At 47.3% G+C, this 278,005-nt stretch overlaps 2 protein-coding genes across 3 annotated transcripts; one reads left to right on the top strand and one right to left on the bottom strand.

Moving 5' to 3' along the window:
• The first annotated feature begins 60,263 nt into the window (after window positions 1–60,263).
• Window positions 60,264–72,920, top strand: EIF2S2 (eukaryotic translation initiation factor 2 subunit beta). Its single transcript, XM_037402517.1, has 9 exons — window positions 60,264–60,412; window positions 65,088–65,268; window positions 66,197–66,300; window positions 67,345–67,480; window positions 67,787–67,887; window positions 68,323–68,471; window positions 69,367–69,423; window positions 70,464–70,549; window positions 71,287–72,920. Exons 1-9 carry the CDS (start codon window positions 60,398–60,400, stop codon window positions 71,460–71,462), a joined length of 1,005 nt encoding a protein of 334 aa, XP_037258414.1. The 5' UTR covers window positions 60,264–60,397; the 3' UTR covers window positions 71,463–72,920.
• Window positions 72,921–80,638: 7,718 nt separating this feature from the next.
• RALY (RALY heterogeneous nuclear ribonucleoprotein) lies at window positions 80,639–205,831 on the bottom strand. 2 transcript variants are annotated; one of them, XM_037403004.1, is made up of 10 exons: window positions 205,722–205,831; window positions 161,269–161,359; window positions 99,653–99,917; window positions 96,295–96,367; window positions 89,695–89,742; window positions 89,275–89,435; window positions 88,560–88,673; window positions 87,875–88,020; window positions 82,744–82,792; window positions 80,639–82,488 (listed from the first exon to the last, which is right to left on the bottom strand). In XM_037403004.1, exons 3-9 carry the CDS (start codon window positions 99,906–99,908, stop codon window positions 82,748–82,750), a joined length of 843 nt encoding a protein of 280 aa, XP_037258901.1. In that variant the 5' UTR covers window positions 99,909–99,917; window positions 161,269–161,359; window positions 205,722–205,831; the 3' UTR covers window positions 80,639–82,488; window positions 82,744–82,747. The 2 variants fall into 2 exon arrangements, with proteins under 2 accessions (XP_037258901.1, XP_037258902.1); XM_037403005.1 differs by lacking the exon at window positions 205,722–205,831 and adding an exon at window positions 204,745–204,838.
• Window positions 205,832–278,005: the final 72,174 nt, after the last annotated feature.

Below are 278,005 nucleotides of genomic sequence, written 5' to 3'. Positions count from 1 at the left end.
TCTTTTTTAACCTTGTGAAAATTGAAAAATTTCCCGTTTCTATTGAAAATCATCAGTAATTAAGAAGGCACATGATTACAGTGTTAAAAAGAAATATCTCTCTCTTATTAAAGCATGTTTCATCTCAAGGGTACTCATGTTTCTGAGGGCGAATATGAAAGTCCAAAAGATATTGATTTCACCTATAAAGCAGTTGCGTACTAATGTATGCAACCAAAGTATATAAATAAAGTGCTTCTTTTAAACAGGAGAATTTGATGAATTCTGTTTATTTTCTATCTGACTTTTGTGTTAGTTCACAAATATGACTCTCATGGGACTCGGTGCAGCTTTGTTAATGCCTGCTTAAATAAAGAGACCATAAGTATGGAAGACTACATGTAGGTCAGCTCATGCCCTTCACGAGTAAGGGATTTACTCAACACTTGAGTTCCTTTGTTCTCCTCTGTTATCTTCACATTTCACATGCAGCTGACTGTTGGGTGTCCTGCACAAGCCTGATGGGAACAGGATGTTTTACCTCCTGCCTCAGTTGCATGGTTTGATGCTACACGTTCTGCTTACCCTCCCCAAAGCCGTGCTTTAAACTCGTTGGTGAGAAGTTTGTCGTTCTGGAAACATGAGGTCAGCCTCAGAATTTCTAGAAAAAGTTCCCCTGCTTTGAACAGAATGTCTGCAGCTGGTGTGTAGGTACTATCTCCCCTTTTTACCTGCAGCTTTTAAAGCAACAGGTAAAAATGCTTCATACTCAGTCAGAAACTGCAGTCCTTATGGATAGAATTCATGTAACTAAATGTAGATGTCAACAACTAAGCTAATCAAACAACAATTCTTTTACTGTCAAAAGACAGAAAATGATGCATTTATAGTATCTTTTCCTAAAAGGAACATCTGATATAGTTTGGATGAGTCATACCCCGGAAATATCTGGTTTTCTTCTCTGGATAAAAAGACGCATTTGCAGATGTCTAGACTGATTCAAGCAATGCAATTAATGTGGAAAGCTTGTGTCAATAGAAAACATTTTGGAAAGCCTAAGTGAATGTATGCTCGTTAATGAAGCAGCAAAGAATAAGTCTAACAGGAATTTTCTGTTAGGCAGATGTTGAGCAGCAAGAGGTAGTGTTACAATACCTAGTTCTTTAAGGCAATGCCTGGCAAATGATTCATTGTATTTGTAGGTATCAGTGGTTATAGTCTTTCTATGAAATTTATGAGACTTATAATAACTTGGAATTTGGCTGTCTGACAATGTAGATAGTGAGTGAAGTGCAGAAAAACTTCAAAGATTGAGTTTACAGATACAGAACTAATAGATTTATTGGAACATGTTTAGTAAGCACTTGGGAAATGGAATTACCGTGTTAATTTCTGGATTCTGTGGTCTTCCTAGAATCCAGAACAATGTTTATCCCATTTTTTTCTGTTCTTAAAATGAAAACATTATTAATGTCTTTGGATGAAGTTTTGAAAGGCTTGATTTATCAAGGTTTATTAAAGATCTGAGTGCTTGGAAAGGGCAACAGAAGGAAAATACTATCACCATTTTAGGCTGACTATCCATAGCAGCATCTGGCCTTGATATCCTCCTAGATCTAGGATGGATAGATTCTGGTGTTTGAAACCCTGCTGTGGGAAGGTCACATTCCCCTCCAGATGTTACATAAAGCTCTTCGTTCAGTTGACTTACAGACTGGAGGTGGCATCTCCTTATAACATGTCAGTTTGAAATGGTAGTCTTTGAGTCTGAGGGCAGGGTTTCATGGCAAAAATCTGGTAAATCCTTCAGAAATAATACTTAGGCTAAGAATGCTTTTTGTTTTCTTAGTTTGGTTCTTCGCGAAGAAGTCAATGCTTTATTGTTGTTCTCTTAATAAATGACACGTTTTTTTCTTGTTTCTCCTTCCTTAAAGGGCTCAATTTTGTTAAATGTTGCAGTGTTTTGTCTAGGTTGCCTCTCTTGCCCCGTGGGGGTGTAGGTTTTCTTCAGGATGGGCAAATTAACTAAGGCAAATACTAACTTCACCATAGAAGGCACATGGAGCCCAGTATCATTTCTGTGCTCAGAACAAAGATAATTTAATTTTTATCTTTTTATTTTTTAGGAAGAGCAGATCTAGAGGCTGATCAGAAAAACATGCAGATCGTGGGGATTGCTTTCCTTTTTAGAGCAATTCCACTGGCTGAACTGCATATAGAGCTTCTAGGTAGGTAAATTGTCACAGAGTGGAAACTCAGGACAATCAGAAATGCAATCTGAGCAAGCAAATAACTTTATTCCTTGTCTGACAGATAGACAGTTTGGCCCAGATTGCATGGCTGTAAGTGTGGAAGGCAAATTAGTCAGATTAGGTTCATTACATGTAGAGCAGATGGAGAATGGATACATCTAAATTTAGAGGTGTAGTGCAAGATCTGAGCAGGGGAAGGTGGACAGAAGCAGAATTTACTTTTTAGTAGCAGTGAGATTCCCTAAAGCCACCTTTTCTCCAGTCTCAACAAGCCCAGGTCCCTCAGCATCCCCTCACTCAAGACAAATTTGAGTGTTGGTCTGTGGGTTTTGCCCTTACCTGTTACGAAGGTGAGGGTGATGAAGGAGCTTTAGTGACATACAGACCTTGCTATAACTTGATAAGGTAACCTTTATGCAGGGAGAGAAAGAAGCTTGAACGTTCCTATTCTGGCTTAAAGTTATTGATATGGCAAGAACACAGATATTTTTCGGACACAAAAACTTTATTTTAAATGGAAAAAAAAACCCAAACAAGGAAGACAGAGGGCAGAAACGCCACTAGTGAGGTTGTCAGCATAGACCTGGGCAAGATGCCTGTGCAGTGCAGGTTGCACAATACTGCAACTCAAAGAAGCAGAACTTAAACCCAAGCAAAATTGGAGCAGCATCCCAACTAGCTAGCTTCATGTTTTTATATTAGTGTGTTTATTCTACGGAGGTCCTCTCAGTCCTCCCTCTAGGTGGAGCTTGTTGTAAAATGCTCTAGGAAGCTAAAAAAAACAAGTGTTTTCAGGTCATAGTTTGTTCTGGTCATAGTTGTTATGATTATGAAATTTAATTCGCACTCCTATTGTCTCAGCCTTCATGCCTTTGAAGTTGCAGATGTTTATAACTTTGCTATCAAGGAGACCAAACTGCACCAAAGATCCTGAGAGGAAATAAGAGAAATAAACCCTCTCTCACCCAGCACCGAACAAAATGAAGCCCGCGGACTCCATGGGGCCAGCAGCGTGTGCGCAGTGAGCAGTGCCCTGCAGCATGCATGGCTGGGAGCTGCCCTGTCCTGGCTGCCTCCGGGTGGCTCTCACATGTCCTCTGCCATCTCCGTTGTGCTTGAAGAAAATTATGCTGTTAGTACGTGTCCAAGCAGGACTACGTTTCCAAGAACTGTCCTGGCTTTGTACCTGCTTGCCTTGTGTGTTCGCTCTCATTTCAAGGCAACCTGAGCATATTCAGGCAGTGTAAGAAAGAAGCTGGGAATTAGGATGAATAATTGAAACCCGTCATGATGGGTGTCAGGTGGGGAGAGCAGAGAGGGGTCCCCTGCTCTGATCTCCTGAATGGACTTTGCTTAGACCTCTAGAGAATGAGCTGTCCTTGGGAACAGGAGGAAGATCGTCCTCTTACAAAGCCTGGAAAGAGCAGGGTAGGTGTTCACGGTGGGTAAACCCCAGGGGTATAAGCGTCCAGAGGAAAACAGGGTTCAAAGACCACCTGAGCTCTGGCATGGGATTCAAGTTTGTCTCTGTTAGTGTGGATTTAGGGGCAGAAGTAATGACTTGGTTTTAAACCTAAACTTTCAGAATTATCATTTTGCAAAAATGAAAGATAAGTTGCAATATTTTCCCCAAATACAGAACAACCATGTGAATATCTAAGAACAGTAGACATCATCACCTACAAATGCAGGAGAAGTCAGCCTATCACAGCCGTTCTTTAAAGTACTTGTTAGGTAGATATGTTTGAGAAGAGATAACAAAATACTATGCAAAAAGCAAAAAAATATAAATGTTTCCAACCATTTATACTTCTGGAGAAAAAAACCATATAGTTTTCTGTAGAAAATTCTTGCTGAATTCAAGGTGTTTGATTACTATTAACTTCAGAAATAATGGAAAGAGCAGGGCAGGGAAATAAATAGACTTTATACCTAAAGTAAAGGAAGACTTGTTTTTAATGAAGTTTTGAAAGAAATTATTTTTCATGGAGATGGGACTATATGGTCCACCTTATGAAGTGGTTTGTGGGATTGAGGTAGTAGCATATAAAGAATAAAATTGCTCCTGTATTACTTATCTGAGCTTGGGTTCATACAATAGTCCCTACTGCTTTGTGTGTTTATTCAATGAAAGAAAAGTTCAATGTTTTTTAAGCATGCATTTTAAACTTGATCATTGATTACAATTTTATAGAGCGAAAATTTAACCTCTCAGTCAGTTTTGTAGTAAAACTCCACACTGAACTGAGTGAATGCCACACCAAGCTGAGTGATAAATAGAGCATTATTTGTGAAGCATGAATTGAGGGAGAAAGAAATTATGGTTCTTTGCCTCTCCTCAAAGACAGAAATACACGAAACTGAGAGAGACATAAAGCAGTTCTTTGAACTTCAAAAATACTGCTTAAATAGATTTCTGCTGAAGACAAAAAGTTTACAGGCTACAGCAGGAAGAGAAACATCTGCTTGTGGATGGCAGCTGGGAACTGAACATGTACCACAGTAGGACAACATCTGGAAGTGACACAGTGCGGGGTCTCCCTGTGGAAAAAAGGAGATTTTATAGTATCTATGTAAGGAATATATCATTTGAAAACAGATTCAGCAGTGTGACTACTGGGAAACCAGTGTTGCTTTTGCTGTCCCTTCTTCGTGGCACGTGTATGTAAATAAGCAAACCTTGAAATCTTTCGATGTTTTACAGTAGCTTCTCCACTGTGAATTCTCAGTTGTTGAGGATGATTAAAGTTCATATAATTTATGGAGCCTTCTGCCTTTAAAAACAATAAACCGAAAGACTTTCTGATGTGTTTGTTTCTTTAGAAAGATCTCTGCCTTGGCTTTTGAGAAGCATACTTGGACGAGTCTCTTGGAAAACTGGTGGAAATGGAATACTGGCAGCTGAAACGTGTGGGACTTGCCCAGCACCGTCACTGGTGGTTCTGTGAGCTGTGCCACAGCTCTGCTTGAGCTCTGCAAACAGCTGCTGGTAACCTGCTGCTGGAAGCTCCGTTCCCCTTCCTAAAGCCATGCTGTGCAGGTGCTGAGCTTTGGTTCAGGTTTGTGTCCCTTTGACAGTTTAAGGTCTCTCAGCATCACCCCTGAGACAAATTCTTAGTCTGAATTTTCATTTCACTTTTACTCCATTGGTGTCCAAGGAGTATATACCACGTACCTTCATTGCCTAGCGCAGCGAGAGGTGTGGGAGCAGCAAGGAGCATGGGCATGGGAGCTGAGAGCTGCCCTGTCTGGCCTTCTCGCCCCAGCCCCTGTTGGTTACTCTCCAAGTAATTCAAACACTGATCTCAAAAAGAGAATTTAGCATTTGCTGACCCTTAATCCCAGCTTCACAATTACTCCACTGCCACCAGCCCAGCTGTTGTTCGTCAAGATGAAGTGGTTTAAACCACAGTGCGGTTTGTTTGTTTTCTGTGGTTGCTTTTCCCCCCCCTCTTAAGTTGAAGTATGAAATAAATTTTCCTGGAATAGGAATAGTCATTTTCAAAACTGTGCTTGCCAGGAGGAAAATTGCTCTCCATTCCACATGGATACCCCTCTGGTGCTGACTGGTGTGTGCTGAAATGCTCACAATCAAGAGAACTGAGCATTAGGTCAAATTCAAACTTCATAATGATGGCACAAGAGATGTGTCAGAAGGGAGCCCCCTAGGGCGTCCTGCTCCAGACACTTCAGCATCGCTTTCTGCAGTCACACTCCTCTTGAAACATCCTAGTTTATGTTTATTTGTGGTCACTTGAGACGTACTTGTTGAGGGGTCCTTGCTTGGTGGTGGTGGCAGGTAGTCTACTTATCTTGAGAGCAGTCCAAGACAAACTGTTGTGCAATACAGCGTGGTGGGTGTTGCTCTTCCTTATTTTGCCAAGGCATGAGTGTGCTTGGTGCCTTTAGAAACAGAAAAACAACTGCATGTCTGCAAAAGACTTTTAACCAGAATGTTCGAAGTTTTGCTCCTGAGCAGCTCATGTGTCTTGTGTTTGGAGGTTACTAAATGAACAGCTGGTTTTATTTTTCAAAATGGGGAGGAGGGGGCACTTACACACTTTCAGGCCCCTTTCACCAATTTGGCATGTTTTCAGGTAATATATACCAGAATATCAAGTGATCCCTGTTGGCTGGATACAGCCAGTTCAGCTATCTGACATCAATAAAAGCACCATAGTTGGATACTCTGAGTTAGACACACAAGAGGGGTTATATTCCAGCTGCCTGAACTGAACACTCTGTTCTCCTGGAGCTGTCAGAGCCCTGGATAGGTCTAGCGTGGCCTGAAGTACCTCTGGTAGGCTAGTTCTGCATGAACTGCACAGGACTTATCGTCAGACATACTTATAGTCAAAGAAAAGGTATCTGGAATCACCGTGTCTTTTGTGTCTTGTCTTGAAGCCATATTTGGTTCACCATGTGGCCATAGAAAATCTGGCATACAGTGCTGGGCAGAAAGGGCGAGCTTGGCAGGAGCACGGCTGTGGAATATGTGGGCAGTCATTCATCTTAATTTGTGCAGCTTTATATGGATACTAATTCCTTGGTCTGTACTCAGATGAGAATAATACTGCATTGTTCTATCTTATTGTAATTTCCCCCTTAGTAATATCAAATTCATTTCTAATCAAGACTGCTGGGTACAAGCCAAAGCAAGGTATGCCATGGCATGCATCGCTAAAAAAACCCTTCGGAGGCTGGGTGCCTCTCTCAGGTGAGCTAATGTACTTAGTGTGCATGCATGCTATAAATGCTGTGTCCTGATGTTTGATTTCTACGTAACTATAGAAACAATTACAGCAGTTTAATGCCCTGACCTCTTCCCTTTCATTGACTCATGGCGATTCAGCATTGGAATGAATCTTGATTTTTTAGGAGCTCAGTCAACTGTTTATGTTTTCTTGTAACTCCAATTAAATGTCAGCTGCATTCGACAGCGTTTGAAGCTAACAAGCTGAAGAGCTCCTTTCGGAGGCAATCCTTCACAAGACACACAGAAGAACCAATGTTTTGTGGACTCTGCACTGAAACTCTTTGCAGGAATTGGGGAACTTCTGTTAACTTCATAGTCATGGTGTGATTTTAAAGAACCTGAATTTTCAGAGTTGAAGGGCTTGAGATGTTAATGGTTGTCTTAACGTGCTGAGATTAGGTCTGAAGTCTAAATGTTACTTGAACAACATTTTCCAGAAGTATGTAACTTCAGCAATTGGCTTCACCCTTGGTCTGAGATGACTTAAGAGTCGTACAGCTACTCTTTCTTTGTTTTGCAGCTCTGCCCTTACTGAAGTGTTTTATTCTTTTTCTCTTCTCCATGTGCATTTTGCTTTGAGAATCAGTAATTTTTGTCGAGATCCCTTTGCACCCCTCTCACCTTCTCTCCCACGTCCAGCCAGCTCTGTGCTGGCCGCTGCCAGGACAGCGGTCAGAGGGGGCAGCGGTGGCGGCGAGTGGGCAGTGGGCAGCCAAGCTGCTGGTGTGCAGCACAAATCCCAGCCTCTCCAAGGGACTTTGAAATTCATAAAGCAACATGAGTAACTTATTTTAAATATTTCCTCTTCCAGGTGGCCGTTGGACTCATTACTATGGCATCTATGAGTAGAAAATTGGGAATTTAAGAAGCAGAATTTTCAAAAGCTAGAAGCTTACGTCCTGGTGAGTTCAATGCATTCCTGGCTGGTTTTCATGTTCAAAGGGGCATTTTTTACTTGTATACTGGAGGGGCTCACCCCCCCACCCCCCCCAAGTCTCTAACCAGTAAGCACGAAACAGATAACAGAAGTATAAGGGCTATCATTAATGCGATACTTTCATTATTTTGACTGTCACTATTTTCCCTATATATTTTTTATAGGTGGTTACAAATTTTTTACCTGCTATGCTATCGATTAAATAATGTCTCACTATACTATCAATTAAATAAGGTATATGTTCACAAAATATGTAAACAGAAACATGGCCTGGAGACTATTGGTTTCTTATTTGGCTTTTTTTTTTTTTTTTGACACAAAACTTTCTATGATTCTAGTAAGTCAAAAGAGTTTTTTGAAACCGGCTAGCGTATTCATGCATGATCATAAATAGTAATAAAACTGTTTGAGAAGTCTCTAGATTTTAAGTGCTGTTGAGCACCTCCATGTTCATGGGCACAAGGCAGAATGACTGACAGTCATTGCCTCTGAAAATCATGTCTTCGAGCAAGTATAAATCTACACATAGAGACGCTTAACCTTTTCCTACATAAGTTTTGATCCTGTGCAGAGATTTCACCTATGCAGTCCCTGGATGCAGTACTTCCTATAAAGGCAAGGTAGAATTTCGTATCTTTTCTTAGCCCAAGTTATCTTTTTTTCAGCAGCTTCTTTAAGGTAGGTAATGGCATCTCTTTATTCAGAAGTGGCAACATAAAAATATGTTGTTTGCTGTAAAGATGGGTTCCCTAACTTGTTCTTGTGGTTTATAGTGAAGTTGGGTCTTAATTTTTGAAGCCTAGTTGATATTTTGAAGCCTAGGGATATTACTGAGCATTGGCTTCTGTATGGGGAGGCACATTTTGGCATGTTTCTGCAGGGTTAAGCTCATATGCCATCTGCGGGGGACGTAGTTATGAGGGCTGGGTTCATGGCCTCTGCCATGTGTTAACATCTTCAGTAGTTTCACAGAAACCTCTTTCACACTGAACAAATAATTAGGTAAAAGACCCAGTGGTGAGAATTCGACTATCTAACCAAAAGAGTAAAGGGACATCTTTAGGTCTGAAAACAGGATGTATAGAATTATTTTGTGTGCTTTTAACTGTAAAAGCTTGTGTGATGCGAGCTGTGGATAAGATTTAGTTGTGCGAGAACTCTGTTTTCAAATACACCCGTATTCATGAGGGCAGGGGGAGGAAGTTCTCCCTGCCGGAGCAGAGATTGCATCCAGCTGTATGGAAATCAGTCCCTGACTTCCACATTCTGGCTGTACTTCTGACCTCATAATTCCTTTTCTGTCTTCTCACTGTCTTATCTGCACTAATATAAAGAGAAATGGAAATCTCCCCAGACACCTGACTTATGGCATTGAAATGCCCACAGTTTCGAGATTAAAACCAGACAGTGTGGAGCAAAGGAGAGGGAAAAGCTGTGGTTACTGCTGCGGAGACGAAGAGTTATCGGAGTAAGAACATACAATTGTAGCAATGGTCTTAATATATTATCCACCTGCAAAGGCTGATCCACTGAGGGAGAAACCAGCTCAAAAATCACAATGAAATCTTAGGCTTTTCTGGACATGGCTTCAGCAGTAAGTGGCAGGCAAGTGAGCAGCTTAACAGAAGTCGTTAACAGAGCTGAACCCTCTGCTCTGCCTGAGAGCGGTATAAAGTGCGGGCAGGGCAGGCGTGGGTTGCCCTGCAAGTGAGCTTCTGGGGGGGGAAAGATGGGACCTGGGTCTCCCCCAGGCCAGAGGTAGTGCTGAAGGTGGTGTGCTGTAAGGTGGTCATCTCTGACTGCCTGAAGTGCTGGGGTGGTGGAGTGCCACACTGAAGGTGCCACTAGAAATCCCAGGACCCCCCACAACTCACAGTGCCGGTAGTACTTCAGCAAGCAGATTTTCAGTCTGTAATGCCTGTAAGTGCAATATTTGGTTTGTCATGATGTGATGTGCCAGCCTTCTCAGGGTGTCTGTGTCAACATTAATCAGTTGCGATTGTGGCAGTCATTGGGTCTGCGAAGCAAAAGTTTGTGAGAAGCAAAAGCCCATAAAAGAAAGCAATGCCAAGTGAAAGTTTTATGTAACTGTGGTGTAGCTCTTATTTATTTTACTTCTCTTCTGGCTTGGAAGGTGTATGATTTAAAGTTTTTATATTTTATTTATTTAACTGAAAAAATGTGTGTGTGTGTGTGTGTGTGAGAATTGTGCAAAGTTTAGCTATCTCTTGTGAAAATAGAAAGTGTGGAATATGTTCTGTCACTGGTAATAAAATGTTCCCTTTGACTTGGCCCTAATGTTTGTAAATGTTTCATTTCAAGTACTCTAGGAAAAGCAAAAGGAGTAAAAAAAAAAAGCTTCTTCACTAACTTGCTGGGCAGGAACAGGAGGAAGGGACGGTGACTTTGCTCACTCTTACACAAACAGGTAGCCTCAGCAGAATTTTGTCATTGCAAGGCAAATTTTTTTAAAAAGTATTATCCAGAGCAGGTTGTTTCATAATCATGGGTTTGCTAGATTCAAAGAGAAACAGACATTCTCTTTAATGCACATATTGCACAAGGATTCAGAGTGTTTCCCAAAAAGAAAACCTGCAGGAAAGCCAATATCAAGGCTGTTACTGTGGCTGTTACCACTACCTTGCCAAAAAACCCACTTTGCTAGCTTATTCCAGGAACTTAAATAGCTCTTTTTGGCTACTGCCTTATTGACATGATAGTATTACCTGAGGACCATTATTTCAAAGTATCCCAAAATGAAAAATGTCTTTTGATTCCTTATAAAACTTCAGCTGTTTCTTCTGTCAGCTGATGCAGTGTTCATGACTCCCTGGACTCGCAGAAAAAAATTGCTGTAATTGTCATCCATTTCTGTTCCCAATCTTAAGGCACTTTTCTTTTGTGTGTTTATCAGCACATCTTTTTGTTTTCTGATACAATTTTATATTCTGCTGTTCTTTTCAAATTCTGATTTCAAAACAGCAAGGATGGAATTATTATGTCACGCAGTAATACCTTGAACAGATTTACTTTATGCTTTTTGTAATGAAGAAGTTTGAAGCGTAGGGTTTCCAAGAACTTGGCTTTTCAGATGTACCGAAAATGAGGAAAAAGTTTGTGTTAATTATGCATAGATCAGAAAATGCTACCTTGATAAAATAAAAATATTTTGCAGAAATATATTAATTGCAATGAACTCTTTCCAAAACACTAACAGGTTTTGATGACTTCTTGCCTTGGTTTTGTGCCTTTTTTGGAACAGTGACGCTAAATGGGTGGCTCTTTTGTTGTTGTTGTTGATTTTGTGGGTTTTTTCCCCTCTCTCTCTCCAAAATGAGGGTCTCAGGGAAAACGTCTTTTTGCTAGAATATATCCTTCTTTTTGTGTAGAAAATAGCTTCTCAGTGCGAACTGGTGCAATACTCTTACCATGTAACAGGTGTCAACAGCAGCTCAGAATTATTTCAGATTAATCACTACAACTAACATCTTTAAGCTAAAAAAGGCTGGTAAGGGAGAAGATGGTTTGGGCTTTGAACTTCAGGTTCAAATGACTAGTTCTTTTGATGCAGTGTTTCATGTCTCATGCCATGAGCTTGGTTTCTGAAAAGCCCTTATTGTTTAATTGTGGTGTTTTGACCTAAAGATCAGGCAATGCAGTGTGACCTCTGTGAAACAGCGATCTGTGGCAGCTACCCATGCTTAGAGAACAAGCGGGAAAGATACAATCTCAAATACGTTCTAGTTTGGCTAACGGTCGGAAAAGGAAGTTGTCTATAAATACTGAGAAAAGAGGGGGGAAAAAATCCATCTTGAACAAAAGTAAAGAAAATAATCTCAGAGCTGGTGCATTCAGAGCTGAGACTGGTCTTCCTCCTTCTGCCAGCTCCTTGCATGCCTCTTTTAAGATTTTCCTCCAAGAAACAGATCTGCAATGGGAACTCCTGCTAGTGGTGTTTCTTTGTCAGTCTCTGCAGCTCTGATGCACCTTCAGACCGTAAGGGACATGGAGCACTGTTGTTCTCTTGATTCTTCAGGGTGCATTTAGTTTCTTTACTTTTCTTCCAACGCCACTTAATTTTTGTGATTAAGGACTAATCTACCCGTGTGATGTCTGTGTATAATTCCCCAGAGCAGGACTCAATAGTCTCAGACAAGGTCAGACACTTTACCCCCACGGTAAGCAGAGAGAAGCAGTCATGGCCTAACCAGCTCTTCTCAGTCATTTTCTTGCTTTTCCCTGGCTGCCTATGTTTTGTCAGGGTATCTCTCTACCTAATCCTTAGGAACGGTGTATATAAGTTAATAGCTCATCCATACATCACCCCACTTGCAATCTCCACAAACAGACTCTTTAAAGCATGTAATCATACACATAAACAAAAACACGATGACACCTTGCTCAAAAAAAGGTGGAGGTTTAACTTCAGCCCTTGGTACTGGAAGAGCTGAGTCCCAGAAACCTGGCCCTTCCCCTGGAGCCCCCTCCTTGGTGCCACCCAAGACCTTGAGCTCTGCAAGGAGGATAAGAGCCCCAGAAGTGCTTACCCCGAGGGGCAGCTCTGGGCCCAGTGGGGGGGGTGGGAAGCCACCCAAGGAACGCGTGTGAGCTACCCAGAAGGGTGGGTTGCTGCCCTGGTGCTGCCTCTCCCTCTTCTCACGGTGCCGCGAGTGGGCTGCCTGCACGATGGTCCCACGCTTGTTCCAGTGGCTTGGATGATGCAAATAGCAGAGGACGTGCCCCCCGCTTTGGGGTGTCACAGGTGAGCCAGGAGCCCGGCTCTACAAACAGATGCCACATCTGCCGGGAAGTTTGCACCTGAAAACCATCTTAAAGGAGTGGTGCTTTCTCCTGGAAACACTTAGGTAGTTACATGTGTAAGTGCTACCAGATGGACATGCAATTATTTGACAGTTGTGTAACACTTTATTTCTGATCACAGAATCACATGTGTCATCTTAAAGTCATGCTGGGGTCCAATTGTTTTATTTTGCACTGATGGTAGTGGGTGAAAAAGTAAGAAGTCACTTAAGTGAAGAGGTGGATATCTGTTTGGGTTTTTTAAATTCTTTTTGGACCAAAAGGAGTTGATTTTGCTTCTTAAGGATTTTTTTCTCTTTTTTTAGGAAAAGTTCAATAAGAAACAGTGTTAGCTGGGATGCAGCATGCATATTCTCTCCTCAGGGTTACTGATGAGCAATCCAGGTAGACTACAGCTGATCATAGTTCTCCATAACAAATAATAGCAACGTGCAAGTAATTATTTACTGAGAGAAGCACGAAGAAACATAGTGTCTATTAAAACTGCATGTAAGAGCCTGGATCTAATGAAGACAAGGCAATTACACCGGAAAGTGCTTCTGCATGCTTTGTATAGGTTATGAAGTAAAGCATGCGCCTATGTTAGTGTCTTAGCTCAGACCAAGAGTACACTTTTGAAGATCTCCTGACAGATCCAATTTCTCACTTCTGGGTTTTTGTTGCAGCCCACTGGGTTTCTTACAAGTAAAGCCGCACCCCAAGGTGCTCTCTGGGAGCCCACCTAATGCACTCACTACCTGCTTGGCATGGCACCAGGTTAGAGCAGGACTAAACTAAAACCTCTGCAAAGTGCATGTTGTCGATGTTAGCTTCTCAAGTCTGGACTGTGCTGCTCCATAGATCTGATGCTACTGAGCTGCATAACAATCCGTAGCTGTTGCAGCTTTACTAAGAGTTTCCACCTACGCTACTAGCATCTAGTCTTGCTGTATTTGAGTTCATCTTGAAGCAATATCGCAAACTGTTAAATCATCATCACTCTGAAACTGAATAGGCTATTGGTAGAGTTGTGTATGTGATTGTTATTCATGTGAATGTCTAATGTGAATTTCTTAAATCCAGGCAAGTTTCGCTGTTGCTTGTTCCCTGGAAACAATTGTAATGAAATAAAAAGGCCCTTTATATAAATTTTCCTTATTTCTGTCAACAGCGTTGTTAAAAGCTCTGCTAACTATTCCAATCTGTCCCTAAGTTCTCAGAAGGACCATATGTATTCTGCTTAGTTCTATGTTTTATTTATGCAATCTTTCCACATTGTTTTAATTTGTTTCAGAATCACAGAAGCATTTAGGTTGGAAAAGACATTTAAGATCATCAAGTTCAACTATGAACCCAGCACTGCCAAGCCCACCACTAAACCATGTCCCCAAGCACCACATCTATGCATCTTTTAAACACCCCCAGGGACAGGACTCAACTGTCTCCCCAGGCAGCCTGTGCCAGTGCTTGGCCACCCTTTTAGAGAAGAACTTTTTCCTTGTGCCCGATCTGAACCTCCCTGGTGCAGCTTGAGGCTGTTTCCTCTTGTCCTGTCGCCTGTTACCTGGGAGCAGAGACCGACCCCCCTGCCCACAGCCCCTGCCAGGCACCTGTGGGGAGCAACAAGGTCCCCCCTGAGCCCCCTCCTCTCCAGGCTGAGCCCCCCCAGCCACCCCCCATCAGCCTTGTGCCCCAGCCCCCTGCCCAGCTCTGAACATGCTCCAGCCCCTCAGCATCCCCCCTGCAGCGAGGGGCCCAATCCCGCACACAGGGTTCCAGATGCGGCTGCACCAGTGCCCAGTGCAGGTCACTGCCCTGGCCTTGCTGGCCACACTGTTTTGGACACAAGCCAGGATGCTGTTGGCCTCCCTGGCCACCTGGTCACACTGCTGGCTCACGTTCAGCCGGCTGCCAGCCATCACCCCAAGGTCCTTTTCTGCTGGGCAGCTTTCCAGCCACTCTTAGAAGAGAAAAGAGAATAGAAGTGAGAAGAATATTTTCAGTTGGAAGGCTCCTACAATGATTAACTAGTCCAGCTGCCTGACCACTTCAGGGATGATTAAAAGTTCAAGCATAGTAGTAAGGGCATTGTCCAAATGCCAGCCCGTACAGGCAGAGGATTGATAAATATATTGAACAGCACTGGCCCTAGGACTGAGCCCTAAGGAGCACTGCTAGTGACCAGTTGCCATCTAGATGTAACCCCATTCTCTACAAGTCTTTGGGCCCTGCCCTTCAGCCAGTTCTTCACCCAGTGGACTTGCTCATCTCACAGTTGGACACCTTGTCCAGAAGAATGCTGTGAAGGACTATATCAGAAGCCTTACTAAAATCCAGAAAAACAACATCCACTGCCTTGCCTTAAGCCACTAGGTGGGTAACCGTATTACAGAAGGATATCAGATCAGTTAAACAGGACTCTCTCTCTGTGAACCCTTGCTGACTGTTGTTGACAATTGCATTATTCTTTAAATGCCTTTCAACAGTACCCAATATAATCTTCTCCATATTTTTTCCAGAAACTGAGGTTAGACTAACAGGTCTGTAGTTTCCTGGGTCTTCCATGATGGCCCTTCTTGTAAATTGGGATAACACTGGCTAGCTTCCAGTCAGCGGGGACATCCCTACACTCACAAAAAGGAAGCCTGGGCTGCCATTCAGCGAGGCCTGGACAGGCTGGAGATCTGGCTGGAGAGGAATCTCATGAAGTTCAACCAAGGCAAGTGCAGGGTCCTGTCCCTGGGGAGGGAAAGCCCCACGCACCGGCACAGGATGGACTGACCTGCTGGGCGGCAGCTCTACAGAGAAGGTACTGGGAGTGCTGGTGGGCAGCAAGTTGCCCATGGGCCAGCAGTGTGCCCTCGTGGCCAAGGGGCCAGTGGCACCCTGGGGTGCATGAGGAGGAGTGTGGCCAGCAGGTCGGGGGAGGTGATCCTCCCCTTCTCTGCCCTGGGGAGGCACATCTGGAGTGCTGTGTCTGGTGCTGGGCTCCCCAGTTCCAGAGGGAGCTACTGGAGAGGAGCCTGTGGAGGCTACAAAGATGATGAGGGGATGGAGCATCTCCCCTGTGAGGAAAGGCTGAGACAGCTGGAGCTGTTCAGCCTGGGGAGGACTGAAAGGAGACCTTATCAATGCCTACAGATCCCTTCAGGGCGAGTGCCAAGAGGACGGGGCCAGGCTCTTCTCAGCGGTGCCCAGCGACAGGACACGGGGCAACGGGCACAAGCTGCAGGACAGGAGGTTCCATCCGAATACGAGGAAAAACGTCTTGATGTGCGGGTGCCAGAGCGCTGGGACAGGCTGCCCGGAGGGGCTGCGGAGTCTCCTTCCCTGGGACATTCCAAACGCGCCTGGACGCGCCTGTGCAGCCAGCCCGAGGTGACCCTGCTTCAGCAGGGCTTGGGCTGGGTGCTCTCCAGGGGTCCCTTCCCACCCCGACCCCTCTGGGGTTCTGTGAGATGGATAGTCATTGTTCCCTCAGTCGTGGTACTCCAACTCAGCAGATGAGGAAGCCCAAGGTCTATCAGTATTATTAAAAACTGAAGCAAAAAAAGCATTGAATAATATAAATCCACTCTTACCGTCAGTTAAGCTGTAGGGGATGAAGGGAGTAACAAAACTCCTTTCTTCTAGTGTGGGAAACTATTCTCTTGACATATCAGACTGATTGCTTTGGCGACTGTACATCCTGTGATAGAGGAGGAGTTTAAAATGGCAAGTAATTGGGGAGAAAATGGTAAGAGTGGATTTATTTGAGGAAATTATGCTATTGGCATGGCTTTTCACTCACTGTCTGAGCCAGGCTCAGGGAAGGGGTGGGGAAAAGTACTGTTTGCAAGCAGTTGCAATTGTTGCCCATGAGAATCAAAATGTCCTTGATTTGCCTGCTGAATTTTTCCATGAGTAAAATGGGATCAAGCAATGTTCTTTCTCCAGACTGCTTTCTATTTTACTGTACATCCCCGCAGAGGAACACCACAACTACAGATGGAGTGCTGCTCCAGTGCTCCTGAAGGACGTTATCTCAAAAGCCTGGACTCAAATTTTAAGAAGGTAAAATGTTTTTGCATGGAAACTGGTATATAGCACTTTCCCCATCTTGAGAGCAAGTTGAGCTGCCATGTTGCCATAGGCAGAACTTTCTCTTCCTACTCACAGTCCTGCTGGCTGTACCTGCAACCTTCTTGACCACAGGAAGGTGTGGGGAGCTCATGGTAAGCTGGTTAGCTGCTGTGACTGCTGTCTCCTCTTCTCTCACTGCAGTCCTTTCTGGAGTTTCTTTCTCAGAACAGGACTCTGCATTTTGTAAAGATAACCCACCTCCTTTGCTCTTACCTGCACTCCTTCACGTTTTGCTGTACTGCTAATCATGCTATGCCTTTGTGCTCAGCTTTCTAAGACCATCTTGGGTGGAACTTGTATCAATTTTTTCTCCTCTGTCCCTCTCCACCTATCATGCTTTAGTTTCCCAGTTTACTCATTTTAAAACAAACCAAAACCAAACAACTCTCCCGCAACAAATATGGCCAGTCTTACAATTCACCATTTCTATCTGCATTTGATTCTAGTTTCATTACTGGCCATTTTAAACTAATTTAGTGTCCCACCATTGGTTTTGTATGGTTCTAGTTTCTTAATCACTATCTTGGTACCTTGCTGCATTCCTTTTGGAACTCTGGCTGTATTAGATGGGCACTACTGCTTTGAGAATAATCTTACATATATAATCTTTTGTCACTAGGTTGCAAAATGCTTCACAAAGAGAAGTCAGCATCATTACAAATAGGGAAAAGGAGAGAGAGTGGTGAAGTGACCTTTATATGGAAATGCAGTGATGGAAACAGGCAAGATTTGCTGATTCCTAACCACTTTCCATGCAGCTACAGATATGAACTCTGAGTCCCATGAACAGAAACTCCACAAACCCACATGTAACTAATTAGTATGAATCTCAAAGTTGCCTGCATGCTCTGGTTTTCCTCTACAAAACAAAGCAGTTTGTGTGTTAGGGTTAAGTCTGTTAACGACTCAGTCCCCTCCTGAATGCTTTGACGGAAGAGTATGATGGCTTAGGTCTGGTTACATGCAATAGAAAGGACTGAGGAGACAGCAAACAAGTAATCCTTACTCATTTGGTCTCCTCCAGTGGAGGTATGAGGTTTGGTTTTCAAGATGCATGGTTGCTGTGCTGGATGACAGTGTAACAGTGCTACCATTTGAACACACACAGTGGGAAAAAAATCCATCAACATATCTAAAGAGTGGCTACAATTTGCAGCTGTGCAGTTTTTCTGCTGGCAAATTGCAAATTAAATGAAATGAAAACTGCATGGCACAATTCCCTACATGCAAGTACAAACTGGAGCTAATCCATCAGTTTCTAGGAGATCTTTGGCTCTGACAGAAGATAGCAGAGACCGGGGTATGCACCTATTGCTGGCCTTCAGCTGGAAGTATGCAGGATCAAAGAAATCATCTGGAATAAGGACGGGAATGTGGAATACTGCTGTAATTCTGGATATTTGTTCTTATTTCAACTATTTCAATTTTTTTTTTCATCTTTGTGCTTTGGTTTTTCTTTTAATAGCTCTGGGAAAGGTTCTGGTTTCTTTCTTTCCCTTGGGCAAGGAGAAAGGCAGAGGAATGTAATGACCTTTAATGCCTCCCTAGGATCTCTGCAGTGCCTCTGGGGCTGGCAGGCAGAAATGCGATGGTAAAAACTTCATTTGTTCAGACCCGTATAGGCATTTTCAGCAGCAGCCTCCCTGGCCGATTGCGCAGGCGGCTGACCAGAACTCTGTGCCAGTGCCAGACTGGGACAGGCCACTGCAACTACAAATCGGGGTCCTAGTGGGGACACAGCTTCTAGTGAAAAAAAAAAAATATAAAAAATTCCAGTCTCATTGGGTTTGGATGAAAATTATCTTTATTATAATTATTTTATTTATAAAATAATGTATTAACATATAGTAATATATTATATATTTAACAACAACAATAATAATAATAATATAAAAACATTCATACCGTATGCAAATGGTGGTCATCAGAATACTTTAAGAACTTGAGAATTTACATGATGTGTAGAGGTAGAAGCTACTCACCTCAACTGAAACATAACTGTCTTTGTGATGAAACCACAAATCTCTTGCTCGATGAGCTGCCTAGTAGCCTGAAGGTGCTTGCAGGGGTAGTGGGCACCGCAGTTCCCTCCTCTTACGGGTTTAACAACGGGGATGGAGCAGCCCCTTGCAGCTGTATCTTCTGAGTCTCCACCATGTAGGTAAGTGGAACCAATTGGATCTTCCAAGTTGTAGCGTTTGATTAGTGGTAATCTAGACATTTCTTTACTAATGTGTAGAAGCATATGCTACTTTTAGATGTATTTTCTTTGTACCTTCAGAAAGAGAAAGAAATTCATTTAGGAAATGAGATCATGACCAACTGGCTACAAAAGAAAGAGGAGGCTTCCAGGATAAAGTTTCTAAGTAAGTAGAAGGGTATGGGTTGAATAGAATTAGTGTTATGTTTTGTAGAAAAAAAGCACACATTCAGGAAGAATTTATTTCCCAAATATGCAAAACAGGCTGTAGATCTACCTCGCTTAAATAACAGATCTTGGTTTAAAAAAATCTGCTGAATGAAAATAGATCATCTTTACGGTGGGGAGGTGCAGAACAGAGCCCTGGTCTGAGCCGCGCCTTTCCCTGCCCTGTTTGCCTCTTTCTGATCACCTGCTGTTTATTCAAGAGACCTTATACCCAGTGTTACTGACTTCTACCTCTTTCGGTCTGATTTAATTTTGAAATATTGGTTGTGAAACTGATTCATTTATGCATTGATTCTACTTTTTGAGTACTTTGGAACTTTGTTAATGCAAATTTAAAAGTAAATGCTGCAACAAAAGCCATTCAGAGGGAGGTGAGGCAGGTGTTTGTGACTTGGACAGTTTTGTTGAGTCCTGGGCTATTTACTGTTCCTTTAGAGACAACCAACACTTCTGAAAGACTAAACGTGCAAGGTTAGGGACATTGTAGTTACTGAGAGAACCTGAAGTTATACCCCCCGAAAAGCCTCAAAATCAAGCAGCAGAGTAGACTAACTTTAGAGATTGCACTATGAGTCATTGTTTTACTTTAAGTTGTATCTGATGTGCTTTGGACTCTGTGATACCTGATCACGGCTCTTCTGGCATTTCTTTTTCTGCTTGCACTTCATCATGTAACTTCACGTTCCTTTTAGACAAGCTTTCCTTCATCTTACTTGCCAAGTTCAAATTGACACACTTCCCATGTTTAAGTCCTGATGTTTACTAAATACATTCATATAAAGACTGGAGTTATCTGAACCTGTAATCTCAGCCAAGGTGAATTCCCAGACTCCCCGCACAAGGGCAGTGGGAGCTGGGCTGCATGCAGGGAGACGCTTGCCCACCCGGGAGCACACTGTGCCCACAGCAATTGTCTCCCATAAAGATGTGCCACCATCAAGCAGAGAGTCTCCCGCTGGGGCACTGGCTGATGGGCAAAGCCCAGGCTGCTGCAGGCAGGGATCGCAGCGGGCAGGGCAGGCAGGCAGTGGGCAGGGTAGGGCAGGCAGGGCAGGGTGGGCAGGGCAGGCAGGGCAGGCAGGGCAGGGCAGGTAGTAGCTGTCCACTTCAGCACCACTGCTGCATGTCTCTCACCAGGGCACTTGCCCTAAGACAGCACCAAGCTAGTACAACCCCCAAAATTTTAAATAATAACATATTAATAAGTTGATGATTTAAAAAATAATTTCCTAAGAAAACCCTGTGTGTTTAATCCTAACAGTTTTGGAGATGCAAGAATGGGATTTAGTGCAGACCACAGATCCTGGCGTGCACCGACTCATTTGTTTGAGACTTGAATAGCTTATTTGAAGTGAATGAAATGGCTGCAGTGATAACGTATAGATAGGTCACAGTAATGGCAGTAAACAACACAGTGCCTTAGCCTTTAATCTATTTAATCTTTTTTAGGGGAAGAGGTAGGAAGGAGGGAGAAATGGACAAAGGAAATGTCCTTCCTGGCCCAGCAGGCAGTTTATCACATCCTAGAGTCTAAATCGCTAAGGAATAAGTTTTGGATGGTTGGGAGCATGCATCCCTCTGCAAAGCACTGCAACTTCTGCAGCTTTGAGTCTGCTACAGCAGAAGACATCTCATGTCATCTTAGAGAAAAACAGATGTACAAGTATCTGATGTAGTCACTTTCTTTATTAGATACAACTGGCAACAACTATTTCAAAATATTTGTCTTGTAATGTTCTGCTTATTCAATTAAAATATTTTGAAAGAAAGTGCTAATAATGACAGGATTTGAGCTTTGAGATAAATGTTTTTTCTCTTTAGTTATGTTGCATTTTAAGAATTAACAAAACTATTTTCCATCAAGAAGGGAGAGAAAATGAACAACTTTGTTATTCAAAGAAGTATGAGCTGGAAGGTGTTTCAAGTTAACTGGAACAAAGATGAACAATGTCCTGACTGCAGGTTGATGCCACCACCCGAGGAGGCACTCTTCTGTCGCAGAGGGGAATGAAGGGGCTGGCAGGTGAGAACTGGCCTGTGAAGGCTTGTAACTCTGTGAAAGAACTAATATCAGGGAAAAAGCAAAAGCTCTGTTGCAAATGACACTGTCTTGAAACAAACCAACAGTACTGGTAGCACTACTGAAGTAGACCCTAAATGCTAACTGACTTTGCTTCACCGGGTAAAGCAAACACCTCAAGAAATCTGTCCAGTGCTTCACAGCAGCACATCTAGGTGGTGGGAAGCACCTGAACTAGCGCTGTGCTGGGGTGGTGGCCACCCTCAGAGCTGCCCTGCACTGGACTGCTGAGGTACCCAAATGATCTTAAAAAAGGGGAAGGATTTGTGAATAAATCCGATGAAGGGATTCAGCATTCCTGCTTGGCTACACCGTGAGCTGACAGTGAAGACCATTTTCCAAAACGTAAGCCTCCTTCTGTGTCTCTGCCAATAACTAGTGAGCCTGTGCATGCTTTTAATTGTTAGTTTAGAATGGTTTGAAACCTATGCATGAGCTGACAGTGGTCTGCAGACTATTAGCGTGCTTAGAGCAGAGAGTGCAAACCTGATGAATCCAAATACCCTGGGATTGTAGCCCCACTGCTAGAAGATATTTAGTACGGTACTGTGATGGGGTTTTTTTGCTCCATAATCATACCTCATTCGTCTTGCTCTGCAGGGATCCCAAGGTAAGGTGCACGTACAGCTTGCTGCAACAGATTGGCTCTTCAGAATGGACAGCCTGACCAGCTGCTATGCGCAGCACAGGGCAAAATCCAGAGCTCCATCTTCTCTACTTTTGCTGCCTATTTGAGTCAACAAGCAGCTGATTATGATATCTAAAAATGGTGCGTCTGCACTATGTACTGGTGTGTCCCCCACTGCGCATGACGGGTAGGTGACATCTGTTCTTATGGTAAGTGGGAAGACAGAAATCTGGACTCCCATCCTTAGGAAATCAGTCACTGTGGCTTTTTTTAATTTGATGGTTTGTTTTAAAAAATGCTCAGAAGTGGTTTGTCACGAGCTATGGAACAGTTTGATGTCCTACTGACCCCTGTTTTGGATTTTTTTTTCCCCAGTAACAAAAAATTAGGGTCGATTTCTGTTGTGTTGCCCAAAATGTCCTCTCATTGTATTTGTCTTATCTATACTCTTAACATTCAGACTACACCCAATATGGACAGCCCTTCTCACTGCCTGTAGAAGGAAAACCAGCTTCTTAGCAGCTTACAGCCTGTTCAGACCAATCTCTTCTTTGCAGTGCCCAACTTTCTTTCAGTAGAAAAAATCAAGTTTACAGGCATCCTAGCCAAGCTTCCTGTGTTGAGAGCGTGTGTTTGTACCTCCACGTGCCCTTCTGCTGGTGCGATACCTAAACATTTCCAGGAGAAAGAAACTCCAGCTGTAAACTGAACTGCACTACTTGTATGCTATTGCTTGGCACGTTTCTTTAAAAGGGGTTGCTAAAGCCAGCAGCATTGGTGCAGACCGAGCTATTGGTGTCAGCCACCAGCTACAATCTGTTAGTGGTTTTGAACCACAGAATTTCTTAGAACAGAAAAGGAACTCATGAACAATTCTGGTTAGCATGAACTAGGTCATCAGACCTTTTCCCTGGCTTGGATGCAGATAATAGAAGTGATTATGATTGGTCCTTGGTTTCATAACAGTGTCAGTCTGGACCAACTTATTAAGGTAAGAGATGTCAATCTGCATCAGGGCTAAGCTAAGGGCCAGGACTCATTAATGTGAGTTTGCTAGTCCATGCAGGTAACTGTCAGCATTTACTGCCAGCAAGTTGAGGGAGGTGACGTTCCCCTTCTACTCCACTCTGATGAGACCCCCAGCTGCAGCGCTGCATCCAGCCTGGGGGCCCCAGCATAAGGACAAGGACTTGGAGTCACAGAGGAGGCCACAGAGATGATCAGAGAGGTGCTCCAGCCCTCTTCCCAAAAGGAGATGCAGGCAGACCCTGTAACTGCAGTTACCATGGGGAGCAAGTCTCTGTATAACCAGGTTTGCAACAAACACATTGCAAGAATGCATATTTAAAGTTATGGGAAAATTGCACCGCAGTAAATATTCAAGATAAATTTGTAATTCCTATTTAACATCAAAACAGAAAACTAAAATTTTTCAATGTGTGTGTGCCACAAACCCTTCCCTAGAATTATGTGAAACACAGACTTTACATTTCTCTGGCAAAAAAGGGTAAAAAAAATCAATATGTGATAAAGCAAATTACAACAGAAATTTTAGGTAAAGTAACACATATAGGCATTCCTTTCTGCTGCCTAAACCCTTCAGCACTTTTGTGTAAGGTATGCACCGTGTGAGAGTCAGTGCATTCCATTAAGGAAGTGTTGAAAGGCAGGATTTTTTGTAACAGCATGGTATTTTGACGTTGCCATCTTCTTTCTTTTTGCCGAGCCTGCCAGTGAGTTTTGCCTCCACAGAATATAATTTTCAATGAATTTGAATTGTCTGTGAAAATTCTTGCCACAACATTTCCCTCTAGCTCCTTTCCAGAAGCTTTAGACTGTAAAGTTCTAATGTCATATTAAAACAGAAGCACAGTTATAAATGTCTACTGGGTTTGCAGATTGTTAAGATCTCACACTTATTTCCCTTAATACATTGCTTTTTCTTTTTTCATCTTGCACTTTCACCGCAGGCATACTTTCCAAACTTGCTTTGCAGATACAACTTGCTTCAGTTTTCAATTAACATTGTGGTGCATTGTTGGATAAAATAGTGTCCCACATCAATTTGAATAGGATTTGCTCATTGGGCTGTGCTGGCAAAACTCTAAGTTCACTTCTTAAGCGCCGATCTGAAAGAACAGCAAAACCCCAACCCCGAGGCCAAACACCTGCCAGGGCTGATGCGATAGGGATGGGGCCAGGGAGAGTCAGGACGGGCTTCTGCCTACAAAAAGACTTGGAAAGGTGTTGGCTTTGGTTGTAAGGCAGACAAGCCTAGACCCTGAAAAAATGTTTTTATTTTTTTAAACAATGAAATAATTAAAATAATTTGAAACATCATAATGTAAATTATATTATAGTAATTATTACTTTTAAAAACACTTGTTTAAATGTTGTACAATATATTACTGAAGCCAATTATCCCATCTGGAGTGTGTAAAGTCAAGCACATGTGTCTGTTTTTGCAAGACATGGGCTGTAATTTACAACTTGGATTTCTAGAGCTGTGCTCCCACACAGAAAACACCGTCAAGAGGTCCCTCATGCCACAAACCCACGGGGAGGATTGTCTGCATTGCAGTGAGAGGTCCAGTGAGTTACAGGTTTCAGCCTCTGAAAATGAGACTTTAGAAAATGGGATTTAGAAGTTTTGAAATCTGATAACAAGCTGTTACGTTACATCGGCAATAGAAATACAAAACCATGACTGTAACAGTTGACTATGGTAAACACATAAGGATTGAATTCTCAGGTTATTAAAAAACAATGCTTATTTAAGATCCTTTCTGAATTAGGTACATTATATTTTGCATTTTTGACAGGGATGTGAGAATTCCATTTCTGTCAGGACTTAATTACATGTCAAAGATTGAGGAGGGCTGCAACACTGGTAAAATCTGGCCCTGGAAGTTTGTGAAGCTAGAGTTTTTTAAAAGTGTTTTCTCTTTTTGATTTAGGAGCTGAAACAGCTTTCTCTGTCAGCAAGGGTTTTGTTTCTTCAGCTTCATGGAAAATCTAGAAAAGCCAGAGTTGCTAATCAGGCAAGTATGATTTTACTTGCAGGTTCTTTTTTTGCAAGATGTATTATTCAAAACACACAGATATTTCTATTTCTTTAACAGACCAATTTGATGTTTCAAACTTCGATGAGATTTTCAAAAAAGCATGACACCCAAGCAAAAAGCACAAGGTACTTTCAACAGTCATATAAGACTTCAATTGCTTTTATACACACAGAAAGTGGAAGGAGCAAAAGGCAACTTCAGGTGTCACCCCTAAAATCTGTAGGGCTTTCTGTCCTGCCTTACCTCAGGGAAAAGTCTTTGCAAATTCTTACCCGCCTGATACGGAGAGTTATAAGCCAAGGGAAGGAATACAGATAAATAATATCAGCACAATTATAGGCAATTTATTTTTCCTTGGTGTAAACAAAATAATGTGGAATAGGCTGGAATGCAAGCCAGGATTTGCTTCTGCTTGTGGATGTCACCAGCAGTTATATTAGGGTTGGTGTTACCATGGCCATCAGGCCTTAAGGACCGGAGAGGGCTTGGAGTGCCTCATACGTGGGCCTATAGGGAGACAAAAATTAAAAAAAACAGATGATGCTCTGAAAAAAGGAATTATACCTGATTTGTTTTCTTACGTAATTTTTGCAAAGTCTCTAGTAAATTAAAGGATGCCTTGCCACTTGCAGACCATTCTTGCCTTTTGGAACATGTTTTGTCACACCTTATAATACTTTTGATAAAAAGGGATAAAATCAGTCTTCCCAGGAGGAAGGATATAGGAAGCGTTTGCATGAAGAAGACAGCAGGACAGGGCATGCCTGCCATCATCTTGGCAGTGCTAAGGAAACCAGCAGGGAGCGAGAGGTCTTGCTCATAGAAGGCGAGCAAAGGCTGTCGCTCTCAGGATTTTTCTCTCTCTCAAGGAAGATCCATCCCCATTTCTGGTCTGTTCTCAAGCTAGCACAGATCATTGCTGCTGCCTGCTGCCCTGAGGCTGCACACCTCCTGGGGCAGAGGCCTCTTGCCTTTGGAAAGCAATCTGAACAATAATGGAAATAAAGAGTTCTGCTCTCTGCTCAATCAATATTAAAATAATTTTATAAAATGGAAGAGGTTCAAACATTTTCAGTATGAAAGCACAGTGACAGAATACAAATACCACAGAGAAATACATGATAGGCTCCAGACTTCTTGTGAGTGTAATATCCTCCATGAGGCTGTAGCTGCTAGCAGCCGCTGAAATGTTACAGGCTCAGAAATCTGTAAAATATATTAGCTGGCAATATGTCCTTGATATCCTCAGAAGTACTTGCCAGAAGCTTATTTCAGATCTAAGTCTGTTTCAAGCATTTTAAAAGCTAATTCACCTTTTGAGCATAGGCTACATGTAAATTTCCACTACGAACCTGCAATGCCGAAGAGCCAATTTCGTATCGATTCAGATACATGTGGCAGTTCAAGCCTTCCAATTTAATTCTCATTTTATTGGTGTTTTATTCCTCATTCATTCCTGAGTTACCTTACCACAGAAATTTTATTTGTGTTTGTTCAAGTAGGTGTTTTCCCGTGCCAGAAGTCTAAGATGGATAGGTATGCCACTTTGTTTTCTTTAGGAAAATATCTGGAGCTTCCGCACTTGTACTCGGCACGTTTAGCAGTCAGTGTTTGGATCAACGCTTGGATTGCATCCCTGACTCTTGTCTTGGACAACCAAGCAAGCTATTGATGTCCTTTGATTTTCACTACTAAGCAATTTTGTCCAGTGGGTGACATAACTTCTGTGGTATTTCTGGAAAGAAGCTTTCTTCAGAAATCACTCTTTTTAAAGGAATTACTTTGTCCTTTCCTAAATATTTCTTGTGTTATACTTCCATTAATCAGCTAACAATCTTCAAATTCAGAATACAAAGCAATCTCTATTTTCTCTCATCTGTTGTGAGGCCATATTATGGCATAAATAGCATCCAATTACATTAGTGCTGGGAAACACATTATAGCTTAATTACAAAAATAACATGGGAATCATGTCATTGATAAGGCATATGGAAATGGAATTGTTAAATGTCATCTTGGGAGGTTTTCTAGGAACAGTGGAAATAGCTGGCTTTATTAACTGGCATACAGAAAAAGAAGAACTAGCCCGCTTAAAACCATAAGGATGCAGTTATCCATCCTCCCCTCCCTCCGTCACTGCTTCCTAGCAAAATGGATCCCATTTTATACAAAAGCACACAAAACACTGCCGACTGGGATTTATTTAGGAATTGCTGATTCATATTCACTTACTGAGGTGTGGGATCTAATACTTGAAAAAAGCCACCCATCCTCCAGTTTTGTTATGTGCAGTAAGGATTTTACTTTTCTCACGTAACTTGCTTTGCTAAGGGCGATGCACAACGCCTGTTTATGCAATGCAGTCTCAGATAATTTGTACATTTGTGAGGAGCTCATTTTGGCTTAAGACAAACAACCTCTTCCATGGATGTCAACAGCAAGAAGCAACAAGTGATGGGGAGCTCAGGGTAAGGAACTGTCATGGGAAGGCTGTAACTGGAGGACTTGTAGGTTATACTGGTGTCACCACCAGCATCCTCACCTAAGAAGTTACCTGCTCCTATGCTAGGCAAGCTATTAAAATGGAGAGCATATATTTCAGCTCTGAAATGTTAGAGTGAGCTAAACACAAGCCAAACAGAGCACTTGGAACCAAAGCAAGGAATGTGCATAGGACAGCAACTGTTTTCAGCAGGAGACCAGCAGGCACTGGCACCCTGTAAAGTAGGATTGCTGGAGCTCTGTGAGGTCGTGCTCAAACTTTGAATTTCACCCTAAGTAGCATTTAAATATTTCTTCCTGTGCCTCCCACCCCCTCCTCATTGCACGCCAATAGGTCTCAAAATTCTCTCCTGGAGTGCTATTGTCAGCACCTTTTTTTTTTTTCCTGTTTCTCTCCCTCTCTTGCTTTTCTTTATTTTTAAATAAAAATTCATCAATGTTTTCTGTGGACCCTGTGCCCTCTTCTTCCTTGCTTCCCCAAGAAAGCAAACAACCCCCCAAAATGCTAGTCTCAGCTATGCCTGCAGAGTCTACCTGGGAACTGGATTACAGCCAGTCTCATCACTGGTCCCCCCGCTGGAGGAGGGGGATCCTGGGCTGTCCTCTTACAGCAGCTGTATGTTCCCGTTGTGTACGCTATGAGCAAAGGGAGTAGGGGAGTCTGCAGGTCTAGCGCTAATCATGTGAATTTGACCGTGGCCCAGCAATCCTCTCTCACTACTCTTTCGGCAGCTCTGGAGCCAGGTGGTCCCACAGCCCCAGCTAACCCGAGTTAGCCTGGAGGACCCCTGAGCACGTGCCTGGGCTGAGAGAATCTGCAGCAGTGAGCTGCCAGCAGTGGGCACAGCTCAGTGACATTAGTGCCCCCGAGCGCACTAATAGGGCTTAATGGCCCTGACCAGGCTCACCTGGGACTCCCACCCCCAGGTCCCATTTCAGCTTCAGCCTGGTGGTTCGGTCCTTCCTTGAGCTGTTCCGGAGCAGTACCCGTCTCCTGCATTGACCCTGGACGTGTGCTACAGGCAGCTGGTCTCCTTGACACCTCCCCTTGAAGGTGGGTTCCCATCTCCTGGATGAGCTTTAGGTGCATGTTACAGTCCTTCCTTCTGCTCCCTGCTGGGCTCCCTGGGTGGAGCCTGGGCCTGGGTCATTGCTCTCCTTCTCCTGGGCTGTTGATGGATCCTGTCAGCAGCCCCTGGTTCTGGCTGCGCCGCTGAGACCCCGTGGGACCGTGCTTTGCTGCTCAAGGCATGGTGTGCACTGGGGTCACCGCTGGCTTCTAGCTTGTCCACCTCCTGCAGAAACCCCAGTTTTGCTGTTTCCTGATGCATCCTGTGGCAAAGTCCTGATTTTGGAGTTCCATTTAATCATGGCTGGCTTTGCATTCCCATGGTGTTACAAGCTGCCTTCTGGCTTGTGTTTGAATGGAGCATGAGCCCGGAACAGCTGTTTTGGGATGGGAAACAGAAAACCAAGGATAAAATAGATGTTTTCTAAACATTCACTCTAGCCTTGGCAGTGAGTTGTGACATGGAACTAAATTGCAGGATGGCAGCCATAGCAGAAGACTTCTCAGATGTTTTGTATTTCAGTTGTTTTGAAGTTCATTCTCTCTAAAGCATGCTTGGTTTATCTCCAGTTCATGCTGCTACTGTAAATGGAGCAAGGGTTCAAACAACATGCCTCCTCAGCTACAACGGCAGAGCTCAGAAGCAGCAGCTGGTCAGACTGTTGCTGCAGCAGCAGCTGTAGCGAGGTCAGGTGCTGTGGGCTCTGAGCTCCCTGACCCTCTGCTGGATAGTACCCGTGGACCTGAGCTTGCAGGATGTAGCGCTCGATTGCTAACAAGTTGGCTGAGTTAGTCCAAACCATCTCCCCCAGTGGTTTCAAGCGATGCGATTACCTGGTGTAGCTGAGGAGTACTGGCAGGGTCACGCAGCCTGCCCCAGCTGCCATGGGGAGGAAGGAGGGGATGCCTGAGGTAAAGAGGCATCGCACCTCAAGCTCTACGTGTCTGTATGCAGTGTGTAGCTGCAGCACTTGACTAAAGTTGATGAAGTAAAACATATTAAAAATGTTTTTCCAGATGATGAAAGATCAGTTGATTATGTAAACTGGAAGAGGTGAAGGAAGGAAAGCAATGGTATTAAAGAAATACAGAAGGTAACTTGGATGTGCCCTGAGAACTGAACTGATACTTGCAGTTTTCAGTGTTGTTGATAAGCAAAGGCAGGTATGATAAAGGGACTGAAGTATGGAAAAGGCTTAAACCCCCCCCAACAATAATAATAATAATAATAATAAAAAAAAATAAACCCAACAAAACCAAATGAAGGAAGAAAGCAAAACTGAATGGCAAGAGGAGCAATGCTCAGACACAAACTATAGAGTAGAATTGCAACCCAGGCAGATAGCATCCTAAATAAGGAGGCATTAAGTTGTCTGGGCAGATAATGGTCAATTGGTCTAGCTTAAAATTTATGAAGGGAAATGGTTGTGATAATTAGAGACCAGTAGGGTAAAATGCAGTCTAAATCTGAAAAAGACAGTCTTTTCATAAAATAACTCTTTTGACTGTGAAATGATTAAGCTCAGCTCTACCCAGTTACATTTCTAGTCTTAAAACATTCTTCTGTTATGATATTTAGTTGTTTGCTATGTAATTAAGAATGCACATGTTTTTCTACTCAGCTTTTTAAAATGAGTATTTTATAGCACATTCTGTATGTTTTCAGCTAGAATATAATATAAATATCAGTGTGTTCTACAACTCGAACCAAGTTTGTAGGAAATCAATGTAATACTTATTCAAATTAAGATAGTATTCAATGCATTGCCTGTCTGCTAGCGATAGAAGCAGCAGATGCCCCAGTTTAATTCTTAGTGACTAGGAAAGAAATATTCATAGTGCAGAATAGCATGCTGTGGGAAAGTTAAAACAGAGACAGTCATTGCTTCCTGATGCTATGAATGTGACTTAGCAGCCTCAGTGTCTCTCTGACATTCACCCCTGCTGCAGTGCCCCTCGAAGGACATGTGATGTTTGGAATTCACTAATATCTTCTACCCTGCGTGCCAGTAACTCAAACCCAGATGAAACCTTGTGTTCTTACAACAATGTAAGGGAGGGCAATATAAAGTCTCTTTGTTAGGCTTATTATTTTCCTCAGTTTGGTATATTTTAAAAGCAGTGGATATTTTTCTGGGAGAAAACTAATGAGAATCTGTTTCCTCTTAACTCATTGCAAGTGTTATTTAAAATAACCTTGACTGTACACAAACCATTCCTTTGTGTGCAATGCAAATCCCGGAATCGCAGTTCTCATCTCTGGCTTTTCAGTGCCATAGTTAAAAAGAAGCAGCCAATTTAGAGGACTCATCTGAAAGACTCTAAGTCTCCTTTACTGGGAAGACTTGTGAAAATAAGACACTTTTCCAGAATGTTATTTTAACCTTCTGCATTTTGGAGAGCGTGAGCATGTCAAAACAGCAGCACTGCCTTTCTTTTCAAAGCTCATTTGGGCATACTAGTTCACCTGGTGCTATTTTGTTTTGCTTATACTGTGGGGTATGTAAGAGGAATTCAGAAATTTGGTTGAGGAAGAGGACTTGAATGACATGAAGTTGCTTTTGGATGCTTGTAACTGATGTAGGAATGAGGACTGAGGACTTAAGATATATCTGGGCAATCTGCGACAGTTTGTCTGGTGCCTGATACCCATCTGAGCTCGCCGTGGGTGCGCATCCCTGCTCTGCATGATGCACACCGCTCTGTGCTGCGTTCCACCAAGGATGGGGCTGCAGTGCCCTCCGCTCTGTGGAAGGCTGGTGTTGGAGCAGGGTCCAGCAAAGTCAAAATTCTCCCTTGGTGGCTGCTGCAAAAAAACTTGTCAAGGGACTTGCTGAGACTAGACCATAAAGAAAACAACATCTGCAGCTATACAAAAAGAGGGAGGGAAAGACAAATTTATTAACATAGGAATGTGATTCTGTCCAGAACACAAGTGTCAAGCTAATTTTAAGAAATTACAGACTTTCCAAGATTACATGCCCAAATCTTAGTCTAAAATTATTGAGAAGAGACTATGACTACTGGAAAACTTGTGTTTTGACTTCTAGCTGCTCTAGAATGAGCTAAACCTCTCAATACTGAGGAAGAATGGTGAAAGAAATATAAAAGCATTTAATAAAAGTTCAGTTTAATTCCTATTTAGTGTCCATTCCTGCTGATTTGCTTTTGTGAATCAGAGCATTGATGAAGGAAACAGTACGCACCAGAAAGTGTTACCTACTGGTATTTTATAGAATTGGTAACAGCAAAAATTACAAGTACAATCTATATTCTCGATGGGAATCTGTTTTTACCTTTTCAAGTAAGATAAGGATAAACTATTATCCTTTCCTCTGGAGTAAAAGTTCTTAATATGTGGTTTGAAGGCCCAAACTTTTGATCAGTCCTATGTAATGGCAGGAGTAAAATTCAACCTTTTCCAGAGGGAAGGGATAAAGCTGCTTATCATGCCGAATGCTGCCAAATAAATTTATTCCATAAATATTCAGTATTCCATGGAGAAGTTTTGAGACTTTTCAGCTCTGTGTTGTTAATATTTTGCTACAAGCCCAGATGGTTTTCTGCTGTCCATTTCAAAGGAAAATGTGAGTATTGATGGTGGTAGGTAACTGTTCTGAGACATTTGTACCAGATAATGTAGTTAAAGGAGCATAAAGAAAGATGAAATAGAGTTATTTTGGGCCAGGGATAAAAACCCAAAACTTTTTAAAGTAACTTTTGATACATTTAGTTGGAAGGAGCCTATTTTTTTTGGTAACGAGATTTGTCTGAAGTCCAAAGCTTTCAGGTCTGATTAGATGCAGCTTAGACACGTCTAAATAGAAAGTAGATGTCTTGAAATGTCCATTTTCCTGAACAATGTTTAAAAAACAAAATCTGTTTTTTACTTCAGCATGAGAAGAAACATTCTAAAGTTGTTTAAAAAATTATTATTTTTTATTTTATTTCCCGGCTGTTGCTCTTGGAGCATTCTAACCAATGCTCTAGGCAGCATGATGAGGGGCAATGCAATCAGTGTGCCTACAAGGAGGGAGGGGAGCAGCCCTAATTTAGTACTAACATAATTTTTCTTGGTTCTAATTTTAAATATAACTGGAGCAAAATGCCAGTTCTTATGACAAAGTATTAACTGCATGTGCAGTAGTGGATGCATTGGCAAGGTGCACAAGTTTCCAGAGTGCTTCATGACTGAAGCTGTGTCTGTATTAGGCAAACAGAAAATGGGATAAATTGTACAGAAAGCATCCTTTGGAAAAGATGGCAAGTCTCACTTTGGTAGGGCTAGGATTCTGTTCTGAGCCTGCCTTTGTATTTAATTGCCTTTTGCTGTAGCATGAAGGATGGCAACCCTAAAAAAAATATATTGCATAATTCAGGACTTGTGCTTTCACTCTGTTCTTCCAAGCAACAGAAGAGCAGCTCTCTGGGCTGCAGAGAAGCAGCGCATTCTCCAAGGGTTCAAGACTCCACAAGCAGTGCAAGGATATGGGAACCAGCTGGCCCCAAGCACAGCCCTTCGCTGTGGCACTGCCTGCTCTAGCCATGATACTTGGTTACTCTCAGCTGCACAGCTGCCTGGGCTCCAGCTGGATAGCATTATAGCTTTTTATATATGTCTCTTTCCATATGTCATAATGCCATAAGTCTTTTGGTATTGTCTCACAGCTTGATGAGCTACAGCCCCTGGTGCTCCTGTGGGACAGCTCTGAGCAATGTGCAAGCAGGAATGTATCCCTAATTTCTGCTCAGAGAAGGCAAGATTATGCCTTTTTTCCTCTGGCAGGAAAAGGCTTTAGATGTACCTCCTTTTTTACTAAAGCCAAATACAAAATAGCTTCAGGGCTCAATTCCATGTACTGTGTTCAAAAGATTTCTTCTTCACTGGCTAGATACAGTCCTTGATCACACAGCTTGACTTGACTAATTCAAAGAACAGGAACGGGGGGGGTCAGCTTTTGGACCAAGACCATTAGCCATGTGAACCGAAGTTAACAGTTGAGAGAAACCATCTTGGCATCCTGACAAGGATGATTCTTTGGCTTGAGCGCTGGAATAGCGATCCTGCACTTAGGTCACAACTTTGCATCAAGGCTACAAAAAAGATGAGCCAGTCTCCCAGCACACAGGGGGAGTGAGACAGTAGAGGGGAAATGAAGTTGAGAGAAACCAATGTGTTTCACCCATCGTTGTATAGCTTTCTCCAGGGACTGTTAAATATTCGGGGAATGTGTTCCTACTGGGGATTGGCAGGAGTGCAAGAGGCAACTTGAATTGACGTGGTAAAGTAACGCTTAGATCTGACAGTAGAGTCCAGCATGGCAGCCTGGGGCTTCTTGGCAGGGTGTTGTATTTTCTGCTCAAACTGGGTGTTCTTCAGTAGTGAACGATCTGAAGTGTCCCTTGGGTTATGCTGACATTTCCCCGGGCACTGGGCTTTACTCTGCCCACAAGCTCCGTGCAGCTCACCAGGCCCTCCTGCAAAGGCAAACGCTGAAGGAAACAGAAGTGTGTCACAAATCAGGCTTGCCTGGTAATCTGTGCCCCTTCAGCTAATAAGTCTGACTTATAAAAAAACCAAACACAAACCTGCACATCTGAAAAGAAAGCATGGAGGCCATACCTAGAGCAGGCAACGGGGAAGCAGCAGCCATACCTAGGGTCTAGCACCTGAGCAGGAGCGGGTGAGCAGTGCCCCAAGGTCTCCAGTTCAGGTAGCGCAGGTAACTTCATTTGATGTTTGTGAATGCTCTTTAGAATTGCATCAGAGACAAAAGTTGTATTAGGTTTGATAAAGAGAATGCTTTTCCTTGCACGGCTTCGATTTCTAGAGGCAGCAGAAGCCTGGGTTGCCCAGACCAGCAGAGCAGCAGCTACACACGGAGGTGGTGCTGCTGGAGGCTGGCCAGGGTGCCTAGAGCCACCCCTGCCCGCAGCAGTGCCGTGTCTGGGGGCCTCAGCACCTGCGTCCTCCACCAGCCCCTGCACTGGTGACTGTTTGCTCTTCCCACACACCTGCATTGAGCAACAAGTTTGACTCCTCAGGGGTCTGCAATTGCTCTGCATTACTACAGTTCCTGCAGTTTACCAAGTCTAGATGTAGCTGTTCACCATGGCTTACTTGCTGGTCTCCAAAGTACTGAGGTATTTTCATCTTCTATCTGTAGGTGGGTTGTCTGCAGTCCTTAAAGTGGAAAACATCTCATCCTTGCTTTTAAGCACAGGGCTTTCCCCAGTGCTACTATTCAGGAGAATTTAAATGCTCTTGAGCCCACATTTCCTTCCAGGATCAAGGGTATATAGATTGGGCAAATATCCTTGCAGTCAACAAGGCTGATATTTGGTTTTTACAATTAAAGCAATGAGAACCAGAAAACTAGGAGGTATGATTGGAAGGGAGGTAACAGGAGATGTGTTCAGTCCAGGCCTCTCTGTGAAGCAACCAGCGCCTGCATTTGTCATTAACAAGGCTCCTAATTGAGCTCTGAAACTCTCCCTGGAGAAGCTGCTCTCAGCTGACTGCACAGGGAGCCTGGTCTTGGAATAATGGAAGCATCTAAGGTGGAATGCTGGTGTTGGGTCTACGCTAGTGACTGTTAGATAGGCTGAAGTACAGTGACTTGTTACCTTCTTTGACTCCTTTTGATGGCTTTAAAAAAATCCCCAACAAACTCACAGGGTGCAGCTGTTCTCTTAGGACAGCACAGCACAGCCCTGGTACATGTATGTGCAGACAACCAGTCCTACTGATCACCTTACAGATCCATACAGGTCAGTTAGTGCTGACACAGTCTGCCCTGCTTTGCTGTTCTTCTGAGAATGAAGCTGTTTCAAATAAAAGGTACAAATGGCACTTCTGTAAGGCTGACTTTGAACTAGGGAGAAGCAAGAGCTCTAGCTGTAGGTGCAGATGCAGCTCTGTCCAGCTGTGCAGCAGATGTGGACAAGAGGATACCAGAGGTTGAACTGCCATCTTGAGGTTATTGGCACCAACTGTATTCACCACTTGTGGATTTAGGTGTCCCTGCTTGGGACTTGTTTCCACCACAGAAGAAAAAGGTGGCTTTCCAAGTCTGAGTGGATATAGCCCTCCCTGGGCTGGAACTGGTATGAAATCAAGCTCTGGTTTTGTTCGAATTCATGCCGTACTTGCTTGTTCTTGGTTGATCCAGACATTCGGCCCCAGTGTATTGTGGAAGAGCTTGGCTGTCCCTTCTCAGCTTCTGTGGGAACGTACCTGTAACCCCCATCTTGGCTAAAGCAGTTGCCAGCAGCGTGGCCTGCTGGCTGTTATGCAGACCACGTTATGGAGCAAGGGGACAGATCCAGGTCATCAGGCGGAGTGGAAGCAGTGCCGACAGCAGGGAGCTTTGTCAGTGAGACAAGGCTGAATGCCTGCATGGCAGAGGACACCATTCGGAATGGAATAGTTGGGTGCTGGTGCTGGAGCAGTCCTGCAGCACCAGGTGCAGGGACTGCATTAGCATGTGACTGTGGCACAACCAGCACGTAGTCTGTCCTGGTTTCAGAATTCCTGTCAGAAAAGGCAACCTGCCCTCAGATCTGCATTAGATCTCCAACATCAGGGCTGTGGAGGTCAAGGTCAGCCAGTGGCTGAGCCTGGAACTGGCAGACCCCTTGCTGGGGCCAGGGTGGTGGTGCAGTTAGATGGTGATGCTCAAGCACACTGTGGTATTTAGGTGCGGAAGGTTGCTGCTATTCTGGGGACCTGTCAATGGACCCCTGAAATGTGTGGGGGTTGTCAGTGGCTCATCTGGGCTGAGGACTGCCATCCCCTGCTGATGCACATGAGTGTGTACAACAGAGTTCGATATTAAAACGTGCCTGCATTTCTAAATGTTGTTGACTAGTCAAGAGTCCTTTCCAGCTGCTCATGTTTCGTGAGTTTTAATCGCTGTTTTGATACTGTTCCCCACTTCTCTGGTCCAGGAAGCCTTCCCTAGAGCTGGAAACGGGGCAGGGAAAGGTTTGTGTTGCGCTGGATGAGCACAGAGTGCCAGTGGAACAGGCATTTGGCTGTCATAAGGCCCTGTGTGCATGCCTTACTATATATATACACTATATATATATACGCTATGTGTAGGGCTACAGCTTGATACATCCTCACTACATAAAGAGGAGGGGGGAATTCATGATCCTTGGAATGGATAGTGGAAGAACAGGGAGAGGGGGAAAAACACATAATAAACCTCCAAGAACTCAAGGAACTGAGAGCCTCAGAAGGCAAAGGGAAGAACATGCAACATGGATTTACCATTTCTTAATGAAGCAATATTAAAGACAGCAATTAAAATTAGTTCAATGCTCAGGAAAGTATAGTAAGGGGTCAGCTTGTCAGATTTGTGGTCTCTTAGCTCAGATGGAGGGGATATTAGGACAACTTACAAAACATAATATGAAAGAATAGCATGAATGTGCACAGAGAAAATTGGAAAGGCTAAAGTGGGATATAGCTAATAAGGGACAAAAAGAAAGGATCTCAAAGAACGTTATTATAAAGACCAAGTCCAAGGACAACGCTGATCTCCTACTTAAAACTGTTAAATTGAAGAATTTAGTGACTATTGCTTCAGTTCTCATGACAATACCTAGCTGTAATTAGGCCGCTTACAATATAATGATGGCTGATATCTTGGGCTAGGATATGAACAGGCCAGAGAAAAGTTAACCCAACTCAAGACTTCCACATCAGGTGGGCTTTTGATGTATTTCATCTCAATGTAAATTTGAGGAGATGGAGAAGGCTGAGTGTGACCAGCCAGTAACCGGCCCTAACCATCAAGGAGTGGAGGGAGAGATCAGCAGGGGAGTCACGTTTCTACCAGTGTTCCCCAAGATGTCACCAAACAAGCTGCTGGCAGATAAAAAGCCCTTGTGGCTATGGATAAGCAGCACTGTCGCATGTCCTGGCTTTGTAAGACTTCAGATACGTGACACTTTTGTAAGCATGGAGAAACTTGTTCTGAATGAAACTTCTAAGACAGCTTAAAACTGCTGGAAAAACATGGAAGGTCTGTCAACAGCTCCCTGTCAAAGAGGAAAGATGCATGGAGTGTACTTAATGTGGAGCAGGAATAATCTATTTCTCAAATATGGATCAGAGAACCAATGGACATGTAATAGTTCTGCAGGAAAAATCTGGCAGCAGAGTCGGCAGATGCTGTGGGTTCAGATCCAGCTTGCGAACCATTGCAGTGACTGTTCACAAGCTGTCTCTGAGCCCACTGCATCATGCTAGAGTGGAAAGGCAGGCGTTGCACCAGAAAGTGTGAGCAGCTGGATGGTGTAAACCAAATGTGGAATAGACCTTCCCCTCCATACAGTGCTCAGGCCTTTGCTGCAGTGACATGCCCAGTGCTGGGCAGTGAAAGATGAAAAGCAGGGTGCATGAAAGAGTGCAGGAAAGTTTAGTAAGTGTTCTTTACAAACAAGGAACTGGGACCTAAAGAGCTGCATTCCTGTCTTTGGGGAGCCGAAAGCATTTGAATGAATGAATCCTGGAACACTGGTTATTATTGAGCTACTGCAAAAGCAGAAAGGGGATGAACAAGCAGAAATGTGAAACCTATAGTATTTTCCTATATGTTGAAATGTCAGATTGTCAGACTTTGAGAAAACAGACAAGCTGCTGCTGAGCTGATCCCAAAACAATGAAAAGCTTTGCCTCAGCAGTTAACTCCTTTAAGCAAAAACACATGCTTTTTTTCTATAACAAAAACTCCGTTAGGTGAGGAAGGCAGCCTAACTGTGAGTGACCCAGAGCGCCCTGCCAAGGTGATGTTACCGCTTCTGACCTAGCAGCCGTAAAAACCAAATTAAATGCAGTTCCTCCAGTAGCAAATGTTCAGTGTACTATGTGAGTTTCAAAAGGAAGGGAAGAAATAGAAGAAGAAAGAACAACAACAACAAAATCATCTAGAGTAGCACGAGTCCTGTGAGAGCACAAATATATTTGAAGTTGAAAACTTCTGCCTCTGGTCTTTTAAAAAAAGAGCTAGACAGGCTCAAATTATAACCAGGTGGCATTTAAAACAACTTTACTAGATGGCCTGACCCCAGGAATGTGTCCATGTGTCTAGCCTTAGGGTATGTAGATGTGGGAACAGCATGGGATGTGTTAGAAGCTTCAAGGCAGACAGGAATAGGCTGTGAAATAAATTCAGCTAAAAAAAATGTAACTGTAGTGAAAAGGAATGGCCTTTGCTACTAGAACTCCCTGACACCTTTCCTTGGGGAAGGACAGGCAAGGAAGGTGACTGGGTAAGAAGGAGGGACAGAATAACGTAACTCTTTAGGGAGCTTTAGATAAATACTGCAGCAATGGATCTGCAACAGGAGCAAATGAGCTCATGTATGGAAATGGCCTCAGGGGTTTGGGGAGGATATTAGACAAGTTTTCAGGATGTGTCCTACTCGATCCTTTGAAAGAAATCAGGATGAAAAAACAGGGAAGGTGAGCCCAGGGCCTCCATCATACCAGTTCTGGAGTAGGGATGCCCATCACCTGCTTTACCAGTGCCTGTGGACTAGCGAGAGTGCAGTGAATTCAGAAGGTGACGGGACAATAAAGAGCCCAGGATGCTGCTGGTGTGCCCATCAGCATCATTCTGGGCACCTGACTACCAACCTCCATTAAGTGGGGCTTACAAGAAGAACTATTAAGCTTGAATCTGTTACCGAGTGCACAGCAAAATCCAAAGAAATCGAACCTATGGAAGTACATACTGGCTTTGGGCAAGGAACCAGAACATTTTGTGCACAGCCTAATGCTAACAGCCTGCCAGAAGAGTAAGAGCAAGACCTTCTGCCTCTAGCCTTTTTGTAGGAAGATGAATTAATAGTGGATTTAGCAACTCAACATCCTGATCCTCTGTCACAGAGAAAGTCAGAATGTCCTGGGCCCCAGTGGAAAGCTGGGAGTCCACCCACAGAGGCATATTAGAGCAAGGAGTGCAATGCCACATGCCTGCAGGGATCCCGTCTGGCATGTCCTGAATGCAGATGGCAAGGCTCACCAGCTAACATTTTTTTGTTTGTTTATCAATAACTCTAATTTAATTTCTAATGTAGAAATTTATATCAACAACAGTTTTATTAGTTATTTTTAGGATTATATGCTATTATGCACCAAACAACACGTGTTGTAGAAAAAAAAAAAAAAAAAAAAAAAAAGCTAGTAGCCCTAAACGTCATAGCAGCTGGGTCAAAGTTGTTCAGTGTAATAAAGTTAACAAATGCATGACTTGCTCTGCTACTAAGCAGTGCTCATACAAGCTTTTTCGCAATCACAGGTTCACCAAGGAGTTCAAAGTACCCAGCTATGTTATCCTTGCATCATCTGAAGGAAAAATTATCATAAGCTGATAAAGCCCTTGTTTCATATGTAGATGTAATATTTCATGGTCACTCAAACAGAAGTTAAAAATGTGAATTAAACAAATGTTAGCTAGAGTTATGGAAACAGGATTCAAAGTAAGTAGGGAAAAGACCTGCCTGGTACAGAACAAAGTAAAATGCCTGGGAACAGATTTGGATGGGAAGGGTGTCTTTGTAGGGGCTCTTCTAGAAACATGCTTGCAACTTCAGCCCAGCAATGGTGCGTGAGCCCTACTGGAACCAGGATGGTCTGTCCTGCACAAACCCTTGAACCCCCAAACTTGGAATTCTTTGCAGAAACATCCCCACTGGTATTTCAGCAATGACTGGTGCTGACTCCCACCCGAGAGGCAGTGCTGGCCATGCCAGCGTGGACAGTGCCTATGCTAACGTGGTAAATGGGGGTAAAGGTCTTGTGTCGGCAAGAAGGCTGTGGGTGAGGTTGGTTACTGGGGTGCTATTGTCCAGCTCTCCAGCTGTACTCATGGGGAAGAGCAGCATTCAGGGGAAGGGCATAAGCAGAAAGAAATTATTGTGGATGTGCTTTGCTTAGATAACCCAAACCCCTCATGGAAGGATGAAATCCAAGACTGTTGCCCTGGCCCTTGCAACATGAATAAGAAGGATGGGGGTGTATGTATGTGTAGTTTGTGCCATACCTTAAGTTTATGATGTTTGTTTCTCCTTTAAAAAAAAAACAACAACAACTCCAAACCGCCACAAAACTATAGTCCCAAGCTGGCAAATAGTAAAATCTGACCTGTTCCCAGGCATAGTCCAAGCTATTGTCATTAACTCCTGCCCCAGAAGGCTCCCCTGGGGAACTGATCCTTGTTTTGTTTCTGTTGGCTGCAAAACTAAGTAGAATTACATCGATGAAAAGACATTGAGAATATGAAATTAAAGCCTTCAGGTTTAGAACTGCACAATAAGGTCCTTGAAAGAGCAAATAGTCCTGCCAGTCTCAGGAGTCACCTGAGAAAGAACTAAAGTTGTCATTTTAAACAGGGTAGCTAGACTGCCTTAGACCCTGCATAGATCTGAAATTAAATGGGTTAAAATCAGTTTAGCTTGATGAATTCTCACAGGCTGAACTATAAAGCTATGTACATAACTTTCCTCCCTCTTCTCAAATACATATAATTAAAGGCACATTTGCTAGATTTAAATTTTTTGTTGTAGTTCCTCTCCTGCACCTCAGGCAAGAAATCCTTCTTAGATAAAATCTCAGCAAAGGCGGGCAAAAATGTTACCCAGCTAGTATTTTGTTTTCAGTCTAATCAAAACTATTAAAGGTAGACCACACAAGCCATACCAGTCAGGACTGCAACCGACAGAGCCGCAATGCCTGAACAGCCTCAGCCCTGGCTGAGCCCTCGAGCAGCTGCGGGGGGTCCCCTCCTGCCGCCCACCAGCAGCACCCCGGTGCCATGCTGCGTGTCAAGGTGTGCTCTTGCCCTAGATCTACGTTGAAGCATGGTGAGGAAGGTGGTTATTTGTACTGCAGCCCTTTGCGGAGAGTGGGCAATTGTTTATGAGATTCGAATCTCCCCTGGCTCTGTCCTGGATGAAGCACGTGGGAAGCAGGACCAGCACCGCTGAACCATGGTGCCAAGATGCGTCTATTAAACTTTAATGAGCTAAGAGTGCACGGGTCCAATTTTAGATGTTGCTTTTCAGTTTTGTAATACGACCACAATTAGGTGGGAATTAATGTAAATTGGAAACAAATGTCATATTCATTCACCTCTCTCACATATGAAGGGGCTGAAGCAGAAAAGGGACCAGATGGCAGGCTTTGAAAATTAGGTGTAGAGGTGGGTAAATCAGCAGGGGCTCAAGGGAGAAGAGAAATCTTTGCAGCTGGATTCCCTTTCCCCCTGTCTTTGTTTCTGAGGTTCCAGAAATTTTCTCTCTTCCCCTTCCTGGCTAACAATTCATTAGAATACCTAATCTGCTATGCTTTACATCCATTACAGAAAAATGTGTCGGGTCTTTCCTTGTTCTTTCTTTTTCTTTCTTTCTCTTTTTCACTCTCCATTTCTTTCTTCATTTCCGCTTCCATTCCTTCTCGCTAGTTTTCTTCTCTTTTTTTCTGTACAGATCTGGGTTTCAAAAACCTGTACTGCTGTAACATGGCAATATAGCTGTGCACAGATCATCTATCCATACAGCTTGTAGGCTCCTTGTCTTCCCCAGAGGGTCTCATGGTGGGGAGACAACAGTCTGAGTAACTGGAGTCGTTTGCACTAGATCACTTACCAAGATTAGTTATTTTTCGGATATGATTGTTGTGATTACTGAAACTTTTGCTGTAGACCCATTCCATGCTGCAGCCAGCAAATGAGAATGAACTGTATTGCAGATTTATTGCTGGTCAGTTAATATTGATGTTTTCATCGCCTCCTGTGTTTTCCCCCCATACATGGCAAGAATAAAAATGCAAGCATTTTTGGCTCAAACTTATTCAAGCTCTGTAAATTGCATTTAAAAAATCAAGAAGGAGGAGTATTGCATCATAAAATATTTTATAAACACAGATAAGGTTGCTACATTCTTTGTAAAAAACGTGTAAGGTATGTAATATGCTTAATTTCCTTGCTTAAGCTAGAAAACCCACTCCCCCCCCCCCCCCCCCATCTGTTGAAATGCAAGATTTAAAGGTCACTGTGTGGAGAAACATGACATGTTTAAGAATGAGTGGGCAGTTAACAGCAAAGGACTCCCATGTAATGTTTGGGGTAACCTTCGGTGGTGCACGGGTCTTTTTTTATGTAGGTGTGTGGTATTTTTCTTACATGCTTCTGTTCTCAATTCTCTCATCTCTGCATCAGGAACAGAAAATTCACTCTTTTCTCTGCAATACCTAGAACAAATTTACAGGAGTCAGTTTTATATATCACCCATTTTGCTTTGAATAACTTGACTGGACCTGAGTGCACCCAATGAAGCACGCAACTACAGCATCTCTTGAAAATTCCAGACTGTACCTTAAAACTTCTGCAACTGCAAAATCAGTCATGCAGGAGATACTACAGACAGTGAGGCAATGCTGTTCCCTTATCCAAAGAAATGGAAAAATACGTCTGGGTCAGCAGGCACATCATTTGTGCATACCTCAGCTAGGCTGCCCTGCCTGGCTGCGCCTGCCCCAGCTGAGGTGCTCGCTGGGGCAGAGAAGCTTCGTGCTGATGCCCTGGGAGGGCTCAGCTGGGGGGGCCAGAGCAGCTCAGCCTCGTCTGGAGTCCTGTCCTCTTTCTGGTGAATACAAATATTCTTGTTAGTCTTGTGAGTCTCTAGCCCTTCTCTGGATCCTGTTAAGCTCTTGGCTACAATTTTATTTCATGAATATGAATTTCAGATTTATTTCATCAAGGTAATGAAATGTTCTTTACTCGTTTCAAACCTGTTGCCTTTCACTTTCTTGCATCCTCCCTCACTCTTCCATCAAACAGACACTCTGCCTTTCTCAACAATAGGCACAATCATCTGTAAGCCTGTCATATTTACACCTGTTCTCTTACTTAATTTCTTACTGGAATTCACTAATTGATTAGCATAGCTGTACCTTTACAATTTATGTAACAAATGTGAAAGGCATTTCAGTGCTAAGAACTTCAGGAAATTGCTGTTTTCGTCTTTTTCATGATATGTTAGGCTCAACATTTACATTTTCTTTGAAAACAAAGAAAGTATTTCCAGTCAGAATTATTTTTTTTTGCAGATGGCTCTATTTCCATGACATCTTAATAAATCAGGCTTTGTTTAGGATTCCATTGAAGGAAACAGCATGGTTGAAATTGCAGAGAATAGAATGCAATTAAAGGAGGAATGAAAATTGAAGCTGTTTAGCTTTGGCTCAACTTGAAAATTAAGTCTCGGATTTGGGACCATTCTGTCAATAAATCAGAATTCTTTCATTGTTATAGAAACCTCATGCAGACTTTTTCATATCCTTATAAAGTCTGTCCATTAGAAGAAAAGATTTCACTGTCTGAAGAACCATTTTGAAATCTTTCATTACAAGGAAATGAAATGTTTCTTCAAATCCAAAAGAACGATGTGAGCATACTTTTGATCACAAAAGAGAAACTGTCCAGAAACTCAACAGTTTCCTATGATTTTTACAGAGAAGAAACCCAACGTCTAGAGTTTCTAACACCATATGAAACGGTGGGATGTGCAGATGCTTTTTGTTAGAATGGTATCATTGGTCACAAATACTACATTTGCACACAAAAATATTGGGAGGAAATGTATATTGCCCAGTTGATTCATATTTGTTTCTTTCCTCCTTGATAGAAAATCAGAAACTTTTTGAGTTTCCTGAATGTAAAAGCCTCAAGGTTGTGAACTTGTTTTCAGCCTGGAGTGTCAGACAGCGTTTTCTCAGCCCTTTGCTTTGGAGAGCTGTTGAGAAGCATTTGAAAAACAGCACAAGGCAACTAACAGGACAAAACTTCACAAGAAATAACAAGGTAATCCCAAGAAAAGCATTTTGCACGAGTGCTTATTTTCAAAATGTTCCCATTTTCCCTAGTACCCAACCAACTGCAAGATTTCTACTCTGTTGGGGGATAAAGAAGAGATCTCTTAGAGCTAGGGCAAAATACGTGATTCTCACAGACAGATAACGGTTGCTGAATATTCTTCTAATGAACTGTAGTGGTCCTGTTTATGAAGATACAGACTTTATTGGGCTATAATAGAATGATATAAATGAGCAATTTCTAAAAGTTGAGTTCAGTTTTGCTACCTTAAATGCTCGCGACAGCAGAGATCCTATGATAAGTAAGATGTTTGTTCTTGCAGGGGTCACATTCTTCCTGGGAGAGGTTCCACATCAACCTGAGAAATATTTGCCAAAGAGCTAAAGCTCACGAGGAAAAAGGGACTGTTTTGGCTCCCTCCTTTTGAGCTTTAGATCATCCCAGCCCCCCGAAAGCAGAGCAGTTCCATCTGTTTTCCTTTGGGAAGCACAAATGCTGCAGCCGCGCTCAGCCGTTGCAGCAGGCTGCTGGGGTGGGATGCTTTCTGGGTCTGCTGCTCTGCAGCCAGGCGAGGGACCAGCTCGGCAGCCTCTGTGGAGGAGATGGCTTAAGATGATTAACTCAGCTGTGAACTATTGTGACTAATGTGCAAGGCTCTGACTGCTCGTAGCTCACTTATAAAGCGGGTAAACCACAACATCCCTTTAAAACTCAAAAAGCTGCTCTGTGTGTGTGTGTCCCTCCATGTGTCCCTTTTCTGTCCCACAGTCCAGGGGCCTGCTGGGGAGGGAGAGACTGAGAAATCAGGCCCTCTTGAGTTTTAGTTTTGATTTGCTTTGAGGTTAAGGTTAAAGCTGACACCCTGTGACAGTCCCTTTGTTTAGTGGGTGTTGAAAGGTATTGTTCTGCACTCGGGTGAGTTTTTGGGAAAAATATTACTAGTGTTTGTTTTGCTGTCTTAACTGCCCCTTGGTAAAAGTTGAAGCAGATAAACTTGGTGTCAAGGATTGTATTGGGTTGGTGTGGGAAGGTTTTGGTAGTGGGGAGGGCTACTGGGGGTGGCTGCTGTGAGAAGCTGGTCCAAGATGGACCCGCCACTGCCCAAGGCTGAGCCCATCAGTGATGGTGGCAGCACCCCGGGATAGCACATTTAAGAAGGGGAAAAAACTGCTACGTGACAGCAGCCAGAGGAGATGAATGGGAATATGTGAGAGCAAGAGCCCTGCAGACCCCCAGGTCAGTGCAGAAGGAGGCAGGAGGTTCTCCAGGCGCCGGACAGAGATTCCCTGGCAGCCCGTGGTGAAGACCACGGTGAGGCAGGCTGTGCCCCTCGGCCCGTGGAGGCCCACGGTGGAGCAGATCTCCACCTGCAGCCCAGGGAGGACCCCACGCCAGAGCAGAGGGATGCACCTGAAGGATGCTGTGACCCCGTGGAAAGCTCCTGCTGGAGCAGTCCGTTCCTGAAGGACTGCACCCCATGGAAAGGATCCATGTTGGAGCAGTTAGTGAAGAACTGCAGCCCATGGGAAGGACTAACATCAGAGAAATTCATGGAGGACTGTCTCCTGTGGGAGGCATCACATGCCAGATCAGGGGAAGAGTGTGATGAGGAAGGAGTGGCAGAAACAATGTGTGATGAACTCTCTGCAACCCCCAGTCCCCATCCCCCTGTGCTACTCGGGGCGGGGGGAGGGACACACGTAGAGAAATTAGGAGTGAAGTTGAACCTGGGAAGAAGGTAGGCATGGGGAGAAGGTATTTTAAGATTTGGTTTTATTTTTCAATACCCTACACTCATTTGATTGGTAATAAATTAATTTCCATGAGTCAAATCTGTTTTGCCTGTGATGGTAATTGCTGAGTGACCTCCCTGTCCTTGTCTCAAGCCATGAGCCTTGTGTCATATGCTTTCTCCCCCTGTCCAGTTGAGGAGGGGAGTAGTAAAGTGTCTTGGTGGGCACCGGTGTCCAGCCAGAGTCAATGCACCACAAAGATAGAAATATAAAATGAGAAGAGAGATTAAATGGCTACATGTGGCAATATGTATGGTTTCCAACAAAGAGATTTGGCAATATATACTGAAGGTTGACTGTTGTTCCTGCACAACTTCCACAGAAGATACATCTCTGCAGTGGTCTGTATTTCTGTAACTGCCTGGGAACAAAGTGTCATTTCTGTGCTTAACATCTTGATCTTTTCACAAGGATCTGGTGAAGTACAATATAAAAACACAGCAGAGCTTCTGAAAATGTTTAGTTGCTCCCGCAGCATCAGAGGAATACAACATGAGTTTCATCTCAAAACAAACTTGAAGAAAGTGAGTTTAAAGCAGCAGCTTCTTGCTGGTGTTCTCTTTTTTTTTCTCAATTTGTGAAAGTGCAGTTTGGTTTTGAGTGGAATTCTTAGCGAAAAGCTGTTGGATAGTCTGTAATTCTGCCAGCTTGAAGGGGATCAGTTCCTGAGTAAACAGAAATATAGATGAAACCGTCAAAGAGAATGGTGTTTCCCAAACTATATTTCTTCCAAAATAACTTCCTGAAATGACAAGGTGCCTATTTAGATTTAAAATATTATGATTTGTGGTATTTAGAAGGGACCTGGATCTAATGCTGCAGGGAATGAAAGCACTTGCCATATCTAATAACTCAGTAACACACTAATAAGTGAGAGAAAGTCTTAAAAACAACAAAAAACCCCCAACATAGAAATTTAAATAGTTTGGAAAGACTCTCTTAACAACAGTAAGCATCCGTTTTTTATTTTTCCCCTCTCAGGACTTATTTTCCCTGAAGCATTAGTTTAAGCAATTAAGTCTGGCAAGCAGGCTACCTCAAACTGTGCATCACCAGGTCGCAGTGACTCATGTGCACGCTCTTTACACCTGACAGGTGATGATTTTCTTCATCCCTCATTGAAGAGTGTTCAGCTGAAGCGCATCACTTTTGCACCTGCTGTTGGCTAAACTTTTAAATACCGTTACTGCTGTTTAGTGGATGTCGTCTAGTGAACAGTAGCTTAGCAGATGTGGGAGCTTGCTACCATACCCTAAATTACTTGTGTGCCTTATTTCCCAGTTTAAGTGTATGTCTTTGTTATTCACAAAAGCACCCTCTGAAATGTCTATATATTGCAATACATAAATGATAAAGCAGGCAAAAAGATAAAATTTTGAGACAGAAGTAGGCAATGCTCCATTAGTGGCCAAGGACTGCATGGATGGTTATTGATCTTTGTGGATCCCTAGTGTAATAGTTGTTATGGATCTTCAAAAGAACGTGTTATTGCAGGTACCTTGTTTGAATTGACCTGTTTATAAGAAAACATACAACAGGGAATATTGTGCTGATGTGATCTTATTAATGACAGAAATACTGCTCTGGAAATAGGCCAAGCCTCTGCCCCTCAGAGTGTTAGCAGTTCCAGAATATGGAAAGTGTACCGGCTGAGATCAAAGTGTCTCCAATTTTCCTTGAACAGTTATGGCTTTCTTTTTTCTGTAAGGACTCAGAGCTGCACATAAATCTCATTAAAATTGCACAATATAAGTATTAAAGATATAGCAAGAAGTTATCTTGTGAGGCCAAAGATGATAACAAAAGGAGTGAAAAATATTCCTTTGAAAAAGCTTTGGGTATCAATTTCATTACCGGGTGATGAGTACCACTTGCTGGGAATTCTCAGATCTCCTGTAAAACTGCATTGAGCTGCAGTTTTTCATACTGAGGTTTAAAAATTAATATTGCTGGCAAGTGTGTGGGAAGGAGCGAAATTTTTAAGAAAACCTGCTATCCGTTTAAATTGTAGAAAGTCTTTGTTTCCTGCCTGCAAGTTAAAGTTCTCCAGGGAAGCATGTGATCACAATGTTATTTCTGCTTTCATTTCAGGTTCAAGTTTCTTGCAACAAGATGGCTTCAATTATACCCGTACAAGAGGATTCTTATTTTCTGATGTCAGAAGGCTTTGTTCTAGGTGCTCCAGGAAGAATCTCTCTGTTGTTGCCTGTTCAGAAAGTATGTAACTCTCGATCTGCAGTTTCTTAACTTCACCATATAAAACACAGCCAGCATCTGAACTCTTTTCCTTTTCACGCTACTTCAGGCAGAGCAGACAGATTGCAGGACAGTACCTGGACTGAACAGAGACTGAATGAGCTGCGCTCAGAGCCTTGGGGACCGTGAAGGCTGCGTTAGCGGAACGACTGTCCTGGTTTCTGAGAAGCTGTGCTGATGTGAGCTCTGGCCAAAGCCCTGCGGTACACCCGTCGCCACAGGTTCAAAGCAACTGCCACGCTCCAGGATTTATGCCTGCGGATCAGACCTGAATGCAACACGTGTCTGAAAGCACAGAATGCATCCCCAAAGAGAAGATTGTTGGAATGACTCTACAGCTTTGTTCCTGCATCTCTCAGGGCAGGAATCACTTCCTACATGTTTGCAGCAGCCATGCTGTGAAAAAGCCATGAACATGAGGGAATCAAGCTAATGAATGACCCTATGGGTCGCTGCACATGGATACAGCCTTGGGGCACTTCCAAGCAGCTTGGTGGGCATCTGGTGTCCAAGCCACCACATGCTTGTTCATCTCTGCAGGTGGGGCAAAGTTCCAGATTGTGTTCAAAAGAGAGAGATGTGCAAGGGAAAGGCAAGAGTCAGAGACAAAAGAAATATACTTCTCAGAAGTTACCAGTGATCTGATGAGCTAAACATGACTTTTGTATGTGGGCTGTATTTATCTTTGTCATTGGTTACTAATCCTTACCGTTTGCTGTGGTTTGGTTTATTCACTGCTGCAGCAATAATAGAAGTCGTAAATTGGGTCATGAAGCAGAGTACTATTTCTTCTAGAAAGAGGGAGTAATAACAATAGACAGTAAACTGAATTTTCTCCGCTCCTGGCAACAAACTTAAGCAACTTTGGGATGCCAGACTGCTTACAGCAAGAGACTCAAGTCAATTTATGGTAAAATTTTTCAACAAATGAAGGATTCCCAGCTTCTCCTGTACAGAATGGACACCAGGAGCTTCTGTCCCTCTCAGATACCTCTTTCAAAATGGCTCCCTGCTGTGCACTTGCTCTGCTGTGTTGTCTGTTATCTTCTGCCCAGTGTTCTGTTAACCTCATCCACTTGGACTGCGGTAGCCACTGCTCCCAAGAGAAAATCATCCACGTTGTCTCTGGAAGCACGGCAGGATTCACTGCGTGTTGGAGGCTCAAAGGGACTGTGGGCAAGCAGCAGGGAAACACTGAACATCAGGTTCCCTGGGCTCTCCAGCCTGTGGTTTGGGAGCAATGTGTAATCAAGAGCAGAACATAGCCACAAAAACAGTGTCAGTGGGGGCAAAGCTGTGGAACATATGTGCTGAAAGGTAATGGAATCAAAGGGAAATGGCCCAAGATGCTTTAGAGCATGGGGTTCCCAACTCTTGGTAAGCTTTTCAGGGGAAATAGGTATGTGGAAAGGGATTTTATTCCTTCTCCAGTGCTGCTGGCAAAGATGTGCTGCTGACAAAGAGGTGCTGCTTGCAGTTCAGGGAGAAAATGGCTAAAATGGTAATATGGACACACCTGCTGGAATTCCTGAAAGCCAGGCTGTCCACTAAGGGGTTTCTCTGTGGAGAAAAGGTTTCATCACAGACAGCTGCTCCACTAAGCCAAAAACTGTCCCTTCACCAGGGGATGATTCAAACCAGCCACCTGGACTAATTAATTTCAGAGTGGTTCAAATAAACACCCGCTTTCTGCAGGGCTTTGCTCCAGCCTTGGTTGTGACTGCTGCACCATAACCTGGGAACCCAGCAAACATGAAACATGCTCCCAAGGGTGTTTAAAGAGTCAGGCGGCTGCAAAGCACCCTGCCTTCTAGCAGTACAAACCTCATAGCCTCTTAGAGCAGATTTTATTAGCTAAAAAGCTTCATCATTTTGAAGATACAGATGGGGATGGATAAGTTTTCCTGATACTCAAATTTTTACACTAACACGCAACCGAAAGTCAACATCTATTGTGTGGAGTAGAAAATACAGCACTATGAGGCTGCTAGTGCAGCTGGGTGTGAGTCAGAGCTTTGTAAATCTCCGGGACCGTCTCAGCTGCTTTGTCTACATCTTCAGATGACTATGGATCAGGATCAGGGTGTTCAGAGGAAAAAATATGTTTTTCTTTCCTGAAACTTGGGCTCCTGATTAGTTTTCTTTTTCACTTGGCTCAATATAAACAAAAGTATTCAATACTAAGGCAGAAGCTTACTTGTTAAGAATTTAGTGGCTTTTTTTACCATGAAAGAAACACTTGTGGGAAACCTCAACCTATTTGTGGGGAGTCCACGGTTTTCCAGATGGGTTCACTGTGAAGATTGTGGTGCTGCTGGCAGATGCAGAAAAATTTCCACCTAATGTGTTTCTTTTCTGGACCGGCATCCCTATGTTCAAACCCAGAGAGAGCTGGGAACTAACTTGTATTTAGTTTTGTGCTTGTAGTTCAAACACAAAAATCATTAGATGGCTGGTCAGAAAGCCCGGGCTATCTAAAGGCTTAGCCTTTCCCTTTGCAGAGTACCCCATAGCCACTAATGAGACTATTTCCTCCTCTGGTCAAGTCCCCACAAGGATGTTGCTCATTTCTTTCTTTCTTTTGTTTTAGAGTGGTGTCATTTGTGCCTTTCTTAATTTTTTTCTTTGTGACTGGTAATCTGTTTTCTGTTTGGCTTATTGATGTAATACAGAGTATTTTGTCAGCAACTGTATTAGGCACATGTCCATCATCTGCAGAGACTGAAGAGAGAAGCAGTGACCAGAGCCACACTTACTTGTCGTGTCCCTTGCTGAAAGGGGAGGTCAGCTTCTGCAGTTAAATAGGGTGAGTTCTGGACTTACATACATACTACAGGTGAGGGAAAGGGAGCACTGATACTTCCTTTACATGGATTTGGGTTCCCTTTGAACACTGAGCGGGGCAATAGTTTCCCTTCTGTAAAACCACCAGGCACTGAGCTGGCTGCACAGAACCTGCTGCTGAGAGAGCATGTCAAGATGAGGGAGGAGACATGAGGTTGCCTTTGGTGTTCCCTCTTCCACCAAGCTGCAGCCGGTCACACCTACAGTCAGTGCTACCTGGATGCCATGATTACAGCTGTAGGAGCAGCCCACCACATGGTGGGTTGGAGGTCCCTTGCCCCCCCGGGTCAAGCCGAACGTACGTGTGCTTACACAGCCGGAACACTCCATGAGAGAAAGCTCAGCCAAGCTCACCTACTTCCCAGGTGTGTTAGGTGCTGAAATTTCGTTCTGCCAAATGTAGGCTTTGCAAAGTAAACACAGCCATGATTGACCTTACGGAGAGTGTTCTGGGAAATCATTCTTTGCTGTCATGCAAAAGTATAGGCTTGTGTATAAATCCCAAGATTTTTAGCTCCTGCAGACTTTTGTCTCTCTGGTGATAATAGGCAATGAAATTGCTGTCAGTTCCCAAAGATTAGTATGTTGTTAAAGCACTAGGTTTAGCAATTTGGCTGTGCCTGGATCAAATCAAGTGTTATTTCTCTTATGTCAGATTATAACCATAGCTATGCCCTGTGTACTCAGGCTGTAAACAGTCTTCTTCGTGCATTTCTTTTCATGCTGCTTCTAAGAAACAGAAGCCACATTCTGGGACCAACATATCTTTTTAATTTTTTGAGCATCTTGAAGACAGGTTGGCCTGAAATTAGGGCTCATAAGGCAATTTTGTGCAGCTAACAATCTAAACATACTATTGTTTGTAAAGAAAGCCATGCCTGATCTTCATCTGAGACACATTTATCCTGTTTCACTGTATCTGGCTGTTCTACAAAGCTATTTTTCATATTTTCAGCACCTTCCACCCCTCAGATCCATCTGAATTCTTGGATAACTAAAAACATGATTACTTCCATTTTTTTTTAAACAACTGCCCATTTGTCAGAGTTTATTCTCAAGGAAGGCTGACCATTTTGGTGTATCTGCTGCAGGGGCTGTACACAACTGTCAGGTCCTGCAGTGATAAGTGCAACCTACACATGTGCTTAGGAACAGGCTCTCTTCCAACACCTTCATAACTCCTACAGACAGAAAAGGTGATAAAGAAAAAGCACAGAAGCAAAGGTCTGAGTTACCAATGATATCTGAATATCTGAAATTAATGGGAATTGGGCACTTCATACCTTTTTATAGCTTGGGGCAAAATGAAATGTCAGCAGTCCTGAGATCCTTCAAACCTTGCTTAAGCCCTGCCCAAGTTTCCACTAGTGAACTTCCCCATACCACCTGTATTTCTGCAGCAGGTGCAAGCACAGCCACAGGGGGTCTGTGCACTTGCTGAGCCAGAGGGAATGAGAGAAATGGCCTCCGGTAAAAGCATTTTCCTTGGGGATCTGAGAACAACCACCTCTGCTTGGATGGTTTCAGTGTTTTATGCAACACAGAGCAGCTTTGAAGGAAGCCACTGAAGACCCTGCTGTCCACTTGCCCCGTTACTAGGGTGTGCACTGAAGAAATGGGTGTTGAGATCAGCCCAGTGCTCTGGAGGAAGAAAGGAATCAGAGACCATTTGCTTTCCCCCAGCCTGAGTGCCCTGGTTCTACGTCTGTGGGCAGCAGAGCTGCTGCCTTCTGGTCATATCATGTTGGCTGGGTTGCAAGGATCCTGCTCTTCTTGTGCACTGTGATGGGAGACTGGGAACCTAACTGGGGGCTGAGGATCCCACCAGGTCCAGCCCAAGGCCATTTCCATTGTACTGTACAGAAAGGCAAGGCCAAGTTGGGATACAAAACCCAGAAAGCAATGTGCTGCTTCCTCTTCTGCAAGGTTTCTGAAGGCTTTTCCTTCTGGCTCCATGTTTCTGCAGGCCAAAAAGCAAGGCGAGGAAGGATTTAGACCCAGGAACTGTCACAACAGTTGTGCAGCCCCATCCTCACACGCTGATAGAATCTTTCCTTGACTTTCCATAGGCATCAGAGCCTCACAGTGGCAGCATTACTTGCTCCCAGGACCAGTTAAGTTATTGCGTGAAGCAACGGGTCTGTACCACTGTCTGTCTGCAGCAGCATGATGCTATGTGCAGTCACACAGGCAGTCTTGAATGGCTTTTTTTGATCACCCATGACAGTGACTGCCAAAGCACTGGAGTCTATCAAAACGTGTGACTAATGAACCCATTCCCACGTTACCCACATCAGCTCCTTTCTAATTTACTGAATGGCTCTGATCCTCACTGTGGATTTGCTGTCATCATTAAGGCATTTGATTTTAAAGGAATGCCTGTCCAGGTATACTGATCTTTATTGATTGAACAGTCTTTCTCACCTTGTGAAGGAAGGGTATTTGCAGCGTGCTTCTGTTATATCAGCATTTGAAAATAAGTTCAAGGAATGAAGTACTATTTTGCACTTTTTGATTCTTAAATAATTCACAGACTGATGAAAAATAACTTCAGGCCAGCAACGGGACTTCAGCCTGTTGGTGGCAACTTCTCTGTAACAAACACCATGATATGTTTAGAATAGCACTTCTGTTTGTTTTTTTCCCAGGGTGGTTGTTTTGGGTTTTTTTTGTTACTGTGTAGCAAATCAGAAAACTATGAAAACCAAAACCACTGGGCCTGCATTTTTCAACCATGCTGGTACAGAAACCCTATTTCAGAATGTGACGATGAGCTGCACAGTGTAACTTAACCCAGCTGACCGCTCCAGTGTTTGAAAACCTCTACTAGCTTGTACAATGTGCTAATTAAAAAACAGGCTGAACAGCACTTTTACTAATCCCTCTGATTTTTCTACTACAGCCTACTGCACGCTTCTGTTTGTAGAGCTTATGCTGATATTAGTTACCTTCTGTAACTGGTGCATTTGTCCCTGCAGAGCTGCTATTGCAGGTGCAGTTACGCTGGCAAGCCTGCACATCCAACGGAGGACCTTTGGGCTGTGTGAGATGGTGGATTGCTTGAAATGGGTTTTTAAAGCCCACTCAACATTTGTCTTTTCCTTTATGAGAGATTTATTTTGACTGGGCTCAAGTCAATCATTTATGTATGTAGGTTGTAGAGAGATGAGCTTCAGTGAAAGATACGCACACACAAGATCTACGCCTATGTGACCGTTTAGAAGTGGATCTAGTTGCTTTCTGTTTTTTCCTGGGACTTTCTTTGAATTCCAGAACTGAGATGCAATTCGGTTCTGTCAACACTTATAAAACTGTGTTGATTATTCTTGTCAATTATCACTGATAGGTATGTGTCAAATACCAGTTAAGAGGCTATGATGATAAAATAATCTAAAACATACGCTCATATCAATTTTCTTCCTGTATTTGCCTGATCAAAACTTGTGACAGAAGGTGGCATTTCCATCAAAGCTGGAAAAGGTTGTTTATGGACTTGTATCGTTTCTAGACATATCTTTGACATTTTTATCCACATACAACTTTTTGAAAATAGACATGAAACAGTGTTTTCTGGCAATTAAGTTAGGACTTATTCCTTGTTTAAATGGATGCAATTAAAATCTTGCATACACATGGTGGTGTTGTTGACCAAACCTACTGACGGTTTTTCCTGAGTGAGATGCTACTCAAGAATAGCAATGGTGCTTTAAATGCCTTTAATCTCAATTAACCCTCAAGTGCAGGAAAGTCTTAAGTGAAAAATGTGACACCTCTGCAAATGTGACGGTCTTGTGGGTGGTTTCTGCACCTCTGTAAAAGAAAAAAAGGCTGATGGACACAGGTACTATTGATGCAATTTTGCTTATGTACAAACAAAGGCACAAGGTCTGCTGTTCCTATGTATTCAGGAGGAATTGAACTTGAGCAGTGGTCTTGGCTTTGAGGACCAAGCCTTGCTTTACCTGCTCTTTCTCAACCATTAAGAACTTGTCCAGGCTGTGCATTCAGTTTTCTGACTTTTTTAATGACAAAAGGTGTTTCTGCTCTTTCTCCTCCTGTTTTCCATCTGTATTGAAAACAGTACCTAGCAAAACCTCTGCCTGCATATTACTTCATTCCCAAATGGATTTGTCTGTAATTTTTGTCATGCAAAGCAATAGAAGGGACAGCAACAGCATGTGCTTTAGATTTCCAGGAGCTCCTAGACAGGCTCTAGGCTACGGCTACCAAAGCTACCAAATCAGGTAAACAAAAATCTGACAACAAAAGCTACGTTATGGGGCTATGGCTCCCAACCTGGGAATTTCTCACATGCTGAACAAAATGTTTATTTTAAAGGAGACACCGTGCAGTTATCCAAGCAGAAAGTTTAGAAAACTGAGCTGTGACACAGGAGTTAGGCTCTCCACGGTTTTCGGTGGGTTTTGAGTATCTGAATTGTTTCGCACGCGTTGAAGATGCCTGCAAATGCCATGCTCAAAACAGCGGAGAGTCGGGGACAGGAGAGCAAGACGCTGCTTGGCCCCTTCCCGTAGCGGCGTTTGAACCTCCCCCTCGCAGGCAAGCAGCAAGCACACACCTGGCTGTTTCTGGCAGGTGAGCCCCGAGAGCTGGCTGACCTCCAGCGCCCGGAGAAGGGCTGCGAGCTCCCTGCGCGCTCCCCGCGGCGAGGGGCAGCCGTGCCCCGCCCGGCCCCCGCCCGCCGCTCGCCACCCCACGGCGGCGGCCCCCGCCCGAGCAGCCCGGCCGCGGCCTCCACCCCGGGGCCGCTCCCGCCGCCCGGCCGCCTTCTGCCTTTCGGAGTGTTTCAGTAAACCCTGCCGGCACTGCCGCCGCCAGCCCTTCCACCCGCGCGGTGCCTGCTGCCCCGCTGCTCCGCGGGGCTCTGCGCAGGGCGCGGGCAGCGCCGCCGGGGCACCCTCAGGCCCAGGGCCCGCCCGCCGCGCGCCCGGACGCCTTTGCCACGGCGCCCCCTGGCGGCCGCCGCGGGGCTCCCCTCCTCCCGCGCGGCCCCGGGCTGAAGGGGAGGGAACGGGGAGCAGCGGCACGGCCGGGGCGTCTGGTGCGCTGGGCCCGCAGTGTGCCCCGGTCGTGCTGTGCCGTGCTGTGCCCCGGCCGTGCTGTGCTCAGGCCTCGCTCGGCACAGGTTGCGAAGGTGATGAGGGGACCAGAGCGTCTCCCCTGTGAGGAAAGGCTGAGACAGCTGGGCCTGTCCAGCCTGGAGAAGACGTCACTGAAAGGAGACCTTATCAATGCCTACAGATCCCTTCAGGGCGAGTGCCAAGGGGACGGGGCCAGGCTCTTCTCAGCGGTGCCCAGCGACAGGACACGGGGCAACGGGCACAAGCTGCAGGACAGGAGGTTCCATCCGAATACGAGGAAAAACGTCTTGATGTGCGGGTGCCAGAGCGCTGGGACAGGCTGCCCGGAGGGGCTGCGGAGTCTCCTTCCCTGGGACATTCCAAACGCGCCTGGACGCGCCTGTGCAGCCAGCCCGAGGTGACCCTGCTTCAGCAGGGCTTGGGCTGGGTGCTCTCCAGGGGTCCCTTCCCACCCCGACCCCTCTGGGGTTTTGTCAGTGAGTTAAAGCCCAGCTGCTAACACCACTTATTCCACAGCAACCTTTAGACTAGATATGTAAAAATGAAATTAGTCACTGAGAGCAAAATTCAGTGCTATATAAAGACAGTAAAAACTGACTTACATAAAACTTCAAGCAAAATCCACTTTAAAACTCAGTGCTTGTGTAAGCTTTTAATTGTGCCTAGACTTACACCAACACCATGGAAGAGTGACCCTCACTCTGTATAGAAAGAGGTGTTTGGCCATCACCCAGCAGTGGCCAGGAAATCATACAAACACAGCTAAGACAGAAACAGTCATGCACAATTCTATAATCTCAGTTTATGTGCGTAATACCTGCTTAAAAGAGGTATCTGATGTCTTCAGTTTTTGGCACTGTGTGAAAATATGGCACCAGCATCACAGGCAGCTCTAGAATTCAGTAGGCAAATTCACAAACTCCCCCTCTTTTTCTGGAGGGCTGGGTAATGCCCAGACGGAAGACATACTCACAGCTCCACAAGCGTATTTCACATGATAGTAATTTTTCATTGTGTGATCCCTCCAATTCAGGATTGCATCTGAAGTTTATTCATCCCAGACTGTGATTGCTCATCGCTTTCAGACTGTAACTTGCATAATTGCATAATATGTCCAGTGCACCCAATTTCTGAGCTTTGAGTATCTGAATTTTAGTTAAAATTCTACTTGCTGCATCAGATGCCTCTTTCTAAATATGTCATGACTGTTGTTCATCAACAAAATAAGGAAAAAGAAACAACAACAAATCCTTTTTATCTGTGTGTGTCTGCAAACTCTTTAACCCAGACTGCTTTCCTTACCAAAACTCATGTAGGATTTTTCCCCCCCCAAGTATCAGATCAAAGATACTAGTTCCAGCTGTTCTTCACCAACAGCTGTAATTGGTAACAACTAATTAACAACTAATGTAGAAGCACTCTGGTGCTGCTAGTTTCTGGAACTTATTTAATTCACAAGGAAAGCAAAGAAGAAAACAGAACAGCAAAATCCTGCATCCTGCATAGTCTGGCAGCAGAGGAGGGGAAAAAATCAATATAAGGTGGTCTCCCAGGCATGCCTTTGATGTTGCAGTGCCTGCAGCCAAGAGCTTCAAAGAGTGTTTTGGTTTCTATCTGAAGATCTGGTCATAACTCCAGCATAGCACTTCCAGCAGCTCCCGCTAGCTTTTCCTCTGACGTTTTCCAAATATTGTGTATTATATATGTGCACAACATTATGTTATGTATTATTCATTAGGCAGACAACTGGAGGGAGCAAATCTCAGGATTTTTGATCACCAAGCATCTTGGGGTGTTTGTCACTAATAATACTTGGTCCCCAAGTATTACTGACAAAGATTAACAGATATGTTACAGGTGAGACACTGGGGGGAATTATGCTGCTCTGTATGGTACTGCCAAGGCATCTGATGAAAGTACTATGCCCTTTATTGGGCACTGCACTTAAGAAATATGTACGTAAGTAAGTGAGGTGCAGAAGAGAGTAGTGGAAATAAGAACAAAAAGTTACGATGTTGTGAAAAAGGTTGGAGGGGCTGGATTTGCATCTTTTGAAAAAGAAGGTTATGGGGGCAAGACAAGGAAGGGCACAGTGATATTCCAAAGGCCCATGGGTTTTGTGGTGAACTTGTGTCCTCAAGGGGACACTACAACTGGCATTGGATTAAGTCACAGCAAGGAAGATGACAAAATTTTTTGTCAGGCACTTGAACCAGCTGCAGAGAGAATCTCTGTCCATGGTGATATTTAAGAACAGCTTAGACATGTAATTTGTGATATGGTGATATAAAAATACAGTTATCGCATCCCAGGACAGGAGGTTGGTCTAGGTGAGCTCTGGGAAGTGAGGTGGGGTGTTGCTCTGTGGGTAGGCCAGTGCAGGCATAGTCATTTGCAATCCGTGTGCCCTAGTTTCATGCCAGTGAAAAGTGATTCAGTGTGAACAGTCTCATATGAAAGTGATGTTGAAGCAAACGCTTGCAGCAAAAGAAAGAAGAGGAATTTTGGGGAGACCATCTCCAGTGTTACAGCAACACCGAATCTGTCTACTCAGTTTATCAATGGCATTAAATAACAGCTGCCTGCTATAGCAGAAAATCCATGGTATCCCTGTGGCTTAATGGCAAGTGACAAAGACACAAATGCTGCAAATAACCAGGGAAATGTGGCGGTATTGAAGCAAGAAAGAAAAATCTTTTGAAGTTGGGTTTCAGAGATTTAAGAGAAAACACCATGGTCCTACTGAGAAAAGCTAAAACTGATCCTGTCCTGGTGCCTACTATGCATCCAAACTGATGGCTTTGCAGACAGAGCGTGCTGGATGTCCTCGTCCGTGACTGAGGCAAGCAAGAAGGGTAGATGAAAGAAAGACCAAGGGTAATGAGATGGACAGTCTTTTCTTGTAGGTGATTAAAAAAACTTAAATGATGAAGTGTCCATAGTCTCCCATTAGTGTAAAAAGAATAGTACAGGTTTACACCATATAATGGGAAGTTATGGGACTCCAAGAAAGCAAATGGTCTGGAAATGAAATGTAAAACACCCTGTAACAATGTTTGGGCTGATGCCTCTGTTTGCTTTAACACTAAGTCTTGCATTTAATTTCAGAGTTGGTTGGGAAGCAGAATTTTAACACATACTTCATGGTAAGTAATTCTGTTGTGTATCGGTGCCATATTATTTTATTAGCTAGCATTAGGGAAATGGAATGAGGAAGAAGGACTAAGGGATTGGAGCATCTGACATATGAGGAGAAGCCAAGAGATTCCAAATTGTTGAGCTTGTAAAAGAGAAGGTTTGGGGGGACCTTGTCAGTGTCTGTAGAGGGGGTAAATGGGGCAGAGCCAGACCCTTCTGGGTGACAAGTGGCAGCAGGCGCAGTCTGGAATACAGGATATTCTACTTAAAAAATAGAAAAATCGTTTTTGCCGTGCGGGTGGTGAAGCAGGCTGCCCAGAGCGGTGCCGGTGTTCCCATCCTCGGGGATACCCCGAGCCCAGCAGGCTGCGCTGGGCCCGGCCCGGGCCTGCCCTGCCCATGGCGGACACAGCGCTGTGGCGCCCCGCGAGCGGCCAGCCCCCGCCGAGCACACCGCCCCGGGGCGCCCGGGTCCCGCCGCCGGCCCTCGCACCGGCAGTGGCGCCCCGCAGCCCCGCAGGGCACCGACCCGGGCAGGGCCCGCGGCACGGCCAGCCCCGCGCTCCGCTCCGCGCAGGCGCGGCCGGGGAACGACAACTCCCGGCAGGCGGCGGGGCGGCGCAGGCGCGGGCGGCGCGGCGGGGGAGGGGAGCGCTGATGCAAGAGGCGAGCGCGGCGGTCGTGGGCATCGGCTGGCCGCGTCCCTGAGCGCCCGCCGCTCCGCCCGTCTCCCGCACCGCGCCGCGTCCGGCCGCAGCCATGTCGGGCGATGAGGTGAGACCCGGCGGCCGCCACCCTCCGGGGGGCCGCGCCCGAGGCCTGTGCTGCGGCCGGGGCTGCCGCCATGTGAGCGGCTGGGCCTGAGGCCTGCGGCGGGCGGCGAGCGCGGCCTCCGCCCCGGGCCGCAGCCGGCGCCTCGCTGCTGGGGCGGGCGGCGCGGCGTGGCTCCCGCCGCCCCGGTCCCGCTCGCCGCCGTCCCGGAGCTGCCGGTGCGGCGGGCGGAGGCCGGTCTAAGGGCCGGGAGCTTCCCCGGTCTCCGCGCGCCACCGGGGCCCACCGGGCCGGTGTGCGGCCTGGCTCCCGGTACCGTGGGCAGGCAGCGGCCGCCGGGCCGGTGTGCGGCCTGGCTCCCGGTACCGTGGGCAGGCAGCGGCCGCCGGGCCGGTGTGCGGCCTGGCTCCCGGTACCGTGGGCAGGCAGCGGCCCCCGTGCTGCCACCGCCCGCTCCGCCGAGGGAGGGCCGGCCGAGGGGCAGGTCTCCCCGCCGCCGCCCCTCCATCGCCATTCGAGCCTCTCCGGCGGTGCGAAGGGTTCAGCCGCTGCCCGAGCCCGAGCGGCAGGCTTCCCGCAGCCGGCGGCGGCTGCTTAGGCACACTTTCCGGAAAGTACATACGTCTGTCTCTGAGACATTTTTGAAGTGTTATAGGTGTGTGGCGTCTTTACTAACCTCATTGCAGCTGTTCTCGCGGGGAGAAGGAAAGCTTTACACGTAGGAGGCTATATGCACCCTGATGCATGACTGCATCGCCTGTGGGAAACTGCCCTGGCTGAGTCTGTGAGGTGGCTGCTTTTGGTCTTGTATCTTCTTTCTGCTGATGTTTAAAATACCAGTGTGGCTTGTTTCCTTCTGAGCAAAGTGATCAATCTGGCCTTGGAGACAGGCAAGTCATAATTTGGCCTATGTAATAAAGGAGAGCCAGTATAATTACTAACTATTTTAATGGAGGCTGAGACTGACTTATTTAGCTGCTTTAACGTCTTAGAATGAATGTACTGCATTTTTATGCCTAATCGTGTCCTTGGAACTGCAGTTCTAATGTCTAGGTTTTACTCTGGTTCCAGAAATTTGGACATGGGAATCCTTGCATTAGATGCTTTCTGTCCCAGGTGATTGTAAGACCATAGAGCGTTCATCTGGATTTTCCTGGTTCAGGTTTAGCTGAAGTGTCAGTAAAATTGTTTTTTTTTTTTGCCTAATGTGTTTTTGGTTTTTTTTCTGACATTGAGGCAGATACCAGGAATATCTAGTTCAGTAAAGTTACACCTCTGGATTGCTTTATGTAGCAGACTGACTGAGAATTAAAATGGTAGCAGATATCACAACTAAACTGTTAACTAAACTGTTGCTGTTAGATCTTCTGGCTAGTGTGTCTGTGAGAGTGGGTGAGCGTGCATGCCTGCCAGAATTTCTGTATATCTGGTTGTTAGGAGCCAAGTAGTTCGTTATTGACGTTAAGTTGGTGAAACTTTTTAAAGCCAGTGATCCTCTAAGGTTGAGGGGAGTGAAGACGCATGAAGACAAATGTGCACTTTAAACTGGTGTAGATGTTGGAAAACTTTGTTTTCTGGTATTGGACTGTAGCTTCAATTTTTTTAGGGCTGTATACAAAACAAAATGCCCCGGTAGAAACATCTATTGTCCAAGTGCTGCCCAGAAGTGTGGCACGGCAGAGGCAACACAGGCCCTATTTGCAAGAAGCAGCAGTCTGTTAACATCTATTCGGTTTATTTAAAATCCTACTATAGATATCAAATCCTACTAGATACCCAAGAGTTATTCCGGCCCTGTAGTTTTATGAAGCTCCAGGAAATAATAATAGAGGATGCTATATTTTGAGCTGCCTGAGGGTTTAGGTGCAGATTGGTCTTAATAATTTTGCACTCTATCAGAGGCTTCAGCTCAGTGTAGTATAAGGATATCTGAACTAACTTTTATCAGTGCAGAGTTGCTATCTGCTTTGTAGACATGCCTGCATTTATTACAGCTAATGAAATGGGATTTATTTGCAACTTCTATTTGAATCCCCATCATTTGTCACTGTCACAGCACTTTAATGCTGGCTTCTGTCTGGAGAATTGCGTTTGGACTACGAAGCATTGATGCTTTCTGGTTTTTTTCCCCTCTGTTCTTTCACTTGCTAATTTTCTGTAAGTTGGGATTTTGACTGGCTAGGCATTTGAAATAAGGAGTAGGTGTATGGAACTGGATGTGAGAAGGAACTGTGTGGCCTACAGAAGAGGAAACCCCATAAGGGAATTTGGCTCTGAGAGCAGAAACAGAATGGAAATCTATAACTGTTTCTACACGGGGAAGGCATGGGATTTGGTATATTTGGGCTGGGGCCTCTAATCTCTTCCGTGGAGGGTCTGCAACTTTGTACAGTTTTTCAGTGCTTAAATGGTATGATAATGCTTTGACTAATCAAATGTGCTGAATACAGAAAAGGAACAAAAACTTCTGAAACATCTAGCTCAGAAAGTCAAAACACAGAATAGCCTAGTTATGAGGCTGGTCAGTTTACATCATGACTTGTTGAAGCATGTGTGACCTTGACTCCTTAGTTTTCATTGAAGCCCTTAATGAAAAAAAATATTTCAGGCATAGATCTTCTGAGGTTGTGGAACTCTTCCATTAGTTTCCTGAGAGCACTTAGCATGTTATGACTAGGTCTTAGGTTTGCAAAAGCTTGGTTTGACTGGACTGGATGGAGCCGACCTTCAGAGCAGTGCTGTGTTCCAGGCCAGCTACATAGTTTTAATGCTGAAAAAACAATCTCCTGGATCCAGAAGTTGTCCTTGTGTGTTAACTGCAGTTTAATGTGGTGCTACTGAAGACACGTTCTGTCTCTGGTAGACACAAGATGTGCTTTATGGTGGTCCAGGATGAAAGATGTATTTTTCTTCACAAAGAGAAGAGTGCTTTGGAGTGGGTGGGCTGGTTCCTTCTTAGAAATTACTATGCCCCATCTAAGCATAACCTTATGTTTGCTTAATCGTGTGAGAAGATACAAGACTCTTTGGAGTCTTGTGAAGCTTGTTCATTGAAGTGAGTCATGATTTTGAAAACGGTGTTCATGTGCTTGTTCCCAAAGCTGTGAACTCCTGCTAGTGCAGGCAGCTTTCCTGCTGTTTCACCAGACTGTAGAAGTTACAAGAGGAAGCCAGCAGATAGCGTAACAGGTGCATATTCTTTGATTACTGTGCATTACAAGAGCATGAGTCATACATGTGTCTAAGCATTAGAGCAAAGCCCTCTAGGAGAACTTTTTTAAAAATATAGTGCATTGTGTACAACTAAAGACACGCTTCAGCAGTTTGGAAGCTGCAAGCTTAAGTGTCCCATATATGTGGACACTTTGGGATACTCTGCTGCGAACACCCATATGTGGAGTTCACTGCCTTCAATAGAGCCTTTATGAAGCATAAGTTTCAGAAAAATGGAAGAATATCACATGAATATTGTGTGTAGGAGAATGAGAAGTGTGAGGAAAAGGTTGTGTTGTGGAGAGAGGGAAACCGCCAAACTTGCAGGGTGTAACAAATCGAGAAGTTGGAGAAGTGCTGCTTTGATGAAGTGTTATTTTCATAAGTAAGGGAGTTTCAGATGGTGAATTTTAACTATCTGTGAGAACACTCTTCAATCACTGCATAAGAAAAACTGGAGAGTCTCATTGGCGTTTAAAATTTTGATGTATTAGAGATATACTACTGTGTGAAAATACGGCCAGATGGATGTAACAAAACTGACCAGAAGCTATGATGTCAAACTTGCATCTTAAGTGAAAAAAGTACAAAGCATTCCTGTGTTGGAAAACTGAAGAGCTTGTGTGTTAAATATCTCAGATCTGCAGATGATGAATAGGTTAAAAATTAGTCTTGGGGTAGTGCCTTCTTCAGTCAGATCAGGTGAATTAAGCTTCTTTGTTGGTTAAAAAAGTCATTAACAGCTTTTTACCACTTGGTCTCTGAGGTTCAGTTTCCCACCTGCTGGGGAAAAGGATGAGACCTGTGCTACTTCATAGTGTTGAGAGCTGATACAGATCTTGCTGTATCACCAGCCCCCTTCTAGGTTTTTCCCTAGTCCAGAGCATTCTTGTCAAGAGTGCTGGTAAATCTTGCCTTTTAATAAATTTGGAAATTAATGTGTCTTGGACATGGAAGTACAAAGTGTAGCTGATATGTGGTATAAGCTGTATGGTATAGGTGTGCTTAATTTTTTTTTTCTGTTGCTGAGTGGTTCAGTGATAGTTTCACATGGTCCTACTTCAGAACTTGAGTCCATAATGTCAGTAAAATGGAGAAGCAGCTGGTAGCTAGTCTGTCTAAGATTCACAGCTTTAATGTATTTTCAGCTAATAAATAGTTGGCAGGAAGCTTGGACTATTATAGGCCAAGTAGCAGAAGCTAAGTGTCAAGCAATATTCTCTTGTAATTGGTCACATGGGTTTTTCCTTGGGACAAGATCCCTGTTTAAAGAAGCCTGTGTTATCACTGTTTTGAGTCAGCTAATTTGTATTACATTGTTACAGATCTAGAAAAATCCCTAATTGAGATTGAAACAGAGGAACAGTTTGGGTAACTGAGGGAATGTTGAGAGAAGCTTGAAGGTGTTACAAATATTAAATGTTAGGTGATTATTATGCTGCTAAGGAACTCTTGGCTTTTACAGATGATTTTCGATCCCACTATGAGCAAGAAGAAGAAGAAGAAAAAGAAGCCCTTTATGTTGGATGAGGAAGGGGGAGATACACAAGCGGAAGAGACTCAACAATCTGAAACAAAAGAAGTTGAACCAGAGCCAACAGAAGACAAAGATGTTGAAGCAGATGAAGAAGACAGCAGGAAGAAAGGTAAAGTGAATCAGCAGATAGGCTCCTAAAAGTAGTCCTTCTGTATCTTGAAACTACAAGCCCCGTTTCAAGAATTTGGCATCGCAGTGTATAATGCTGTGGCCCTAGTCTGTTTAGAGGCTTGTGACTAATACTCTACTTACTTGAAGGGCGTATTTGCCTCCTGCTTGAAATCACATTCACAAACATCCAGCAAGCTACCGGTGGCTTATGTAATTCCACTTTCCTGACTCGGAGTCTTTTGTGTGAGGCAGTGAAAAGAGAATCCCTAAAATAGTTAGCAAGAACTTTTAAATCTTCACATGCAGTTATTGCAGTAATTCCACAACTATAGCTGTTTTTCATTCGAACAATTAAACAATAGTGTGAATAACAGAAATATGTTTAAAAGGTTTTCTAGTTTTTGGACAGCTGTGAATGTGAGAACTGGAGTGTTCTTCAGAATCTTTCAGGAAATAAGCTTGTGATTGTGTATATAACCTTGCTTTTTAAATTGAGGCCAGTGTCATTTCAAGATGACCTGATTTGGGAATGCTGTTAACTTAAATCAGTTTTTTTGACTGCTATAAATTGGTTGCTGCAGTAGACCAGAGAAACTACACCTTTGTCCTACAGTTTTAGTTTTTTTCAAGCATCTCTACTGTAATGACAAAAGTAGCTAGTTTCTCTTGCACAGCAGAAAGATAGATTAAGCACTTAAAAAAATGATAAAATGCATTTAGAAGATGCAGAAACTGTAAAATGGTACTGCAGTATTTGGGGGTAGGAGGGGAATGACCTCTTTAAAACCTGAAGGATATCTGTAGGGGCTACAGATCGTTGATTATGTCTTACTGTAATGTTTTGAAGATTTGGATGTAAATTAGAAACCTTAATGTCTAAACTGTTTCTACAGTTATGCTTCTTTTGGCAATCCTTTGTTTTTTAGATGCAACAGATGACCTGGATGACTTAAACTTCTTCAATCAAAAAAAAAAGAAGAAAAAACCAAAAAAGATATTCGATATAGATGAAGCAGAAGAAGGTGTAAAGGTTTGTTTACGTAACTAGGCTATCTTGCTATGGCTGAAAATTTTTTTGCTTTCATTTTCTTGGGATTGGCAGCACAGGAGTTGTTTTGAGTCTGTCATTGTGTCTTTGTGCAGATAATAATGAAAGTTATGTTTCACTGTGTTTTTCATACATAGTAGGTTCTGCTGAACATTTGCTCCTGCAGGGCTTTTTGCCCAGAAGTGAAAAAATCGTAACAGATTTGCACAATGAGCAAGTAATTCTGCAGTCTGTAGTAAGGGTTGACTAGCATCAAGACTAATTGTCTTTTGCGGTGAAACAACTAAATGGATGTCAGAAGTCATGCACAGAGTAGTCCTCAAAAGGCCAGCCCTTCAAATAAAGAAATCTTGTTTTACTCTGGTATTTTCTTTAGAAATGATTGGCTACTGTTCTGTGTTCCAGAAGGTGTGTGAGGTATTTCTACTGTTCTCAAGTTTTATACCAAGTTGTGGTTTTGTATCACGTCAGCGTAGCTGGCAAGCTCAGAGACCTAGAGAACTGAGAAATAAATTATGTGTAAACCATCATCTTTAGATTTTGCCTTTTGGGGAAGAAAATGTCCTTCTGATCTGCTGCAGATAGGTGGAATACTTGATCTGTGTTCTCTGCATGTGCAGGATTGTGATAGTTTGGACTAGCTGCAGGTAGCATGGCTTTTCCCTTACCTTATGGCCTGGCATGGGGAGTGTTTTGTTCCCTTATGCTGTAAAGTGGGTGAGGCCTTTAGGTCAATATAGTGTGACCTTGTTCTTGACAAGCCAGAAGTTAGACCAGAAGATAAAAATCTAGCTCTGCTTCATGGTAGTAGTGCAGTGCTCTCTTCAGTGTGCTTTAGTTCCGTTCTTATCTGTTACGTTTCAAGACTGTGGTATATATCATCTAGTATTACTAGTACGAGCAATATATATACTATATATACTAGTATTCATCTAGTATAGTGTGCTACAAGTATTATTTCTCATGCTGTGCAATGGAGATTTGTGTTCAATACTGTAAACTATAGTCTTTTTTATTTCTTTTCAGGACTTGAAAATTGAAGGAGATGTGCCAGAGGCAGTAGAACCTGAAGATGACCTTGATATCATGCTGGGCAATAAAAAGAAGAAAAAGAAGAATGTGAAGTTTCCAGATGAAGATGAGATAATGGAGAAGGATGAAGGTAAAACTATAACCTAGCTCAGTGAGGTGTTGAAAGTGAAATGTTGTAGGTGAATAAGTTCTGTTCAGGTGCCTTTTTTGTTTCAAAATTGATGTTGTTACCTTTACTACTAATTATTTATCAGAAAAATGTTCTAAAAAAGCACTGTATAAATTTTCCGTAAGTGCTGATACCCTTGTAGGCAGGCAAGCAGAGACTTGTGTCCACATTGGAACCTTCTTCGATGTACTTTTAGAAATGGTGTAAGCATGAGGTTAAATAACGTTTCTTTTCTTCTTAATGAATCCAAAACAACTTTCTTTGCAGCTTTTGAGGATGAAGACAGCAAAAAAGACGATGGAATTTCTTTTAGCCTTCAGTCAGGACCTGCGTGGGCAGGCTCAGAAAGGGACTACACATATGATGAGGTACTGTTTAAAATACTTTAAAAATATTTTCCGTATTGACATGCATCAGTAGAGCAGGGCCTTATGCTCCTGTGTCCTGTTTCCAACTTAAAATTAAGACTTGTAGTCAGAAGCTCATGAACAGAAAAATAACAAAGCGCATCTTCTATCACAGTTAATTTTCATATAGGGCAATATTAGTGATAGTTAAAAGACCTCTGCAAATAGGCTGAGGTGCTTGTAGATGATGAAGTAAACCCTTGGGGAAACAGCTTTTATATTTTGCATTTATCAGAATGATTTTTTTTAAGGGTGTGTTCAAAAACATACGGGGAAATGCTAAAGGGCAAAGACAATCTACAATTCACTGTGAACGGTATTTGAAGGTGTTTTAGAATTGATGTACTTTATTTGAGAAATGCAAGATACGTTGATGTGAATTCTTGTTTTTTGTAGCTGCTCAATAGAGTATTTAACATCATGCGGGAAAAAAACCCAGATATGGTAGCTGGAGAAAAACGAAAATTTGTCATGAAGCCTCCACAGGTTGTAAGAGTAGGGACCAAGAAAACATCTTTTGTCAACTTTACAGATATCTGCAAATTGTAAGTTTCCTCTTTAGATTTCCCAGGAATAGCAGATGAATGTGCTTACCTGTGCTGTTAGCTGTTGTGTTGAATGCATGTTTCTGGCAAAGGGCTATAGCAAACCAGAAGTAAACTGAAAGCTGTTTCAGTCATACCGCTCACTTCCTCTACATTTCTCTGAGAAGGTATTTATGAAGATGACTTATTGAGATAATTCCTTATTTTATACTTAAATTATGAAAATGATAGGCTTGCTATGTCGCCTTCATGGACTGAAACTAAACTATTGTTTTTGTGAGTTCACTGGCTTCTGTCAAGTCTGTAGCTTGGTCACCAGTGTGATTTATTTGCAGGTCTTGGGTAGGGAAAGTTCTTTCTAATTTGAACTGACTAGAAATACTATTCTCTTGGAAAACGATGTGGAGTTCAGTAATTTTTTTCCCACGGTTTTCTGCAGTGCTTTCTATGTCTTAATTATTTCTTGTCAGGGCAGTTCTTTGTGGGTGATTCTGGGAATGTATATCTGATTTGTTTCAAAAGTGTGCCAGAAAACAGTTATGATGAAATCATGCTGAGGATCTGGGTAGTATACTAAAGTGAATTTTTAATGGTCACTAGTAACACTTTTCAGGAAATGGCAGAGGGATGGGAGAGTATGAATGGAAAATCTCAATAAACAACTTATTTTTAATAGTTACTGTAATTGTGAGTTTGGGGGGGGGGGCAGATGTGGTGCAGGGTTTTTTTGTGGACTGCTCAGCTTTCTGGTGTCCTCGGTCATTGTCTGTGCTCTTTGGTGCAGATACTATGGCACTGCCCCCTTTTAAATGTGGTAATTTAAGATCATTTTAGCTTGCCAGTCCTGTATAAATATACTGGGGGAAGGTTAAACATATCCTTACTTTATTTTTAGATTACATCGTCAGCCAAAACATCTTCTGGCATTTTTGTTGGCAGAATTGGGTACAAGGTAAGGCTATTGGGCTGTGTATATGCTTATGCATGTAGGACGCAACGCCAACGTAGTTGACGTTATCTGACAAAAAATAGAACTCTTGGGTTTAGATCTGTGTGTATGTGCGCGAACATCGGCCTTTTCTTCCCTGGACTTGGATGCTGTGCTGGGTGGTTGGAGAGATACCATCTTAGGGAAGAGGTACAGAGGCAAACTATAACTCCCAGAGAACAGTCTGGATAAGGATTTCAGTTCCCTATTTGGGACCTTTCTCAAAGATGCTCTGATAGCAGAACCATTTGTCGTAGTTGGTGAGGGTGGCTCTGTGGCTCATATCAGCCTAAGGCAGATGATAAATAGCTAGGGAAGAGAGAATGCCTCTGTGCCTAATGGCAGGTCTTGTGGGCCTGTAGCTAGTTATTCTGTCTAATGCTGCAGTTAAACCCACCTGTCAGCATAAAAAAGTGTTGATTTCATATGCCTTTTATTGAAGATCTCGTGCTGTGGTAGTGTACTACTTGTTGTCTGTTCATTTCTCTGTTCTAGACTGCAGTGTTGTTATATGTAGGCAGAGAATCAAGGAGCCTAATCGCAATGTTTGTGCAACAGATGCCCGTTTGATTGGGCTTTGGAGTCACTTCAGCTCCAGACAACTTAAGAACTTGGAAATCATAATGTGAAAAAACATTCAACATGCTACATTAGAATGGTTAGAAGAGGATCGTATCACTCATTGCATCTTACTAGGGAGTTGTTTGGTCACTTCTATGAGATAAGCAGGTGTCAATTCTCAATTCTGTAAAGTTCTTCTGACTGGGAAGCTTGACTGTGAGGCTGATCTCTGCTGGAGTTTGCTTTTACTGCAGTGAGGGCTATACTTGGGCAAATCTTCCTATAGGTTTTTTTAAGTGCCTTCAGAATTTTGTATTTTTATCCACAAAGTAATGCTGGCTTACTCCTGAAGCATGCATCGTTATCTTGCTTCATGTTCCTGAGTAGTTTTAATGCTTGACATCTTCTGCAAACCAAATAATTATTTTTTTCTTTTAAATTAGTGGCTCAATAGATGGTAACAACCAACTTGTAATCAAAGGAAGATTCCAGCAAAAACAGATAGAAAATGTCTTGAGAAGATATATCAGTAAGTATAACTGCCTTTGCGCTCCAGATTTCTCTCAGGCCCCTTTTGATGACCAGTGACCCGTGTATGGCCCATATGTATGTGCATGCTGTGGAGAGTCTGCTAAGACGCTACAACTTTGCTGCAGCTTTATAATGAAATAATGCAAGTAACAGGTGGTTCTGCCACGTTTATAATAAGCACAGAGGTCATACTCTGTCCTGCACTAAAACATACCAAGGAAAACAGTAAGAGCGTTTGAGAATTGCTTGTTTTCATCTGACTTTCATTTCTTGGCTTTGAGGGCTATAGAAAATAACAGTAATTGTTAATTTTAGTCTTTTGTACACATTAACACATATGGTGTGTGTGTCACTGCTGGTCAAAGCACTCTGAGATTATATGTAACAAAAAAGTCCTGCTTTAGTGCTGTGCTGTACAATGACATAGGGGAATGCTGTTTCAGCAGAGGAAGTTGCGGAACACCAGCGGGAAGTCTTAACTGGTTGTTGCTGTTTTTAAAATGGCAGTGTTGGTGCATAATGTACCATGTGAAACCTAGTCTTTATGAACCTGGGAACTAGGAGGAATTGTTAGGTTGCCTCAGCCTCTGTGTTTTTCTTAGTAAGCCACTTCTAAGTCAGTAGATGCATTTGAGCACCCTTTCAAGACAACTGTTAAATTAAGGCTGAAGAAGTGGTGACTTGTCTGCTGATCATGCGTTATCTTTTAACTGCAACTTAATTCCTTTTCTGCAGAGGAGTATGTCACCTGTCATACATGTCGGTCACCAGACACAATCCTACAGAAGGACACCAGATTATATTTCTTGCAGTGTGAGACCTGCCACTCTCGCTGCTCCGTCGCCAGCATCAAAACTGGTTTCCAGGCTGTCACAGGCAAGAGAGCACAGCTCCGTGCCAAAGCTAACTAGTTTGCTAATCAACACTGGATTTTGCAAAGTGTTCTGGGGAGATATGACTGGACAGGTTTACAGTTGGAGTGGATTTACCATTGTATTAAAACAAGATTGTAAAACTACAAGAAATTTGGCTTTTGATTGATTGGTCTGTGAAATCCTTGCAAGATGCAGATCCTCAAGCTGTTCACATAATTTGCTCATTGAATATATTTTACCAACTGTAAGGAACGTGATGGGAAAGGAGGTGCTTTTTAATCCATTCAGACTTCTGTAAAACACAAGATAAATTAAAGATACTGTAACAGTGAGTGTCTTCGATTTTGGATTTTTCCTTCAGTTTTCCTTTAGACAGCTCATGGGAATGGTTGATGTGGTGTTGTGCTGATTATGACACTGAACTATGTCCAAGACCCAGAATAAAGTTCAAGATAATGGTTGTTTTGCTTTTACATTACAAGCTTACTTTTGGTTAGGCTGTCATTAAACAGAGAAAGCAGTCACAGAAAGACGGGGGGGATGATATATCAACATGAGACCTGCTCATGCTTTTATAGCCACATTTGTATGGGAATGCACTTTGCACAGAAAGTGACATCAGGACATTTTGATACTGCTTAATTTGGCAGAATGTAGCTCTGAGATAGATCAGACAGCATATTGATGCTGAATCTTAACATAGAATTGATAAACTGTATTGTAAGTTTTCATAGTGTCATAGTACTAAATTTTGCAATTTCTAATAGAGAAATGTTTATATTTCTTAAGTCCTGCACTCTTCATCACTTTAAAAATAATCTAACTAAATGCAGAAAAAAATGGATATAGTAACATCATTATATGATGGCTGCAATACATGTCTTTACATAAATCTTGAATTTACAGAAGATACTGCCAAGTAGTTTTGAGTTCCAAATTAACACATTATGCTTCTTGATCATAGCATGCACTTCTGTCCACTAGCAGTCAGTATCAGTAATCTCTGGGGGACATGCATAGTGCTGTCCTAACTAGTGTTTCTAGTGCTGTAGAAATTTTGTTACAGCTGCCAAGTACAAAGATGCAAACGGGGAGTGAAGTCCCTGTTGAGTACTGTAAGGGGGGACAATTTTCATTTGATGCCAAAATGGCATAGGGTCAGGATAAGATGCAGTAGCTCAGGACCCCGGGCACCCATCCCTGCAGGTAAGCAGAGTAGCCACCTCCTCAGGGAAAACGGTGGTCATTCTGAATGCAATTCATCAAATATAAGAAACTGAAGGGTTTCTACCAAGTTTTAATCTTTGTATGTATGTTAATACAGAACACAGTCTTGCTGGGAAGTCACTTGCTATTTGAAAACCTGACAGCACTGTAAGGCAAAAATCAAGGTTTTATGGTTGGTTTCTTAAAAGCATTTTGAATTTCAAGTGAGCTATAACAATGTTGGATGTGTCTTTAAGTGAATAAAGCCAGGATCAGTGCCTCTTGTAACGTTGTTGTATTCTTGGTTTTTTCTCTAGCAAATAGGCGTTCTGTTGGAGGTAAAACTTTCTGGAGAAGTGCTTGTTGTCTTTTTGTTTCAGACACTGAAGTAGCTAAACAATGATACTTTCTATTTTTAAATGCTTGCTTTGTCCTGGGTCACATACCTTTAACGTACTTAAAATACAGTATGGCCTTGAATTGGTGCTGTTGTTATAGTGTATTAAATACAAAGTTTTACTTCAGCATATTTGGGTCAAAAAGGCCAAATTAATAAAGGAATAAATGATTGTTTGAATCAATCACCTGTGAGCTCTCCTGGCTCACAGGTGAGCTTTATATTTCATAGATGTATTCTGGGTCTGTACGTGAAATCCTGAAGGCATTGGTTTTGATGGCTAGTATTTGAGTGAAACATCTTGAGCTGTACTCTTGGCTGTGGAACAACCTCATTGATGCATGAAGTCTTCTGTGTCTACAAGCAGATACTGCTTGATTCTTATTTAAAAAAAAACCAACGCCTTCCAGTGTACATTCAAAAAGGAGTATGGTTACTACAAGTGTATGAACACAAATGCCTCTTGCTTCTGGTAAGATTGATGTAAGTTTGAAGTGCAGTTGTGTTCAGAGGCAAAAAAAGTTTTGTACTTAAGCTGAATCTAAGTAAGCAGCTTAAGGATGGAGTTTGTAACAGACTGCGGTGGTAGCTTGGCCTTGGGTCTGCGTGCAGGCATGTGTTTGGAGGCAGACAGAACTCTTTCTCCATGCTTTTTTCTCTGAGCTGAATGTTGGCTGCATAGTGCCGGTGGAGATGTGGGAGCCAGATTTGTTTAGGTACTGGAAGACTGCAGAGCGGCTCGGGATCCCTGTTTGAGTGGGCTGGGGAGGAGCCTGGGAGGTGACAAAAAGCACAGTGATGCAGCTGCGTTGCTTCTCTCCGAGGCTCCTGCCATGCCTGGAGTTCTCATACACCTTATCTCAGTAATCTAAGCTGTTGCAGATCTGTTCCTTTCTGGCAGTAAAGATGCAATACATCTTTCAGCCCAGAGTGTGCAAATGAAAATCTCCCAAGACTTGTCACTGGAGGTCCTGGGGGAGCTTTACAGAAGAAGCCGTGTTGCGGTCAGTCCACTTGGAATTTACCGATACCCTTGTAAGAAGAATACTCTCTTTATAACCCACTTTTGCCAGGAAAGTGCTTTCATTTCTGTTGCCTAGTGAGGGGTGGAACTCTAAGGGTTAGGTGACCTTGCATGGGTCACCAAAGTAACCAGCAACATGAAAACAGATCTAGTTCCCTGGTCAGTGCAGATGCAGCGGGATCAGCTGCCTTCGGGGTGGGGTGGTTGTGTTGTGCTGAAATAACCGGTTACTATTACGAAAATAAGTGAGACCAAACTTCACAGAAGCTTCTAGCCAAGGCAAGGATTGAATCAAAGCAGTGATATTTTTATAACCAGAAACGGTATAAAGGAGGAGAAGTGTGTATTACAAGTTCCCACTGAGAGTGGGGGATGTCTGGTTAGTGCTGTGCACGGTCGTAGTGCATTGTGTCCTCCAGACGGGTACACCACATCCTGAGGTCCCTGGCTTGTGTCAGCTGTGGGCCTGCAAACTTGGTCACCTAAGATTGTAAGCGAGGAGAAGAAAAAGCACATTTTCAAAGCTGCTGCTGAAAACAGGACAAGGTTTGTAACAATTTGCATGGGATGTTCTGCTGCAGTCAGGTGGAAGTGCATATGATGGTATTTAGTGGAGGAGGTACAGAAATAGAAACAGCAGGAAAGCTCTGAAAGTCAAGCGAATGTGAAGTTGAGTGTGGTGCTGACAGCTAAGATTCATTAGAACTTCTCTGTTAATATTTTAAATAATGTTTCTCCAGCTATCTCTTCTGCCCCTCTGTTCAGTTTTTTCCTAGAGTTTTATTCCAGATTACCAGACTAACAGAAGAGTATCCAAGCAAGTGAGATGCCAAGCTTTGGAAAGAGTTGAAGGCAGATACTTAGCAGAAAACCAGAGCTGCACAAGAATTGCCAGTTCTGCTTCAGCCTGTATGGGCAACAAACTGCAAAGCCACACCGGCTTCCAGAATAATTGCTTGGGTTTCTGTTTTCAAGTTGGTTTTGCCATAGTAAAGGTTAGTCCTACATTGCCAGAGTAGCAGAATGTCATTTTCTGTAGCTTTCCATTTGACAAGTGGTTGCCCTCACAATACGTGGGTTTGAACCCTGGCTGCTCCAGTGCAAGCTCTTCCCTGAGCATCCTGTTCCTGGCCCCTGCCGGAGACAGGACATCAGGCTGGATGTGCTGGGCTGTGACCCCGGGTGGTAAGTCTGGGTTGACTTATCCTGCTTCTGAACTGTCTTGTTAACTGGTGTTTTTTTTCAGCCACTAACCTCACTCTTCCCCAGAAACATGAAGGACTCAAATGATGGGAAAACAGGCAGTTTGGTGTCCCTGGAGGGAAACAGCCAGAAACGCTGAGGTTAGTGGTGGTGGTCGGCGTACCAGGACAAGCCTGTCCTGATGAAAGCCTCTCCTGGTCTTTTTCAGCAGTGCAAAGGGGACCTGCAGCTCAGCTCTGCAGGTGTTGGATTCCCTCAGTGTTCGTGGGGATCGGCCAGGGGTAGGTTGGACCTACGTGGCTCTGCCTCGCGTTCTGCTTTCTGCGTGTATAGGGCATTTTGGCAGTTAGCCCAAGTCATGGATATGACTTCTTGCTATTACGGTTCTGAAGAATCTGACTTTTGGTGTTGGTTTGGCAGTGTCGGCACCGTTCATCTCAGCTGTGGTGGGGCCAGTGGTGCTGGTGTCCCCGCAAGGGCAGCACTGCCCCGATCCCCACACTCCTGTGCCAGCCAGCGCTGAGCCCCGCAGCCTGCGGGATGCTCCCGGTGCTGCAGGGAAGGAAGAGAAATGTGTGGTGGCCTTGTTGGGAGAACTGTGTCACCCGTGCAGGTATGTGACGGGTAAGCAGTGAGGCTGGAGCAAGGGCGTGTTGCTCAATCAACCACTTGTTTTTGGGACAGGAGGGGAAACATCAGATGAAAGACCAGCCACTGTGTGCCCCAGGGATGGAGCTGCTGCCTGGCAGGAGATGCTGCCCAGCCTGGGCTTCCCACTGGCATGGCGGGCACGGCCCCGGGAGCTGCGTCCCCTCGCCAGGGTGCTGAGCTTTGCCCCCTGCCAGGGGCGCCCAGGCCACGGCGCTGGGTACCAGCTGCTGGGTACCAGCCGCTGGGCTGCCCCGGCGTCAGGTGAGCAGATCGCTGTGGTGGGGTTTAAGGCCAGGCTCGTTAGCAATAGATGGAGGGCAAATGACTACAAGTAAAAGTGATATGAATTACATTTTTACTTCACCATAACCCCTGGATACCTTTCAAGTTGCTGTGCTGCTTTTTTCCTAGGATGCCCTGCGTGTCCAAGCTGTGAGAACGGGAAGACTTCCTGATGACACCTGTCTGCCAGGTGGCACTTCGGGCTGTAGGTATCCTGGAGGGCCGAGTGCCTGTGCTGTTACTTCTCTTAATTTCTTCCTGCTTTTTTTTTTTCTTTCCTTTTAGTTTAAATCCACCTTCCCACATTGCTCTTAATGCATCTTTGTTTCTCCTTTTATCTCTAGTGTTTCTTGAACTTTAAGCTTTTGAATGCAAATGCACGTCCCAGGAGGCTGTATCAGCCAGAAGTGCTCTGGGTGCGTGAGAATGATTTCTGATTCCTCTTCATACCCAATATCCAGGTGTATGTAAATTACTTTAGAAGAGCTTTTAGGTACAAAGAATAGTTCATTATGGTATGTTTAAGATTACTCTTCTTTTGCCCCTGTTCCTCCTGCTGGCTGCCTGCTGCCTGCCGAGCCTCCCTTCCTTTCACATGAAGCTCTTTGACTAAAATTCACTTTTATTTTTGAATTTACTGAAATATTATATTAGATGCTGATATACAAACAAGTTACTAATTGCTTGTGTTTACAGCATGCGCACGCACTCTCTCCCTCAGTGACACAGGATGAATAGCCAGCTCTGGTGGCACTTGCCCATCGCCGCTTTGGCCTCTGGCGTTGTGGTGCTGCCGCGCTCCGGCTGCTCCTGCAGCTCTGCGGACCCGTGGCTGGGGCTGGACCTGCCTGTGAGGGTGAGTCTGCTGTGCTGCCGGGCTCCCGCAGCGTGATGGGGCAGGATGCTGCATCCCTAGGCCCCGCAGCCAGGCTGGTCTTCGAGCAGTTTAAATGGATATATGTAAAGTGTCACCACCCTGTTGCACCCACAGCAGTTTTATTGAAGGAGATGTGCAGATTAAATCTGCCAAAGCCTCCCAGGTCTCAGGTGTGGTCCGAATGCAGGTGGGTTTCACCTGGGCGTCAAGGGGCTGCTTACGCTGTGCTGGCTGTGGTCTGAAAGCATCCCCGGCCGGCTGCTCGCGCCCACCCACAGCCAAGCGGGGCCGTCGCTGGCTGCCCGGCGCGGTGAATGCAGCTGCGGGGGCTGAGGAGGAGCTGCAGGAGCTGCCCACCGGCGGGGCAGGAGGGGTGAAGAAGTGGTCGGTGAGCAGATGGGGCAGGCTGCAGCGTCAGTCCACGCTTCACCCCCGGTGATATCTGCTTGCAAATGGAGTAAAGGCAGCAGCAAGGAGGCTCACGTGCTGGGGGCCCTCATTCCCGCCCCTGCCTGTATCTCTCACCCTTATCCTTCCCTTTTCCCCCTCTTGCATCTTGTCTATCTCAGTCATGCTTTTTGTGGGTCGTCTTTGCAACTAGTTTGGGCTACTCCCTGGGGCTGTGAGTCCAGGGAAGGGGTGACAGCTGGGGCCTGTAGGAAATTGGGTTTGAGGAGCCCTCTCAAACCTGTCAGAGCAAATAATCCACCAGCTAGGAAGTCTGGGCAATGAGAGGGTGCTGAACTTGAGGATTTTCTTGCTAAATTGATACAGTGTGTCTGTTCTGAGGCTGTGTGGCCACACGCCGTTGCGATGGGTCCGTGAGCAGTGCTGGTGCATGGGGCTCAGCGCAGGCAGGAACGGCTGCTCCAGCCACTGCCGGGCGCGCACAGCGGGTCTGGAGGTGGCCGGCTCCTTTGGCATCGCGCTGTCCCTGGCCAAGGCTTGAGAGGCTTTTCCTGGCAGAGGATGGAAAGACTCCACCAGGAGCCCTTGGGGTTCTCGACCACATCTCCAAATGTTTCCACAACTTTCTTGAGAAGAGTCAAAATATGGAATTAAATCTTCTGCGGATATTGGGAAGACAGTGCAGGAGGGATATGACAACTCTCACAGAGGCAGTCACTAGCTTTTACAAATTTGCCAAAGAACGGGCCCTATTACAGCTGCAATAACTGAAGTATTTCCAAAGTGCTGCGTGGATTTTAACTGTGATGCTCATTAAAGTTAATAGGATTTATTAAAGCCTGGGGGGGCTTTTGTTGCATCTCCTGACTCAAACTGAATGCAAGATTACAGGCGTTTTGGGCCAACAGATTGTCTTTCCATGCCCAGAAGCACAATAAAAGGAGGATTTGGGACTGGGGTAACTCTGCTCTATTGCTCTAATGACTACCGAGGCACATGAAAAAGCAGAGCACCAAAAGTTCCTATACATCTGCTATTCCCACCCAGAGCAGCACACCAGTGTGTTGGCAACCTCATACATTTCATGTTTCCTTTGCAGAGGAGCAGGCAAGGCAGCGGGGATTGAGACCTTTGGTTTTGTTTCCAACAAAGACCATGCTGCTGTTGCCTCCAAGCGCAGATGGGATGGCAACAAGCAGAGCAGCAAATGTGACAAGCCAGGTGAGGTCCAGGACACTTGGTAATGAGATCTTGTCTTTGTGGGTGGTGGGGAAAGCCTTTAACAAAAGCATTTTTTTTTTCAATTCACAAGATGGAAACTGTTTATGTTCAGATGAGTTGCTCCGTTTATGTTGGTCCTTTTTCTTCAGAATGTGCAGATGTTGCCCTGGGGGAAATGCTGGGGAGAATGGACTGACCCAGCCCTTGTCTTCCCACATCCCAGCAGGGCAGGGACAATTACAGGAAATGACTCTGGAGGGACTCTGGACCATGGAAAAGGAGGTTGGGTGCACATAGGGTGGGACCCCTTTATATTCATTCAAGAGGTAATGAGGTCTGACAGATTTGTGTCATGGATGTTTAAAATGCCTTGGAGAGGACCACACATCTTTCTGTTAAGCTGGACAAGCTCAGTAATAGGGCTTCTGCTCTTCACTGTGGTCTGCTTCCCTGTGACAGCAGAGTGTGGTTTGGGCTGGGATTGAGGATGAGGATGGATGGGCTGTGGTTAAAGCACTGCGTTGTGCTCTGAGCATGCAGCACCCCACACAGTAGCTCACGTGTGTGTTAGTGTCTGGAAAGGTGGGATGGGGAAGCTGGGGAACAGGAGCTCAGGTGCACGCTTAAATAGCGCTGGTGGCTTTGCCTGCACTCTGCACGTTCACTATGAAATGGTGAGCGGTTTATGCTCTGTGCCCCTGCAGTGGGCATCTGCCCTTCCCCCTGCCCTCCCTCTCTGTCCCTGGGAAAGCAGTGCTCGGAGGGAGGGGGTGACACCTCCTCTCCTGGTGGACCCAGCAAAGTCAGCAGGAAACTTGGCAGCTGCATTGTGGCCTTAAGGGGTGAGAGGGCCGGTGTGCAGCCCCTTGCCCACCCCACTGCTGTGCCCTCGCCTCTTCATGCGCAGGTTTTCTGGATGGTCCCGTACAGAACTTGGTAAGCTCAAACCCCCAGAACTCACTTTGTTGAAGCCCCATCTACAGCCAAGAGCAAAGTTAATGACTGTACGGGGGCCTGTGTAAGAGCTCACAAAGTCCCTCACTCTCTCCCCCAAATAACCAAATCAAACCAGTTGTTTGCTAGGAGACCCGCAAATAACCGAATCAAACCATTGTTTGCTAGAGACCTTGACTGTGCTCTGGTGGCCTGAGGCTGATGAGCTGCATGGTCCAGCCCAGCCAGGCTGACGTGTGGCCGGTGAGGCAGGGGCTCGGGGTGGGACGGAGCCAGGGTGCGCTCTGCCCTCTCCGAGGCACCGAGCCAATGGCTGGTCTTGCAGCCCAGGCACCTGGCTCAACAGACCTAAGGGTGGGCTGATTTTGATAGCTAATCTTTTTGACTTGCTTTTTTTCTTCCCTCCCTCCCCTCCATCTTTCCTTCTCTTTCCCAGCTGCAGACGCCCAGCCATCAGCCTGACGGTGCTGCTCTCCTCACCTTGGAGTGAGCTGGTGACTGATGGCAGGATGGATGGACACAGCTCAGGTGCCACACGTGCCAGGGTTTGGATGATTACTCCAGTGAACACGTGCACAGCTGGCAACTTGGTATGAGCTTTGCTGGGGAAGGGGCTGGGGAGATGGCCAGAAGACATTGTGCCTAAGGAGCATCTGTGAGCACCAGTGGCTTCTGCAAACTGGCACAGCAGCCTCATTTTTCCAGTCCGTTATACAGAGCTGGACCAGTGCAAAGTCCAGAGATTAAAAGGCCTGGATTTGTCCCCTGCTCTCCTGCATCAGATGAGTTTCGAGGCCTCCAGAGGAGAAGTCTTAGAACCCCAGAGATTTTGCTCAGCCTGCTGGGATATACCTTGTGTAAGGGAAAGCAAATCCCCTGGGCAGAGCTGAAGCTTAGAAAGGAAAAGAAGACTTACTTGTCTGAAATGGAGGAAAAAACGTGTGTGTGTACGTATGACAGAGAGAGAAGAGAGCAAAAGCAAATTAATTAATTTCTTTCTTTTATTATACAGGATTGTATGTACAAGGTTACCTTTCTCCCAAACATCAGCAACACAGTCATAGCAAAAACTGCAGCTCATCTCTCAAAGCCTAGAAAACAGCTCTACAACGGCTCAGTACAACACAAAGGGTAAATTGTACAGGAACCGGAAAAAGGTAGGGGAAAGCACGGTTATCCCTTTAATCCCTCATGAATTATTTGAAAATAAGAGATGCAAACAAAACATTGTGCTTCAAGAGCCATGCTTGCTCCAGGATGGCCCTTGGGGAGGGAAGTGTTGCCCCCAGGACCTGTTTTCCCCTTCACCCTTCAAGGACAGATGCCGTAGATGAGGTCTGGCTTTTGAGTGCTCGAGCGCTCCGCTCGACCTGGGAGGCCGCGCATTTTGTGGGAGGGTTTGACCAAGGAGAAGGTGTGGACACCGTTCTGGAGTCAAAACACTGATGTGTGTGTGTGTGTGTGTGTTTTGGAAGGGAAGAGGGAAGACGGGCAGGATGCATCTGATCTGAATAAAGTGCTGCATGAGTTTCAGTCCCATTTACCCCTGAACTCAGAAAAACTGGCTAAGCCCACAAAGGAGGAACAAACAGGAAGAGAAAGGCTGAGAGATCTCTTGGGTGTTGTGGCGTGAGGGAGTTCCCACAACGAGCCGCATGCTGGCTGCTGCAGCCCTCTGCTCGCAGGACGTGGCACGGGCCAAAAGCAGCCTGAGTCTGGGTGGGTGAGGAGGTGCCTGCACGCCCACATGCATCGTGCTCGGGGTGTTCGCCATTACCAGTCTCGCTGTGCTCAGGCCAGTCATCGCGCTGCGCAGGCCTGTTGGACTGGTGATGGAGCAGAGCCTCAGCAGTCGGGAGCAGGAGCTGTGGCGCCACTCTCCTGGCATGCCAGGTCAGTGTGAAGAGCCAGCGAGGCTGGGGCAGGAGATGTGAGCACCCCTGGGGATGGGCTGATGCCTCTGGCACTGGGCTGGAGAAGTGGGTGGATCACATCCCTTCCAGGGAGTAGCTGGTCCAAGAAAAGGGTCTCATCCATACGTGCTTGCACCCCCTCCCTCTGCAGAGACTTGCTCAGCCTTTATGTAGTGATTTACCAGTGGAGAACAAGGAGACCAAGCCACTGAAGATGAAGTATGCTTTGTTTGTCCTGCTTGAGATCATTTGCTTTCCTGTGGGCAGCTTTCTTTCCCTTTCCCTCTCTTTAAGCAGCTGCACAGAGCACAGCACATGCACCAGCACCAACTCCTTTCCACCCGGAAGTGATGGTGTACCCACGGCAGCTCACGGGGCAAGAGAGACATGACAGGAGGTGACCATTCTGGGAGGACAACTCACCCCACACCCTCTTCCTCAACATGACCTTTAGCGTGAGAACACAAACTGTCCAAATTGAGACAGTACTTTTCCCCCAGTTAGCAAATGCTCTGGCTCTCACCCAGCATGGGGAAAACAAAAATAAAAGTCTTTATTGGGTTAGGCTTAGTTCTCCCTCCTCCCCTACAAAAAGCTCTATAACATCTCTGACTCATTTGGTGACACAACTGCTCTCCCGTTATCCAGTCAGTGATAGTTATGGACTGAGCAGGGTCTGGTTCCTGCCTCTGCCGGCTGCAGAGCTCTGAAGCCATTGCACAGGGCAGTGGGGGTTCACTGGGATGATGAGTTTTCTTTGTCTTTGCTTTACAGATGGATGGAAGATGTCAGGCCGTGTTTCTCCTTTTGAATGCCAGGTAGAGATGACAGCAGCACTTCGATTCAGCTTGCCTTGCTCAGCGTGCCAGGACAGGGTTTAGCCTCGTGCTTTCCTCACGCTGTTGCTCACTGCTGTTCTGAATGGGCTGCAAGGAGAGCGGAGAGAGGGGTGCACAGGGAAAAGGTAAATACTTTTCCTTGGACCTCAAAGATTTGTGATTTTGGGAAGGGAGTGAGGGGCTGATCAGTGACCCAGCTGATCAGCCAGGTTCAGTGCTAGGAAAACACAGAGGATCAGCAGAAAAGACACCTTCTGAAGCAGCAGCTCCCCTGCCCCAGCATGCACGGAACCAAAGCTTTTGCTCAGAACCAGTCTCTAAAAAGCAGTGTGTGAGCTGTACCTGGTTACTGTAGTCTGGCATCCTCCACATCTGTGTAATGGCTGTTCTCCTGGAGGGAAAAGGGAACCAGAAACAGTAAATCACCACGTGTCCCTCCTGCCCTGCCTGGAACACTGTGACACCTCACATGTGGTGGCCAGCTGGTACCATGGCTGATGTGGACACCGGGAGCCGTTGCTGTGGTTTCTGGCAGACACAGTCCCAGGCAAACCCCAAAATTTCCTCTGGCTCCTTATTACGGAAGGGCTTTTCCAAACAGACCTGGGATGTGTGATTCCCTCTTGGATTTTGAAGTCTGGCTCCTGCTGAACCTCAAAGGGACTGGGATGAAATGAAATCCCACCTTCCCTTGTGTAAAGTCAGGTGTCTGATCTGGGCTACACCAGAGTCAGCACCTCCAGCAGGCATGTCCCCTGGAAGGTCTTGAGCCTGTGGCACGAGTTGCCATGTTACACTGGATGTGTAATTTCTGCATGGGCAGGTTAAGTCCATGCTCAGCACTTTCATCAAGTTTACCGTGTGTGCTTGCACAGCTCATGCCTTGTAGCACTGACAGAAGTTAATCTGGGACTTGGTCCACACCAGGGAACAGGCATTCCTGCATGACTGGAACTGCCCAAGGATGCTAAGGTGCAGTCAGTCTGCAGTGGCAAATCGTGCATGATGTAATGACTCTGCTGTTGAACATGGAAACTGGTCCCAGTTTGCAGCAGAACTCATCATCCAGAATGGTAAAAGCCATAATATTCATCACTCCAAAGGCCACAATGATAGCGCTGGTGTGCTGAACCACTCCCCAAGCAACAGTGGTTTTGAAAGCACAGCATGGGAAAGTCTCCCTCCTAGAGCCATCCTGCAATGCAGTATCATTAAAAGAATTAGGTGCTCAGGGTAGTATTTTATTCCTGCACAGGCCAAATCTTGCAATGACTAGTTTAGAGATGGAAATGGATCCAGGAGATGTCTGCAGGGATGCTAGGTAATCTGAAAGGAAGGGCAAGGTCCCAACCTTGTTAGCAGCCGGCTGGTTTACAGGGAACTGGGGGAGGTAAATAGATTTTTACAATCGGAGATCAACAGAGTCTTTGCAGAGACCCCACAGGGGAAAAGGCTCAGGAGTGCAATGCATGATGAAGGGACACCTGGAGACTATGCTTGAAGGATGTCTGTGCTTGGAGACTCCCAAGAGCGCCAAGTCTGGAGGCTTGTGACTTCTGGCAACAGAACAAAGGCTCTGTCTCTGCAATTGCTGGGCAGGTAGCACCCTGGAAACAGGCTCTTCAGGAAAGCCAGGTGAGGTGGCATGTGCTCTGGGCAAAGGAATAGCCCAGATGCACAGGGATTTGCCTTGGAACAGGTGATGAGTCAGCTGAGAGCTTGTGGGTGAGAATCAGGGGACAGACCAAGGTGGGTGACATGGCAGGCATCTGCTACAGACTGCCTGATATGAAGTCTCTCCTAGATGGCTGGCGGAAGCCTCCTGCTCGCAGGCCCGTGTACTGCTGAGGGACTTGGACCACCCTGGCGTCTGGCGGGTGGGCAGCAGAGCTGGGTGCCAGCAACCCAGGAGATTTCTGGGGTGCATCACAAATAACTTCTTGACACAACTGACCGACCAGCTGACTAGGGGAGACTTTCTTCTGGACTGTTACTGACGACCAAGGAGGAACTGGTTAAAGATGTGAAGATGGGATGGAGAGAGGTCTTGGCTGCAGTGACCATGAGACTGACGCTGATTATCCTGGGAGAAGGGACCAAGATAAAAGAGCAGAATAAAATCCCTGAACTTAAAGCAGATTTTGGGTTATGCAGGGATCTGCTTGGCAAAATCCCATGGGAGACTACTCCGGAGCGTCTGGGTCATCTTCAAGGACACCTGCCTTGACGCACAAGAATGGCCCGTTCTGGTGACAGGGCAGGTATGGCAGGAGGCCAGCGTGGATGAACAACAAGCTCCCAGCTGAGCTTCTTCCTACACCAAAAGGCAGAAACTAGAAGATGGAAAGCACAGCTGAGCCACCCACGAACAACAGAGAGCCACCCCTCCAGTGCACAGTGATGGAGTTAGAATAGCATCTGTCAGCACAGCAGCAGCAAAAGGAGGGTGAAGGCAAGTGTAAGCTCACTGCCCCCTGGGGCAGGGGACCAAGGGACCTGGTGACAAAGCACATTGAGTACCTTGGCCTTCTCCATGCTGCTTTTTTAGCTACTTTATCCTTCTTCTGCAGAGCTCCTTTCCTGCCCACCCTCTATGAAAAGGGCACAAACTCACGCTGGGAGGGGGGGGCTCCCTTCATCCTTCTCCCTGTGGGCTGCAGCATCTGTTTTGAACTTGATTCCCCCAGGTGATGTTGGAAACTTCACCAAGGCCAAGCAGAGATTTGTGCACAAAACCAGGGCGGTCAACTTTGCACTGGGAGTGGGGCTGAAAGGAAGTATTTGCCCAGCTCCCACTGACACTCAGAGGAAACTGTGTGCCTGGCTGCCGTGGGGTCTAAAATGCTGCCCCTCGCCCAGCTGGGGCTAACACCACTGTGAAGCACCACTGTGCCAAGCTGTAGTATTTTCACGTGAGCTCTGGCTCAGTGAAGCCCCCTACAAAGAGGGATGCTCAGGCCTGCTGGTCCCCAGGAGACATCCTCCCCTTGTCTATAGGCGGACACAGACCCGAGTCTGGCTGGACTTTTCCCACTTGTCACCATGGGGAAGGGGTTCACGGCAGGGACCTGGGTACTGCCCAGTGTGGGCAGGTCTGGTTCCTGCCTTGCACAAACTGTGTCTTACTTGTGCCAGATGCACTTCTCCTGTTTGAACTAAGTGGACGCTGGTCCAGGCAGAAGCTCAGCCAGAAAGTCTAAACAAAGTTAATCCTGTGGTGTGAGGCGATCAGTGAGAAGCCAGCACCAAACCCCCTCAAAACCAGTTTGGGTTGGAGATTGGGCTGATAAGCAACCGAAACCGCATGAACACATCAGAAAAGCTGGCGGTGCAGCAGGGACCTCCCCGTGAGGAGGGACCTCTCGAGGCCAAGAGATCCCTTACTTGACACACCAGCATTGATGGGTTGGTAAGTGATATTTTTTGCATGCATGTGACGTTTAAGATATGTAAAGTAAGCTTACATGGTAATCTTTGTACCCCATACTAGCTTTATGTGTAGTAAATAGTAGAGTACTGACTGCCAGCCCAACTGTACTTATTAAATATTTTACATACCTAATTTATTGATTAGAACTCAATAAACTAACTACTAGATCAGCCCTGTCCGAGTGACCTCTGACCCTTCTCCTGTGATGCCACTGCCCCCCAGAGCCAAGGGTAGGTGCTGGTTTTCGGGACTGATGCGGGCACCATGCCCACGGACAGCAGGCTACACTGACCTGTGTAAGCCAGAGATGTGGGATAAAGGAGTCACTCCCCAGGAACTGGAAAGACCTCAAAACTGTGTAGTTCTGTAAGGTCAGGAGCAAAATATAAAGGATGACTTTTGTGAGTTGCCTTGCAGCGTTTAAGAGAACAACCCTGCAGACAAACTGCATGTGTTAACCTGCCCCATCCTAAGCACGCGTGATCCTGTCTGATGTTGGCAGTTAAATGTTTCTGATCTCAATGCCACTTTAGGACCAGTTACAGAAAACAGAGATGGAAGGGAGCTGAAATAGTAATGTTGTTCATCTACTCTTAATGAAGCCCAGCTTTTCTTAAATTATTGCCAGCAGATGTCTGTCCGCTCTGTTTTCTTATCCCACTGTTGGCAGAAAATTCCACGTTTTTTTGTTGACAGGCTGTGTGCTGCTTTATCATCATTAGCATCAGCAAGTTTCCCCCTAATGTCTACCATCTGTTTCCCTTGATGTAATTCAAACCTGGCCTTCCTTATCCTAATTGACACAGAGATGGAGGCCAGATTTTGCCTTTCTTCTTCATAGCGCCTGTTACGATGTGTCCCCTCAGTCGGCTCTTCTTAGATTTAGCAGGAGTCACAGACTTCAGCTAGGAGGCCCCAGAAAGCTGAACAGCTGAAAGACCCTGTTCAGATCCCTCATCCATCACGACTGAGGCAGGGCAGAGTAGAAGAGTACAAGCAAGCTGGGAAGTGTTTCCAGTTAGAGGAGGTTTTTGGCCATAGGAGAGTGCAATGAGGTATGGTCACCCCAGGGTGAGGGGGTGAGGAAGAAGAAAGGGACGCTGAGCTTCATCCTCACTCTTCTCCCAACAGTGCCGGGGTGGGGAAGCAGCAGAGCTGTTGCAGGGGATGCTCGGCACAGGCTCCGAGGCTGCCCTGACGTGCCCCAGGTCTCTGCGGGAGAGCTGTGCCAGCCAGCCCAGCTTCCCAGGGCTCCTGTCCTGCGGAAGAGGCGGCAAGCAGGGCTGTCCTTCCACCCCAGCACCCTGCTGCCCTCTGCCTGGGTCTGGAGCTGATCCTGTTCTCAGAGGAGTCTTAATTTGGGATAAATGACAGTGCTGTCAGCGGTAACACGGTGCCCTGTATCACCCTGGCCATCCCAGTAGCCAAGAACAGGGCTCCCATCCAGATGCTTTTTAGGCACAAGATTTGGTCACTGGGGGTGTCCTTATTCCAGGCAGGGAATAAGGCACTAACTCCGGCGGGGCCGATGTGTGCATGCTGTCAGCGTGCTGCCCTTGCTGGGGACGTACAGCTTCATGCACAGTGGTTGTGGCTTGCTCAGAACTTACAACTAGGTTTATGCTGTTTGCTGTCAGTCCAGACAAAAGGGCATTGCAAATGCATGTTGTTCAGGAAGTGCCGTTCATACAACATGGCCTGTCTTTGCCGTATGTTTCAATCCATCTTAGAGTTATTTGGCAGCAGAACAACTTGTCTTAACCATTAATTAATAGTTGTGAAATCAAGGATAAATGTGTGGTCTGAATTTCCAGAGCCAGACGTGTTTCTTCAGCATCTCCACATGCATTTGCTAGGTCAATGCTTTTGCAAGCAGCAGAACAGGTTGGAAGAACAAGCTGTGAACAATCAATGGGATTTAACGGCAACAATTTCTTTTGAGGAAGAAAACTGTTTTGGGGGGGATTTAGTAAGTTCCAGTGAAACAACAGTCTATTACTGAACTCCTCTGGCTGGAGGGATGTAAAGTACAAATTCTCTTACCAGTTCATCTTCACACTCATCCCGTGCGAGACCCTCTTCCTCACCCTCGTCCCCGTTCAGCGGCTCCTCCGTGTTGGCCTCTGCCTCTGATGCTGTGTCTTCCTGCGAGATTTCGCTTTTGCTGCTGTCTGCCTTCTTCCGTACCTCTGTGAGAGCAAGAGCCAAGCCATCGGGATCAGGGGCTGGGGGAGGCAATGTCTGGAGACTGAAGACACTAATCCAGTGGCCCCCAAATTCACTTGGGAGGTAAATAATACATCTAGGTGTTTTTTTTTTTCCTGCAATGGTAAGGTTTGCTGATTTTGAAGCAGCTGCCTAAAGCAACCCTGGAGAGGGCAGAGCAGGTCATTGTTCTGCATCCCTCCGGAGTGAGTGTGGGAGGCAGACAGGATAGAATAAATAGAATAATGGGGAAAAAAAAAGCAAACTACCCACCCCCCCCCCCAACTATATGACAAAAGAAAAAAAATCCCATCCCTTAAAACCCCAGTTCTGTAATTTGGGGGAATTTTGGCATGTAATTTTGGCCTGTGATTCTACCCTGGAACCTGGGGGTGACACCACCGTCAGAGCCTGGGGATGCTCTAAGCCGCCGAGGTTTTGGGGGTGGCTCGGCAGGGCGTGGGTCCCCGCACTCCGTGCTGCTCTGGCACCGGCCCCGAGGCACCACGCGCTCCCGGCTGACCTGTGGACAACTTCTGTTCCTCGGAGATCTGCTCCAGTCGGCCCAGGAGAGCATCAATGTTGGATTTGATCTGTGTCAGCTCAGTTTTGATTGTCTGCAGCTCACTGCACTTCACTTGGAGGAAGGAAGGAAAAAAGGCATTTACTGAGCGCCCTGCAGAGCACCCGAGGCGCCTGCCTCACCCCTCAGCCTGGCCCACGTCACCTCGCTGAGCAGGTTCAAAAAAGAACTAGAAACACCGCGCCAGGAGCAACCCCCTGGCAGCCTGGGGTGGCTGTGCGGTGATGCCACCGGCGTGCCTCTGCCTGTGCTGGCCGCAGCCGCCCGAGGGGTGTGCAGGCCCCTGCGCAGCTAACAGGGGCGAGGGGGCACGCGAGGGGGGGTGGCTTTGCAGGGAGCAGCAGCACCCCCTCCTCCATCGCCAGCCCTCACTGCCCTGCTGCCTGGTACAGCACTGGCAAGCAAACCTGGTGGGGGCTGCACCCGAGAGCCCGTGGGTCCGTTGTCCAGGCACTTTGCAGGGGATGACCCCAGGCTCTGGCACCCTCAGCTTGCACTTGCACCTGCCCCTGCTGCATATGCAGCTGCAAGGCCCTCGCTTGTGCTGTTGTTTCCAGATGTTTTGGGTTTTTTAAGGTTGTCCGGCCCACCTTGCCCTGGGGGTGGCAGTCCCAGGTGCACACCGGTCTCCGTGCCAGCCCATGCACATACTCACACTTCAACTTGGCCGAGCTGTTGGCAATGGCAGCCGACCTGGCGAAGAGCTTGACGGGCAGCGTCGCCTTCACGCGCCGGACGAGGGGGATGGTGACCCGCGGCCGCTTCACAGGAACCACCCTGGGCACCGGAGAGACTCGGCCCCGGTACTCAAAGAGCCTGGAGGGTGGGGGGAAGGATGGGGGGCACTGGAGCAGCCCTGCAGCACCCCCATTTCTGCCATGGCTACCAGCGGCTGCCACAACCGGAGCCCAAGCAGCGCTGGTGGTGAGCCGGGCACAGCCTGGCCATTGGACCCCACCGCGCTGGGCTGGGCTGGGCCACCCTGCACCCCACCTTGCTCCCCACAGCAGATGCTGGGCTGCAGGGAAGATCCTGCCTCATAGAAACCCCTTTGGCTGATGCCTCCCCTGCTCACCTGTCATAGAAGTCGTCTCTGTAATAGTCATAGTCGAAGTCATAGCCGCTGCAGAGACAGAGGCAGGATAGCACGAGTTAATTAGTGCTGGTGCTTTATTATTTTGACTCCCTCACTGCCCGCTGAGCCCCCCCGGTCCTTTATTTATCCCCCCTCCATAGGGCAGCCCCTGTCCTCCCACCTGGGAGGACGTGCGCACGCACCCGCCCGGCTGCGGGGGTCTGCAGGGGTGGGCTGAGCCGGGGGGAAGCTCCGTGGCTGGACGCGCTGGACAGGGTGATGCTTATTCCAGGATGGAGCAAGAAGGTGTGCGGGTGGGCTCAAACCTGCAAACTGGGGTGGGAGAAATGCCCGGGGGGCTGTGTGCTGTGTGCTGAAGGGCAGGGTGGGGCATGGGGAGCAGCCCCTCCATCCCTGGCTGGCCGTGCACGGGCTGTGCCTAGAAAGGGCTGGTGAATTGTCACAGCATTGCTGGTGTCCCTCCGTCCTGCCTCCTGCGCAGCGTGCCCCTGGCACGAGGGCTTGGCCCTGCTGCCATCCGCGTATGGGTTTTTGTCATAGCCTATGTAATTGTTGGGGTAGAAGTCAGAAATAAGAGGATATTTATTAATTCAGCATCTTTGCTGTCAAAGTTGTTTAAACTCTCTTCTCCCAGTGAGACACTGCCCACGCCTGTATTCTGGAGCTTGAGCTGCATTTTAACCCGAAGTTGGAACAATGCATTTCTCACTCCCTGCAGACCCGTAACTCACTTTCTCTCTTGCTGCAGCTGGTTTTGCATAAGGCAATGCATGCCAGGTGGCTGCAGCGGGCAGTCACAGGCCTTCAGAGGCAAGGCCAGCACTGGCGCTGCCCGATGTCCCAACACACTCCCAGCAGCAGGGAAGAGCAGCGCTGCCAGACGTGCCAGCTGCTCCCAGCAAAACACAGTGTCTGATTCCCTCGTGTGCTGCTGGCTGAGTTAATGCTGGTGAAATAAAAAGTTATGCTGATGTTGCCTCCTCTCTGCTCTGAACAAAGAGAATGGTTATTGCAGCCCCTGAAAGCAAGAGTCCGTCCTGCATCGTCAAACTGTTTGAAGCAGCTTATAAAAACCCCAGAAAATCTAATGGGAAGAAAGATTGATGGGGAGAGGGAAGGATTCTGAGCCAGGAGAAAGTGGGGCGTGGGGAGAGGGAAGGATGAGCGCTCAAGTAAGTAGCTGAGAATAAATCTGGTGTCTTGCACCTTAGGCAAGAAGCGACAACAAGAACATGTGGCTGGCCAGGACAGCCGGTGGGAAGTGTGGTTGGGACCAGAAATTCCAGGCTTGACCCAGGACACCTGTCCTGCCGCTGCCGGCACTGGGCTTTCCACCCAATGTTCAGTTTCAGTACCTAGCTGGTTTCTTACACCGGTCTTCTCCACGCTCCTTGGATGCTCCTTGGGCTCCCCAGAAGTCTGTGGCAACATGCAGAGACAGCCTGCGCCTTGGGGGGACCTGAAGTACACCGTGTGGTTGGAGACACCAGGGCTCCTTTGGGGCCAAAGGCTGCAAGGGGCTAAGGACAACCAGACAGCATTTGCAGCTACTGCCTCTTTTGGGGTTTGCTGCCACGTCACGTGGTGGCTTCAGGCGAGGAGGTATTTCCTAAAGCTGGGCTCAGGGCACGCCGGCTGGCCGGGACACCGAACGCAGGGTCTCGCTGCCGAGCCAGCAGTGCCAGCGGGGAGGGGTGGGCAGAGATGTGACTGTGGAGGTGTTATCACTGTAAGCCTTCCGAATTCAACTGCATGATGAAAAACAACCGTTTTGCTGAGTCTCAGCACAGATTAATTTCAACATCTTTTCAGCCTTTGCATCCTCCCCTTCTGACCTGACTTGTAGACAATGTTTCTGCTGGGCTCACAGAGGAGAAATGAATATCCCGGCAGCCTTCTGTCCCAGGCACAGAGCGATCTTGATTTATTCCCTTGTGTGCTTTTCTAAATTGAAAGGGAAACGTAATACCTACCACATCAGCTCTTGCTGGAACATAACCAGCCTGTTTGTATGGCTGAGGAGATGGGCAGTATGGAATGAGGAAATGTATTTTCATGGAGATTTTTGTGACTGGTAACTTGATTTTCATTCTAAGCTGGGATGAAACCTGGAAATACAGAAAATCTCAAAGAAATATGCTTCCCTCAGCCTGCCATCTATTTTGATCACCAAGGATGTTTGACTCCAGTTTTGTTTGAATCCAATAAACAGAGAATGCAAACAAAACAGGAAGTAATTTGAAAGGAAAATTGAACTAGGATGCTTCAACACTGTCAGACTCCCCCATTCTTCTTTATTTGGTGGTGTTTTTTTTTTTTTTTTTCCCTTAGATGCAACTTAAATGAAATTGCTGCAGTTTGTAATATTATCAATCCTGACAGGCTCTGGTGAACTGCTTCTGGCTAGCTCCAGCAGTGCCCTGGAGCTAATGTTCTCTGTAGCCACAGGCAAGAGAAGATAGTGGCATCGCCCTGTGGCTCAAGGACTCCCAAGTGGGATGAAGCAGTGTCTTTATTCATGGCAAAAACTCCCCTCGGCGTGCTGTGCTCTTGCTGGGAAGTCACTGTGGCGTGGACACGGTAAGGCAGCTTTAGACCATTTGCTCACAAACAACACAAAGCTTGGGGGCATTGGCAAAGTTTGAAATACCTGCACTCCTTTCTTCTCACCCTATTCATGCCCCAGGTCTCAGCCAGCTTTTCTTCCAAGCCTTCGCTCCCTGGTGGGAGCCCCACTGCCAGAGCTGCAGACACGGTGGGCTCAGCACACAGCCGGCTCCCTGCAGAGATGGGGAACAGCCCCATCGCATGGCATTGCTCTGCTGTCAGCACTGTCCCGGGCGAAGCCTCGCATCCAGGAACAAGGAATGAAGCCCCAACCGGGGTGGGTACCCTCCACCTCCGTCACTGACCCTCACTCCTGGGCTCGGCTCCAGCACCCAAAGGATGAAGCCCAGCCTCAAGTACCTGTAGATCCAACCTGGTGTGGACTGGAGAAGGACGGGGAAGCCTAAAAGCTCACTAACCCTCTTTCAAGACTAGTCAAAACAGCAGTTTGGTACAGAAAGTAGCTAACAAACACTGTAAATGTTACTGTGCTATTTGCAGGAGGGAATGTGCGAGCAAAGCTGGGCAGCCTTGTGTTTTCTGGTGGCAACTGCTGCTGGCTCTGTTTTGCAGCTTGTTGACAGAGGCAGTGGAGCTGGCTTACGCGTGTCTGATCCACAGGGCAGGCAGTCCAAGAGCATCTACTAATATTTGTAGGTGAAAACCAAGGGGGTGGAAGGGGTACCCCTGCCCTGGCCCTGAATGCTTCCACCCGTTTCAAAAGGAATTACGGGCAAAATTATCCTGGGGACCTGGTCTTGGCTTCCCCAGAACAGTGGGATTCATCTCACTTGGCATCAGACACTGGGAATGTAGAGAGCTAAATCCAAGCCAGGGGGTAAAGATGCAGTGCCAGGTCATGGCACAGCACATCTGAAATACTGTCAGGTGAGGAACTGGGGGTTTTATCCAGTAAGCACAAAGGGAGTCCAGACAACCAGAGCACATGCCTTGACAGCATGGAGGGCTGAACTCACATGAGATGAATCCACCTTTAGACTTGGGACAGCAAACACTCAGCCTCTGGCAGTGCCATTTTCAATACCTGCTAACCATCAGACAGCCCTCAAGGAAGGCAGCGGGCTGAAATAAGGGGTTTTTGGAAGTCTGTGACTGTATGACCCTGCAATAACATGGCTTAATAGATGATGCCAGGGAGGCAGTGGCTGGATGCTTTTGCCAGCATCCTTGGAAGTCAGGCACTGAGCAAAAGGCAGGTCTTCCACCACGAATGCAGAAAAAAAGCCAGTAGAAGTGAGTGCCTTGGCGTGGGTGTTATATCTGGACATTGCGTGCCTTAAAATTTCACTGCACGTACGATAAACCTTCCTGAGACTGATGGATCGTTCTTCAGTGACCTGGCAGGCCTTCCTTTGTGTACAGGAATAATTTTTGCCATTTTTCAATCAGTTGGTGACATTGCGCCCTTTAAAAATAAAGCAGAGACAATCAGAGTGAGAGGCAGCAGATGGCTGTACGGCTCTGTCAAGCAGTGTGATGCTCCCACTCCCTGATGCATTTCTTCTGCTTTGTTTTTCTTTAGTAATTAAATAACATTTATTAATGACTCACAAAGGTTCAAAATTCAAATAGTCATAATTGAAGGGCAATTGTATCTGCTGCCTTTACATTATGCTTGTGATGCTATTGCTGAGCATGGACCTGAATAGCAAATACACATTTGGGCGGCTGTGCTTTTAATTACTGGCTGACAGTCCTGAACCGATAATCACAAGTGATACCTTGTGCTCAACTCACATCCTTCTACTAATGGTTGCACAACCTTAATTATTGCAGCAGCAGAAGTAATACCCACTGGAAAGCTACTTGGAAAATCCAGCATTGATCCAATAGTGAGCTTCTACAATATTGTGTGTCTGGTGTGAGATTCCTTCCTCCTGCGAATAGCCAAGGTAGGGAGAAGCTGGGAGAGAAATGTGGGAGAGGAGCCTGGTATTTCCAAGATGCTGGGGCTGTAGCTGCAGGCTGGGACAGCATGCACATCCTTACTGGCGATGTTGGGTCTGCTGGGTTTGGGTATCATTGCTTGCCTCCTCCCCTGCCCCGTGGCTATTCCTCAGCCCTGTCTGTGTGGATTTGGCACCAAGGCTTGCCAGGGTGGCACCTGTCCCAGCATTGCTGCTGAGATGTGGGAGGAGTGGATCTGTTTGGAGATGCACTGACACCAGCTTTCTGCAGGGACTGAATGGGAGATATATATATATACATATAATATATATATATATGCACACAACTATACAGTATGTATATTGTATAACAAGGGATGCGAATGCCAGCTGAGCTGGAAGGGCATCATCCACTTGCAGCTGTAGCTGTGAAGGTAAGTCAGCAGTGCTTTCCGTCTGTCAGTTTTGGAGACAGTTCCTTGGGCCACCGAGCTACCAGACACTCAGTTGCTCGTGCAGGTCTTGCTCAGCTTGTCTTCACTGTTCCTTTTGGCTACAGAGCAACGTTAGCACCAGCTTTACAGGGAAAGGCAGAGATTCGTGCCTCCAAAGGTCAAGTGCAGCGGTGGCAGACCCCGCTGCCCCAAGGCAGAGCCACCTTCCCTTCCCAGCCCACCACCTCTCAGCACAGCAGCACCACCAGCCTGAACCTGGTCCAAAATGCCCCGGGAAATCCTGTCCAGACACTTGCTGTGCAGGCAAAAAAAGGTGTTGCCAGAGGGCAAAAGATGTTGAGAGACAGTATGTGAATACCTGGGAGACGTGGTCAAAATACAAGTTCATTTTCCAGCCATCCTCACTAACTCATCTGCAGCACCTCCAGCCACGCCCACGTTCAGCAGTAGCACCCAGGGGCCCTTCCATGTGCAAAGGGATGCTGTGGCAAATGCCAGAGGCAGAAGGATGGGAGGTCCTGAAGATCCCGAGAGAGCAGGGGAAAGCAGTGATGACAGCAAGGTTTTATATTAACTGCAGGTCCCTCTTGTGGAAAGACCTGAGAAAATTTATGATGGCGTGAACCTGTGTGTATGTTGTACCTACTGGAGGTAGATGGGAGGCTACATCCTGAAGGATTTCTATTAACCACCCAGCTCGCCCCTGGGCTGGTGGATCAAGTGACTGTGATCACTGTTGCTTCCTCTATGTCCAGAATGAGATCTCCCTTCCCCCTGACTCCCTCCAATCCAGACTTGGAGTTAGGCACAGTAAAACCCAACCTCTGCAAAATGATCTTACGGTTTAACACAGCCTTTCTATAAATTATAGTGCTGTGATTTTTGAAGGCTAACATTTAAAAAAATTTATGATGCTCACTGCAAACCCAGATTCCCTGCTTTCCATGAGATACCGTAAGTTCTGCTAGTCCAGATGGCAAAGTTTAACTCTGACAGCCAATCTGGGATGAAGTATTGCTGGAGCTTGGAGCAGTGTAGTTCTCTGGCCCATATTTTAGCATATCCGTATTTGTGGGAGGAAGCAAACATCTCTCGTTTGCTCTCTCTTCATCTGCATGGCAGCCTGGAAGTCTGAAATATCGGTCATTTCAACAGAAATGGATTAGCGGTCAAGGCACGGATGAAGAGTAAATGAAATGCTCTTTATTGCAAGATGTATGGAATGAATTGATTTGCATTACGGCTACCAGCACCACGTAAGCAGTATACATGCAGCTGCATAGAAAGATCGGTGACATCTCTATTTCCATACATCAGCACAGGTAATGCAGTCTACCTCCCCTCAGCTGGCATCCCCTGGGAATCCAGAGGGCCAAGTCCCAGTGAAGGGGCAAGACGGGAGGAAAAATCTGCCTGGTGAAAGCCACAAGGGAAGACCTCAGCCGAGAGACTCATGGAAGGTCCCACCACATGCCTTGTGGGTGCTGGCGGGAGGGCTGCTGAAGTGCTGGTGGGTTTGCCTTTGCCCGAAGACCACTGAGCTCTGCCCCAGGTGAGGCAAACAGCAGCTGGGAGACCTGGCCACACGGGGCGGCGCGGCAGAGACCTACCTGTACAACGCGGAGGCTGCTCTCTTCAGCCCTTTAGGTCTGTTGGGTTTCGGTTCCCCGGCCATGTTGATGTCTGCAACGAACGGACACGCAGCTGTGACAGGGCACGTCCAGCCGGACCCACGCGCGGAGCCAGGGAGGCACAGCCCTGCCAGCGGCAGGAATGGGCTCCTCCACCCTCCCACCACATTTCCACCTGCTTCCAGCGCGTCTGGGGCCCTGCTGGACCTCCACAAGAAGGCACATACATCCTCACACTCGGCAAGCCTCTCCTCCTTTACAAAGCTACTGACCATTTGTTTTTGAAGTCAGTGCCTGCACATGTCTAACCCGCACGTACAAATTCAGAACAGGCTTCTCAGGAGGATCCGGTGCGGTTATGATAAGGCACAGACAATATATAAGCCCGCTGCATGCTGCTAACTGCCAACCATTTATTCCTTGCTCCTTCTAGAATAAAAATGAATGCTAGGCATGAGCCAGCGGGCATCACCGTGGACTGGGCCGTGTCAGAAGCTGCACGGGCTGTAGGCACACGCCTGCAGCCACCCTGGCTGATCTTGGAGGAGCATATTCTACCAGGGGAGGTGAGAACGAGCTCTTCTAATCCACTGAGGAAATTTCTCTCCTTGGCCTTGGTGCCAAACATGCTTTTCACACGACAGTCAAGTGATGCATCCGATTTTGCGGAGGCTGCCGAGAGCCTGGCAATCTAACTGCGAGAGGTGAGCTACTGGGAGCACGCCGCCTCACCTCCTCTTCGCTTCCTGGCCCAGGAGTAAGCAAATTCCCTGCCGGCTTCTCCAGCACAGACAGGCTGGTCCACTCCCCATCAAAATAAAGAGCTTGCAAAATGATCCCAATTGAACAGTTGGATGACTTCATTAATAACCAAGAAAACCACCTTTGGGAGCACGAGCTGCAGCACTGCGGAAGCAACCCGAGCAGGAGGAGCACAGGCTGCACACGTGGGACATGGCTCTGGAGGAGCATGGACCTGCTCCCACTGCCCAGGTGTCTTGTGCAGTTCCCTGGACTGCCAAGAGACATCATCCCTACTGAAGCTGGAGCTTGGCCTATTTATAAACTTGCATAGCAAGTGTGGTGTTAGGGTGTCGCTCAGCTATTGCACTGAATGCTCCTCTGGAGGCACATTCAGATCAGCGTGTGTGTTTTCTTTGCTGCCTCTCACCCTCCACCCTGCCATCCTCAAGTGTTAAGGGGCATGCAGACGAGCTGAATGCCACCGAGGACGTGCACGGTCACAGGACAGGTCCACGGGCAGCTGCTGCCCGCGTGAGCACTACGCATGCGGCTGCCTTAGGCTGTCCAGCAATGCAGTGCTTCTGGCCATGCTGTTTGCTGTAAAGGAAGAGAGGAATAAATTCTTCCTTGGTGCACCCCAGAACACACCCCTGCTCAGATCCAGTTCCCTTGTCGTGAACCCTTTTTGCTGTCACAATGTGTCTTGCCAGCTGCCAGTCACTTTTCTTGCAAAACAGAGAGCTAATGACAGCACCATGCTGATTAACACCCTTCAAGGGAGACGCAATGAAAGCCCAATGGGGGCTAATGACAACAAGGAGCTCAATTTGCTGGTATGCACTGCTAGAAATAGCCCTGCAGAGCCTTCGTCAGGGCGTGCGGACAGACCAGGAGGTTTATACTTTCAACCTATAGTGGTGATGGGGCAGTCAGACTCCTCAGGGTTCCCGTGACAGTGAACAAGGAGAGACAAGAGTTCAGCATACACATCAGCCTGGACAGATATTGCATCTCATTCCCATTTTGGCTCCCTCCTCTGCATCACTGAATCCATCTGCCCACCACCCCAAGGCACCATCCATCCCTCCTGCTCATATCCAGGCATATCCTCCTCTCCTGTATGGGGGACCTTCTACCTTCATTTGTGCAAAGACATTCTCTAATCACCTTGTTCAGCTCTCCTCTGCTGGACCCTCCTGAAAGGGGAGCGTCCCTCTGTTTACAGAGGTCCATGAGCAGCCAAGGAAAGGCTGCTGAGCTCTTCTGTGGTAGGACTGGCCCATGAAGGGACGGCAGATGAAAGGGAGCTGAGCTTGCACTTTGTCCAGCACAGGTATGATTCCCAGCTCTAATACAGTCCTTTTGTCCTGCTGGCTTGCCAGACCTCTGGGACCAGCACTGAGGAGAGTTAACAAGTTCCTATCACGGTAAACCTTTAATCTCTTTCTTCAGCTAAGTGGGCAGGCATTGCCTGTCTCTTAGCTGTATCTTCAGTATCTGTCTGGAGCATCAAAACGAGCTCCTTCGCTCCCCAAGGCCCTCTTTGTCACATCCACATGCACACATGGGTGATGCCTGGGCTGGCACACTGCGCTTCGCCTCGGTCTGCAGCTCCGCTTTCTGGACCATAGGAGAAGTGAAAAGAAGTTTCTGGTATATGAATAACCCACGGATGGAAATAGCCTCAAAGATCAGACCAGCATGCAACTTTTTATTTCAGACTGCTGGGACAGAAGCAGGGTGGGAATGGGCTGCAAATCGCTTTCCCGGGTGCCCAATGACCACTGCCTACAGCAGGCTGGGAAGTAACAATTTTTCATTAAAATACTGCTTCCAGTTTCAATTCTCAGCTTAGAGCTGGTGACAAAAGCTTCTCAGCATGTGACACTTCAGAGCAATCTGCAAAATAAGATGCAGCTGGGAGCCGCTGAGATCTTTTTGTTTGTTATTTCTTATCACACAGCAGTGCGGACCAGAGACTTTCATGTGTCTAGGGGGGGGGAAGTTATCTCATTTAATATCAGCCGGCTAAAGTTAGTCTGAGCTAGTCCGAGTTAGACTGTCACCTCTCCTGAAAGGCAAAGGGTAAGACCTGGTGTGGCAAGGGAACCAAGAAATGTCTTCTCCCACCCTTGCTCTTCCCCACCAGACCAAGGACAAGGACGTGGGGTGATTCAGAACTGTGTTTTAGCTTCTATAATCACACTCCATAACATCAGCTTTTGGGCCACAGTGTCACAGCCCTGAGGGGAGAACATGCCTGAATGGCCACGACCGCTTCTGACCCCCACCCATGTGTGACCCCAGAGCCTCCAGCCCTACTGAAGCTGTGCAGTGGGAGTGCTGGTCCCCCGCTCCGGCACAGCGGTGGCTGTGCCTGGCCACAGACCCTGCTGATCCCGACCCACTGCCTGACTTCCCAGCCTGGCCCCAGACCTGCCTTGTCACTATGGTCCTGCTCAGTCATCACTGGGTCCATCATGAGATCCATGTCTCAGTTGGACTTTGGACTGGCCACCCCTTGACCTTACCCTATAGAGCAACCAACTCATGTTGCACCCAGACACTCAAAATGTCTGAAGAAATTACTTACCCAGCGTCTGGCCAGCAAGCACCCGCCCGTTCTCGCCCAGGACAGCAGCACGTGCGTGCCTCTCGTTGGAGTACTGTACGAAGGCGTAGCCCTTGTGAACGGAGCAGCCCACCACTCGGCCGTACTTGGAGAAAATGGTCTCCACATCTGACTTCTTGACCACTGCTGTGTTGAGATTGCCAATGAAGACTCTGGAGTTGATGGACTTGGGGTCATTCTTGTTCGTGATGTTGCTTGTCTGCACCTTCAATGACATCTTGAACACCTGAATGAAGAAATCGGGAGTCAGGAAGGTGTGCAAGGGAACTGCCTGTCTTACAAAACGGAGTGGGGATTAAATCTCCCAGCAAGCCTGGAGTGAGGGAACCAGCTTCTCAACTCCAACGAGTCAAAGCTGAGGGGATCCCATCTCTGAGAGCCCCTCTGTGTCGGGGAGCAACTGTCACTGCCAGCGCAGAGCTCCTGCTGGAAAGCTGTTCATCAGGCTGACCCTCTGGGTGGCAGCTGGCTGCTTTTAGGGGACAAAACAAGATTTGAACGTATTTTACATCTAAGTAAAAGCTTTAATGCTATTATACAAAAGCATTTACCTCTCTATACTTAGTTGTAATTCAAAGGACTGCTCTTTTTAAAGCAGTCTGCGTTCAGTGCCTTGGTCCAAGCCCACCTTTCTGGGCCCTCCCCTGCCCAGCACCCCCCAGCTCTCACCGCGCACAGGGACAGCCTCATCCCCTCCGATCCGCAGCTGCAGCTGGAAGAGGACTTGAGTTTTCCGGATGCAAATGAAAAGATTTAAGAAACGAAGCAGCTCACGTGCTCCTATTTGATATCTGCACCCTGCTGCCTGTGAGCGCATTTACACGCTGGGCTCTGAGCTGAAATCTGTGCAAACAGGCGGTGTCACTGTTAGCCTGGAAATCAGGCAGCCATCAGCAGGGAAGCCACAAGCTTCCCATAGCTGCAAAGCCTGATCCTCCAAGTTTCTCGCCTGGGGTACTTCATAGGCAGTCCCTGGGAATGGGCGCCACCTCTGAGGACTAAGAGGACCAAAGGACAGGGCTGGAAACTGTGTGAAATTAAAGCTAGTCTGGCTGCCCATTCACATTTCTGCAGCAAAAACTACAGCTGCCCGAAGACATCAGTTCAATTTTCATCTTCCAGAAGCAGAGTGGATGCTTTGGGATCACTATGGTGTCCTGCCCACATAGACTGTGGTTTTTACCTGGGAAAAGCCAGCTCAGAGCTGCGGAAGGTATTTTGCGATGCACGCTGAGGTGCTGGTCTTCCCCAGCCCCTTCCAGCAGCGCCCACAGGTACTCCCAGCCCCCTGGGCAATGCCACCAGGGTGTTCACAACTCCAGGCAGTCCCTATGCCTGGCACAGGGGACGACACTGCTACCGCAGGGCCATGCTGTCCCCTCCCTGGTGGTCCCCAGTGTCTGCCCTGGCACTGGGAAGAGCTAAGGCACTGCCTGGCTTCGGGGTTTTGAGTCTCTGGGCTCAAAGCCCAGGTTTGTCTGAGCAGCTTGGTCTGAGTTGGGGACAGTGGCAGCTGTCCCCGACTGCATGGGTACAGCTCCTGTGGACCCAGCCACCCTGGTCCCCAAGCCCTGGCAGGCTCTGCCTGCCTGCAGCCCGAGACACTGACACTGGCAGTGTGTGATGCTCTGGCTTTGCCAAGCCCTGAAACACACAGTTAAGTATTTACTACACTCCTCGCTAGGCAGGCAGAGCCTGGGAAATGGTCACATTTCCCAACATGCTTTTTGGGGTTGCACCCAAGATTTTCAAAAACCCCAGGTCCTCCTTCTTCCTTGTCTTCTGCAAAGACCTTCCCCACAGAACATGAAATCTCTGGTTGTTTCCATCTCCTCTTAAACCTGTTATGGGGGATAACTTCATTCCATCCATCTCACCCCTTTTCCAGGTGAACCCCATTTTGGCTCCTCAGGTGATGGATGTCCTTCTGAGCTGGTGTACCAGCCCCTTGGGATACCAGCAGGGGCTGCTCCTGCCTGTAGTCCCACCCTGCCCGAGGGTACTTCCACCCATGCAGACAAGCACCAAATGCAGTGCCCACAGCCACTGCCTCTGCAGCTCGAGGGTTTAGACCTTCAGACCAGCATGAGGTGAGGAGACACAGGGGAGATGCACCCAGCGCCGCAGGCAGATGGTGCATGCAGCCCAGCCTGGGCAGACATGGAGCCTTTGAACACCGACTGCAATCAAGCAGCTCTCAACAGACAAAGCTGCGACGTGCAGACCTCCACTTTTTTAATTTTGAGAACACAAAGGGCTGAACATTTAAAGCCAGACCACAGAGAGTGTTGGAGATACCTGGCAAGGCTGATTCTCCACGTGGAGCAGGGGGAAGATGTCATGGCACAATAAATCCCATCCAGCTCTAACCTCTGTGACTCTATTAACCTACCACTGAGGCTGGAAATGATCTCCCTGCTAAATCCAATAAAAAAAAAGTTAGACTTGTCTGAGTTTGGCTCATTATATTTTCCCTTTCAACCTTACGGCTTAAAAGACCTGGAGACTTTGTTTTATTACTTTAAAAACAATTCCTGGCAGACAGTGTTACTAAAAACACAGAAAAAAATAACCAAAGGAGAGGACTTCTAAAGGTATCTAAGTGATTTAAATTCTCACATCTTTGGCAAGTGCTGCCCAACATCTTCAGGTTCTTCCAAGTTCCAACCTATATAACAACACTTGTTTAATGCTATCTATTTGAACATATCTTTGCAGTGCAGTCAAGAAGAGGTTCACAAACAGAACTGTCCCCTTTCCTGGTGCAGAGGTGGAGAAACAGTGGGAAAGCCCAGGCTGTTTTCAGCTGCTTGGTCACTTTGGGTACCCAGCTTGAGTCTCAAGGACTTGTTTTGCAGAAATCATAGAATCTTAGCATCATTTATGTTGGAAAAGACACCTAAGATCATTGGGACCAAGTGTTAACCCAGCACTGCCAAGTCCATCACTAACCCATGTCCCCAAGCACCACATCTACACATCTTTTAGAAACCTTCAGGGATGGGGACTCAACCCCCTCCTTGGGCAGCCTGTCCTAGTGCTTGACCACCCTTTTGGAGAAGAAATATTTCCTTAGATCCAATCAAACCTCCCTGGGGCAACCTGAGGCTGGTTCCTCTTGTGCTATTGCTTGTTTCTTTGGAGAAGGGAGCTGTAGGGAGCAATCAGGTCCCCCCTGAGCCCCCTCCTTTCCAGGCTGAATGCCCCCAGCTCCCCCAGCCACCCCCCGTCAGCCTTGTGCCCCAACCCCGCTGCCCATCCCTGGACATGCTCCAGCCCCTCCACATCCCTCCTGGAGCGAGGGGCCCAATCCTGCACACAGGGTTCCAGATGCGGCCGCACCAGTGCGAGCACGGGCGGCCGGGCACTGCCCTGGCCCTGCTGGGATGCTGTTGGCCTCCCTGGCCACCTGGGCACACTGCTGGCTCATGTTCAGCTGTCTGCCAGCCAGCACCCCAGATCCTTTCTCACCAGGCAGCCTTCCATCCCTGGGGCCATCTCAGGACACGCAGGTCTGTGCGGGATACGTGCCTGTGGCTGCCGAGCGATGGTACGGGGCCACCAGATGGCAAACTCAAGGTCAGGCAAGGTGATGGCCATGCAGCTGGGAAAGACTTGGGAGGAAGCCAACAGGGACCAACGCCTCTGCAGACAGGATGCTCTCCCAGCACCATCTGCCCTCCGGCCGCTGCCCTGCCCAGGCAGGGAGCAGGGGTTTGGCAGGTAGCGTTGTCCAAGGCTGGGGGGCTGGGACTCTGGACTTCTAGCATGGCATTGCTCTGAGGTTTTGCGCACCATCACTGATGGCCTCCATTTAACAACTGGCCTGCACGGCTCTCATTTTGCAGCTTCTAACACTCAGCACTGTGTGTTCAATAACCCTGTGCAAAGTGCTCTACTAATGGCCATGCAAGCCCAGCACCCCCTGGAGAAAACAGCCTCCCTTGCCTTCCCTGTCCCCTTCATTTAGCGTTTCTTCTTACACACAATATTCATTTCGCATCACTTATTGGCCCCCTTACTGCAAGAACTGGAAAAGGATATTTTAATCATTTTATATTAATATTTCATACTCCACCTAACTGCATTCCAACAGAGTACTTTGCATTGTGCCCAGACTAAATCAGCACAGCAACCATGCATATCGGCACAGTGTCCCTTCCACTGGAACAACACAGCTCACCAGTGCAGGGCTACGGAGTACAGGGTCTTCTCAAGCCACTATCTCTTTGATACGCCATGTAAAACCCCCTGGGTATGAGCCAGAGCACAGTATCTTGGTGATATCTCTGATTAGAAAAATATACACAGCAGAGACATATTACTGGTTAATAAACCGATTAATGTTTTAGTAACTATCACTGTCTTAGCAGATGCATTTTCACAGCTATTATTTTACCTTTCATTCCTCAACCCACAACTGCCACAAGACAAACTTAAACTGGAAAAGAGAACAAGACAAAAGCAACCAGTAATAATGCCTGGAGATAGATAAATGAATGTATAAGGGGTCCTTCGTCAGTAGGACCCTAGGGAAACCAAGAAATATTAGTATGACTATCCCTATTTTCTGCAAGGGAAAACTGAGGCGCAGACAGGAGGAGGTCTGGGGTGGAGGGGATTGTGCCACCAGCCTCACCAACACTTACAGAAACATCCGAATGATATCTCCCACTCCCAAACGACCCCGAAGGCTTAGGGAGAATTAAGGATGAGACTGTCAGAAGATCCATCCTTCTGTCCTGTGTGTCCCGTATCCCTCTACATGGCGAGGGACCCTGCAAGCTCTACAGGGGACAGCAGCCAAGCCACACCATGGTGACTCCAGAAACACATCCATCTGCACCTAGGCTGCAACGCCCCAGGGCTCTCCAACCACCCTTCGACCATCATCCCTGCACCCTGACCCTACCACAGACCCCAGGACCACAGCTCTCCATGGATTTACCACCCCACTATGCATGGCACAAAGAAACCTGTTTGCTACTGCCAGGCTGAGAAGAAAACACAACGCAGGATTAACTGAGCTTCGGACCAGCCAAAAGTCAAGGATACCCTGTGCCATTTCTTAGGGATGGTGAGGACGGCTCTGAGGTCCCACGAAGCTCCTGTGCTCGAGGAGAGGCTGAGCCTGCCCGTACGTGCCCCCGTCCGGGTGCTGCAGCGCTCGGAGGTACGCAGGCTCCCACCAACAAAGTTGTCTCCCTGCCAGCCCTTCTCCTCTCTTCCTAGGACAGCATGGTTGGAAAAAAATGCCACAGTCCCTGCTGCCACTAACATTCAGGAATCCCTTAAAAATATTGATATTCAATCCGGTAACAGCCCAAGGCCAGAGCTGGTTCACTTGATAAGCTATTTTTCCTCCCTGCTTTAAGTGCCTTGCTTCACAGATTAGCTGTTTAATTGAGAGCCAGGTGTCTGAAAACCCCAGGGGCCTCCGTTTTAGTGACGAACTGTCAAAGGCGGCATCAGCAAAGAAAAACGACCGAGCCCCACCACTCTGTCCTGCAGAAAGGTCTCTTTATTTCAGCGTGACGGCAACATGCAGCCAGGCTGTTATTCTCCTCTTATCACGCTTGTTCACAAAAGGGGAGATGCGGTTTATTCATCCTGTCCCCATCTCCATCCAGTAACAAGTTTTCCCAAGTTGGTGGCTTACCACTGGGAGTCAGATGACAAATGCAGATGCCCTGCAGGTACCTCTGGCATGGGGCAAAGGGCCAGATCTGCTCCCTGCCAGGTTTGGGGACAATTTGGCATTTGGGCTGAAAAAAGCACCAGCAAACCAAGCAGATGTGATGGATGTCAGAGCCTGTGGTGCATCCGCTATGCTTCAGTGAGAGCTGGGTGGTCCCCAGCTCCGCTGCCAGGGCTGGTGCAACACAGCTCGCAGGCTGGAGTGACAGCTGAAGCTTGGTTTGGGTCTTCTTTAACCCTCTAGTTAACTCTTGCACAGGACAAAACCCAATTCTGCACCACCTCACTGCTTTGTGGAGGTTATCCGCTGCTTTCATCCCTAACCTTTAATGTCCATACATCTTCCTTGCCACTTTCTTGCCAGTAGCCAGAAAGACAATTTTTAGGGAGGAACAGGGCAGTCAACATGCCCCAGCAAAAACCAATTGGCATGGCTGTCACATGGCCAGCATTTCGCTGCGGGCAGCGATCAACCCAGAACCTTGGCTCTGAGGGATTTCTGACTAAAACAGTCCTTCTTGTAGCAAAAAAAAAAAAAAAAAAAGCAGTTTCAAACAGAAACATGGCCAGCTACAAGACAGAGGGACCCCACTGATTGCACTGCCACAGCACCACTGATAGCACAGAAACGCAAGCGCATGCATTTAAAAGCAAAGTCCCTACTACCCCAGGTGCCAATCATTCCTCCCCCAAGAGCTGTGAGTAATTTGCTAGTGAGTCCCCAAACACCAGAGCCAAGCTCCAAAGCATTAGTTTAATAACCAACACAAACCCTGCAATCTTTTTAATAACTTCTAAGTCCCCAACAAGTCCTGCTCAGAAACCCAGAGGGGCTCAGCCCTCCTCCCAGAGAACGGAAAGTCCCTGTTCACTGTTGTGTGGTTCAATAAATTGGATAAACTGGAAGGAAACGTGTCCCTGGGTTTTATGGGGAAAACAACTTCGATTCTCCCAAATGTGACTGTTAAGGCACCAGCAAGTTATTAAAGAAGGCGACAGAAAAAGATGTCACAATTATAAGACTAGTTCTGCAGGACCAGGTCTGCCTTTTGGGGAAATCTCCATTACGCTGAGTGAGCTGGAAGGGCCAGAAAGCTGGAGATGAGCTCCGCAGGAGCCAGACCAGCTTGTTGCGAAGCTGTGGGTTCCCTTTGCGAACCTTTTTCTCCCTGTAAAGTGCAACTGAGCACAGCCCAGTAAGGGATGATGCTTTTCCTGCAAGACAGGGAAGGTCCTTGGGTCCCTTAAGTGCAATTTTGGGGTGTCCCACCTCCCATCAGATAAGGGGCTCCTTGTACAGGGTATGTGAATTTTCCCAAATGCTTCCCAGGGCTCCACTTTGCAGGGGAGTCAGCCCAGACCTGTCCAGACTCAGGCTGTGCCAGCGGCAATGACCGACCCGATCGCAGAGGTGGCCACCTCTCACACCCCCCAGCCTGGGACTCCCCGCTGTCACACACTCCCCCCCCTCCACTCTCCATACCCAGCCACCCCATCAGGGCTGTGTGAGTGTGGCTGTAGCAGAGATGGAGAAGGCACTGATGCCACCCTGCGGCCCCCCCGTGCACCCCACAGCCCCCCGGGCATTCTTGCTGTGGGGACCACTTTCTGCCTGAGGACAGCGTTTCCTCCTCCCGAGCACGAGGCTCTGTGGGCTTAGGCGGCGAGCCCAGTTCAAACCCAGTTTCCACCCTGCACGTCTTGTTTTCCTTGGTAGAATGAAATTGTGTTAACTCCTGACACGACGGGAAACAGCGCTGTTGTAACAGCTCTGGACGGGGACTGCCTGTAACGACACACACAGCGATGCACCTGCAGCACCTGCACCACCCCGGGCCACAGCAAAGCACCCAGCAATTACTGCCTTGCTGGCAGCGGGGGTCACAGCCGTGTTCATAACCCGACCTCGCCGCCTGCCCTGCACTGAGCACTCCGCACTCCGTTTATAATTTACGGGGCGAGTAGCTGCTGCCCACCCACCCCCTGCGCCCACCCTGCCCACCTGGGCTGTATGGAGGAAAAAGCAAAGCTACTGAGTGGGAGGGAGAGAAAACAGCAGCCAAGTCGGGTTCATTACAGCACATTTGCTGCAGGACGTAAGCAAATAATCCAGATTGACACCATCAGCTTGTGGCAGATGCCAAGTTCTGCATTTTTCAGGGCTTTGGCAGGAGGGGCTGACTGTCCCCTTGATCCATCCTGCTTTATGCCGTGTCTGATGCACTGTGAATTTGTACATCGGCGCATCCTCCCCCAGAGCCGCTCCGGCCTCGTGCAGCTGCAGCACACCATCACCACGACACGCTGGCTTATGCCACCTACTGCTGAAGCACCAGGACCTGCAAACGCGGGCGTGCTGGTGCCTCTGTGCCCGACGGTGGGGAGCGAGGCATGACTAGTTTCCTTCACCTCTCTGGTTTTGAGTGCTATCTCCACAAATTTGGGATTCACTCCTGTCTGATGCAGGGTGATGCTGCCCAGACAAATTGATGTTGAGCACACAGAAGCGTGAACAGAATTAGCTCCCTCATAATCTTCCTTCAACTATCTGTCTTGCTATGCAAATAGCCTCCTTGTTTAATTTTTAATTAAAACAACAAGTCATTGTGAACTGGAGAAATCCTGCCAATCCTTTGCAAACCTGTCTCTGATTTAAATTTCAGTGCAACTGGTAAGCCCTTCATAAAGGAGCAATAAATAATCAATAGCTGCTTTAACAAGCATTTAATCAAATTGTTAAAGGTACAATGGTTACAAAGTCTATCAGGTCAGCATATAGTTTATAGCTGTGGCTCATAACCATCTGTCCTACATATTATTCATGCCTATAGAAAGCTTAAAAATGTATTCATTAGAGCCTTAAATCCTTCCTAATGAGTGTGATAAAGGGATCACCTATGGCTGGAAACTCCTGAGATCCATCCAAGCAGCCCCTGCAGCAGCACTGCTCCTCACCCTGCCTGTCTCCACAACTGTGGGGCTCGCTCCAAAGGCTGCACAGCTCACTGCACACACGCCTGCAGCCATGCTGGAACTCCGAGGGCTCACTGTGGGGCAGGACACGGCTCCCGTAAGGCAGACACCAGAGGTATGTACATATACGTGCCCCTCACCGTGGGGTCACGATGCTCTGCCTTTCCGGCAGTGCTGCTGACCTGGTGATGCCTTCCCCCGTCTGCCTGATAAGCCGAAGTCCCTCCTTGGGCCAGAGAGACAAAAGCTGTCCCACCAGCAGTGCCGTGTGACAGCGCGGAGCATCCACAGTGCCTGGCCCCCCACCCTGCCCTTCGGTTCAGAGCCCAATTCCTTTGCAAACACGGGTGTCTGTCATGCACTGACCAGGATTTTCAGGCAGCTATCAATCTTGGCAGGTTAAATTTGGGGTTCCCATGCTAACAACACTGCATTTAAAACATGAGAGTCCTGATGGTTTACAAGGCCAAAAAAGAAATCCCACCATCAGTACTGCGCTAGAAGCACGAACTGGGGCTTCTTCTGAAGCCTACATGGATCAGCTCCCGGGGCTTCAACCTGCCAGGAGAGCTCCTCAGCAGCTCTTTGGCTGTCTACTTGAACATGGATACCTCATTCGCATGGAACTTTTCTGGACTCTGCTTATTCATGAAAATATATTTCAAATGAAGGCATTTTTCTCCTAAAAAAACCCTGCTAGGATCATCCTTTGATTGCAGAATATGCAACAAGTAGACTTTTCAGGAGTCTCTGCTTCTAATCGTCTTGGAAATCTCTCGTGAACAGACTAACATTCTTTTTGACAGCAGCAAAATAAATTTTAAAGGTCAATTGAATCAGATAAGCCCAGTCTGGCAGCACTTTCACATGCAGAATTCCACGGATAACATTTAGGTTATGTTCGAGAACAGAAACAGAATTCTTTGGAGGAAAGAATCTTTAAAAGCAAAAACAAAAGGAAAGAAAATGAAAAGGAAACAGCAATTAAATAGAATGTCATCTGTAATCCCACTGGTGCAAAACCTGATGATTACCTACTGGGGCTATGGACAATGCTACATGTATTAATCTAATTAAAGTCCTTTTTTACAGGCATCTGAAGCTAGCTCATTAGTGTGTTACCGAGATGCTCATTAATGGCTGGCCATGACTGATTTCTTGAGAATTATTCTTTAATTCTTTATTATTCACAGTGTAATAGGAAAACACAATGTTACCATCCCCCTCTCCCCTACTTGTACACAGTGGAGACAGGTTCTCATCAGCCACCTATTGACTTGATGCTCCTTAATGAACACACACACACACCCCCCCCCATCAGCCCAAATGTTGTTTTAACAGCAAATGATTTATTTATGAGGAAAAACAAGTGAACTTTCTGGGAACTTTCTTAGCTGTTAACGAACCGGCATCTTTGCCGCTGCTTTCTGCATCTCCTGCGTGAGGCAGGGGACCCGGAGCGGTGGGAGCGTGGGGCTCCCTGTCCGGCTGCCGAAGCGCTTCCTGCCCCGGTCTGTGAGCCCAGTGCTCAGCTCCCGGCACAGCACCCTCTGGCCCACTGACCCAATTCTCATTTAGCTCCACCGGTGTCTTCTAAGCAGAAGCCCTGCATCTTGGTGCCACGGCTTTTTTAACACGCAAATGCTGCTCTGGTCCCAGCCAATCTGGTCCTGCTCACCCCCCAGTTTCTGCTGTGCTCCTGTGGCCGCCCCTGCCTCTTCCAAGCCATGAGGGCTACGGCTGGTTTGTCTGAATGGCCTAGCAGAAGTCAGGGATTTCCACATCACCACGCGCTTCCCGCTGCTGGGCATTTTAGCAAAGCCCAAATGCCAGGAGATGGGACAAACCCATGAGCTGAGGACACCGCCAGCACAGTCACCACCCGCAGATCGAAGGGGTCCCTCTGGGACTCAGACCAGACTGGTCCTCCAAAATGCTTGTCCATGTTTTTCTACAGAGAAAACCAGCTGACTGTCATCATGTCCCCCTCCCCCCCCTCATAGGACTCGATGTCATGGGTATCACCGAGGGCAGGCACCCGCTCCCCAGAGACTGTGCTGGTGGGGGAGGGAGGACAGGAGATGGGGAGCCTTGGGGAGCACAGAGCAGGAGCAAGTTGCTGGTTCTTGGCACACTAACCCTCAATTCTTTAACAGCTGAGGTTTTTGACATGCTCCTTTCCTCTCTCAGAGTTAATTATCAGCTGACTGCCTTTCAAAATTATTGCAGACACTTTAAATATGCAGAATGACATAAATGATTAAGATACATATGTCTGTAAATTCGCTGGGATGTGGGCTCCTACTTCATTTCCAGTGGGATTTGGTGAGGTTTGGTTGCCCTAAATGCCACCTCCAAGGCTCCAGAGAGACCAGGGGAAGCACCTTCACCCCAGGGAAAGCATCTCAGATGGGAGGGATGCAGCCTGCAGTGATGGCAGAGGGAGACCTGAAAAGCAGCTGAGCTGCTCGAGGTGACCGCTAGAGCAAGACCTATGTTGGCAGCCATTCCCTTCCTCCTGAAAAATCATAAATCCTGCTCCCCATTCGCTAGTATTTCCCTCTCCAGCTGCGTGGGTGCAAAGGCTAAAGGAAAGCCTGGGTTCGGAGAGGATACACCTGCTCCCACAAGCTGTGCTGCCCCCAGCACCGGCTTGCCCACAGCCCAGAGGTGACTGGTGGGTCTGGTAATTTTCCCACTGACATCGGTGGGCTTTGAGTCAAAGCCCGGGCTGAAAGTACATCATCTACTGCTCTCCTTCCCCATGAATATTGTCATGCCAGTCTTGCATAGTGTGACTATGTGTGATGGTTCAGGACCGTGTGGTCTCTCAGGGCTCCCCTTTGATGCAGTTTTCATCCCTTCATACTCTGCCAGCCTTTCTCTGGGACAGCATCACCCTTTCCTTCTCAATGTGAAGCTGCCATAGAAGGGGTAAAGACACATGCCCCTTTTTTAATAATACAGAAAGATTAGTAACCCATCATTGTTTGTTGATTATGGTCATTCTTTTCTGTAAATGAAGTTTAAAAGTCATTAAAAGATTTGTCAGCTGTGACTTATGAGCCCTTCTTGCCCTAGGGGAGTGAAGCAATGACAAATTCCCTCCACCACCGTATCATCTGTTATGTGTTAGAAGTTGCCACGTTCCAATTACCAGGGACCCACTGAATCCGTAAACGAAAAGCAACTCAAATATCCTACACAGCTGCTGGGACCATTAGTCAGAGCTGGCGGGTTTCACTGCCACAGCACCAGGCTGAGAGGGAGTCAGGAATAAATAACACTTTGCATGCGTGCAGGGCATCACTGGCTACTGCACGCGGCTTTATCAATGTTAATTGCGCCTTGGGCCCTCCTCTGGGGAGGTGGAGCAGCTCCTGGCTTCCCAAGCAGAAGGCACACTGAAGGGCTGCCCTAAATTAAAAATTCAGCTTGCCTTTTTTTTTTTTTTTTTTTTCCCTTTGCTTGCAGCACAGTGGCAAAGGACACAGTTAGTGCCAAGGGCTGTGCTGCCCTGGCTGCCACTGCCGGTGAAGCCTTTCACACTGGGGCAGCCACAAAGCCCTGAGGACACGGAAGGGCTCAGTGACCTGCCCCAGTGCGGCCAGCCCAGCAGGTGGGAGAGCCCAGCTCACCCAGCTGTGCCTCACCCCCCCGCCCTGGGAGGCTCCTGATGGCACAAGGAGCAGGAACACGAAGCACGGAGAGCCTGGGCTTGCCAGCAGAGCAGCCAGCGGTGTACAGAGTACAAGAGAGCTGTCTGAGGTGCAGGACCCAGGGCCACCTTTCCTATCTCAGTGGCAAAGCCAGCAGAGCCTGGCATGGCCCGTTGTCTCAGCTCTGGGATGGGGCATCACATATCATCCCCATGGAGGCATCCAGTTAAAGCCAAATTTCCATGCCAGGCACCGAGCACTCACTGGCTCTGTGGGCACTCTGCAGCTTCCCACCAGCATGGGCTGCTCAACCTTGCCCTTCCCGTGGGATGCTGAACAGCTTGCCTTCACCAAACGGGCACTCCTGCTGCCTCCCACCCACACAGGGCTCCCAAATACCCCAGGAAAGTCAGGACCAAGCTCCTGGCCCCTGAGTCATGGCAGGAAGGTAGAAACTCCCCAGGTCTCTGCAGCATCCCTTCCCTAACCCTTGCCCTGGGGACCAGCCCCAGGTGGGTTACAGCCAGAGCTGATGACCACCAGCAACTCCCAGTGCTCGCCCACCACTGGGGAAGGGCACGCACCACATGTTACCTTACCGCCTGGGTGATGTCGGGGGAACACCGCAGAGCTTCTTGTTAACACAACAGCTAATAAAATCAATTAGATCACATTAAATGGCAATTTGGCCCTCATCACACTTAACTTCCTCTGTGAGACAGGTAATGGCCCATGGAAGTTTACTGCCTGTTTGGCTTTAATTTGTTGGGCATGGTGGAGGGAGCGTTCACAATGGCAAATCTCGCTTTCCCAGGCCACAGAAGCTATCACTAAAATCTTTGGGACAAGCTTCTCCCCAAGCTTTTCTCTGTCAGAGCCCACTGGAGGTGCCCTGAAGGAGCCACACCAGAGCAGGGCCATGGCACTGCGGCCGTGACTCAGTGGTGGGGCTGGCCCGACGGACCAGTCTGCTGTGTCAGGAGCTCTGCATCTGCCAACACCTAACCACTGCCCGTCATGCCAGCACGGGGCTAATGTGCCTGCTCGGCAGAAAGAACTGCCTTTGGTCCCCCGAAAACGTGCGGCTGACACCCCCACGCGCACCTTTCACTCACCCTGCCCGACCACCCACAGAAGTAAGCAGGCGTCTATCCTGTTAACCCTATTTTATCCTATTTAACCCTACCAAATCTGATCTTTTATCAGCAAAACTGGCTGCCACCATCATGCCACCACCACAATGGTGTGTCCACCGTCACTGATCTCCAGATCTCTGAAGAATTGCCTGAGTCAGCATGATTTTCAGTGGGTGTTTGCTTTCCTTGCTGCGTAGGACATCTTTGACTATCACCAAGAACTGTGAGCAGAAACAGATCTGTCTCAACACAACTGCTCCACAATTACTCATTTTAACAGTAGCAGTCATTGGAAAAGCAAAAGAAGAATGATTTCATTTTCATAACCTTGAGTTCCCCCTGCCCTGCCTGGATGAGAGCCTGCCTGCATTATTTTCATCCCCCCGGAACGCAGCCGCCGCATTGCTCCTGCCACAGAGCGCACTGTGCACCTTCCACGCACGCTGAAGCACGTGGGTGCCCAGGGCTTGTTCCAGTCTGATGGATGACGAATGACGAACCCTCGCAGGGAACATGCTGTTGACTAACTGATAAACCTTGGGCAACCAACCCACACTTGCATCTCTGGTTAGTGCTCATCTGCAAATGCTAAACAAGCTGGGTGCGAATTGTGCTGCTCTGTTCCACTGGGCACCACGTCATAAATAACGAGGGAGTTCGTGCCATTGCTGTGCCGACAGTCCAGAGCCGAGCACAGGCTCTTTGATGAACTGAAGCTAATGAAGTTAAATGGGGAATTCAAGCTGGTTTACGAAACCTTCATGGTTCGCTGTGGTGGCATTTCAGCCGTTCCCTCACGTTCCACTTTGCAAGGGTGTTGGTTGTGCATGCAGACACACACACTGATGCACCCACAGCCACGGCACAAATAAACCCATGCGATACATCAAATGATCTTGTGAGAGCCTGATTCTGGGAAAGGCAAGGAGGATGTTTTATGATGTTATGCATTTATATTTTATACAGGAGTCTGAAACATGCCAACACTTCTCCACAACACACAGTTATTGCTTAGGAACTCACTACTGCAGAACCAGCATTACAGACAGAGAAATCAAGAAAATTCCATTTTTAAGTGTTTTCCTAACCTCTATCCATCCACAAGACTTTAATTCTGTTAGGTCAAAGTGATAGCTGTTTTGTTCTTTGCAGGTGGACTACTGTAATGCAAAGGGGCAGCATTTGGCATTCACGCTTCATGCCTATACTGGGACGCCACTGGCAACCAGCACCTTCTCGTGGCACCAGGTGATACTGTGAAACCTGGTTTGATTTTGCAAAACACAACTCTCTCCCCCACCTTTGCAGTGGACAACAGCATATGTTTCCTAAAAACTTTGGCAGAAATAAAGAGGAAAAAAATCCCATCTTTTTAAAACCCAACTAGGGAAGAAGGTGAGGGAGGGAAAGACCAGCTGCTGAGTCCATGGGGATGGCAAGGACTCTTCATCAGCTGGTGCGAGGCAGGTGAACTCCAGGAGCCTGGAGAAACCTTCTGTGGGTTTCTCAAAGAGGCTGTGTGGGTTCAGGAGGCTCTTCATCAAGGGTCACCTACTGAACGTGTCGGCCCTCAGGGGTCTGCCTTGATCTGCCCCAAGGGAACAGGTGTCCGTCCGTTCCGTCCCCCCCCCCCCCCCCGAGAACCACCGGCTGAGGATGTCCCACCCGTGGGAATGTTCTGCAGCTCCCTGAGAGCAGTGCCCCACAGGAGCGTTTGGGACAGACCAGAGATGTGATGGGCAAAAAAGATGGCTTGCTTTCTGATACCTGCAGCTCATGGGGCATCAAGTCAGCTTTTATCACATCAGGCTATTTAAAACTTTTTTTTTTTTTTTCCAAAGGCAGAATTCATAAACAGTCATGTTTATCTTTCTGGCTTTGCAGAGGCATTTTTCCACAGCCCTGCCTGGCCAGCTGACCTCTCGCTCCTGAGCGGAGAGGAGTAAATATCACTGCAGTCACTTTCTCCAAAGTTAATTTCTTAACTTGTCTATATGGCTCACATACACTTTGTCTCTGCAGCTGACTGCCAGTTTAGGAGGACAGCTGAAATTGGGAGGGCACTGCATTAAGGGTGCTGATCATCCTTCATGTAAGGAGGTGAAAACCTCATCCTTCAAAGCATCCATGAGAACACCTTACACAGGAAAGCTGGGAGAAATCCTTTCTTTCACAGGATCTTTAACCTCCCTGTGCCATAGTCCACATCAGCATAAAGGGGTTGCTTTTTGGGTTCAATATGAAGTCATGAACATTTGTTCATGGCTGCAAATCACCCTGATGAAAAGCAACTTGTAAATGCAAATGATGACAGTGATAGTTGCTATATATAATGTCTGTAAGATCATTAATGCCAATCGGAATATGCACCTTGTCAAGTAAAGCGAGATCATTTTACAATAAGAACCCAAGTTGGGTTTACAGAGGTAATAATAGTATCAATGAACTTAGACTTCAAGATGTTTGACTTGGCGCACATGTTTTTCCCTCTTTCGGCAAGCAAAAACTCTGGAAAGTGCTCGAGCTTATTGCAGAAAACTACCTGGACCCAGAATGGCTCAGTAAGTCCTGGGGTGATCAGACCAGACAACGGTTTGAGGAGGCATCAGTAATTCTGCTTTTGGCTCTGGCAGAACGATTCCTGCTCAGAATCCAAGGAAAACACAGACAGTTTGGAGACAGCTCAGTCATAGGAATTATTCAAGGATTGGAAAACATACTTCTTACAAAATCTTTGTTGCTTGACAAAGAAGAATTTACCTGGTGGCTTGGCCAGGGGCTGTAAGTGCCATTATGGAAAGCACAAATGGAAAAGAGAGTTTATCAATCGGCTGGACCAAGGCATGGCAGCATCCAGCAGCTGGAAGATGAAGCTAGAGAAACTCAGATTATAAGCAAGGTACAAATGCTTAACACGGTGGGTAATCAGCCTGAGAGACTGCTTGTTTTGATAGATTCTCTATTGTTTTTAAAGGAAGGCAGATTATTTTCCTGAAAAACCTGCTACTGTTTACATGTTAGTTCAATACGGAATTCAGGGCAGTCCCAGGGCCTGATTTATATAGGTGGTCAGATTAAGGGATAATTTGACTTGATAAATTTATTCAGCACTTTATCATACACATGACTGCTCATGCACATGCTGCATTTGTTTCCCTCCTGATTCACTGCCAGAGGAGTTCTCCTCCCTCCACCGACAACAGGATGTGCTGAAAGAAGCAGGAGGTGATCCAGTTGCCTTGCTAAAGCTCATGTCAGTTGTACCACTTTTATCTAGCCCCCTAACACCTTTAAGAATGTGCTTTTGGCTGTTAAATTACTAGTTCCCCCATTTACAGGACATCCACTTTCAACTCTCTTTGAAATTAAATCCACATTTTCATTCGTTTTTTGACAGTCGCTATTACCAGATGGATCCTAATTTCAGTCCAATGCCAGTGATGCTGTTGGCATCATTAAAACTGAGCAGGGAAGAGACACTGCGCTGTTTTGTTCACGGTTCAATTCTCATTCCATGTGAACAAAAACCTGTTAGTTTATACTTCAGGTAGCCAGCTATGCGAGTAGAGATGGGTGCTCTGAACCGCTCCTTTCCTGGCTCATGAGCCACTGCCCTCCTGCATGCCCACACAGAGGCGGATCCTGATGCAACTATCACTGCTCTGTTGAGATCACTAGCAAAAATATAGTAAGAACATGTGAATTAACAGCATGACTTCTTTTTTTTTTCCTTTTTGCTGCCTGAAACCGTGCCTGATGCCATTTCTTTCTCTGCTCTACAGTCCTGCATTGAGATCAATTCAGCTGCGGCTTCTCCTGGCTCTGCTGCAGAGCAGAAGATGAAGTGCTGAGTATGCAGTGGTACCAAATGCATGCGATCGCAGCCACATTTTCAGGAGGCAGCATGTGGCGTGCGTGTACTCTGCAGAGGAATTTCTCTGGGACAGGAATGGGCTGCAATGAACGGCACGTGTCTCTTGTGCTATGCACAAGCAGGAGCTGACAGTGCCTCTTCTGCCTGCACACGTGTGTTATAGATCGGGTGTAGTGCCCTGCGAGCAGGTAAGGAGAAGCAAGATCCAGAGGAGAAGTTTGGGAGCCACAGATGCTAGATCAAGCGCTAGCATCAGAAGGAAGCTGTGGGTGAAAGTTCCTGGAGACAACTCCCTAGAGACAGGGGTACCCACTGGCCAACGTGACTTGATGTCTCCACAGGTTAGCTGCTTGCCTAGGGGCCTGAGCCAGGGATGTTGCACAGACATTCATCTGGCAGAAAACAGAGATGTTCTGTTGGACCGGTTATTCATGAACAAGGAAGAACGGCACAGAGACAAGAAGGCTGAGAGAAGTCTTGGTTGCCGCAACCACTCATAACGGAGCTTTTTCTTATACAAAAAGGCAGAACCTAGAAGGTGGAAGCAGGGCTGCACCACCCTGGAGGATTATGGAAATGCCTTGCTGCTACCATGTCCCTCCACCTTTATTTCCCTTTGGTGGATCTTTATATGAGCAGAGTTAATGATGCTGCTGAAGGGCATCAAGCCGTGTGGGAAAAGAGACACTGCAGCACAGGGGCTTCACTCAGAGAGCAGGGGGGTAAGATGGGAGGAGTGCCTCTTGAGCTAGCATGGCTAACCTCAGGAGCTGACATATGTGGAATGAGATGTACCTAAGTGAGATGGTGAAAATGTGGTGCACCTTCCCACCGCCAGCATCCCCACTGCCACAGAAAGCACAAAGCTCCCACAGCTCCGGGGCTGCAAAGCCACTCTCAGCTGCTCGAGCTGGCTAATCCTTGGTGTAAGAGCTCCCTGCCTGGCTGCCCAACAAAGCTCCTACAGGAAAACGGGACCTTACAACTGGCCCTCTTGCACAGCCAACATGGCATAAAGGATGCCCCCAGCTCAAGGAGATATGAAAGGTGGGTGGGAACCTGTAACCTGCCCAGCAGCTTACTAAGAGATGGCCATGTCCCCATCGTGGGAACCATTCCCCATCCCCTCACTGTCACTCTTGTGCTTCCTTGTCATACTTGCATTTCTTTGACATGTCAACCTGCCAGAGCACGGCCAGTTGGGACTGGCTTGATGTGGGGGATCTCCCCAGCCAGCCTGCTTGGCAAACTCTCAGCAGCGCTGTTGGGAATCAGGCTGCCAAATTAGTCATCCTCGCTCAGGCAAAATGCCCTAGAATTTGGGACTGAGTTTTGCTAAAACAAAGATCTACCGCTGCCAAACCGAAGAGTTTGGTTTATTTCTGCAGAAGTTATGTTGCTAAGCCATGAACTAGAGAATTCGTGCCTTCATCACATTTCAGGTGTACTCTTTCGAGTTAGTTGTCCATTTGGGCAATAAAACACCTCTGGAAATTCCAGTATTCACTATTTAATTCACTGATTCCTCTGGAAACACAATGTAGCTGAACAAGGAGGAGATGGGCAAATAGAGGCATTAAATAGCTACAGACATAAAAATTACAGCCAAGCTCAAATCTGGCCACCTTGATGCTCTGCACAGATTGTGCCTGGAGCTCTCACGTGGAATTTGCTATCTACTACGGGCAGCGCAGCAATGCTGTCCCTGGCCCCTGCTGGTGCTTACAGTGAAGGAGATGGATGGTCCACCTCGAACAGGCTGTGAGGGAGACAGATAAAAGTCCCAGAAGGTGGGAAAGGGACTCGCAGCGGGTTTAGAAAGAGATCCCTTTCTTCTTAACTAGCTTTCACCTCATGACATCTCCGGCACATTTGGCATTGCCCTTCCTCAACCTGCCTCCAGCAGCCTGGTAATGGGCCACCGCAGGGCTACCCTGAGCACAGAGCAGGAGGGCATTACACAGGAATCTGGTGAGATTTCCACACCTTTACAAAGCTCCCTGCTGCCTGGGCATCTCCTGACTAGAAAGATTAAAGGGATTAGAAGCTTACAAATGATGAGCCAGGGAAGTGAAGGGCTTTAGAAAATACCAAGTTCTTAATTTACAAGGGATGTTTAAAAAATGAATGGAGTGAGGATTTTCTCCCACAGGAAAGTGGGAAAATTTATTCTGAAGCAAGGTTATTTGACCAGTAAAAGGGCTGGCTCATCCCATGTGAAAGTACTAATGTATATTTTATACGGTGCAGAGACAAAGGCATCTCTCATTTGCTCCTGTACAAATTAGGTGAAGAGAGAGAATGGGGGCAATAGGATGGGTAGAGAATATGGTTTTATGAACACAGTGAACAAAGCATTGCTAGAGTAAAGCTGGGAAGCACATTTCCAGATGAGTAGTTCATTGACTAAAAATTATATTTTGGAGTAGGCTGAACGCTACTCCCAAAGCATGCAGAAAGTCCCACTGGAGCACTTGCAGACAGAATAAAGTCCAGATATCTTATTTTCCACAGCCATATGGGCAATGTTTTAGCTCAGCATCGGCTACACCCTGCCGAGCTCTCCCCTTTCTTTCACCCCCCATCCCTGCCTCTGGGAGGGCTGTGTTATTTCTCACGCTAACTGGTAGCTTGGGCCAGTTTAGTATCCTGGTTAAAACAAAATTTAACTAAGCCCATAAAAAGCAGGGGATGGGAAGAGCCCTTGAAGGTTTTCCAAAGTGGGGCTTACAAGTCAAGAATACATTTTTCCCTTTCCATTTTCCCCAGGCACGGATCTGGCAGAGAAGGAAAAGGCAGGATGGGTGGTGCTGAGCAGCCTGCAAAGGCTGGAGGGTCCCTGCCCTGGGTACAGGCGCCCAGAAGATGTCTTCCCCAGCCTTGTTTCTGCAGCTTTGTCCTTGGCCCTGAACACAGCTCCTGCAGAACGGGAAGCGATTCCCATCGCAGGTGTCTTTCCATGCTGACTCTTTCAAACATGGTTTTCTCCATCCTCAGTTCCCGCTGACTTGTGCACCCCAGATAATTTCTCATGAGAAATGTAACAAGGAAGACTCATCCTCATGGGTTTGCAGAGACCTGTCTCCAAACACCCACCAAGACTGTGCAGAGCTGCAGCACTTCTAGAAACCCTCTCAACACTTCAGACCCCAGCACCAAAAGGGACTCGCAGCCAGACCCCTGTCTTCAACACTGATGAGCCAGGCTGCCAGGGCCCCCGCCTCTGCAGGAATCTGCTCTGCTTGCGTATCCCTTACGCCCAGGGTCCCAAGGGTGCTCCTGACAGTCCTGCACCTCTTGGGGCGGAAGAGATGCTTGGAATTTGCTGTGTCCGCCGTCACGCGTGAGAATAACACCAAAGAGCACCCAGCCTCCCCTGCATTTGACACGAAAAACAAAGACAGTCAGAGGAAGATTAACATGCGCAGGGCTAAAGGTACTGTAATACAGGCGGCTCACTGTCCCTGTCAAGTCAGCAAGGCAGAGCGGTTGCGTGATTCTGACATATATCAGAAAGCAGAATCCATCCCTGAGATGCAAGGTGGATGGAAACCAGGCTTGGCTGGCTGAAGGGCTCTTGCCCTAATGCAGGCACTTCCCTCAGCCACAGACTGAGGTGCAGCTGAATCTGGGCTGAGCTGGTCTCTCCGCGCCACAGGGGAGCGGGCAGATGGTCCCAGGGCACAGCACTGCAGCGGTGGCTTTTTTACATTACTTCTGCTAGTAAAACCCAAGTCCAGAGATTTCAGTGCAGAGTAGACACTAAATATGACATCAGAAGAGAATTAGCAAGTGAGAAGTATTTGGCTCTCTACAATTAACCTCGTGACCCTTCTGAATGGCTCACAGTCTGAGATGCACAGAATTTTATTTTAACTGATTTAGGATTTTTGTTCTAATGCAGACGCAGCCAGATTTTCATCAGACAACCTCTACATCCTCAGCCTGGTGGAGCCTGTCTTCCGCTACCCATGTGGCTACCACAGCATTCAGTCTTCCCGGCACAAATCCCACGACTGTTATGTGCAATCCCACCGAGGAACGCTCCCAGCCACTGATGGTCACAGACGGCAGCAACGCTAAAAGCAGCAGCAGAACTAAACATCCCTCAGCACTTCACAGGCCACGCTGGTGCCCTTGGCTCACAGCTGTGTACCAACATAACCAACCCGCTGCAAACAGATAACATAGGTTTTGGTTTAAAGTAGCAACAGGGGTGAAGAGAGGTATAAATTGTGATATACGTTTTTATGTAGTTCAGCCTCCCCTGCAGTGTCATAAACCATAATGAAAATAGGTCCATGCCAGAGGGTATGAACTAGAGTATTAAACCTGTTAACCTACTTATACTTCAAAAACCCTATGCAAAGTTAAAAGAAATTAAAACAGATTAGGGCTGTTAATGGAATTCAATGGTTTCAGGTGTTTCAGTTAAGTTACAAAATCCCTGCCATAAAGCCTAGAAGATGGGCAGCAAGGATGCTCCACTGGGTTTTCCAGTTCCCAGTAGCGTGACCACCGTCCTAAGGTCTTTGGAGTCAGACTGCCCCTGGTTCACTTGCGCTGTTCCTGGCTGAAAGGGGCTGCATGTCCCGCTCTGATCTGTCGTTCACTCCTGCACAAAAATCAGTCATCACTGTGATGATACCCTAGCAGTGCTCCTGGTCTGTCTGTCTCTCGTTACCCTAATTTTGGAGGTGGTATAGCTTTGCTGCTTTCTGTGACTCCCAATTTATTTCCAGGGTTGCCACCTATCACCTTCCCAGCAGCCGTGCTGGTGGCTGGTGGGAGTGTGGCAGTGGTCCTCCCTGCCAGCTTCAGGGGGCAGCACCCTGCGCCCCATCGCACATGAGACAAACACAGTGTCCCCGTTTCAAGTGCCAGGTGGCACTGCCCATCACTGGCTGAGCGCAGAGTCCCCTTCTCCCTTGGGTGCAAGCCCTTGGGGGTGGCTCCCACACCCCTCGACTCTCCGTGTGCCCTGGGTGTGCGCACGGATGCTGCTCGCCGCCAGCGGTGCTCAGCCCTGCCCCATGCTGAGAGCCAGCCCCAGCCTCCGCAGGGGAATGCCGCTGATTCAGTGAGGAGGCTGAAATACTCCTGCGTCGGGCACGATCTCTGCTGGCTCTAATAGCAGCAGCAGTATGACTTGACAGAGCGCTTTTAAAACTTTCCAGGCTTTGGGTGAGATTTACAGAGCACTGGGCACAGGGAAGTATTTATTGTGGAGCAGAGGCAACAGAGAGCCCGGAGAGTGGGGGATAGGGGAAGGCAAGCAGCATGATTCATCAGCGGGGAAGAGCAAGACAACTTATCTGTTTTCTGCAATTCCACTTACAGCCAAGAAAAATGAGCCATCGTAACAGAAATTACGTGTGACAGGGAAGGACAAACCGCTCTAATCAAAACAACAGCGCTTCAGATAACTCCTGGAAGAAACCTGTCACCGGCACCCAACTCCATTTGGTGGGTGATCTTGGGCCGGGAGGATGCTCCTGGCAGGACGATGAGGCACAGACACTGAACACCCTCACCCCCTCCGGGATGGATAAATAAGCACTCAAAAAGCAAGCAATGCACCTCCAGAATACTGATTCCCCAGTGCTAATATTTTCTGGCTCCCTGCTACAAAGCCAAGGTGATTTGATTTAAGCCAAAGCCTAATAAATAAATGAGAACTTCCCAACTGCAGGGTGAGGTGAGGCAGAAGAGGAGGTTGGGGAGGAAATATGGAAGCAATGAAAACAAAAGCTAATAATGCAAGTTGCTGAGAATGACTGGCTCCCAGCAATGCTTGAAATGGCTCCGGAAGGCAAGGCTTTCATCTGGGTCCCCAATGCGCTGTTCATTTTCCTCAAGGGAAATGTGACCCTTGGGGTCAACAGCATCACCTTGAGGGCCCTCTCAAGTTAGCTGAGTGCTGAGCAGAATGAACTCCTTTGTGCCACTGTGCGGGCAGGGATCGAGCCCCAGGCCCAGAAAGGTTTTTATCTTCTTGTGGAAGGAGCAGGTACGTTACCAGCCTGAACTACATTTGCAGTTAGGCAATAATCCCTACCTGGGGACCTGCTGGTAGCCCCTGTTAAAAACCTGACTGGGGGAACAGCTGCAGAGAAGATCCAGGGTCTAAGAGATGAGTATTTAACTAGAGATCCGGATCTCCATTCAGATCATACAGCAAAGACCAGGCACCACCCGAGTCTAAATCAGACCATTTGGAAAAGTCACAGTGATCTGCATGCTGAAATCTATCCTTATGTTTCGAGTCTGTTTAACTTCAGCTATTCCAGAAACCAGCTGGGTCTTAAGTCTGATTTCTTCTGGAGAAAGTGCATAACCAAGCAGACCACGCTTTGTGGGCAGAGAGGATTTTCCTCCTGCAAAGGCTCTCTGATGTTCTGCCTTTGCCTACGACAAGGTACAAAACCTGGAGTCGAGCAGGATGTTCTTTTGCCACGTTCACCTTAAGTGACTTGGCCAAGTCCACATGGTCTGGCTGTGGACGAGGAGTCGACAGTGCATGTCATGCTAACAGCAGGCTGAGCACTGGGCCATCCTCTGCAGAGCAAATCCAGCTGTGACACCCTCCGAGTCAGCCAGGAGGTGGGCATCGCTCCTCCCTGCCCCATGCTCACAGGTGACCATGCCAGTGTATGATGATTTCCTAATTTTATTTTTTTTTTTTTTCATTTCTGGGTCTTTCACTGGGGGCAGTGCTGGTCTCCAGCAGCCAGAGGAGCTCAGCTTTTCGGTCCAGCTGTGAGGTCCAGCCCTCTCACACTGGCAGCCTTCAGCCTTCACAGAGGCTAGCGGGGATGGACTGAAATCCAGCTGAGAGCCGCTGTGAACAGCTCCGTCTTAAAATGCAGATCCTATACCTGGGTCTGCCATGCAGCGTGACACAGTGCTGAACACCCTCTCCCATCCAGTTTGTGCAATGTGGAGGGTTTACCATCCCTGCCACCCCATGTCACCTCCCGGTTCCCTCTACAAGATCAATTTGGACTCCTGACAATCTGAAAAATATATCTTTGAGTGTTTCCATTAGCCATCTGCTTTTTTTAAGACTTAATTCAGGCTGAATTTTCAAGCTTTTCACCATGACAGGCCAGAAATACACTACTACTTTTTTGAAAGTGAAGATGTTGACAGCTGATATCCCTACAAGAACTGAAGTTTTAAGAAAATAAAGACTTGAGGCCCGTGGTAGAACCACAAGTCTGGCAAACCCACAGGAGACTGAGGCTGCAGCATAACACGTCTCTTCCCTTTGGGTAATTTATTCTAGAACTGAAATAATTTATTCATAAAACAAACATTTGTTCTAGCAGAACTCTATTATTAAAAAGTCTTCCTACCAAACACACAATTCTCATGACTATAACTCTAACAAACATATGAAAATACTAATGAAAATGCAAGAAATAAAAATCTGGCAATCCAAGCAGCTAGACCTGTGGATCAGATGCTTTGCTGATGCAAACTGAAGGACTACCGGTGACTTTAATTATTGTCGTACCGGTTTACACTGGCAGAAAAATTGGCCATGGCTGGTAAGTTCTATAATGTTAGGACTGGACTGGCAAGCAGATTTCCAGTGGTGCAAGCTGAAGTCAGCAGTGACATGCTGACTTTTATCAGTCGAGAAGCATATCAGATGCTTTCCAAAAACTGGAGTCTTAATGGTGGAGCTTTATCTTGGAAAATCCATTTAGGAAAAGAAAAAAAAAAAGGCAGGGGATCTTAGAGTTCACTGCAAAGGTGAGGCAAGCTGTGGGTCCTGCAACTGCACATCACAGAAGCCTCTGCATGTGGGCAGCGTGTTCAATCTCCTGGGCTTGCTGTGTGTGAGCGCACAGCCCGCGGCACGCACCGCACCGCCGCGCCCATGCAGCAGCAGCATCGGCACCCGCTGAGCACTGGCTGTTGGCTGCAGCAGGACCCCCCAGCTCTGCACCAGTGGCCAAGAGCCCAGACGGCATCTTCCTGCCATAAAAAGATGTTAAGTAGACAAGACGCAGGGAGTAACCCTTTTGTTGGGCAACAGCAGGGAACTCCGTGTCCTGAAGTTTTAGGGAACTGCTGTGGTCCTGTGCTGGTGATGAGGGAAAGAGCAGACAGAAGAGTCGCGCTGGGAAGAAGAAAGAAACTGTAGAATAGTAGAAAATAAAGAGTTCAAAGAGAGTTCATGTATGTAGTTTCTGCTCAGGAGTACCCATGTGGCATTTTGGAGCATCATCTCCGGAGAGATGGCGGAGAAAAACTGAAGTGAGAGGAGCCAGGGTAAAGGAGGAGGAAGGCTTTCGCTGCTCTGCTTTGGACGTGCTGGAAGAAAGGGGGTCAAAATGCGGCACTGCCAAGGTGTGGTGGTGCTTGGGTGTCTCAGGGTCCAGAGAACAGAAAACTCATTGTCCAGCATTAAAACAGGCTGCGGTCTCACTCCTCTCCTGGGGTGAAAGCCACGCTGCCCAGCTGCGAGCCCCGATGCCAGCCTGGGATGAGGCACAGCAGAGGGGAAGATGCTGCTTCACTGGAAGCTGAGCTAAAGCACCGTGGCCACTGTTCTCACAGAGCCATGTTCATTGTGCCACGCACTGCACTGCACCATGGCTGGTGACCCGACTTGGTGCAGCGTTTCTTTGCCTCTAAACGCAGTGTGTCCTCTTTTATACACAGATCCAGCATTCAGGAGAGCAAAGTCATGGCTTTGAGCTTTTGACTCCTCCTGGGCCCCCAGAAGAGGGTTGGCATCACTGTTCATCTGGAGAAGGACCTCAAGGACTTCAAACCTCAGCTCAAAGTCAGTTATGGCCAAATAACCCCCCCTGAAGTGACCTGAATGCCACTGGGGCCACTCCGGTTTGAAAGCATGGTGAAACACAGGAGCTATCTCCACTGAGCTCAGTGAGCATCCTGGCCCTCCAGAAGACCAGCAACCAACCCAGTGCCCTGCAGCAAACCAGTGCAGAAGAGGAGAGCTTGTGCCTCCCACCCCAGCATCTCCAAATCCTTGTACCCAAGTCCAAGCAGAACTTGGCACCAGGCACTGTGGTTGCTGCAAGCCCAGAAGGCTGGTTGTCTGTTGCTACTGCTGTGAGACACTGGACTGCTCACCGAATCCTCTCCTCTCTCTTTCTCTTTCTAACAGTTGGGTTTTGCTGCTTTCTGTTGTTTCAAGCCTTGTTCAAGGCTCACCCTTTGCTTGAAGTGTAAGGGGACAGCCGGTGACAAGCTGGCACTGGCTCTCAGCTGGCAGGGAAGATCTCCCTAACACGTGCTGCCCATGCAAGGGGATGTCTGAGCACCTTCCGGACAGAGAGCTCAGAAGTGACATACAGAACCAGAACCACGCAGGCAAAGGATAAAGGGGGAAAAGGAACACGCAAAAATGCATTCCTGAGCTGATGTCACGGGCCAGCAGGATCTAAAGGCAGTGACAGCAATTAAAGGCAACCCTCCTGTCTCTGGTCTGCACCGTGGATCTCCTGCCTTCACCTGGCATTTACGAAATGCATCCTGAGGTCCCTGCCAAATGCTTTATGAAAGTAAGAAGCCCCATGGGGTGACAGCACATGCCGGTGGGGCAGAGCACACGCTGCTCGTGTGCCCCCATAAGCTCCTGCCCCTTGCACAGTGCAAGCCTGGCTGGCGCCCAGCAAAGCGAACCCACACCTCCTCCCTTCACACCGCACAGGGCCACGGGGGCTCCAAAGGCCTGAGCAAGCCCCTCATCGTCAGACCTTCCTATGGATGGCAGGTCCTGCCAAAGGGAGTAACAAGCCTTGCTTTTCCCATGGCTCCCCCGGGGGTTTGCCAGACCATCCCGTTCCCGAGCCAGACAGCTCTGGCTCTCCCTGTTCCCGGTGATGTATGACATCTGGGAACTCTCATATATCCAGTGGGCAGGCTCATTTATACAGGGTTTGAAAAATAGATGGTGTATGAAGTGCAATTTGGTATTGTAGCAAAGTTCTGTCCCCCTTGGGGTGTCAGGGCATTTGATTAAAACCCTTTTGTGGGAAATCAATATTTTACTCATTAAAACTTTCATTCTTAGACTTAAAAACTACTAAGATGGACTTGTAAGACGGTGCACTACATGCATGCACACACAGGTCTATTCATTAGGGGAGTAATCCCTTAGCATTTATTTTTCTTTCATAAGCACACACGGAGGTAAATAAGCAGTAAGAAGCGTGTCTTTCTAACAGATTAGCGACCTGCAGCAGATGCACCATTCACTGCTAGGTTAGAGACACTCAGAAATGCTGTCCCACATCATCCCAAGATCCTAGCCAAGGTGAGAAAAGGCAAGCATCCCAGACAAAACTCCAGGGCCAACAGAGCCTAAAGCTTTGAATTGCACCCAAGGGTAGTGGCTGACGCAAGAGACTAGAGAGGCGCTTGGCTGAATGAAATTAATAGAGCACTGACTTGAGATTAGTGAGAGCAGGAGCTGGCTGCCCAGGGACCCCGGTGAGTCCCCTCACAGCTCTGTGCTTTGGTTTTCCCATCTGTACAATGGGCACACTGTCCTGCAGCATAACACCAGCAAAGAGACCCACCTGAGGTGCTGGAGGACTAGGACTGTCGCTGGGATTTTGGCACAGAGACTGTTATCAGCCAGTCCCAGGCTCTTCCCAGGAGCGGTTACAGGGGCCGCGGGCAGCACTGGAGGCAGCACAGCACAGCCTGCCTGTACAGCACACTGGGCTGCCGTTAATTACCACCCCTACAAACACCCAGCAGCTACAGAGATGAAACAAGCAGCAATAATGATAACAAAATAATATTTAATAATCCCTTCCCAAAGCAGCACTGATTTATTTCTCTAAGGTGTTGCTTTGCCTCCTACAAACCGATCTGTTAGTGCTGAAACCATAGCAACAGCCGGATTGCACCACTATACATAAGGATGCACAGCCACTGTCGTCCGGACCAGCACCACCAACCTGCCTTGATTTTACAAAGACAAAAAGATGTTCCCGTGCCACCCTACAGCTTGCGCCACATCTCACAGAGGGAGGGACGGCGGGTGCCCTGCGGCACGGGGTCCCCGGGCTGCTGGTCCCCAGGCTGGGGTGCTGCCTGGACGGGTTTGCCAGGACCGTCGTTCTGACACTGAATCCAGCAGGAAAAAGCAAAGCTGACAGTGACAGTATTTTCCAGTACAAACTGGGGCCAGATGAGAATGAGACACTCTCTTATGAGAGAATAGGAGCAGGTGTGAACCTAATTATGATAAAACCAATTTCCTTTCCGCTCAACACGGAGAAGGTGGCAGATGGACATGACAGCACTGTTTGTTGTTTTTTTTTTTTAATTAAAAGTACCACGTTCCCATTTATTGTTGGTTACTGTTTATGGTGCTTTTGCTTTTGGGAGACAGAACAAAAGATGTGAGGGCATAGCAAATGATGCACAAGGAGCGGACAGGTCCTGTCTCCCAGGGCTGAGTGGTCCCCAGTCCAACCCCGACCTGTGCTCCTTACGCCATACCACTCCTCCCTCCTGCATCTCCACTACAGACTGACTGTCCTGCAAAGGCCACAGTAAACTTCATTACCTTCTGTTCTAAACAGTTCAGCTACTTATCCCACCCACAGAAACAGCAACATGTGACAAAAGGACAAACCTTTCAACAAGATGAAAGAAACAAAGTGACCGGAGATGGCAGAATGAAGGAACAGAGTCACAGCATCATCTGGGGGATATTTTTCTCTTTGTTATTTTTTGCCCTTTCAAAATACAAAATTTCATTAACATTTGAAAGCACTGAATACTTCTGCTTGCTCCCTGGAGGTTTAGGAAGTGGCAAGGAAAAGTTTGCGAACATTTCACAACTATCCTATTGTTTATTCTTGGAAAAATGTCAGATGTTCACAATATGACTGAGGGTTTTGTGCACAAGCCACACACGGATAATTATGCTGCTCTGCAGTGGACAGAATGTGTACAAGCAACGCCTCCATTTAGAGAAAATCTAAGTGGGTTGGGGTTTCTACAGGATGAGTGGATCAGACAAAGGGATTTTTGAAGGGGACCTAGCTGGTTATCTGGGGACAATCTCCTTTTCAGTGAAAGCAGGCTGGCAGAGCCCAGATTGGTATCGGCTGCTGTAGACAGTCAGCACCAGCCTGAATCTGATCTGATGCTCATCTGTGCCGCGCTATCTTCCATGGCTTCTTTGCTGAATCAGTCACACTCTTGCAAAGCCAAAAAATGAATTAATTTGTCTGGGTAAAGACATCCAGGCAAGAAATCAAAACAAAATCAGGCTTCACCGTTCCAGGGGAGAGCAAATGGCTCCCCCAAAGACATTCCTCAGGTCAATCCTATCTCTGTGTCCATGTCCAGGAAGAAAAATCTTTCTAACATTGGGATGCCAACGGAGCAGCCTACACCAGCCGCCCTCCCCACGTTTCAGTGGGAGCTCAGCAGTGTGATGAGCCGGTTTAACCCACAGCGCAGCACCCACCGCCCACCTTGGTGGCCGTGCGGGGGGAAGGAGCCTGGGGCTCATCGGAGCCCAGCTCAGCAGCCCCCCAGGTTTCCGTGACTGGGAGCACAGCAGTGCGAGAAGCCACTGTTTGCCACTGGCAGTGCTAGTGCTCCTCTATGGGGTGGGGGCTACGGGACATGTCCTACACTGGCCCGTTTTGGGTGATGGGCATTTTATGGCCCACATGGCTAATGCTGGCCAATGACTTGTCCTCTTTCAGCGATGCTCAAGGTGCAGGTAGGTCCGTGTAGCTAATGCCCCCCTTGCTAGGCACAATAAACCCCCGGCACCTCTTGACTCTGCGTATGACAATACGAATCTGATCAGCCCTTTCACGCTCCTCCTGCCCCAAAAACTTCGGAATTTGCCACTGAGGGATTTTTTGTCATTTTGAGAAGCTTAGAAACCGGAGGGGAGCCCTGCTGCTTCCCAGCACAGGCAGGATTTACAGACAGAGGTAGGGGAAGGAAACCTTATGAGATTTATACATTTTTTTCCTTTAATAAGTGTCATTTTCTATTTACTGACCTGGTTTCCAGCCTCACATCTGCACGTGCACTCGCAGGCACCCAGCTTGAGGATTAATGGCCAGCAAGCAGCACGCTTTTTTAAAATTATTTTAAAGGTATTTATTAAGAGTAAAACCAGACCTCTCTCCTGTGCACCCCAGTGAAACATGCCCATGGGGTCCCCATGGCCTTTGGTGCCAGACACACCATGGTGACTTCTGCATGCGCACCGTGGAGCTGAAGGCATCTGTCACGACAGGGCAGCTCTCGCCAGCGACAGCGGGAGATGAGAGCAGTCACATGTAGGAAATCCGACGTATGGCTCGAAGCAAACGCACATGGAACAGGCTGCCCGGGGAGGTGGTGAAGTCCCATCCCTGGAGGTGTTTAAAACACACGCAGGTGCGGTGCCTGGGGACATGGTTGGTGCTGGGCCTGGCAGTGCTGGGGTAACCATTGGACTTGATGATCTTAAAGGTCTTTTCCAATCTAAATGATCCTGTAATTCTATGATACTCTGACCAAGTCTGACATCACTTGTTCAAGAGACAACCTACCACCTAGAAGGCATTTAAGAACAAGGTCTTGTAAATCATTCGAGTAGGAGGTTTTTCCCCAAAACTGTATCTCCTTGAGGACCTTCCTAAGCAAAACCATCTTCTCTCTCACTGAAGTGTCTTGAGCTAAATGCCAGGAAAAATAAATGGGGAGTATGCCTTGCTTAAGGAATGGACCTCCAACACCAGCTCAACCAGCTGTTCCTACGTTACTCGTTACTGACTTTGTGATTTTTGCTGAGAGTGAAAAAGCATCGATCAAAACCTGCTGAGCGGCAGAAGAGTATACACGCAGCAGCGGAGGCGCAGCACTGATGCCAAAGGCAGCCAGAAGGCAGAGCCGCTCAGTGCCTCGCACATGGCTGGCCCTGCCGGTCCGCTGGGATCACCAAGGACGGGGAGAAACAAACCTGCCCCTCGCCTGCTGCAAGCAGCGCCCAAGTCTGAACATCAGCAAGGTTCACCATGAGGAGAGAGGCAAGGATGCACTGGGGAAATGCAGCCCCTGGATCTGCACGCCCACCCTGCCCCGGCAGGATGCCACCAAGCCCCAGCACGTGCTGGTTTTGGGGACAGGACCGATGTGCCCAGGGAGCCCAGGACCCCCGTGCTGGCTCTGACTAGTGCCTATCTCCCACTGGGGCAGGACACTACTGTTGTGCTACTTCAAGTCAACAAAACCGCAGCAGTTCTGTAAGATGAATTAATCCCCCGCTTTAAGTTGGCTATCCAAGAAAATCGTTTCTTGAATAGAGATGCTTTCCTACACGAGGGCTGTATTAGAACATTTGCTGGCTGAAGCCAAATCCTGCTGTGCTCTGAGTGTCCTGTAATTTAATGTATGTGCACTCAAAGTCTGAGTTAAAACTGTCCCTCAAAGTTTGATTTAAAAAGATCTCTTCTAAATATTTCCTAACCTGGGGTTTACTGCTATATGATATTTTTCATTTGTACAAAAGAAGGTTTTAAAGCTACGGAATTCCACAAAAGATGGAATTCCACAAATTCACAAGAATCTGTGATTAAAAGAAGATGCCAAAATGATTGTGCCTAATGATGGAAACTTCTGAAATTCCTGAGAGGTGCTTAGTAGCTGTGACAAACAGCTAATAAACAGCTTCCACTCCTACAATCAGTGCCATGTACTCTGGAGTAGATACATTCCCAGCAACATTGAATTACGTTCATTAGAAAGATCATTAAATTTCTTTTGATTAAGTGTCAGGAATAAACTGTAGATGAATGATGGAGTTTTTTAATGAGTTCAAAGTCCATGAAATAATTTTCTTCCCTGGGTCAATTATAATTTCAAAGCAAAATTCCTATGGGACCAATTTATTGGGAGTGCAAGGAGGCTTTTGTTCTGCAGCTCCCAGCTGCTCCATACGCTGCCTGACCCTGCCTGTGTTTGCTTAGCTGCGATTTTGCTTACTCAGATAAGATGCTGAATGCCCCAGCAAAAAGCTCTGGGGAGCAGCTTTCTCTTTCTGGCTTATAATACATATTTTGGTGTTATTACTTACAAAAGAAAAAAAGATAAATGTCCTCCACAATGAACACTTCCCACTGATTTCTAAAACTATCCAGGGATTTTTGCAGGCACGTTATGCAGACAGAGATGTTCAATACATTCTGGGTAAAAAGAGCTCCTCCTCAGGGAGCGAAGGCATGGGAACATTGCTGGAATACCTACAGAAGGAGGTCCTACCGACACAGGTCGCAAAATGTGCCCTTCACAGTGCGATTTGGTATCGTACTGCATGAAGCAAGCGCTGGAGCCAAAGCATAGAGAACATGCCCATGTTTTAGTCCCAGGTGTACCTGTGCAAACCAAATATTCACAGCAAGGATGTTCACAGAAGGCGGCCGCAGTGACAGGATCCATGTGCACACCCATTCCATTGGGTTTCAACAGGAACCTGAAGCTGCTGTTGGGTGTCTGTTGTGTCAGCCCCCCAAAATCCCAGCAGAAAGTCAGCCAGCTTCAAAACCATGTAGAGAAACATGACATACACCAGAACACAGAGTGCTGGCCTGGGTCAGACCAAAGATCCACCCAAGCTGCCCGTACAGGCGGCTCGACAAAGGGCGCAGGGGACAGCGTGTGCAGGGCAGCACTGAGCAGATCCATTAATTTAACAGAAAACATGGCAGAGAAGGCAGAATGGGTGACCGCAGCCCTACAGAGGTGGCAGCAGCTCTCACAGAGAAGGGGTGAAGCCATGCAAAATACAAATGAACTAAACCCTACCCTCTAATTTCTGTGTGAGCTACACTGGCACGAGTGAGCATACACAGCCCACGGTGGCACGGTCCCTTACCAGCGTGACCTGGGTGAGCTCTGCTGCTGCTAACTGAAGTGCCACCAATTTGTCCTTCCAAATCCGGGCACAGCATCTAACTGGCACAACCCTGGCACTGCAGTAACACTCTTGTCCCGTGAGAAGGTCCTGGGAAAGCAGAGTTATTGCAGACAGTTCGCTCTCGGGAAGGACTCCAGCCTGTCTCCCTCCTGTCCTCCACAGCAGAGTTTCTTGACACTTTATGTACTGCCAGCTCTTCATTTTCTCCCCTCTTTACCCACACTGCTGTCTGACATAAGCCTTGACCTCCTCACTCTGCTGTTCCTCCTGAACATGACTTAGACATTCATCCACAGAGAGGCAAGGAAAGCCTGAGAACCCATGGCACTAAGCACTCTGAGGGACGCACCAGGCTGCACAGTCATTACACCATGGACCCGGTCTTTGACATAACCATCTACAGGTCCAGGTGCCACTCTGGCATGTAACACACCAGATGCAAAATAACATGGCATCACTTCTGCTAAAACCATTCCTTGCTTAGTAGGATGCACTAAAAAGTAGGATATCCGTTCTTCCAAAACTTCCTAGCGTGTTTGCTTCTGCAACTTCTGTAACAAAATACAGCACCAGACTCAACAATAAAATAACATGGGCTCAGGTGCTGCTTGGTCCAAACCTCTCCTCAGTGGAGTGAATTCCCAGATTTCTGATTCTCCATCTAAGGCAGCTTTATCTTTTCCCTCCACCAGCATGGCTCTGCCCTCCGTCTGAAGGCTGAAACCTCCACAGTGGAGAACAAAAGTAGCCGACACCTCCACAGCTGCCGTTCGCGCGCAGCCCAGAGCATTCAGTTAAATTGCCATCGATTTCCAGAGCCACTAGCACGGCAGGCTGGGCGCTGCTGCCAGACCAGGCTGCGTCTTAATTCTGGTCTCCGAATATTCTGTGATTAAGCATCTTCCCAGCTTCAAACACTACAACCCCTCTCAGCTCTTTCAGTGGAAACAGTAAATAGGATGGGATCTTAACTCTAAGTCTTTGCTATAAGCTGACCCTCACTATCCTCAGGATAACCCTGGTGGTACTTCTGAATCCTGACGGATGTCCTGCCTCATCCACCCCATCCAGTGGCACCTCCCAAAGTTCCCCTGTACCCCACACATGCTCACTTTGTGTATAATTTCCCAGACTAACAGGCTTTTTCCAAGGCTTTGCACCGAGAACCGTCCAATTGGCTCATTACCCAAAGCACAGGCATTTTTGAAAACATGTCCACAAAGCTTTCACTAAAATCAAGACAACCTTCATTTACTCCACTTTTCATACCTCCCAAAGGGTGAAAAACTCATGAAACCCAGAAAGTGAGTATATTAATTAACTCAATTTTATAAATACGAGTCAACACACGTTCACAATTTTACCACAATGATGCTATTCGCTTAACAGGGGTCACTGAACATCTACCACATGGAAATGATGAAATTCAAGCCCCTCCAATCTGGGCTAGATGCAAACTGTGCCTCCCACTAGCGTGCGGTGCTGGGGACTGGATGGAGCCAAGTGGAGATCACGTTCTGTAGTCTAATAGCAGGAGCTGAGGAAGGAGCTGGCTGAGCAAAGCAGCACATTTAAACATGCCCTCTGAGCACGACTATGAACTTTTCCATGAATTCTCCTTCTCTGGGAGGTAGGACATCTGCAGAAGGGATGCACTCCCTGGTGCTCTGGCAGGCCCCAGCAGCAGAGCTTCTCCACTGGAGTACCCTGGTGCCGATCCAGGAAATCAGTTAATTATTTGCTTAGATCCAAGCACGTGAGCAACCTAATTACATGCAACAGGACACCCCTCCAGCTTTAAGTGTTTTGCTGGACCGGCTCCTTGATATAAAGTATAAAGCTAGGGGCTCTGTGCAGAATACAGAGAGATTTTGATTAAATTCTTCTGACGGGGAAGGAGGGAGGAAGAAATGTAGCCTTTATTTAAAGCCCGCCTCGGTTTACAATTTATATTCCAAAAAGCTGTGAGCTATGGTCTTAAGGAAGGAAGGAAGGAGATCTGCCTTGCCCACGGTATCCCCCCCTCAGCCCACTGTGACGCGCTCACACGAAACCTAAAGCGGAATCAACCCTGTCTCATCTTTTCAGTCAAAAAGAAAAAACCTGAAGGATTGTGCTTCCTCAAAGGAGGGACAACGCTGTGTGACGGAGGCCTCCCGACGGACTGCGGATGCCCTGGAGGAGCAGCTCATGCCTGCAGAGCTGGTCCTTGAGCTGCTGCCTCCCAGGAGTAACCGGCCATGCACAGGCTGCGCCAGCTGAGCAGAGCCACCCCCAGGTCCCCTGCGACCCCCCCCCGGAGCCACGCAAAGCGCACGGGGAAGCCGCTGCCTGTGTAAAGACAGGCTTTCTGCACGGTTCGGAGGCGCTGACCTTGCCCAGCAGGCAGGATGGGAAAGGGGAACTACCTCAATCTACCAGCAACCGCCCACCTCTCTCCCCCCAACCCTCCCCATATGAATCAACACCCCAAAATCTTCGACAGTCAGACCTGACCTGCCAGCTACACGCTTGCAATGACCAAACCAACTACCCATCTTTCCCTCAGCCTGCAGAGCAGCAAAGACTTCAGCCATGGTAGCGACCCAGTGATCATCAGACATCAGCAGGACTGCGGACACGGCGCAAACCCAGCAGGCACAGCCCCAGAAACGTGGGCTTTGCTGACAGCCCCAACAAACCTCGCGTCACAAATCCCCCCCACTTCCCAAAGATCAACCTATGGAGACCAGTACTTGAAAGCATCGCAAGCCAGCAGAGCACAAGGCATCCCGAAGCCAGCGAGGGCGGCGGGTGCCGACGGCCCCTCCTGCATGGCTGGGCAGGGATGTGCCGTGTCCAGCCCTCGCCACTGGTGTGGGCTCTCCGCTGGGACGGGCACTACCAGCGTTTCGGCTTCCACAAGACAACAACTTCCTCCTGTGTGTTTCCACCAGTACGTTCACAGGTTTTTTAACACGCAGCCTGTTTAGGGAGGTTTACGCTGCCGCCTGCTTTGAACGCACTGTGAGTGGTCAGCGCTAAACTGGAAACCGAGCTCTGAACATAAATACTACCATGTTTCACCAAATTTACTACTCTGAATGCATCTGCCTCCCAGTTTTTCATTCATCTCAAGCCACTTTCACCAGCCCATCCCTTCCTGAGCGCTGGACCGGTGTGAGTCCCCACAATGCTGCAGCACAGGGGCTCCTGCCCCGCTGCCCCGCAAGCCGGGACCAGCAGCCCAGTAGCAGAGCAGGCCCCTGGGGACATGCAGAGGAGAATGTGGGGATGTGCATTCAGGTCCTTATTCTGCCGCCGGCCTCATGTGCCACCCTAGGGCAGCTATTCAACCTTCGCTGGGCCTCCCTCCCATCTATAAATGGAGCTAATGCAGCCACGGCTCGCATGCCCACTGCTAATTCATCAACCATTTATGACCACACGCCACCGCCACCCCTTTGCAGGGAGACCAGCTCCTACCCTGAAATTATTTTTGCAATGGTCAACAAGTGAACAGCAAACCCACACCACGTGCTGCTCAGTTCTTCGTACTTTTTTTTCACTTTGGACACAGTTCTGTGCAGACTTTCTAACACATTCACATCACTGCCCCTTCTAACGTGTTTTAAAATCTGGAGCCGGGTAGAGAAGAGCAGAAAAAGCCTACTACCTTCAGAGAAGAAAAATGCTACATTTGCACGGAGTAGTAACATTTCCCCGCCCCCCCCCCCCCCCCCCCCCCCAGGTCCATTTCTGAGTCCTTCTGCCTATGCACACACACACCAAGGTCGCTCAGAGTGGGCTGTGCAGTCTTAGCAATCCTCTGCCTACAAACAGGTCAAAAATATTTATCAGGAGCAAAGACGGTAAATAATGAGAGATGCTGATTAGACCAAGAAACCAATAAAACCAGAATTTCACAAGTGACCAAGGCCAACAGGCGTGACTCAGAGGCAAGACGAAGCTCTAGGATTATCCCACTTAAAGTGTGAGAAGAAAATTAAATTTCATTACAGTCTACCTTGATTGCCACCTTTGCTGGGACAAAACGGGAATGCCGAGGGAGTCCCGCCTGGGCCAGCTAATGGAAACAAGCTGGTATGAGTGGGGGGGGGACGAGAAGAATGGGAAGAAAAAGGCTATGTATCAAGGGATCAGAGCCAAGAGATGTATAACGTACAGCAGATACGGGAGTAGCTGGAACATACCAGCTGCAGAAGACAATTTAAAGAAAGGGATGAGATAGACAAGGAGAGCCTAGAACAACATAACCCAGAAAGTCATTCCTTTCAAAACTGAGAGACACTCTTAGCAGCAAGCGGTCCCCAGCAAGGTGAGCAGTACCGCCTGACCTGGCAATCTGCAGGGAGGTTACAGCTTGATTTGAGCAGCACTGGGAAGCAGCAAGCTGGAGAGTTAGTGGCTACAGCTGCCCCTGAAACACCACTTGCAATTCACACTTCACACATAAGGAGTTGGCCACCGATACCAAAGCTGGGTGATATCTTGGCGTGCTAACGGCATGTGGCTGATAGAAACGGGGGGAGCACACACATACCCAAATGAATGTCCCACCTGCAAACATCTCACTGAGATTCATCACCCTGGAGGTCTCCCGTTACACAGCCTTGCTCTCTCCTGGTGCTCTGCACCACCCACCCACTTCCAACCCAGCACCTCTTTCTCTCCAGTCCAAGCCATGCAGCCAGGAAAGCTCATTTTGGGAGTATTCCTCTGCCTGCTCCTCACAGCCTGGAAGTGCAGGCTCAGCATAAAGCATGGACCTCTCAGACCTCCTGTCCTTTGCTCTCCTCCATCTGCTCTCCTGGCTTGGCTGGTGTCTCCCCATGGCTGATGCGAAAGCAATGCAGGGTGGAGGAGCAGCATATGCCTGCAAGCCAGTCGGTTTGCTTTCGGCTGCCCGGAGTCCTTGCTACGCACTCCATAACTGCTTGGACAAAGGGGCGCTGGTGGGTGATCCACAGGGTCAGGTCCACCATGTCATACACTACCTGACTCCCACCTAGAAACCTGCGTATCTGTGGGGAGAGCGGCTCTAAACACCTCCATGGCAGGCAGAGGGAAACACTAAATAAAAAGCATGTTGGCACCTGACAGTGGGTTCCTTGTTTATTATGCAAATACATGAAATATTCTACTCTTCTTAAAAAAAGAAAAATAAACAAAAACCCAACTGGCTACTTGAGCATTCAAGACAAAATTCTTGCTGGTCATTAACTGCTGTCTGCTAAAGGGTGAGGCAGTCATTATTAACAACAACTGCAGCAGCAAACTCAAGCGACAACGGAGTTCAAGAGCTAAACTAAATCTTAGAGACTCTCTCCAGCCAATGCAGTAGAAACACAAGGGTTTTCCAGCAATCTGTGATGCCTGTTTAATAGCAGGGTGAAGGATGTTAAAAAAAGAAATTGGCTGGGCAAGCTTTAACTACACTGAACAGATCACCTCAGGTTAACAAAGCTGTAGTCAATACCCAAGCCTTCAAATTTAGACTTTCAATCAAGTGCCTAATTAACAGAGCCTAGGAAAGCAGGGTTCTGAAATTTAATGAGACACTCAACACCGAGCTAAGCACTCCAGATAGCTAAGCTTTCAAAAATCAGGAGTGTGATAAAAAAAGTGAAGGCTATGCAAATATAACCCTTCTTTGGGTCCACTGTAAGGTTTGTGGAAAAGAAACGAGGATGCACCATTGCTGGAATGCTGCTGAGACAATGATGGGAGTATTTATTAAGGGGCTTGATCCTCAATGGCTGCAGAGTGCCACAGCTGCTTTGATTTCAAGAGGACACCCCAGATTTCCATCTGCTAAAATGACTGTGCTACCGGAGTGCCGCCTCTTGCAGCCCACCTTCCCTGGGTCTCTTCCCCAGCAGGAAAAGGGTCCTCTCAGGTGATCCAGGTTGGAAGAGCCGGGAAGTGACCAACAGCTGTTGTGGCAACTTTGAGAAAGTTTCAGAGAAGTTTGAGTCACTTCGGGTCTCTCCTTTTCTCCCCTGAATATTCTGATAAGAGGATCAGGAAGCAAAATGCCCAGATAGAGCTGGAGGTGTCCTCAGTAATGGTGGCCTTGGGTGCATCGCTCTGCACGGGGAGTTTGGTGGTTCCAGCCTGGTAGCTGCTCAGCGAGGGTCTGGGCAAGCCCCTCCTCAGCAGCACTGCCCGTCTGAACCCACCCTTGCGAGCACAGCACGTCCCCAGCACAGCCAAGGGGAAGAAGTAATGTCACAAAAGCACCAGGGAGCAAGGCTAGGAGAAATGAACGTCACATCCACACAAATGCCTGCATGCGCTTGCCTTTAGCCAGATCCTGAGCTGGCCTTTCCCAGAGGGGTTAGAGAGACATGCCTGGGAAGTTTAGTGGGGCACCAGATAAGAAAAGAGATGTCTCTGTCCTGTCTTTGTTATGTGAAAGAAGCTCTTATATCAACTGGTAACTCACACTGATTCAATTTAAGATCTCAGCTCAGAATAATAATGCCAAAACTGAGCCAGGTGTTGACCTACAATCTTCTCCAGGGGCTTATTTGCAAAGGCAATAATAACTGGGTTGACTTTAAACTGAAATTCATTCTACATCTTCAATGGGAGGAACACAGACTGGGATTTTACAGCTGGCATTAGTGGAGCAGAGTCAGCGCTGAGCTGTTAATCCAGACTCAGGCTGCCCGCTGTGAAGCTCTGCTCTGTGCAGTGCCTCACACTTCTCATCCGAAAGGGTGACAGGTGTGATTGTGTGATAAATGACCATGCTGATGGGTCAGCGCAGGCCAGGGGGGCCAGACACTGATCTCAGCAAGAGAGAGAGCAACACGGACCTCAGCGGCACTTGCTGTGGCTCTACAGATGGACAAGGATTGCCTTTGCTCACGGGCAGACTGGAGAGCAGCAAGGCTTTGAACGACCACCTGGCAAAGCCAAGACCAGACCTCTTCCAACATCCTGTGTTCCCACCACACGAGGTGGTGGTCAGCAAGAGACGGGTTCGGTGCTCGCAGCCTGCAGGGTGCAAGGGCACCTGTCAGTGCAAAGACCACAGCGGGAGGCTGCAGCCTGGAGGTGAGCTTCTAGCAAGGCTGGTTTGAAGACATGGACCCCGCTCAGACCTGTGCTGCATCCTCCTGCCAGCCCTTGGGATCCTAAATCCCTGGCATTTGGGGGCTTCCCGCTCAACAAGCATCACAGGAGGGTCTCAGAGGCCAGAGGTCTGCGTGGCAGAGACTCAGATCCAGGCCATGGGATGGGCAAGTCTCCATGCGCAGGACTCGAGTCTCGGCAGGACTTTTGCACTTCTGATTTGAAAATATAAATACTCAATTCAACATCCAAATTTTACGGACTAAAAAGAAAGGGAGGAAGTGCAGAATACAGCCATGAAAATGATTCAAGGGTTTAAGAACATGCTTGACAAAGCAAAAATTAAAGACTTCGTTCTGTTTAGCTTATCAAAAAGGAGATGGGAAGGTGACGTGATTACTTTGTGTAAGAACTTTCATCTGCAGACAATACCAGATACGAAAGGGCTCTTTAATCACAAGGGTAAAAACAGAACAGGAATAAATGGCTGCAAGCCCAAGCCTGACCAATTCAAATGAGATAAAGGGCACAAATTTTAACAAGGAGATGATTAACCACAGGCACATGTGACAAGGGGGGCAAGGGAGTCTTTGACTGTTAACATCTTAACCGCATTTCTTTTTGAAAGATACTTTAATCATGCACAGGTTCCCAGGCTCAGTCCTGACTTAGGCTGTGAGTGAACACCAGGAGGCAGGAGCAATGGTGGCGTGATGGTGATGGGCTAATGCCAACACCCTAGAGATCCCTCCAGGCTTCTTTTTAAGGAAATCCATCCCCAGGGATCCCTGCCCACTGCCCAGGGGCAGCAGGTTAACACTGCACCCGTGGGAGATGCCAGCCTGCTGTGGGGTGCTGGCTGAGGACCCCAGATTCGGTAACGCCAGCTCAGATGCAGTCTGTCTCCTCTGCCACTGGGCTCTAACACGTGCTTCACAGAAGAAGCTGTAAGATTGTCCGTGTAAAACTGCAGCACCAGGTGAAATGTTTTATTTGCATCCTTAAATCACAGCCCTGCTTTTTTTACACTGCTCTAAACACGAATGTCTAGCCCTCGGCTCCATTATATCCAGCATTTCACACCCAGAGAATATATTCTGGCAATTTCTCCTGGTTCTGGTTTTTAAGTACAGCGAACAATTACATTCAACTGCATTCATAAGCCAACGTTAATGAGGCTCATCGACACACTTTACTGATAGCAGCTGCTGCACATCATATTATTGATCTGCGTGCTACAGAGATATTGCAAACCCTCTCACTAAAATCCAAGTTTCCTCCTCTAATGCAAGCCCTTCCCTGCTGCTGCTCCCTTCACCGCCACCGAACAAGCTGCCTGGTCCTCCCCAGCCAGAGGCCCAAGCAGGCACAGGCTTCCCACTGAGGTCAGTGATGGTCACCACCGCCTCTCTGCACCCACCGCCCAGCATCCCACCCTGGCTATGCCACCGCATGTGGGTGCCACCCTCCGTCCCAGTGATGTACTGGGAAAACCACGGACCAACACAGCTGAGTGGCTGTGTACGCTGGGAGCCCCAGCTGAAATCAACGGGGTATCTGCTTCTGTGGGTTACCTCCTCTACAGACCATTTCCAAGGACAGCACAGACCCAGTGTGGTTATTTCTCCAGGGGCTGAAGAAACAAGGAAGATAGATTTTCTTTGTCCCCCAAGGACACACATCACCCACCAAGGGACTGCACGTGGCTCTGTGGGGGAACTGGGGAGTCCGACCCTCAGCTGGTGTGGGCACAGGCTGCTTTGCTCAGCCCAGGACTCATTCACACCAGCGGAGGACGCGCCCGTACCTCTGGGACTGCATTAATAGAGTCACTGACACTCACTGCTCTAATAATATTTACCCTCAGGCCGCCAAGTGCTTCTTGACAGAGCAAATATTTGTGTGTTACACCCCGACTGTCCCACTAACAGCGAACAGCAGCATCAGGAGATGGATCAATAGGTAGTTGCATGTCTGAGGCTGCTCCTCAACAGCCAGAGCGCCAGCAGAGGCCAACAGGTCTTTTTCCACAGGGGTGACATGCCTGGGAACCTTCAGGGTACCCTCATGGGGGGATTCTGAGGCTGTTCCTTGCTGCCACAGGGCTGGTTTTGAATGAAAGGATGCTGCAGGGATTGCCCCAAATCCAGCCCTCAGCAGAGAGGACACAACTAATGTCTAATAACTCCCTTCTGGAAAAGCCCAGCTCAAAGCGAGAGGCTTAAAAAGTCTTTCTGTAGACATAAGCCATGAGACCTCCCGGGCAAGGCTCCTCTTGGCTCTCTGAGCCAGAAGACGGTGGGCTTTGGAGCGGTCTCCGCTGAAGCCAGCTGTTCCCACCCCTGCGGAACGCCAGCGGTCAGTAATGGGATCTGTCCCCCGGCCCCACGGCCGGGAGTGCTCCTGCCCACTCCTGCCAATCCGCCCGCACAGTGGGAGCTGCCAGAGATGCCGGATTCGGGCCCGCATCAGGCTCCTGCCTGCGCTGCGGGGGCATGAGAGCCCCTGTTTGCACCCAGAGAGGACTCCAGCCCAGCCACCCCAGAGACCAAGCAATTACTGTTAATTAGGGAGGCCAGATAGGAACCAGGTGAGAAGAAAGGCGGCGGGGGCACAGACTGGCACTAAGGATGGAAGGGACAGAGTGAACCACCTTGTTATGGAAACAAGGTGAATGTTTTCAGCATCTTAAGGGGGGCATTTAATAACCTGTGATCTGCGAACATGCTGTGCCCCGTCCGAGGAAAGGCTGGGCACGGCGATGGTGTTCAAGGACCCGAGTTGATTCCCCATGTGCCAATTTGTCACTCTTATCTTCGGCAGCCCAAGCTGTTCTGGTGGGGCTTGAAAGCAAATTTTGCCCTTGAAGAATAAGCGTGTGCTGTGAAAAGAGATTCTCCCAAATGAGATGCACGCATGTTCGCTGGAATGAAAGCGGCCGTCCCCAGGGAGCGAGGCATGCCATCCTGCACCAGGACCAGCGGCCGCCCCAGGGAGCTGGGTCTTGCAAAGGAGCCCTCCCAAACCTGTTAGAAATCACCCCCTGACAGTGCGGGAGCGCAGCTGGCTGGGAAGTGGAAAGGGTTTCCCGTGAAGTATGTGAAATGAAATCACAAAGCCTGTAGAAAAACATTTCCACTATGACTTTTTTCTTAGATTAAAACTCCAAGTCACAATTTACTATTTCTCAGTAAATGCCACAGCTTTCATTCTTATTATTACAAACATGACAGCTTTGAAATAAAATACTTTCTATGACGATTCACACTGAAAAAGTCACTTTTAACCTAAAAAACCTGAATTAAAACTCACCCTTTTTATTTTTGTTCTGTAGAACAAGCCCCACAGTGTTACCACTATGGAGAGCTATGAAATCTATGAGAGGTGGACTTCCCACCAAATCCTATGAGCACTGCATCATCAATGTGTCACACACTCCAGGACTTCCCTGCACAGTGACTGAAAAGCACTGATTATCTGTAGCGCTGGTTAGCAAACTGCAAAGTGATAGACTGTTTGCTGTGCTGCTCCCATGATAAATAAACAAAACTGCCGCTTTGCCCTTTACAGCATTGATTAGATCTGGTTAAAACAAATAGGAAAAAAAAAATATCACAGGAGGAACTTACAGTTGCTCATCAACTAAATCTCAGCCTGGGGCAGGGGGTATTACTATTAATTATACTGTTTCAAAGGCAGTTGCAGTGGGATGGTAAATATTTAAGACACTCCAGCTGCAGCTCGATACCACACACACCCCGAAGTCAATGGCACAGCCCTCTGGCTTCAGGGCGCAGGACCAGAGGTTAAATGCTTCCGCGGAGCCTGGCGCTGGGTGCAGCGGTACACAGGCGATGCTGCCCCAGCACCCAAACAGATGCAGAGGTGGCCCGAAGGATCAGGGAAAGAGAGTCTAAAGAGGCAAACTATTCCGCAAGCTTGCAAAGCCAATGGGAGAGCAAAAGGACTGCAGGAACGCAGCGCCCTGGCGCCCACCACGGGAGTAACCCCTCCTTCCATCACAGGTGCCACCTCTCTGGGGAGTGCCTGGTGGCCTCTGCCAGCGCTGGCCACGGCGCAGTACCGTATGGAGGGCTGGAGCTTTGACCTTCCCTGCCTGGCTCCACCACCACCACTCGTTCTGCAATCACAAGCCCTTAAAACCGCCGCAGCCTCGGAGGGCAGGGGGCACCCCTCCAGACCCCCGGGGAGCCGCAGGGGTTTAGGCAGGGGGGTCTGTCTTGCCTGCGCTGTGAGACCGACAGCACCTGACAGCAGCTGAAGGTGAGGGTCTCTTGCCTCAGCATCACCTTAATTTTCACCAAGACAGGAGATGGCTTGGTGATGAGATGGCGGCCTCCCGACCTCCTGCCGCATTCAGCAGACCACAGGTATGGTTTGAGGAGAGAGCACCCGCACCGCGGTGAGCTGCAGCGTGGCAGCGCCCTGGCCGTACCCGCCCGGCACGTGCAGGCACAGCACAGAGACCCCAGGAGGACACGCGCTGTCGGGGGGAAAGCAGTCGCGAGACCCAAGTTTCTATTCACATATGCCTTCTCCTCAGCTCCCCCTGCTCGCTTCCCCACATCCCCCCTGACTTACTGCCCCGCTCTTAGCCCCGTCCCCTCAGCACCCCCCTCCTCCTCCTGACAGAAAACGATGACACCAGGCAGCCCTGATTTCCTTCTCCACAAATAAATCCTGTGCCAAATATTGTGATTCATCAAATGAGTAAGAGCAGGACCCCTTCCTAGTCTGAACGTTGATCTTTAATCTCCAGAGGCTTCTGCCACCTGGAGTACAAGCTTCAACTCTAATTAACGGTGTTAACGAATCTTTCCACACTAGCAAGCTTTCAGTGGTGTTTTTCCAAGGGCTTTGTCAGAAGACGCCCGCATCACGTTACACTCCTGGGGGAAGCTATTTCGGAGAGCAGAGCCCCCGCTCTGTGCTGGGACACACACCGCTTTGTCCCCGGGGCTGGGGACCTGGCCCAGGGCAGCTCTGCTCCGCAGCCCCCACCTGCCTCCGCCGTCAGCGCGGCACGGCTTTGCTCCCTGGGCTGGCTCTCGCTTCCCTCCACAGGAACACGAGCTGCTTTAGGCAAAGACGGTTCAGATTTTCCTTTCCTTGGGAAATCCATGCAAGGTGGGAGGAATGACTGCTTCTGCCATCAGACCAAGGAGGCACGCTGGATAAGCCTGTCAGCCTCTGACATCCATTTTTTAGGAGAGATGCGCCCCAAATTCCTCTTTGCAGCCAGAAACAACTTCTGATCCCAGGGGGCTCACCCCACGTTCCAGAAGGTAATGTAAAGCAAGGTGAGGCCACCCTAGCTAGGGGATACTCTGCTTTTTCTTTTTGAGTTTGAAACCCCAAACGTTCCCTCTCCCTCTCTCTGCCCACCCGAGTCAGCACATCTCTCACTCTGCCAAGAGCAAGCTCTCGGACAGAGCTACTTGTTAGTTTGAAGTTTTATAGAATATAGATCTGTTTCCTTCCCGGCTCTGAACTTTGCTGACTCAAAGGAAAGTGATCTTTAATGATCCCCTAGATAGCTGTATTTTTCTTACCTAAGTGCACACAAATTGCAACCTACAACCAATTAAACAGACGGTTTCTCATTTTTTCACAACAAACAATTTTAATTCCAAAATGTCAATAAAGAGTCCTGCACTTTTATATTCCATAGCATTTGCAACTCAGCTCAGTAATTCTGGAGTCAATAATTAAAAGAAAAGGCAATTAGAGTATTAATTGAGAATCACCAAGTTACTTCACGTAACATATTGCATATTTACTCACTTGCACGCTTTGCCCTAACCGTTCATACCACACAATGCTGGAGTTCTTAGAGCAACGCATCTCTGCCTCCCCAGCCCTTCATCCCAGCCGTGCTCCTGTCTTTAAACACTGAGACAAGTGATGGATCTGGTACAGGGTGAGGGAATGATGAATCATGGAGGGATGAGCAGGATTTACGCTGAACTAAGCTGTGTTTGCTGATTGGAACAAGGTGAGGAAAAACCAGCCTGTTCGCTATGGAGAATTTTTATGAGAAAAAAAGACTTTTCTAAAAATGTTATCGTCCACAATAACCACAACAGTTTCATTGTATAAATTATACATTTTGTTTCCTGCCTACTGTTCTGGGTTATTTTTAGAACCGAAAAATAGAAATGGCCCAACAGAAAGCAGGTTTTTGGTACTAAAACAATGGCAGTCTAGCTACCAGCCCAAATCCCACTGCAGACATCCATGCATCCCTTCCACTGTCTGCCCTGGAAGAGGGTCTGGGTACAAGACCCCTGAGCCAGGAGGGTCCTCAGCCTCCGGGGAGGCTCAGGACCCCAGAGTGCCTATGGCCACATTTGCCCATGGTCTCATCTCGCACCAGAGAAGGGAGAAGGTGAGTATGGAAGAAGAATATGGAGGACAGTAGAGGAAAAACAAGTGAACATCATCTCAGGTGGGGCTGTCAGTTACTGAGAGCCCCCAGTTCTGCAGACACAGCCCAACAGGGACAGCTGCGAATGGCCACCTTGGCCGCAGCCCCTCCTCGTGCCTCGGCAGCTGTCCTGCAGCCTGGCAGTTTCAGAAATGGGATGTTACTCTTTTTTTTATTTTTTTTTTTTCTTCACACTAATATCCAGATTCATAGGAGGCATCATTGATGTGATGGATTCTTTGCAAATTCAAACATGAAGCCAGAAAAGCAGCGTGCATACACATGCCCAGACATAAAGGTGATGTACTCTACTTTCCAAAGCTCTCCACTGGAGGGATATTTTTGATATCCAGGAGGGATATTTCTGATATCAGAGTGCTAATACAGTTCAGCTTTAGATGGATTGGCAGCACACCACCTGCAGCATTAAGACTTCCATCAGCTGTCTCATCACACAAAGAGCAGCGTCTCTAAAAAAAACTAATAGAGAAACAGTTTTGCAAGTTTGATATTAATACCAAGGCTTAAGAAGAAAATACAAGTCAGCTGAATACAGGCACACGTTCTTCCAGTTTGGCGATGCTGTGGCCCAAGAATGAGTTTCACAGCACCAGTAAAGCAGCTCTGGCACTGCTGCAGTGGACACAGATGCTACAAAAGGTGAAGGTAAAGAAGCCCAAAACATGCCCTAGGGACTGACACGCTATTGCAGGCACTACAGAAATACTTGTGTCAGTGCATTAGGTTAGGCAGACCGTAGGACTGAGGAACAGAGGAAGGCAGGCACACGCGAGGTCTCACCGACCAGATCAAAGCTGGTTTGTGGTGCAGTAGGAAGGATCCTACTTCTGCAGCGTGAGGCAGCACCAGGTCCCGGTGATGAACCTCATGCACTTCTTCAGCCCTGCTGCTGTCCATGCTGCTGCAGCATCAGTCCCGCAGGGGCTTTCAACATGGCACAGTGTTGGGATTAGCCATCAGGGCGCTCCCTGCTCCCCTGCAGCTCCGCGGGGGCGGCCACGGGAAGGGCCAGAGGCAGGAGCTCCAGCTCTACTCCCTGTCCTGCCTTCATGAAAGATTTCCAGCACAGACACCATGACACTGGCCGCCAGATCTTACACTTGAGGTGTGGTGCCCGGTCTGCTGTGCTCCCAAGCAGGTTTTGGAGACGCTTTACCAGGCTGCACACAGAGCTGACGTCAGCCAGGTCCCTGCCTGCAAAGCGTGTGACACCTCTCTGGATGCCACTATTAGGACTTTTAAAGGCAGGACTGAAAGGACAGAAAAAGGGCAAACAGGAGAGCAGCGAGCGGCTGGCAAAGCCCCTCCTGTGGCTTTGTTTTCTCTTGCAATTGAGTTAGATGCTGATAAGAGATGGTGAAGGATTTTTGTGCCACATGCGGCTCTGTGACGGAGTTTCTGATCTACGGATTACAGTTTACCAAGGAGACAGCTCTGTGGAAAAATGCTTATGAGGAAGAAATGCCACCGCTGTAAAGAAAAGCTCAGGAAACCATTTTCTGGGGTCATTTCTCTTAGAAAAACAGCCCTATGAAGTCACAGACAGACTCTTAACCAAGCACCAGTGACTTTGCAGCTGGCTCCGAGCAGGACAATTCCGACATACTCATCTGGCCAGGTCCATGTCCTGACCCAACTCACAGCACCTTCACCAGAACTTGCTCTGAGGCAAACAGGGCTCAGCTTGCTTTCAATTACTTACGCAAAGAAACAAAGACAAAGCCGCATGGTTTTACTTCTGAGGTCCACTACAGCTTGGCAGATGGTCGCAATATTTGGGCTTGTGCCACAAATTAATCCAGGATGTTTTGAACAGCCAGGCATGGCTCTGACCTTCAGCTTTTGAACTAAGGCTCATCTGAATAAAACCCCACTTGCCAGACACAGAGCCTGACACAACACAAGCCCCCCTCTCTGATTAAAGCATTTACCAATGACTTATCCACAGCCACAAGCGTCTCGTATGCATCTGTGACTGTAGCGCAAAACGAGTAACACTCCCAAAAAGTCAAGCAGGTCATCGCAAAGTAGCCAGCAACATTGTCTGAGGCTGGTTTGCAAAACCCCAGTGGAACAGCTGTAGGTTAATTTTTAAATCAGAATATTTTTACGCAAAATTAGGCACTTTTCATAACCCATTGGTCAGGAAATCCTTCTAAAGGCAACAGGAACTGCCACACTAGTGTTTACAAGCCCTGCGTGCTGCCCCAGTGGCCCCAGTAAGGTGCACGGGCTGGGTGGTGAGCCACGAAACCACCCTCCCGTGCCAGGGGTGCCCACAAGCTGCACCTGCAGGGTGAGGATGCCTGCAGGAATTCCCTCATTCCAGAGTCCTAAAGCCAAACATCAGAGAAGAACCCAAATTTTACATTGCTCATCAGACTTTCCAGCAGTTCCAATTAATGCTGCTATGTTATGTGCAATCCTTAATTCCTCTCTGTATCATCACACACGGTACATAGGAGGCATTACCCAGGCTTTCACCTTAGCTCCCAGCACCAAAGCCCTACGACAACAAGCTTTTGCCCCCCATCTCCCCGCAGACAGGCGTCAGCGGGCTCTCCACAGCCAGTAAAGGCAAGTGCAGCTTCCCCTAGCCCCCCGGGCCAGCTACCAGCAGAGGCTTTCAGCTCCACTCGCTGCATCGCTTTCACCAGTCCATCAAGCCTCGAACCTCCAGGACCACAAATGCCATCATTTATACTCTGTTTTGGCTATGAGAAAGAAAAAGCTCACTGAAAGGCTCGGCTGTTCCCTATCATAAACTCTCCATGCACATATATGATTTTCTCAAACTACAAAACAGTATCACATGCTTTTATAATCCTATAGGTTTCATGTGCCACAAGCCGCGTCTGTGTGCATTCCTGATTTCTGCACAGCTACAGTATCCCTTAATCACCATTTTTGTTTATAATGTACAAAGGAAAAGCTCCAGTGCAACTTTTGACCCCCTGCAAATACAGATGATGTTGTTTATTTATAGCTCCTTATTTGCAGAAAGCCTATGGAGACGAGAAGAGATGTCATTCACAAGGGAAGACACGTACTGAATCCATCACCATGGGGAGGGGGCTGGGGTATTTCAGAAAAAAGCAACAATTCACAACAGAAGAAAATTTATCCAAACAGTTATGCATCCTTGTCTGTCAGTTACTGTCTTGATGGAAACTTCACAAAAAATAAAGCAAAAGCTCCTTTTTCTAGGTCTAACAGTAAATGGCGGTGCTCTTCCCCAGTTTGTAAGCTTGCCTACATTCTTGCACAAACTTCTCCCCTTGATCAGTGCTGAAACCCGGTGCAGCCCGACCCAGTAGTGAGTCCACCCCTGCCCCTGGGAGCGACTGCCTGTCCGCAGGCAACTCGGCAGAGAAGCTACACCAGGTCACAGCCATCGAACCCCTTGGACGGGGAGGCGGGTCACTGGAAAGGGCTGTTCCGTCAGCACAGCAGCCTGGTGGGAATTACCAAGATTGAGTTTTGAGACACTTGTAGACTGGGGTGAAGGCAAGCACCAGCAAGGTGGGGACCCAACCAACAGCAGCCTCAGCCCTGTTGGGCCAGGAGTTACAAGGCAGCAAGGTGACTAACGGGGGGAGAAATTCACCCAAGCAATTTTGAGGGGGAAGGGAGGGGAGGAGACCATGCTGTGGCAAGCACAGGGTGAAATCAAACTGGAGAAATCAATAAAGAGAAAGGACAGAGGGGGTGACGGGACGCAGGAAGAGATAAATTAAAGGCTTGCCCAGGTGTTATGATGGCTAGTGAGCAATAAATTAAATAAAAGAGGGCATCAGGGACAAGCAAGGTAGTGTGAAAAATTAATTAAAAGGAAGGGAGGCATAACCAAGGCATAAAACATGGTTGCTGGCGGAAAGATTAGAGGACCGAGGCAATGAAAAGGTTTTGGAAAGTGTAATAGGAGCCAAGGCAGAGGCTGTAAAGGCTGTGATTGTGTGTGAGGGTCAGATAAACAATGTAGATGCATTTTCAAGACTATGAGAAGCAGGAGACCACTGAAGAAGAACGGAAGCATCTCGCAGGAGGCAGTGTTGCTAGTGTGGAGGCACTGGTATACCACGCTCCATTCCTTGGCTTTTGCAGCCAAAATGCGGTGGGGGTATTGACGCCCCCCATCTGCCTGCAAAAGGTCTCCTTCCACTGACCCCTCTGCCCCTGACGGAGAGGGCACGGGTGCTGCCTGCAGGATGAGGCATTGCAAGGTGGCGTATCTTAGCTGGGTATCTAAAATGCATGTCTGCTGAGACACGAGGAAAGGGGTGAGCAGGTCAGGCTCGAGCTGGCTGCAACTGGGACTCCCCTCTGGCGCTCCAAAATGAAACCACGGGCTCCCTGCAGCCCCCGTGCAAAATTCACCAACATTTTGGACACTGCAGTTCAGTCTAGCCCATGACCTGACGTGGATGCACCCTGTGCCTTCTTCAGGCTCATGGGACTGGCAGCCTTTGGGTGATGGGCAGAGGACTCAGGGGAGTTCTGTGCCAAGCGCAGACTTACATCCAGGCCCCTGTGGGGTCTGTTTGCCATCAGGGACTTGAATTTGTCAGGTCTGAGACTGCACAGGGGAACACCCTCTTCCCTCAAGGGTTATCCTGGGAGAAGCCCCCTTCACCCGTGTAGGCTGAAGCTGTTCCACTTTGAACAAATTAATGACATGCACTGGGGGAACTGGAGATGGAGAAGGGGGTGGATGGAGAGAGTACGACTCAGCAGCCTGGCAGTCGCACATCTCACCTGAGCACCGGGAACGCGGGCTCCCCTGAAGTCCTGTATCTGCCCACCTTTGTGAGTCAGGAGCGAGGCAGCTCCCCAGTGGCTCCCTGCTCAGCAGCCTGGCTGTGCTGAGCCCTGTCTTAAGGCACCAGATCTCTGTGCGGTCAGGGCCCCAGGGCTGCTGTGCTGGGCACGGTGCTGCTGAGAGCTGTGTGGGGTCAGCCCAAAACCCTGCAGTCCATCGCCTGCTTCCCAGCCTCAGGTGTGTCACCGGGAAGGCAGCAGTTAGTCATGGGCTGGGGGCATGGCAATTTTCAAAAGATTTACTGTTGTGTGCCAGAGAGGGTAAGCAGCAGCTCATCAGCTCTGCGCAGAGCAGGATGGAGCGTCCCAACACCGCTGGTTTTGCACTGACAGATTTTCTGTTTGTAATTCAGGTCCTGCTGTCAGCTCTGCAGCGGTGGGATGGGACCCACTGTTCAGCCCAGACAGGCAGTCCCGCCTCTGGCCTCACGCGTCTGTCTCTTTAGCCCAGGACACTGGTGCACTCACAGGCTGCCCAAGAGCACAGGAGCCTCCTCCAGTTATCACATCAGCATGAGCAATGAGCTTTGTGAGCTGCTGGTGCCCATCACTGCCAAGCTCCCTGTGTCAGTATTTCATTACAGGACCGTTAATTGCACTGTAGCGCATGTGGGACTTTGCCTTTGGAGGATGTCTCATGAGGAGTAGGGATGCAAGAAGAAGAGCCAAAGAGTATTTGGGGGCATGTGTGGGGGAAATGATTACATGAATATTTTCAAGCCCTTCAAATCACAGGGGAAAATAAAGAATTGGACAAGTCTGGATCACACCTGCCTTTAAAGCAGCATTCTTTGAAATGAACAGGCTGCCTCGGTGCTCAGAGACGGCTAAGAAGATTATAAGCAGAAGGGATCTATGCCAGAGGAGGGAAGAAGAAATAATAAAGGCATTCAAAGCTATGACAAGCAAATGAAAAAAAGAAAAAAAAAAAAAAAGCAAAGCAGACTTTTTAGATATTCCAGGAGGGGTACAAACAAGATCAGTACACTGACAATGCAGCCAAATTTGGACAAGGAACAGGTTCAGAGCATCACGATGGCACAAGCACTTTCACGGGTCTCAGTGGCCACCGACCAAGCACTCCAGTGAATGCTTGCAAGGCAGGTTGGAGAAGAAGTAATGGATAATTAACAACATCAGAGAAGGCAAAATGGGCTCCCTAACCTCTCTCCCTGCCTTAACAAACCTCTCTGGCTTCTCTTTGAACCGGACTACAGAGAGCAAAGTGATAGTTCATTGTACCCTACACATAATAGGAAGCAGGTAAGGTCTCAGGGAAGCTGTAGCATAAATAGAGGAGGAAAAGTGTGTATTTCCACTCCTTAACATACCAGAGCAAAGACACAGGGGGTATTAGGACTCTGTCCAACCAAACCTCAGTCTGGGTTCAGCGCAGTGCGGAGCTGGGCACCGCAGGGCTCCGGCCACAGGCTGCCTGCGCTGGAACCACAGCTGAGCGTGCCGCTCCCACCACCCCACTCCGCGTCTCACCGTCACGCTGCCGGTCCTTATTTTGTGAGCACGTCTTATGATTAATGAACTCTGTCTCCACAGATCCTGGAGTCATTTCCCACACCTCTGCTAGTTTTGCTAGTGAGATTCAGTGGGAATTTTGGCACACAGCAAAACCAAAAGCTGCCTTGTTCTTCCATACGAAGGCACAACAAGCAAGTGACCGAGAGCCTCTGGGTCACTGCGAGGTGACGGGGGTGTCACTTATAGCCCAGCAGTTGGCAACTAGCTTCCCAGTGGTTTAAATTAACACCAGGGAGTGCACAGGTGGAGCAGGCTGGGTGTCAGAGCATGGTCAGGCTGTGCAGCTTACCTGGGCAGGCTGCTGGGGACAGACCCTTCCACCTGCGCGCGTGGACTCTGTCACCGACGTTTGCCCTGGACCTGTATTGCACTAAGCTGCGTGTCCCCAGAGTCACGGGGCAGGCAGAACTGCTGAGCAGGTTGACGTTCCTTTCCCAAGTTATTTTTCCAAATATAACCACATTTGAAGCTTTTGCTCTTTAAAACACTAATTCCTATAATTACTAACCCTCCTAACTACAAAGAGTCATTGTTCAAAGGCATGGTGTTAACAACACCCTCAGCTCACCCAGCTTCAGAGCGCCCTGAGACTGCCCTGCACACAGCACCTTCAAAGCAGAAATCTGTTATTCAAGAGGATTCAGTTCAGAAGCTTTGCTATTTCCTGGGTTTGTGCGTGTTGGAAGAAATTGAGGTATAATGCACACATCCACCCCGTGGCCAGGCACACTGAGGTGGGCACTGCAGACCCACCACCACCTCTCCAGGCTGAGCTTGCCGACACCGCTGCTCCAAGCCATGACGCCGCTGCTGGGGGAACCCCAGAGACACCCCAGGTTCCGTTTTGTGCTCGTTGCAACCCAGGCACATGTTCAATCTGTAACTGCAGCCAGCAGGCGAGATGGGGCACAACAACCCACGGGAGGCGAGCAGGGCGCAGGTGCCACATTCTCGTTCCCAGACAGCATGGCAAAACCAGGCTTTTAGGGAAAGATGCAGAGGAATGAAACTGGGTTTGATTATGGGGCTTTCCCCCCGCATACAGGAGAGAACAGGCAAGAGACCAAGCTGCCAGGGTCCCCGCTTGTCCCTCCTGTGAAGGGGGTAAGAAGAGCCCATGACCAAGAGCTTGCCTACCAGAGGAAAGCTGGGGACCCAGATCAGTCCTCCAAGGTTACCCAGCACATCCCAAGGTCACCCTTACTGATCCACAGACCCTGGGTTTTTCGGTTGAACCTCCACTCTCAGGAAGAAAACAAGAGAGGATTTTAGCACACAAAAAAAGCCCTGCACAAAACCTACCTCACATCATAAACACAGGGTGCATGGTACCATCCAGCATCCTCTGGATGTCACAGCACACAGGGAAAGGAATCCAGCCTAACGTCTCCAGGCAGCACAAGGTCCCTTACATTAGCACCATGTCTGTGTGTCACACCACTGCTTGCAAAGGTCAGTGCCTCACAGAAGAAGCACATACAATAATGAAATGCTACAGAAGGGGGAGAGTAAAATAAGCAATTTTTTGGCTCATTTCCTGAAACCTCCAATTTAAGCCAAGCTGGAAACAAATCTCAGGCCTGGATTTCTACTGATGAAGGAACGTGGCCATCTGCCTGTTTGTCTTTTCTGCATTTCTTGCTAACCCTTATTTCTCTCCTTAAAAAAACAGAAAAAAATCCATGCTCACGTGTCATATTTGATGCATCTGACAAGGTCAGAGCCATCATATCCCATCAAGCACGCGCCAACACAGCCTTGCAAAGGGAAGCTGAGAAAAGATGTGCAAAGAAAGATCTATTTTTGTATTTTCATTTTAAGGCACCCCCTGAACTTCTGCTTTCTGATTTACCTTCCAGCTCTGGTACTGAGAAGTGCAGCCAGAAAGCTGCATCTGGTTAGGCGAGGAGAGTGAATGAGCAGCACTGGGGATCTCGTCTCCTGTCCCCAGTGTCTGAGCACCTCATGGAGCAACATTTTCATGGTCAGAACACCAGTTCAAACCGGAGCAGAAAGACTGTTCCCCTTTGGAGGCTGAGAATTGAGAAATTCAGGCCCAGCTCCTCAACGCTGACTCCGACAGCTGAAGCCCAGCCCACTGGCCAGGGAATCAGGGAAAATTGCAGTGGAGAACTTGAACCCTGAGGCAGGCACTTAAACCTGTCTCCATCTAGTATTAAATCCTGTCCTCTGGCCTTTCTCTCCATAATGTGCAATACTGCTTGAGTGGACAGCACGTGGTTCTTGGCAGGAGAGGCAGAAAACACCTCGTAGGTGATGTGGAAAACAAGCCAAGCTGGTAGGACCTGGTGGTTCGGAAAGAGGTGAGACGAACCCATTCTCATCCTTCCGTCCACCAGCTAGTTTCTCTAAGAGGGATTTAAGGTGTCAGTAAATACAACCCACCTCACTCCAAGCCTGTAAGCACTCCCTTGAGCTCTTCACACATTCATTCCAGCTGGGGTCCCACTCAGCGAACACATACACACAGCCGGGGGATGCACCTGTGATGGACCACCAACACCCAGGGCAGCTCCAGCCTTCTCTCTGGAGCAACTCGGAAACTTCTAAGGTTTCATTCTGCAAACATTATCACCTGAGGCATTATCCTCATCCATGCAGAAGAAATGACTTGTGTGATCATCTGTCAGCTGGTGCTTACACCAGCATTTATTTGGGAAAAGATTTTACACTTTCTGTTCATGCACTACCTTAATCTGAATTAACCTTCAAATCTTGATAAGCTCTGAGAAACAGATAGTTTCAAAAAGCAAATCCAGATAAGAAAAAAAAAACAACAAATCCCCAAATCAGATAATTTAATTTGACATGTTATTTTGATAAGATCAAGATTTGCAGAAAACTTAATTCTCAGATACAGTATTCATTATGAATCACTTGCTCAGCTCTTAAAAGAATCAAACATTTTGGTTGATCGCAGGAAACCAGCTCAGCTCTAGAAATTAATCGTTGATCCAGGAAGGTACTATTAACCAATGGCTTTCTTTGAGCAAAAGAGTTTTGGCCAAATTCATAGGTTTAAAATTAGACACATGCTTGAGGTTTTTTGGTTTACCAAGGTTTTAAATGCCAAACCAGGTACAGTACCATACTGGATCATGTGAAGACATTTCTGATTTTCTGTCCAGCCTTGGGGTCCTTTGATAACACCAAGTGCTCTGCTCTTCTCACATATCGAGAGATGACTGAGCTACAGAACTTCCCGCTCGGACACCATCAGCTGGAAGGCCCAGAGCCGGCGGGTGGCCCAGAGCCGGAGGATGGCCCAGGTGGAGCTGCTGGCCATGGCCTCCGATGTGATCATCACTCGGCATGTGGAAACGCCACAGCTTTCCTGCTGTCTCAGCAGCATGATTGAGACCTTCATGCAACTGACTGCCTTATTTAAAAGCAACCACGGGGGCAGAGCAATGAGGCTGTTTATAAAGGGTTAATTACCATCTCATCTTCCACCGACTCAGCCCCAGCAGAGCTCTGCAAGCCTGGTACGGGCAGAAGTGAGGAAACAGCTTCTCAGGGAAGGTCAGCGCCTGGCGTTCCCCTCTGAAGGCTCCAGCACGAAGAATGGCAGTTCAGCATGTCAGGGCTTGGCTCCTACTGTAAAACCTGATCCTTTATTGGAACTCCTTGGGTTCCCACTCAAAGCCAGCTAAGCCCAGCTCCGCATAGGCAGAATGCATGTGGAGGCAAAGGGAGGGGACCGCTCCATCACGGAGAACTTCAGAGCTGGCTCACACCAGGATCTGAGCCTGCAGACCACACTCCTGGTGCCTGCAACTGCTAAATGACTCCAAATCATCTTCAATCCAAACAAGCCTCGACACGCTCTGCTTTCACGACAAGCTTTAGTGCTGAGTTTAGTGCATGAACATGGCTTTTCCAGACCCAAACTCATCTACTTCCCTGCAGAGAGAGGTCACGGACTGGGATCTCTGTGTGAGGAGAGTGCTCCTCTCACCTTGGATTTGTTGGGCCCTGCAGCCTGCTCTCACCAGGTGAGCATGAACCTACTCAAGACAAAACCTGTCCCAGATGAACCAGCTGCCTGGGAACATCCTCCAGCCAGCCGCTTGCAAATATCGCACATGCCATTAGATTATTTCCAGCACAGACACGTGGGCAATCCTTCCCGACTTTGAAATTATTTTTAAGTGGGTCTCTGCATTTATTTACCGGAGATGAGGAGTGGTTAGTGTTAGCTTTGGAGGGAATTTCTGTTCTTGTCCTCCACAGCCCAGACCACCATTCTCCCCATCCATGGCTCGCAGCCCCCGTGTCAGCTCTGCCTTGAGACAAGAATTCTGGCCCTATCTCATAGGGGACCTCACCACGCTAAGTCCATAGCAAAGCAAAACCTCTTCAGACACACCAGGATTCCCAGAACTTTGGCAGAAATCATCAAGACAGATCTATCCTCTCTTGGGTCTCAATGCTCCCATTGCTGCAGCATGCTGGGTGTGTGCATGCTTGAACCTGCTTATCCCCACAGTTCCCATTCATTTTCTGGGACAGCCTGGGGACCCTACTGGGTCTACAGAGAGCCAGTATGGGTGTGACAGACTCTGGGCTCACCTTCCAGGCAGATTTTTAACTGGTTCTCCCTGCCTTACCTCTCAGTTTGCCCAGAAGGGACCTCCTTCTTGCTGCCTTTTACACAGCCCTATTCTGACCCAGCGGTTTGCATTGTACCCGTGGCCAAAGCAGGCTGCAGGTGACAGCACACATGTCCAGCACTCCATCTGCAGAAGCCATGGTACGAATGGGCATTGTATCCCAATTTCTGCACCTCCACGTCAGCTGCCAGCAATGGCTCCCCCTGCTAGGAGCATGCTCTGGGCTCTGCGGCAGGCAGCAGTGACAGGTCTGACGCCTCTTCTACCTTTTATCACTGAACAAACCACATACTTTGTTTTATCTGCTGGGAACTGTCTGAGGGTAGTTTCAATTATCTGGGCTTCTTCTCCCTTCCTTCGAGGTTTTCAAGAACACACAAGCCACTGAGGATGGCTGAATTTTACTGCATCCTTGCAAACATTTGCATTTCACGAAGCCTGTCCATGCTCAGAAACACACGGGGCTGGGGACAGGGCTCCAAAAGCCAAGCGCACTGCACCCTGCTCTGAGCTACCCAGTGCTTCAGCTTCACCTGCTCCTCCACCGTAACCCCTGCGCTGGGAAGGGGTGCTGCTGATGAAATTGCATTCAATAGCCTTCACAGCGCATGCTTGCAGAAGTATGCAAAAAATAAAAAACTTGCGCATGCACATATCGGAACCCACACCATCTAACTGCCCGCAGAGGAATTAACGATTAAAAAACCCAGAGAAAACACGCCACAACGGGCAGAGCCGCTCGCCGCCACTTGCCCACCCTGCTGAAACGTTAGAGCTGCAAAGTGAGCGCTGCAAAGAGCGGAGCCAGCAGCTGCCAGGCTGCCCCTCTCTCCTGGCTGTGCACACTGCTGCCGCTCCTGCAGGGCTGAGCTTGGGTGCCGAGGGTTCGGGACACCTGTGGAGCCTCTGGGAAGAATTACAACTCCATGGTCAGACACCCCAGTTACACCACTGCCCATCATTTCCTTGACAAAGGCACCCTGGACACAGAGGGGAGCTGGGTGCCACTGCCAGGCTGTGTCAGCCCTTAGCTGAGCCTGCGCCCACCAGCACCCGCACTGGGCACCGACACCTGCGACCTCCTCCTGACCCGCACTGCCCCTTCTAAATTAAGAAACCTGTTACATCGCTTCCTTCCTTGGCCCACGGGGTGCTAAGAAGGTCATTACCAGATCATAGCTTAAAGGGCTACCGAGTGCCATCCTAATCCTGGAAGGACAGGAACTGCCGGAGCTGTTAAATGACCTGAACAAGTGATTACAGTCTGGATTTATTTGTGATTAGACACTGTGATGGCCCGCTCCAACACTGCGATTTTTCGAAGGTAGACAGAAAATTTCAACTATCGAGTTTTTGCTGAGCTACCTAAGGATGCTTTGTGTCCTCTCACTATGGGACACTTCCAACCCCGTATAGGAGGGCTCAATAACAGGTATTTCTGTGACTTTCCCTGCATTGCCAAAATAATGGGCACTTTCATCAGCCCTCCTAGCTCTCCAGAGTTACTCTCGATGCTCTTCTCCAATTGCCTGAATAACAGATATTTTCACAGCTTTTTCTGCATCCCCCAAGAAACAGGTAGTTTCACAGCTCCCTCTGGAATCAACCTTTATTCTGTGCACTGCCAATAATTGGAGGGAGAAGTGAAAAATGAAAGAGCAAATAATCAACCAGCAGTGTTCAAGAATTCAGAAGTCCTGTGAAAGGGAAGAACCCACAGATTGAAGAAGGTGCTGCAATTCAAGCCCTGCAGGCTGTGCACACAGGATAAAAGACACTTCCCTCCACTTACAGTAAATACCTTGTACAAGAAGACTCCTCCACAGTTGAAAAGCACTGTTTAAAATGCCAACAGCCAAACCAAAACTTTGAAAAACTTTTGGCAGTGTTCCTTTTTAAAATGTCTTGAAAATTAAAAAAAATAAGGTATTTCTTCAATGCTGCCGAAGCCTGTAATTTCATTTGCTGAGTTAAATCCTGGTCTACGGAATTAGGGCACAGTAGTTCTCTTATTCATGCAGAAAAGGGTTTTTAGCCAGCTCATTTGTTTAACATATCTGTATGTCAGAATTTTTTGGTCCTACTTTGTGTCAAAATATTCTCAGTACTACTAAAGAAGGTATATTAAACTAGAAGCAGAAAATGGTTTTAGACAAATCATAAGCAAACTCGAATTGCCTTTCTGCTTCAACTGCCTGATTATGGTTTGAGAGAAAGTTAAGGTGAATCTTTACCTCTCTGCTACTTGGCATTTCCTGATTCCATTTCCAAATGAGGTAAGAAGCGTAAAACTCTGGGATTCTTATTTACCGCACATGGTACCTCATGGGGTCCACCAAGGAACAGCAGAGCTCCTACCTGCACAATAAGAAGTTTTACCTGATCGCATTTATTTTTGCTCCCTCCTATGCAAGTTCCCAAGGAAAAACCCAACCACAATACCATTTAAAAACAAATGTGTTACATCAGGATGGGAAAACCTGCAGAACTGGAAACGGAGGACCTGCTTTTATCCATCTGTCTGGGAACGGGAGGGGAAAGTCCACGTCCACTGCTGAAAACGTTACACTGCTCCACCTTCACGTCACGAATTGCGCATGGCACGATCACACCCTGAAATCCTCACTCACCCTCTGCTGAGGCAAACTCCAGGTTTCATTCACCTCGAGTCCCGTTACTCCAGTCTTACCAAAACAAAACTCACACAAAACCAGGAAGAGATCTCCCAGCTCAGGTCTTCATTGACTTCGTGTCTCGGGAAGGACAGTGAGCTTCTAACAGCCACAGTGATTCCTGGGCCAGCATTTCCCAATACTTAGGTCATTACATCACCGGACCTGATCCCGAAACCCTCTCCTATCCCTCCACAAAACCTCTTCTTCCCAGAGGTGCTTTCAGCTCAGCCTACCTGGCCAAGCCAGGTCTGGGGGATGTCAAAGCTCATGTCCTGATAGTGCCATGTCTGCTGTCACTCTGGAGTTGATTATCTTCCTTAACTGCAGCCTGAGGACACTGCTGTACCTTTTGGGGATGGGGAAACTCCTCTGTCCCGATCAAAGCGCTAAGAAACACGGCCCTGATTTGCTGGCGTTCAAGGAAATACCAAGAGCGTGCTTTCTCCCAGCCCCTTTTCAAGGTGCCCCACTCTCCCTGTGCAGAGGCAGTACCACGGTTCAATCAGACTCTGGGCACCTCCACCACCACCACACCAGCTCTGCACGGCACGTGCCCGCCCCGAGCACGAGGTCCCACGGGTGCAGCACCCTGCCCAGCTGCACCCTCCTGCGCAGGGGGTGCACCAGAACAGTCAGGTGCAGAGCCCACCTCTGCGTTACCCAGAAGCCACGCTCGTATTCACTCACAACAAACTGCAAATATAACTTGTAGAAGAAATATAAGCAATAAATCAGAAATGAAAACATGCCAAAATGTGCCATGTCCAGAACAATCACAATCTGCCCGTCAGGGTATAATTAAAGCAATTTTGTTTCTATTGCCAATAGCACACAAGGGAGTGGCAGACTCTCCGCACATCCACGAACCTTTCGCTCCTGGAACACTTAGGCCAGACCAGGATAAGGCCACTTTCAACAGGCTCAAAGAGAGAAAACCTTCACCCTGAACCCAGCACAAAGCCCACGCACACAATTCAGCATCTCCAGTGAGGCTGCCCCAAATCCCACCTCGCGCAGACCAACAGCAGCAGCTGGGGATCGCAGGGATCTCTCCCACCACGCCTGAAGGTACCTCGAGACACGGTTACTTACCGGGACTGGTGTGGGCACTTGGGGTTTGTAAGTCCTTCCCGTCACCGGTTCGGGAGCAGGCGCAGCACCTCTCTACGGTCTCAGCTTCACCCTGCAAGAATCAGGACACAGAGGGGTTTTTGCCAGTCGTGGTAAGCAGATAATCCAGTACTTTCTAACCCTCGGCAGAGAAGGGTGTGCTGTATTGGAAAGAAAAGCTGATGGCTGGTTGTCTGCAAGGATCAGACTCAGGACTTTCTGAGCTAAGACTCTGAGCTGCTTAGCAAGGAGCTCAAACCAGGGCAGACAGAGTCAGTTGTGTCCGCAGGGCTCAGCACTCAGGAGAGCTGCTGGGGAGGTGGTTCAGACTGGCTCGGGCACGAGAAATCCCACAAGAACTGCTACATCATGTTAATGCTTGCAGAGAACAAGGTAACCAACAGAGAGAGGCAGGCAAGAATTTCTGGTCATGATGGCTGAGATTTGTTCAGGGAAAAGAGAGCTTCTTCAAACTGAAATATCCCACAGTAAAGCAGAAACTTTTTCTTTTTTGTTTGTTTTTCTTCTGTTTTGTTTCTGTTTTGGAAATGTGTTTTGAAACTGAACATTTTGCTTTGGGTCAGGCAAATTTGAACTGCAACATTATGTTGATGAAATGGAAATGTTCTGCTTTAGAGTCTGTTCCTCTGCATCCCCTGAGCTGCCAGGATTCCTCCTGAGACTTTAAAATAAGGTGCTTTCCCTTCCCTGCCAGGGGCTGAGATACCTGGCTGGACTGCACACAGTGCACCGATGTGTCACCTCGAGAGACCTGCCAGGCAGCAACACAACCAGGACATCACAGCTCAGAAGTGGGAGCTGCAGGACTTTTTATGGCATTTTTATGCTGGGCAACACACAAGCGCCCGCTGAACAGGCTCCTGGTGCAGCAGTGCCGGCACAGCCAGACCGGCAGGTGATGCTCCTTGCAGGGAAGGCTGCAGGGCACGGCTGCTGGTGCAGTCGGAACTGGGCTAACTGCTTTGGACATGGGATCTAGGTCTCATCAGCTCCTCACTTCCCCACAACCAAACGCACACCGACTCCTCCCCTGGTCCCAGCACTCCAGGCAAGAAGCTGGGAGCTGTAGTTGAATAGGTGGGAGGTAGCAAAACCTCCTCCATGCTCTGTGCTCTCCGGCCCTGGGTTCTGCGGACAAGGACTGTCCCTTGGAGCTCACAGCCTGCACGGTCCAGAGCTGATGGGAACTGGAGCCAGGTCTCCATACTCCCACTCCAACGCCTAAGCATTAACAAGGTCCAGTGACTCAAACCCATTCCCTCAAATCAGCCTTCTTGGGCTAGTGATGACGTACAACACAGGCAATAAATCACTGTGAGATTCCTGCCCTGCTTTCTCCATCCTCATCACACTGGTGATGCTCTCCACCTCGTGCCTTCCAAACAATGTCTCCCGAGTAACCATGGCTTTTATTGAAAGAACAACACTTTTCCCACCCTGCTCTGTGAAACACCCAGATGCGCGGGCTGCCCGATCCCACCGGGAGGGCAGGAGGGGCAGCCAGGGCTCCTGCTACTCATCAGCAGCGTTAGGGCCAGTGGTTATAGCTCGTCTGCTCAGCCTGCCAGGAGAGACCCTCCATCCTTAGAAGCTCAATTCAGCCTCAGTTATGCCACAGCATTGCAAAAGGTCAAACTGGAATGAAGCTTTTAATTAAAACAGAGGAAGCACTAAAGAGACAGAGAAATGAAGCACTGGGCTTCAACCAACAACGAGGTCGCACATATCTAACGAGCTGATCAGGGGTGACATGCTGGCTTTCACAGCAGAAGCCTCTGCACACTCTGGCAGTGCACTGAAGGATAATCCCTCCTGCCCTGGGGTTCAAAGCTCTGCATGAAAAAGCCACCACACTGACAAAGGCTAAAAGTAGGGGATGCTGCCACGTGGCCACGTTTCCCATCATCCAAGAACCCAACAAAACAGTCATGATGAACTCGCCAGTGCTGTTTCCTCAGTTCCCCTCCATTTCAATGGACCCATCATTCAAGTTTATTGACTCTCTCCAGAGATCTGGTATCATCTCTCAGATGTTCAGCTGAACGCGTGAAGTGCTGGAAGCAACGATGCATGCAGCGATGCCAGGAGAACTGGCCTTCGTGCAGGAGAGGTGCAGGAGAGGGGACAGAGTAAGAGAAACTTGAGGCCAAACCAGGTCTGAGCAGGGCCCTGAACATCAAAACTCCCAGAGATGCTGGGGAAGCAGGGAAGCAAGCGGCTCACAGCCAGCTCTGATGACACCTGCAGAGCCCTGCAGGACCCTCCTTCGCCGCTGCTTGGACAGAATGGGGCAGATGGAGAATTACAGAAGCAAAACCCAGCAAGGAAGGAGGAACACAGATTTTACCTGAGATCCGGATGAAGTGCTGAATGCCTTCCCCATCCCCCTCCCAAACTCACCTAAATACCTCAAATGAGGTAAAAGTGCTTGTCTCACTCCTAAGCCTCCTCCTGCTGGCAATACCAACCCCAGAGGCGTGAAGGGGAAGGGAAGTATGTGGGGCAGAGGGACACGGTGCATCAAAGCACATCAGAAGCTCTGACTTCTGCTCTTGGCTCCACTGTACACCTCCTTGAGACCAAGGGCCAAATTACTGCATCTCTTTGTGTCCCTGAGGATGTTGTTAAGAGCCAGATGAGGCTTACAAAGTTGACCAATAACCTGAAGTGGAAGCTGCACAGGAGGTGGCACAAAAACACCTTGGCACTAACAAGGTCAAGGCAGCTAAGAAAAAGTCATTCGCCTCTGCTGCTGCATAATCCCCTCTTTTCCCAAACGTACAGCTACATGAAACACCAAACTGTCCTGCCCTTACACAGAGTTTCTCGTTAGTGCACGAGCCCAAATGAATTGGGGCAGCAGGAGCGGCAGACTGCAGCCCTTGGAAGGGCTGGAGTCATTCAGCCGAGGGCACCGCCCTGGGATTCTTCCAGAATCACTTCAACCCACTGTGCTGGTTTTGGCTGGGGTAGAGTTAATTTTCTTCGTGGCAGCCGGGATGGGCTGTGATTTGGAATTGTGCTGAGAACAGCGCTGATAGCAGGGGGGCGTTCTCCTCAGGGCTGAGCAGAGCTCACACAGGGCCAAGGGCTTTGCTGCTCCTCGCCCACCCCACAGCCAGCAGGCTGGGGGCACCAGGAGCTGGGAGGGGGCACGGCCGGGACAGCTGACCCCCACTGACCCCAGGGACACCCCAACCATGTGGCATCACGCAGCGCATAAACTGGGGGGACACTCGGAGTGACGCCGTTGGTCCCCCAGGTCCCCGTTACACAGGATGGAGCCCGGCTGTCCCGGGGGTGGCTGAGCACCGCCCCGCGACGGGCAGTGCAGAATGAACGCCTTGCCGGTGGCTTTTGCTTTCCCTGTTAAACTGCCTTTAGCTCAGCCCACGAGCTGTCTCACTTCTACACCCCCCCCCACCCCGACCCTCTCCCACCTACCGGCGGGGAGCAAGGAGCGGCCGCAGGGGGCTGAGCTACCGGCCAGGGTTAAACCACAAAACCCATGATGCAAAAGTAAAGGAGCTAAGTACCCTGCCGAAGTACAACAACATCTTTCAAACAAAGTAACTGCACTAAAATGTGCTGGTTTATTTTCACTCTGGGCTCCCAAAGCATTTCCCTTCTCTCCCTGAATGATAACGGGCATAAAAATTAAATATAAATTCTCCAACAAAAAGCAAAATGCACTGAAGGGTAATAAATCATGGGGGCTGGATGGCATTCAGAGGAAGTTGGGGGAAAGAATAAAGGATGAAATAGTGTAGATACTGACTAAGAAATATCATAGACCCTTAAAAACCCAAGACTTGTCCTCAGGGCAGGGGACTCAACACAACAGGCTGAATTTTGATGAGGCAGCAAAGGGAACTTGCCCAGCGAGGCGGTGGGGCTGGTACGAGGTGCTCGCAGCCCTGCAGGGCTCAGAGCACGGCACATGGCCCATCAGCACCACACCTCATGCAGGGATGGCAACCCCAACAAAAACACCTTCCAGTTTCCCCAAAGCCACAAGTCTGCACCAGTTGCTAACTGCTGAGATCCAGAAGTCCTGCAAACAAAGTCCGTGCTGAAGGTTTGAATGTATTTCATACAGAAGAGGAGACAAGCCCTCCTTGCTCGCCCAGGGGGCTCGCGGGGATGTACCCACCGGGCTGGTGCTGCCCACCTGCTCCCAGGGCCACGTGCCAAACCTGCGCTGGCACCGGCAGTGGGATCGATCGAGAAATCCAGAAAAAGTAAACAGGAACCAGCCCAGTGCTGCAGCAGGGATATAACATTCCCAAACAGCAGATATCAGAGACTGGATGCTCCCTCCTCTGATGACCTGAGATTCTTACATCGGCATTTCCAGTAACCTGAAACGCTCCCCAGGGCATCACACAGAAGCACAATATTCTGGAAACACCATACACCAGCACCAACTTTCTTCTAATAAACAAGATCACCTTTAATTTTGCAGGTACCTCCTACTTCATTAAACTTAAATATCTTGCTCTCTAGGGGTTCCTCCTCAACGGGGGCAGGAAATGAAAAGACAGAAAATGCAATTTAATTGGGGATGAAGCTTCATCTTTACACTGCCTATCATCATTATGTATCATTTAAAAACAAGCATGGAGCAGGTGTGAAATGGTAACGGCTCTGGATGCACATAAAAAAGGCTGACACCAGCAGCACGCCTCAGCAAGAACCACACGGTGTAAGTGAAAACTCCTTTTCTCTTTGGTTTCTTTCTCCTTGTTTCCTCAAACTTTTCAGAAAAATTTCCTTTCCAAATGGGAGAGAAGAAACAGCATCTTTGCCAAGCGAAGTGGTTTGAAAGGAAGGGAAGGTAACTTCAGCATCACGTGCTGGGGCACATCAAGAGCCCCTGCAAAGCACGGGCAAGGGCGGGTGGTGCTGGAGAGGCTGGGCAAAGGGAGGGACATCAGCACACCACGTGCCTTCGTGTGACACTGGGACGGGAGTGCTAAATCTGCTCCTCCTGCTTCTCCCTCTCTGGGTATCACTTTGTCTCCCGTTGCCATCCTGGAGGTTTTGTGCCTGCAGGTGAGACTGGAGCGCACCACCATGGAAGCCACCTCAAGGTGCTGAGGTTTGCCCTGTGAGCCAAGTTGGGTGGGAGACAGTTTCTGGCTTCCCTCAGGTCACCCAGCCCCTTTCTCCATGCTCCAGCACCAGGAGGAACAAAGTGATCACACACTTTTGCCTAGTTACTACTGAGGGGTTCGGTCGACCTTCTGTAGAGAGCAGAACCAAGGAATAGCAAGGAGAGCCCTGCGGATGGGTTGTGCTGCTCATTACGAGGGAAAGGAGACCTGGAGGGCATCTTTTGAGCTGCTAGAGAGACTCCACAGGATTTAGGGCAGCTCAGTTGGCTCAAGCCTTCCCAAAACAGCTTCCACCAGTGAGGCTTTTTCATCTGAGGAAGCCCAAAATCAGACTCATCACACGTGCCCCTCCATGCTGAGATCTCCTCTGGCGTGGGCTCTCCATGCAGGCTGGGAGCTTGGACCCCCACATGCCCCAGCCCCTCCGTGGCACAACAGCGGACTTGGTACTTGCCTGCCCTCCCGGGCCCTTCCAACAGCTGTGGGTGGGTGCCACCCAAGTGTGGGGACAGACTGGCAGGAATCATGGAGAAACCCAACCATCTGACCTCCAGACGCACACGGAGCGGTCAGCTCAGAGCACAAGCGTTCCTGACAGGACCTACCTTCCTCCTGGGAGAGACGCCTGCGAGCCAGAGCAGAGATCTCTGCTTTGTGCACCTTTTGTGCCTTTCTGGACGTTATCAGTAACATCGTGGATTTAAACAACGCCTATTTTTCTAACAAGTGCCTTTTCTATACTTCTGACTACGGGAGATAAAATAGGGAGGAACTGACGCACTTTAATTAGTTGCCTGTTGTTGTCAAAGCCCTGCTCTCATATTCTGATGCAAATTCATGGCCTTTCATTTTAAGCAATACGTCAGTTTGGCTTTAGCCTTCCAGCGATCCTTTAATGTCATATTTTCTCCCCAGTGATCAATATTCAGATCCTCTAATTGGAACTTGCCTGCTCATCCAGCCCTGGGCTAGGTTTGTTTAGCAGCCGAGCGCATCAGACACTTCCAGTGACGGAGCCAGGGGAGCCAAACCTCACACAGCAGCTCCGGGCCAGAGGAGATGCTCATGGAGCAGCTCTGCTCCCAGCTCCCATGCCGTCCTGCCCCAGCAGCCACCCAGTGCCCAGCAGCAGGTGGCTGGTGGCAAGACGTGCCTTGCCGGAGGCAAGCAGAGCAGAGCGTTTCTGGAATGGAGATAGGGAACCCTGAACCACGTCCCAGCCCAGGATGGGATCAGGGACAGGTCAGTTTTCCTGTTCCACTTCAAGGGGCAAAGATACAGCTCCCCATCGTTTCTAATTTTAAATCACAACGTCTCCATCTTCTGCCTGTAAATTCTCTCCCACTGTCAACAGGGCACCAGGCCAGTTGGAAAGCTATTTTTCACAGCCTCGCTAATCTGGAGGCACCTCACTGCCTCCTCCCACCAGGAAAATGCTGACAACAAAACTGGTGAGCAGCCAGCAGTGCAGACAGGACTGGCCTTTAAGGCACCTGCCAGAAATTCAGGAGGTTCAGGAGCAGTTCCCGGCTCTCCCCCCGCTCCCCTCCTGACCTGGGGCTCCAGCCCTGTGTCTCAAGCTCACCTCTACTAACTGAGGCTAATGACACTTCCCACAGGTGGCCATGCAGATAGATTATTTCCTAAACATAAATTAATGTATCACAATGGGCACAAGGGCCCTTTTAGAATAAACCCAGGTATTTTCTCCTTTGGATCACCACTGGCTTTAGGGAATGAAGCCAAGAATAACATTAACCCACTCTACCTAGGGCTGGGCTTTTTACTAGATTTGTAAATTTGCTGAATAACCTCCCAAAGTCTGTGCTGAGCGAATTACACTGACGGTTCGTGCTGAAGTTTAAGAGGGGGTACGAGGCTCAGAGGGACACTTGGGTGTCTCTGGGCTGGCAGGTGGCAGCACAGCCTGCTTCAGTCAAGGAGGGCAGATCGCACCTTGATGAGCTCAGCATCCGTGGCCATCAATACAGAAAGCGCAGCAAGGTGATGAGCCCACGCTCAGCTCCAGGACTCCCTCCCATCACCTGCTGCCAGTTGTCGGCAATAAATATTTCTAAGGAACAGCAGCTGCCCAGCACCCTCTCTGACCCAACCAAGGCTTTGCCAGGTTGCCAGGCTTGGCCCACAGGGGTTCCACTTGCAGGAAAGGGGCTCACCAGGGACTGCTCAAGCATCACCCAGGATTCTACCAGGCTGCGAACCAAATTGCTTGATGAAAAGTCTTCAAGCCACCACATTGCTCCCACATGCCTGGACTGCTAACAGCATCAGGCACACACATTTCCCAAGCCCTGGCGTGGCTTGGGCAGGCAGTTACTCCAGGGCAGCAGGGTGCCAACTGCTCCAACAAACGTCTGCCCCATGCCTGAAAGCTGCAGGGCCAGGGGAAGCTCCACAGCAGGAGGCAGGTTAGGAGGGGGTTAACTCCTCCTCACTCAGCTTATTTTGTCATCTGGACTGATGAAATCCATCCTGGTGAACAGACACTGACAGACCATCATTCTTTTATAAATTAAATTAGGGATTGCAAGCTGCCCCCTGCGACATGAACACAGGCATCCCCTGGAGCCTGAGCTGCCTTGCTCTCCATCACTTGCCCAGCACTGACACTGCCTGTGGCAGCAGCTGGAGCAAGCAGAGAGCCATGCCAGCCTCCAGACAGCCCCAGAGCATCCCAGCTCAGCTGCCCTCCAAACAACCCCTGGGAAGCTTGGGCAACCCCATCTTGGAAACAGAGTGAAAAACACTTCAGCATCCCTGGCCAGCGCTGGTTCCTCCCATGTATAAAACAGAGAGAGGGCTCAGCTCCCAGGGAAAGAGGTGTCTGCTGAAGCAGAGAGCGCCGGGACCCCCCCTCCCTGAGACAGGAGGGGAGGGAAAGGGAAACCCCAAGCTGCCTGTCAAAACTTCAGCCCTGGCGATAATTGGTTTATACAATTTATCCCCACACCCAATTATCAGCTCAGTTTACTGTTTGATTTTACACAACTCTGGTCCAGCAGACCTGCTGCTGTTCTGCTTGATTCTGCCTCTTTCTCTCATTTATGTATACATCATCCAGTCACTAAATCATTTTTAATAGCTTCTTTACGTGCATGCCCTCCTGTCTAATTCCAGTACCACCAGCACAAGGCAGGTTGCAGATATGAAGAAGCTGACATTTCTCTTTTGAGTAATTTGCAGCGGATTTCTTGCCTGTTTGATGTAGTCATTTTGTTCTCTCTGCTGATGTGACATTAATTATTGTTAAATATTCTTATCTGTTACATACAGTTCTGTTTAGATAAAGGTCAGTGCATGAACCCCTGACAGTGCTTGCTGCTACCATGCTCTAAAGCCAATTTGTCACTCTCTCCCTTCAACACTCTCATCATAGTTTCAGTCCATTTTTTCCATTAATGCAGGCACGGAAGAGCACCATTAAAAATGCAAAATATCTCAGCTGTTCAGACTGGCATTCAGATAGGAAATTATTAGCTTGGGTAGCACCGGTTGCACAGGGAGGTCAGGTAATATTGCCCACACAAATGCAGTGGCCTCTCACTGAGGAGCTGCATCGCTGCCCCCCAGAATATGTGCATATTTCTGCTTTAATTGAAAATCAGCTAAGCCTTGCCTTCTCCCAGCCTGGTTTGCTGTGGGATAACAGCATAAACCCACACCACCCTCTCTTGGTAGAGGACAAGAAGGGCAAGCTCAAGCTGTCCCCAAATTTGCCAGACCAGAAGCAGGGGCAGCATGACCAGCCCTGGGACTTGGGGAGCAGCTGCACTCGCATGAGCCTGATCCTGCCAAGTAACACACCTGCATCTGCTCAGCCTTGCCTCTGATCTCTCTGACCAGATAAATCCCCCCGCCACCCCTGCGTGTTGCTTCCCACTGGCACCTGTAACGTGGGGATGGAGATGCAGGGGCACCCTGGCTGGGACTCCCCCCCAGCACCTCTGCATCCCGCCCGGCTCGGGACAGCATCCCTGTGGCATGTTCCGAGCGCGGGTCCTGCAGGCTCGCTAGCTGTCAGAAAGCACCGTGACCTTGAGTGGCTCTCCCAGGAGAGACGGCGGTCATACAATCTTACAGGGACACACGTCAGTGCGGCGCAAACAACAGACCTCAGGACGTTTGGTCTGCCACGGCAGAGGGCCGGGAGCCGTCGTAATTCCTGGGTCATCTTACAGGGGCAGCCACCGGGACAAGGAGCGGGGCTGGCAGCCCCCAGTGCCTTATAAAACCTATTTACTGCTCGGTTGAAGCTCCTGCGCTTTTATGCCTCCATCCAGCAAAGTGCTTCAGCACGTACTTAACTCCAAGCACACAAATAGCCTTAATTACATCAAGGGAGCCATTCAGACACTTAAATTGAAGTCCATGCCTAAGCGAGTGTCTGAGTGAGGACTTTGGTGCAGAAAGCTGAAGCAAAGAGGATGGAAAGGAGCTGAGCCTGCAGCCCCACCAAGCCGGTGGTGAGGACCAGGGTGGAGATGCTTGGATGGGGCAGGGTGCTCCAAAAGCAGGACTAGGCAAATGCAAAGGCTCGGCTGGCTGGATGGCGGATTCTGCTGCTTGAGTAGAGAAGGATGCAAACGTGGATTCGGCGTGACTGAAACTACCGCACAATAAAACACATGCTTGTTTCAGCACTTGCCAAATGGAAGAACATTTGATCATTTATTCAAAGTGACATTTAATTTTGCATTGTGCTAAATCATTTTGTACTTTTAAATAAAAGAGAATAAACTCCCAAACTCATCTGCTCTCAGTAAATGAAATACAAAGGAATACTACATTTTGCTGAACATAATGAAGTGTGGGTTTTTTTCCTCCGCTTCTTTGTATATAAACGAGATAAAAGATAGAAGGGGAAAATCACATTGGGCCCCCTGAGTTCTAGCTCAAGGAGAAAAGCGAGGCTCATGCTGTGCTGAACCTGCCCCAGCCCAAGAGTATCAGACTTCTGGTGCAACCAGCACCTGCACGTGCAGCCCTGGACGAGCACACACCCCGCAGACCTACAGCCACCAGCCACGCTGATGGAGGCACACAGAGGGAGGAAGCCCCTGCACTGAGCAGTTTCAGTCTATGCCTGACACTTCGGTCCCTGCCTTGAAACCACGGACCAGCCTCCACACAAGGGCTCGTCGCTGCATCTCAGAGATGCCTTCCTCATCCTTTCTTGAAGACTTATTCAGCACAACCATCAAACTCCCAGGCAAACAGCTGTTCACACCTCAGGCCCTCAGCTTAGCTGCATCGGTACAAGTGAGAAGAAACTGCACTGCTGCCCTCCCCTTTTCTTGACTGGAACACAGAGAAGGGCGAGAGCTAGCCTCACACGCTTAGAAAGGTATGAAAAAACTCAGGTCCTCTCCGAGTTGGGGGACAGGGTGTCCTGCAGCTAAAAATACAGGCACAAACCAAACAGTCAAGGCTAGCAAGAGGCATTAGTAGGGTGACCAAACACAAAAACCAGAGCCTGTTTGTTTATCCAGCCAGCGACTATCCAGCAAGAGATGGAAACCTCCGCGCACATGCTGCCTGCGTGACAGACAGGCTCCTGCCAGCTGTAGGAGTCCAATTTCTCATGCAGACATAGGGGTTCCCTCTCCTCTTCCCTCATTGCAGGCTCACACCTTTCTTTCAATTTTTTTTAGCTACCGCACAAAGCAGGATAACATGCAGGAACAGAGGGAAATGGCAAGGGATGGAAATCACTGCTCTGGTAAAGGCTCTCCCCCTTGCCACCACAAAGGGAGCTCAGTATCTGAGCCTCATCAGGGTCCATGCTTAAACCTGGCTGAAGTTTGTGGGATCCAAGATGCAAATCTCTCCCAGAGGCCCCACCAGCATGTGAGCTGGGTGGGAGTGTCCTACACCTGGTGCAGGAAGGATTGGGCTGTTCAGTGCTGCCCAAAGTACTCCCGCCACATCTCCCGCAGGGGTCCTGCCCTGCACCAGCCCTGGGCATCTGCTGCATTTGGTTCTTCATCAGCCCGGAGGGCCAGAGCTCCTGGCTCCATCACCAAAAGCAGCAGGATACAACTTCAAGGTGGCATGGCTAGCAGGTGGCAGTCCTCAGGCACAGGGACAGTCCCGAGCCCACTCCAGAACAGCCACGTCCCAGGCAGCTCAACCAGCCTGCGGGTGGCCGGCCACGGTTGGTAGGACGCAGGCATCAGCCGCGCAGGAACGCGGGGTGCCCCAAGACCTGGGCAAGGAGAACAGCTGGGCTGTTTGGGTAAGTAGCCTTGCCCTGGGCAGGTGCCTTCTCTGCCATGAGAATTTTGTCTTTGCCGAAGTCCTTCGCTACAAAAGGGCAGGAAGATGCAAATATGCCCAAAGGAATCTCTTCCTGCATTTCAGGCAGCACCTCTCACTGACCAATTTCTCTGCAGAACCTGCTGCACGTGTAACACTGTATACCAGTGCATCCCAGTTCATACTGGGAGAACCAGGGCTGACCTTACTTGAAGTTTAACTGGGATGGAAGTTGTGGTCTGAAAAGCTTTCTTCTGTTCTTCCCAAAGGTCTCCAAGCTTGAGAAAAATGTTGCAAAACGCCACGGTAAGCTTAAGGTTTTCTTAGCCTGATCTTGCTCCTGTGTTGCTCTTAGAGGCGTCTGGGTAAGCACAAGGAAAGCCCAGGAACAGAAGCATGGATGAGACCCTGGGGAGAGCTGCTCGGCAGAGTCCTTTTCTCCAGTAACACCTGCGAAGTTTCGTTTATCAAGGTTAAACAGTGCTGTGCCTGAGCCCGGCGGGTGTCCGGAAGCAGCAGCTGGGGGGCTGCGGGGAAGACAGAGGCATCCTGCTCGCTGTCAGCATAATTTAGAACAGCGAATCTTGAGCTAAGTGGACTCCAGAAGCTTTCAGAAGTCTGGCCACGAGCAGCAAAAGGTCCTGCTGAATTAGCTGTACGGAGCAATGCATCAACAGCCAGGGAATGGAACGGGTATGATCTATTACCTGTGACAGACACAATTTGACAACAGCCAGGCATAAGTGGTGCAAAGGACAGGTGACCTTCTGCTGGTGACTGAACCCTCAGACCTGCTTCTGTGATGAGACACATGTCCTTCCCACAAGATCTGAGGCCAGCAGGAGAGAAAACTCTATGGTCTGAGGAGACATAACGTCAGCCCCTTCTCTTGGGCCGCCTCTGTTGGAAACCCAGGCACAATCAACATGTTGTACCTCCAGAGTGAAGCATCCTCTGCAGAAGGCTGCGGGCATTACAGTACGCAGCGAGGCCAGTCCGGCTGGGGCAATGCTTGGCCAGGATGCAAGGGGTGCAAGAGTGGGGGCCAAGAGAGCTCTGGCCCAGAGGTCACAGCTCGTGTTGGTGCCATCTCCAAGAGCTGGGACTCCTCCCTGCCTGGAGCAAGAGGCATGGCACGACACGATCCCAGCGCTGTGAGCTGGGGCATCAGCCCTTCTGGCAGGGAGAGCATCTCTGCTGCCAAAGCTATGGCTGGATCCTCCAAGCAAACCCACCTTGTACCCGCCTGTGTATCACCTCCCACCCAAATCCCGATGGGCTTCTCAATCCAGAGCCTGCCAGGCATCCCTTCTCATCCCATCCCACCCAAGCTGCGTGGCTGCCATCAGCACGCATCCACAACCCACCTGCTCAGGCTGGAAAGTCCAACACCCCCACCAGGTCAGCTCAGGGGAGGGCTGGCAGGATACAACAATCCTCTATCAGAATTTAATCCGGGTTCCAGAGCTAACACTTGCCAAAATGCCACGCGTGCTTCTGTGACAAATATTTGACACCTCAGCCAAAAGATCCTACTGACCACGATGCCCTGGAAGGCTTCCCAGGGAACTGCACAAACCCAGCCCCAGTGCAGCAGGCTCAGGGCTGTGCCGCCTCCAGCCAGGAGGGGCTTTGCAACACCACCAGGGCAAGCGACCCAGAGGTCCATGTAACTGCAGGTCACCACAAACAAACCCCAGTGAACACACATATCCATGGTATTGAAGTAAAGAAAAAAGATAGGAAGTTTGCTTTCTTGGTTGCAAGCTAAGATGGTTGCAGCCATCAGAGTTCAGCTCCTCTCAGTTGGTGTAAAGGAGCAAAATGCTGACACCAAGATGCAGCATTAAAAACACCGAGAGGAGCCTCTGAAGCCAGCTATATACCAGGCTAAGCTTCCACACAGGGCACTTGCCTTACTCCGTTAACCTCAATGGTTTTACACCCAAGACCAGCACCGACAAAAAATATCAGTTATGTCTCTATCTGACCTCACTGCCCTGGTAATTATTCCCTCTGTCCTGTATTTGGCTCCCCTCCGGTATCTCAATTCTTGCAGGCTTACCCGACATTTGGGCGCAGTGTCCATGCTGCAGGATGAACTCCCCCTGCATTCACCAAGGCAAGGCAAGGATAACGCTACGGTTCCTATTGCAAGAGTGATCTCAGCTATAAGCTACTGCAAAAATACTAATAGAAAACTCCAGACCTGTAAGTGTGACCATTCCCTCTGCAACTTGCACTCGATTGCATGGATTAAGGTCTGTACCTTGCTGTAAGACACCATCTCCTCCTGATAGGAATGCTGCTGGAGCTGCTGCAAATGCAGGCCCTGCATTGGAGCTGAAAGGACGGATTGATAGACCAGCACACCAGTTTGCAGAGCCCTGACAAGCTGCATGGCACTCAGACACAGAGCTGGTTTGGTTTTCTGCCCGCTGCAGTGGTTATGCACTGTTATCTCGCTGCTGACAGCAGATGCACCTCACAGCAAAAGCAAGTCTGAGACATTTCACAAAACAGACTTCCCTCAGACTGGTGCCGCCTGTCCCAGGCTTTGGTGCAGCGCAGTGAAAACCACAGAAGGAAAGATCTCCAATGTGGGATAAACAATTTTTTGTGCAGCTCTGGTCTCTGCGAGCAGACCAAACGATAGAGTAGAGCTGACATGAGAATGAAGCAAAGGCATCTCTGCTGCTCTACCACCGTGGAGCTTCAGACGCAGAATCCACTAAACCCGGACACTTGGTCACGGCGCACAGAACACAGTCCCTGCAAGCTCTGGCCAGCCAGGAGGGTCCTTTCTCACCCGGATCTTACACAGACCCCTCTTGAAAACCTACTTACAAAAGAGCAACGTTTCCAATGCAGCCGCCCAAGACCCAGCGTGGCCACACGGACCTCCCAGGGATGCCCACACAAGCCAGTGCCTGCACAGCTATAGCCGGAGAGGCTGATTATTAATTCTGTACTAAATTAGGTGGTTTGTTGTACACAAGCAATTTCTTTTTTTTAATGAAATGGGTGTATCATTATGATTAGGCATAGTCATTACATTCAGCCTTTAATTAGATCTGTGTAATTAGAAATTCACTGAGTTATTTCACACAGTGGAAAAAATATTGCTTGGATGGGGTTATGTAAGGCATCGACAGATTTCTCTGGAGCTCCCAGAGCTGACTGATATTCCAAAAGAAATGACATCTTTGATTTTAAGACCTTCACCAGGTGCGCGTAACACCTAACCTCTGGCAGACTTTGGGTGGCTAAGAGGTAGAAATTAGGCAAAAGCAAGTGGCAAATACCACAATCAGTTCCTACTGGTAATTTCTTCTCCTGCCAAGAAATTCACCCACCCAAACCAGGGTAACCAGGAGGTTGATGCTGCAGCCCCTCGTGCTGCACCAGAGGCTCCAGCCCCAAATACCTGGCTGGGTCCACTGTGATGGATGGGGCCAGGAGGAGGGAATGTCCCTAAGTAACCACTGCGACATTTATATAGAAATGCAGAGAAAGTAATTTTGAAAAAGCCTAGTGGATCAGAAGGCTTTTGAAAAGACCAGACAGGCAGATGGAGGTGCAGACCCATGCAACTCAGATCCAGCTCCACTGCTGCACCAGCTGGGAAGCACGAAACAAGTCGGTTCCCCATTTTTGGCTTGTTTATCCTAGCAAATGAAAGCTGAGAGGCAATACAGCTGCCTTCCACAGAGTCAAGCATCAGGCCAGATGGAAAATCACTTGAGCTAAAGGACAGACTGCCACATGGGGAGATGGCCACAAGCTGGCTGCGAACAGACTTGAGCAATAAAGCCCTAAGCTACAGCACAGAGGGGCCATGCCAGCTCCCCATCTCTTCTCCCAAGACAAAGCCACTTGTAAGAAAAAAGCCCAGGTTTTTATGTTTGGGGTTATTCACGAGCAGTTACGAGTCAGAACAAAAAAAAGGCTCCCCAGGCTGGGTGCTCCCTTGCAGTCTTTAAGCCAGAGTCCACTGTGCACCAGCGCAAGGGGCTGGCCCAGCCACGCTTGCTTTGGTTAGTGGCTTTAGTCTTCAGAGGTAGCTTTTACCTTCTCCTGACTGTCATGATGAACATCCAGCTGGAAGACAAACATCTTGGAGTTTAAGTGTCACCACACTTGTCCTGACCACGGGATGCAACAGGCACGAGGCTGCCATATAAGAAGAAATACTTTTGACTCACTTCAGACCAACATTCAGGTGCCCTGAAATGGATCGAGCTTAAAACAAGCAGCTGCAGCCATTGGCATTGCTACTGCTACACAAGTAAGTTAGCCTGACCAGCCAGAGGTTTCAGACAGATGGAAAAAAAAAATTATGGGGGTTTTGGGTTTTTGTTTTTTACTGTCATGGCAATAGTAATCAAAAGAAAAAAAATTCTGAGGTCATTTGCACCTTCTGTCCTTCCATCAAATCCTATCACCAAGATGGAAAAAAGAGGACTTTTTCCCCGATATTTTTTTCCAACAAATATGGTATTTGCTTAGGGTCCAGTTATATTTATATACATAAATATAGCTGTTCTCTCTGTATCTTGGAGCCTGGGTGTGTGTGCACACACAAGAGAGAGTTCCCCCATGACCTCCTGTCAGAAACATTTCACTACACTTCATCTCAGCACTGTCCTTTCAGAAACAACCACTTCTTCATAGCAATATCCTCCTCTGTCTCATATGGATCCCCAGATAACTGCAGGCTTTGTAGGAGATGAGTTTATTAATTCAAGATGCTGCCCCTCCCCACCTCACAAAGAAGCTGTTAACAGCTCACAGTAAACTGTAAAACTTTTTATGTTATGAAGTTTATCTGATCATTCTTCTTTGGACATACCTGAATATAGAGCATTTCCCTAAATCCACTCTTTCTTGAAGGTATATTTTTAAATTTGGAAAAGACTTCACCTAGCCTTGTACCAACAGCAAAGCTGTGTAACTCAAATATATCTTGCCCCCACATCTTCTCACACACAGATGTGGGTGAGTGCCCCTGCAGAAGAGCTGGGTGATGCTACAAGTCACCCTCTGAATGACCGCCAAGAGCTTTGATCTCCTGCCACCACTGAAACGGTGTTTCACTGCAAACACCGCTGTGCTTGGCCAAAAACACGGAGGGAAGACCAAGGCGGTACCCCCTGCTTCTTTGCTCATCCCCTGTCAATCTGTTTGGTGAGCAAATGCAGGGACCTTTGGTGGCCATCCTTCACACCCACCCTTGAAAAATACCCCACTGACTCTCAAACAGGCTTAACTGGGTCACCAATGGTACACTGCACGAGCTAAGGAGAAAAGGGTGAAGCAGCAGGGGAAGCATCAGCTGAAGATGCAGGAAAGCGTAAATTCAACATTCCCCCCCCCCCCCTCTCTTTTAATGTGCATCATGTAACAGCACTATAGTGAGCAACACTAGCCTCAAACACACTTGAAAAGGACCTGACCCCATGTTTACTGGTGACTCAAAAACATTCACCAAGGCTTCGGCTGCCTTCAGTCTCATGCCCCCAACCCCTGAATCATGTGACATCTCTAAGCCAGGTGCTCACCCCCTCCTACTGAAACAGCCACAGGTCTTCTGCCCACCTGAGCATCAACTGCTCCTTCCCGGCAGGGGCAGGAGTACCCCAAATCCAAGTATGCACATTGTCCATAATGAGGGGCAGCAGCCAGGACATACCAGCGGGACACCACGCGGCAGCCCTGCCCAGCAAACCTGGTAGCTCTATCAGGCACCTGGGTACCACCTCTCCAGTTCACTCCTGGAGAGGAGTGCCACATCACCAGTCCATTTTTCAGAGCCAGCACATGGTCTTCCTAGACCTTGCCCACAAGTTCTGTAACACAGATGCAGTTAGCGCTCCAGCCAGGTGGGGACACAAACCCGAAGTCATTGTAATTCACCCCACGGCAGAAAAGCATCTTGTGGCACAACCAGGAGCAGAATCTGGACACATCCCATCACTGCTTAGAAAAGCTCCCCGAGCTCCTTCCGCCACGATAGCTGTTGGCACACCTGCACCAGGCACCTGTAATGGGCTGAGTGCTCTCTGCACCCTAGAGGAAAATATCAAAAGCACAAAGCATTCGGGAAAGCAACAGGAAAACGCTCTCCTGTGAGACTTGAGCCTGAGGTTTTCCCATTAGACTATTTTTACAGCTGGGGAAATGAAGCAGAGACAAGAAATGGCTCCCAGCCATGGAGTTAGTTACTGGCAAGAGAACAGCCAGCTTTACTATCATATTTACACACGGCTGCCTTACTACTCAAGCAATATTTGCTCCTTAAGTAACTTCTCCCACTTCAGCAGGGATAGCATAGCATGGCCAGCATGGCAAGGCCAGCCCGAGGGGACAGCCCACCCCTTCTCCTGTTGGGCTGCGGATGGCCAAACAGCCCAGAGCCGCTGAGAAGAGAACATGTATACTCTGGCTTGGCTCCAGCTGCCACAAGTTATGGCAGAATTTGAAAAAAAGCTGGAAGAGATAGCAAAAGGCAGCTCTAACCAGCAGAGATGACAAAGCTCCTAAAATCGTAGCCTTCTCCTTCGGAGTTTTTCCATTAAACTGCTTCTCAAGCAGCAGTGCTGGCAGGTGGGAAAAGGGGGAAACAATTATGCAAACAACTCGCAATGAGAGTATTTGATTAAGGAACACTTTAAAGAAAGTCCTTCACAAACATTTGAAGGACCACTAATATATGTTTGCTGTCATGTCTGGAGCTAATTTAAACAAAATGTTTATTTGCACAACCAGGTGAGAGTCAAATTACGAAGCAAAACCTTGTTTTCCTCCTCTTTCACAGCCTTCCCTTAGACACACAGTCCCTGCTACTCAGATCTCTCCCGGTCCTATTTGTGGGAATGAAACTTTTCCCTCCCACTTGCAGGCTGCCAGGGTAGAAGTGCTTGTTTGCTTATTGCAATCACAGCCCTGAGTGACTCTCTCACTTCTCAGTCCAATCGCAAATAAGCGGCGCAGCTTGAATTTCAAACACTTTCTGGAGCTGAACAACTCTGAGAGCTCTTCATCAAAGCCACTTGAACAAGTTTGGGAGAAGCCTCACACCTGGAGCGGCGGAGGAAGCTGCATCCCCCAGGAGCGACGGCTTCGAAGTATGCACGGCAGCTGCTCTGCGCATCACATCTCCCTCCTGAGAACCGACCTTCAAGGCAGCACCAAAACCCTTGTCAGCCATCAACGAGTTGAGCTGTTTCAAGTCAGTCTTCTTCCAAATAACACCACCTACACCATCCTCAGGATGCTCCACAAAGTGAATCTCCCCAGAGGCGATGAGAAGCCAGGTGCCCTAGCTGAGCCTGGGACAGCAACTCCCCCCGGCACCCGCTGCTGGGAGAGGACCCCATTGCCTGGGGTGGGCAGGATGGGACCGCCGACCTTCAGAGCTACGAGGACAAGCAGCAGCAGCCGAGTTGGAGATGTGAAGGGGACAAGCTCCCACTCACGGCAGGGACAGCACCTGCCTCGCTGCGTTGAACCCCAGGCGAGGGGCACCCAACACATGCGGCGGGAGGAAGGAATTCTGCCAGCAAAGTACAGGGGCAAACTGGCTTAGCGTGGAAGGTCATCTTCACTTCACTTAAAAGCAGAACTGCTTTAGTAGTAGTCCAAAACTATGCATCAAACCAGTCTCTACAAAATGCGAGGTGACTAGTTTTGAAAGGAAGAAAATAGAAATTTGGAAAAAACCCCAAATCACTGCTGAGTAATCAATCCCAGCAGAAATCTGACCTGTGCAGCTGAGAGACCTTGAACTTAATGTATCTGTTACACCCAGGAATGCATATTGATTATTCAGATGCTCAAACTTCCCAAACTGTCTCTCTGGTGTTCAGCTTATCTTCTGCTTTTCCTCTGGTACAAAGTATGGGTTTTTTACTGACCAGGACTGAAATAAGGGTGACTTTCACACATTTCTTGGATTCACCATGATGTCCTAATAATAGGAAGAAACATTAAGAAAAGACTTCATCACAAGCTGAAGTTTGAGACAAAGGAGTTTCAAAGACTTTTGAATGGAACATTTCTCCTGGCACATCTATATTTTTCCAAACATTTTAAGTTTGATGAAAAAAAATTTATGAAAAAGATCTCCTTGTTCAGGATTTCTTCTTGACTGATTGCGCAAAACGATCCTACAGTGATGAGTAAGTATTGATTTACCTAACAGTGCTAAGTGGGTGGTGATTAGAAGAGGACAGCTTTTGACACACTCTGGGAGAAATGCATGCTCCCAGCAGCACATCCCACATGGCATATGATGACAGGGCCACAGGGCCACCAGAATAGGTCTCTCCCTGTCTGTTTCCCTGCCCAGTAAAGTGATCTTATTTATTGTTTCAATGCACTCAGATTTTTTTTTTGTTTCTTCATTTTTTGATTTTTCCTTTTTCTTCTTTTTGTTGCTAACTGCTGGAAACATACCATCCCATCCCCAGCAATTCCCATGGCTGCTGGGAGAGCGCTCGCTGCTCTGAGGTGACACAGAACAGCTTCACCCCTCAGATTTGTGTCTTTTTTCCAGTTGCAAGACCCAGCTTGTGTGCAAGCCTTACCCTGCACTTGGCCAAAGGCAGCCCATGGCACAGACAGGGTGTGCTGGCACAGCTCCAGAGCGATGGAGCTGCTGAACAACGGGACGAGCAAACCCAGCGCTGCTTTCCGAAGGTACATACAGCGCAGTGACAAAAAGCCTCGGAGCTCTGGACGTTCACTGCCCGCAGGGATGTGTGGTGGGGAGGTTACTACACTCTAAAGGATGAAAAGGGGAGAAGAGATCAGAGGGAGGGTAGATCCTTGGAAAGCGACCATCGAGACAGAGAGGCTTGATAAGGAGGAACCCCGCGGATCAAGCACGAGGCAGCCCTCTGCTAGCATGCTGTGAAACCCCAGTCCTTCCAAGCTGGGAAGCCTGACAGAGACCACCATTCCCAGATCTCGGCTGAGTCCAGACACATCTCCTTCAGCTTCTGCCGCAACTCAGACCTCCCAAAGGTCCCTTCCTACCTAAACTGCTCCATTGCAGAGATTTGGGGAACTGTATCAGGACGTCAGCACTTCCCTCTTGGCCACAGGAGATGCCTGAAGGACAGCAGTCCTGGGGCTGCAGGAGAACCAGCAAACCAGTGGGGAACTGTAACTGTTTGGCAATAAGTGTGAATGGCTTTTCTGAAGGACAACAAGGTGTCCCCTGCCACCTGAATATCCTGCTGGAAGCAGTGGGAATGCCAGAGCTCTGGAGGAAGCCTCAGCCCCTCTCTCAGCCCACCATGTGTGTTCCGTGTAACACAAGCCCTGCTGCAGGAACCGCTGCCCGCTGCCCCCCACCCCCCTCCCAGTTCTGCATGGTGCACTGCCCACAGAGCAACTCAGAACGTTCACAAAATCCAAAATACGAGCTGCTTACAAAGCCTGCTAACTACGTGGCAGATTGTGCAGATGGTTAACATTCAGGGAGCCGGCACGAACCCCCATCGCGCGGCAGCAGCGGCTCCGTGGCTCCAAACTGGGCTCCGCACCGGGACAGTGCTGCAGGTGAAGGTGCTCTGCTGCGCACCAGCCATGTGCGAGGGGGCTGGATGGTTCAGCTGGGGTCAGCAAAGCCATCAGGCAACTAACACTGTCCCCTGCTTGCTCAGCAGCTCTCAGCTGGGTTCTTCTCCTGGCTCACTTTACTGACATACACACACGGCTTCTCCTTGCCAAGACAGATAGAGGCAGCTGGGTGGACAGAGGGCACAGTGTCAGTCACACACCCAAATGTTCTGGAGAGGGTCCTGCTCAGGCAGCACCCAACACGAGCTTCTCTCCTCTGTGAAGTACCTACCTACCACCACTTTGAAAGACCTAACTCGGGTCCTGAGCTCTTCCCTTTGCCAAAGCAGCTCCTAACACCAGCCCAGCTAGCAGAACAGCCCCAGCACTTCCCTCCTCAGCGGGGCTGCAGCTGCCTGGTGAGACACACTGAGGATTTCCACTTGCCCAGAGCGATGCCAGGACAGAGGCAGGGGACACAGAGGGATGTGCTGGCCTCACACTAACACACAGTCTGTCCCAAGGGCTCATTAGCAGAAGCTCAGTTCTAGCAAAATTGTACTACCTTGTGCCTGGCTGTACCTAGAAAAACACAGCTGAGCCCACCCAGACGCTGCTAGAGACCCCTACCAAAGGGTCAATGCCTCCCTGCTGGCCTGCCCAGGCAGCGAGTATGCTCCAGGGGCAGGAGCCGACAGGCACTGGCAGCACAGGCAGCGTGCTGTTCCTAAGCATCCTCTTGCAAAGTACCTCATGATGGTCCTGGCAATTTTACACAAGTCCTCAGCCACCTGGTTTAAATCAGCAATTCCCTGATTTCGAAGAGCATCATCCCTGGTTTGATTTAGCCCAATTTGTCCTAAATTGATTTCCCATTCCCACCGGCTTAAGAGAAGAGGACAACAGATTGGAAGAGTATTTCCAATTCATGCAGCTAAGCAGATCCATGCCATTTAAAAAACGTAATGGTCTTGTTGAGGCAGCAACCCGGGACTCCTACTTCTGTGCATGGGGAAGGAATTTTTCCTCTAGTGCCCCCCATGCTTTCAAGAGGAAGGCAGGACCACGGCCAGTTTTAACCGTGAGTTACCATGCCTGCTCCCAGCCAGGAGAGGACTGCACGACTCAGCAAAGGGCAGGTTCTTGCTATGTTTGCCTTTCTGCCTGCTTCCCAGAATCCAATTTAAAACAGACTTTCTTGGTACTAAAGCTACATCATATGAAACATACTGCAGAATACATTAGAGGAGAGAGAGAGCCACCTATCTTTATATGATAAATATCTATATATAGGGCTCAGCACCTATATTTACTGCTGGCATTACACATTGCTTATGCTTCTGCGTTCCCTCCTGCTGTTAGGCTTGGCTTTTCAAAAACACCTAGGGAAGGCAGGTGATCAAATACCCTTGGAATTCATTAAGAGGCAAGTGAGATGCAAGCCAGGGAGATACTTGGGCTCCACTGCAATACCTACCATTAAACATAGCATATTAAACACAATCTTACCTTCCTATTGTGCCTCTCCTTTCAAGGGAGCCCAAAGCACTTTGCAAGCATGATGTACGTTGCCCATCTGTACCTGCAGAGGCATACCTGGACTAAGAATGGCTGTTATTCAGCACCTCCCCGCCACAGTTCAGCACCGACCTTCCCCAGAATCACACAAGAGGTGCCACCATGACAGCATCCCTGTCACCCACCTGGTGCCCTACTTCCCTGCTGCCCCCCTCTTGAAAAAAAAGCATTATCTTTCAACAAGAAAAAGTTTCTGAGACATCACACTCAACCAATTTTCTCGACTCATCCCTTCACTAGGCACAGAGTCTTTTTTCACATACAACCACCACAGCAGTTCAAGGCTGGCTTCCCTCCCGGGGTGTATGGACAGAAGGAATAACAACTATTGACACGCAGCTATTTCCTACTCTAATAAAACCCACATAAAATCCAAAACCTGCAGTATTTCTAGTGCATGTGGGTGTTAAGTTTCATTTAGTTTAAAGATGAAGCACTGGGACAATGGAAATATTTTAAATCACTAGAAGTGCTTCCCCCTTTTCTGGTTTAAATGCCATGTTACTGGCCATGCTCAAGTCATGTCATATAAAACATGATAGCTCTTCGGCATCAGTACCCACCCTTGCATGTGGACCTGCAAGATTTTTATCTTTCTGATACCACAAATCAACTTTTAGTCTTTATAAACCACGGTGCCAGTTCAAATTGGATGAACCCCCAAAGTGCATTAAACATTCATCTGTGCTGGGCTGCTACGTGGATTAGACAGTGTCAGACAGCGAAGACTATGAATGGATTGGTACTGCTGCGCACAGCCAAGCTCCCAAAGGCCAGGCATGGAGTCACAGGGCTCACAGAAGCAGAAAAAAAAATCAGATAAAATACTCGATGCATTCTCTGGCTGCTGTACCATGCCTCCTCTGCAACCCAGGGAGATCCACAGCAACCCTAACAGCTTGATGACACCTGAAAATTTTCCCTATTTCTTCCCATTCATAGGAAAGATGCTGTCCACCTTACCTCTTTACAATAAGATGTAGCTAAATTCGCCCTGGATCCTAAAGATCATCCAACATGAAGCTTTCTTTTCACCCAAACTGTGGCTGTAACGTCTCCTTAATATCTGCAGCAGAGCAGCATGCTTCCTGAGGATTTTTGTGCCAGTCTAGTTCAAACCTTCCTGTGATCTTCTGCCTGTCTCATCAGTGATGCAGAAGTGCTGCAGAGATGCCAGACATATCTGTATCATTGTCACTCCAGTCTATTAGCTCAGCAGTCTCCAACGTGTATTTTTCCACCATGCCAGAAATAGAGTTGCGCAGATGAGCAATTCCCTTACACCAGGAGCCTGCAAGTCCTCTGTGACACCAGAAAAAGGCTTCTGAGGGGCTCAGACCGATCCCTGCCAGGTAATGGGGCAACAACTTGCTGAGCCATGGGTACATTCGTACCCACGTTTTAAGTCAGAGATCCCTGTGACTAGCAAAGCCACCTCCCTGGCTGCAAACATAAAAGTGCCCATCATAAAGCAAGAAGAGTGCTCAAGAAGCAGGTTTCTGGGGGGCAGAAAAGCTGGCAGGCAGAGGCAACGGAGAAGAGCATGCAGAAAAGGCAGAGCAGACGCAAGTGCTCCCTCGCCGCAGCCATCTCCGCTCCCCGCCCTGCAGAGGCAGAGCACGTCCGGCACCCCAAGAGGCTGCTGCTTTTATAAACAACCCTCTAAAGCAACCACTTCCCAAGGTCACAGTGAATTGTGACTGAGTTTTGTCCAAGTGATCCAGACTGGTCCAAGGGGACAGATCTGCACACAGAAGGGAGGCGATCGAGACTTTCCCTTCCCCTTATCAGAGGGCAGGCAGCAGCTGAGATCTACAGGCTCTACCTCCTCCTCTCCCAACCCAGTGCTTGTGACAAGCAGAGACCTGAGCATCCCTGTGAGGTCCTCAAGCTGCTGCTCTTAACCCACCCCAAGCTCTGTAAGCTCAGCTGCCTCACACCCAGCCAGAGGCAGATCCAGCCCCTAAACCTACAAACTTTCAATTCTCCTTGTCTTTAAACAATTTTCTTCAGATCACTTAACATAACCATGCTGTGCCTTACCAAGGGGTCAAAGCAAGGCAAGCATGTCAGTAAAGCCAGGAACTTCTGCTCCCCCGAGAAGCTGGGTGCAGGGCATTCACCTGGGGATCTCTCCATAAACACGCTGCCCTCTAGTTTTACTAAATGGCGCAGGAATGAAATTCAAACCTTGCCCCCAGCAGCACGATATCTCATTTTGATTCAGCACCCCCCAGCACACACAGAGCGGGAAGCAAAGCTTGTGAACACAACAGCAAAGGGCATATTCCCACCAGCTTACCCGCTGGTCGGCGCAGCGGGGCGCACACAAGGGGTGCCAGGGGAAAGGGTCTGAGGGCACGTGGCTTGCAGGGCTTGAGGCGGCACTGGAAAGGATCTGCACACACACAGCTCGACTGGGATTCAGCTGCGGTATTCAAGGCACACGGTGGTGCCCCAAAGCAAGGGGCTGCACCCGCGCACCTGCGTTTCCAAGAGCGCTCTGGGGGCTCCCACTTAGGAACACTGGTTCTCGTAAACAAGAGCCCCTCCGCAGTCTCAGAACCATTCTGCTGCACAATGACTGTTTCTTTTCCCAGCAACTTTATAGGCTGAAAAATCTGGAATAGCTTAAGACAGTATTTGGGGCAGTTCTGTGCTTATCCCATTTCCAGTTTGGGGAGGGTCCAGTCTTAACAGCTGATGAGAGCGCCAAGATCCAAGCCTCTGAGCAAACAGCCACCACTACTTTCCCTTCCATGCAACAGCATGTTTGATGTAGTTACTTTGCAGCCCCAGGCAGCTATATGTATAAAGGCCATCACTCATTTTGGTCCCAAAGTCCTTGCCAAACGTCTGGCTGCTTTTCCACAGTCAAATGCTGGGCTGCGCCCTACACCAGAGAACAGAAAAGCACAGTCCTCCCACAGGTTTCTTCAGAGCACGGCCTATTAATTGAGGTATTGAATTAGTAAGGTTAGATCTAATTAGCTCAATTTGACCCAGATGCTTTAAGCAACATTCTTCTAAAATGTTGGAGCGTGTTATCATACAAGTTCATCGCGGCACTGGGTAAAAAAAATAATCTATCTTGGAGCAGCTTTTCCAGGTGTGCCTCCGTGACCCTTCAGGATGTATTTTCATCCTTTCTGTGGGTGACAACATGCACAGCTATAGACAGCTGAAGAGGAGAGACCAGCCTTGCGTTTACAGCTCAGGAGTCAGGAGATCCTCCAGCCAGGAACAGCCTCTGGCTCTCCACTGCTGGTTGATGGAAAAGCATACAGACCCTCACCACTCCTTTCTGTCCTGCCCACTCCAGTATAATGGGTCAGGACACAACCTGAGTTTAATGATGTCCTTTACATGCTGAGAGCCCAACCCTAGCAAGGGCAGCCACGAAGCTGCCGCTGCCCAGACAGGTTAAAACCGACAGCATAATTGGGATTTGAGCAAAATTCCTTTTCTGGACACAAACTTCACCTGCAGAAAGAAATGGTCCTACTCTGCCCATTTTCACTGGAAGAACAGAAGGAAGAGAAACAGGGAAGGCTACGGCAAAAAGTGTGCAAAAATGCCAAAGCTGAAATAGTTTTTCATTATCAAGGGGCAACTGCTCAGCAGCAGTAACATCTACAGCGCGAGCAGACGACCTCACACCACGCATTCAGATCCCAACAACTCCAATATGAGTCACCAGGAACAATCAAAATATTTAGGCATGTAAGGTACAGATGTTAGCTGTATCATGTTAACCTCTTCTCTTTAAAAGCAGGAAGCTCTTAAAAGAGTAAGCTTATCCCAGAAGTGAGAAAAGATTAGTAGTTGAGGAAGAAACTGCGGGAACAGGAAAGCGGTTTCCTGGGAGAGAGCAGACAGAGCAAAGCCAGGGATGATGCAGGTTCTGCCAAACAAGTCACAAATGCAGCTGAACGACACAGGTCGGAGAGGGACCAAGAAACCCCACCCAGGTGTGCAGCAACCCCCAACAACTGGGGTTTTTACAAAAATGACAGACTCTTCAATAAAACCGTTTCCATTTTCCTGAAAGAAAAATGTACAAACACATTATTTTCCAGTGAGCTATGTGAAAGCAAAAAAGGTTTGCTTTTTCTGAACCATTATTTCAAGACATCAAAATAAGCCCATGTTTAGGTGTTATTTTATTGACATTCCCAGCAACATGTTCCAGAATGGTACTGCAACACCCAATACGGAAGCGGAAAACATCAAATTCTCCAAACTTGGTTTTATTCTGTGACTACAACATTCAGTATGACAGATGTTCTTGTCAAAGTGTCAGATACTGAAGTGTTACTTACTCTTACAGCTGAACTCGAACCTGCAGCCAGCCAGCAGTGGGGTGCTGCCCGTCAGACCCCACAGGGCAGCACGCTGCTCTGCACTACAGCCCGTGGCGTGCAGGGGAAGGAGACTCCTTCAAAGGGATCCAGAAGAGATGAAGAAAAAAGTCCACCTCTACACCAGAGGGCATTCAGCCTTCGAATCCCTTGCTGCAGCTCCAGCTGGTTTGGTTTCTTTGCGAGTGGGGCACTGCACTTCTGACTCATGGAGAGGCAGCCCCCAGCCCTGCTGCTGGACCCCAGCAAGGTCCCACACAAGGGGGGCCCACGGGCCGCCACGTCACCTCTCCACATTCACCTGCTACCTGGGAGCAGCAACATCCCCTAATCACAGGGCTTGGGTGCTTGAAATCCTCTCTCAGGGCTTCCCACACCACCCCAAGACTGGAAGCATCTTCTTCACTCCTGGGAATCGCACTGGGGGAGCACCCAGCAGAGCGGGGCACCCCCCAGCTCCCTACATCAACAGCACCCACCACGTGGGACCTAACCGGGATATCACCTCTGTGCTGCCCTGGCAGAGAGCTGGAAGGTACAGCGCCTGCAGGGCTGCGACTGCTTTTCCCCCCTCACTAAATGCAGAGGTAAGATCAAAATAAATGCACTAATTGAATAAGTGCTCGCCATGGTGAAGAAGCGTTACTTAAACTGACCATGAACCCCTCCTGCCTACCTGTGATTGAAATCATGGATTTTTTTATTCATCTTCCCCTGACATTCCTTTTAGGATCACCACCAAGCCTAACAAATGCAATTAAAGCTAGAAGTCTCTTAATTTCTTTCCCTACTTCTGCACAGGTTCCTTTTTTTTTTTAAAACAAAAACAAAGCACCCTTAAATGGAACAGTGACTGAAGTCACAACTTTAACAAATACAATATGATATACAGGAACAAAACCCCAGCCCGAATTACTGTTCCACCGGGATTCCCAAACACACAGCCTCAGAGATCAGGGAAATGGAGGGTGTTTGTGCACAAAGCTGCAAAAAAAATTAAATGTTGTGTTGGGCCAAGAAGAAAGCAAATTAACAAGGGGATTTTTCTTTCTGCCTGTACTAGTTTCAGCTGGCTGCGTTACTTCCCACAAGCCGCTAATGCAGTCTAATTGGGAGGGGAGGCATGTAGCACAGCAGTTGCTTAGCAAACTTTATCATTATTTTTCATGAGGTCCCAATTTTCCCTGCTAGATTGGATTCACTGTGCCTCGGTGTATTTTGCTGTCCTCTGCTTTATTTTCTTTCCTCTCTTCCTCCTCATCTCTCCCTACTCATTTTATCACAACACTCAGGTCTGGCTACCATTAAAAAAAAGCCTTTGCAAGCCCGTGACTACTGGGAGCAGCAAGCAGGTTGCTCTGCTTGGGGTGCAGCAGCAGGACAGCACGGCTGCTCCAGGGCACGCGGGACGGCAGACTGGGCAGCCCCCTCTGCCACAGCCTCCGCCAAGCCACGGGGCTGATGGCTTTGCACATCTGGAAAGAGGCACCCTACACATGCCTGTTTTACGGCAAGAGCAGATGATCTAAAGATGGTCAAGGTCCAAGTCCAGCAGAGGATTAAGGCATAAGATACACGCACTAGCTACCCGATCAGACTATATGTGCACCAGTGCATATGGCAGGCACACCCCACCGTGGGAGCATGCTCTGAGTGGCACAGCCACCAGTGCGTCACCACTTGGCACTCCAGCATGGTCTGTGTAACACTAATTCCCGGCATGGCTTCTCTTGTTCCGTCGTGCACATCTCTGGCACTGAGCTGCTTGGGACAGTCTGCCAGGGCTGCAGCAGACTGTCACCGACAGAACTCCCTCCTCTTGTGCCTGAAAATACCAGGCACTTCCACCTTAGCAGTCCTGTGACGAGCCACGTGGAAGCAGGAGACCAGCAGTCCCTCCAAGCACACCTAAAGGGGCTTTGGGCACTGAGCCTCCAGCAAGGAGGCAGGGCAGGTAGTGGACCTCCCGGGAAGGGCAGCAGGGCATGCCTGTCCCACCCAGGCACCAGCTGGAGGCAGCCAGCAGGGAATTTCTGCTAAACACAGTGAAGAAGCACCTTGAAGGGCAAGGGGAAGCCAGGCTGAATCAGTGGTCCAGCTCTGGAGGAGCTGAAGATCCACCTTGTGCATGAGTAGAGCTAAGCCGGCATCACCGGGGCAAGCCATCCTGCTTTAGCACCCACAGACAAGGTGATGCCCAAAGCAGCCAGCAGGCTGGGAGACACCAAGTTTTGCTCAGCGATAGACCAGCCTGATGAACCACCTTCCAGCATCCCACCACGCGCTGTGGAGCGGACGGCCAGAGACTACCCCGATAACTCCCCAGCAAGGCCAAAGGGAGCTGACCCCAGCACAGCCGCCCCCCGCCGCAACCCATCCGGACACGAGCCGACACCAGCCCCTCCCGAGCTCAGCACCAAGGGGCCCAGCTCCCCAGCCGGGCCCGCCGAGGAAGCCCACACTCTCCAGAGCAAGCCCTCGCTGGCCGGGCGCCAGCCTGCGCACGTGCTGGCAGACAGCGCGAAGGATTTATACACTTCATCTTCTGTCATTTTCTACCCTGGAGGAGGCAAGCCTCTAAATTGAATTATCACAAAGAAATCAATTCCAGATCAAACCTCTGTGAAATTATAATTGTTTTAATGATCTGCAGGCTGGAATAGACAGGGCCCAGGGAAAGAGTCATATACATTTCCTCTTCAATTCATAAGGCTCCTACAGGAATCAGCCTTTGTTCACAGGGAGCATTAGTGTTTTCTAATTATGTATTAATTTAATCTACTATTAATTTTCAATTATTGTTATTACACAGGCACTTTCTTTTTCCCCAATGTAGCTGCTGTGTAAGATGCTGAATTCCAAACAGCTCTGTGGTGAGCTGACAGGCAGCAGATTAGCCTTCAAAAAGGAAAAAAAAAAAAGCTTCAACAACCAATTTTGATGAAGACATTCCAACCAAACAAAAATATAACAGAAAACCCACACACACATCCTTCTGACTCATCTGAAAACACTATCAGCAGCCTGCTTAGCCTAAAGGCTTAAATCATTTAGGTACAGCATGTCTGTGGAGACTTTCATTAGAATTGACACTCTGACAACTGCAAAAAACTACAACTACCCAACTCGCCACATGATGGGCAGTTTAAAAATCATTATCAACCACAGGACAAAGACACCCAGGGAAATGAAGTTTCACTAAACCTTCTCCTCCCTAAAGATGTGGGGGAATACTGGATTAAAAAATAATCAGGTATTCTTCCTTGATTAATTGTAGTTGCAAAAATAGCTCAGAATTTTCAGCATTACACATTAGCAAGAGCAGAAGCGACACGGCTTTGACCAGAGCTGGCCTGGACGGACAGCAGAAGCATCTGCTAATGTGGATGTAGAGGGATTTAATTCTTGAATTTCACATTCCAGAGATTCTGCTCATCAGAAAGCTGCTGGCGCTAAGGGTAGCCCCTCTTTACTATGGAGAACATCCAAGATACCAAAGAGAAGAGGAAGCACCTGGAAAACACAGCACATTTCAGACCCCATTGGTACAGTTTGTCCTGCCTTTTTCATGGATGCTGCAGAGAGGCTTACAACATCTGGTTACAGACTTCAGGCCAACGTGCACTGGCTTGGCAGGCTATCCTCGAATTTTCCATACACAGCTAGAATCACATCCAAGAACAGTGAGACTTTCCAAAGGCTTCGATAGCTTTGGTTCGGAGAGGCTCACACACTTCCAGTGCATTCACAACAAGCAATTAAGTAATCCTGCAAACTAAAGGCTTGGGAAGTGCCATTGCCACTGCTGGTGCAACATCACGCAGGATGGGTCCCTCTGAGCAGAGACCAGGCAGCATTACAACAACAAACAACGCTCTCGCAGCAGCACGTGCGCGCACCCTGCCAAGCTGCGGGGTGCTAAGCCTGCAGAAGCGCCTGCCTGCAGGGCTCGGTGCATCGGCCCTGGGAGTCACCAACCTGTCACCCAGCTGGGATCAGCCTCTCCATTCAAATCCAGGTAACAAAGCTCATCTCCCCACAAACTTGGGACACAGAGGTCACCCCAGTCGCTTGCAGCTACATGGGCAGGAGACACCTTGTTCTGAACATTATCTCCAGGATGGCCAGGGCTACAAGTTGCCCACAGAGGAACTGGCTGGTTTTCGCAGGGTCATGTTTTATACATGAACCAGCGCTGCAGCTTCTGGAGCACACTGCTTTGAAGAGTTCTTGTTTATGAATATGTTATTTTAATAAACTGCAGCAAGCAGGGGATGCAGGATTCCCAGCTCTTGTGGCATTCCCATATGATTTAAGATCAAAATAATCTGTGTGTGCACAGAGGCAAATCAAAGTAAGCCCTTGTCACTTCTTTGTGCACCAGCAGAAGGGCTGGCAGCAGGACAATGCTGGCAGCCAGGACTCCCCCAGCCCAGCACCACACTGCAACCTTTACTTCCTTTTAATGCTACCCGCTAGTGGGGACAACCTCAGTGAAGTGTGGGAGCCACAAAACGCCTCCTGAACTCTGACCGTGATGGTTTGCTCCTGGATCAGCCACAGGGACACATGGAGCTCCAATGGAGAGGCTGCCCATGCAAAGGCTCTGTAGCTAGGCAGGGTGCGGAGCCCAGTCCCAAAGAGACCCCGAGGGCAGGGGCAGCCTCACCCCCATTCCTACACAGCCTTGCACTGCCTTGGCTACTTTGGACAGGGAGCAGCTGGACAGAAAATAGCTGCAAAAGGTTAATAGATTCCTCTCACAATGAAGGGCTGGAGATGCATAGCATGGCTGGTGGGATCAGGAACAGTGTGGTAGACTTCTGACAGTCCTAGGACCTCCACAGCCCTTGTTGCTCTACCTGAGATGCAATAATTTCCCTGAAAACCAAATATGACAACATCTCAAGTGCAGGACTTACTTCCTTCTAGTTATAAGGATGGAGAGAACGAATGGGCTGCTTGAAAAGCACCCTCGTTCTGGAGGCCACCCCACCCAGTAACTGCAAGTACACTGGATGCAGGGCCATTTGCCTCCACGTGTGCCACACAAACACAGCTTTCCTGTCACTGCAGGACCGGCTGCCTAGACCAGCCATGCCCAGTCTCTGAGCTGGGAGAGGCTCTCTGGTTACTGGGCTCCTCTAGGCACAACCGTGCCCACCACCCCAAGGGCACCCACAGCTTGCATGCATCACCACAGAACTGGTGACAGCACGGGGCTGAGCCTCACTCACTCTGCTGGATCCAGAGCGGTGCCAAAGCAGCAGCCACAACCACAGTAAGGGACAGATGCGTTGAAAGTGCCTGCAGACCAGAGGCTGTGCTCCCCACACCGGAGCTTTAGCACATTTGGCAAGTGGGACCTTCAAGGCAAAGGACTTTGCTAAGAGAAAACAGCCCCAACATTTGAGAGGCGAGTCAATTCTTTACAAGCTAGGTAAAGCAACAGTCACTTATCCATGTCTAGAGGTCCTAATGAATGCATGAGCCTACCAAAATCCTTTTCTCCTCCAAACTGTGAGGCTCTCAGCAGCGTCTGAGCCCAGCCTTATCCCATCCTCTCCCATCTAACTCTACACAAAAGTAATAAAGGCTTTGCCAAGCTGCTGCAAGGCTCAGCTGGGCTCACTCCCCTCAAAGCAAAAACTTCATCCAAACCTTTCTCAGAACAACTTACTGCCACAAAAATGCTCAACATCACTTTTTTTGACCAAAACAGTCATTTCACTTACGTGAGTGGAGGGCAAGAAACAGCATTCTTCCTCCCTCCCTCTTTTATCCTCTGAAAATAAGGAGTTCACACCCTGGTTTTAAAATCATGTCAGAACAAAACTGCCAAACACTTCAGCTTCTGTTTGTTTCATAACCGGAATAGCCGAGAGACACCTGACAGCTCCAGGGACTCCACTTCTGTGCTCATGCATAAACCAGCGACAACAGCACGGTAGATTCATACACAGCTCTAATCTCTGCATTTAAACCACCACAGTCACCGCCGCATCTGAGCTCACCTTCTGCCCAAAACAAGCTGAACAGATTTCCCAGTGGGTCTCCTGACTCACCAGCACATTCTCCTTTTAAAAGGTCAACAATGTATGTTGTGACAATGGGGATTTCATTAGTTTCCTCTTGGTTTCAGTTGGTCAGCAGGGATGTAAGAGATTGGTTGCACTCAGGAGCTTCCCGAACAATGTGCTGTTCATCTTCGTTAAGAAGAAGAGCAGTCATCAGAAACATCTCGTCCCTTGGTTTCCCGCTGAGCACAGCAACGGAGCTATTACCAAGGTGGTCTCTCCAGGGAGACGTCTGTTCCAAGATGTCCTCACACACTCACTTCATCTATTTACACACCCAGAACCAGGATTCCAGCTAGAAATCTTGCAGAATAGGACAGACAAAAGCTTTACTCCAACTTCCCTTCAAGTGCTCCAATACTGCTCTTTTCTGAGCAGCTCTGAGCAATTCCCATGAAAAGTAGAGTCCACTCCCCCACACGGGAGGCCTTCTACAACCCCCACCCAGTTTCCAAGATCAACGCTCCTAAATCCATGTATCCATCACAGACAACGCAGCTTTGGGTGGACCACCTACTGCTCTCTACTGTCCAGGTGACCCTGCCACAAGGTCACGAAGTACTAGCTACTCATCCAGCTGCCTGAGAGTACAGAACTTCACATCCCATTTTAAGTCTCCCAGGAGGCTGGCGGTGCTTGTAGATGATCATTCATTTGCCAAAAGGAAGAGCTACAGATAACCATTTGCTTGCAGATCCTAGTGGTTTGCTGGAGGAGGAGGTGACAGGTGCAGCCCTTCTTTTATTTCAAACATTTCTTGATAGACTTGCAGAGCAGGCAGATCAGCTTTAACACTAGAAATATCTTCCACGCTGCACTGGGTGGCATAAGGACATCCATATATCCATCTGCATCTACTCCAGTCCTCCTCTGCCACCATTTCAATCGTGGTCACTTGCAAGGTCATCTCAGCTGAGGAAAAATAATTTGGGTAGCAGACTAAGTTCCCTCTGCAGCTTTAAAATACACTTCTATCCATTTTTACTGGATGCTTAGGGGCCCATGGTGTCACATTTTCAAGTTTTTCTTCCACAAAGCTGGCAGCTTCCTTCTGTGAGAAGCAAAGTTCCTACATCATCACACAGCTTCAGGACTGAAAACAAACTCCAACCTGTAGAAACCAGCCAGATGGGTTTAGGTCCCCTACTCCATGGACTGGAGGAGGAGATCAGAGGACCGTGCTCCAGTAGCTACATTAGTAGGGGCCATATCCTTGGTCCCTACCACTTTGACCCTTGCAGTGAATCTTCCACACAACCAAACACTTCTGGATCTGAGGCTGTGTTCATACAGCAAAGGGAGACTCTCAGCCGTTTGAAAGGGTGCTAGACCCGATTCCTAACATGCTTCCGGGCAAGACAGGCTGTCTGCTTCCAACTCACTTTATCCTTCACCACAGCCAGAGTCAGAACAGGGTTGGCTGGGGGGAAGGAGGAGAGCAAGTGAGCTGCATTTTAAGCAATACAGCAATGAAACACAGGCTTCAGAGATCAGGAGACAGGCTTTTTAGTCAGAGCAAAGCAAAAGGCATCTGCTGGAAGCACGGCATAGAAGCATTTAGTATTGTGAGCTGTAAGGCTAATCTGATATGACGCTCCATCAACGCTGGATACACAGCTTAGATAAATCTTTCATCTATAAAGCTCATTGTCACAAACCTGAAGCACATGGTAACACTAACATACTTCACCTGCACACGCATCCCCTTTGGGATCTTCCCTTAAGGACATTCCTTACAGAGCTGGCATGCGAATTTTGTGATTCTCCCTCCCTGGCTGCCAAAAGGAAAGGCTGTCAAGTTTAGTCTTCATAAAGAAGTGAACACACATCTGACCTACATAGAGTGCACAGATGTGAGTAGCCTCACATAGCACTCCATAGATTATTTTTTTTTAATGCAAAAAAATTAAACACCACCTGCTTTGCCTGGAAGTGTGCAGGAACAAAAGCCAGCTGTACACCAGTGTGTTGCACCAGGCTTCAGACTGGAACTCTGTATCACCACGTCCGCTTTTTTTTACATACACTTTTCAACAGATCATTAGGTGTCTGTTGTCACAGGAGATCCCAGAGTTTACTCTTGAGACAAAAGAGTGGTAAAATAAGTAGATGCAGCAATATGAAACAAAATTGAGGCACTCCAGCCAGATCTGCCAGGCTCCCAGCAAGGAAGGAGCCTAGCAGCGGTTTACCTCCTTGCAAGCCAACATTAAGCCTTGCAAAAATGACTGCTATGCTCCTGCACCGAGCTAAACACCGCACGGCATGTATTTCCCAAAGCCTGGTCCCCTCTGCGAGGAAATCAGCTGTGACAGGGTAAAGCCCCTAGGAATGGGGATCACAGGGAGAGGCAGCAGGCTTGGCTCAGGCACGCAAGACCCTGTCGACTCCTTCAGCTGCGAGTGAGGATTTTGCAGGCAGGTTTTGGGGGAGGAGAGACAACAGAGCAGTGTAAGTAACTTTGAAGAGTGTGAACTGGGAGCAAAGAGACCTGGCTTCCTTCCCAGCTCTGCTACCACCCAAGGTCAGGCCAAGTCACATGCCCTCCTACCTTTTATATATTTAGAGCATAAACGCCAGAGCCACGACTGCTTCTCACTAGGTATATGCACAGAGCTTCAGATACTACCTTACTGTAAGGAAAGATGTCAAAGATTGCCTGGGGTTTTTTTTCCAGGCAAGGAACAAGAACCAGGATGGTGGCAATTCTAGAAGGTGGGAAGCCTTCTCAATACTTCCTACTCTCTTTTATTCTTACTAGAAAACTTCAAACAAACAGAATTCAAGGAATCAACAAGAATAAAGCAAATTAATTGGTTTACATTATTTTATCAGCTAGTCTTCAGCCTACTTGCTAGAAACTCCCCTTGCTCATGACTTGAGGAGCTGAAAGTGAAATAAAAAGTTGACAAACTTCAGAGTAAGAAAATAATTCCAAACATACTGCCCAGTCTTAGCTGAAAATTTTAAAGCCAGTCACTAGGAGAAGTCCCCAGGTCTCTATAATCACGTGCACCTCGTCAGCATCAGCCTGTTTCTTAGAGACAAGGACAGCAGAGTCCAGTGTGGCAGAGGGCACCAGCTTCCAAAAGCACTTTCTTTTCTCAAAGCGTAACGCAGTGGGTTCTAAAGGCCGTTTTCCATTGTTGCACGAAGTCTTCTCACTCAAATCACTGTCACGTCATTGCAAGTTGAGGAGATGCTTGGTAACGCTCCCCTTCTGTTACAGCCAAGAGAAGAAAGAAAAAAGTTTCTATATAATATAGACATTGCTGGGCTGTATTGTCTAACTGTGCTCTGCCCCAAGACACGGCAACTTTTCAGCCTGAGCAGCCTGTTGAAGCACAGAGTTCATCCTCCTCTGTGGGACTTCCAGAGAAAAGGCTTTGTGTAAACACACACTATTTACTCCCCACACATGCTACAGCTTGGCAACCCAGCTGTGAAGACTTGGGGCTAGCCATAAATCACTCACACGGCTTAACGGGTAAAAGCCTATGACCTGCCAAGCTGGAATCCATGCACCAATACCTCCCAACCCACTATAAAATATAGATGTTTATGCTACATATATGGCTAAAAATTTATTAATTCTGAGGTCACAAGCACTGTGTTTTTCCTCCTCTTGCAAATCAGTATTTGAACAGGCATACATCATCAGCTAGAAGCACACAAAATAGGATGGTGATACAGCATCTGCAAATTGAACTGCAGAAGGAAACGATAATAAAAGGAACGAACACAGCCCAAGTACGCGCATCGCCTCTTCCCCCGCGGCTCAGGCTGCTGGGCCACCTGTTTGCTCAGCACCCTGCTGCTGGGCAAACCCCTCCACAGCCTGAGCCCCTCCCCCCCCCCCCGCCCCCCCGCAGCTCCTCTCACCATCGTTTTGGAACACGCACAGGAACAAGGTTATCATGCCTCTAAAGGCAGTGGTGCACTCCCTTGCAGGCTAACACCAGGAAAGAGGCGGGTATAAGCTGTTACCGTGCCAGTGCTAACAAAAAACCTCAAAGTATCTGCATACATAAAGTAGCCATCAGAAACATGCTACTAAATGGTTTAGCAAATCTTGCTTCCTGTTCAACTGTAGCTCCTGGGCTTTTCCACACTGAACTAGTGACCTCTACTCTCTCCTGCCCGTTTTATACGGAATAAATGTTTTGCTGTTGTGGGATATTTTTTCCCAGCCCTGACAGGTCTCAGTGCTCAAACGGGAAAGGAAGAGATCCAAAGTTTCTTCCCCATACTACCCTGCCAGCAGCTACCAGTGCCAGGCATCATCTCACTGCTGCATCCCACCAGCTGCACAGCATCACCCTGCAGGGCCTTCCCATCCCTTCTTCAGGGTGCAGCAAGAAAAGAAGAGATCCCACCGTTGTAATAAGAGCAAGTCATGTTTCAACAGGATCTTGCTCACCCAACAGAACACTGGTAGCTTTTGCCTCAAAATTAAGTAGCACTGGCATTTTTTCTCTCCTGGGATCCTTGCTGCTTTCCAGGCTAGGCTGGGCTGGGCAGCGAGTTCAGAAGAACTAGGAGCAAACATGGGAGCTGAGACATCAGCTGATTTATACTTGAGCTGAAAGAGCTTTATTCTCCTGGACCACATACACACAGCCCATTCACTTGCAGAAGAGATAACTTAAAATACCTTTTGTAATATCTGCTGGCAGAACAAAGATGAAGGACTGTAAGAAATGATCAATGTTTAAGCCCATCTTCAAAGTGATTTGGGGAGCTGCTGAAGATAAACAAGCAATCAGGGCCCAGGAGCCAGGGTAAAAGCTGACAAAGAAATTACTTTTTTTCCTAGGCAAACAGAAGGCAGCTAATAGCTCAGTTCAGAGATGCTGAGCTCTCTCCCCTTGTAATACGAGCAGGGCAAGAGACCAAATTTAATTTCTTCCTCACAACAACTTTAATTAAAATCATCTAAGCCCTTCCTGCCTCTCTCCTGCCATGAGGTGTGGTTCTGCTCACAGGAGGTATTAGCAAACTCTGTCTTATTAACATGCCCTCCCTGAAAATGCTGTTTATACTGCGATCAAATGGCTGGGGAGCCCATCTGCAGGAAAGCACTCCACTCCTAATTAAGAGGAAAAAACCCACAAAGCCCACCTTTGATGTGTATCAGTGGCAGCAGTCATTCCCCATGTGCTCGTGAAGCTGTTCAACACCATTAGCTTCACAGGGCATCCTTCCAGTGGAATTTACCAAGACATGTTTCTCTCCACCATCACCTGTGCTCTGAGTGCCAGGATGCTAGTGGAGGTAAAGAACCAACACTGGCTGCCTGAGATTAGCTGTACCAAGGATTTTTCAACAGTTTTATAAACACTGAAATTTCAAAGCTAGTTCCATGGTCTAGGTCCCCATCCCCGGGACATGATCTACAGCAACCCATGCCTGTGTCTGCACGGATGCACTGCCTGCAGCGATGCGAGGAGGTCTGCCCCGGGCTTGGGTACCAGCCTGGGTGAGAATGTACGGGACCTCTCAAATCCATCACAGATGTGGGCAGTACACATGCAAGGCAAAGTTTTACTGGCCTGTTGAAACGCAGGAGCACAAAAAAGAGCTGTACTCTAAACTTAAAAAAATTAAGCCTGAGTTACTAGAGGAGCTTAAGAGGATTTTTGCAGCGCTTACAGTTCTTACCAACTCCCAGAAGAGTTTTGGGGGCTGGTAGAGCTCTAAGCATTGCACATTGCTGCAGAATCAACAGTCACAGGCAATACCTGTTTTACAAGCAGATACAGCTCCAGGGACAGACACCAGGAGCTGTCAAACCACCAAATCATCACAACACTGCCCTCCCAGCAGGAACACGCTCAGTCAGGCCACACAGCACCATCAGCTCTGCAACATCATGTCCCACAGTGACCACAGAGCTTCTCAAATCTATCAAAAAAAACCCCAACCAAAAACGTTTGAGCACCATCTTCTACACAGGGGCCATATCTCAGACCAGGAGAGTCACCTTGAAGTCCTGGCAAATCCAAGATGCGACTGAGAGCAAAGGCCAGGCAAAAGGTGACATGAACGCCAGCAGCACTGCCTGCCAGTTGACTGTCACACGATATCCACAGCAGCCGTTGCTTCCATGCAGCCCCATGTTGTCAAGGTCCAAACCTCTTCATTGGAGCACCAGATTGTTCTTGTTTCTTCAAGACAGCAAGCTTCATCTACACATTCGGTTCAAACAAGCCTCCCACCTCCAAGCAGAGGTACCTTCTCCCTGTGCTACACAGAACCAGTGGTCCCCATGTCCTTCTTTTAGAAGGATTTTTCTCACAAACTCTCCCAAGACTGTTTTCAAAAAAAAAAAACTGCTAAAGGCAGAAGAAAGGCATGAGATTTCAACTAATAAAGACATCAAGAGCCCACGTGGGAAAGGAAGCTCTGCAACCACCTCCTCCGTCCATCCTGTGTCCTTCGCCAGCCTAGTCCTGAACACAGGAATTCATACATTAAAATTAGTAATAGCATTGATCTACTCCCAGCTTCCAGAACAAGCGTCCATTGCCACCATTTCCACAATACTTTCTCTGGCAGAAACTGTCAGCCCTATTTCCATGTTTAGGTATTCTCACTAGCAGGCAGACACCCTACGTGGAAGGACATTCCCCCTCCAAGGATGGTGGGACCCAGCAGAAGCTACCTAATCCTGACACAGGAGGATCTGGAGCTGCACTGCCTCACTGATGGATCTTGCTCATACATTTAGCCAGTCCATTCTTATTCTGCTTGTAGTATCAATCAGAAGATGAGTTCACATTCATTTCCACTGTGGCTGTATTTGTCGAAATATAAGCTGCTTACAAAAGCATCAGATAAAGCTACAGCACTTTTCAGTGCCTATTGTTCAGTACCATCACACACCACATTCAGATGATGCTGCAGACTTCACCTGGGAATCACTGATTTCACACGGACATAGCCCAGAGGTGCTCATGCTATTTACCTCATTTTCTTAAAGGGGGAAAGAAAAAACTGGCATTATGTTCTCTATTCTAAAAACTCACTTATTTTGTTACCCCAAAAAATAATTGACAGCTATGCAACTTTACTGGCAGTATACAAATGAGTGTTCAGTAAAGGAAATACTCTGCTGCAGGTGCAGAAATGCTACGGAAACAGAGCTCAGCATCCTGCCATTCAGCTCCAGTGTCAGGGTAGAAGCAAAATCTCAAAAGCCCTTATATCAGTTGGGGGACCTTCCCTGCACAGGCAAGGCCACCTCTTGCCTTGGGAACTGCTCCCCAGCACATCTTGCTCTATGTCGGTATTTGGTTTCATATTCTCAAGGCTTGCTCTTAAAAAAAATATCATTATTAGGTGCCCAAGTGCCAGATGCAGGATCCACCCGCTGCAACAACAGCAGCGGCAGCTCAGCAGGTCCCCCCTGAAGGGGGGTACATCCACCTCTAGGTCCGCTCAGGTTGGACGCACAAGAGACCTCAGTAAGCAGAACAAACAGGATTGTTTGCGTTAAACAGCGTTAAAGAGTCAAAAAGATGACTCACGCTGCCCTTATAGCCTTTCCCTGGATATCCAGAACAGAGCCAGGCACAGCTACAGAAAGCAGTTGTCTCTCAGGGTGAGGCTAACTCCAGGGATACCTCCTCCTGCCCTGGCGGCACCGCTTCAGACACTGTTAGTAAGGCCAAAGCTGCTTGAAGATGGTTGTATTTTAAGACAGAAACTGTTCTCATTTTATTTAAGGAAAGGAACTCATTACAATACTCCCCGTTATTTCCCCTTTCTTAAAGAAGAAAGGGCCTCACTGGGAGCTTACAAACCCACAGATAGCAGGCGACGTACTTTTCCACGTATACACTTCAGCATCATTTCTTATGTCGTGCACACTATCCCCCATCTCAGGCACCACAGAAGCAGCTCCTCTTGTTTGCTTACAGCCTGGCAACAACAGGATACTATTTCTGATTGTTTTAAGCTGCAAGAAACAAGAGAAGTCATAAGAAAAACCTTTAGATTCACTATTTGCATGCATACTCGTCTCCACGCAAGCTGAGGATTTCCTATGACATGTAAAAGAAGAGTCTTTGGTCATTGTTACAAGCCTTCGCTTTGACATTTCCAGCATCTTAAATGCAAAACTAGATATAAGCAGATGTTAATTCTGCAGAACATGGTTCAGAGTCAATCTCTGCCCTGGCATCACCTCAGTTCTGCCTTCCGTAAAGCACATACAATTAATTTTATATTGGAGATGGAGCCAGCAGACATCTGACCTTCTAATTAAATATACACTTTAAGGTGAGAACCACCATGTATTATTACTCACTTGAATTACACAGGTACACTAGGACTCATGGTAAAAATAAAAATAGACACTGTTCACATCACACCAAGGAAGGCAGCCGCATTCTTGTGCACAACAGCAAATTCAACTTAATCACAAATGACAACTTCTGAAAGCCTTTACTTTGGATTCATCCTTGGCATTTTTCTAGGCCAGCTTGAAAACAAAAGCTTTGTCTTCTTAAAATGCAGTTGCCTGAGGCACCTCTAAAAAAAGTGACATAACTCAGGTCTGAAAAATGCCTCCTGGGTTTCAGATTCTCTTAAGAGCCTCTTTACCATTCAGCTTGATTCAGATTACCCAGATCAGCACCAACTCTGCAGATTTAGCCTCGGCTACCAACACAGTTATAAAAAGCACACATTTAGAATTTATTTTTTTTAAACTATATAATGAAAGCTCTACAGTTACATAAAAAAAAAAAAGACCTTGTTATTGATCTGAATGGTTCCTCCCTCCCTTTTCTCAGTAGGTTTATGACCACCCCAATGACAGTCCGGGCAGTTCCACTCCGTTTCATTTATTTCAGATTATTTTTTTTTCCTAGGATGTTTTTCTCTCTGGGTGTTTTCAACCTTTCCCTTACAAACCACAAGCTGTGAAAAGAACAAGCAACCCATTTTGGAATGAAAACTTGGGCCGAAAAATTTGATCCTTGGTTCTTCTCCCCTCCACAACCCCTCCCCACCTCGGTAATCCCGCAGGCGATGCCTTTGTGCTTCTACCAGCACAGGAGCACAGCACCGCGCCAGCAAGGCAGCAACTTCGTGGGAGGGGGCAAGGAAGGAAAAGCTGCAGCTCTCTTCAAGACAGACACTGCTATTTCTAATACCTGTAATTAACATACTTGAGAACTCTACAGTACCTTTAGCATACCAAGGATTTAATATCCATAAACCATTTTCTTTGAATAGATGCAAGTTTACTTCTAGGTCTGAAAACTACTTACGCAGCCATCAATAAAGAACTCCAATCAAAGTAAGTTCTGTTGCTTTTATTGAATGATTTGGGACAAGGAACAGCTGAAAGCTCTCTTGGTGATATGAACGTGTTAAAGTCTTATTTTTCTGAATGATCAAGTCCCATCACTTATTCCACATAAACAGTTCTCTGTCAAGAGCTTTAATCCTCTCTTTACAATCCCTAAATAAAACATCCTTCCAAAACTCATCGCTTATTATCTGCCTTTTCTAAAGAAAGTGGTTCTTAAGAAACCCATGTTCTGCTTTGCCATTCCCCTGAAATCCATCTACAACATGAACTTGAGAGAAGTAAAATACCAGCAGTCCTTCACGGGCACGGCATGGTAAAACATCCACACCTCCTGAAGACAAGTATCACACACAGCCAAGGGGAATGCCGCTCACCAAAAACAGGAGTCAGGAAAAGGCTTCCAGGAATGTGAGCGATAAACCTCGTCACAAATCGTCACTGAGGGTAAGCAGCCCATGAAGGATGCTACAGAGCCACAGTGCTGGGCTTAATTGGTGACAGAGGCTCCCCACCCCCCCGGTCACCCGTGAGGGTGAGGAGAGAGCAGCCCTTCCCTGCACACCGAGTCAGCACAGGCTGCTCACCCAGGGGCTCTGCCGCTGGCCTTGCCTAGAAAACAAACTCCTTCCCTACTCTTAACGTCAGATGAAAATAATGCAAAGAGCCCGAATCAGAACAAAGGACAGGGCAAGTGGAAATGCCACCTTGTCCCTCCTCGGCTGAGGAAGCGGAGCCGGAGTGGGAGCACCTGTAGAAGAGTGCAGGCACGCTCCCCCCAGCAGGGATAACCCCGCGGTCCTGCGACACTGCCTGCACACGCCACCGCTCACCTGAAGTGACAGCCAGCGATGCCCAGAGCCAGGTGACAGGCTCAGCCTGGACACCAGGGTCCACCGCAAGCACCGGCCCGAGAGCTCGCCCAGCTCAGGGAGCGGGACCCGCAGCCGCTGTCCACACCAGCTCCCGCGGCAGCCCTGCGGGCGCTGGCACCAGCTATCCATCACCTCACGGCTTTCATTTCCAGCGGAAAGCCAACAATCCCTTCTTCCTATGAAATAAGAGCGTTACTTCGTTGTTTGGGTTTTTTTTTCTCCTGGCCGCGAAAGTAGTAAGCTAAAGTCACCCGCGACGCTACTAACCTCAGTCCTTGCCAGAGCCCGAGCAGCAGAGGCGGCGGGGCGCAGAGCGGCGCTGGGATGCGGGGAAGCCCCGGTTGCCCGCAGCCCAGCCCAGCTCGCTGCCCTCGCCCCCCGCCCGCCCAGGGCTGCCCCCTGCCACAAAGCGAACTGCAGAATCTCGCTGCCCTCGCCCCCCGCCCGCCCAGGGCTGCCCCCTGCCACAAAGCGAACTGCAGAATCACGCGCTGAATCACAGGCGGGGAAACGAAGCTGCGCACCCGCACCGCTCTCCATGCAGGCGGCTATCCCAGCCCCCCCCGGCTCTACAGCCCCCCCCCGGCCAGAGGCGCAGCCGAACGCGCCGCGGGGGGCAGGGGCAGCCGCGCGTCCCGGCCGGGGCGCAACCGGGAGCCCACGCATCGCCTCGACCCCGCAGGGGACCCGCCACCCCGCGGCTGCCGGCACCGACCGCGCTCAGAACGCCACCGAGCTGCCCTGCGGCGCTGGGGCGCCGCGCTGATGCGGGGGGTGCGGAACGGCTCCGCGGCTGGTGGGGGCGGGGGGCTCCCACCGCCCGCTCCTGCCAGGGGCCAAGGAACCGGGCACAGCCCCGGGCGGTCCGCGGGCACGGCCCCGCCCAGCCCCACGCCGGACCAGCGCCACGGGCGTCCCGGAGCCGCCGGTTCAAACGCCGGAGTTCCCCATCCCGCGGGTGCCGGCACCTGCGCGCTTCCCTCCCGTTAAACAGGAGAGACGGGGAGCGGGGGAAGCAAACCACGAAACCCCGCAAAACACAGGAGAAACAGTGAGGCGCAGGGAAAGGAGAAAAGTAAAGGGAAAAAAAATAAAGGCGGCAATAACTCGTTGGCAGCCAGCCGCCAGCGCAGCCCCCGGGACAGCACCTCCGGCCCGGGGGGCAGCCGGGGCGGATGGGGGGGGGGGGGGGGGGGCACCCCGCCGCGGGGCAGCGGCCGGGAAGGAGCGGCGGCAGCACTCACCGAGCGGGACGGCGCCAAGGAGGACGGGGAGGGACGAGGCGCGGAGCAGCCCGCCCTCGCCCCGCGGGAGCCGCCGGCACAGTGCTGCGCGCCGCCCCGCCGCCCCGGCTCCTTCCCGCCGACCGTACCACGGCACCGCGCCGGGGGGGGGGGGGGGCGGGGGGGGGGGTACCGGGAGTGCTGAGGGTCGCTGCCCACCCCGGCGGGGCCGCCGCCCGTCCCCGGTGCCGCCGCGGCGGGCCCTGCCCGGCGGGGCTGCGCTGCGCTGAGCCGCGCCACCGGGCCTGGCCCGCAGGGAGCGCCGCCGCCCCGCGCCGCCCCGCACCCCCCCGACAGCCGGCGCGGTGGAAGAGTCCGCGGGAGCCGGGGGACCGGGGCCGGTGCGGGCGGCGGGTCCCGGCCCCGCGGCTCGACCTCCGGCGCAGCCCGGGCCGCGCTCCCCCGGCGCCGCTCGCTCTTCGCCCCTGAGGCCGGGTGCCCGCAGCGGCGGCCGAGGCTGGGAGCCGCAGACCGCGTGTGTCCGCCCGCCCGCGCACCGGCCCCGGGCAGCCCGCGGGCACGCCGGGAGCTGGGCTGCGGCCCCGCCGCGCTTCCCCGGCGCCCGCCGTGCAGACCGACCCTCAGCCCGGCTTCTCCGCCCGGTGTTCGCTTGCTCCTCGCGCTCCCCAGCAAGACAAACCCGATTCCCGCGGGACCAGATGTCTTACCGGAACGGATGTCCCCGTGTCATCCCCGGGGCGCGCGGGAGCAGCGACGCGCCGGCGGCACCGTGGGGGCGCGTGGCCCCGGCCCGCGGGAAGCGGCTCCCGCTCGGTGGGACGCCCCGCGGGTCGCCCCCGGCACAGCCCCCCCCGGCGCTGCCGGAGGGCCAGGGCCCGCCTGCAGGCGCGACCCACCTCTCTGGCCCGGCGCCGCGGCACGGGTGTTAATTGGCAATCCAGGCGCAGACACGTCCCCCCTGAAGTATTTGCCACCGATGCCAGCGTAACTACGGCGGCACTTCCGTAACTCGCTCACACAAAACGACCCAGCACGATGCTTGCTGCTGCTGAGGCTGGTGGGAGTGATGAGGTGCCCAGGAGACACCTCTGAAGGCTGGGTTCTTCGGTGGTGGAAGACCCCTTCACAAGGTGAATGCTCTTGCCAGCACCAAGACCTGTCTGCCTGTGGGCTGGAGGTGAGTTCTCTGGGCACCTACCAACCCAAACGTGAAGAATTAACTGTCCTTTCAGCTTAATTTTTCTCGGGCAACTCACACATCTCTTCCAAGCTTCAGTTTTTCACCTGCAGAGTGGGCTTCCTATAGAAGGGTTGAAAGGCAAAAGTACGTCAGCTTCTCAGTGGAATTCATTGGATTTTCCACTGGAATCCAAATACCTTAGTCTGTCATGGGACATTGCGCTCCCTCTCTCCTCGGAAAACAGTCTCCTCACGTTTTGCTTCCCATGACAAGTCACCCCCTGAGAGCGAGGGGAGGCAGAGAATCAGGGCGGTCCTGCGTTCAGAGTGCGTGTCTGGGGCAAGGCAGTCTCCTGTTCCTTCCAGAAGGAGGATCAAGGGGTATGACATTATAATTCCTATGGAGCTATGCAATAGCATTTCAGAATAATTTAGTGATATTTTTCCAGTGTTGAGGCATTCGGCTTTTTGACCAAAATTCTCAACCCATAAAAGCCCCAGTGACATCTGTAAACTTCTGCAAAAGTAGGTGTGTCTCCTATTAGTCCAGAATTAAGGTTTCATCAAAACCTGATTTTCTTTAAGGTCCTATTTGTAACTGCTTAACAAGCACGTTAAGATCTATGGGTGAGAAGCAATAGAGTACAAAAGCGTTTTTCATTATTCATTAAGGACAAGTGATGCAGGGCTTGTGGAAGGGAATAGAAAGTACACATACTTTTCTGCACTTAAAACAATTATTTCTTATTAATAACCCTGCAGAAAGGTGCCCCATGGAGACCTACAGTTTGGGTGTTTTGAAGTTAAGTCTCTTGATCACAAAAAGAATTATTCTTTCCCTGTGAAATTCCTAAGCAGGGATCCTGGGAAATGTTTTATCATTTTTATTTTTAAAAAATATTTACATAATTGGGTTTTGGGATGTCACTTTTGTCGGATGGAAAAGTAACATAGTGATAATCATGGAGACTGAGACCTGTCATGAGAATAAAAAGCTGCAGCTACAGAGCAGACCTGCAGCACGTTTGGGAAGAGGACTGAGGTGCTACAAAATTCCAGGAGAGCTCAGGTTGGAAGGGACCTTGGCGATCTCACCTGATCTCCTGGGATTCTGCAGGACTTACTCCAGTTTAGCACCACATTTCTTGTCCTGGAGGTGGCCCAACTGCATGTGCTGTTCCAGATGTGATTGGTGCGTGCGGAGGAGAGGGAGCAGGCATCACCCGCTGTAAACTGACCATTCCTCACTGCTGGGTGCGCTGCTCCTCAAGCTTCACTTGCTGCCCAGTGGCGCCCCAGGGCCTTTGCAGCAGAGCTGCTCTCCTGCCAGTCAGTTCCCAACCCAAGGCAAGGGGACAGTCCATCCTGCGTCCAGGGCTTCACACTTGTCCTCGCTGGGTTTTGTAAGATCCCCGTAGGCCCGTTCCACCAGCCCATGCAGCCCTTGCCCGGTGGCAGCCCTGCCCTCACACGTTGACTGCATATTTGGTGCCATCTGCAAACTTGAGGGTGCATTTTGTCCCTCTGCAGGCCATTGCTAGGGCTATTAGAATAGGTCCCAGGAAAGACCACTGAGGGGTCTTTCCCTTTGTAAGAGGTGGTCTTGCCCCTTGTAACTGATCTCCAGGCAGAGTACAACCCACCCCAAACCTCCCTGGAGCCTGGCTATTCAGCCAGCCTTTTGCTGCTTTACAAAGCCACCGTCTGGACTGTGATGTCCTGACTTGGGTACCAGGATGCTCTGGGAGACTCTGCCAAAATCCTTACCAGCACCAAGGTAAATGGCGTTTTGTGAGATCCCGTGTAAGGAATCACAACACTTCTTGTTCACCTCTGTCACTAGGACAATGCTCCTTGTCCACCTCGCCCCAGGAAAGGGTGGATGGGGGAACTCTGATCTTCAGAGCTGAGGATCTGCTGTTCCAAGCCTGTTGGTCAGTCTGCCCTGAACAGAGGCCATGTGCTGGTCCTAAGGCTGAAGGACTAACACAGAGCAATTTTGCTGTGGTCCCACTGGTGAGGAAGTTCTCCAGGGAATGGCACAGCTCTTCTGGCTGTGCCTAGCAATAGGTTCTGTACCGCTGATATCCCTTAAAATGTGTCCTGGAGAATGCAGACTCTGAAATTCAGTCAGGCCCTAGAAGTCAACACAGGGCTGTGGGCAGCTGCCTGCAGAGTCTCCCAGTTACCAGCGCTGTTGCTGGAAAATGAGGTGCTGGGAGCCCATCAACAGCATCTGTGTGGTGGGGGAGCTGGTCCTTGGGTCTCACTGCTGGCAGAACCTGTCCATGCCTGTTTCCCACACCTCCTCGGCTAGGGGCAGGCCAGAGAAAAAGTGATGTCCTTGGGAACTTGAGACCACGTGGGGACCGTGGGTACCAGCCCTGCTGGAAAGGAGAGCGCATGGGGACCTGCCAGGCTTGGAGAGAGGGGCCAAAAGCAGAGCACACTGCTTGGGGAGCTCCGTGTGGCCAAAGCACAGCTCCTGGAGCTCCTTCGAGGGGTTCCTGTCTGCTGAAACATCCTGAAGAAAGCAAGTCCTCCTGTGAGGTCCTTCTCTGGCTCCTAATGTGATAGCATACGCTGTAAAGGAAGTGACAGGTCCTTTTTATTACATGTTTGTCCAGGACACTGCTGTGTGGCTATGAATCCTTCAGACATTTAACCCTCTCACCCCTCTCTCCCCTATCACTCTGCTGGGAGATAGAGAAATGTTGCTGGTTTTCTCTCTTTCCCTTTTTTCCTCTGTTTTTAATGAATTTTTCATTTTGTTCCACCGATACAGAAAGAATAACAATGAAGCAACAGTGTCAACACAGAAAGAATTTTCTCCAAAGTCACACCGTGGCCAATCTGCAGCAACAACAATAGATTTTATGAATCCCACTCAAGAGAATCATTAGTGGAGGGGACACGGGTGTGCATCTCAAAGGCTGCTCACTCATTTGTGCGTTCCACACCACGCAGCCCCATTATAAGTAGCTGTTTAAAGAACAAGTGGGAAAAAAAGGTCATTCTGCAAAAGTAGATTTCTAATAGCAGAGTAACAAAAAATATATAGGTGCTTTATGATGTTTAAAGAAACCAAGCTGGCTAAAAAGGCAGCTTTTTCCTGCTTGCACTGGGAGATGGGCAGGATGCTGCCAGGGGCTGGGCACCATAGCTGGACTGAACAGCGCTGAACAGCCTTTGGATTTTGTCTGCACTTGCAGTCCTGTTGGACTCACGCTCCGCAGTGGCTGCCCCAGTAATGGGTATGCTTCCAAGTGTGAGCAAGGTTCTCTTTTTATATTTGTTGTTTTTTCCAGGAGGTATTAACACCAATTTATGAGCTCAGCGGGATGACAGAGACGGGCGAGCAGCTCTGACCTTGGATCTTACCTCTGTCAATTCTCTTTTTCCACCCGATGTCAAAGTCAGTCTAAAAACAATAAAAGGATGTTGGAGTGGGCGAGCTGGGGTTCTTCCAACTTCATGTGGAAGGAGAAAAACTCAGTGAACACAATCTCAAAACCCAGATGCCTCTAACGTGGCTGTGCTGTATCCATACAACTGCTGTCCCACAACTGGGGAAGGGTGGCACATTTCATGCCAGTCTCCTGCACGCTGCTGCTGCCACGAGTGCAGGAACTCCTGCACAATGCAAAATTAATACTGGCATTGTTTTTTGTTCCTGTGTGTATGCTGTGTGTATCCAAGTACCTTTTCTTCCAGGAACTGCACACTACATGCAGCTGAAGATGGTCTGAAAACAAAACCTGTGCTTATTTTCATGTTTTCTTACTGCTGTCAAAGTAAGAAAACCAAAGATATGTTCTTAAGCACTCACTCTACCTCACCCAGGATACGAAGCAGCTCATAAGCTGTGAATGTGAGAGAGCACAAACAGGATTCTCTCTAAAAAGAAATAGAAGTGATTAACATGATAGGGAGGGGGAAGCAAACAAAGAGTATTACTTCCAAGGATCATTCAAAATGAACCTCTTTGTCTGAATTTTGGAGGTTAAACCATCAAGCTGACAACATTTTCTTCCTGAAAACAATACATTGTCTGTCAAGATGCTTTTTGGCCCAGAAATGCTGCCCAGCTCCAATAGCGGTACTGTTTCTGAGCTATCAAGTCAAGGTGACTGCTTTAAATGATTGTCCCGAGGGAAGGGGGCAGAAATGCTAGTGACATGTGGCAGCACGTGCCCAGGTAGCACTCCTCCCCCCTTGGGTGGTGCCTGGGCACAAACACCAATAAATCTGCTACCATATGGGTATGAGCAGTGTTTCCCAGATTGACATTTCCTTTGTTTGGTTCAAGTGCCTGACAAATCGTGAAAGCACAAGAACAATAAAGGCTAAATCTTATTTTAATAGTCTTTCATTATTAACTGTCTCCAGATTTATTTGTCACTCAAGGAGGGAGATAGTGAGCCAGACACTACTGGTGTGAACCCAGGGGAAGTTCCTGACTTTAATAGAGCTGTCAGATTTCCATCAGTGAGATCTGATCCTACAGTTTGTTTCTCTTCCAAGGTATACACTGACTATGGAGAAACACTGGCCACATGCTGCTCTCACTACCTGCTGGCTCTTGGCCTTCAGATCCTTCTCCTGCCCTTAGATCCACCTGGGACGGTGGCCACACGGTGAAGCAGAGGCAGGGACCAGCTTCTTCGCTCTGTGGTGCCCCAAGCTGCTTCTGGGGGAAAGGGAGAAGCAGGGGCAGTGGTGCTGTCCAGGCAGTAGCTGGAAAAGAAGAGCACTGAGGGGCTGGATAATCCACTTCCCCATCAGTGTGCTTCCCTCTGCCATTTCTGTGCTCTAGGAAAGGAATGTGAACGTGCTTGAATGATGCTTTATTCCCCAGTACTTTATGTACCGCCCTCCTGTAACCACCAGACACTTGTCCAGCAGCCTTTGCCCAAATCATCGGGCATCTCGAAGGACTTCTTTCCCGAGAAAGGTAACAAGGTCCTTTGCACTTGCAGTTGTGGGTGTGACTGGCACATGGATCCAGCATCGTGGGAGCTGGCCGGGGAGATGGGGGAAGGATGAAACTTTTACCTGAATAGAAATGAGAAATCTGGGGTCAGTGGGTGGGGGAGAGGAGGAATCTGGCAGTAGAGGCAGGGTGCTAAAGCCTGCGGCCAGCAATCCTGCTTAGCTGCTAGAGCCTACGCTGATGACTTACAAACCAGTACAGCAGCAAAAAGAGAAAAGTTCATAGAGGCTCAGGGAAAAGCAGATCATCACCTTTGCAAAACCTAACACCCCCAGCCAGCATCTCCCAAACCATGCAGTATTTCTGCCCACTGTAAGCATGAGATCATTTTTCTAGACAGATCTTAATTTGTGTTTCCTTTAACACTTTTCCCTAAAAAGCCAAAAAAGGACAGCTTCTGCTGAGGTTCCCACCCTGGAATTCCCCTTCTTAGTTGGACCACATCCACTTCTCAGAGATTTGCTGTCATTAGGTGCCCAGCTGAAATCCCATTGAAATGCTTTAATTAAAATGGACATTAAGAGCTCACTTGTTCAAGCCAAAGAACATTAGGAGGAATTTAAATGAAGAGGTTTTTAATTCTGTGACATTTGTTCTAATGAGAAAACACTTTCTAATCCTGAGTGTCTCCTAATTCAAAACAGATTGGAAAGACTGCAAGTGAAAACAATTTTTTTTTTTTCTCCAAAAACCACATCCTGTAATTAGCAGACCAAACTGACAAATAACATTCATCTTTTCCCCACAGCTCCCACATCAGCTTGGAAGCAGGCAGTGAAAAATAGTGTGTGGATGTACGCACACATGTATGCATTTTGTGTTAGGACAGGTAACAGAACTCACAGAAATTGCCATCACATCAGTCCCAGCATCTGAGGAGGAACCATTATGGAGGATGCAGAGTGCTCCTGGTTCACCTGAATGCTGAGGAAGAGCAGAGAAACAATGTGTTTGCCACAGAGAGAAACCACGCTTCCAGTCATCTGTTGGAGTAGGACTATTTTCATCTGAAAACACTGGAGTAATGAAATGTAAAATAACAGCAGAAAGAAAAGTGTGAACCTCATGTTAGAGTGACTTGGGGACCAAGCAAACCATTTCAGGGGTGTTTCAGACAGATGCTAGAAAGAGGAAATACGTTCCCTCTCTTCCTGGCCTTTCTTTTTAACCATGGCCATTGGAAGAGAAGACAAGCAAGCAACCTACTTGCAAAAACTGTAGGCTCCTTAATTTTCTATGTATTTCACAGTGAAACTCTGTGCAATGGAAGATGACACGTGACCTGCCTCTCCCTTGGTTGTCTTTTATTTGGGAATATTAACCTGACCATAAACCAGTAAGGCAGAAAACTTACTGGGTGCTGCTACTACTTACTGGGAATCCTGGTCATCCATGGTCCTTAAGGACTTTACTCGTTTCCCTAGGAAAAAAGGACTTGACTGTATCAACAGAAATCCTTAAAATATCAGCAGTTCATCAGTTGTCCCTGTCCCTCCCATGATGGGACAGTGACCTGCTGCTATGACAGCTTATGCTGTGCTCTCTTCTCTAATAAACACAGCAATGGTGACCAGCCTCTGCTGGGCCATGAGCAGCACCCTGCTCTGTTCCTCTGGGCTCTCATTTTAATGTTTTATTGTCCTGTGACCAAAGGCAATGCAGGACTGTTTCACAAGCAGAGCATTTTCTTTCAGCTATAGTCTAGGGATTTCTGAATGAGGGCAGTGTTCTGGTGTGTTCAGCAAAGTAGACAGAATCCAGCTTCCCACCTCCTTCAGATTTTGCAGAAGTTGGCTCCAGAACTAAAATTCACTGGCAGTCATATTTCTCTAATGGAACAAACAAACAAACAAACAAAAAATATTTGGATACGAAGACCCAGATTCTGAAGTCTGGATCAGGATGTTTGTGGCATCCATCTATCTTTAGGTCAATGTGCAACTTTACCTTTTTTAACAAAGAAAGTGGTTGCATATGACATTATCTTTTTTAAGCATCCAGATCTGCCTGGTTGCTATTATTGAATGGATGCTAGTGCCAGTGGTTCCAGATGGACTGCATTTGCATTGCTTCTTGCTGGCTTGCTGTAAATACACTAGCGTAAATGACAGCAGTATTCCCAGAAACACCTACTTCTAAGCACGTATTGGTAACTTTGTGAAAGTGTCTTTGAATTCATCCTATTGAGTATTCACTTTGGAAACATGAAACACTTTACCTATGAGTCCAATTAAAACAACTTAGGCTTTAAAGCTTGGACTCATAGCTACCTTCTTGAAAGAATAATCCTGCGTTGGCATAAATGGATATAAATCAATGAAGATCAAGGGACTGACACCCGTTTATGCTCACTGACAACCCAACTTAGATCTTACTCAGTAAATCACCTCAAAATCTGTGGAAAAACTCAGAAATATTCTGAAACATCTGCAAATAGAGAGACAGAAAATGCATCCCTTATTTCAGTGGGAATTAATCAACTGGAAATATAGGGCTCCTTAGCTTCTGGATGCAGAATCTGTAAACATAAATTATCCACAGTCATTTACCAGTTTTGAAAATGGGTCTTTTAATCCTGACTGTCCCCTCTGAGACCCCATCTACATCTCCAGGCAGCTTTGCTGCAGTTCTAATTTTTCCTCCTCCTTTGACTCTTTGTCCCCCTGGATGACCCACCATGAACAGAAGAAGAGAAGATGAGAATGTACTACATTCAAACACAGCCTTTGCTTCTGGAGTTGACACTTTAACTCCTGAGCTGTTGGACAGGAAGACTGCGGAACCTGAAGGGTTCAGCTCAGGTGTCCATCACATAGGTGCACCTCCAGTCACCTCCTGGTCCAGGTTGAGAAGATAATGTTTCATCTATAAGACCTAATGGGGCCAAGGCAATGCTGTGAAGGCTGTCAATTTTAGGCCTGTTCACCAACAGATAACACGGTACGTCACCAGCAGACCCATAGGAGGATGGATTAGGTGAAGGCTTAAATGGTGGCCAGAGGAAAAAAGTAAGGACCTAAACTTTGGTTTTCTGCCCAGCATTTCTTGGCCCAGTCTGCTCCAGCCCTCACTTGAATGCAAGGAAGGGGCTGGTTTGTGCTGGAGTGGTGCTGGGCTGGGGGACACAGCCCTGACCTTGTCTCCTGAAGTTTGTCCAGCACTAGTTTGCAGCCATGGGGCATGAAGCAAGGTTGGACTTGAGCAGGGACCCAAGGCTGTGCTGGCGATGCGGTGAGGGCTGTGCGCAAGAAGTGAGCAGGGCCCCAGAGCAGATCAGAGAAGAGAGCTGGAGCGTTTGGTTTCTTCCTACCGTCGACTTGGTGGAGAACCTGCCCTCATAGAGTGACCTGACTTACTGAGACTGAAAGCCAGAAGCTTAGACATTTTGGAAGTAGAAGAGGCCATAGATTATCTCATTTGATGTCTGGTACATGAAATGAGCTTTTATTCTTTTATTCTTTTGTTTCTGTATTATGAATTTGTATAGGGCTAAAACTGATTAAACTCCAAGTGGGGCAGCAGCGGGGAAGGTGCTGATCTCCTCTCTGGTGACAGGACACAAGGAAATGGAATGAAGATGCATCAGGGGAAGTTCAGATTGGACATTAGGAACAGGTTCTTCACTGAGAGGGTGGCCAGTTCCTGGAACAGGCTCCCCAGGGAAGTGGTCACGACACAAGTCTGACAGAATTCAAGGCTCATCTGGATGACACTCTCGGTCATGGTTTAGTTCTGGGTAATCCTGCAAGGAGCAGGGAGTTGGACTTCATGATCCTTATCAGATGATCCTTATTGGATTATACTTATTGGTCCCTTCCAACATAAGGTATTCTGTGATTCTATGAAACTTACGTCCCTGAAAAGCACCCGACTTAGAAATTTGCCTTGAGGAACAGGTATCAAGACAAAGTCTTCAGGCTGCCATTTTGATCAACCCTCCTGATGGTTATGCTCACTTTTAACACACGTGTCTTGTTTCCTCCAGGGATTGCTCAGCTTACCTCTGCAAAGCTGAAGTGACCTTCAAGACCCACTGCTTTGTCCCCCTGAGAGCACTCACCACAATCAGATGCCTCCTGAGCCTTGGCGCAACCCAAACTGATAGGCCATTACAGCCCCCACCTCACAGCACTCCTCCGATCTTCAAGTCATTTCAGCAGCTCTTCTCCACGCACTCTCTCACCTTCAAATGCCTTTTAAAACCCCAGGCTTGGTGCTGTGCTTAGGGTTCCTGAGAGCTGTACACAAACTTAAACCAGCCTGACTGTTCCCCCTTGACTCCCTGTTGGAACACCCAGTGATCACATTGTGAGTAAATAAGAACTGATTTTGAACAAACTGATTTCTTGTCACTTTGAGGTTCAATTCAACACCCATGCTGTTGGCTGATACTTTTCTGTGGAAGCAGCCTTACAGAAACTACCAGGACAGCTTACGGGCTGTGGTGGCACTCAAACCAAACAAGGATGGCAGAACTAGGTCTGCTGAAAGGAAGACGTAAATGAAATTCACCTTCCAGCATTCACTGCAAGTGAAGCTGATCTGCATTTCTTATACCAAGCAAAGGCTACAGCTCAGATGCTAATTTTATCTTGCTGGCTTTGTAGCGTCCTTGATCTTCAAGAGAATTCAAAATAACATGTAGCAAATGTATAACTAAGTAGTTTTAAAGAAATAACTGCAAAGTGCATAACACTGCTCAAGGGGAAACGGCTTCTCTGCTAAAGACAGAGTATGAGATCAGATCATACTGGCAGACTGAACAAATGGGCTCTTTACGCCTTGTCCTCACAACTGGGATGTTAGGGGAGACCAGGGCAGCTTGGTCTCTGTCTGCCCTACAAACCCATCCCTGATAGCGGCCTACAGGAAGGCCAAGCCCATCTTCAACTCCTAACAGCTTGAGAAAACATGATCCCTTTGCTGAGCAGACATGGGGTGATTGCCTGTCAGGGACATCGGGACCAGTTTGTGTGAAGTGTCCAACACAGCTATTGCAAGAGACCCTCTCCACCCTGAGTGTAAATACCCAGCGCCAAGTGCTGGGGCAGGGAAAGGCTGCTCTGCTCTGAAGATGGGCAGTCACCCCTGTGATGGTCCCAGCAAACCCAGGAGAAGATGAGTGGGGAAGCAGACAGTCCCACCACTGCTGTGTGCTTGCCTGGCTGGGGTCATTTGCACTAGAAGGGGAAGCACAAGCTCAAAAGAGATACATCTGGAGAGCTTTCAGCCCTGCCAACAGCTTGTCAGTGCAACTCCCATGATCAAGGTTTGGGCTTCTCCACCCCTGCAGAGCTCCAGCTGAGGCAGGAGTTTAGCATGAGCTTCAGGGTTTGATGCTCTGGTCCCAAGAGCAGGATCAAACCTGGGCTGAACTGACTATATAGATACATCTGCTCCAACAATCTTCAAGGCTTTTTGGAAACAGCATGGGCTAGTACAGCTGAACTCGGCCAGAAAGCAGGCAGAGGCTAACAAAGGACATGGGACTTCCTTGTCCCCCAGTGCACAAAGAAATGAGGGGTCAGACGACAGCCCCTCACTCAGATATTGCCTCCCAGCGCAATGCCTGCCACCAGTGGTTACTGAATTGTGCCCCATGGAAAGCAAATGCTTGCTTCGGGACTGCTATCCAGGTATGGGGCCTGATTATCCTCACCCCAAATGTTAGGTTATAGATGGATTGGTGGGAAGTCCGGTTTGCCAACTGGCAGTTTCCAACCCTTTTCCAGTAGCATCCACAGCTCTCCCAGGAGTCACAGCTGAATTATTTCCTTAGTCTGTATCAGGCAGAGCTCACTGGCAGGGAGGAAAAAGGAGATTTCTCAATGTAACAGGGAAAAATACTTGTCTTCCATTGGTACTGAACTCAAGAGAAGCCCCCCTTTTCCAGATGACAGGAATAGGGGTGCTAAGAGCAGTGCTGCAGAGCTATCACACACCCCGACAGCAAGTGGCAGAGAGCACCTGGGCGGATGGCACGCTGGCTCCCACAGCAAGGATGGCATCATGCTACCAGGACAATTTCTAGATGTTTTTTCCAACTCCTACTAAGCAAAAGAGGAGAAAAATGAATAGCAGCTCTGTCTGGGAAGGAGAAAGATAGATGACTAGCATTAGCTCTGGCAAAGCACACCTTGGAGGTGATTAAACCAGCTCTACCACACTGAGTAATGCCTCTTGCAATTCCTCCTTGCTTTGGTAAGACAGACCTGCGCTGGGAAAACGCCTTCTTTGCATTTGTGCAGCCATGTGCGCCATGGTGCTGCTCAGCAGGGTCCAGGCCAAGCGAACTGGGGTCCATCTCAGCCTCAAAGAGACACCCATCATGACAGGAGTAGGCAGGCTCCAGAGATCTCTTCTGGAGGGAGGTCAGAGGAGACAGCCAGCCATTCCTTCTTGCTGCCCTCCACACTCACCTCCACAGTTATTTTTGAGGTTGTTTGACCATCTTCCTTCCTTCTTAGCCAGCATTGAGGTCTCACAACCTTATCAAATGTATCTGGCTCTGTAAAGAGGTGTCATGGGCATGGCCGAAGAGCTGGGTCCTCACGAAGATGAAGACAAGGAAGGATTTAATCTGACAGCACCACAACCTAATTCCCTACATCTGCAGACCTGAGGTGTGGCTGGGAACGTCTGCTCCACAAGTGGAACCAGGATATTCACCAGGAAGTTCAGACTTTGCTCCCTGCCTGCATTTTTTCTCTAGTTGTAGATAAGTAAAATGAAAAGAAGGAGCTGGAGAAGCTACCGAATGGAAAATGAGAAATGAGCTGAGGTGGGGGGTTTTGCTTGGGCTTCATAGTGTTTGGAATAAAGTCCTGAGAAACAGCTGCCCAGCACTGGGGCTGGCTTTCCCACGGGCCTCTGCTGTGGGGCAGCTACGCTGCAGAGAAATGCTGAAGGTGAGCAATGAAAGGTGCTGAACTTCTGTCTTTCTTGAGCACACTTGTACTCCAATCACTTTCTCCAGTCTCTCAGTGCTTTAATTAAGTATTTTCCTTATTTTCAGAGCAGGTGCTTGTTCCCATTCTTAATGAATTGCTCTGCTCACTTGTAAACAAGACCTTTATTAGCTCCACAAGCATGCGTTTGTTTCTATTTATACCTTTTCCATATCAATATTTGAAAGCACGCTACCCTATGCTGAATTCTTTCTACATGTCCTTTTCCATCCCTGCTGCCTCTTTCCCACCTCTTCTTTCTCTTCCCTGTCTGTTCACAGTTTGCAGTCTCCCAGTTTTATCCATGCTGATAAAAATCCACCCTAGATTTTATATTTCCTTTGTTGGTCTGAATTAAATAGTTGGGAGTTTCCTTTCTGAATTATGTTCATTTAAGGGAGATCTTCATATAGTTCCTTACATGCTTTAGAAATTGGTGGGAACTGAACACCTAAATCCTCCAGGCAGACTTCTGAATGTCTACTGTCCACCTCACTTTGGAGAAAGCTAAACACCTACTTACTTACGGGATGCTTTTGCACCTTGTATTTTAAATTCTTGTCTTATTAGTATTGGGAATTAATGTTTTGGGGTTTAAACACGTGAAAACAGGGTGCTGCTTTCCCTCTCCCACCAGCTGTATCCAGGGACCAGACTTCAGTTTCCTTTACCACAAGTGCTAGGAATAGCTTTGTAATGTAAATAGGCATTTATGGTATTTTTAACAAGCACCTGCTTTATCACACTGCCTAATGAGAGCCCAGACAGAAATGCAGTGAAAGCAAAGGAAGGTAAGACTACTGTTTAAGCTAATTAACAGCAAATTAAATTAAAATGACACACACATGTATTTTGGGCTTCTGCATCTAAGGGGAGAGAGTGCTGCAGAGATTTCATTATTCACATTTCCCATCATCTGTTTTTTCTCCAGCACATACCTGCCCAATTACCCGGGGAAGGAAGAGGGAGAAAGATACTAAAGCCAATAAGATAATTCTCATTTACATAATAATTTTTCTGCATTGTGTTTAATAGTCTGCAAGTAACTGTAGAAGAATATATAGTCCATTCTTTAAAAAGCTCCAATGCACTAATTGAAATTAAATTACATGGAACTCAGTGTCTGTCTTCTGCTCATTGGGAGATAATATGCAAGGCACAGTTTTATGTGTTATTATTAATATTGATAGATGAACCACTGTACTCACCACAGAACCACTTCCCAGATGTGGTTCCCCTTCCTTTAGCTGTAGGTGAACCTCAAATGATGTTTTTTTCCCCATTAAAATGCCTCATTTGCTGCACCCAGGACTGCAATCCGTTAGCATTCAAGACAGTCAGCACTGCAGGTAGCAGTGCCTATTTGCGGCATTAACACTGGGTAATGCAACTGCATTTTTTTTTTCCCCATTACTTTGCATACGTTATAGCTCAGTTAATCTGTCAGGGTGACACTTCCATCACAAACAAAATATAAGAGAATTTAATGCTAAGTTGGCAGGCCTAGAAAGCGGAGTCTAATGCTATGTTCCTGGGAAGAGGCAAAACATCAGGACCTACTTCCCAGCCCATCACACAAAGTGCTGGGGTGGGAGCACAGGTCTTGCTGGTGCTTGCAGTAGATGCAGGCTACTTGGCAGTTTGCTCCTTGCCTTCTCTCCGAGGCTGCTAACAAGGGAGCCAATTAGTGCCAGTTGTGATGTGAGCACTTTTCCACCAGGAGCTGGATTGGAAACTTTGCTTCATTTTGCACAGGCAGAAGCACATGAAATGTTCAAGCATGGAGAAAATCCACAAATTCTGAGGGTTTAGCGTATCCCCATGGATTTTATTCTTTGTTTCAGAGTTATGCCTTTCATTTAAAAAAAAAAAAAAAGAGAAAAGAAAAAAAGAGGTTTCTTGCCCTTCTGATGGCAAACCTAATTTTCTTCATCTAAAGTAGTACCAAGCCTTCCCAAGCTACTTGTGCTGAAATGGGCTGTCTTTCCTTGGTGACTGGGACCTTGGAATAACAAGTTGTCAAGATTGGACATCAGTCCTTGCTGCTGTTCACACCAGAGACAGCCTGCCAACACTCCAGGTGCCTCATGACGTTTGCTAGCACAAAGCAGAATAACTTAGGAGCTCTGTGCTATTGTCTTTCAGCTTTTTATGATCTGGAGCGAACACAACAGGGATGAACAGCTCCTCCATCACTGCCTCTGTCCCAGGTGGCCCAATTGCACCCCGAACTCTCAGCAGGTTCAGCTGAGCAGTGCATGGTCCTCACTTCCATCACATTCCAATGTGTGAAGGATATTGATCTGCTTCTCTGCATCAATGCTGCCTTCTGCTTGGACTTCTGCAGGGTTAAAGATAAAATTAATGTCTCTTCTCCCATAGATCTCCTCCAGGACCTGCCTTCTCTCCTTCTGCAGACAGATTTTTGCTCTTAGAGGATGCAGAAGGAGGTCCTCTGAGACTGTGCAGAACTGTCCCAGAGGATGGTTTACACCAGGCAGCTGTCTCACCCATGACTGAGGAGTCCTGCCAGCGGTCCAGCAGCATGGAGCAGCTCAGCGGAGGGCGCAGTGTGCCAAGCACAAGGTGACAAGGGCTGGCATTTTACAAATACATGAGGTGCCATGCCCAGCTCCCATCAGCAGGGCTTGGGAACATCGCCACTGACTTGAAGAAGGCTGGACCTAGATTAGATCAGTAAGTCCTGCCCTAGAGACTTAAAATCTTCTAAAGGGATGAAATTTCTTTTCAAAGAAGGTGATCAAACACTGCTCACACACTAACAGGAGGGTATCATTCTCCACCAAGGTAAATGGAAATGCAGGCTCCCCTCTGTGCTTTAGATGAGTCATCAGGCAAACGTTCCTGAAAACCTCCTGTCAAATAGACTTTACATTAAAGGCGGCATCAGAAAGCAGAAAGTGTTTTTCTCATGACACATGTTAAGTCCTGTAGCTAATTAATCTATGCATTTACAAAAGAAATACTTGACAGTACACGCAGTTCAACTGAGTTCAAGATACGGAAGAAAATATCAGACAGGAAACATACACAACTCTTTTGGTCTGTAATATATCACCTCAGCAGCAAATCCCAGAAAGAAACTTCCTCACCCCCAAGTAAGATTCTCTGTGCCAAACCCTGTTTTTTTACTCATCCCACTGAACTTGTGAGTGTGAAAACCCTGTGTAAGGACTCTGGGTTCAGCACCACTGACTTTAATGGGAATGCACTTGGGAAAGACTGTCACCCCAGTGCAGTTCATGGTGGAGATGCAGAATATTTGAGTGCAGAGGAGGCAATGCAGAAATTCTTCCTCAAACACACAGCAGATGTGCTTGCCTACCTGGCTGACACAAGCACAAGGAGGATTCAGCTGGTGAACAGTAGAGATGTAGCGCTGAGGTCTGGCTCTGCTTGGGTGTTCACACCAGCATCTCATGTGTGGCAATAGTGCAAGATTTTGCGCAGGGCTGAGTCCCTTATGCTAGGGAGGAACTCCTGGAAAAATGGGTAAGTTGGAGAGACTTTGTAGTCACTGGGGATTATAGCTTTTCCAAGGGACAATAGATCATATGGAAGTGGCTCCGGTAACTACCCCAGTCTCCAAGAAAAAGCAGACCTACAACAAATGGAGAGGGTTGGAAGCTACGGTGTGAAATAAAACTTGCTACAGCAGGTGCTATAGCTGCAAGACATCTCTAACAGCATGACCATGAGAGCTGTGTCAGTTAAGGCAACGCTCACTGTAAATATTGATGATCTCTACATTCGGTAAAGACTTCCACTGTACAGGCGTCTCTAGCAAGAGGTGGAAAGGCTTGAGCTCTTGTGATATGAGACAGACTAAGTAAGGATAACAAAATAGCAGGAGTGCATTGACACTTGGCTTGGAGAAGAAAGAAGAAAGAGAGGCTGTAACAGGTTGGAGATTTAGGAAGCGGCAGCAGTCACAAGAGTAATCCCAGAGCTTGGACTCCATGGGATGAACAGTGCTGGCCCTGCTTTCTGTACCAAGCAGGATTGTGCCCTGCCTAATTCTTTTCTGGAGCGGAATTGGGAGTCAATTGATATTAACTGCTAGTTCACTGGTTTTATGGGGCTTCTGTAGGTTCAATAATTCATTTTATAGCTGTGTAGTGCAATTGTATTGCTCATTCCTTTTGCCAACAAATGAGGCCATTTACAGGGTTCTGGTTTGATGGTGTGGGGTTTAAAACCTGACCAGACAAAAGGACAGTGGGAAGGATTACACAGACCCCCTCCACCAGTGGCAGCGTGGCTCCCTTCTTCACCATCAGTAAATGAGTTCCCTGAGTTTCATCTCGAGCACTCACATCTGAGAGACGGAAAGCACAGCCCCAGGCTCAGTCCTGATGGGACACAGAGGGAAATGAAGTGCCTGGCATCAAGCAGCCTGTGAAAGGGCACCCGCTGTCTCAGGGCTGGAAGCCGCCCCTGTGGCACATGTGCCAGAGCTGGCTGGGACCATGGGCTGGCTAAGGGGCATAACTCTGACCCTGCCTCATCCTCCTCCTTGCGAGCCAGGGTTTCATTGCGGGAAACACATCAGATAGCCACTGGGAGTAAAAAGATCCCATATGTTGCTGTGCAGACAGCTACGTTCATGCTTATAAATCTCAGCTCTCTGGGCAGCATTCCTATATGGGGGCACAGCTCTTGCATCGCTGCCTGCAGCCACTTGCACCTCACGGGCACGCAGCACCGATGGAGCTGCTCTGGACCAGCCTGTGCCTCTCCAGGGAGACATGACAGTGGGTCTCCATGGAGCACGCGGTAAGGGGGAAGGAAAAAGGAAAGACTTACTCTACATACCTCAAATTCAACACTGACACCGTTGTGGGTTTTCAAGCTACTAAATATTTCTTTCTTAGCTTCCCAGAAACACACAATCACACATAACATTTGCTTGAGAAAACACTGGCTTCTAGTTCTCAGCAGCAGAGTAAATGTGGAAAGGACGAATAGGAGAAGGCATCAATCAACTAGTGAATGGATTAATCCAGTCTTGTAATTTCTCTGTTCAGCAATCCTCAGTCTACACAAAGCCCCCTGGAGAACTTGCGTGCTCCCGATGTTGTGTGTGCAGTGTGACTAACTGGTGCAAGGGAAAGCAGCCCTGATGCATCCTGAGGTCATAGAGCACTGGCTTCTGACCTCAGGATATCAGGGCTTTGGCTATGCAGGCTTGTACCTTAGGATGATGCTATTAACACACAACGCTCATTTCACCTTTCCTGTCCAGTTTAGGCAGGCCAGTGTGTACTGCAGACAGTTGGTACAGGGCAGCAGGGAGCAAGGACCATACAAATGGTCTGAAGGCTGCGAAGACCTGGTACATTGCCTCTGCATAAATACCTCAACAGACGGAGGCGCAGGGGACAGAGTGGATCTCAAGTTATTCCATGTAGCTTAATTATTTCATAATAACATCTTTAATGCATCTTAGAAGCTTGGAAAGACTCCTTTCATGCTAATTGCAAGGCTTTCTGAGAAAGCAATCACTGCTCAGGGGCATTTTCCAAAGATTTTTCTGTCTTTTGCCTTTGTAGCATCAGTCAAGCAAACCACTATTCAGCAGTCTCTGTAGTCTGGCTCCGTTTTTAACCTCTCCTGTAAAACCTTTGGATATTATTATCCTTTCCCTATTTGTTCCTGTCTTATGAGTGCAGATGCTTATTTGGAGCTTGCATTAGCGTGCTTGGCAAACAAAGAGAAGACATGAAAGGAGCGAAGAGAGCAGTTAAGTTGAAAGTCTCTTGGATGCGCTTGGAAGTTATTTGTTGCCAAACGAGAAGCAATCTTTTATCTGCTTTTACCTGGCACCACTTCACTGTGATGGGGAGTGGAGGAGGAAGGCAGGCATCCAGCCACAGGTGAGGAGCCTCTGCAAATGACTTCAGCTTATGTCAGCTGGGAGAAGGCTCCCTTTGGGGTGTATGTTTGAACACTTTATCCCTGGGCTGCAGCACTACAAAGACTCATGCTGAGCAGAGGCATTTTCACCATGTCAGTCACTCCTCCTGGCTTACAGGAACAGTAAAGTCAAGTCTAATACCCCCGCTGTGCGCGGGTGCACACACACACACTCTGCCAGCAGCAGCTGCCTGCCTGGCTGCCCAGGATGGTTGGCGTGCTGAGCAGCTACAGCACCAACAGGAGCACTACCCACCATGGCCACTCACCACAGAACAGCCGAGCCATGGGAAGAACAGAGCTTCCCTTCATGCTCTGGTCACCCTGGCACAAGGCTGGAGGTGGATGAGGAAACACAGTAAGATGAGCCCCGTGCAGGCTGTGGGAGCCCATTCCCCCCAGTGAGCAAGGACGTGGTATTCTCCATCTCTCATACCAGAGTGGCTCCGCGGACCTCCTGGGAGTAAACACACAGCAACTGTGACCTTTTGAAGCTATCTTCCACTGAGTAATAGTTCTCTCTAATCATACAACCATTAATTGTTTCATAATGAACACATTCCCTCAGTAGTCAGTGGGAGTTGGACACAATGGCTCCACTGCTCATGAGGATTGCTTTGCTCCAGCTGTTCCTGTGGTACTGATCCTGGAGACACCCTTTGTGTGGGGTCCAGGCCCACTTTAAATAGAAAGACTAAAGGGGACAGGGCTATGAGATCTCGTGTTGCTGGTGTCCCAAGGGACATTAATTCCCCCCCAACCAGCCTAACCTGCCTGCATTTCGTCTGGAAGGCCAGCTGGTAGCTCCTCAAAGTATTTCACAATTACATCTCGAAGTATTTCAGAGTGTTTGACTCCTTAAAGTATTTCAAGAGCCACTGTTTCAGCTGAATCAGAAATACTCAAAGAGCTTCTTTCAGCACCTGACCTGTTTGCTCACACCTCTCATCTTTGCAGAGTAACCTGGAGACTATGTTCAGTTATGGTACCATCAGGTATGGCACTTCTTGCTATAAACTGCATGCCCCATCACATGAACTGTAGGTCCATACTGGGTTCTCAGCTAGAAGGAGGTGAACAGAGAGTCAGTGCATCCCAGCAAGTACCACATCCATAGAGCATGATGGCTTTTACTTTGGTCCATGCATGGGGACCTGGAGAAGCAGAGAGGCACTTGATGGTTGTGCCCAGGCCTGTGTTTTCCTGCTCTGGAGAAGTGGTGATGGTGGGGATTTCCTTCTGATGAGGTGGGGAAGAAGCATCTGGAATCATGGCCACGCTTTGATGCCCTGTGTTGTACATTTAAAATCCAACTTTACAGTAAAGAGTCAGGCATTTTTTTTCTAGCTACATTTTGTTCTGTGAGTTCTGGAAAGATAAGCAGCAAAGCAAAAGACAGGAATCATAAGAATGGAATGGTCCTTGCATAAAACCCAGGGAAGTTTGATCTCTTATCAGACAGCACCAGCCTACCATGCTGCTACAGGACACAGAGCTAGTCAGCCTGTTTAGATTTCCTTTTGATCTGGTAAATGGATACCTGATCTGCTGCACAAGGTGTCTGTGTACACGACTGTCACACAAAAACCACAGCTGGCACCTGCAATACCTCTGCTGAAACTGCACACAGAAGATACGTTGCTAGCAGTTAGGCTGTTATAAATAGGAGCTCAGGAAGCCAAGCCCTCTGAGAAGTATTCTTACAAGAATAAACCCAGGTCCATGAGTATTACTGCTTTAGATTTGGTGAGGATCTGTCAATGCTCTTTCCATTCCCCATCACCACCTAACTAGGTTTCCTGACCATAAGATCACAAACCATGTCCAGAAGGAACATCCCTGGAGACAGTCACTGCCATCAGACTGCTGCTTCTCCAAGCTGCTCGCTAACTGGGCTTGCTGAGTGCTGCTGGTCTGCCTGGCTGCTGCTTTAAAACCCAAAGGGAAGGTTTTTTTCTGCTCAAGATTTTTCATTTCTTGTTTACCTGTGTATTTTAGTTTAGGAGGGAGACAGATTCTTTTCATTTGTACTGTGAATAGAAAGAAACCCAAGGTTTCCCCAGGCCTGCATCTCATGAGGAATGGTGTCAGTGCCACCCTCCCAGCTCCATCAGCACTGTGGAAGGCAAGAGCACTCAAACATACCATGAATGCTAACTCTATACCTCCCGTGGGACACCAGCAGCACACCAGCCCACTGGCCATAATGCAGGAGGGAGGAGTTGTTTCCATACTTTGAGCTTTTAGCCAAGGCCAGACCTCAAGACCTCAGTTGTTCAGAAGCTTCCCACATTTGCAATGAAAACTCATCTGGTATGCTTTTGTTGGCTTTGTCAGTCACCCTGACACTCACACATTGTAGATCCTGTCCAGAAGTTGAAATAACACTAGGCAGCAAAATTAGACATAAGGGAAAGAACAGGGTACTATCAAGTGATAAATCAAAGCATCCAGTCATGAGACCAGAAACATTTGCATTAGAGGGAGCTGAGAATAGAAGTGGAGCATCAAAAAATTTGGCCACTGGACTACCACAAAGATCTAACAACCCTACTGTTTTCACAGCTGATTTTAATAGCCAGGTCTTAGTATCTTTGTTGTAACTCTGTAGTCAAAGCGCATGTTGCAGACTCTTTTGCTACAAGCCCATCAACGGCTTCTCCTGGCCTAGCTCCAGAAGACAAGACCCACTAGACCTGGCATAGCTGGTTTTGGAGAATACATAGTTGAGCAAGATCTGCAGGAAGCTCTCCACTTATATTAGTGTCATCCTTCACCTTGATGATAACTAAAAATAAAGTGCTGCAATAATCAACTAGATTGACTAAGACAGATGCTGCTTTTAACATGTGTACTGTAATTAACTTACACAAGGCTAGAAAGCTCCATCTCAGCCTCTTCCCACAGTGGAGGAAGTTTGGCTTTCTAATAATAGGAGCTGGTAACACATGTTGAATTATAAAGTAATCAAAGTTGGTTTTGGCAGGAACAAGCCAGATTTTTCGTGCTTCCATTTAATCTCCAAATCTGACAGGCATTCATTTCCCAATGGACTGGCTGCTTTTCTCGTAGCTCCTTCTGAATTTCTTTCCTCTGGCATAAGGTAGGGTGCAAATTCTTCACAGTGGGAGGGGAGGATTGCTTTCTCTGACTGTCCTCTTGACAATGCATACACTGACTTGCTCGCATTTGCCATATGGTTTGCACACACTAGTTAGCAACCACACACATGTGCATCACAGCTAATCTGGATGCATGTTATGTGTGCACACCCACACAAAACCTGGCACAGCTATAAACTATATGTTTCATTCAGAGTGGCCTCACCCTAAACTCACATATGGGATTACACAGCACTGTTTGAGCAGCAGATAAAAGATGCTTCGCTGCCCTCTTCCATTTTCCATCCTGCATGCATGCAATATTGTGCAATGTCCTTTCACGGCCTTTTGTTGCTGTTGACGTAGACATCCATTATTCTGGGACACAGTCTTGACAGCAAATGTTAGTTAGCACTTTCTAGATTATTAACTTTCATCACAAATTCTCTTTTAGCCCCAGTTTTCAGATTCTGATTCCAATCAGTCTTAGCACCCTTCCTGGCACGCCAGCTGTCTTGAGATCATCACTGGCATCACCAGTTCCCTCCTGCACACTTGACCTTCTCCCTTCCTCTACAGCTCCTCAGCTGCACTCTCTTATTTGCTGAGCCCTTGCTTGGCCAAATGACATCTTTGGGTAACGATCTAGCAGGAATGCAGTTTCGGCAGTCAGTCCCTTGCTAGCTTTGATCTCATCAGCTCAGCTAACATCCACAGTAATGAGGTGACTTCTGTGTACTCTAAAAACTGAGAATCCATACTGAACTGTTAATTTGAGTTGCTAGACCATGTCCTGTGGCTTTTTGTAGTGTTTTTTGCCAGGTTAAAAAGCCCATAATGTCCTCACATCTCTAGCTTGCCTTGTCAAGATGCCCTCCTTCACACATCCCAGTGCATGCCGAGCATCCTGGTGGTAATACAGAAGCTATCTCTCTTCATCTCACCCACTTCAGATTAGCTTGACGAACAATAACTGACCCTCATTCGACTTTTACATTTGCTGCCTGCATTTCCCTGTGCTTTTAGATTTGCAGAACAATTTTTCCTAGTCTGACTCCTACTTCCACATATAAACACCCCTCACCCCCCAATAATACTTGTGCACTGTTTGTGTATGTGTGCAGACACATGCAACAAATCCTCATGCTTGAAGGGACATCTCCAAGGCAGAAAAGCATGGCTGTAATGGGCCAGGAATGCACTCATGCAAACAGTCCTTGGCTGCAAAGACTGCACCTCCCAAAGCCCACACTTGACGAACACTGCATGCAAAGACTTCAGCACACTCCGGGCATTATGCACAGAAATGAATGTCCCCCCAGCTGCTGCACCTCCACAGTTTTCTAGCTTTTCTAGCTTTTCTAGCTTTGCAGACCCGCTGGGGACAACCCGCATGTGAAACCCTCACCTTAGCATCCTCAAATATTAAGTGGAAGTGAGCAATGGGGAGTTTATTCAGATGCAGTTAAAGAGTGACTTTATTCCCCCCCCCAAGTTTTTATCTCATTAGGTTGCCAGAGAAAAAGATTTTGGCCATGTCCCCATTACATAGCATTGGCCTGGCTTCCACAAGCACCATCTGCCTCCTCTGACTTCAAGACTCACCAGTCATACAATGCCCTGGGTAGACAAAGATAGAAACAATATTTCCTGACTGCCTACTCCAATGCAGACTCAAAAAATTCAGCCTTGAATTTACTTTGGTGTAAGACCTAGCCTATCTCTTGCCACACACTTGTTATTTATTTGTTACGTTTGGCTATTATGCAAAGCAGTGGTCATTCACAGCACAGGTATGATGCTGAGAGGAGTCAGTCTAAGAGGATTAGACGTGGTAAACCAGTGTAGCTTTCCTTCTGATGTACTAAACAAGGAAAGGGCATAAAGCAGGAAAGCATTCTTGTAATGGGAGAGAAGGAAATGCACAAAGAAGATGGAGAGGCTGGCTATAACCATATTACCTGAACAAGCCCTGCAGCATTTACTGTCCCTTATGACTTTCATCCCTGTCTGTTGAGCTTCCTAATGAGAACATGTGACTTCACTTTGCTCTCACGTCACTTCAGCTGATGCAAATCAGGTTTGCTCCTGTCTGCTTGGTATGTTAACATCAGCAACAGGGAGGTCATGTCCCTCATGCCCTCATTAGAGACAGCGTTGGTAGCTCTGGGCTATCTGTGTGCCTGCTTCACTGCACTCGGGCACATCTGAGAAGAAGGGTTTAGTGACAGGTCCAGTGCAAGCCTAAACTGTGGAGTACGAGAGCACCATGAGCAGGTGCAAGTTTTTTCAGCTTGCCCTGAAACTTGATAGCTTCCTTTGGTGCAGAGCCTGCATGCTGGGGTAGCATCTCAGAGGTAGCCTGCTGTGTCAGAGGTGCTCTGCACCGTGTCCATGCCACAGCTGCCTCTTCTCTATAGGAGAAGGCATCATGTGGAGCACATCAAAGAGGCCCCTCTGTTTTGTGATCCAGTCTGCTGCCATGCTTCCCCAGGGCTTTATTTACACCTCTGCTCTCCAGCAAAGAAGAGTGCTGTGAGCTGTGCCATAATGCACTGCCGCTTTAACTGAGACACGAAGCAACTGCCTGGTGGGATGGGCTGGTCAAACAATTGGAGAAAAATGTAGAGAAGGAAGCAGTGTCCTCACAGAACTATCAGTACCAGAGAGGTACCATTTCACATTTGAAAAAAATGCTGCTGTTCAAAGTACGATACTTTGATTCAAGCTAAGTACACTCATAATTAAAATAAAGCACTAGTACTTTGCTTGTGGAGGATAAGGAAATCTTGATGAAGGTCAAGTTTCATGACATAGAAGTTACATATTACAGAAAGTACAATGTACTGGACATTTCTGCATCCCTTGCAGCACTCCCAGCAGCAGGTACCATCATTTGCTGTATTGCAGTTACACACATGATTTTCCAAGGCTTATATTTTGGTTGAATCAGAAGTTTGCATCTAAACAGGCAAAGGCCTCTCAAGTAGACATATGTAATGGAAATGTAACTCTCCCAGCTCTCTTCCAAACCAGAGGAGAATAGTAACATCTCAGTTTCCTCAGGTTTGTGCCTTTGGACCGAGGGTTAAGCAAAACCAAGCTCCAGCTTTTCCAAAGGGAACCGAGTTCCATTAAGTTAAAAAGGTGAAATAAAAACGTGTAGCAGAGGCTCTGGCTGCTCTGACTTCTGAAGGTCTGCAAATGGTTCTAGGTAGGAAACACTGTTCAGAATATTTCAGTGATTTACAGAAGAGAACACAGACTTGCAAATACAATACATACACAGGGAATGCCGGTGCAAATGGCAAATTTAGCATTTATCCATCTGTTCTGCCCCTTTACTATAAGTCACTGCTTTTCCCCTCATGCTTCTCACTGCTAGTTAGCAAGGGTAGCAAGAGAGCAGAGTTTAAGCAGTAGTTTTAGCACCATTTAGGCAATGCTGTAGTTGGATCATTTTGTGCTCAGTTAGAGATCCCCTCCTCCCTGCCAGTGATAAAGGGGAACAGGGAAAACCCAGTCTGCCTGGAAAAGACTGTTTCTGGGATGAGCAGAGTCAAGGGCAGCCCTGGCTGCCAATCTGTGAAGGAACCTCACTGACAGAGAGAGAGCACAGTCCTGAACAAGCAGCAGCAGGTCACAGCTCACAGGCCAGAGGGTGCCTGCAGCAGGCAGGGAGAGGAGGCACAAAAATTAGTAATGAGGCAAGAGAGTAGGGAGTGGGTGATGCTTTGGGGGACCGAGCCGTTAGGGATGATAAAGATGCTGCTAGGGACTGAAAGTCAGGACAAGGATGCTTAGACTCCATGGAGTCCTGTGCTTCCAGAAGCTGGGACCTCACTAAGGGTTCTGATGGAAGGTTAGGGGCAGCCCCCCAGGTTGATCTAGGACAAGGTACTTATCAGCACTGAGAAATGCCAAGCCCAGCTGCTGCTGTGGGATATCTAACCCGGAGGGAACAAGAGCAGAGGACAGCCATACCACTATTCTCTGCCACCTTCTCATCCAGGTACAACCACAAACCCTGAATACTGGTTCTCAGCAGAATTACTCTTTACGGCAAGATTACAGCATGCAGCAGCTGTAAGCACAACAAAATTCAGCTGCCTGTTCTTTCTATGACTCAAAATGCAGTCAAAGCCACTTTCAGCTAGTTTCACTAAAAAAAAAAAAAAAAAAGTCTAGCAAACCTGCGAGTTTCACACAAAATGCAAGCCATAAACCATCAAAGGTTCTGTTAAAGGGTTGGTGAACTTTAGCAATGCCTTTGATGAAAATGGTCTGAGTTTCAAGTGTGTAATGAAACCCCAAATCATTCAAGTTTCACATGGTTGCAAATATTCCTCACAGTTCTGATCAAAGGTGTATTCAGCAGGGAAGGAGCTTTGATTCTGCAGTACAGGGGACGTGCTGAAATTTTCAAAGCCAGGCCCTGGGATTTAGATGAGCAGTTCTTCTCAGAAGCGATGCAGCTAAACTTAGTAACGCTTAGGGGGAAGTAATGTGAAGACGGCATATTTGGATTACTCCTGTTACCCCAGCCCCCTTCCCAGGGGGCAGATGTAATCCCCCACTTTGACGTTCAGGAGGCTGTATGCCCCCCCAACACGTTTGGGTTCAACAGCTGCCCTCTCTACAGATCCATTTCCAATGTTGTTCCCTGACTTCATTCTGTGGGCTGCTGACATTGCTGCTTTATAACACAGCACTTCAGAGGAAAAGCTCAAGTGTGTTTTGAGGAGGAGGCGTTAATGCTGCAGGACTGGTCGCTGACCCACATTCCAGCAGACAGATGCAAGAGGCACACAGCACGACTGGGGAGGTCTGCCTGGCTGCCTGTGCAGGGTCCCTCCAACAGCCTGTCTCTCGCTGGCCAGCACCACCTTAGGTGGAACAGGAAAGCAGCTGCATCTTTCACTGCACTTCATGAGAGCCAAATCCCTCTGGAGCCAGAGGCATATGTAAATGTCTAGTTTTAATACCACCGCCTTGCTGTGAAGTCTTCATTTGTGACAAAGATTTCCATAGCAACAGACTGATCTCCCTAGCAGGACTGTGGTCCCCTTGGAAGAGCAGGTGGAAGGAGGGAGTAGCAAAAACACAACACCGCACAAAATGCTATGGAGAAGCAAATACGGGTATTTCTGTAATCAGAGCACCAGGCTTCAGCTGGTCAAAGGTCCCAAAGAAAGGGGATTCACCAGGAAGCCTGTACAGAGGATGCTGTGAATGCAGTAGGCTGGGGCTAGGGAGACACAAACTCTGCAGAAATCACACCTCTGCATCTTGATTTGCCTGTGCACAGCGCAGGGATCCTGACTCTGCTCTCCTTTGCTGTGACACCTTGCCTATCTAAAGGGACATGTTACAGGTACCTCAGAAGCAGAGGAGCCCCTTCAGGGGCTGCAGCCCTCCAGCTAGAGGTGAGCAGAGCAGAGGACAGTTTACATACCACGCATCAGCAGGTGTAAGCTCTTATCACAGCCCTGCCAGATATTTGCTCTATCCCCATATCACCTCACTAGCCTATTTCTGTCCTCCAAAGGCAGCAGCTAGTAACAGTGACCTACCAGACTGCTCCATAATTAGCCACAGACTAATCAATATTTAGACACTGCCTTTAAATCCTTAGTTACTAAGCACTACAGAAATGCAAAGCTTTGTCATGCTGATAGATACAACTCTCTTACTCTAAAGGTATGTTGCAGATGCTGTTTGTCCTAAGAACAACACATTTTACAGGTAGCCTGGCATGATACTATGATTCATTCCCACATCCAGTTTCCAATCAGTACAAATAATATACACATGCATTACAGAGCCATCAACTACACAGCATTTGGTCAGAAAGTGCTGGGGCAGCCAAGGTCTTTTTTAGGCAACAGCAAGTTTTTCTTTCTAATAAGTTTTGCTTCTTGATAATTTTGTTATTTTCACTGAGATGTTACAGTAAGTGGCTTCATAGAACCTTGTGTTTCTGACAGATAAATCACATCACGGCAATTTAACTGCGAAGGTAGCACCTTTGGCTGGTATATTTCACTTTAATGTGTCTAGAGGCATTTACGCAGAAAGCCCTGCAAAGGCAAAGCAGTTTTTTTTTTTCCCCTCCAGTCTATGTAACTCCCTATGTAGTTGTTTTTATTGTTCAAATAAGAGGCTACAGTTACCACAGGTTCAAAGACTAGAAGCTTCAAGGTGGAGAGAACAAGATCCAGCATCACAGAAAACATTAGTAGCTTTAGCATTAACTGACTTAACACTTCACTCAACAACACCAAAACTCATCATTCCTGAAATTCAAGCCTAATAAAGGTCTTGGTGCTTTTTGAAATACTGACAAATACATTGGGGAGCTTTTCTTACACAGATTTCTCTGAAGCCCTGAACGCTTTTGTTGCCAAATGCACCACCACTGTGAGAATTATAACTAATTCATTTTCTAAAGCCAGCGACAGATGCCCCCAAAAGGCACATTTGAGTTCGTTGGTTTTAGGATGGTTATGCAGGTTCATATATTTGTTAGTAATACCTACATACATTGTTTTGTTCTTAATACCACTAGCTTCCACTTACCAGAACCATCGCCTTGCTGGCCATGTCTCCTACCCCATCATTTCCAAAGCAGAAAGTTGAGCTAAAGGGTGGCAGAAAAACAAACAAAAAAAGCTTTATGATCAACCCCTTGCAAATCTTAAATATAAAGGAGACTTACTAGCTAGTTTGAAACACACTAGATTCCCCATCTCAAACTGACACTTTGAGTGAAAAACCACCTCTTTTCTCACACCAGCAAACCCACAAGAATTTTAGGAGCCAACTCTTCATTTCTTATGAGGATAAACAATCAGCTTCCTGCCTGATTTGCTGAATTGGGTATTTTCTCCCCCTCCATGCAAACGAGCAGTTAATTATTTACAAGCCTGTCTGTAATGCTCTAGTTTACATGCTGGAATTTACATGATTTATTAAACAAAATAGCATTTAAAAAGAAATCCTGTCAGAGATGTGTCATCCTTATAGGAGACTGAACATCTTTTTCTTAAGAAGTAAATAAATTAAGGAATTGCTGAAGATGCCTTCTTTTGTTTGCAGCCATCTACCCACTTAAATAAATCATCTCCCTCCTCCCTGTCATTCACAGGTTTTGTGATGAAGTCTCATTAGTTGACTAACCTTTGTGAGTATGTTGGTGTTGCAGCAGGAACTGCTTCATGAACAAGATTATGCATTAATCATGAATTCCTAAAGGATTGTCTTAAAAATCTGGGAAGGTCGGCTGGTAACTGTGTTGATTAGTGGCCCAGAGGGCACAGCAGTGAGACATTAAAAGGGTATTTAACCCTTGCTGGGTGATTTTTTTTTTTTGTTTTAACCCAAGCCTGTTTTTTCTGTCGTGAAAAATCATATTTGATCTGACAAAACATTTGATAGTGATTGTGGTGGATTGTTCAGATAAAAAGTCTTACAAATGTAGAAAACAAGATTTCATTTTCCTATTTCAATTTTTCCTTGAAACAATATCCCATTTAGAAGGAAACTGCTGCTGCATGTTCCTGAACATTATTCATTACAGAAACAGACTGTGATGCTATAGAGCCTGACTAATTTCTTACTGGGAAGTACTCCATCCTTCTTGGAGCTGGAACTTCTCTAAATTCAGAGTCAGAACCTACAGCCTCCAAATGCAATTAGCTGAGCAGTGTCTCCCTAAGCGGAAAAAAAAGCCTACACGCATTTAAGGCTGAGTCAAACGGTTGAAACTGAACTTCAAATAATAAACATATCAATCATTTTTCCTTCATTGGATTACACCTGTATCAATCATGATCTTCACAACAACCACAGAAGCACTGCTCCTACACTTTCCACTGCTTTAAGTACCAATGTCCTTGCACTTGGCATGGATGACCTGCATTCTCTAACTCATCTTTTGTCAGGTGAAATGCCTTCTAATTTCCTTTTTTGACAAGCAGGTATGATCCATAACTGCTAAAGCAGTAGGTTCATTTGTTATTGCAGGAAATTATCTAACTTAATAGAAGTTACTCTGTAAAATCTGTAAACAACAGGAATTTGGCTGTAGATAAAAGCCAGATATATCCAAATAGAAATAAAAGTTTGCATTTGGGCAGTGGCAGTACTTAAATCACTGAGTCAGGTTACTGAAAGAAGGATATGGAGCCTTTTGAACTGAGGTCCAGCGTCCTTTTCAAACAGCCAGTTCTGCTGCCAGTAACTGCCTTTGATGTAGAAATCCTGGTGTGAACTTTGCTTGCCTGGGTTATTAGGAAGATCAGGCTAGATAATCATGATGGTCCATTCTGGCCTTAAAATCGCTGGCAAGCTAAAGCAGTGAATCTGGGTATGAATTTTTCAACAGTGACACTAATATCTCTCTTCTTTTGCAGAGCTGAGCTATGGAAATACTTGACAGCAGCTGAGTTGGCACAGCAGCTCACACCAGAATGTCTGTGGAAAACACTCTGAGCAAGATTATTGCAAAATATTGCCTTGCATCATGTTAGAGATGTAATCAGTGAAGTGGATTATTTTCTTTCTTTCTTTCCCACTGTTGACAGCAGAGGTATGCTCCTAGCCCACTTGGTGCGTGGCTCCCCTCTGATTTTAGGCAGGCTGGAATTACTCTAGCTAATGGAGTGACTCTAGGCTTTTGTGAGTGTGAATGAAGTGAGACTCTAGCCTCAGGGGATGCAAAAAATGGGCCATGTTTTCCTCTAGTCTCACAGTACAGGAGAAATATGTGTGCATAATCACAGACAGGGACATCCATCTCATGTGAGATCTGAGCACTCCCCAGATTAATGAGATAAAGCTGTGACTAAACATACTCTTAGCTGTCTGTTGAACCCAGTTAGTGATGGGCCCAAGAGCCCCTACAGCATTAAAGGACGAAGGGACACAGTGCAACAGATATGACTTGGGAAAGACAAACCTTACCGAGCAAAGACATGAATCCCTTCTGGATTGCAGCATGTATCAAACTAGAGTACTGCCACCTGCTTCTGTTCCCTATTTAATGAATATTCTCTGAACAAAAGAAAAGGATGAGCAAATCATTATTAGATGAGGCAGAAAAAATATCTCAAGACACAGTCACCTGCTTCCCCTGCCCATGAGGCTGGAGTTACACTTTTTGGTTAATAAGATAACAGCAGCAGCATTATGAGCCTCTCCTCTGACTGCTTCTGTGTGCCTGAGCTGTTACCTAAATGCACCATTTCCTCAACAAAATGGGAGTTTGGCATCTTGGGCCTAATTAGTTTTTAACCTGGACATCAGGGATGTCAGGCAGATCATGATACTTATTTGTCATGTAAGGAATACTAAGAGCACCGCTCTATGTTGGTGACTTCAGTGCATGCCTGTTGAGCAGCCAGCAAGTGATCTGGGCTTGTGGTCAGGGAACACTCTGCAGAGTCACTGGGAGCTTTTCCACTAACCCCAGTAGACACTGGATCAGATTTTGGGGGTCTTAACTCAGACAGATGCATTCTGTAACACTTCAGTATGACCTGTGGGCCCCGAGCAGTGCTCAGGGGGTACTCTGCAGGCTCAGACCCTTGCTGACCCAGGCGAGAACTGAGCAGAGGTGGAAAAGCTGAAAAGTTCCTTTCTCAGTCTTAGTTCTCTGAGCCCAGTAACTACTAATAGTTTGGTCATTTTCTGAACGTGTAATTTGTGTTATTAATACAGTAGCATCTCTCATTTGCAGCCATTTATCCTCTTCCTTGATTGGTTGATTGATTGATCTCAGACAGGTTTTATATGGGCTTTTCTTGTCAGACTCTGCTGGTAGCACCCTGGAAGGAAAATTTTCTGAGTGGTGAGGATGAAAGTGCTACCTCACACAAGGAGCTTTGAGAGACCAGCACAATCCCTGAGACATGCAGCGCCAGGTAGGCAGTTTTATGAGAAGCTTGTCTAGAGCATGTATTCTTCTAGTATGTTGTTCTGAGATATGCTCATAAAACAGGGCTGTCCTCCTGCGTTGTACATCTGACTGGAGCAGCTCTCACTTTAGAGAGCACTGAGCTGGCAAAGGAGGACATAAAATGCAGAAGTTGCTTTGGGCTCCAGCTTCTAAGACTGCTTTTGGAGCTGAATCCTCCTTGCCCATGCAGTCTTCGCTTGATTTTCCATAGGGTGTTCTGAATCTCCCTTTCATCTGCTTCAAACATGGGATTAGGCAAAGTATTCAGAATCGGGAACAACCACCAGCAAACTGCTTAGCCATTGAATAAACAAACACAGACCTTCACAGGGTGAAATCAATTCCTGTTAGTATTGTATGCAATGCAATGGAAGGATTTCTACTTAGCTCTGCCTTAAATGCCACTGTATGTCACATTTTGCAGAAACTGATAGTTCCATTTTCAGTACATTGATCTCCAGCTAAATCAATGGCTTTAAGCAAGTTCACCTGTACAATCCACAGAGCAGACTTGAGATAACCAATCTACAGCAGGTGTGTATAGAGAAGTCTGAAAATGTAATTGGAGTTGTAGGAGATTGTGTTATGCTGTGCATGCATGCAGCATCACCGAGCTCCAGGACAAAAGGGATGTTTCACTTTGTTCATTAAGAGCTCATTTCTGTAGGAGCACCCAAAGGTCCTGTTTAGCAGGAGCTTAGACATAAGCAAGGAAATCTGTTTGGTTACAAATGTATATGCAGGATGTGGCCAGCCACTGCCTGGCAGCATTTTGAACAATGGATGAAGGCCAAAGAAGTAAAAGAGCTATTGAAGTGCAAGGGAAAATATGGCAAACACAAAACAATTCAGGACTTCTTTCCAAGAAGATTTCACCATAACCACTGTAGTAGCAAATGGTACTTGGTGCATCAGGAGGGAACAGTGAGGAAATCATGCATGCTCTCTACATCTCTGCAAAGTTCATGCAGAAGGAACCAAAACCCTTTCTTTCACCTCTGGCATCACCATGACCAAGTGAATGTATATGGTATGAATGGCCTTATTTACATAGTCTGGAAGTACATACCAATTTTGGCATCGATGTACAAAATTATGAGAACAGTTCCTTCTTTACTCTGTCAGTACTCAAAATACTAAATCCTAAAGGAAATAGAGATTTTCCAGTGTTTTAGATAAGATCTGAACATCTTACCACAAATCGAGGTAGGCAAACAACTCTTGGAAAGGTTGTCACAAATGGACTCTGAAAGTTTTACCCCATGACTGAAGCACGCTTTGTATCATGTATAAACATGGTCAGCTGCACAGCTTGGTTTCAGTGGGAAAAGAGGGTGTGATGGCAATAGCAGCGATAGGCTATTTCTGCAGTTTGGAAGAGTCTTGGGGGCTTACAGAGACTTTCAGGGGAGTGTGCTTAGATGTGCTGGTGTGGCACATGAGGTATGCTGGGAAGCCGGCAGCCCAGAGCAGGGAATGTCTCTTTTCCTAGTTGTGGAACAGGTATGTGCTCAGGGATTCAGGACTGGTCCAGCACTGTGCCAAGAACAAAGCAGGGAAGGAATGGTGGGCTTCCAACACCCATGCAAAGCTACGCAGACCAGACTGCAGCCCATAAGAACTTGTTAGAGTAGCTGCAGTGTAAAAGTGCCTGTGCTGTTGATGTGGTCTGAATCAATAATGTTGTGAAGGTGTAGCATGCCAACCTACCAAGCCCTTCCAGAACCCTGATGACTTTGCATTGTACCAGCTCTGTCAGTGCTGCTTCCTTGGCACAGTTTTGCTCCATAGACATCTTCTTATCTCTGCATCCTGCCCTCTGAGCCCTCCATATGCTAACATTGCTTGCATGACAGTAAAGAATGGGCTGAGAAGTGCGGGGATTTTTTGACCAAATATATATAGAAAGTATTTCTGATACATTTGTCATGTTCCTACATACCTGCCTTCAGCAGAGTCCCACCTCGACAAACCCAGTTTCACTCTGTATTTTGAGAAACCGCAGTGCAATCAGCATATTTCCTAGCAAATAAAGAAGTCCAACTTGCTCAGTGGGGACTAGACCTAAGAACTTCAATTTTTCTACTCAGCTTCTTAGGCCCATGGCAGGTACAGGTCTGTCGTACTCAGTGGCTGCTTTCTTGTCTTTCTCACCATGCTGTTGGATACTCTAGGGAAGTTTTCTCTGAAGGCAGGTTTGAGCTCTCTGTCTTGGCACCGGTGCAGCTGACAAGCCCAAGCAGCCCTGAGCAGCTGAGAAGCTGAGTCAAAGGTTGAAAGCCCAGAGGGTATTCAGAGTGACAAAAATATTATGGAACAGGAGCTGGAAGTTATTTCCTCCTTTTCTGACCTATTGTTAGTGCAGTTGTAGGGGAAATGGCAAACTCTGCTGCCCTGATCTTTGCTTGTAACAAGCCCTCCAGCACCCCTGCAAGGAATTTTATTTTAGCTTGATGGGGTTTAGAATTTAATTTTCAGTGGTTCAGAGTTTGTGACCCTCCAGCACACCTGAGCTCACGGAGTACAAAAGCATTTGCTGCTTCTCCTCACCACGCAGAAAGATACTTGGCTGAATTCCACTTGTAAGTTTTAGACCCGGGCATCTGAGGTATAAAGAAACTACTCACAAATATTCTTTTGAACCAGCTCTGCATATTCCTAGAGCTGGGCTTCAGAGCTTGTCCAGCTCCTTTCAATCATTTGTGGAAGATTGGTTTTTTTGTCTGTAACAAAGGTTGGCCAACTCAAAAGTGTCCTGAATGAAGAGTCCAGCTGCACCCCTGTGGTCGCAGGCTCACGGTGCTGGATCCCACTGCAAGCCACAGCTGCTCTTGTCAAACCAGCCAGAAGCAAGTTGCTTCCATCTTCTTGTTGACAGTCTGCAGACAGAAATGACCGTGTAGGTTTTTTGCAGGGTACGGTGGGCTCCCAGCTTAAGCACAAAATGGCCTGGAGGTGAGGGTTGTTACCTCTGGTTTTACTGGTTTTAGAAGAGGCTGCTTTCCTGGCCCACAGTGCACTTGCCAGGGTGTGGGCCAGTCTGGGCAGCCTAAGCTTGCTCTCCAGTCTCCCAGAAATATCAAATACAGGTTATTGCAGTGGAGACACAGGGACGAGGGACCCTGTTTGCTGGGCCAGTGACACTGTGAACAGCACCTGGCCACTGCCCATTCCCCTTTGGAAAGGTACAGTGTGGGCGCCCCAGCCCCTGCGGCCCTGGGCAGCCTCCCCAGGGCTCCCCCCAGGCCTCCATGCTGGCTCTGGCCCCAGCACCGTGCTGGGCTGGGGGTGCCTGTGACAGGCCTGTCCCTGCTAGGGTGGGCTCGGGCCTGTGCCGGGGGCACATGGGGTGGAGGAGCTGCACAGCCAGGGGAGCCGCCTGGCAGAGCCACCTGCCACCACCGCACCGTGTTTCCTTTCCATCTCCTGAGCCTCGCCCGCTCCATGGATCCCAGCTGCTTTGGAATGGAAGGTGGCTCCGATGCTGACAAAGCGCTCGGTGGGCTGGGGGAGCAGGCAGTGTGTGGAGTCCCCAGCCCCGGGGCTGTGTGGGCACAAGCACAGAGAAGCAGCTGCTTTAAATGGCAGGATCCCCACCATGCCGTCCTCATTAACATGAAACTGGTTTTATAAATGGTGCTTGAAGCTTTTAGGTATTTGCTGGCCAAGTTTGAACCTTGCTTCTAATCCTCTGAAGTCATTGCCTGAGATCTGAAGGAGCTACCGGGTGCTGTTCCTAGAGCAGGACGTTACCCCTGTTCTCGTCCAGCCCAGGCGAGGCAAGAGGCAGCCCTGAGAACAAAGGTCACCGGGCCTGCCGTTAAAGCTCTTCTGTTTGCCTCACAAATAAACAGGATGGACCTGAAAGCGGTGACAAAACCGCAACTGCATTGGCATTGAGGAGATGTGGTGGGATACGCCACAGGATGGGCCATTAGCGTTTGGCTGAAGCAATGCTAATCTGACCCTGAAAATATGCAGCCCAATTACTGCCACTACACCACCAAAGTAATGGGGAGCTTGGGAGTGGGACTGATGAGCAGCTTCATAACGGGCTAATGAGCAGTCTGGCTGCTCTCCATCAAAGGCCTAGTGGATGTTGGTACAAGACCCCTGGGGTGGTACAGGAGGAGAATGTGCAGACTGGGAAATGTCCAAATACAGCATTAAAATGCAGCATGAACTGTGTGGAAGCTTGTGCTTAGCACAAGGATAAAGCAACTTAAATGTGACAGGTGCGTGAGAACAAATACGTTCTCAAAAGGGGCTATATTTGCATTATAGAAAGCACAAGGAATAGATTAAATGTATATTTAGGAAAACCATTTTAGACTTAGAGCTTCTGGGTGGCTGGAAACACCTTTGTTCCAGATATTGGAGGAAGCTGCCAAAAAAAAAAATCTGTGTCTTGGGGTTTGATTGGTGAGGAAGAGTAGAGAAAAAGAGAGAATAGGTAAGAACTGTGGGTGAAAAAGCAGGTATTGGAGGTGGGAGGTAGCCTGGGAAGGAGCTGATAAGTGACAGAAGAGATGGGCAGGACCTGAAGAGGACTTTAGAGAGAGGCTGGAGATGGCAAAATGTATCAGATGCATGAGGAGCTGGAGCCATTAATCAGGCATTTATATCTGCTGTCTCATAAACAGCTGATAATCACCATCTCCATCCCTCTGTACTGGAGGTCCATGAGAGCTTTAACAGGTTTCTACTGCTCCTCATTATAGGTTAACTGAAGGACTTGCTGTGGATCTGAACATCTAAATCCTGCTTATTAAATAGATGAGAGATCAGTACTGCTGGACTATAGGATGTTTTTTCTTCTCAGCTTTTAATTTTTTTAAGAATCCATGAGCTGAGAGCATCAGTAAGTTGGCAAAATCAAGATCTCAAAAGTTAGGCACTGCCTATACATCCTAAATTCACCTCTCCGATGATGCATGATGCAATTAATTTTAATGAACTGTTCATGTGCATGCAAGAGCTGACCTGTACCTGCTTTTGCTGCCTCCTTGTGCTCCTGCCAGCATAGCCCCTGCAGGTGTTTGGTTACCTACTTTCTTCATAGCTGGGAAATAGGAGATTACACGGCTGATTAACTGGGATTCAAGATACCTGTCCTTGACTGGCAACTATTCCAGCATGTGCTGAAATGTTTTTGGAATCATGTCCCAGGTTAGGTCAGAATTGGATGTAAGTAACTTAACAATCTCCAGTGTGAGTAAAATAGTTGATATAAATCACATTTATTCAAGATATGATCGAAAAGCATCTGTCACAACAGCACATGTAATGTAAGCCTGCCCAGCACACAGGTTAGGTCTCTGCCCACAAGTGCTGATGACTTTCCTAATCAGCCTCTAATTTCTTCCTTCCAGTTTCTTGCGATGTAATGATACTGCTGCACAGGTTCTTTTATTCCTGCATGATCTCTCAGAGGCTTTTGATGGTGTGTTAGCAACCTGAGAGGAGTGACTTGCTTTGGTGTGGCTGGGTGATGATCTCAGAGGGATGTAAAACAGGTTAAGATATTTTGCAGTGTATCTGTATCATCAGTTGCTGCTAAAGTGCCAACACGAATCCCTTGCCAGTCAGGCTGCAAGCAGCAATCAGATCCTGCCTGTTATGCTTTTGATGAGGGAAGTTGCAGTGTCTTGGATGTAAAACTATCTGTGACTGACGTATTTTGCTTCAGCTGCCAGAGTAATAAGTTATTTCTGTGCAGAAACTGAGATGTAATTATTCCTGATGGTGTCATGTTGACTTGCTTCTTGTACTGCTAGGTAAAAAGGTAGTTTCTGTAAATACAGGAAACTAAACCCAATTAATAATAAAAAAGGATGACTTCTGCAAGTGTATGCCTGAATGAAGAAAGAGAAGAAATGTGTGTGAACACTCATTCCAATCAAAATAACAAATTTTCTGGCAAGTTATTTTTGATCCTTTCTGTCCATTCCTCATCAACATTCATAGAAGGAGATATTGTTTGTGAGAACTTCTCCGAGAAAAGGAGCATATGAATATTAATAGGAATTACAAGAAATGACATGCAACTGTGTGTGCAAAATCTGTATGGGTGCCCATTGTGTGATCTTGATTGATTTTGCACAGTTTTGCAACATCTCTAGTAACAAGTATGGGTGCAAATATAGCATCACATGTCTGATCAAACCCTACAGGCAGTGAATAGCTAAATATTCAAACTGAATGAACTCTGGAGAAATCTCGGCTTAGATCTCTTTTGCCTACCACATTTAGTTCAGAAATAAATATACATATATTTTACTAGGCTGTTAGGGCAGGCAGTGGGGAAAACACATACTGACTTCAACAATGTCAGGTTCTCACCTTAAACCGTTCAAGCACAACTCGTGAACAAACCAGCTGAATTTAGAAGTTAATCCTGTGACTGAACAACTGCGCAGAATTTCATACTTGGGCCTGGGACTGCTGCTTCTGCTGCTTTCAAGTAAAGAATTAACTGACAATGAATGGGGCAAAGCAATGAGTCTCCAAATGGGGAGAGAGAGATACTAATGTAGGTACAAAAATCAAATATTTAGAATTCAGAATTGTTTTCCTGTTTTGCATGAATACATGTAATCTCAGGTGGCCTGACCAAGATGTTGTGATTTCTGTTTCATCCCCCCTCCTTCTCCCCCATCATCAGTGGGGTGATCATCCTGATGCTGAGGTGCTGTTAGTGCATGTACTATTAAACTGTGTGGTATTTAATCCTTTTATCCTAAGTTTTGGTATTGCACATGGTTGCTCTTGAGTTTCCAACTAAATCTGAATTAGAGATGAATTTTTAGCAAGATTTCTGCTTAACCAGCTTGGGCTGCTCTAGTTTTGGTTTGGTGTATGTTCCATTGGAGTGTATCTTTCAAAATAAGGTGTGGTTGGTTGTTTTTTTTTTTTTTTAAATGATGTTTGCCCTTCACCTCTTTTTCATACTGAATGACAAAGTGCTTGAAACTGTTTCGTTTAATTTCACTTTGAAAGAGTGCTAATAGTTTATCTGTATTACTGCTTCTGTTCCTTCATTGAATGGCCCACCCTTCTTGTATTCTCTGAACCTACAGGCTCCAAATTCGCTGTGGGTGTGATGTAACATCTGGTTGAACAAAGTTGCTTGTAAAGTGCTCCTAAATAATAACAACAACAATAATAAAACTCCCAACAAACCTATGAAAGTGGAGAAGTTAATTTAATGGGGTGTAAATTTATGGGAACATTTGGAAATATTTGCTTGACTCCGAAAGCTGTGTTCATAGGTCATTCCCTCTACAGCGCCCTGGGAAATAGAAACAGGAACAGAAACAATGAAATTAAAGGTGGTTAGAGTGCTGCCACCTTTTGGTACAAAATTAGGGAGAGCTGCCAATATTGACTTGGGGAGAAAAGTCTTGTCAACAAATAAATGGCAGTGAAAAGGCATTACTTGGATGTAACCTGGTTGACAAGAATGTTATGCCATGTAGCTGCTTTTCTTTCTTCCTCCTTTGTGCGATCCTTCCTTCTGACAGTTCTTTATTTGCCCGTTGTTTTCACTAACAGTTTTCATACCGTTGTTTGTCATGTTTGTATCTATGATGAATGCAACATGAAACTGCTTACAGCATCCCACAGCCTTGAGAAAGGATGCTTTGATGCTTCTTTGAGGAGGAGCAGTGGCTTAAATCAAAGACGTGTTAGCAGCTGAGCAGGTTGTAGAAAATTGCTTGACATAGAAAAATGACTTGTGTCTAAGTGTTGCTTGTCTTCTGGCACTCTAGAGTGAGGATGTATATTGAGCTGGTTTATCAGTCTCGCTAAGAGTCAGTGGTAATACACAATTAGACTTGAAACGCTGCTTCTTCTTCCATGCAACATTCAGGTACAGAAAGAGATAAAGGGAACAGTGTGTCCCGTTTGCGTGCAGTTTTACCTCCTGCCACTATGTGTTTAAGTGCTTCTGATGAAAAATTTATGCATTAACCCACAGGAGAAGGGAGAGGCTATATAGACAGGTCATAGGAAATTGTTTTCAGTGCGGCTTCTTGCACAATTGAAAGCACATGGGACCGAGACAGAAATCTTAATGTCTTTCAGAAGTAGGTTTCTTGGGGGACATAAAAGATGCCACCTAGAGAGACTCCAGTGCCACTTCTGAGACTTTGGGATGGGAGGTTGGCATGCAAATATCTGTAGGACTCTCTAATCCCTAATTACTGGATCTTGTAGGAATGGAGACAGTACCTTAATCAGGAAGTGGCTGATGTCTCCACAAAGCATCTGTGCAGTGCCGGACACTGATTTGTGCTGGGATTAATCCTTCACGGAAGAGTGCACAGCAGGGTATCAGGGTGTGCTAGGTTACTGACTCTCCCTGTGTGTGGAGGTGCTGTGAGCAGCAGGCTGCAGGCAGCTAGCAGGTGCGTAAGGTTTTTAATAACAGTTTTCAGGGTTGGTAATGACAGTAATATTTTATTAGGTGAGAAAGCTACCCATTTCTTTACTCTGTAGGTTCCAGTTTATAAATGATAGTTAAATAGTACTATAATTTTACTTTACAACATATTCAAGTCCTGGAGTAGTACTTTCTCACAGGAGTAGGTTCCTTGACTTTAAAGACAGTCACATGAACAAAGATGCAGAATCATGTCTTGCATCTGTATTGTACATGCAGCATGTAAGTTATCGGATGGATGCTCTAGTTATTATTCCTGATCATGTTATGAAGTCAGTGTGATTGCTTCTATCCCAGGGTGGGGACTGATAGTGAGTAACTGAGAGGAAGCTGCAAAGGGAACTTAGTTGATACACAAAATACAAGATGTCAAGATCTGACATTCTTCATCACTTATAAGAAGACATCTAATAACTCATAAGTGAATGTAAATGTCATATCACTCCTAAAACATTATGCATTCTCTATCAACCAGAATAATGAATGATTTACAAATGTTCCAGTGCACAAAATACCAACAAAACAAAAGTGAAGCATGAAATTAAATTGAAGAAATAAAGTGGAAAATAATGATAATGCTACCGTACCTTCTTCATTATTACTTATCTGGAAGGATCTCAAAGCTCAGTGGGCAGGATGGCTGCTTGCTGGCTCCAGACAAATCTGACCACATATATATAAATACTCATTCATCATTTATATATACCTGTTGGCACAGAACAGGTTTTTTTCTAATTCTTTGTGGACTTGCAATGAGGCAGACATAGTATTCTGGAAAAAAAATGAAATTATTTTTGAAGGTTTCTTTGCAGTTGCAAGTACTAGAAAATCAGTGTTGGCAGCAATAACATTTGTAATCACATGACTCCAGGAGCTGAATCCTGTAACACTTCCCTCAGAGTGACCAAATGGGGGATATTCCGTTTTCCAAACATCCTACAGGTTTTCTGCAAGGGTCAATGAAAAAGGAACATCATAACTTCTTAGTTTTTCTTATTTCTGTGTTTGTATATTCTGTGGCCAATCTTCATTAAACATTTTGGTCTCTGCTGTGCCTGAAATATATCAGACATATTCTGTGCCTCAAATGTCCATGTTATCATTTTCACCCTTCCTTTTTCTGTCCATTTCTAGTTTCCTTTGGGGATTTTGGTAGAAGACACAGTTGTTGTTGTTTGTCATATTTGGGATTTTTTTACTCAATAAGTTGTTGGGTTTTGAGGTTTTTTCTCTAGTAATTTTGCAAAAGTTCATCTGCAAAATGTCTTCTGAAAATCTGAAATGTATGAAAAAAGGTGCCTTTAAAAATTGTTCTTCAGAAGCTTAAAGTACAGAAAATACTGGGACTATTTCCTTTCCTATATTCTTGGTGAGCTCTGCTCCTTTTAAAAAGTAACAAAGCCAAGTGGTAATTAGGAAAGAGTATATGTTTTTTAAATCACATAAAGGCAAATTCAGAGACTACACAGAGGCATCATAAGCGCATCTCCTACTGACATGTTGTGGGATTCTGGTACCTAACTGTAGGTTGCCTGTAAAAATCTTCTCCCTTGCTGTACATTTTAAAATTAATATTTCTTTCAGGGCAGGAACAACTGGGCTAAGCTGGCTTCTGGGACAGAGGAAGGCTATCATTATACACATGTTTCAGCAAAAAACACCTAACGCTTTACACTGACCATATGCTTCTGAAGCCTTGCTGCTAAGGGTGCTTTATTTAGAATAAGCACTCCTGGGCAGATATCCTCATAAAAAATGAACAAAGCGGTTATCTCACATCAGCACTTACTGCAGCGGCTGTTACTATGTTTTCACATGCGCTTGTATAATGCAGTTTCCATACAATGAGTCAGAGACTGGAAAGGGCAAAACTGTCCCCAGGTGGGTTCACAGCAGATCCCAGGCTGAGTGGCAGTTCAGCTGCACATGGTACGTTTACTGGTGGGGTGTGACTGGAGTGGGCTGTGCAAGCATGGCTCAGCTCATGCCTGTTCCCTGATGCTGTCATGCCATAGGAAATGGCAAGGAAACTACACAGGGCATAAATAAACCTGGTTCTTGTACTAGCTTCTAGAGTAACATTTGCTTCCAGGTCTGTAAGTTACTCTTTTTTTCATGACCAATATACCCCTTCCTCTAGCTGTCTTTGCTGCCAATATTCTTCCTCTCCAATGCTCTTCTACCATTTCTGTGATTGTCACTATCAGAAGACATTTCCTTCTGTCTTGCTCCTGCCTTGCGGTGGTCTCCTGGCTCACCTCTTCACTCCTGGCTCTTTCCTTGCTCCAGATACACCAAACCTGCTGTCCTACATCCCTTCCGCTTCAAGCGAGGAGGCTGCATTCTTCCTGGCACTTTCATAATGCCCATTGGCTATAATTTCTTGCTTGTCACAAAGACAAGGAGTATTCAGTAGGAGCTGGCTGTGCCAAGCTCTTTGCCCTCTTGTCCCAGAGCAGGAAGAGGAGAGACACAGCTGGTAGTGGAAGAGGGAATGTATTGCAAAATTCCTGGTGGCAAGCCAGAATCCAGAGGAGTAGAAGTAAAAGGAAAGGGCTGAAGACAAGAGCAGACATCAGAAGCCTAGGGCTTTGACTTGCAAGTGTTCTGTGATCATGAGAATTTGTATTTTAGGATCCTGACCTGAACTTTCTTAAAGAAACAATGACTAATTGTAATATGATGTTGTATAGACCTAAAAAAAAAAAGTGTAAAATCTATTTACAAGCATCAGCTGTTGTATTCTGTGCCCCTGTAAAGTCCATGCCCTGACCACCCAGGTTCTCTGAGCAGTGCTGGGAGCAAGGCATTATTTGTGATCTGTGGAAATCTGTGCCCAGAAAAGGGGTTTCTTTAGCAGCGGTGTCCTGGGAAAGGGCCGATTTCTAGGATCTCAGAAAACCCATATGGAAATACCCTTTCATCTACCAAGAAATCAACCCATAAACTTTCAGAATCTTTCCCCAGAATTATATTACTGTGTTTTGTTAAATTATGCTGGATTTTAACAGGATTTGTGTAGAACTTTACTAGTTTATCTGTTAATTTCTTGTATCTTTCTCTGCCATGAGATGAGGACCCCAGTGATTAAAGCCAGTGCATCTGAATGACTTGCATCCTCCCCCCGCCCCCCCCCCCCCCCCCCCCCCCAGTTCATTAATTTTCCTATTGTAGTTTTTCTTTTCAGATGTTTACTCGATGGATTGATCGCAGGCAATAGGGACAATTTGTGTCATAGTTTCTTGCAGTGACCTGATGAGTCACATGATTCATGCTGTTCTCTTGCTTAGAGAACACATTATCAACAAAAATATTTGCAGGGCAAGATTTTCCACATCTGCTCCAAAAGTGGCTGGAACTGCTCTAATGCTGATGTGCACAAATGTTTGTGTGTGCAGTATTGAATTCATGGCAAGGGGCATTTTATTTTTACTCAAGAGCTGTGTGTCTGAAGAGCTGTGCTGATATAAGTTCACAGCATGGCTTATGACTTTAATAAACCAGCATAATTTTTCCAAAAGAAGCCCTACAACAGCATCTTGACCTTGTTCCCTCTCCTTGCCTCACACAGGGAGCATTTTCAGAATTCCCTGTTTATACCCACTGATAACATTAATGAACAAACCCTTTGTGGAAACTCCTAGGCAGACAATAGTGTTTATAAACAGAAATTACAATATATACTAAATCACTAAAAATGAAATAGTTAGTACACCAAATAAAGTAAATGCATTTTAGTGTTGTCTCATTATAAATGCTTAATCGCTTCCAGCAAAGTACTGTATATGCAGATATAAATATTAGATACCTATTTAAAAAGCCTTACGGGAAAATGGACAAACCTGCAAATTAAGTATATGCTGTAAATTCTATAGTAGTTCAGCAGAGGTTGCCAGAGCAGTCACTGTAGACTAATATTTATTGAAGATGATGCCTTTCTGTTATAGATAGTGAACTTAGTGATCTGACCTCAGTTTCTCATTGTGATGTTGGTCAAGTCTTTTTGAAAGGAACAGAAAATTGTATTGATTATGCAAAATGTTCATAAAGCATTTTTTTATGAGGGAGAACTGGGTGCACTAGCAGAGCAGGCTGCGGGCATTTAGTTGAAAACTGAAGTGTGAGGAAGGATGTGGGAATGATTTAGAACCATCCCAGATCCAAACAATGTGTCTCCTGGGAGCTGTAGTTCAGGTGTCCCGTGTCCTCCTTTTCTCCTGCAGGTCAATGTTCTCAGCTAGCTGGTGACCATCAGTGGCTGACCTAGGGCAGGGACCCTCCTGATGTGCTGTGATGGTAACATGGCAAATGGCTTGCACTGGGCTGTGGGAATGGCTGTCCTCTCCAGAGAAGCAGTGCAGCAAAATGCAGGAGGTGGCATTCAAAAAGTGAAAGTTTTATTTTCAAGAAACAGCTTCTGTTTTTTCCCCTCTGGAAAACAGATTGTGCATGAAAGCATATGTGTGCAAGTGCCCATGAACAAGCAGAAGTGCCAGTCCAAGTTCTCTTAGTCTGGAGGAAAAAGGAAGAGGTCTGTACTTTGGCTTTGCTCTCCCCATTGAAGGGGCTTCCGTCAGGAGCTGGGGAGCACAGAAATACTTGCTGGTGGTGTGTGTAAATGGGTGGGAACGGAAAGACCTGTCTCCTGGACTGACACACCTGCATCGTGCTGGTTTGGTGACTGTGGCAAGCCCCATCCTTGACCAGTTTATAGAAGTTTATGCCTGTAGTCTGTATGCTGCTTCCCTTCAGTCAGGACCAAATTTTTGTGGGGAACTGGAGCAGATTTCCTCCAGCTTTCCTCAAGGTAAACACTGACTTCTAGTTACCAGTAGGGAAACTGAGGCATGTAGAAGTGACATGAATTGCTCAGGGGTATTCAGTGACATAAACATAGCTCCCACGTGTTGACTATCCTCCTAATCCATGCTCAATTTCTCCTGTAGAGTGTTTAGCAAATAACTGGGGCATGCTCACAAGCTATTAGCTGTTACAGTACACGAATGGGCAGTCCTTAAGGACTAAATAATAAAACAACCTGTTATCTAATGTGTATCTGTGTTTTGATTTTTGGAGGGGAATTTGATGGCTAGACTGCCAGTCTTTCAAGTCAAAGTCTACCTGACACTCCCCCCACCCCACCCCCTTATGTGCCTTGTGCCCTTTGATGAAGAGAGCACTTGTAAAGGTTAATTTCAGTGCTGTTAAACTGATAGCTCTTCCCCTGAAGCTGATGCAAGGCAGACCACTGCATTAAAAAAAACTTTTTTTAAAAGCCCAAAAGGAGGAGAACAAGTGCAGATAAGCAAATACATTAGGCCTAGGCAGTGCTTGTCATTTGTCTTGGTGAGCCCTGTGATACCTGATGTTTCACAGGTCCTGGAGGCAATGTGACTCTATAAAACTTTCAGTTTATTGAAGAGAGGCCATACCACAGGACAGTAGAAACACTGGAGCTTATCAAGCCTGTGTTTTCTTGAGTCTCCACACAATTCTGCTGGCACTGTGTCCCTTTACAGTCTTATCCTCCTGACACCTCCAGCACTGTCCTTCATCCTGCAGCTATTAGCAAAGCAAGAGGCTGCACGCTGCTTTTGAGCAAGCCTTTCCTGGCCAACTGGTGTAATAAAAAGGGTAATGAGGAGTTCAATGGTTTTTCCAGTAAGTGCTAGATTAGGTCTCTTTCCTCAGTCCTGCTTGTGATTTTCAGGAGACTGAGGACAAAATAACATACCTACAAAACACCTACTCCTTTGTCAAACTTCGTTAAGGCTTAGCCAGCTGTTTGGAAAACTCTTTGGAAAATTGGGCTGGGAGGACTCACGTAGGCAGTATAGCTATAAAGATCCAGTTTCCTTAGGAAACTAGGCTAAAAATGTCTCAGGAACGGCTCTAACAGTTCATCAGTGCAACATCTGCACTGATGGACAGTGATTAGCTATCTTTTATTAAAAAACATCTGAAGAGGATTTCACTGTGTACTTTGGCAAAAGCTGCGTTGACAAAGTCTCTCTTGAAGTGTCACAGATTTAGGGAATACTATTGACACTGGCGTGTTTTCTTTCTATTCCCACCTCCCAGTCTATAGTTCCTCTGATTCGCATGCTGCCAAGGCAGCTTTTCAAGCTTTAGCTGTCCAGTTGGACACATAAACCAAGTTTTTGAGCAGACAGGTTTTAAGTAAAATCTATACTGAGAGCTCCTCTTCGCTTGACTACTAGATGAAACATTCAGAACAAAATCAAAAAGTAGCTTTAAAAATTAAAGAATTCTAAGTCCTTTTTTAAGGATAAAGTGGAAAGTATTTCATTGGTTACTTCAGGGAAAAATGAAAATCTACCATGAGATCATTCTCAGCCATGAAGGATGAAGAAATCTGTAAAATCCTGGTTGTGAATCTCAAGATGATGCTAAACCCACCTTTGAACTAAATGGGAAGAGTCCAGGCTTTGCCTGAAAGGCACCAGGACTCAGGTTTTTGGCTTTTTCCTTCTCCTTGATCCAGGAGAATTGTGACTCTCAGTGGAAAACTGTGTGAGTTGAGAAGTACAGCATAGTAAGAGCTGTGCTAAAGGTTAATACAGAAGTGTTAAGCTTTCTGTGCTTGGACTCCAGCCTGGAAATCGCCTCCTGGCTATATGGATCATTACCAAAGGGAGGTACATTATGGAGACCTTCATGATTCTGTGGGGTAAAGAGATAAGCAAGTTCTGATAAGATTTTTCTCTGCCTTATGCAGAGGTTTCCTTGCAAAGTTGCTCTCACATGGTGTAACAGCAGGCAAAACTAGATTAAAATTAAAACAGAAGACAATTTAATTTTAAAAATTAAAAAATAAAGCACATGGTTAGCTTTCTGACTAATTCTAGTAAGCAGAATGCCATACCATGCGATCATCCTGGATATAGTCTTTTTCAATAGCACTTATTGAGAATCTCATGGCAGATTTTGTGACTATAGCATACCCCACAAGCCAGCACTCGTGTAGGGTTGTTGAGCACACACCTAGGCTGTGCCCGAAAATGTGCAAACCTCTTGTGTTCCTGTCGGCTCTGCAGTTGCTGAAAGAACTCCAGGCCTTCCAAAATAAAAGGTTTCTTTTTTTGGAAAAGTGAGTCTGCAACAGCTAATCTGAGATTGAAGGTTCGTGCAGTATGTTATGGAGAGGGGATCTCCATCACTTATTTTCCACAGAACTCTCCTGTTTTTTTCTGTGTGCTGGCCTGCACATGGGGCAGGATCCGAGCCTTGGATAGGCACCGTACAGGAATCTGGTGTAGGGGATACTTATTCTGTTTCTCTCACCTGTTTGCAATTCTGAGAATGTAACTATAGTTGGGAGGATATATTTTTAATTGTGTTCTTGTGAAACCCTATTTTGCCTGGGTCAGCTGGAAGAAGTCCCCTTAAATAACTAGCATGAAGAAACGGATGATGGGGGCTAGTAATGCTTCCAACATCAAAGGGGTAGAAACACAATAAATCCTCAACACAAGCTTAGGGTAAAGACAGATTTCCGAATATTGAGGTGAGGGGGGACTGGCTTACTGGGTGAGACCAAACCTCAGTGCAAAAGCTGAAATGATAATAGCAAAATCAATTACTCTTGATAATTGTTTGTGTATACTGTTTTTTCTATGAGACAACACAAAGTAATTCTAAAATATCTTTATTGTGGACAGGTAGATTGTCCTTTCCTGACACTCTGTGTATGGCCATTAATGGTTGTATCCTCACCTACCTGGCCTGCCTGAGGACAGACAGGCTGCTTGTTTGTCTGTGTGATCAGGTCCTTCTCCTTGGTCATTTCAGTTCTCTTTCCTCTTTCTGGTATCAGTGCCCATAAATTGGCCCAGCAAAGTGCATGTGTTCATGTGTGTTAACTAACGCTCCTGGTTGCTAGAAGATGAATGGAACTGAGGCAAATGTCTTGGCTCATGGCAAATACACAGCTCAGTTTAAGGAGTACTGAGAGGATGCCTGTGTGTTTGCATAGCAGATGTCTAAATAAATTAATGGTACACATCAAGACATGAAGTAGGATATGGAAAAAGCAAGTTCTTTTTCTGAGCTACTTGAGATTGTACGATTTGGATTGGCAATCTTGCAAGAGCTGGAGATTTGTAAAGACTTTTAAAAGTATTTCAAGAAGTGGCCCCTTAAAAGGCTTTTCATTTTTTAGCATGCCTGGATGTAAGCAAAGCCTGTTCTCACTGGCATGCTACCATCATTATCTTTCCAAGCAGAATTAAATCAGATGAGATTTTCTTATGAAATGGAAATGTATACAAGGGAAACAGTCATCAGGCAGTGGTCATGGACAAATTTTTAAAGAGATCAGATGAAATTTAGGTCTTTAATAAATTTTCTTTAGCCTTGGTTTTACTTGACCAAGACTAAGAGCTTCTTTCTACACACCTCAGCATCAAAGAATAATTTTTTCAGGAAAATGCCTCTAATTAGCAAAGAAGGGTGTTTCATGGTGGGAGATGGTCTTATATGTAGACTGTATATTGGCTACACAGATAAAAATATTTTAAGGCTAAGAATATTTTGTTGTAGTTGAGAAATGCCTGCTTAGTGATTTCATGTAGGATGTTACTATATAGCAATTTCTGTAAAATAGCAGTGAAAGCATGTTTGTGAAAGACTTGGCTCCTATTCAGATCTCAAATGAGCCCAAGATCAGTGAAGCAGGAGACACTATTTGTGCCAGCTTGGTGTGCTCAGCCCTGTTAGCAGGTATGTGGTCCAGTTCATATCCATTTAAATAAGTTACTTAGGTTACACTAGGGGAAAAGAAAGTTGTTTGCAGGACAGAAATAACTGATTAAGAGTAAGAAAAGCAAGGTACCAAGTGAGATGGGCTAAATCAAAAGTTTTTTATTGAAGCCTCTGTACCTCACAATTGGGGATATTAATGAACACAGATTTTAACCATCTCCTGGCTTTGTATTTGCAGAAGCTAACGAGGTTTTACTATAATAGCTAGAAAGTGCAGGCACTTAGGATCACATTATAGGTGAACTGATTCCAACTGGGGACATGGATCTTACTTGAAAAAGTTGAATTCAGCATTACAGAAATTGAATACCCTGGGAGGAGTTGTCAGTTATCACATAGGTGTCTAGGTCGGTTGCTGTAGTGATTTGCTCAGCAAGGACAAAGGACATTACCATGGGCATGTGCCTAAAAACACCAGACAAGTAACTCAGTGTGCCATTCTTCTGGAGAACCACCTCAGCATTTAAGCTTTGCTTGTTGTAAACCTCGAACCAATTAAGCTAACATCAGGTTTTTAATTGCCTTGGTTAAGCTTGTGTGGACCTCAGTGTGCGTACTCATAAATCAATTTAAATGCAAGTTGTACCATGTTAGTGAAATCTGCATTAAAGCAGCACAATTCTTGCCCCTCCCAGCCAAAAAAACCCACAAACAAAAAAAAACCCCAACAACCACTTAACCAGACTTCCTTTTACACAAAAACAAAACCCAAGAGGAAAGAATTCTTAGTGACCCAGATTCCCTGGCATGTGGCACATTGCTCCAGCACTGGCCTCTTTGTTGTGCTGTAGCTGCTGATATGGTTACCCAATGTGGAATCATGAGCGGAGATGGGTCTTGCAAGGGAGGGGAGCTGTGTGCAGTGGGAGCTGGAAGGGCAAGCCCAGGCACTGGGCTATGCAAGGGCTGGCACTGCCACTGAAACCTAGAGGAGCAGAGGTGGGCCCTGGACGGCTGCGGAAACCTCATGGAGAGGAACTGTTTGCAGCAGGTAGTTAAGGGGTCCTGCCTTCCTCAGCAGAGAAACGGAGCTGCTGCTGCTGCAGGTCTCCTCTTGGTCAGTGCCCCAAAGCATCCCGCTGTGTCCCACCTTGTTTTAACACACCACAAGCTGCAATAAGGTGTTAATCCCTTCTTGCCAGGTGTGACCATGTCAGCTTTGCCTTGAGCGGAGCCAGCTGCAGATTACCTTTCTTCCCCAAATCTTAGTGCTTTCACCTCAAGCCTCTTGTAAATCCAGCTTTGATTCAGCGATTTTATCCTCATGAGTTTTTCTGAATGGGAAGGGAGAAAACAAGCCTTTCTTCTCTCTGCCACGCTTCATTAACTTAAACCTTCATGAGTGGAGTTTCCTTCTCAGTTGCCTCAGCCCACCTACTCTGCAGGCTGCATGACTTCTTATGGCTCCTTGGGGAGAGAAGCAAATGCTTCAAAACTCAGAAGAAATCTGTGATCAGTCATGGAAAGAAGGAAAAAAGGACACTTGTTTGCTCCTGCTCCCACCTGCAGAGACTCTACTTGGCCGACGAATGCAATGAGTATGCTGGGTGAAAGCCTACCCCAAACCCTTTGGTTCTCACTTTTACTTCAATTCTTGTATTTCTTTGGGTTTTTTTTTTTTTGTTCTTAATCAGACAAAGCAGTCTGGGTATAATAAACACAGCCACAGCAAATTATTAAACCTTTAAACTGTGATTTGCAGTGCCACATTGCTCTTGCTGCTTACTTCTCTGCCTGTGTCTGAGAGCCTGGCAGTCCCTGGGGTGCAGCACTGCTGAAAGTTTGCAGGTTCAGGGATAAAACAAAATCAAGAGGACCACGTGAAAGGTGGCATCACTGTGCATCCCTTGCTCAAATAGGAAAGAAGTATGGGAAGAGGAAATTTTCTTCTGAAAAGCTATGGAAATTTCTTAGGGCCAGATCCTGTATAAGTAAGTGCTCAGCAGTGAGGAATCCTAGTGTCTTAGAGCACTACGGTTTATTATTTTACAGGTATATTATTTGTCAAGAGCTTTTTGGTTTCTCTATTAATCCTAGTTACATGAATGATCAGTGTGGAAAAGGACATCATGTACACAGCAATCTTGCATTCACTGAGGCCTCTAGGTCTGGAATTCCTACAGCTGTGAAGCAGCTGCAGTGTCTCCTGAGCTCTTGTGATGCTCAGCCATGGGATAAGATAAGGATCATTTACTAATGTACATAAGCCCTTAATGCCTGGTTACGATGGTATGAAAAATTGTGTCCATCTGTGCTAAAGAGGACATCCTGGATTTGTGTAGCTCACATACAAAGCACAAATGACTTACCATTAATGAACTGAGCTGTTTTAAGAACCCATGTGTTAGCTAAGAGTACATGTGGATGGTTGTAGTAGCACAGTCTATGCACCATTACTTGTAACTTGCTGGTGTAAGTGATTCTGGAGCAAGCTTCCTTGAGACACCCATGCTAGAAAGGACAGACAAGATAACCAAAGTAAATATAGTTCTGTGTGTCAGATGTTTTGATTGAGAGAGACTGCCTTGAGGACTGATTTGGGTTTTGGAACATGCTGAGTATCCTGGAGGTGGTAGATGAGTTGTTAAAGGATTTATCGGATTTTCTCAATTGGATGTTGGATGGGAGCTGGTGAGTAAGGATGCGCTGGAGGAGGGTGCCAGCTTCATCAGCTGTGTTAGCCAACAGAATCAAGAATGGGCAGATAGACTTCTGATAGAAAATGCAGAGGACTAAGGATGCGTTTATTACTGCCTTCTGACTGAGTTTTAAACTTCTCTGAGATGTCACTTCACTCTTCACCTATAGTTCCCCTTCTGAATCTTCCACCAGCTGTTTTCAGACAGTTATTTTAGGCCTGGAGCTGGGGCTGTACCTGCACTTAGCGAAGGGGGAAATCTCCATTCATGTGAGGACAACAAATGTTTGCCAGAACTAGGCTGGAGTTTGGCTTGTGCTGGTCCAGAAGGAAGAAGAGTCATTTTCAAGAAAACCAAGTCCTTGAATTGCAGGAGGTCCTTCTTGTATACACAAAACCTGTGTGAAAATCCTGCAGATGAAAGTGGACACTGTTGTGCAGAATTGTAACATAGGGACTTTATCACAAAGCCATCAAGCATCTTTTATATTGATAACATATTTGTATATTTTTTTCTTTCCTTCTGCCTCCTTTTTCTTAACTGGATGTCAGCCACATGGCAAGGTTATTCTGTTAGACAAGCTGGGAAATGACAATGACAGGATTATAATTAAGTGCCAGGACATGCAGCCAACACAATTACCATGCTGTTATTACACTGGATGATGTGCTAAAGAAGCTCATAAAAATGCTGTAAAGAACATAAATCATAGGACATGTATACAGTTGGGGAAGAAAATGTTTCCCCCTTTGTTAATGCCCAACCAGTGCTAGATAACTCCAATGAAAGAGATGTTTTCTTGCATTGACAGCTTCCCTGCTTTCAAATGAGTCTAGTAGCAAACTGCTTTTTTTTTTTTTTTTAAGCTTCACGCGTGGTGCTGCAAATCATCAGTTTTAAGTTAGTGTTTTTCCCTCTGTTTTCAGCCATTCCTTTCCTTCGTACCAGGACCGTTGGCATGTCTGGCCACATCTTACCAGTTGTCAGGCTTCTTTGTCTTGGCTTTGTGCAGGCATCTGTCACTGCCAGCAATACTGTTCTGTTCTCCTGATTTTCTTGGATGTTGTCTTGTTAAAATAACTAAACTGAAGCAAGTCTGAATCTTCTCACTGAAGGTAGAAGACCCAGGGAATTTCTGTGAAAGATGTCAATTACACAAAACACTGATTAATAGCATTGGCCTCCAAGCCCTGTTTTTAGTCTTCATGCTTGTCAGCATCTACCTTGAGTCAGAAATTTTTGACGTTCAGTTCAAAAGGGAAGCTGCTCTGTTAGTCAGATCTTTGCCCTTGCAGACCTTGGGTCTGGAGTTGAACTCCTCTAAAAAAGCAAACTTCCCAAAGCAGCGCTGGCCAGGATGAGCTCTGATGCTTTCTGTAGCCAAAGGTAGTTCTGCTGAAATTGTAATGCTTCGCCACATTGCTGTTTTGATGATATTTTTGTTTCGGATCATCTTCCCCTTAAAAAGCTGCCATTCTGATATCTTCAGAAAAATGACAAAAATCTTTTTCATCTTTTAATTGGCATGGCTTTCTGCTGTACTGCATAAAGCTAAAATTTCAAATGGTCAAATTTTATCAGTTTGAAAACCCCAGCACTTTGAAATGAAGTGTAAAAGAAGTTAAATTTTCTCCACTGTCTGTTTTGATTTTTGATCTAAACATTCTGGTAATTTAAATGATTTGAGGATATTTAGGGCTTTGAATTCTAGACTAATGTGCTAAATCTGCAGCCCTTGAAGTGCTCATGGTACCTCAGATCTGCTCCCAGCACCTCCAATGCCTTAATTCCTTTTTCAAGGTTAATTGAGGACAGCTTCAGTCTGAATGAATAGGTGTCCAAACCACAGACTGTTCCCTCACTCTACAAAACACCCCATGCTCCTGTTGAGCAACATCACAGGATCAGGCCCCCTCTGGCTGGACTTTCATCTCATTAAACTGAAATAAAAGCAAAGAAAAGGGGCTTCTGCCAAGCCTGTATTGGTACAAATTTTGAAATATGGAGCTGGTGAACTTGATTTACTGTCCCAATAGTTGGTAATTAGCATGGCTATTTGTAAATGTTGTGCTGCCTAATCTCTACTCCTGGGAGTTTCACCAGTCTAATCTTGCCCAGACATTAGCAGTTCCTCTTGCTCTGATGTTACCTGATGTGTTTTGGGAGCACGGTCTGGGCTTGCTGGCGGAGGCAGAGCGGTCTGTGGGACTTGAACAAAGCCTCCAGGCCCCCATCTGAGCTGGCCCCAGGGGTGCAGCTGTGATTCTCTGCAAACTGCCCTTCTGCAAGGGGTAGCTGAAGGGTACTGGTAGGTCCCTCTGGGATGAAAGGTTTGCCAAAGGCCATTGGTAAGGCCGTGCTGTCTCTGGCTGGATTTTTCTTTCTGTAAATTCTTCTCACATCCAGTCATACATAATGGAGAGAACTGCAGAGATGACAGGGCTTTATTATTACTTATTATTATTTTAAACTTACTCTTTTATGAAAGGCAGGACAAGGGGCTGCTGCCTGACATTTCAGTCAGTTCCTTTTTTTCATATTTTAAAACATAATGAAGAGCCTGATGTACTGACAGGCAGCTGCAGACAAGCATCTTGCTCATCAAAAGACTTAAACGTAAGGGGAGTTGCTCATTCAGCACTGTTCTGCTGGGACACAGGAGTCTATAAGGGACACAATGCATCCGTACGTGCCCAGCAGGATCTGCAGGTCTCTTGTGGGTGCAGAGATTCAGGCATGAAGGGGGAGCGCAGGGGTCAGTCATGTAAAAGTTGCTTCCTCAGTACCATGGCTGGCTGGTGCGTGTGAGCGCAGTGGCAAGGGGTGTTCTCTTGTGTGTAAGTGCTCCTGTGGGTGACAGCGGCTGTGGTGCCGTTGTGGATCCAGTGCTAGCTATGTCTGTGCTGCTGCCCGACGGGCTGACTCAGGAGCTTGTGCCTACATGCCGAAATCAGAAAAGACTGTCCTCATGTAGTGGTCATGGGGTCCCTTCCCAGCCTGGAGGAGTTTGCTTCTGCCTCCGCCGCTCGGTATGACCCAAGTGCCCCCAGCAACACCCATACAGCCGTGGGAGTTTTTTAAGTTTCTGTACTGCCCTCCATAAGTGGAAGGGAATGGATCGGACAGAGAAGCTGGGGATTTTCTGAGCACAGCACTGCTTGGCTGCAGTTGGAGATGTAGCAAGCAGGCAAACAGTGCCTGCAAACTGCTCTGCCCACGCAGCTGCCGCGGTGGCCCCTCTGCACGCCCCGCTCAGCAGCTGCTATCTTTGGATCTCGGTGGCTTTGCTACCCTGCGGCTGCTGCTTATTCCCAGCACTGCTCCTCTTGCAGGGGCCTGTTTCTGCTGATCCTGTTCTTTTTGTTCCTGGTGTATTTTTGTCATCGACTGAGCGAGTGGGCGAGCTACTCTGTTTGTTGCATTAGCGCTCTCTGTACCATGCTCACGCAGGAGGGGAGTGGGAAGCTGCCGGGCTGAGCCACGCAGTGGTACAGGTGCTCCTATGGGCTTGCCTTGACCGATGCTCCTGCTCTGTGGCTTTCTCGGCTCCTGAAACAAACAGGTTAGCATCCGGTCTTCCCTTCTGTGCTGAGGCAAGAATAGTGGAGCTGCATTTCTGGGGTGCTCGGTAATGCAGTTTACTGCAGGCCGTGCTGCAGGAGTACTGGAGACCAAAATGTACCGGGGTCCACACGACATATTCCAAAAGATACGTGAAATACAACCTTTGTAGGAGTGTCATTGTCCCTGTTCATCTCTTTACAGAACTTGTTCTTCTCTTTTCACATCGCATCTCTTGGAAGTGTGATTAAGTATGAATTCCAGTTTTTCCTCTTCATTTTCTCTTTCCTCCAAGTCACTTTCTAGTCCTCTTGGTTGCACTTTGGTTTGAGATTTGAACTTGCAAACTCTACATTACTCCCTGCACGCCCCCCCACCCACACCCCCCCGGGTGACTTTTTAAAGATTTCTGGGCACTGAGGGTAGGTAGATGTCACGCAGGATAGATTGCTCACTCAGGTGATGCCTCTTGGTCTGTGAGCATCAAGGTGCTCAGCTCACCCTTCTGCCTGCTGTCTATGCCACGCAGCAAGGAACAAAGTGGGCAATGATAAAAGCAAGAAAGATCATTGTGTTTTATTCACACAGGCTGTTTGAAAGCTTGCCTTAAATATTTTCTGTTGGGGTAAGGGTGGGAAATGTCTGGAGGTGAGTGGCAGGGACTTGGCATACATGGCACCTGACCCTTCTTTTCAACATGTCGCTGACCCTGGAAAATTTTAGCATGAAAGACAAGTGAGACAAAGTAAAGGCTTGCGGTGTCCAAGGAGCAGACTCTGCCTCAGGAAGGTTCAGGGAGGTTTTCTCCCTTTCACATCTCCTGCCATCAGCCGAGTCTGAAAACATTTGTGTTCCCCTAATTGTTGTGTCAACTAATATAGAAATAATAGTGAGACAAGAGGCATCAGTGGCATTCAATGCTTGTGTTTGCCAACCAAAAGGGACCCAGGGTGTCAACATTCAGACCTGAGTCATTTTAGAGGGGAGGAAACAGCAGAGTAAGATGGAGAACTGATCCTCAGTATGGCTTGAGTTTTACATCCATGCCACTGTTCTGGTTTCAGTGTTGAATCAGAAAGCCATAGTTAGATCTGGGCCTCTTTCTTTCTTTCTTCCACAAAGATTCAGAAAGACAGCACCAAATGCACCTCATTACCTACACTAATAAGCTGCAAAACAGAATTCAGGAGACTGAGAGATCAGCAGAAATAACTCCCTTGACACACAGGGGGCTGCCCCAGCATGCGTCCTGGGGTTCCTGCTGCACAGGGGGCAGTGGGGGACCCCTCCGCATTCTGGCCCTGGCACAACTGCATAGGAGGAGGCAGGAACCCTGGGATGCAGGGGTGTCTTGCTGAGATGGGGGTACCTCTTAGACTGTCCGTGAGAATTTCAGAGGGGATGGGAAGGGCTTGGAGAGGAGAAGATGTGTTTGAGAGAGGAAATGGTAAGGGGTGGATGGGAATTTTCTTTTGTGGACTGGAACCCAGGGAGATAGTGCATGGTGGTATATGGGGGTATTCAGACAAAAGAGACCACCACAGTGCTATCCTCAAAAGGGAGAGGCAGCTGGAGTGCTGTATAAATAACAGGCAGGATAGTTACTGGTGGCATTCAAATGGGAAACTGGGGCAAATCTGTTATGTATCGTCAAAGGGTGCTGGCAGGGGAGGTCTACTTTGCAGTTGCTTAAATAGCATGATTACAGACAAGGGTGTGCTGGCCATAGTGGTGCTCAAGCTGTGCCCAGCTTGGCTTTGTTCAGAGCTGCCCAGGGTACAGCTGCAGCATGGGGATTTGTCTCTGTGCCATACTCTGTGAGCCTTCAAAGGGTCCTGTGGTTGGTGTCCTCCATGGACCAGCACTGCAGATGCTGAGGTTTGGACTTTCTCGAGCAAGAAGCAGTTGTGACCAGCTGGTGTAACTTGCAGCATGTGCAGAGCTGCAGATGGTGTACGTGGTACATAGCTTAGCAACAGCAGCAGAGTCGGGAGGACTCCAGAGAGTGGGCACAGCCCTTTGTGCCCCTGGTTTTGTACACCATGTAAATTTGTCAAAACAGGAATGATTTACGTACAGAGCTAGGTTGGATCCTCCTCCAAGACACAGTGCAGAATATTTACAAGTCTGCCATTTTGCTCTAGTTGAAGAGTCATACTGGGGAAAAAACAACTCTAAGCTAAATCAGCAGTGGATTTTGGGTCAGGCATTGTAACTGATGTACTGTCTTTCTGCTAATACGCAGACGGTCCCTGCTGCTTTCCTTATCTTTCCTCAACAGATGCAATGCCAGCATAGATGCAACATGTTGTCAGTGGCCATGCAAAACTCATGTGAAGGTGTGGAGGGTAGTGGATCAAAATGGCATGATCGCAGTGAGCTCTGTGGTATCAGTGAGACCTGGAAGGCTGATTCCCTTTGCCTTGCTCATGTTTCTCCATTCCCCTAAGAGCTTTTTGATCAGAAATTCAGTGAACAGCAAACAGCCCAATTTGCCCAGTTGACTAGGAAACAGATATTCCCAGAGCCTGCTCTCAAATAAATGACCTACTAAAAATAACTATGGTTAAAAGCAGGTGAACAATACTGTTGCAAAACCCGTCTAGCTGTTAAAGTTACTGTGGCTTGCTGATCTCGGAGGCCAGAGTATTTGGGTGTGCTACCTCTGTCGGGGACCAGTGAGAGGCAGGTATGGTGCAGACTTCCAGTCTTAGGGCCTGCTTCTCTCTAGCTTTTATTTGAATACATTTTATTTGAATAACCCTCTTTGCAACTTTGCTACCCTCTCTCACAACTGAGCAGGCCAAGCAGGGGTCTCTGTGATCTGATGGGAGCTCCTGAAGGACCTCAGAATTGTCTGTGCTGTATCCAGCAGCAGAGGAGATGTCAGACTGAGGGGAAGGGGGCAGCATTCTGAGGCGTTCCTGTCGCTTTATGTTCGTAATTCTGGGCTTTGTTGGCAGCAGACAAGATAAAGCTGGTGTCTGATAGAAAATGGGGAGTCTTGGCTTGAAACCTCAGGCAACTGGATTTGTTTGGCTTTTCCTTATCAAGTTCTGCAACTGAAATGACTTCTGTTGTGTCACCAAAGAAAATGTTTCTCTAGACTGTAGTTCTTGTGCTTTTAGGAATGGAAACTTCTGTGGCAGTCTCTGACTGTTCAAAAGAAGCGACCCTGCAGAGAGATCTTTTTTCATTCTTTTTTCATGTCTCTGCTCAGCACTTTCTCCTTCATCTCTTGATAGCAGATGTGCTGAGGAAAGGCCAGGAAATGCTGCACTTGAATCCTTCCCCGGCCACCATCTCTCTCTCTCGTTCGCTCTCCACAGGTAATGTGCTCATGTATGTGATGGGACAGATGTCACTTTGTGACTAGCTCTTGCACTGCTCTCCTCTGGGGAAGTTATGCCTGATCTGACTGTGATGTATGCAACAGAAGAATAATATTGGATTTTTTTGCATTTAGGGAACCCATGGCATGTTCAGGACTTACCTTCTTTCAACAGTTTTCATTGTTGAGCTCTGCTGTAGGTGCTGAGATAATTCTGACTACTCCCTTGAATGTTTTCCCACTTTACATTGGCTCCTTTATGTGCTTTCCCCTACTTAGGATGTCTTTTGGCACCTCTGTTCCCCTCATTTGCAGTCATGAGAAGATGCTGTGAGGGTGTCTGTGAAGATGCCTGGATGTCAATAAGCTGCCACGGTGATGGAGTACAGAACTAGCTTGGGTGTGCGCAGCAAATCAACAGTGCTCGTGGAGGCTCTGCAGAGCAGATCAGTCACCTCTCTCCTCTGCCGTGCCTGACATCTGTCCTGAGTTTTCAAGCCAGCCCTTTTCTAAATGACTTGCAGGTCACCACAGAAGGATAACTGCTTTAACATAAAAAAAAGGCAAGCAGGGTAGAAAGTCCTCTGTACATCCCATTTTAGACTTCCCTTTTCTTAAAAACAAACTAGATGGCAATACTGAAATCAAATGTTTATTAATGGAAGTGCACAGAGTGCAATGTAACTAAGCAACTCTGAAGACTGACTTCTTCACAGAGTGCTAGCCACAGATAATTCGCTTAATGGTTGTATCTAAAGGAGCTGTCCTGGGATAAGGATGCAACTTTAGAATGTGAATCACAGTGAAGGAACATAAGAATTGCCAGGCTGGGTCAGACCATTCTTGCTTATGTTTATATTGTCATTTAAAACTAAAAGTAGCTGCTTCAAAGCAAAGCATGAGAACTAGATGGAAGCAGGTATGAGAGAACTCGCCTACACAACGCATCTTCCCTATCTGTAATGATTAAGAATTCTTTTCAGGCCTGATGAACAAAGCTGAATAGCCCTGCCACAATAGTGATGTTGTAATTGATACCTCTGAGTCTTCTCCATTAATTTAAATGTCAAGACTGCTCTCAGATCTTAAGGTTTCTCCTGTCTTGGTGAGTGCTGATTGTGCTCAAACTCACTTGGGACAAGATATGGGGCCAGAGTCTTTGGGTTCCTTTTGCATCCTTCGGCATTCCTGCCTTTGACTTGCTGAACTGTTTTCTTTTGTGGATAATAATCAGCAGAACGCCTTAATTTTCCTAATATACTGGCACCCACTAGTTCCTTGCTTTAAATAAAAATACTTACAATTAAATAATTTCTGTCTTTTTGAGCAATGATCCTGTCCTTTTAAGCTTACCTTTATGAGTGTTTTCTAGCTCTTCTATTGTTCTCTGAATTCTTGCAGTCTCTGCTGTCCCTGTTTTGAGCCAGGATGACTACTACAGTGGTAGTATTAAATTAGACATCTGTGTGTCCAAAGATATGGTAGCTTCCTTGAGAGAGTCAGCTGATTTTGCTCTCTTGTCTGTTCTTCTCTGACTCCTGAAATTTTCAGCCTCCTTCCTCTGCTCTGGGGCATTCACATTATTTCATTTTCTCCTATATAGTCTGTCTTTATTCTAAATATTGAAAAGTCTTTGTTTTCCCCTACTTCAGAAACTGAATTAGAGAACCTTCAACACTGTTCTCTCATGGTGAAGCAGAGCTATAAGAGCACTGAAAGAGGGAAAAGCAAATGAGTGCTATTGAATGAAGAACTCCCCATTCCTCCATGTGAAGTGGACACGTGTATCTGCACAAGAGAAAACACATGTCCTCAGCCTGGAACAATCAGGAAAAGGTAGAGGGGAACAAAGGCAAAGAGCACAGTGTGATTCCTGACAAAGCCTGGTGAAAAGGCGGAGCTCATTGCTGCATGAATGCAAGAAGCGTTTGTTTAATTCTGTATTTCACACTCAACCCCCTCCCAGCATGTAGACAGTGACCCTGGAGAGCCTGCCCTCCTGGGCTGTGCTTGGCACATGGGAGCTGGTGGCTGAAGGAGCATGGCAAGAATGTGGCGAGGCTCACAGGTGCATGCCCTGAGCGTGCCTGATACTGCTGCCCTGCTCCAGGAGTGAAGGTGGTCTCCGAGTCCGCAGGGTTACCTTCGCTGCTCCTCTTGCTGTGAGATTCTGCTCTGGCTCCTTCCTGCTATGCTTCTGATTTATGTGCCTTATTAAACCAGTCCCTGTTTTCTCTTTACCCTGAGAAGGCACCTTGCTCTTCTCATCTCTGGGAATAAACTTTCTTTTCTGGATTTCATGTAGATTTCATGTAGATTGATTTCTTTCACCATCACATTCCCATTTCTGCATTGAGCTCTAATTTCTGTTCATTATCCAGCTGTGAACTAGCAGGAGAGGAGCGAAAGAGGACCAGCAGCAGGTTCGTTTTGAAGTCCCAATCCAACCTGCAGAACTGGAAGATATGAATCATTTAAGTTGTGCTTCATCAGCTTTTTAAAAGTTTGCTACTTTGAAAGTAGCCTGTTTGAAAGTCAAGGGAAAGTTTCAGCCTTTTGCAGGAGCTGGTGAGTCATGATGTTTCCTGTCAAACTGTGCTCTGGAGAGCCTCAGGACTGAGCTGCAAAGGTGCGTTTCAGAGGCACAAGGATGGCTGGGCTTGTTCTGGTGTACAGAACAACTTTTGCCTCTGCCTTCTAATGTACCTTTCTATGACCTACAGCAAGACCCACACTCATGGTGGTTTGGCTTTCCTCTGCCCTGTTAAAACACATGCAATTCTGTCTGTCACGCAGGGAGAAAATGGGAGAGCCAGAAGGATTAAGCACCATTTTTCTGCCATGCTCAGTCATGTTGAGTAGTGTGAATTGGTATGGGAAGTTGGCTGGCGGTGCTTTTGGAGGAATGTGGTATTCTCTAGTTTCCAAATTCGTGTCTGAGACATAACCAAGGTTGTAGAGAAGTGTGAGGCAGACTCACAGAGGAATTCTGCTTTTTTACAGGGCTTCTGTTGCTCAGGTTTTGAATAAAAACTACCCAGTCACGTGAAAGGCACAGCCTATTCCTCAAGGTCTTTTGAGTGCAAGGATAATTGAGGCATATGAACATCACTGAATAAGAACGTGTGTGCATGGAGGCTGGTTTTGCCATATCACTTTATGGATAATCTGGGTGACTCTCAGTGATACTGATGGTCAGCTCTCCAAGGGAATATTAGGAAAGGGTAATGCCAGTGTTAAACTCTTCTGAAAATTCTTCCTGACCATCTGTGAAGATGCTGGCATTTTAACCCTGTGGTCCAAAACCTGAGTGTTTTAAATGGAGGCAAACAGAATCTATTCCTCGCTTGCCTTACTGACAGCATACATTTCAAATTGGAGCAGGCACAGTACTTTTTTTCAGACACTGTCTGTCAAATGTAAGAACATTTTTTGAACCACTTTAGAAAAATCAAAATGTTTAATCTAGAAAAACTTGAAATGTAACATCAACCCATCCATCTCCCTTCTCTTTTTCTTACAGGGCTTGCTGCTGATGCAGTGGAAGCCCATGCGGGTTTGATTATTCTAAAACAGCAAGTTTGGGGAGAAAATTATTTCTTCCCAAACACTAACCCTTCTTCTTTGTTTGCATCTCTTGGTGACAAGCTCACACTGACTCATACATTACTGGCTATCACATTTTCTTCATTGAGATACTTTATTAGACTGATTTACTCCCCATGAAACAAAACACATTTAAAAGAGGTCATGTGCTGATGCCAAGCAGCCATGTAATCATGGTGCTGCACCAATCTTGATTCTGCTCAGCGGCTTCACATCTTATTTCCTTATCTGGCTCTTGCCTGGTTTTGCCAGAAATGGGTTTGGCCCTATCTGGTAACTCCTGAGGCATCTTCAGCTTCATCTTTTTCTTATGTAAAAGAGCAAAGTTGAAGGATCCCTCACAGAATGTGTGAGGGTCTAAACCAAGTCCTCAACCCTCCGTTTTAATAGCTGAGCCCAGCCATGCTTTTACCCAGCACAGAGCACACCCACCCCAGCCATGAGCAGCCTGTTTCTCCAGGGAATGCTGTGGGAGATGGTGTCAAAGGCTTCACCAAGGTCCACACCATCCACAGCCATTCCCTCATCCGCTGAGCAGGTCGCCTTGTCATAGAAGGAGCTCAGGTTCCTCAGGCAGGACGTGCCTTCCATGAGCCCATGCTGGCCGGCCGATCCCTGGGCTGTCCCGCACATGCTGCGGTGGCACTGAGGTGAGCTGCTCCATCATCCTCCCCGTACCCAGCTCAGGCTGAATCCATCATTTGGGGGGGACAGTTTCCTCCTGAGTTTGACACTTAGTATTTTGCTGATTTTTTGAATTGGTTCCTGTGTTGGGAAACAGAAAGGCAAGTTTTTTCTCTCCATTTCCTAGCTTTTCCAGGACTCAGATTAACCTGCTGCTTGTTCCCTTTCTAAGGTAAATTCATGGTTTTGTTCTGCCTCTGTAGGAGAAGAGAAAAAGTCACTCCCATTACTGCTCTGTGAATCTCTGCCAAGCCTGTGCTAGCTGTTCTGTGGGGCTTGGTGGTCAGCAGGCCGTTCCTGACGAGGTTAAGATGCTGGTTTTTGTAGGAGCATTGTACTGCTTAGTAATCTTTGCCATTCATTACATATGCTATTACATATGGTTCCTGCTGGCCATAGAGCCAAAAATATGAAATTTTAAAATAAATCATGTAATATAGGATTGGACTCTGTAGAAAAAAACACATATATGGTACACACCATACAAATGACTGATTTTAAAGCCATGTCTTAAATATAACTCTCCATTGGGCTGCCACATTCAAACAAAAATATTGACAACCCTAGAGCTTGGCACGGCAGGGCTCTGAGCAGTGGTTGAAACCTATAAGGTGGCCCAGATATTTATAAAATCAGGATTTAAGACCCATAATGATGAAGCAGGGCTGGGATTCTGAAGCATTTACTGTTTCGGAATCTCAACATGCACTCCACAAATACATGCCCTTTCTCAAGTTCTCCCATTGATCTCTTGCATCCTCCATACGAGGCAGGGCTGGGGGGAGGTGGGGGGGAGATACCACCACATTCAGCAGATGCCTGAGCTTTCTGCTTTGTTAAAATCTGTTAAACTTGCATCCATTATTATAACATGCAAATTCCTTGGCTAAGAGGAGAAGGAAATGCACATTTCTTTTCTTTTTCATAATCATCTTTGCTAGTCATGGGGCAGTTGGAATAATGTGTTCCCTTTCAAATGAAAACAAAGGCATAAAAATAGATATTCAGAGCCTAGAAGAGTGGCAAGATCTTTAAATAAAACCCCTCACAATACCCTGTTTTCAAATTTGCTGTTTCAAATAGATTCAGCACCTTGCCTTCTCTCCAGAAGATGCTTTTATCAGATCCAAAACTAAAGGACATTTAGTAAGAAAACCTTTGGTGATGCTTTTCTAACAACTGACGGTTATACCTTAGGCAAAATCAAACCTCTGTATGCACATATGTATATACAGTTTTCTTTGCCGTTTTCACTGGGTGCAGTTGTCTTCATTCCTGGCCACTGCTGTTAAATTGCTGCTGCATTTCCCTGCAGAGAAGGCTGCACTTTGTTGATATATGAAGTGATTCCAAATAATCCATTGTCCACAGCAGTAACTATTTTTCTTTATGGGAAGCCCCTTAGCTAGAATGTGGAGCTTAACGAACAAACAAAACAGTGCCAAACTCACTTGTAGATGAAAGAGGAGGAAAATCTTGGGGCTTAATTCGTTTGATGAATTTAATATATTTTCTGGGCGATGTCCATAAACTTATTCTCTCACGCTGTGGGTGGGGATGTGAGTGACCAGAGCGGGCAGAGTGGCCTCTGACCACTTAAGACTAGGTATCCCTGTGGCTGTCAAGCCCAAAAGCAAACATCCTCGGGATGCAGCCTTCAGGAAGGCAAAACCATCACAGAGCTCGCAGCCCAGGAAGCTGGATACCTGACCTGCATAAAGCTGCGTCCTTGGTTCATCAGTAAGCACCCTGGTGACCCAAATGTATGCCTCGATTCCCGAAAATGAGTTTCTTTACTTTTTCCTCTGTGTCTAATGAATTACCATGGACATGTTAGTGCCTGTCCAGTGATGATGCCAGCCTTCTCTGTATTTCTTTTCTGCTCAAGTAAAATCCTGGATCTGAGCAATGGAATAGGTCAGAGAAATAAAAGCATTGCCAGGTTGGCAGCCAGAATTTCACACTTGAGCAGATTGTTGTTGCCATTCCAGCACCTCCAGCAGCAGGCTGGCTTGAGCACGAATGCTGGAGCTGGGCAAATCTAGCTTTTGGGTTCTGGCTTTTCTACAGACACTGTGTGAGTTTTGGCAACTCGCTTAATTTCCCTAAGCATGGTCCAAAATCTGGGGAAGTCAAGGAGAGTCTTTCCTGGAGCTTAAATATGCTTTAAATAGGCTCTTACGATCTCTGATTCCAGTCTATAAAACGGTAAATGCACTCTTTCTCACATACTAGTTGTAAACTCTGCATGATAAAATTTGTTTCTTACTATTGGCATGACAAAGCTCTGATTTTGGTTGGCGTTCTGTAATTTGAGGGTGCACATGACTCCTGACCACCCCACAGATACAGGAACTCAGCTGGGTGGCAAGCATCATCCTTCAAATTTTATGCTGCTCATGCATGTGACAAAGTAAAGCTGATTCCCACTGTCTGGAAAAACAATTCAAACAATTAAAACCAAGAAGAGAAAGTGGTCAGGCGCTTCTGTTCTTCATAGCTATGGTTTGGCTTCTGCTCACAGATGCTACCAACCTGCAGGAATGATCATGCTCACGCAAACATTTCCCTTTACCTGTTTTCTGTATATTTTGTGGAAACAAAAGTGCTATCAGGGCCCTCCTTGTGTTCCCCAGGCCTTGACCTGCGCTAGGGTGGCTGGCCCTTGCTCTCCTTGAGACCCCGGGAGCACAGCCCGGTGGTGTAAAATCGCTGCCTGCCAGGAGGCCAGGTGGCTGCAACAGCCCAAACCTCTGCTCTGCCAGGCAGTGTTTACTAATCACTGAGCAGATCACGCATCCTGAATAGAAGGGCTTGGATGGCTTATATTTACCCACTACAGAAAAAAACCCAAACCCAAAAAAACCTAAACACCCAAAGAGGGTTGTAGTTAGTCTGGTTGTAGGGGGTTGTACTGGCAGGGAAAAACCAAAGATATTAGTACGACTTAGAAAGAAGGATTCCTGCAGGCGTCCCCTGGTCTGTAAATGGCTTTTGCTTACATAGGCAGCATGACAGAGCTTAGCGCAGCATCCTTCATGTCAGGGCTGGATTCCTTTTCTGCTCCACAGTGCTTGTCATCAGGTAAAGCCAAAGCTGTGACCACATTTGCACCGCTGCCTAGGAACTGGGCAGGAACGCTTGTCTCTCCCTGCTTTCCTCCCTTCCCTTCCCTATTCTGCAGGAATCCATAATCAGAAACATCTTCTCACACCTCCTGCCCAGCCTGATGAGTGTAGCTGAACCCAGAGGTCTGCCATGCATTCCTGCAGTGCTCAATAAATGTCATGGTAGGGGAAAGCCAAGTGATACTCATTCTCAGCAAGCCACAGGGCTGGAGACATTAGTTGCAAGCCAAGTACGCTAAAATTCAAGTCCCTTCTTATACAGGCTGTCCTTATGGCCTAACATAAAGGAGACCATGACCATTCTGCTCCTAAGAGGAGGATGTAGCTGTGATGCTGAGCCGGTGCTGGTGTCTCAGGCTGGGTGGCTGGAGCTTCATTTGCTTGGTCACGTGTGTATTTGGGTCTAGATGCTGGAAACAGTGGTGTTATCTGGGATAGAGTGGAAGGACAGGAGTAGCTCTGGGATGGATCTGTGGTGGTTTGGATAATTTGAGTGACAGATTCTGGCGTTTTTAGTGGCCAAGGAGAGGATTATGTGAGAGTGGAGGATGTGGGAGCTGAGGGCTCCACAGTCTTGAATCTCTGAGATGGAGGTTTCTGGAGGAACTGGGATGGAGAGGCATGGGGCTGTGGGGACACTTCTGTGTCTCAGTACCAAACCAGGATTCAGTATGCAGGTAAGGACTGCTTCTCCTGTGCTGTGTGCCTCTATTTTGCTTCTGCAAATTCCGTTGCTCTGAGCATTCTGGCACAGGGCTCCAGGTGTGCCTGGGTAGGTACATGCTTTGCAATGGCGAGAGAGACACAGAAAGGATGTTAAGCCTTGTGATTTCATGCCTTTAACTACAAAAGTCTTCAGGTCACCACGTGGTCCAGCCAAGAACAAGCAGATTTCTCCAAACTTGTCAGCTGTTGCAGCAATTTATGGCTCCCATGAACCTGAGTCATTTAAAAAAGCGTTGTTTATGAAAAACGTATGAAAGCATTTATTGAGAAAAGTCTTTCTGGCATATTTTAATGGTGAATGTATTTAACTTGCGCACTAGAAATCTGCTCCATGCTTGGTGGGCAATTGTTGCCCGCCACTGTGATGCAGAAGAAAGGAAATGCACTTTTCATTGGGAACTCTATTACACAGTAGAAGACAAAGCTGTGCCCAGGAACACCCACTGCACTCAGCATGATTTTGGGGCTCTCCAGAGAAGCTTATAGGCCAGATGGCTTTTGCAACTCTGTTCCTGAGGTCACATCTAGGGTTGTACAACTTTCACCAGCTTCTGAAAAATATAGATTTAGGATTCTTTCTGTCCACTGGCAATTTTCTTTCTTTCAGTGCTACCATAAGTTCCATTAACCTAGAGTTAAGCTAAGGTTATGCTGTTAGAAGAGCATAATAAAATGCAGTACCTTGACTATGGAAAGTATTTCTTTCATGGTGCTTTAAGAGGTCTATAAAGCTGTGGTTAAATGGTATCTAAGTTTAGCTCTTCTGCAGTGTTTTGCTGAGAGCAGAATCAAAACCTTGTTGGGACATTTTCTTTAATGTGCCACTGTCGCAGCAAGATGCAGAACCATCAGACCTAGCAACTCTGCTTATTTTAAGCCAGCAACAGCTGAGGTGCCAGTAGTCCCATCGCAAATGCTTGTAACATGATGCTCACGTAAGTAACAGCCCAATTCTTCCTGCAGTTCTGGGGAATGTGTTGGTCTGTGTACAGGGAGCAGCTGGCAACGGAGGGAGGGCTGAGAAATGCCACCAAAGAGCAAGCTGGGCTGAGCTGGGTGCTTTGAAAGGCACAAGCTGTGCAGAGTTTTTTAAGTGAAACAGCTGCACGCACGAGAAACAAAAAGAAGAAAGAAAAAAATGAAGAAAAGAAAGCGAGATCTTTTGTTCAACGCAGTGGATACTCGTGGCTGTTTTGTGTGGAGACTGCATTGTTTTTGTGGAAGAGCAGCAAGATGAATCTTGCTTCTTTTTTAGTGTGTTATTTTTTTTGTGAAGCATTTCAGCTTCCCTGTGGTTTACTGGGAGGAAAGCGTTCCCCTTGGACCGAGCCTGTGCCTGATGTGCTGCACGGCTAAGGCAGCGCAATGCCCGTGGCAGCTCAGTGTGCTGCTCATGGCTGCCGCACTGGGACCACTCTGCAGCGGCACACTCATGTGAAGAAGTCGGCTCATGTCCCAGTCAGTGCAACATACTTTTTCAGGGAACTTGAGCACAGCAGTTGAGTGGTCATGAAAAATCACTGCTGCTTTACTGTGCAAACTGCCAGGCATAGCAAGGAGCTGGAATCCATGATTGGAGAGGGCTGGTGATTAAAACCAGGGACTCAGGCTCATGCAGCCAGAAAACTCAAGGAAGACTTTCTCCTGGAAGTGAACAGAGTGGTTATCTTTGAGACTGAAAAAGTAGAACCTTGTTGCTGTGTTATTTTAATACAGGTTGTGTGACTTCACCTTGGTTTGAACTCAAAAATCTTTCTGGCTGGCAACAGGAACGCTGCCATAGCACGAGTCTAGAAGCAAGGAGCCTTGGAAACCTCCCAGGAAGGCTGGTGAATCAAAGACGTGCAGCTTAATATAGAGACAAAGTTTAAATGGAGAGCAAAACAGTTAGGTCTCAGCTGCGGAGTCCATATGAATTTACAGCATTACTTACTTTTGCGGTTTCCTCTCCCTCAAAAGAGGCAGCTGTATAAGGATCTGGCAAAGAGAGGGGCCGTCAAGTGATTCCCATTGGAATTATTTGCCTGTGTGCAGCCAAGGACTATACCTCATAAGTCTAAGTCCCCATGGCTGTGTATTTGAGCCAGTCCTTGCTCAGTGAGTGAACAGTCTATATGGCGCATACGATGGGAAAGGGGATCTGAAGGCACAGGAAAGGACAGTGGCCCTGGCATGGTCAACACAGGAGAGTGGCAGAACAAGGCAAGAAACTAGAGAAGACTCCACTCCCATCGGTCTGTCCCAAAAGCAATGAGCCAGCAGGCTGCTTCCAATTGCAAGGACAGGGAGGGGAAGGGCGAACAGGGGAAGTCCCTGTCTCCTGCCTCATCTATACCTATGTCCTTGCTACTTATATCTGTGCTACCTTATCTGTATAAGGTGAACAGTTCTGTCCACCTTAGTCCCATCACGGTGCCTGGAGCAAAGTCTTCTGGTCTCCCAGGCATTTCCAGTGGAGACATGTTTCATGGAACACATCCAGCCATGTGCTCTAAATCTTTCTCCTTTCAGCAGGGCTAAGAAATTATTTCCAAGTAACTTCTAGTCCCAGAAGTGATTCCCTCCAGTCTCTGTGACAGCCCTAAGTGTTTTAAACTGAGCAGTAGGTGTTATCTACATGAGGATCTTGAAATCACAGTTATTGGGCAGGATGTGAGAGGGACCTGCCAGCCACAGGTCATGGTCGTGCCCTGCCAGAACTGTTTGAACTCAGGACCTTGTTACCAAACACATGCTTGTTGGGGCAGGTCATTCTTTTCACTACATTTGCTGCTTTCATATGGCTTAAGATGGGAGGCTTGAAAGAAATGTTTCTTTCTTTCAAGCAAACCTCCTCCTGGAATACCTGGCTCAGCTTAAATAGATACAAAACTCACTTGATTGCAAAGGACTTTGTGTTGCCCACGTAAAGCTTTCATCTAATGCCCTCCAAGTGCACCAGGAGAAATATCAAGGTGCAAAAAATTAGGATCCCCAAGCATATTTCCTAATTTTCATCTTTTGAGGTAGGTTAAACTGTGGCTTAGGAGATCATATTTTGATCTTAGCATTAATGCACTTCAGAAAAGACAGTTCCTATTCAGCATGAGTGAATTATCCTATTGCCCCACTGTTGAATCTTGAGGACTACCGCTGTCCAGCACATTTTTATTCAGTAATGTCACTTTGTGGCTAGAAAGTCTCAATTGCAAGTCACACATGTCAACATTTGACTAGTCATTTATCTAGTTTACAGTTTGTAAAGATGACATGTAATTTAAATAGTGTATGTAACGTAAAAATCCTAGTACTGATTTAGTAGCCTTATTATTACCCTGTCAGCAAAATTAATGTTCTATTTGCACAAAGCATCAGTTCAGTCTTCCTATCTGCAGAAACAGAGAGGTTGGGGTATGGGCTGTGGTGTCTTGACAACTGAGAAGTATGTTGTACGCCAGCACCCGTCGCTGCTGCAAGCAGAACAGGCGTTTTCCAAGACTGCCTTGCATTAGAAATAGCACGTCCCAATTACCAAGTTAGAAGGACAACAACAGTGACAGACAGACTTAAGTGTGAATCTGCAGGCACGATTCACCCAGCAGTTGGCTCCTTGCCAATAAAATGGATGAAATTTTTGGATTAAATAGAAGAGCCTAAGGGAAAAGCACAGGAAGTAAAATATTAGCAGCAAGCCCTGCAAACCCAGAAAGAACTCTCCTCTGCTTTGTAATGAGAGGAGGGGACACCCTCTCCCACGTTTCTCCCCTGTTCTGCATCGTGCTTTCCAACCCGTACAGTCAGCTCTAGATTGCAGGAGCAGCAGCAGTGGGCTGCCCATGGTTGGGGGGGCAGGCCAGGAAGGAAGCGTGACAAGAAGGCAGGCGTGGGGCAGCGTCCTGCCACGGTCCCCCAGGACCTGGCCAAGAAGAGTGGGTCTGGCAGCAGCCACGAGGGACGGCCAGTCATTTCCAGAGAGGTTCTCAGTGACAGACCCTTGGCCCAGACAGGAAGCCCGGTCAGGATCAGCAAGATGGGAGGCTAGGTGCAGGCTTGCCTGTAGCTTAGCCCAAGCAGGGACCGAAGGCGAGGGCTTGAGCAAAGTGGGTGGCTCCACCAAGGGCCCTCACAGCTCGTTCCTGCCAGCCTGATGCCAGCACAGCTGGCTGTTGACTAAAGCAGCCAGACACCTTGTGGGGTGCTTTTCTAAATAACAGCTTTTGAACTCTGTTAATGTGGGATCTCTCTTTTCAATACACTTGGAGAGGTTGGGACCAAATTAAGGGAACCATAAGGAGACTGCACCCTGGTAGTCTCATCCTCAATTCAAATTACATTTCTCTGCCTCACCTTTCAGTGAGAGCGCATATCCCCTGAGCCAGCTGCCTGGCAGAATGCATGGGCACAGCGTATAGACGGCTGTAAATATTCTCTTGTGCAACGGCAGGAACCTGTAGGAGGGAAAATGAACTGTCAGCTTGAGAAGTGAAAGAACAAAGTCATTAATAAGAGCATCAAAAAAGACTTTGGAGTTGGAGCGTGGCATTGCAGTATGGAATGGCTGCCAGCAAGATGATATCTAGTGCAGCTTTCTCAGAGATCTCTCAGGCCAGTAGAGCCTTTCAGCAGATACCTTTGGTCTTTGGATGGGACTGCCCTGTGGTGATGGATAGACACATAAAGACCTCTCAGAATAAAGCTGCACCCTCGTACCGTTCTCTGTGCTTCTTCAAATGTGAGGGTATGTTTGAGGGTATTCAAAAGGCATTCATGGCAAGGTGTCCACTTAAACATGTAGTGATGAGATGGGCTGAAAAGAAAATGAAACACTGTAGAAAGCCAATCATTAAAGCACATTAATTGGTGAGGTAACCAGGTATTTATCTTTTTGGAGCCATTTGTGGCAGGCTATAAATAGAGGAAAACTGAACCAGTTTGAACTGGCTCGCCATCTCTCTTTACACTTGATGAAGGCTCCCTTAATCGTAGGGTTGTTGTAAAGCAATTTATTCTGCAATTTCTGTTTGGTTACCTGCAGGTTTCTGAACCTGTTATATAGTCGTGGATGAAGCTGTTCAACCCCTAGCGCTGTGGAGCTCCAGAACAGGTTGACCATGGGGGTTGTGTGTACATTCTTAGAGGTCTTCAGAACACAGCTGGACAAGGTGCTGAATGGCCTGATCTAACCTTGAAGTTGACTGCTTTGAATTTTTCTCTGCTTCCAAATTCTCTGTGCTACCATAAGACTAGAAAAGAAATGTTTTATGAAAAGTAGAAATGTTTATTCA

Source organism: Falco rusticolus, chromosome 10 (genome assembly GCF_015220075.1).
Source record: "Falco rusticolus isolate bFalRus1 chromosome 10, bFalRus1.pri, whole genome shotgun sequence".
In the NCBI taxonomy this organism is placed as follows: Eukaryota; Metazoa; Chordata; class Aves; order Falconiformes; family Falconidae; genus Falco; species Falco rusticolus.
The sequence above is the reverse complement of the archived record's forward strand: the minus strand, read 5'-3'. Positions and strand labels throughout refer to the sequence as shown.

What these genes read in the sequence shown, in the direction of transcription:
- EIF2S2 (XM_037402517.1), top strand. An exon ending in GGGACTACACATATGATGAG is followed by an intron (nt 67,888 to 68,322) that starts GTACTGTTTAAA and finishes TGTTTTTTGTAG; the next exon opens with CTGCTCAATAGAGTATTTAA. An exon ending in TTGGCAGAATTGGGTACAAG is followed by an intron (nt 69,424 to 70,463) that starts GTAAGGCTATTG and finishes CTTTTAAATTAG; the next exon opens with TGGCTCAATAGATGGTAACA.
- RALY (XM_037403004.1), bottom strand. Translation starts at nt 99,908, where the DNA reads ATGTCATTGAAGGTGCAGACAAGCAACATCACGAACAAGAATGACCCC. An exon ending in GCTTGCTGGCCAGACGCTGG is followed by an intron (nt 96,368 to 99,652) that starts GTAAGTAATTTC and finishes CGTTCGTTGCAG; the next exon opens with ACATCAACATGGCCGGGGAA. An exon ending in GGAACAGAAGTTGTCCACAG is followed by an intron (nt 88,021 to 88,559) that starts GTCAGCCGGGAG and finishes TTGCTCTCACAG; the next exon opens with AGGTACGGAAGAAGGCAGAC.